This window comes from Eulemur rufifrons, chromosome 1, assembly GCF_041146395.1.
Source record: "Eulemur rufifrons isolate Redbay chromosome 1, OSU_ERuf_1, whole genome shotgun sequence".
Classification (NCBI taxonomy): Eukaryota; Metazoa; Chordata; class Mammalia; order Primates; family Lemuridae; genus Eulemur; species Eulemur rufifrons.
This window is the reverse complement of record NC_090983.1, coordinates 63,600,548-63,888,905: the sequence shown is the minus strand read 5'-3', so window position 1 is coordinate 63,888,905 and position 288,358 is coordinate 63,600,548. Positions and strand designations below refer to the sequence as shown.

The 288,358-nt window shown below is 35.4% G+C and overlaps 3 protein-coding genes and 2 long non-coding RNA genes across 7 annotated transcripts; 4 read left to right on the top strand and 1 right to left on the bottom strand.

Moving 5' to 3' along the window:
* The first annotated feature begins 3,066 nt into the window (after positions 1 to 3,066).
* On the top strand, positions 3,067 to 93,711 carry TANK (TRAF family member associated NFKB activator). Of its 3 annotated transcripts, XM_069472155.1 has the most exons (9): positions 18,976 to 19,107; positions 35,311 to 35,519; positions 39,637 to 39,784; positions 62,944 to 63,052; positions 64,099 to 64,217; positions 82,465 to 82,541; positions 83,141 to 83,256; positions 89,231 to 89,811; positions 93,304 to 93,711. In XM_069472155.1, the coding sequence occupies exons 2-9, from the start codon at positions 35,338 to 35,340 to the stop codon at positions 93,478 to 93,480; spliced, it is 1,509 nt and encodes a 502-aa protein (XP_069328256.1). In that variant the 5' UTR covers positions 18,976 to 19,107; positions 35,311 to 35,337; the 3' UTR covers positions 93,481 to 93,711. The 3 variants fall into 3 exon arrangements, with proteins under 3 accessions (XP_069328269.1, XP_069328256.1, XP_069328263.1); XM_069472168.1 differs by lacking the exons at positions 18,976 to 19,107; positions 35,311 to 35,519 and adding an exon at positions 3,067 to 3,162; XM_069472162.1 differs by lacking the exon at positions 35,311 to 35,519.
* Positions 81,793 to 109,174, bottom strand: LOC138386020 (uncharacterized). Its single transcript, XR_011233870.1, has 3 exons — positions 108,950 to 109,174; positions 106,479 to 106,540; positions 81,793 to 82,009 (listed from the first exon to the last, which is right to left on the bottom strand). It is a non-coding gene; the product is annotated as an uncharacterized lncRNA (long non-coding RNA).
* LOC138386027 (uncharacterized) lies at positions 103,373 to 107,005 on the top strand. Its single transcript, XR_011233871.1, has 2 exons — positions 103,373 to 103,418; positions 104,836 to 107,005. It is a non-coding gene; the product is annotated as an uncharacterized lncRNA (long non-coding RNA).
* Positions 109,175 to 147,315: 38,141 nt separating the features above from the next.
* PSMD14 (proteasome 26S subunit, non-ATPase 14) lies at positions 147,316 to 249,199 on the top strand. Its single transcript, XM_069472148.1, has 12 exons — positions 147,316 to 147,475; positions 154,959 to 155,082; positions 157,310 to 157,361; positions 204,608 to 204,679; positions 204,912 to 205,031; positions 207,394 to 207,464; positions 208,413 to 208,563; positions 223,372 to 223,479; positions 226,713 to 226,787; positions 229,843 to 229,968; positions 246,336 to 246,398; positions 248,811 to 249,199. Exons 3-12 carry the CDS (start codon positions 157,314 to 157,316, stop codon positions 248,907 to 248,909), a joined length of 933 nt encoding a protein of 310 aa, XP_069328249.1. The 5' UTR covers positions 147,316 to 147,475; positions 154,959 to 155,082; positions 157,310 to 157,313; the 3' UTR covers positions 248,910 to 249,199.
* A 4,651-nt stretch (positions 249,200 to 253,850) lies between these two features.
* TBR1 (T-box brain transcription factor 1) lies at positions 253,851 to 263,456 on the top strand. Its single transcript, XM_069472142.1, has 6 exons — positions 253,851 to 254,656; positions 255,241 to 255,395; positions 255,749 to 255,870; positions 256,458 to 256,616; positions 257,781 to 257,842; positions 260,916 to 263,456. The coding sequence occupies exons 1-6, from the start codon at positions 253,965 to 253,967 to the stop codon at positions 261,772 to 261,774; spliced, it is 2,049 nt and encodes a 682-aa protein (XP_069328243.1). The 5' UTR covers positions 253,851 to 253,964; the 3' UTR covers positions 261,775 to 263,456.
* Positions 263,457 to 288,358: the final 24,902 nt, after the last annotated feature.

Below are 288,358 nucleotides of genomic sequence, written 5' to 3'. Positions count from 1 at the left end.
TGTGAAGACAATGAAGATGAAGACCTTTATGATGATATACTTCCAGTTAATGAATAGTAAATAGATATTCTTTTCATTTTATTTTCTTAATAACATTTTTTTCTCTACCTTACTTTGTTGTAAGAGTACAGTATATAATACATATAGCATACAAAATATGTGTTAATTGACTGTATTAGCAGTAAGACTTTTGGTCAACAGTAGGCTATTAGTAGTTAAGTTTTGGGGGAGTCAAAAGTTGTATGTGGATTTTCGACTCTATAGGGGGTTGGTTCCCCTAACCCCTGAGTTGTTCAAGGGTCAACTGTAATTGAGCAAACATGCTAACTACGTGCCCCTACAGATATAAGGCAAATCATTAACTTAGGTCACAGCTTAAAGATAAGAATTATAAGGAGTAAGGACATTTTCCCTACCCTCCTCCCTCCCACACACACACTTCCACCAAATCCCCTTCATCCATTCACTGTGGCTAGAAATTCCATTAAATGGGGACATCTTTAATTCTACAACTAAGACGTAAAATGCAAGTTTCCCCACTGGAGAAGCAGTGCACAGTTAATAGAGGTTGGATTGGTAGTGGGAAAAATGTATCCATCATCCCTGCAAGTCTCAACCCTTCATTTATAATGAGATCTTTCAAAATCCTAAAGCATCAGCCTACAGTAAGTGGAGCCTAGAAAATGCTACTGCTTCCACAAATACCATGCCTAGAGCATGGATTCATCCTGCAGCTGCCCATGGGATCATCTGAACCAAGTTCCTCAATCAAACACCCACCTCACGCAGGCTGGCTGTCCAACTGGCTTCTTGGCCAGAGTCATAGGCACCTGGGTCTCCCTGCTAAAGGAGGGAGCCTATCCCTCAGACCTAGTTAGCAATTTAAAGACCTGGCTTTCTTTCCATCCATATCCCCCAAGAAGACTCAGTTTTCTAGGATTCTTCTTAGGGAGGCCTTTCACTCGGACTTGCCCTGAGAATCCTGCTGCCCCATGGTGGTGAGGTCCTCATTCTTTGATTAGCAACCCTCTTGGCCATTCGTCTGGGCCTAAATGGGAACCTGACTTTTGCCTCCCACCCTCTAACTTAGGCTTGGAACCCACTCATCCTCCTCCTGCCCTGGTCATTGTACTTTAACCCTTGCCAATCCTAACTTGGTGCCAGTTTGCTTCTTCCTCCCCTGCAGGAATTTCTGTGTTTCTATCTGCCCTGGTCACATAGTTTATGACTTTGAAAGCATAAAAAAAAAAAAGATGGTGAGGGGTGGGGCTAGGAAAAGGAACCACTGAAGACAACAAAGACAAAAACTTTCATCTGCCTCATATATTTTGCCTAGAGCCAGAACTGGTTGGTGGCAAAGGTTTTAAATTTCATGCACTCACATAGAATTTTTTCAAAAAGCATTTCTAACTACAGCTTATCTGTCCTCAGGACCCTCTCTCAAGCAATGTCCCACCAGGTGGAGGCAAACATACCCAGCACTAGCCAGTTCTGCTGGAGCTTGGGTGCCAGCCAAGCTCAAATGCCAAAGTAAATAGAAGAGGGAGGGGGCACAGGATGGAGAGACCAAAGAAAGGGGCATTTCCCAGTTTAGACAGAAGTACTGTTTTTTTTTTTTTAAAGCACTGTTTTTAAAACTCTACTTATTCAGAAATGTAAATTCTTGAGAAGTAAGTTTTCCTCTCACCAGTGGCTATCTCACTTTTTTGTTGGTTTGTTTTGCTATATTTACAGCACTTGATAGGTTTTATCTTTCCATTGCATACAAGAACACTTAATGTTTGATATTTTATCAGTAAGAAATTATAAAACACATAGCCTAGAAAAAATATAACACTTCATTACATGTTAGATGAGTAAACAGAATGCTTTTAATCATAAGCCTACTCAGCATTTTAGATACTTTCAAAATTATTTCTTTTATAAAATAATTTCATAAGTAGCAATATCTCAGATTTATCTAACACAGAATTTAAGAGAGGGAAGTGTTTTAAGGTGCCAAAGAAACTAGACTAGGAATCAGAAGTTCTAAATTGTAGTCCTTTTACTAACTAGGGAACTTTAAGTAAGGCTCAGACTTCCCATCTATAAAATGCAAGAGCTGAACAGGGAGACTGCTTAATTGCTACAGTCTTTTTCCAGTTTAATAACTTGATATGCCAAGAGTATAGTACAGTAAAAGAAAAAAAAAAGAAAGAAAGAAAGAAAGAAATATACTTGAATTCAAAAGACTCAGATTTTAATCTGAGTGCTGTTTCTAACTTTGTGACATTGAGCATTTACCCTCTCCTGTTTTCTCATCTGTAATAAAAAGGAAATGGAACAGATGGTGTCTAAGGACATTTCCAGCTCTAAAATTTTATAACAAAGAAAAATGTCTGTGGTGCATATGCTGCCTTCCATTTGCATGTAAAACTTGATGTTTTGCTCCACATGGCCTGAGAGAAATACATGATTTTGTAAAGGATTTCACCACTGTGCTGGAACATACACTCATCCCATGAGCAGTACCTTAGTTCTCAAAGCATAAAAGCTGTCTTAAGAACTTTCTTTGCTTCACCCCTCTTCTGAGTACCTGAGGTCAGGCTCTGGAATCTAGCATAAACCTTGCTATTTTTAAGCTTCATTCATCCAAGTGACCGCTTGTAGGCCATGAAGCAAAGACAACTATACTCAAATTTGGTCTCTGCCTGCTGTTTATAAATATGCCTCTTAGGTCAAAAAGTGACTTCTTAAAGGCTAAAAAGCCATTTCTCAAAGAAATTGACTTTTAAATTTTCTTACACAAAAATAGGCTTAATCCAAAAATATTTTTGTGTTTACAATTCTTGGTTTTTTGTCTAAATGCCTTAACTATTCAAGTAAAGTATCTTTGTTTCAAAAGGAAGTCAGAGCTACAGTCACGGGTGGTTTACAGAATATTTTCTGGTAGTCTTTGCTTCATTTCATTATCTTGCCACGATTGGCTGTTGATAGCTACAAATAAGGAAGTCTTCAAGTCAGGGGATTTCTCAGTGGAAGTTCCCAGTTCAACATGAGGGAGAGCTCAGGACAGTTTGGGCAGCATTGGTAGAGACTGGAAAAAGCTTCCAGCCTGTGTTAACTGCGTGCACCTTTAAAGAGGAATAGTCTGTGAAGGAAGACTTGTAACCTGGAGAAGAGGTAATTGATTTAAATTACAGTTTCATGAAATTTATGCACTAATTTGAGGGAAATGGTCATCCTTACAGTATAGAATCTTCCTGTCTGTGAACATTCTATGTCTTTCATGCATTAAGGACTCAGTAAACATAAAGGTTCTTTGTTTATTGTAAAATAGATTTCAATATATTTTGTTGTGTCTTGTTCTCGTGGATATAGTAGGGGTGCTATCTTGACGGGGGTACTTTTTCCACTATATTTTCTAACTGAATACTGCTAGCATCTTGATTTCATAATTTTGTCTTTCATCCAGCCATTTTATCGATTCCTCATTTGTTCTAAACTATTTTAGGTAATTCACATGTGATGCCTAGATAGAAAAAATCTAATTATATCTCCTCTCTTTTTTCTTCTCACGACATTGGCCAGAATTTCTGGAACAGCATTTAATAACAGAGGAGAGCGCAATCAACCTTGTCTTATTTCTGATCTCAGTGGGAATTTCCCTCGTGGTTAACATTAAGAATGACGCTGGCTGTTGGTTTGAGATAAATACATTTATTATAAAAACCAAATAACTACCAAATATCTTACTTTTAATAAGGGTATATCTGAGAAAAAAATCAAGACTTTAATGTTAACCTATATTCAATGACTTTTTGGGTATCATTAGAGACGCCTATATGGTTTTTCTACTTCAAACTACATAATGCTCTGCTGTTAAACAATACAGTAATTGCATTTTTTTAATTCCATGTTATCAAAAATCATGTTATTAAAACGATTTTTTTGGTAATAAAGATAAGTTTATGGCTATAAACAAGATTTTGTTATTGCTCTAATTAAAATAATAAATTGGTTGATCAAAACAAACCAACCAAACTACATGTTTTCAATTTTTTTCTTGAATCCACAGGCATAGATGCCTATTCTCTATTATTTTGGCTTCACAATTCAGTTCACAACTCAAACAGAAAAGAACGAAAACAATGTGGCATAAGCCAAGGGACTCTCTCCAGGCAGAGCAACCAGATACTCAAACAAAGCAGCTGTTCCTATGCTTTATGCAAAAAGCTTTCTTCCTATTTTGACAGTGCTAGCTGCTGACTACAATTCAGTTACAACTAACAGTGGTATGCAAAATATATGTCCGTATTGATTAATCTTTTTTCTTTTTTTAAATTTTTTTTTTAATTTGCCTTCCTAGACTTTTCTACCTGACCAAATTGGTTAATCTTATATACAGTTTATATTAAGGAAATGTATGCTCAAAAAGAAATATTTGTAATTTATCAAGAATTTCAGAATTCATATTCATAAGTGAAATTAGACTGGATTTTTATTTCCTGGAACCTATCATTGATACATTTCAGTATTAAAGTAAAACAATAAAAATAACAAAATGTTCGATGTTCTAAAAACGTCTAATGGGAGTTATCTCTTCCTTGAAATGTTTAAAGAGCAAATCCATAACACTATTTGGCCCTGGCACCCTCTTTTGGAAGTAATTCCTTAAAAGCTTTTACGATATCTTCTATTGCTATTGATCTATTTGGGTTTTATGCTAATTTTTCATGCAGTTTATTTGTTTTTGCTTAAAAATGATTCTTTTTATCAAATTTTTCAAATGTATTGGCATATATGGTATTCTCTTGTACTTTTTAAAATTATCTCCATAACGAGGTGGATAACTCCTTTTCATTACACGGCTTTTCCATTTATGTTTTCTCCCTCTTTTTTTCCTGATTCACATGTCTCAAAACTAATCTCTTAGATGCATCCCTTTTATAGCTAGCTCTTTTAAAAAGAGTTTTTGCTTTTATCTTTATTAATATTTTCTTAATGCCTTTTTAAGACTATTTTACTTTTCTCAGTTTGTGAGTTGAATGTTTAGTTGATTTATTTTTATTCTTTTTATTTTATAATAAAAATTTTTAAGGCTAGAAATTTTTTATTTCCATTTTAACTACATCTCACAACTTTTGATATGCCACTTTTAAATTATTATTTTACGGTTTTTAATTGAAATTTTATTTCCTCTTTGATCAAAGAGTTATTTAAGACAGTAAAGTTTTTTTAGTTAATAGCCTTTATTTCTTTAGAACCATTTTAGATTTAGAGAAAAATTGAGCAAACGCTACAGAGAGTTCCCATATACCATCCTGCCTCCCCCCACCACTCAATGTCTCCTATTATTTTGCATTGGTATGGTACATTTGTTACAATTAATGAACCAATATTGGTACATTATTATCAACTCAAATCTATACTTTATTCAGATTTTTCCTTATTTCTTTTTTTTTTAAAGTAAGGTAAAATTCACATAATATTAAATTAATCATTTTTAAGTGAACGATTCAGTGGCATTTAGTACACTGATGATGTTAAGCAACCACAACCTCTATCTAGTTCCAAAACATTTTTATCATCCCAAAAGGAAACACTGTACTAGTAAGCAGTTGTTCTGCATTTCCTGTTGTCCTCAGCTCCTGGCAACCATCAATCTGCATTCTGTCTGTATTGATGTACCTATTCTGGATATTTCATATAAGTGAAATCATACAATATGTGACCTTCTGAACTGGCTTCTTTCACTTAGCATACATTTTTGAGGTCCATTCATGTTGTAGCATGTATCAGTATTTCATTCCCTTTTATGGCTAAATAATATTCCATTATATGTATATACCAGGATTTGTTTATCCATTCATCTGTTGATGGATAGGGTATTTGGTCTGTTTTCACTTTTTGGCTGTTGTTATAGTGCTGCTATGAACATGCATTTACATGTATTTGTTTTGAGTACCTGTTTTCAATTCTTTTAGGCATATACCCAGCAGTGGAATTGTGGGGTTATTATAGTAATTCTATGTTTAACATTTTAAGGAACCACTAAATTGTTTTCCACAGTGGCTGAACCATTTTACATTTCCACCAGCAACATACAAGTCTTTGGATTTCTTCACATCCTCAACACTTGTTATTTTCCATTTTTTATAGCTATGCTAATGAATGTGAAGTGGTGCCTCATTATGTTCTTGATTGCATTTCCCTAAAGACCAATGATGATAAGCATTTTTTCTTGTGCTTATTGACCATGTGTATATCCTCTGTAGATAAATGCCTATTCAAGTACATTATCCATGTTTTAATTGGGTTGTTTTTCTTTTTCTTGTTGAGTTGTAAGAGTTCTTTTAATACATTTTAAATATTAAACCCTTATCAGATTTATAGTTTGCAAATATTTTCTCCCATTCCGTAGGTTGTCTTTTCAGTTTCTGGAGGTCTTTCAATGCACAAAAGTTTTTTTAAATTTTTATGAAGTCAAATTTGTTTTTTCTTTTCTTTTCTTTTTCTTTTTATTTTATTTTCATGATTTTGGTGTGATATCTAAAAATCCATTGCCAAATTCAAGGTCATGATGATTTACCCTCATGTTTTTGTCTAAGAGTATTAATGGTTTTAGCTCTTATATTTAGGTAATTGATCTCTCTGGAATTAACTTTTGTATATGGTGTGAGATGGGGGTCCAACTTCATTTTTTTGCATGTGGTTATCAGCTGTCCCAGCATCATTTGTTGAAGAGATTGCTCTATCTCCATTGAATGGTATTGGAACCCTTGTAAAGGTTTATTTATGGATTCTCAATTCTATTCCTTTGGTGAATATATCTATCTTTACAGCAGTACCACATTGTTTTAATTACTGTAGCTTTATAATAAGTTTTGCAATGGGGAAGTGTGAGTCTTTCAACTTTGTTTTTCCTTTTCAATACTCTTTTGGTTACACTTGCATTCCATATGAATTTGAGAATCAGCTTTTTCACTTATGAAAAAAAAACCTGTTGGAATTTTGATAGGGATTGCATTGAATCTGTAGATCAGTTTGTGAAGTATTGCCGTCTCAATAATTTTAAGTCTTCCAATCCATGAACACAGGAAGTGTTTCTACTTGCTTAGGTCTTCTGTAATTTCTTTCAATAATGTTTTATAGTTTTCAGTGTACAAGTCTTTACTTCTAAGGTTAAGGTTATTCCCAGGTATCTTAATCTTTTGGATGCTACTGTAAATGGAATTGTTTTCTTAATTTTCTTTTAGGAGTGTTCATTGCCAATGTATAGAAACAACAGATTTTTTAGTATTTATCTTATATCCTGCAACTTTGTTAAATTAATTTATTAGCTCTAGTAGCTTTCATGTGGATTCTTTCAGATTTTCTATATATAGGATAATGTCACCTGAGAATAGTTTTACTTCTTCCTTTCTAATTTGGATGCCTTTATTTCTTTTTCTCATTTAATTGTGCTGGCTACAATTTCCTAGACAATGTTGGATAGTAGTGGTAAAAAAAAAAAAAAAAAGAAAGAAAAGTATCCTTGTCTTGTTCCTGCTCTTAGGGAGAAAGCTTTCAGTCTTTCACTATTCAATATGATGTTACCTGTGGGTTTTTCATAAATGTATTTTATCATGTTGAAAAGGTTGCCTTCTATTTCTAGTTCTCTGAGTCTTTTAAAAAAAAATCCTGAAAGGGTGTTGGATTTTGTCAAATGCCTTTTTGCATCAGTGGAAATAATCATGTGGGGTTTTTTTCCCCTTTTTTTCTATAATTTAGTGTATTGTATGGAATGATTTTTTTATGTTTAACCACTCTTGTATTACAGGGATAAATCAGACTTCCTCATGATATAATAATATAATTCACTTAATAGGCTATTGAGTGTAGTTTGCTAGTATTTTGTGGAGAATTTTTGCATTTATAGTCTCCAGGAATATTGGTTTTTAGTTTTCTTTTCTTATGTGTCTCTCTCTGGCTTTGGTATCAAGGAAATGCTGGCCTCATAAAATGAGTTAGGAAGTATTCTCTCCTCCTCTGTGTTTTTCTAAAAGTTTGAGAAGGATTTGGCATTAATTCTTCTTTGAGTAGTAAAACTCACCAGTGAAGGCATGTGGTCCTGGACTCTTCTTTGTTGGAAGATTTGGATTATTAATTCAATCTCTTTATTTGTTACAGGTCTGTGCAGATTTTTTATTTCTTCTTGATTCAGATTTCATGGTTTGTATGTTTTTAGGATTTTGTAGATTGCATCTAGTATATCTAATTTGTTGATGTACAACTGTTCTGTAGTAGTCTCATAATACTTTTTATTTCTATTTTGTTGGTGGTAATGTTCTCACTTTCATTTCTGATTTTAATTATTTGTGTCTTTTCTTTTTCTTATAAGTTTCGCTAAAGTTTTGTTGATTTTCTTGATCTTTTTCAAGAACCAACTTTTGGTTTCATTGAGTTTCTCTATTGTTTTTCTATTTGCTATTTCATTTATCTCTGCTCTAATCTTTATTAGTTCCTTCCTCTGCTAGCTTTGGATTTTGTTTGCTCTTATTTTTCTAGTTCTTTGAGATGTAAAGTTCAGAATTTTAGATCTTTGTTTTTATTTCAGAATATTGCAGGGGTACAAATGTTTTGGTTACATGAATTGTTTTTGAACAGTTTGAATAAAAGTTATAAGTGTGTCATCACCCATATAGTGTGCATTGTGCCCATTAGGTGTGAATTTACCCATACCCCCCTTCCCCCTCCCACCTGCTTGATTTCTATTGAATTTTACTACCATATATGCACATGAATGTTGATCTATAAGTTTCAATTTAGTAGTGAGTACATATGGTTTTTGTTCTTCCATTCTGGTGATACTTCACTTAAAAGGATGGTCTCCAGCTACATCCAGGTTGTTACAAAAGGTATGAGTTAACCATTTTTTATGGCTGAGTAATAGTCCATGGTATATATATGCCATATTTTATTGATCCACTCATGTATTGATGGGCACTTGGGCTGTTTCTACATCTTTGAGATTGTGAATTGTATTGCTATAAACATTTCAGTGCAAGTGTCTTTTTTATAAAATGTCTTTTTTTTCCTTTGGGTAAATACCCAGTTGTGGGATTGCTGGATCAAATGGCAGTTCTACTTTTAAATCTTTGAGGTATATTCATACTACTTCCATAGCGGTTGTACTAGTTTGCAGTCCCACCAACAGTGTATAAGTGTTCCTTTCTCTCCATGTCCATGCCAGCATCTGTTGTTTCGGGACTTTTTGATAAAAGCCATTCTCACTGGAGTTAGGTGATATCTCACTGTGGTTTTGATTTGTATTTCCCTGATGATTAGAGACTTTGAGCATTTTTTCATATGCTTATTTGGCATTGGTCTATCTTGTTTTGAAAAGCTTCTGTTCATGTCTTTTGCCTACTTTTTAATGGAATTTTTGATGTTTTCTTGCTGATTCATTTGAGTTCTTTGTAGATTCTGGTTATTAGCCCTTTATCAGATGTATAGCATGCAAATATTTTCTCCTATTCTGTAGGTTGTCTATTTGCTCTATTGATTATTTCCTTGGCTGTGCAGAAGCTTTTTAATTTAATCAGGTCCCATTTATTTTTTGTTGTTGCTGTGATTGCCTTTGGGGTCTGCCTCATAAATTCTTTGCTTAGGCTGATATCTATAAGAGTTTTTCAAACTTCTTCTTCTAGAATTCTTATAGTTTTATGCCTTAGGTTTAAGCCTGTTATCCATCGTGAATTAATGTTTGTGAGTGGTGAGAGGTGCAGATCTTGTTTCAGTCTTCTATATGGGGCTATCCAATTTTCCCAGCACCATTTATTGAATAGGCATTCTTTTCCCCAGTGTATATATTTTTTCTGCTTTGTCAAAGATCAGATGGCAATATGATGATGGTTTTATATCTGGGTTCTCTGTTCTGATCCATTGGTCTAGGTCTCAGATCTTTTTAAATGGGAATATTTTTTGTTATTAATTTCCCTCTGAGCACTTCTTTCACTGCATCCTATAAGTTTTGGTATATTGAAATTTTGTTTTCATTCATCTCTAAGTAAATCCAATTTCCCTTGTTATTTCTTCTTTGACCCATTGGTTGTTTAAGAATGTGTTGCTTAATTTGCACGTTTGTGAATTTTTCAGTTTTCCTTATGTTATTGATTTCTACTTTCATTCCATTTTGGTTGAAGAAGATATCTGTATGATTTCAATTTTTTAAAATATATTGAGACTTTCTTGTGGTCTAATAGTTGGTCTATTCTGGGGAAGATTCCATGTCCACTTGAGAAGAATGTATATTTTTCTTTTATTGGGTGGGTGCTTTATATATATCTGTTAGGTCCAGTTGGTTTATAGCATTGTTCAAGTTATCTTTTTTTCCTTTTTGATTTTCTGTTTTTCTATCCATTATTAGAAATGGCATAATGGAAGTCTCACATGATTAATGTAGTACTGTCTATTTCTCCCTTTAATTCTATCAATGTTTGTTTCATATATTTGGGGGCCCTGTAGCTTGATACGTATATGTGTATAATTGCTATATCTTCTTGAATGACCCTTTTGTCAATATAGAATATGCTTCTTTGTATCTTGTAACAATTTCTTAAAGTCTATTTTGTTTAATATTAGTATAGCCATTCCATCTGTCCTTTGGTTACAATTTGCATGGAAAATCTTTTCCTGCAATTTCATTTTTATCTATTTGTGTCTGTGCATCTAAAATAAGTCTCTAGTAGACAGCATATAGTTTTGTCATTTGATCATGTTGTATTATCCATTCTACCAAGCTCTGCCTTTTAATGGAAGAGGTAATCCATCTACATTTAAAGTAATTACTGATAAGGCAGGACTTACTTCTGCCATTTTGCTACTTCATTTCTATATGTCTTATACCATTTTTCTATTCCTCATTTCCTCCATTAATTCCTTTTTTCCTGTTTAATCGATTCTTTGCAGTATAACTATTTTATTCCATTCTCATTTTCTTTTTTTTTCTTAGATATTTTCTTAGTTATTACCACATGGATTATAATTAACAGCTTAAATTTATAATAATTTAATTTGAATTGATACCTAAGTTTCAGTAACACACCAAAACTCTACTCCTATGCAGCTTAATGCCCCCATTATGTGGTGTTGTCACAAATTATGTCTTTATATGTTTTGCCCATTAATATAGATTTATAATTATTTTTGTCTTTTAAATCATGTAGAAAACTGAAAGAGGAATTACAAGCCAAAAATACAATAATGCTGGCTTTTATATTTACCTACGTAATTTCCTTTACTGATGTTCTTTATTTCTTTGTATGGGTCTCAAATTATTGTCTAGTGGCCTTTTATTTCAGCTTAAAGGACTGCATTTATAATTTCCTTAGAGTAAGTCTACTAACAATAAACTCCCTCAGCTTTTGTTTATCTCATAATGTCTTAAATTATCCTTTATTTTTGAAGGATGGTTTTGCAAGATACAGAATTCTTTTTCTAGAATTTTAAATATGTCATTTCCACTGTCTTCTGGCCTCCATGGTTTCAAAGCCAAATGGGCTGTTAATCTTATTGATGAACACTTGCACAAAATGTGTCACTTCTCTCTTGCTGCTTTCAGGATTTTCTCCTTGTCTTATGCTCTCAACACTTTGATTCTAATGTGCTTCAGTGTAGATTTTTTGTTGTTGTTGTTGTTGTTCTTCTAACTTGGAGTTGATTGAGCTCTCTGAAGGTGCAGTTTCAGTCTTTTATCAAATTGGGAAGTCTTCAGCCATTATTTCTTCAAATATTTTTCTCTGTTCTTTTTTTCTCACTTCTCTTTTACAACTCCCACAAAGCATAGTTGGTAAGCTTGATGGTACCTCACAGATCCCATAAGTTCTGTTCACTTTTCTTCATCCTTTTTCTTTCTATTCCAACAGGTTAATTTTATTTGTCTTATCACATTCCCTGACTTTTTCTTCTGCTTGCTCAAATCTGCTGTTAAACCCCTCTAATGAATTTTCCATTTGTTATTGTATCATCCAGCTCCAAAATTTCTATTTGGTTCTTTTTTATGATTTTTATCTTTTTATTGATACTCTCATTTTGTTCATACATCATTTTCCTGGTTTTCTTTAGTTCTTTGGCCATGGTTTCCTTCAGCTCTTTTGGCATGTTTAGGACAATTGATTGAATGTCTTTTCTAGTAAGTCCAATATCTGGGCCTTCTCAGTGTGTGCTTTTAAAGACATTTTAAGGAATAATTATGACTACGTATTTATTTATTTATTTTATTTATTTTTTTTTTTTTTTGAGACAGAGTCTCACTCTGTTGCCCGGGCTAGAGTGAGTGCCGTGGCGTCAGTCTAGCTCACAGCAACCTCAAACTCCTGGGCTTAAGCGATCCTACTGCCTCAGCCTCCCGAGTAGCTGGGACTACAGGCATGCGCCACCATGCCCGGCTAATTTTTTGTATATATATATTTTAGTTGTCCATATAATTTCTTTCTATTTTTAGTAGAGATGGGGTCTCACTCTTGCTCAGGCTGGTCTCGAACTCCTGAGCTCAAATGATCCGCCCACCTCGGCCTCCCAGAGTGCTAGGATTACAGGCGTGAGCCACCACGCCCGGCCATGACTACGTATTTAAATTACAAATCAACTGCATGTGGAATCACCTACTAAGTTACAGAAATTGTCTATGTTAGCCAATATTTACAGAGTTCCTCCTGTATACCAGGCCCTGTTCATATATTATTTCATTGCACAAATACACACAACTTTTGAGGGAAGTATTATTATTACCCGCATTTGACAGATGAAGAAACTGAGGCACAGAGTTACTAAAGTCATATGGTTAGTAAATGGCAATACCAACATATGAATGAGGCAATTTTTATACAGAGCTCTCACTCATAACTGGCATGCTTTAGCTTCTCTCAGCTTTAGTTTACCTTTGTGGGGGCAATGACCACTTAGACCTCTGCCTGGTGGGTGCAAGTTTCTTTAACATCAATTGTAATAGCCATCCTAACCTTAAAAACATCCAAGTGTGCATCTTGTAATTTCAAGTGTGATACATGTCATAAAGGGGAAAGGACAGGGTGAAATAGGAGCCCATAGTCCTTACCTGGAAATCAAGCATGGCCTTGCTTAGAATTACAAGAAGCTCACCTGCTTCTTATACCTTTCAGCAGAGGCCTCAACAGACCAGTTAAAATATGAGGGAAACAAGTTCTAGGCTGAGGAAACTACATTAGCAGACCCCTGGAAAGGATAGAAGAAATATTTAAAGAAGCCCTCACACCAGAAAGAGGCAGGATATGAGTCTGGAGAGGTGGAAGAGTCCTCATTTCAAGATTAAGTTTGGATTTTATCCTAAAGGTGGTGGGAAGACATTGAGTTACTTTAGGTGATAAAGAAAAATAATAGCATTTACAGTATGATAAGAGAGAAGGTGAAGAGAACAGTTAGGAGGTTAGCATGGTAATTACAAATTGATGGTCGCTTGAATAAACGATGGCAATGGAGACAGAACATGACAATGGGGACACAGATTATATACATACAAGAAATATTGCAGAGGAGTACTCACAGAATTTACCTGATTGAATGACTGATAAATGTTGGAAATTAAAAGTTTTATATCTTTGTTATATGGGCAATGTTTTCTTTCTTTGTTCCTCTATTAACATAAAAATAAACATACAATTTTTAACTCTACTTGTAGTTATTTACCTTCACCTGTTAAAAAAACCTAAAATAATATACCTTCAATTATCAGAGTTAGAATGAGATTCTATCATTTTCTTATTTCCATATATAGAAGATGAGAAATTGAGTAAATTAGCAGAACATATTTGCTTCCTGCCACCTGTCTCCCACCCACTTGAGTTTTTGTTGCTATAATCAGGAAGTTCAGACCACAGTATTATTATTAAATTATTATTAAATAATCATTTATATCTTATGTTTCAGAAATTACTTTAAATTTTCCCATTGTTTGCATTTACATGTTTTTACTTAATCCAATATTTAAATTATTTTAAATGTTTTCTAATATTTACATCAAAATTTCACGTTTCTTGAGTTTTTAATTTTGATTCCTTCTTAACTAACTGAAGTGTATCTTCAACTGTCTCAAGAAATGGGTGATATGATTTCTGAACCCTTACGTATCAGAGAATGTCTTTGCTTTCCTTTTCCATATGAATGATAACTTGGGTAGGTATAAACTTTTTAGGTCAAACCGTTCCCAGGCAATTGTAAATGTTATTCTATCCAGCTTCTGACATTTAGTGTTGAAGACAAGTCTATTTTTATTCCTTCGCAAGTAATTTATTTTTTTCCACCTGGATTCTTGTTGGACTTTTTCTACACTTTATATACCAGAAGACTTCCCACACCCTCTCAAGCCTGGACTAAGACCTCTCCAATGTGCTTTCAGGGTACACTGTACTTACCCCTATTGTAATATTGCAATACCACATGGTGTAGTGATTGCCTGCCTTTTGTACATATGTCACCCACTGTAGAAACTAAGTTCTTTTAAGGTAGGACTGTACCTTGGTCATGTTTCTATCCCTAACTCTTAGCACACAGCAAGCATTCACAAAATATTTGCTGAATAAGTGAATGAATTGATATAGCATTTAATATTGAAATGTTTATCAAGATAGGTCAAGGTGTTTGGACTGTTTTCATTAATATATTTCAAAACTCACTGAGTACTTCTCATCTCTAAGGAAGTATTTGGATTAAATTATCATTTCTCATATCTTCTGATATATCTTTGGTTGCTATTTCTGTCTCATTTATCCCAATTTCTTGAATAGTTTTCACTATTTCATTTAGTAATTGTCATCTATTTGTTCTTTCTGCTCACATTTTGAGAGTTTTTCAAGGTTTTACTCTAGTCATTGATTTAATATTCTGCAATATTGATTGTGTTGTTGATTATGTCCAAATAATATCTGAATTTTGCCATTGCATGTTCTGTGTCCTTACAGCCTTAACTTATCCAGCTTTGTTTTTATTTCTCCTTGTCTCTAGGTCCCGCCTTAACTTAATCTAACAGTGTGTCTTATATTTCATCTCTTTTTGCATAGAAAATAAAAAGCAGATTCTTTCCATTTACTTCTGCTTCTGGTAAACTATTTTCCAAAGTGCTGGCTTTCTTTGCATTTTGAGGACTCTCCTTTATGCAGCATAATCTTTTCAAAGGGGTACTTTGTCTTGTATTCACTCATTCCAAGTCTTATGTCACTTTTACTAACTGAATGTGTGGATTTTACTTGGTTCTTCTCATTATCCATCTGATTGCTATTGGTCCCTCAGCATAGATCTTGGGCTGGGAGACAAATAAACATACACAGTTGACAGCAAACTTTTTTTTTTTTTTTTTTGAGACACAGTCTCGCTTTGTTGCCCGGGCTAGAGTGAGTACCATGACGTCAGCCTAGCTCACAGCAACCTCAAACTCCTGGACTCAAGCAATCCTTCTGCCTCAGCCTCCTGAGTAACTGGGACTACAGGCATGTGCCACCATGCCGGGCTAATTTTTTCTATATATGTTTTTAGGTGGCCAGATCATTTCTTTCTATTTTTAGTAGAGGCGGGGGTCTCGCTTTTGCTCAGGCTGGTCTCGAACTCCCGACCTTGAGTGATCCACCGGCCTCGGCCTCCTAGAGTGCTAGGATTACAGCCGTGAGCCACCGCGCCCGGCCTAACTTCTTATCTTGCAGATGACATTTATCAACTTCATCATTGTGGTTGTTGGGCTAAGGTGAGATCCCTTACCTTTACTGGCTAGTTATTTTACTAGGAAGAGGAGAATTTCTGGTTAATCAGAAACAATTTTTCATGTTTTTCTTGGTAGGAACCATGTATGAAAAATTAACCCCCCAGAGAGAGTCAAATACCCAGCCCTCTCTGCCCACCTTCTTTTGTTACTGGCTTCACATGCTTGTATACAGAGCATCACATCTATCCATCTCATTGGGGTATCATTGGTATTCTCCAAGCTATAGCTTCAAAATGGGTAACAGAGAGAGGTACTAATGGAGAACATTGGGGCAAAGAGGTATAAAATACTACTTGAAAAGTCACACACAGTAGTGGAGTTACTATTCAATTCACTAGTACTTGCCATGAGGCAGTTAGCTTCCTTACTATCCTTGAGGCCAGTAGGCTTGCTTGCCTTTAAACAAAAAAAAATACATGTCTATTTCAGCTCCACAGTTCTTGCAATAGATGCAAAATTCTATCAAGTTTTGGTACCAAGGTGCTTGTCAACAGAGTTGCAGCTCTTTTTATGGTGCCTTTGAGTGAATTAGAAAAAGCACCTGTCCAGGAAGACTCAGGCTGAAAGGTGCAAGGCTTGGCAAGTAAGTACAGCCAGCTCAACCACATACTGTGGCCCTAGTTGTCAGTCCTGCCTTCTGATGCTATTGTAACTTCTCATATTTTTCCAATTTTTCATAGGCATTTTACTTGGAAAGTCTGAGACACAAACATCTAGTCCAGATGTCATCTTAAATCAGAAGTCAACCAGATTCTATTAGTAGTGATATTTCTCATGAAAGATTTGACTGAAATCATACCTGACACTCCAAGTTATAGTAAAGTGTTTATACCGACAAGTCTCCTTGTCCTTAGATTTATATTCAGTACTCTCAATAAAATATTAAGCAGTTTTAAAAATAGTTTCCAAAATACTTTTAATAAGGCTGCAGTCCCTACCTCACCCCCAATGATACATCATTTCTTGCTGACTGAAGTATGTAATAATAGGAATGAAAAAAAAAACAGGAATAAAATTATGTCATTCTTTTAAAGGATACTTCCACAAGTAAATGTCTCAACTCAATTCCTAACCTTCATAAAATAATCTGTATGTGAATTCTAAATAATTCATCATCATTATAGGAAAAGTAAAATGTTCAACACTATTTTAGCACAAAATTCATCCATCTAAAAGAATTCTACCAGCATTAATGCATGAGTCACATATGCGGAACTATACAGCCACTTCTCTTCATGACTACAACATCATGGGAGTGGAAAGAGAGAAAAAAATATATATTTAACAAATGTGTATATCTAGTTTTTTCTTTTCTTATTCAAAGTTTTTAGCATCTCCATATTTCAAAATGCCTATGCATTCAGCTTCAGATTCTGCGTGTATTATTAAATTCTGCTATTTCAATCTGAAATCTTCAAAGCAGCTTCTTCAATTTGTTCAAGCAGTGCTGAATAAGCTGGACTTCATCAAAATTAAAAATTTCTGCTTTGCAAAAGCAAATTTAGCAGAATTTTATTCAAGAGAATAAAATGACAAACCACAGACCAGGAGGAAATGTTTACAAAAGATGTATCTGGTAAAGGATTATTATTCGAAATATACAAAGAACACTTAAAACTCAACAGTAAGAAAACAACCCAATTAAAAAATGGGTCAAAGACCTTTATAGATACCTCCCCCAAAATAACCAGATGGCAAATAGGCATATGAAAAGATGTTCCATATCATATGTCATCAAGGAAATGGAAATTAAAACAACAAATGATATACCGCTACATACCTATTTGAATGACCAAAATCCAGAACACTGATATCATCAAATGCTGGCAAAGATTTGGAGCAACAAGGGTTCTCATTCATTGCTGGTGGGAATGCAGTCACACTGGAAAACAGTTTGGCAGTTTCTTACAAAACTAAACATACTCTTATGTACGATCCAGCAATCATACTCCTTGGTATGCCCTTACCCAAAGGAGTTGAAAACTTTTGACCATACAAAAACCTGCACATGGATGTTTATAGCAGCTTTTTTCATGCCACTTGGGTGAGGGATATTGATACTGAGGAAGGCTATGCATGTGTGGGAGCAGAGAGTATATGGGAAATCTCTGGACATTCCTTTCAATTTTGCTGTAAACCTAAAACTGCTCTTAAAAAAAGTGTTTAAAAAAATTTTTAAGCAGTGTTGTATTGTCATGTTCAACTCAATTACTTATTACAAGAAAATTATTCAACTTGTCAAAATGTTATATTAATATATGAGAAGATTCTGTTAAAAAAATTTTAAATGATATTTTGGCTTTGACTTTTAAAAGTAAGCCCAATATTCAAGATAACCAGGTAGAATGCAATGTAATTTGGCAGGTTTTTAAATCCTTAGACATACTGGCCTAAAGAAAGAAAGATGTGTAAACACCCATGATTCAGAAGTACAGGGAGAAATTGGGGCAGCCAGAACCTGATCCTCTTGCTCTAAAGGGAAAAGATACTTTTCTTGCAGTATTTGACTAAAATTTCTACCTTGGAGAATATTCAAGCATAGGTAGGAGATGGAAAAAATGGGGAAGTCTTAATTCATGGGAAATTTTCTAATCAAGTTCTACTTCCATTTATCAACCATTCCACTTTAGCAAGTACATTTAGTGAAAAGCACTACTAGTTGGAGAAAAACCAAACGAGTGGGAGTGTAGTGTTTCTCAGAGTGTGGACTTTAACCACTTTCACCACATTCATATGAGAATCTGTTGAAAATGCAGGTTCCTGGGCTTCACCCCAGTTGCTCTGAAGTGGAATCTCTCAGAGTTGGTTGGTGAAATTGCATGTTAACAAGCTTCTCAGGTGATTCTTGTGTACTCTAACTCATATATAGGGTGATGTTATTTATTTATCGGTTATTTATTTAGTGGTTATTTATTGTTTGGCAAAAAACCTAGTCAAGACCCTCAAGTAACCTTTAAACCTAGACATTGGATTCCTTACCAAGGCTGACGTTTTCCCTGAGATGGGCAGGGCCTGGCGGAGCGAGGTGGGGCGGGGCGGGGGGGGTGGGGGCCGCAGCTGAGGCGGGGCGGGGAGGAGCGGGGCTTACGTGGACGGAGCAAGTGTGGGCGGGGCGGGGCGAGGGGCGGGCCGAGGGGCGGGCCGAGACTGGGGCGGGACGAGACTGGGGCGGGGCGCGACTGGGGCGGGGCGGGCCGAGGGCTGCCGGCCTGGCCATGCCGGGTGGAGGGTGAGGAGTTAATGGCTCCGCGCGCAGGCGCTGCCCTCTGAACTGGAACGGAAAATAACTTCCGGCTGGAGTCTGTCGGCCGTTGCCGGCGATCTGACGCTTGAAAGACTAGCGGAATCCCTTAACTGTGAGTAAGAAACTTCGTGAGTGAGTTGGTGTGTCCGAATCTCTGGCGATGGAGAACTTGTTTGTGTGAGCTACAGGGACGCGCTGGCAATATGGGCGAGGCAGGGAAAATAAGCAGAGTAACAACGGAGACAACAAGTTCACACATTGGGGAGGAATTTTGTGCGGGTGGAACCCCAAGGGTCCGTGTAGCGGAGCGGACGTAGAAGGGGCTTTCCGGGCCCGCGACGTCAGCACAGCAACGACAGCTCCCGCCCCGACGGCTGTAGGGGAGGAACCTGGCCAGTCTCCGCGTCGGCTGCTCTGGGTGACTTGACTCCTTTGCCTGAAAAATGGGGACGACAGGGCCTGCGGTGGTGGGGTGAGCAGTGGGCCCCTTCAGGAGTGTCCCCGACTTCCCTTCGGGAGAGGAGTTGCCTCCCAGAATCAAGTACTATCGTGGTTACTCTTTCGAAAACTTTTTAATAGGTCCTTTTTGTTGTTTTTCACAAGGTGGTTGCACAATTCCGCTCTCTGCTTTCCTGTATGGTGTCATCATAGCCTGCTCAATGAGAAGTTTTGTAACTTCCCAGAGGGTCACGGAGAGAATGGGTGGCCGAGGCGGAAAGAGCAGAGGCAAACCCCGCCCATAGTGGGAACCCAGGCGTTGGGTAGAGTCCCCACCCAGGTGTAAATGTCGAGCCACAGGTTAAAGGCCTAAAAAGCTGTGCTTGGAAAAAAAAAAAAGAAGAAGAAGAAGTAGAAAGAAGGGGGAAGATAATCAAAGAGGCGTTATGCTGTCTTACTGTTATGCTGTAACAAGCAAAAGTAAAGCAGCCTTGCTATGTAAAGTGTCATTTAACTCACAGGAGATGCTTTTAACTAATTATCATAAGGGAGAAATAGTAGTAAAGGAAGTTAGGTAACTTGAAATTGAAAGAAAAGAAAATGATCTGCTTCCCTATCACGATTGGAATACACGTTCAAACGAGGTGGCAGAGAAGCAAGCAATGTATTCTGTTGAAAATTATTCTGTCCACCTCATTTGGGTGGGACCCTCAAATGATATAACCATGTATAAAACAGAAAGAAAAACCCCTCGGTCCCCTCTCCAATAATATGTAATCGAAGGCTTTCCACATCTCTCCTATACGTACATAGTCATGTTAGTTCCCTTTCTTATGAAAATGAGATTATACATACTGTTCTATCATCTGTTTCATATTAAAACTGTATGGTGGAAGTCTTGCCATATGTAGCTGTATTCTATTGTAATGTGAGCATATTATTCATTTGTGATGTACCATAATGTAGTTAACCGTTGCTCAATGTTCCCTGTCCATACATATTTTCCATTCTTCAAAAGTATCTGTTTCTCATTAGAATGTAGATATATTAATCCTTTGTGAAATGTATGGCATAGTTTCAAGAACTGTCAATGTTTTGGTTTAAAATGCCCAGGTTTTGTATCTCATGTAAGAAGGCAGTCTCCACTCAAAAATTACTAAAATCTTCTCCTATATTATCTGTTAATTCTTATGATTTATTCATTACAACATCTGAAAATTATTTTTGTACATTGTATAGGATAGTTAATTGTTTTCTTTTTTTCATGAGTAACCATTTTTCCAGTAATCATTTTGTTGAAATTGGTTCTTTCCCAACTGACTGGGAATACCTCCTTAATATAGTAAATCCCCATGTGTACATGTGTCTTTTTTTCAGATTCATCCGTTGCTTTGATCCGTTTGTCTCTTCCTTTACAAATACCAATCTGCTTTGATTGTGGCATTTTTTAGTAATTCATAGGGCAAGTCCCTCTTCATTTTTCCTTTTCAAAATTGTGTTGAATATTGTTGCATTTTCTTTCAGATAAAATTTAAAATAAATTGTTCATGTCCAATTAAAATAATACTTTTGAGATTTTAATCATTATATTTTCTAATATTTTGTCATTGGTATGTAGATGAGTGTTTATATATCTGGCCAACTTTCTAAATTTATTAGTTTTAATACATTTTTTCTCTTGAACTTTCTAGGAAAACAGTCATCTAAATGTAATCTTACCTCTTATACTTTCTTTGCTTTAGTCAATTGCTAGCTTCCTCAGAATGGTGATAAATAATAACAATGATTCTGGTCATCCTTATCTTGTTTCTTGATTTGGGGATGTTTTTACTATGTCATTATATATGAAGGTTACTGTTAATTTCTAATAAATTCTATTTATCAAGGCAGTTTCCTTTAATAGTTCTAGCTTATTAGGATTTATACAGAGAATCAATGTTTGGATTGTGTCCAAAATCATTTTTATGATTGGGGAAGGGGAGTGTCTGTTTGCATGGGCTTGCACTTCGAGAACAATTTTAAATAATAGATGTTTGATATTCATTTGTTATATATATTTCTTGTGTTGAGACAATGTCTTCTCATTACTTCTTTTTGTTTGTTTGTTTGTTTTTAGGGATAGGGTCTTGCTCTTTTTGTTTAGGCTAGAGTGCATTGGCTCAGTCATAACTCACTGCATCCTCAAACTCCTGGGCTCAAATGATCATCTCACCTCAGCCTTCTGGGTAGTTGGGGCTACAGGTGCGCACCACTACAACACAGCTAATTTTTTTTTTTTTTTTTTTTTTTGGTAGAGATGAAGTCTTGCTTTGTTCACAAAGCGAATTCCAGGCTGGTCTCGAATTCCTGGCCTCAAGCAATCCTCTTGCCTCAGTTTCCCAAAGTGTTAGGATTACAGGCATAAGCCACCACACCTAGCCTGATCTTTCTATTACTTCCTAACATTTTTATCAGAAACGGAGGTTGAATTTTGTCAGATGGCTTTTTGGCATCTCTCACAACTTATTGTAGGTGCTTTTGTTTTTGACCTGTTAATGATTGTGAATTATTTCACTATATTTCCAGTTTGTGAACCAATCTTACACTTGGTCATGGCATAATATTTAAGCATATATTGATTCCTTTTTGGTGACTTTTTTTTAATCAATAATTGATACTCATCTATGGTCATCTTTTTCTGTTATCTTTACCAGGTTTATTAATAGATGTCAAGATTTTGCTGGGTTTCCTAAAATGAACTGGGAAGAGTTGTTCTTCCTCTGCTCTGAAGTAGTTTAAATAGCATGAGAACTCTGTTCTTTGAAGGTCTAAAAAAATTTACTCATGAAACTGTCTGGGTCTGAGAGTACATTGTTCTTAATGCAGCAATAATATTCAGCAAAATATCCCAGAACAAACAAACAAAAACTCTTTAGAGAAAATACAATTAAATGAAAGACTCTGGAACATCAGTTATGTTGAAAACAAAGAAGTACCACTGTACTGATCTTGGTCATTTCTCCTCCACACACACACAACTTTTTTTTCATGGGCAAGGAAAATGCTATAGGTAGACCGAGGCTAGTAAAAATGCATTGCTATTTTCTCTCCTCTTCTGCAGTTATGTTACAAAAAAAAGGGTGTAGCTTCTACATGGGCAAGTTGGTTTATGCCATGGAAGAAACCAAGAGTGAAACTCCACTGGGAAAGCATTAGTTTCACTTTGTTGTCACTAGCTTCCCAATTTTGCTGGGAAATTTCTTACTTTAAAGGTATTAACCAAGCTGACATTTTACTGTAGCCAGATCCCACAGAGGGTTTCAAAATGAGTGGGTGAGAAAATACACAAGTTTAACATGCTTATACTTATTTAATATGAAGTGAAAATCATTAACACAGATCAGGTTATGTGTGTGGTATATGCACATACATGGAGCAGGGCTGACTTTTAAGGAATATAAGCCAACCATCTAACAAAAACCCACCTTTTTCCTTGACTAATAGTTTACTGTTAATACTTAGATAATAGTGTTAAGTAATCTTTGGTAGAATTATTAATTTTTATAAACAATTATTTCAAACACTTTTTAATCGTTTTCAAGAATATGACCTTAGACGGGTAATGTAATTTAGCAGTATACATCTGTGAACTGTGGAGGATACCTCAAGACACTCATAAGTGTTATTTATAGTAGGATACAGGCATTATGCAAATGCTTGGATGGGTTGAGTATTTATGGGCTATTATAGCAAAAATAATTATTGACATGATTGGGAGCTTGCCCTATAATGAAGAAACACTACATAGCTTTTAATACCGTATCTGTTATTCAAAAGTAAATGGTAAATAAAAATAGCTTGTTGATATATTAAGTTGGTGCAAAAGTAACTGCGGTTTTAGCATTGTTGAAATTTGCTCTTTGATACTAAAATACATTCTTAAATAAATGTTACGTTGTACATGATTTTAATGCACATTTCTCACTTTATTTTTTTTGCTAATGATTTATTACTTGCTATTGATTTGATATTTATTTTAGACTATGGAAATGATGTTAGACAAAAAACAAATCCAAGCAGTTTTCTTATTTGAGTTAAAAATGGGTCGTAAAGCAGTAGAGACAACTCGCAACATCAACAACGCATTTGGCCCAGGAACTGCTAATGAAGGTACAGTGCAGTGGTGGTTCAAGAAGTTTTACAAAGGAGATGAGAGCCTTGAAGATGAGGAGTTCAGTGGCCGGCCATTGGAAGTTGACAGCAATCATCGAAGCTGGTCCTCTTACAGCTACACAAGAAGTAGGCGAAGAACTCAACGTAGTTGACCATTCTACGGTTGTTTGGCACTTGAAGCAAATTGGAAAGGTGAAACAGCTCAATAAGTGGGTGCCTCATGAGCTGACCAAAAATCAAAAAAATCATCATTTTGAAGTGTCATTTTCTCTTATTTTATGCAATGACAACGAACCATTTCTCAACTGGATTGTGACATGCTATGAAAAGTGGATTTTATATGACCAGTGACGACCAGCTCAGGGTTGGACCGAGAAGAAGCTCCAAAGCACTTCCCAAAGCCAAACTTGCACCCACAAAAGGTCATTGGTCACTGTTGGTGATCTGCTGCTGGTCTGATCCACTCCAGCTTTCTGAATCCTGGCAAAACCATTACATCTGAGAAGTATGCTCAGCAAATCAATGAGATGCACCGAAAACTGCAATGCCTGCAGCCAGCATTGCCCAACAGAAAGGGCCCAATTCTCCACAACAACGCTGGACCACACATTGCACAACCAATGCTTCAAAAGGTGAATGAATTGGGCTACGAAGTTTTGCCTAATCTGCCATATTCACCTGACCTCTCTCCAACTGACTACCACTTCTTCAAGCATTGTGACAGCTTTTTGCAGGGAAAACGCTTTCCAAGAGTTTGTCAAATCCTGAAGCATGGATTTTTACACTACAGAAATAAACAAACTTATTTCTCATTGGCAAAACTGTGTTGATTGTAATGGTTCCTATTTTGATTAATAAAGATGTGTTTGAGCCTAGTTATAATGATTTAAAAATCACAGTCCAAAACCGCAATTACTTTTGCACCAACCTAATAAAACTTCACTGTTTTCATACAATACATTAGTTGATTGGCTATTAATACTATTTATCCTTCTTTGTGTCCTCATTGTTTTTTTTTTTTTTTTTTTTTTGAGATAGAGTCTCACTCTGTCACCTTGGGTAGACTGCAGTGGCATCATCATAGCTCACTGCAACCTCAAACTCCTGGGCTGAAGCCATCTTGCTGCCTCCGCCTCCACACCCAGCTAATTTTTCTACTTTTGGTAGAGACAGGTCTTTCTCTTGCCCAGGTTGGTCTTGAATTCCTGAGCTCAAGCAATCCTCTCACCTCAGCCTCCCATAGTGCTAGGATTACAGGTGTGAGCCCCTGTACCTCACCTGTTTTCTAATAAGCATAAATGTTACTATTTAATTTCAACTCGTTTGTTTCAATTATGTTATGCTATGTTTTAGTTTCTATTTCCAGTAAGATTTATGCTGTGGCTGCCATTTCCCACCTGCTGTCTCCTATACTTGCTGCCATGGTTTTGAATCATGTATAAAGGGAAAGAGGAAGCTATTATTTAGAATAGGTAATGAGAATCTCTTTATAGTTCTGAACCAAGATTATGAGTATCCTCAGGAAGGGATAACAATATGAAATGAACTACCTTTTAGGTGAATGGTTAAGTAGTATGCAAAGTCTTTTGTCAAATACTGGGTACAGTATTTGACAACTGCTTAAACAAATTGAGTGGGATTACTACAAGTAATGGTACCAGGCCCTATGCACTGAAAACAAGCCTTTGGAACCTATGTAGGACATGTGTCATGTTTTTCAATCCCTAATCTATAAAAACTTTTTTTTTTAAGTTGTAACATACATATAAAATTTGCCATCTAAACCACTTTTAAGTGTGTGGTTCAGAAGTATTAAATGTATTCACATTGTTGTGCAACCAAGAAAAATATTTTTAAAAGTGCTTTTTTTTTTTTTAAGGAAAAGATTTTGGAAAGTAAATAATGGTAATTGTCTCATGGAAAATTTCCTGGACAGTAAACTTTTACCTTCAGAGATACACTTTCTATAATGGTAATTATCAGTAATAAGTTTTGAGTAAGCAGTTTGAGTATCAGTGATCTGCAGTAGCTTTTACTCATTTTCATTACTTTTTCTTTGAAGAAAGAAGGGTCTACTGAAAATAGGTTGGTTAACATTGAAGACAAAGTCTATCTTTTAAGTCTTTGCAATAAAAGATTACTGGAAATTGAGTGGACAAAGAAAACTAATATGAGTTCCATTTTGATGGCTTCCTAGCAAGCTGAAGTTATGAGTCCTTGAAATATTTGCAGTAGAATGAAGTATGGAGCATTATTCTATTGAGCAGCAGAGCAAACACAATAGGGTAATTTTGCTGTAGACAGTGGCTTGCTATAAGGACAGAAGTTAGAGACTTAGGTCTCTTCAAAATAAAGGATGTATTATTTTAAATTGAAGAAAGTTTTTTAGAACCAGTTAGCAAATCAGTTGTTATTGTGGGATTTTTAAATAGTTTTACTATTCATAACCATTTATGATGCAGCATTTACTATAATGTAATTTCATGACCTCATATATATGGAGTCCCTAAACTAGAAATACCTATCCCTTGATATTAATGTTTCTCAACCTTTTTAAATCTTTATTTTTATTTATTTATTTATTTATTTCATCTTATTATGGGGGATACAGAATTGCAGGTTACATACGTTGCTCCTGTACCGCCTTTCCCCCCAAGTCAGAGCTCCAGGCGTGTCTGTTCCCCAGGTCGTGCGTGTTGCACCCATCATGTAGGTATATATCCCTCCCTTCCCCACCCCCCCCTTCCCGAGTCAGCACCTTCAAGTGTTCTTTTTAAATCTTTATTTCCTTTCTGGTAAACATTAAAATCTCACAAATCCTAGGAGATTATAATATGTGTTCCTTCCCACACAGTCCTTCTCCCCATCTACACCTCTCCACACTGATAACAGACTTTCTTTTTCAGTTCCCTTAGTGATGAATATTCTGCAGATCCCTGGTTTATGTGATTTATAAAAACAGATTTTTAATATTAGCCATTTTTAAATTGTATAGCCCTCCTCCCCCATCTATAGATTCTAACACAGCCCCTACTAAGAAGAGAAGATACCCCTTAAAGATCACTCATGTGCCTAAGCACAGCTAACTAAAGCAATGTCATGTATATATTTACATCAGAGGGGTAGAACATCTATGCCCAGTTTCCCTTCTGATATTATATTGTTGAGTTGTGCATTTGAATCCATAGTACTCAATAAACAGTCTAAGAGAAAGAAGTACTACTGGAGAAAAAAAGGAAGTGGGGCAAAGCTGAGACTCATGGGTGTGGTCTTTGATTTTGACAGTGAAATCTTTTAACTCTTGGAAGATAGCATAGTTCACCAAGTTCTAACATCCAGCAAAATAGAGAACTTTGACTGGGGGGCTTTGGGTTTGATCAGTGGGGTTGTCTTACCTTGATTATCCTGATGCATTTAGCCAACCAGCTTATAGAAAAAATACAAAATCCAAATTCTAACACTGCTGGATCTAAGATATTTAAGTTTCTATTATATCAGCTGCCTGAATGGAACACAGAAGCAGTATAGTGCAATGTACTATGGGTATATCCATGACCAAAGTTTACAACCTGGAAAATGAAACTAGAAATGCAAGCTGTCATTTGAGGAATTGGCTGCTTGTGTTATATATAATAACTCCTATATTGGAAAATGATTTTAAGTAAATGTTAGGAGTGGCAGTTCTCTTCCATTTCCTTTCTTCAAGTAAAGAAAACACACTTATATTTTTTAGTGTATTTAAAAAGTCTGCCTTAACCATCAAGGATAGAAGATGTCTTATTTATATGTATGTACTGTGTTATTGACTGATTTTTTTGCTCTTTTTGCTCTTGATGCTTTTTGTGGGTGAGAAGGCATATAGCTAAGGTACATAAAAGACAGGATGTCGTCTCTCTCATTCACTTATTCACCTCTTTGTCTGCTAAAGTGACAACTTTTTTAAAACAAACTGTGAACTCTTATTATTCATAATCCAAGAGGTTGAGCTATTCATAATCCAAGGGATTGAGAAAGGCTGGTGGCTTTCTTTTCTAGGGCAGACTAGAAGGGGTAGTAGTTACTCTAGGTGATTTCCTTTCCCCATCCTGAAACTGCTTTACATTTGAATTGGTCTCTCACCACAAATGTGAACCCTGGCAGAACCTTTACCCAGAAGCAGAATAGGCTCTGCAGTGGGGGAAACCCAGCAGAGGGGGGCCTTTTCCACCTCCCACATCACCCACACTTGTCTCTACCACCCACAGAAAAGTAGAACTTCTAAAGAATTACAAATCCTCCCAGGGTGGAGATGGTGGAAATCCTACCTTTTATAAAGCCTGTGATTCTTTTCAAACTTGGTATCCCAATCTATACGTATCTGATCAAAGTTCAGCTGTTCCGGTAAACAGGTGATTGGGGATGGAACATTGTTTGGCTCATACGGCCCCAGCCTCAGTAGAGGTCCAGAAGCATCACTCTTTGCCCTTGATTATTACTTTCTTTATCCAGGATTGGTTCACTGTCATTTGAAAACATAATATTGACTGCCAAAGACAACAGACTTAAGAAATATATTAATATCTATTATCAACCTAAGGAAAGAAATTGTAGAATTAATATAGAGAGTTTATTTGGGCCAAGGTTGAGGACAGCTGCCTGGGGCACTCTTCCAAGTTGCCTTGGGAGTCTTCCATTCAGCATTTGTTACAAGCAGATTTTTAAAGGCAAAAGGGACAAAGTCGTTTGACAGGAATTACAGAAATAACATTGATTAGTGACTGGCTATACTTTGTTCAACTATGGGGTGTGAGTTATGGTGTCCAGCGCATGGCATTTTATGGCTATTTGGCATCAGTTAGTCTAGAGCCCACATAGCAAGTAGCTTCAAGAGGTAATTATTGAGCTCACTGGGGAGAGTGCAACATGACTACTGTCACAAACCCTCACATTTCAATGCTCCACTGGGCCTGCTAATTAGAGGGGGCTTGCATTCCTCATATAAAAAGTTTATTTTTGGCCAGGCGCGGTGGGTCACGCCTGTAATCCTAGCACTCTGGGAGGCCGAGGTGGGCGGATCGTTTGAGCTCAGGAGTTCGAGACCAGCCTGAGCAAGAGCGAGACCCCATCTCTACTAAAAATAGAAAGAAATTATATGGACAGCTAAAAAAAATATATATATAGAAAAAATTAGCCGGGCATGGTGGTGCATGCCTGTAGTCCCAGCTACTCGGGAGGCTGAGACAGGAGGATCGCTTGAGCCTAGAAGTTTGAGGTTGCTGTGAGCTAGGCTGACGCCACGGCACTCACTCTAGCCTGGGCAACAGAGTGAGACTCTGTCTCAAAAAAAAAAAAAAAAAAAAAGTTTATTTTTTTTCTCACTATGAAATAAGGAGGGAAGTTCATTTTAAAAGGGGAGGAGGAGTATGGAGAATTAGAGTACCAGTTCAGAAGATTCAACATCCAGATAATAGGAGTCCCAGAAAGGTATATAAAAGAAAGGAAATTGCCAAAAAAGTATTTTAAGAAAATTTCCAATAACTGAAGGATGGATTTCCAGATTTAATGGGCCCACCAAGCACTTATTGCAATGGTTGTAAATAGTTCATGACAAAGTATGGTTCTGAAATTTCAGAATCCTAGGGTCAAAGAAAAAAATTCCTAATAGTTTCCAAAGAGAAAAAAATAGGTTAAGTACAAGATAAGGAATCAGAATGAGTCTGAGCTTCACCAAAAACAAGTGGAAGCTAGAAGATAGTATAGCAAAGCTTTCAAAAGCTTTCAAAATTCTTTTTTTTTTTTAAGACAGAGTCTTATTCTGTTGCCTGGGCTAGAGTGCCTTGGTATCAGTGTAGGTCATAGCAACCTCAAACTCCTGGGCTCAAACAATCCTCCTGCCTCAGCCTACCAAGTAGCTGGGACTACAGGCTACACACCACGACGCCTAGCTAATTTGTTTTTCTATTTTTAGTAGAGACAGGTCTCACTCTTGCTCAGGCTGATCTCGAACTCCTGACCTTAAGCAATCCTTGCGCCTCGGCCTCCCATAATGCTGGGATTACAGACGTGAGCCACTGTGCCCAGTCAAAAGCTTTCAAAATTCTGAGGAAAAATTACTTCCAATCTAGAACTCTTAACCTGGCCAAACTATCAGTTAAGTCTGAGGATAAAGATACTTTCGTTATTCAAGGTCTCAAACGTATTTATTTCCCAAACACTCTCTTGGGAAGCTGCTGTAGGATTTGCTTCACCAAATAGGGGTGTAAAATAAGAAAGAAGATTTGGGATACTGAAAATGAGGGATTCAACTAGAGAGAGATGGACAAAGGGAATCCCCAAATTCAAGGTGAAAGAAGGTCACACGATAAAGGCCTTTCATCAGGAATGGAGAGCAACCAGTCTATATTGGAGCAAGTTAGAAAGCTCACTGAGAGATTCCTCTAAGAAGATGAAATTGATAGAATACCTGAAGTGTCTGAATGTGTTGCAGAGTTATATTAGTGATAATAGGAAATCAAACAAAAATTTTTTTTCAGGGAAAAAGTTTTTTAGGAAAGGAAAAGCAGCTGTAGTACATTATATGGCTCAGCAGTGAATAGCATTACATAGTAATAAGAAAGTAAAAGGTATAGGCTAATCTAACCAAAAGCAGCATATAACTGTATTGGGAAAATGGGAATCTAACCAAAAATAGTATATAACTGTATTGGGAAGATGGGGAGAATAGGAACAAGGGGGTGTTTAAAGAGCGGTAGCCTTATTTTGCATAGAGATACAGAGATAAATACAAAAAAGAATCAGCTAAACGAGTTGTTGCCAAAGTGAAGCAGGAAATAGGGAGGGGAGAGCAGAGGACTACTGTTTTTCTTAAGCCTTATAGAGCTGTTCGACTCATTAAGATGTAGTTATGTGTAGTTTTGATAAAAATTTAAAACCAAATTGGAGGGAAAGAGCTAGAGATTGTGCTTTCGAATCAGAGGGACCCGGATTTATCTTGTTCTTCCACTTTCTAATTCTGTGACCTTGTACAACTTATTTACCCTCTGAAGTTCAGTTTCTTCATCTGTAAAAGGGATGTAAAGGGGGAAGCAGAGGGAAGATTAATAAAAATGAGGTAGTTTATGTAAAGCACCTGGCAAATAGATAGATGTCAGTTCCTCGTCATGTCCCCAGTGCTTCCCATGACAAAATAGGGAACCACCTCTGTGGACTACGATTGTCCTGGTCCTTGGCTGTGTGCCTCTTTGTATTGAAGGCATGTCATTCGGATTTATTTCTTTTCTCAAGTATCTGTAGATAGTTTGAGAATTTAAATAGAATTGGGATGATGAGAGTTTTGGTGGAGGAACATCAAGGGTCATTGCTGCTTGGTGGGAAAAGGGCCGTGGTCACAGTCAAATTTCTCAAGAAGAACTTTAAGACAAATGCCATTAATAGAGAAAATATTTGTCATATAGACTGCTGAGTTGTAGAAATTTTATGAAACCAAGATCAATAAAGTGCTGCTGTTCTGGGCCATCTGCCAAGGTATCAAAATACCTTTTTTTGGTTTTGTTTCGGAAAAAGTCTTCTACCTTAGCAACTGCTATTTTTGCTTCTACATTCTATACACTTCTTCTGGAACAATTCAGAAAGCAGATCACTGTGGGAATAAAGGCCATTTTATGAAAGCCTCTTTCCTTGCCTTGGTGCATATTTGTATGGGTTTTACAGTGCTTTCCAAGCGTGACTCCACCCCCTATCACAATGATTTTAAATCTGTCTCTCATCTCCCCCCTATACAAAGTTATGATCCAGCAAGTCTTGGAGAGGGTTTGCTAATCTGTCTTTTAAAACCAGCCTGCATGATTTTAATGTATTGACAGATTGGAAACCAGTGTCCGATAGCCTGACTCTACCTTAAACATTTTAAACTGGGGCAGATGAGATAGTCAAATGACTTGTTTACTCTCACCCATCACCAAGTATGTCTAGACTGGACACGTGTATTCTGTACTTCAACTCTGATTTTATCTTTGGTTGGCTAGGCTTTTTAATTTAGATTCTCTAATATAGAAGTTGTCTTAATAGAGAAATTAATACATTTTACACAAGATGTGGTGTAGTTAAAAGTTTAGTTTGGAATCTTTTTTTTTTTTTTTTATAGCATCTTTTTATTTTTTTTCCCAGAGACAAAAGGAAGTGAAACAGCAAATCAAAGTTTTTAATCAACTCTTGCTTCCCCACATTATGATGGCACAGCATGTGTAAAGATTTACTAGGTCTGAATATTCACATTTGAGAAAAACTGGTGTGGCCCTGAAAAGGACAGAAAGTTGGGTAATTTTGGCACATATGCAGGTTTGAAAGTTTGGTTTGTCAGGCTACTCAGGGATTTTTGGGTCCTGTCTTGAGGAATATTCAGTAGTTTTAAGGGAGAGGGTGTGTTGCATGGTGTAAAAATATTGGGCCTGGTTTTAAACTTATACATTTAAAGTCAAATTCTAAACATCTTGGGAATGACTAAAAATTGAGATCTGGAAATCTCTGAAACCTTATTTATTTTCTCATTGGAGTTCTCACAATTACTTCTAATAAGACAAGTTGTGACTTGCAAAAACGTTTGCCCAACAGCCTCTAGATGTCCTGAGGGAAATTAAAAGCAGAGGTATGAAAAGCTGTAGAGTCCTGTGCCCAGTGGATAAGAGCATAGAGTAGAGCTTTATAATTATGTAGGCTCTTGCCTGTTCCTATTTATCATCGATAACATTCTCAAGGCTAAATGGCTGCTGAGCAATTTTAAACTGATTTAAAGAGAATTAGGCCTTTTTGTGGAAAGGTCTTCTATCTCTCTCTTGAAATTTTACTCTCTTTTCTTAGAAGTGCTCTCTTCTTTCATAGTGGTTTGGTTCTGATATAGTAAATGACTCACAGATGATGGAGGGGTAGCTAGCTAACCTGTTAACTTACAAGATCTTAACTACTTCTATTTCAAAAATCTTGTGCAGCCTGTGACTTCTCTTACATTGTTATCTTGTGTTTTGGGAGACCTTTTTAAGATTACTCAAAATGTAAGTTTGGTAGAGTAGAGGAGAGAGACCTAAGAAAAATCACACATCCAAACACTCTGCCAGAGAGTTATTTTTCCTGTTATATAACAGTGTGTAAAGTTTCACAGAACAGAGCATTAGATGCCATTCCTATCCACTTGGTTAGTAGTCTTTTTACATAAGATAACAAACTTTTACTAAAATGTCATACTATTTGAGGCATTTTCTAGTTTTCCTTCTGACATCTTCCAGAAAACAAGTGTATGTATCTTCTTTTTTGGTTTGTATTTCGGAGGAAAAAAGTGCATCTTGTGATACAAGGTGGTATAAGAGAGTATTGTTTCTCTCTCTTCACCTTTTCAAAAATGTAATTTCTTCTGCCTCTTTTTTTTTTTTTTTTTTTTTGGTAAAATGATTTTGGTCTGGTTGACTGTCCAAGGATGTACTAGTATCAGAGCACACTGAAAATAGGTCTTCAAGAATACAAACAAGAGGGAACGCATTTGGCCTTTATTTTTTTTTTCCTAGAGATTATCACTCAATTGGTTCTTTCTTCCTCCTCATTATTAATGTTATCTCTTCTAGTACTTTTGTCCAAAATTGAATTCAATATCTTCACCCCCTCCCCTGTCCCCCACCAAAAAATTTTTTTCTTCTTGTGTGGTTTTCATCACAGTCTGCCTAGTGTTTTGAAAAATATGCCGGATGAACCATCTACAACAAAATCACCTGGAGCACTTTGCTAATGAAAATGTAGATTCCGAGGTCCCATTTCAGGCCAACTGATTCAGAATTACAGGTACCTTAATGCTGCCTTCTTGTCTATTGTGCAGATCCAGTTGACCACCAAGTCCTATTATGAATATTTCTGCTTTTGAAATGTCTCTTGAATCTACTCGTCTTTCATTTCCTCTGCTGTAGTTCGAGCCCTCATCTTTCACCCAGAATACAGCAAGGGTTTCCTATGGGATATCCTCACTTTGCCTCCCTCACTAGATTGTATTCCATGCTGGCATCTATTCTACCTTTTTAGAACATGTCCATCTTCTGCTTGAAGACCTTCCATTACCACTTAATGTCAACAGGTTAAAGCCGAAATTTCTTAGAATGACATTCAAGGTCTGCAACAATCAGGCCATAACTGAGTCTGCTGCGTTTGGTTTACACAGTTAATGTACTCTACAACGCTAAGGGGTGCCATTCCAATTATGGATGGTGTCCCCTAGGGTTTTTGTCGTGCAGCACAATCATACATGGTGATTTGACTGTAGCCTATCTTAGCACCCTCATCTCTCTATCCTCTCTCCACACGTACTAGACTTGTTTAAACAGAATACTCATTCCAATCACTAAATGCACCCTACTAGTGACTTCTCAGTGCCTCTGCTCATTCAGAATGAATATTCTTTCCCTTCTCATTCTCTACTTGTTGAAAACCTTCTCATCTCTCAGGAACCAGTTTTAATGTGATCCTCTGTGAAGCCTTCCAAAACCCCTCTCATTTTAATTGTTCCTCCTATTGAAACTTTATCTTGGCTGGGCGTGGTGGCTCACGCCTGTAATCCTAGCATTCTGGGAGGCCGAGGTGGGTGGATCGTTTGAGCCCAGGGGTTCGAGACCACCCTAAGCAAGAGGGAGACCCCATCTCTACTAAAAAAAAAATAGAAAGAAACTGCTGGACAACTAAAAATACATAGAAAAAATTAACCAGGCATGGTGGCGCATGCCTGTAGTCCCAGCTGCTTGGGAGGCTGAGGCAGTAGGATTGCTTGAGCCCAGGAGTTTGAGGTTGCTGTGAGCTAGGCTGACGCCATGGCACTCTAGCCTGGGCAACAGAGTGAGACTTTGTCTCAAAAAAAAAAAAAAGAAAGAAAAGAAACTTTATCTTATTTATACCTTTTACTTAACAGTTCTTTTTTTCCTCTTCTTCTTTTGAGGTGAAACTTACAGTGAAATGCACAAATCTCTAGTGAACCATGGGGTGAGGTCCTACAAATGCTTACCCAGACCCCTGTTGTGCTACCCAGACCCCTATTGAGATATGCTCATACCTTTTTTTACACATTTGTAATTGACCTTTTAGATTGGTTAATTATCTGCCTATATATCTGCCTCACTGAATTATAAGCTCTAATTGGAGAAAAAGGCAAAGACTGTCTCTCGGGGAGAAAAGGAGTGCCTGCTATGTGTTCAACACTGAACCAGTCTTGAATATTGTATCAATCAGGATACTATTCCTTTAGACCACACCTTTGCTCATAGTTGATCCTCAGTAAATATTTTATCAAATGAACATATTGACCTTGGCACCCTGGGAGAATACTTTGCAAATGGCTTTAATGAACAGTCCTTGAACTAAGAATTTTAAAGATTTAGTCTAGTTCGTAACAGCTGTGTAGCTGTAGGTAAATTGTTTAAGGCTTCTGAGCATTGGGGTTTAAATGGGAATATTAATACATAACAGGAAATAAATAATTGGTGAAAATACTTGTGAAGGAAGCATAACTGTAAGGTAGTACTATTTCTGAATCCCTTGCTGCATCTTATGTGTCATAAGCCAGGACATTTTTTTGCTAACTGAATTGAATAGTAATAGGATATATTTTATTAAAATCACACTTTGGCCCTAGCAGTTGACAACCCTTTGTTGGGGCTGGGAATCTTTACCAAAGGAAAGTAAAAACCATCTCCCTTGCTCATGCTGCCTCTCCTATCCCAAGACAGTTTCATTATTGAACAAAGGAGCAATGAAAGAGGAAGTAGTCTGCTGCCCAGGGATTTTCTTGGTGCTTCTTCCTGGAAAGGAACATAGCAGGCACTTGCTGGACTGGAGAGGTGGGACAAGAACCCTGCTGCCCTCCATTTTGCCACCTTGTCTGAACCACCTAGTCCGGACAGGAAAAAAGGAATTACTTCCAGAGGGACCAAGGTGGGTAGGTGACAGAGTATCCAGGCTTCAGAAGGATTATAGGGGAAATGTGGGGGTGGGGGGTGGTTATTTGCATTCAGCTAGTCCTGCCTCCTTCTGGGGCTTCAGAGTCTTTTCTTCATGTGGTTGAAAGAAACCAAGAAACAAAATCCAAAAATGAAGTGAAAACCCTAACTGGAAGAGTATTTCCAAGGCCGAGATTGCTGTAGCTTCACACTCCTGAGTTTGGGGAACGAGACTGGCCATGAGATTTGGGTTTGACCACATGTACTATAAATATAAAGCATTCCTCTGGAGCTTAGCAAATTTTGCAGAAGCTGTACCAAAATGTAATTGAAATGTGGCTGCCTCTTAAATTAATTTTACAGTTAACAAATGCTAAGGAAAAAAAAAAAAAAGAGGAACAAGTGGATTTAAAGTTCAGGGTGTTAATATTTAAAATCTGTCCAATTTAATTAGCTGAGTCCCAGAGACTTTCCTTTTTTTCTGGTCAATGTTGCTGATCTAACACCCAATTCTTGGTTGTGAGATAGGAATTAAATGTATCATTTACTTATTTGTATTAACCTGGAACTTATTTCCTCAGCATACATTCTTATTTCAGGAAATAGGATGTATCCATGTGGAATTTCCTCAGTAGCTCCTCTTAGTGACATTTGTGTGATCTAATTCAAAGACCTGAAGTGACGGCTCCACATGATTCAATTGCATGTGATGCAGCTATTTTTAGTGCTGCATTTACATTTTTAAAAACAAGAGTGCACTTTCTTGATGGAACAGATATGCATCTTTAACTCACAGACTCCAGAACTATGGAACAAGGAAGTTTATTAGAAATTAAGTCCAAACATATTTTTTATACTAAAGAAAAAGAAACTTGGCTTCCAAAAGATTTAGTAGCCATTAACTAAAGGTCAGTAATAGAACAAAGCAAGAAACTAGATGTTCAAGGCTGATTTTTCCCAGATTTAAAAATTACAGGTATGGTTTACATTGACAATTTGTCAAGATACGCAGCTTTTTAAGATAGATAACTTAGCCACTTAGCTACTAAAACCTCTACTTTCTGCATTAACATATTACAGTATATTTTAGTCCCCGTGACTACCTACACATAATTTTCCTTCCCTCCTAGCGTACTTATTTTTAATCTCTTATGTATATTGTGTAAGTGGCTTTAAATAACTTCTCTGAATGAGATAGTGTCTAAATAATTAAAGTACTCAAAGTGGTACTTTGTGTTAATGCTAATTGCTTGTGTTTCCATAGTGTCTATAGTTAGGCAGGGATTCTAGCTATTATACATTAATTATTCCTACAGGATTTTATCTTTTTCATCTGTCATTGGTAGCAGCAGAAACTAACTTTCTAAGTAGAATACATAAAGAATTACTATTCCTTTACTTCTTCAGAAAGTAATGACATTATAATCCTTGTAGTAAAACTTGGAATTGTTTTGGTTAAGCCTGATTAATGACTTGGGAGGGTATTTAGTTTCTTAAAATGAAAGACCTGGGTGTTAGAATCGAAATATTACTTGTATATGGGTATTTTTAAGAGCATCGTGATTTATGGTCAGTTGATTTTTGGCAAGGGTATCAAGGCCATTCAGTGGGAAAAGAATAGCCCTTTCAACAACTGGTGCCAGGACAACTAGATAGACTCATGCAAAAGAATGAATACGGAACCCTGTCTTATGCCACAAAATCAGCTCAATATGGATCAAAGACCTAAATGTAAATGCTAAAATTATAAAATTCTTAAAAGGAAACAGGTGAAAATCTGCATGGCCTTCGATTAGGCAATAGTTTCTTAGATAAAGCACCAAAAGTGCAAGCAACAAAAGAAAAGATATATAAATTGGACTTCATCAAATTTTAAAATGTGTGTCAAAGGACACTATCAAGAAAGTGAAAAGACACCTACAGAATGAGAAAATACTTGTAAATCATGTGACTAATAAGAGCCTAGTTTCTAGAAAATATAAAAAACTCTTACAACTTAACAATAAAAAAAAACCCAATTTAAAAAGTGGGCAAATTATTTGAATAGACATTTCTCCAAAGATATACAAATGCCCAAAAACACATAGAGAAGAATGCTTGACATCAGTAGTTATTAGGGAAATGCAAATGAAAACCATGATAGAGTACTACCTCACAGCCACTAGCATGGCTTAATTTTTAAAATGGACTATGAGAAGTGTTGGCAAGGATGCAGAGAAATTGGAACCCCTGTACATTGGCGGTGGAAATGTAAAATGGCACAAGTTCTATGGAAACAGTTTGGCAGTTCCTCAAAAAAGTTAAACATACATAGAATTACCATCTGACCCAGCAGTTCCACTTCTAGGCATATATATGAGAGAACTGAAAACATATGGTCACACAAAAATGTGTACATAAATGTTCACAGGAGCCTTATTCATAATAGCCAAAAATTGGAAACAACTTCAATGTCTATCAGCTGAGGAATGGATAAACAAAATATTGTATATCCATATAATAGAATATTATTCAGCCATAAAAATGAAGTAAGGGATGAACAACAGGGATGAACCTCAGAACTGTTATGCTGTATGAAAGAAACCAGACATAAAAACCATATATTGTATGATTCCATTTATATGAAAGGTCAAAAATAGGCAAATCCATAGAGACAGAAAACAGATTAGTGGTTGTCAGGAGATGGAGGGAGAGGAGAATTTGGGACTTTTAATAGGTATGGAGTTTTTTGGGGGATGATAAAAATGTTCTGGAATTAGGTAATAGTGATGGTTGCATGACATAATAAATATTCTAAAAAGTACTGAAGTGTACACTTTAAAATAGTAGATTTTATATGAATTATATCTCAATTGGAAATGCTAAAAATTAAAAAAAAAATTGTGTGCCTAAAGATGATATGAAAGATGTTATGACAGATTAGAGACTGAAATTATGAATGATTTCCAAAAAAGTGAAATAACTTGGTACTCCTAGAACCAGTAGAGAACTGTGTTTCTTAGCTTCTAGAGGATTAAGAGAAAGATCCTGGGTTATGGTTTTTACAGCTGGATGTGAAGAATCAGCATCATTAGCTAACCATCTGCTCAGGGCCAAGGAATGTGGTTAGAGATGTTGTGCAAACTGAGATGAGAGAACCAGATTACCTCCACTGAGCAAATGACCTGTACTCAGAAACAGCAGGGAAGTTGGAAAACTAATAGGTAGTGGGGGTAGGACTGAAAGGATGTGATTTTTCTTTTTTAATGTACAATCCACCAGCAGCTCTCCTTAGATTTTGTGCTAAAATAAGAGCATTTTCACACATTTTAATTGCTCTATGATAACAACAGTGTGAACTCCATCCACAAACACTTATTATCTATTTAATTTTGCTCTAATTTCACTGTAGCAAGAATTCACCTTGTAAATGGGAGTAAGCGTCCATTTAGTAAAAAGAAATCCCTCCAGCATCACCAATGCTGTTGTACATTTCATAATAAGACATTAATAATAAAATGGTTTTTTATATTTCTCCATTTTTAAGTTACAGTTATAGATTTCTATGAAGTAGAATCTTTTGAACTGGAACCCACTTGCTCTTTGCACATTAGTAAAGAATATTTAAAAATTGTAGAAGTCAAAGTTCATAATATTTCTAGTCAGGATTTTAGCTGAGACTTTTATGCCTTTATAATAAACTTTTTTTGTTTTTTGGTGACAGAGTCTTGTCTCACTCTGTCACCCTGGCTAGAGTGCAGTGGCATCATCATAGGTTACTGCAACCTCAGACTCCTGGGCTCGTGATCTTCCTGCCTCAGCCTCCCAAAAGTAGGTGAGACAGGTGCATGCCACCACGGCCAGCTAATTTTTCTATTTTTTGTAGAGAGGGGAATCTCACTCTTGTTCAGTCTGGTCTCAAACTCCTGAACTCAAGCGATCCTCCCACCTTGGCCTCCCAGAGTGTTAGCATTATAGGTGTGAGCCATCGTGCCTGGCCTTATGATGAACCTTTATAGTACTAGGTGCTATAATGTCTATAATAAACCTTACAGAAATGTCTTTTAGATGCATTTTTAAAATGAGATTTATGTAACTTAATAACTATTTAAATTGTTCTGATTATTTTCCAGACCTGTCTTTTACTCCATCCTTTATAGTAATGCTACAGGACGAAGAGGAATGGATAAAAACATTGGTGAGCAACTCAATAAAGCATATGAAGCCTTCCGACAGGCATGCATGGATAGAGATTCTGCAGTAAAAGAACTACAGCAAAAGGTGTGTAGTTCTGCTTTTGAAAGGCGTTCTTTATCCTGGTGAATAGAATTTGAGGGCCTTTTACAACTGAAAAATGTTACATTGTTAGAAACTGCCTTGAAGAACTGTAATTACGAAAACACAGGGGTATGTTAATGGATGAAATTTGAGATTTTTATTTGTCATCGTTTTAATTAATTTATAGTAGTCTTCCATTTTTTATGACAGTTAAAAATAGACTATTTCAGTGAAATCTTTAATGACTTACTAAAAGTTCCAGCTTTTAAAATTATCCCTGTACACACAGCATTCCTTTTAGTACTTTTAATTTCTGAAGAAACTAACTTGTAGGAAAGGCAAATCCAGGCAAAAATTACTTAACCTACTAGTTCCTAAGGATGTTTCTGTTATTGGTCCATGATGAGGTTTTCGCTGATCTGCAGCAAAATGAGAAAAATAAGGATAATGCAATGAAATTCTCATAATGCCAAATTTATTCCATTTAAAATTGCCTTCTATTCTGATACTATGTTCCATGTTTCCATACAAAGAGCAGAATTTTATTAATGTACACTTTTGAGAAATGATGATTATAGGGTTATTTGCATCTTTGTTTAATATTATTACCTAATGCTATTTCAGAGGTCCCCAATTCCACCCACACATTCTGGAATTCTCCAGAAGGACTCACAGGACTTGGCATACAGTCTACTTATAGCTGAGATTTATTACAGCTACATGATAAAGATACATAGCCAGATTATTAATGTAAAAAGACATCAGGAAGAGTCTAAAAGAATCCATATTCAATCTTTCTATGTATTAATAGCTTTTCTCCAGCTTCAAAAATTCAGTCACATGTGTGCAGTGCATAGGGAACTCCGTCTGAAATTTGGAGTTCAGGGTGTTTCTTAAATTGAGGGATGGTCACATAGGTACCCTCATAAAGCCAGACTCTCAGAAGGAAAGGTATTTATCATAAATCTCATTCTACAATCTAAGTAGGTTAGCACAGCAGTCACAATTTTATCACTTTTTTTTTTCCACTTCAGGTTTATGGCATAACTTGATTTTCAAAAGCTAAGTTCCTGATGCCAGCCAAGGGCGAACCTTGCAAGTAGACCTATCTGAAGATAACAGCCTAAAGTCTACTATGTTAAATTATTCCTGTGCAGACAATTGAAAGTAGGGGACACTATGCTGGTTCCCCAGTTTTAAAAAAATTTTTTTTACTAGCCTGTAGAATTCTGAAGTCTAAGAAATATGCTATCCATGAAATTTCTTCCATAAATATAGAAACTATGCAATTTCCTTCCTTCTTTCTAGTTGATAAATCTATAAAAAAATCTATAAAACCAGCTCATACCTATCTCCCTACATCAGAATGTATCATAATCCTCAGAAACTATTATTCTGTGTGAGTCTCCTCTTAGTTTAGCAAAAGAATACTCCATTACATAAGCAGACTTATGAACTATAAGTCTTCATTGGGGTGGATAGAAGGAAGAGGAGGATAGAATATGACAGAGGACTTTCTAAAATTATTGAAATGAAGTTTAGAATTTGATTTCATTTTTTTTCCCAGTTCAGGTTTATGATATAATCACTTTAGTAAAATACTAAACTCCCAGCTTTTATTCTTACTCTGTGATTAGGTTCATTAAGAAACTTTGAGAATCCTGTATTTGTTCTAGGAAAGTTAGGAACATAGAATTAGGGAAGAGAGGAATATTGAGGTATTCTTAGGATAAGGCAGAAACAGGTATTCCTCTTAACTTCTTCTCTTACTGCTCTGGCCATTGGTAAGCAACTGAAGACACTGGTAATTTAACTCTTTATCTGCCATGGAAGAAGCCTTTGTTCACATTAGCATATATTCCAAAGAAGAAAAAGGAAAATTTTTTTTTAATATTTATTTTTCAAAGTTGATGTTTGTCAAGTACACAAGAATGGATGAATAAAAAATGTATGCTATATATTCTTATATATTAAATTCAAAATATCCTGATAGATTTATTTAAGAAATATTAATTTGCTATCTACTATGTACTGAGCCCTTGCTGAAATTTTGAGAATACTGAAATAAATAAAACATCATTTATACCTTTAAGGAACTTTAAAAAGGTCAAATAAATAAGAAATAGATATTTTATCGTATAATAAAAAAGAAAAGATCAGTGGTTATTATAATAGTGGAGTAAGTGCTACAATATAGATCGGCACAGGATAATATACAAACATAGATAAGAGGCACCTAACTTAGTCTATGAGGATAAAGTCATAAGCTCAACATGAGTCAACACCTGAGCTAAGATTAGGAAGAGTTTAGTAAACTGGGGAAGAAGGGTCCTGCAAGCAGGGGAGAGCTATATGCGAAACTCAGAAGCAAGAGAACATAGAGTATGTTTCATGTACCACAAAGTGATCCTATGGCTCCAGAAAGAATGACAGGACATTGCAGGAAAATAAGCTGTAAAAGTAGATTGTAGCTTGATCATGGTGAATATGACTTAGTAGTGTGTACTACATCTTTATTCAATCAAGTTACTGAAGGATATGGGCTTTAGAAAAGTCTGCTTGACAATGGACTAGAGGTAGATAGGATACAGAACAATGTAAAATTCAGCTCAAAAAACATATATTAAGAAACTATTTCATGTTAAGCAATGTTCTAAGACCAAAGAATGTAAAATAACTGGCAACAATCCAATTGTATTTTATGCACTTTATGTATTAATATAAAATTATGTAATTGATATACAAAATACATATTAAATATATGCACTTATTGTTATACCTCAATTTAAAAAACTAAAAGAGAATGGCAATCATTTTGAGCAATCAAAATGAGGACCTAAATTAAGCAGGGATGAATTGGGGGAGAGAACTAAGGTTTATTTAGGAGTTATAAAATGGAAAGCAGATGGTACCTGAATGCAGCCCACATCTGAGGGTGATAGAATAGACTCTAAGATGAAACCCAGTATCTAGAATAGATGACTGGATTGATGATGGTGCTGATGACTGAAACCAAGGATGGGGAAGAAAGTACAGCTTTGAGGATGGGGAAATAAGATGTATAATTAGTTTTAGTTTTAGTTTTATTAGTTTATATTTTTAGTTAATATTTTTAGTTATCTGTGGGACATACAGGTGAAAATGTCCAATGGATGGTTGTAAATATGGATCTGGCATCCTAGAAAGAGTTCTGAATCGGAGATTATAGATATGGGAATAATGAATTTTATGATAGCCTTATGTGTGGATAACATTTCCCAATTAGAGTGTACAGGTTGAAGGAATATTTGGAAGACAGAAGTGGGGGAGAGTAGAGAAAGGGAAGCAGTTGGCCCCTGGAGATTCAGAACATAAACACATTGACTGCCACATTAGAAAGAAAAAATTTTTCCCTGGGCCCATGGTGATTTATTAAAACAAAATGATCCTTTCTGATTTGTTATTTTTTATTTTCTGTGTGTAAGTTATATGCAACAGCAATCCAAGTTTTTAGACTTTCATTGTCAATATTAATTATAACAATAAGAACATCAACAAATAAGATTTTCATGAACCAACTGCAGGGTTTTGCTTCATGAGGCCCCGGGATGAAAACTAGTATGAGTAAAATACAATTCACATGACAGTGAATGTGTTAAGCAGTTGAGAGGCATAGGAAGAGAAACTTGGAGAATACCAGTATTTTAAAGAATAGGAATAGAGAAGGGAACCATTAAGAAGTCTAATAAACACTCTAAAAGGTAGGAAACAAATTAGAGAAAAAGAGAATATCCAAGAACTATAGTAAGATGACACCTGAGAAGCATACATTGCATTTGGCTATATGGAGGTGATTAACATTTATAAGGGCAGTTAAGTGGAGCGGGACAGGCAGACTGCAGTAGGCTGTAGAGAACTAGGGAATAAAGAAACATTATTAAGAAACATTAAAGACAATATAAACCACATAGTTAAAAGGCTTGACTCTAGTCATTTCTAGAAAATAAAAGCTAAAGCCCTTACTGTTCTCCACTAGAGCAGGGCCTAATCTGGGCCTTGCCAGACACTCCATCTTTTTCCCCTACCACTCCATTCTCTCGTAGCCTTCTTACCACATGGGCTTCCTACTGTTTTTCAAATATATCCTTGTGTCAGGACCTTTGCACTTACTACCCCATTTACCTGCAGTGGTTTTCATTGGCTATTTCCATGGTTTCTTCCCTTATTGCTTTCAGGTTTCTACTCAGATGTCACCTGCTCAAAGAGGCCCATCTTGACCTTCCTAAATAATTTGTTTGTCTCTTAAATAAGAAAGTAAGCTCCCATGAGGGCTAGGGCCTTGTCTTGGTGACTACTATGATCCCAGTACCTAGCATATAGTTAGGTTCTCAAATATGTGAAGGACAAAAGGGAGGGTGAATAAGAGGAAGAAAACAAGGCCAGTCAGTTGACCTCTGGAGATAAAGACATAGGTTAAGGAATTGACTGTGAATAACAAAAGAACCACCTATTCCTCTCAGGACTAAAGGAAGCAAGAGAAAGAAATGACTAAATGAAAATAAGCTTACAAGTGGTGGTAGCAGAAAGAAGAGTTCAGCAGGCTCAAACAGACAGAAGAAAGAATCAGTGAATTTGAAGCAAGTCATTTGAAATTATGGAGTCTGAGGAGCTAAAAGAAAAAAGAATGGAGAAAAGAGAACAGCCTAAGAGACTTATGGGACACCATCAAGTGGATCAATATATACATTATGGCAGTCTCAGAAGGAGAAAAGAAAGAGAAAGGATCAGAGAGATTATTTGAAAAATAGTGACGGGAAACCTCCAAAATTTGGGAACGACATGGATATACAAATCCAAGAAGCTAAATGAACTTCAAATATAAGAAACCCAAAGAGACACATTGTAATAAAACTGTCAAAAGACAAAGAGAGACTCTCTACAGCAGGAAGAAAAAAGCAACTTGTCATGCGCAAGGGATCCCCAATAAGATATCAATAGATTTATCAGCAAAAATCTTACAGGCCAGAAGGCAGTAAGATGACATATTTAAATTGTTGAAAGAAAAAAAAACTTGTCAACCAAGAACTCTATATCCTTAAAGACTCCACCAAAAAAAAAAAAAAAAAAAAAACTGTTAGAATTATAAATGAATTCAGCAAAGTTTCAGAATACAAAATCAACATATAAAAATCAGTAGCATTTATATATGCTAACAACAAACAATCTGAAAAAGAATCCCATTTACCATGCTACAAAAAATGTAAAACAGCTGGGCATAAATTTAGCCAAAGAACTGAAAGATCTCTACAAGGAAAACTACAAAACACCAATGAAAGAAATTGAAGAGGACACACACAAATGGAAAGATATTCCATATTCATGGTTTGGAAGAATTAATATTGTTAAAATATCAATGTTGCCAATGCTATTTACAGATTCAGTACAATCTCTATAAAAATTCGAATGATATTCTTCACAGAAATAGAAAAAACAATCCTAAAATATGTATGGAACCACAAAAGACCCAAATAGCCAAAGCAATCTTGAGCAAAAAGAACAAAGCTTGAGGCATCACACTACCTGACTTCAAAATCAACAAAGCAATAGTAACCAATACAGCATGGTACTGGTATAAAAACAGGCACAGAGACCAATGGAACAGAATAGAGAACCCAGAAATAAATCCATCATTTATAGCCAACTCATTTTTGACAAAGGCTCCAAGAACATTCATTGGGGATAGGACAGTCTCTTTATTAAATAGTGCTAGGAAAACTAGATAACCATAGGCAGAAGAATGAAATTAGACCCCTGTCTTTAACCATACACAAAAATAAAATCAAAATGGATTAAAGACTTAAATGTAAGACCTGAAACTATGAAACTGCTAGAAGAAAACTGTTTCCAGCAAAACTATCCTTCAAAAATGAGGGAGGGGCTAGGCATGATGACCAAGGTAGGAGGATCACGTGAGGCCAGAAGTTCAAGACCAGCCTGGCAACATAGCAAGACCCCGTCTCTACAAAATATTTTTTAAAAAAATAGCTGGCCATCGTGGTGCATGCCTATAATCCCAGCTACTCAGGAGGCCGAGGCAGGAGCATCACTTGAGGCCAGGAGTTTGAGGTTGCAGTGAGCTATGATGACACCACTGTTCTCTAGCCCAGGTAAAGAATGAGACCCTGTCTCAAAAAAAAAGTAGGGGGAGGAGAAGTTAAGATATTCCCAGACAAATAAAAGTGGAGGGAGTCTATTACTAGACCTGCTTTTCCTGCAATGATAAAGGGAGTCCTTCAAGTTGAAATGAAAGGATGCTAGACAGTAATGCAAAGTCATACAAAAATATAAAGTTCTCTGGTAAAGGTAAATACATAGACAAATATAAAATCCAATATTACTGTAATTTTGGTTTGTAACTCTACTTTTTATTTTTTACAAGATTTAAAAGACAAATGCGTACAAAATAATTATATTAATGGATGCACAATATTTAAAAACAATTTGTGACACCTATAACAAAATGAGGTGACACTGTAAATTAGTGCAGTGTTTGTATGAGGTTTAAAGTTAAGTTGGTATCAATTTAAGATAGTCATTAACTTTAGGATGATATATTTAATCCCTATAGGAACCACAAAATATATCTAGAAAATATGCACAAAAAGAAATGAGAAGGGAATCAAAATGTGTCACTACAAAAAACCAACCAAATATAAAGCAAGGCAGTAATGGAGGAAATAAGGGACAAAAAAGCATTAAAACTACAGAAAACAAATAGCCAAGTGGCAAAAAGAAGTACTTCCCTATCTGTAATTACTTTACATATAAATGGATTACACTACCCTTTCAAAAGTTACAGATTGGCGAAATCAACTTTAAAAATACAGGATCCAACTGTATTCTTCCTCAAGAGACTTTAGATCTAAGAAGATGCATAGATTGAAAGTGAAAGTTTGAGGAAAGATGTCATGCAAATAGTAACCAAAAGAGAGCAAGGGTAAATAAACTAATATCAGACAAAACAAACTTTCAGTCAGAAACTGTTGCAAGAAACAAAAAAGGGATATTACAGAATGATAAAAGGGCCAATTCATCAACAAAATAGAAAAATGATGTATGCACCATACATCAGAGCTCCAAAGTTTATGAAGCAAACACTGACAGTATTGAAGGTAGAAATATACAGCTCTATGATAATAGAAGAATTCAGTATCACTCTTTCAACACTTTCAATAATGGAAAGAACAGCCTGACAAAAGATCAGTAAGAAAATAGAGGACTTAACATTATAGACCAGTTGGACCTAATAGACATAAGTAAAACACTATAGTCAACAACAGCAGAATACACATTTTTCTCAAGGGCACATGTAACATTGTCCGGGATAGACCATTAAAAGTAACGATAAATTTTAAAAGATTGGCCGGGCGCGGTGGCTCACGCCTGTAATCCTAGCACTCTGGGAGGCCGAGGTGGGCGGATCCTTTGAGCTCAGGAGTTCGAGACCAGCCTGAGCAAGAGCGAGACCCCACCTCTACTAAAAAATAGAAAGAAATTATATGGACAGCTAAAAATATATATAGAAAAAAAATTAGCCGGGCATGGTGGCGCATGCCTGTAGTCCCAGCTACTCGGGAGGCTGAGACACGGGATCGCTTGAGCTCAGGAGTTTGAGGTTGCTGTGAGCTAGGCTGACGCCATGGCACTCACTCTAGCCTGGGCAACAGAGTGAGACTCTGTCTCCAAAAAAAAAAAAAAAAAAAAAAAAAAAATTTTAAAAGATTGAAATCATGCAAAGTGTCTCTTGTAGTCACAATGGAATGAAACTAGACATTACAAGAAGGAAATTAGAGTGTCCAGGTTAAATAATACCCTCTTGAACAACTAATGAGTCAGAAAGAAATCACAAGGGAAATTAGAAAATATCTTGAGACAAATGCATATGTAAACACAACATACCAAAACTTCTGGAATGTAAGTGAAAGCAGCCAACAGAGAAATGTATAGCTGTAAATACATACATTAAAAAAGAAGACAGATTTCACATCAGCAATCTAAATTTATGCCTGAAGAAAGTAGTGAAAGAAGAACAAATTAAACCCAAAACTATTAATAGCAGAAGGAAAAAAATAAAGATTGGAGCAAATATAAATAAAATATTAATAAAGAATAGAAAACCAATAGAGAAGATAAATAAAACTAAGTGTTGATTCCTCGAAAAGATCAAAAAAATCGATAGACCTTTAGCTAGATTGACTAAGAAAAAAAGAGGGATGATTGAGATAACTAAAATCAGAAATGGAAGTAGAGGCACTACTACCAATTGTTCAGAAATTTTAAAATATGAAATAATACTATGAACAATTGTATGCCATTGAATTGGATAAGCTAGTAAAAGGGACAAATTCCTAGGAACACACAGCCCACCAAGATTGAATCATGAAGAAAAAGAAAATCTGAATAGACCTTTACCTAATAAGGAGATTGAACCCATAATCAAAAACCTCCTAACAAAGAAAAGCCCAGTACCAGATAGCTTCACTGGTAAATTCTGCCAAACATTTAAAGAAGAATTAAGAGCTAACTGTAGTGGCTCACACTTAAAGAATTAAGAGCCAAGCATAGTGGCTCACACTGTAATAATGCCAGCTACTCGTAGGCTGAGGCAGGAGGATGGATGGCTGGAGGCCAGGGGTTCAAGACAGCCTGGGCGATATAGCAAGACCCCATCTCTAAAAAAAAATTTTTTTTTTAATTAGCCAAGGGCCAGGCTCCGAAGGAGCAGGTCACACCTGTAATCCCAACACTTTGGGAGGCCAAGGTGGGAGGATCACTTGAGGCCAGGAGTTCAAACCAGGCTGGGTAACACAGCGAGACCTGTCTCTACACAAAATTTAAAAATTAGCCAGGTATAGTGGCATGCACCTGTAGTCCTAGCTACTCAGGAGGCTGAGGCAGGAGCATGGCTTGAACCCAAGAGCTGGAGGTTGCAGTGAGGAGCTATGATCATGCCACTTACTCTCCAGTGAGCTCTTGTCTCTAAAAAATAAAATCAGCCAGGCATTGTGGCACGTCCTTATATTCCCAGCTACTTGGGAGGCTCAGATGGGAGGATTGCTTGAGCCTAGGAGTTTGAGGCTGCATAAAGCTATAATCATGCCGTTTCACTCCAGCCTGGGCGACAGCCAGACCCATCTTAAAAAAAAAAAAAAAAAGAAGAAGAATTTGTACCAAACCTCTCACACTCTTCCCCAAAAAACTGAACAGTATATAACACTTTTAGACTCAATCTATGATGCCAGCATATCCTGATACCACAGCCAGACAATCACACTAATAGAAAACTATACACTAATATCCTTTATGAACATTTGCTATGGTTTGAATGTTTGTCTCCTCCAAAACTTACGCTGAAGTTTAATTTCCATTATAACAGTATTAAGAGGTATGGGACCTTTAAGAGGTGATGATCCTCATGGGTGGAATTAATGTTGTTACAAAAGGGTGAATTTAGCCCCCTCTTGCCCTCTCTCTTTGCCCTTTGCCATGTGATGCCTGCCACCATGTGATGACACAGCAAGACAGTCACCAGATGCCAGTTTCTTAGTCTTGGAATTCCCAGCCTCAACAACTATGAAGAAATAAATTTCTTTTCTTTTTCATTTACCCAGCCTCCATTCTTCTGTTATAGCAGCACAAAACAGCCTAAGGCAATACTGATGCACAAATCCTCAATGAAATACTACCAAATCAAATTCAACAGCATATTAAAAGAATTATACAGCATGACCAAGTGAGATTTATTCCTGCAATGCAAGGATGGTTCAACATACAAAATTAGTCTGTGCAATATACCACATTAATAGGATTCAAGATTTAGAAAAGCATTTGATAAAATTCACCACCCCTTTATGATTTGAAAAAAAAGAAAACAAACATTCAACAAACTTGGAATAGAGGAAAACTACCTCAACAAAGGCCATACAACATATGAAAAACCCACAGCTAACATCATACTCCAGGATGAAAGACCAAAAGCTTTTTGTCTAAGATTAGATTAAGACAAGGATATATGCTTTCACCAATTCTATTCAACATAGTACTGAAGTCCTTGCCAGAGCAGTTAGCCAAGAAAAAGAAATAAAAGACCTCTAAATTGCATAGGAAGAAGTAAAATTATCTCTGTCCATAACCAACATGATCTTATATGTGGAAAACCCTAACGATGCCACACACACCCCAAAAGACTTGTTAGAACTAATTAATAAATTTAGTAATTACAGGATACAAAATCAACACACAAAAATTAGTTGTGTTTTTATGTATTAACAATGAGCAATTCAAAAAGAAAAGTAAATTTTTTATAACATCAAAATGAATAAAATCTTAGAAATAAAAACCAAATAGGTGATAGACTTATATACTGAAAACTATGAAAACTGCTAAAACAATTTTTTAAGAGAAAATTATGTAGAAAGAAATCCCATATTCACAGATTTTAGACGCTTGCCTTTCTTCATAAACAGAAATTAACTCAAAACAGATCAAATACCTAAATGTAAGAGCTAAAACTATAAAAGAAATTAGAGGGAATCATAGATGGAAAGCTTCATGACATTGGGATTTGACAGTAATTTCTTGGTTATGACACCAAAAGCACAGGCAACTAAAGAAAAAATAGATAAGTTGGACTCCATCAAAATTTAAACTTTTGTGCATCGAAGGACACTATCAACAGAGTGAAAACACAACCCACAGAATGGGAGGAAATATTTGCAAATCTGATAAGAAGTTGATATGTAGAATATATAAAGAACTACAAGCTCAACAACAAAAAAACCAAACCTGATTTTAAAATGGACAAAGGACTTGAATAGACATTTCTCCAGAGAAGTTATGCAGATGGTCATTAAGCACATGAAAAGATATTTAGCATCACTACTTATTAGAGAAATACAAATCAAAATCGTAATGAGATACCATTTCACACCCATTGATGTGGCTATTATCCAAAAAATTGAAAATAAGTGTTGACAAGGATGTGGACAAGTTAGAACCCTTGTGCATTGCTGGTGGGCATGTAATATGGTACAACCACTGTGGAACATGGTATAGCAATTCTTCAAAACATTAAACGTAGAATTAGCCATATGATCCAACAATGCAACCCTTGGGTGTATACCAAAAAGAAGCGAAAGCAGGGATTCAAACGTATGTTTATATACCCAAGTTCATAGCAGCATTATTCACATTAGGCAAAAAGTGGAAACAACCCAAGTACTCATCAGTGGATGAATGGGTAAACATAATATATACATACAACAAATATTATAACCTTAAGAAGGAGGGAAATTCTTACACATGGTACGACATAGAACCTTGGACATATTATGCTAAGTTAAATAAGCCAATTACAAAAGGACAAACATTGTGTGATTCCCCTTATGTGGACCCTCACTTATGTGAGGTACTGAGAATAGATTCATAAAAACAGAAGTATAAGAGGGATTGATTGCAAGGAGCTGAGGGAGAGAGGAATGGGGAGTTAGTATTTAATGGGTACAGAGTTTCAGTTGGAGAAGATTAAAAAGTTCTGGAGGTAAACAGTGGTGATGGTTGCACAACAATGTGAATGTACTTAATGCCATAAAACTTTACACTGAAAAATAGTTAAAATGATAAATTTTATGTTATATACATTTTACATAATTTTTAAAAATCTATTACAAAAAAAAAAAAGAATTGGTCTAGCCTAGATTCTCTTACTTGCCATGTTTTATTGCTATTCATCTGTTATTGATCGGTTTGTATAAACTCACCAGCCTTTTAACACTTAGCTATCCATACTCCAAGCCAGTGCTTCTCTCAGTGTTTCTTCTAGTTCACTGCAATTTGAGACTCAGAAGCTCCTCTTTGAGAAGTAAGGATGCTATATCCATTAAGGAGCATTCTGTCAAGCAAAAGAATCCAAGTATTCCAAATTGATAAGGGAGGTAAAGACAAAAAAGGCAGGTAAGTGGTTTTTAAAATATTATTGGCTTAAATTACAAAAGCAGCACATGCTTATAAAACAATTTTTTTAAAGTAAATAATTCAAGATATACAGAATATAAAGTGACGGTCCCCTCCCTCACTCCCAGGGCTAACCATTGTTAGTAATTTGGTATATATCCTTTCAGAATCATATTTTTTCAAAATTAGAATCATGCTGATCTGAAAATATTTTTAAATTTTTCAATATCATCATCTTCACCATTATCATCACTGAGATTTATTGAGTCTTTGTTTGCCAAAGAGCTTTACAAATCTTATGAAAAATATTATTTTCATTTTTGGGGTGCAAAAAATGAAATGTAGAGTGATGAAGTAACTTGCCCACAACCACGTAGCCAGTAGAAATACTAGAGTTAGAATTTCAAAAAAATCTGTTTGACCACAAATTTTACGTCTATAACTTCCTTGCCAAAAGTCATTTATAATCTTTCAGGTTCATACATGTAGACCTACCTCATTCCATTAATAGCTCACAGTAACCGTTGCACTACCCTTCCTTCTTAAAACACTGTTTTTCTTTAACATTCAAGACTCCATGTTTGATTTTTCTCCTTACTTCTTGGGCCTCATTTTCTCAATCCCCTTTGCAGATTCACTCTCTACTACCAGGTTACCAAATATTAGAGTTCTCCAACGCCTTCTTCTCTTCTTACTTTATATTCTTGTATGACTCTTCTTGTCTTAATCTGTGGCTTCAGATATATATGACAGTGACTCCTAAATTTATCTCCCTAGTTCAGACCTACCCTCTGATCTCTAGACCCATAAGTCTCACTTCCACTTGGAAGGCACATTAAACTGAATATTCAAACCTAAATGTATATATTCACTATTTTTTCTTACCTGTACCACTGAAAGAGAGTAATGAGTTTTATAAGCTGCTATGTGGAATAATACTGCCTTCTATTTTTCCTAAATTTACCTCACAAATTTCAAAGGATAATCTCTCCAACTACTACAAGTGTCCTACTATTGATTACCGAGTGTATTTACTTTCCTTGGCCCCTAAGAAGTATTTTTCTCTTTTAGTTGTAGACCAGATTTTCTACTGTTATACCTAGGCTCCCCTGCTATTAAATTGTTTTTCTTTAGAACCTCTAATCTTTAAGAAAACATGACTGTTTTTAGCTTCTCCTTCTGGTGTAGTCCTTATTCTAGACCATACTAAAATATCAGATAATCTCAGATGCACAGAACCAGTGGCACCTATCTGAAATACACTGAACCAATCTTCTTCCCTTCTTCAATCCTTAAATTCATTTTACTTCATAAATCAGAAAGGAGAATTAGCATTTAATGAATGAGCATATTCTATAAGTGTCACATATTTTACATGTAAATCCTCAGAGCTCTATAAAGTCAGCATTGTTGTTAGTCCTATTTTCAAATGAAGAAACTGAGACTCAGAAATGTTAATTTTCCAACCTAAGTGGCAGAATCTATACTGAAACTTGGTTTATCAAGACTCCAAAGTCCATATTAATTACACTACCCTAGCTAAATCATAGCCCATTGCAGGTTTTTAAACTGTTTTCTTCCCATTTCTGTGAATAACCTAATATAGTCCCCTTTCTTCTTGCATAAATCCTTACTTTGTTATTTATACATCTCTTCTTACCAAGAGGCCAGAGTATAAAGCTTGCTATTAATATTTCTTTTATTCATCCTTTAACAACTTATGATGTGCCAGGGACATCATTAATTCTAGCAATTAAAAGATAAATAAAACAAAGAGTGTGCACTTAAAAGCCTCACACAGCCTAATATTACTTACTCTGTTTCTTGCCGTATGTAACCATCCATATGTACCCATATTAACAGGTCTTCTGTTCGTTCCAAAATAGAGGAATCTTTTAATCACAGTAGCCCCTGACTAGACAACTTTTAATAAGTAAAAGATTATTATATAGAGTATGGAGTGGTAGAGTTGGCCTGGTGGCTGATTTAGTTATTGTCTGAATAAGCTGCTGATTTAAAGAGACCAAGAAATACAGTGCTTAAATAATATAAAAGTTCTCTCTTGTGTTACAGTCGAGAAGTGAGTAGAGCAGGGCTAACAGGGCAGCTCTGCCATCTTTAAAATATGGTTTCCCTCTCTGGAAACAGTGGCTGCTCTACTTGTTACCATTTCCCTGCCAGTGAGAAGGAGGAGAGAAATGAAGAGCAGTCAGCTTTCATTTAATGATGTCCAAAATTTGTATAGATCACTTCTGTTCACACCCTGTTAGCCAGAACTTAGTCACATGATCATACCTAGTAGTGAAGAAGGCTGGCAAATATATCCTCTAGCTGGGTGACCATGCTCCCAGTTAAAACTCTGTATTGCTTAAAGTAAGATGGAGAGTGGACACAGAATAACAGTCTTTGCCACATCTTTTGACTGATGAGGCTAAAGCTGCCTAGAGAATTTGAAACATCAGAAGATACCATAATGTGGAATTAAATATTTAATCGATTTTATTACTCATACCAAGTTGTTTGGTGTCAGTTTCTGCCACTGTTTCATGAGAGAAACCAAATGTATTAATAGTTAACAAAGACTTAACACTTCTATTGCTTTTTTGATCCTATTTCCAAGAAAGAATCAGCAATAAAATAATAAAAACATCTGAAAATTTTAAAACTGATTGCCATTTACAAGTCCAAATTATTGTAATCGTAAGTAATTAGGTTATAGAAAACCTGCAGCTGACTTTTCCTGCTTATCTGAAGATCCTTTGCATTATATAATCAGAAAATATAAATCTCTTTGTTGAGAAATATAAACTAAAAATTATTTGTCTTTTCTTCCCCAGCCTTGATTAAAACAAAAAAAATTGGCAAAGTCTTATAGAAAGGAAGCAATTTCCTTAATTCTAAAATAATTCAGGTGCTATGCCATAAATTGCTTTTTCTTTGTACTGGTAAGAAAGATGAAGGATACATACTATTTAAAACCATCCAATTTGCTAAGCCAAGAGCCTTATTGACTTGCCAGTGAGGCTGAGGTGAAGGCCTAAAATAAAACTAAATTTGACTATGCTCTGTCTTTTTATCATAAATTACGGCTCCTCTTTAACGTTTTTCTGACAATAAATATAAAGCAATAAGGGCTGTTCTTTTTTTATTATCATTTTTTCTCTCTCTTTTCGTTTCCACTTATTCAATTCTGATCTTTAATAAAAGGACTGTTCTGTTGTCAGATTACTTTATTCAAGAGCCAGTCTTGACCCATCTGAAATGTAAACCCTTAGCCTCAAAGCTTATGTTACCTCTAAAAGCTTGTAAAACATGTTTGCAAGGATTGCATGAGGTCATAAAATACCTTATTATAAGCACTACTTTTTTTAAAAAAGTACCTTCACTTTCACTTAAAATGTAAATAGCTTCATTATTATTTACCACCCTTTTTTTTTCTTTCTTTGTTACCCAACAATATATATACTCTGTGTGAAGTGTCAATGGCAATAAAGCAGTCATTCTGGGGTTTTTTTCCTATTGAAGCTACTGGTATTACAATAAAGATGCTTCTGGTAGTTTCTGATCAAAGCCTTATTTCTTCTATTGTGTATTGTCAGTACTTAGTCTAGACTCATTATCTTCCTATCAGAATTTAAAATATTTGTATCCTTTCTTCCAGTTTTTGTTTCCAGAAATATGTTGTATCTAAACTTTTAGGTAGGTATGTAGGATGTACGTCCAAGGGGATTTATTAATAAACAATGTTTAAATTGTGACATTTTTTCAAAAACATATAAAGCACTTATGTATCAGGAACTACACTAAGTACTAGACCTGTAATGATAAGCAAATAGACATGCTCCTTGCTTTGTGGAGCATGTTGGTACAGTCTAGTAAAGCAGAGACTAATCCGTCTCACAAATACAGCTTCAAACTCTGAGAAATATTAAGAAAGATAATCTGCTATTAGAATGTCTATTGGGGACTTCACCTAATCCAGGAGGTCAGAGAAGATCACCTTTATTTAGTGATTTTTGAAAGGGCAGCACTGGGGGGCTTTCCAAGTACAGAGACCTGAATTATAAAAAAACTGGCTTAAAAAAAACTGAAAGTACAGGAGAGAGAGAGGAGTCAATGGGAAGAGTTAAGAGGAAAGACTATGTAGGGACTTAGAGGCTATATTAAGGACTTTCAATTCTTTATTCTAAAACCAATAAGAAGCCATTTAAGGGTGGGGTTTTTTTTGTTTTGTGAGGTAGGAAAAAAACGTACGGGGTGATATAATTATGTTTGCATTTTGCAAAGTACACAATGACTACGGTGTGGAGAATGGATTGGCTGATATATTTAGGGAGAGGAATTAGACTGTTACAGTAGACCATTAATGTTGTGGTAAGTTGAACTGTGATAGTTGCATTGCAAATGAAAAAATTTAATAGATTTGAGAGATATTTAAGATTAAAATTGATACTTGGTAACGGGTTGGCTATACAACAACAATTAGATGTTAAGGGTGGTTGCAGCTTTCTGGATAGATAGTGGTGTCATATACTGAGAAAAGGAATGAATACTAGCAAAGGGCCAGATTTTGAGGGAAGAAAGGTGAGAGGGAGTAGTAGTTGGAGGGAGAACATTCAGTTTTGATTATGTAAGAGTGGGAGTAGCAGTTGACCACATAGATCTGGAGCTCAGAAGAAAGGTCTAGACTAGAAGAGAAATTTGAGCCACTGGCACATAGTCAGGCACTGGCATAGATGAAATTACCTAGAAAAAGAGTACATAGCAAAGAGGGGGCCTAGGGAGAGCTAGATATATTCACATTATATGGCATAGTGATTATTTAGGGGTTTGGGCTTTGTGCTTAGACAGACATGAATTCAAATCCTACCTCTACTACCTACTGGGAAACCTTGGGCAGATTCTCTTTGAGCCTCAGTTTTCTCATCTGTAAAATGTGGGAAATAATCTCCTCAGAAGGTTGGTTTAAGAATTAAATGAGATAAAGAAAATAAAGCTCTCTGATTTGGGTACACAGTAAGTATTAAATGAAATGATCATATTATGATAATGTGTTGCTGAGTTGAAAAATTTGGTTGCAGAACAGTTCTCATTTTTTAAAAAGTATGATATACATACACACATGAATATAGAAGTTCTGAAAGGGTATTTACCAAAATGTCAATAGTAGTTACCCTTGAGGAAAAATAGAAGGCAAAGTAAGGGAGGAGAAGGTCACTTTTTACTTTGTACATATCTGTACATACTTGTACATACTTTGTTTTTGTTATGGTGGATGGTAGTGCTTGTTTTGTTGTTTCTTTGCATTTTTTCAACAAACATGCAGTTTTTATAATTTTTGATAGCCATTAATTGTTCTTTAATCATTTTTTAGTCCATTTTGTCTCTTTGTAAACTGACCAACCAAGGTTTTTTGGGTTTTGTTTTTATTTTTGTTTTGCATTTACAATCTTTTTGATTCAATGGAGGTACCACACTGATTTCTTAAGAAGAAACTTCTGAGTCCTAGGTTATAATGTACTAGAAAAAAGACTGAGAGAACTGACTTAGAGTTTGGGTTAGCTGTGTGGTAAGTCTGGTGACAATTCAGTAATAAGCAGTTTTGTTGACGGATGTGTGTACTACATGCCATGTGTCTTAGTCCATTTGTACTCTATAACAAAATACCTGAGATCAGGTAACTTATAAATATTATAAATTTATTTCTCACAGCTCTGGAGGCTGAGAAGTCCGAGATCAAGGTGCCAACAGGCTTGGTGTCTAGTGAGGGTGCAGTTTTCACTTCCAAGATGGCACTGTAATCTCACATGGCAGAAGAGACAGAGGGCAGAAAGGGCTAAACTCTGTGTGAAACTTTTTTTTTTTTTAATAGAGACAAGGTCTCCCAGTGTTGCCCAAGCTAGTCTTGAACTCCTGCCTTCAGGCGGTCCTTTTGCCCCAGCCTCTCAAGTAGCTGAGACTGCAGGCATAAACCACCACAGCCAGCTTAAAATCTTTTATAAAAGCCTTAATCCCATGCATGAAGGAATGGCCCTCATAACCTCTTTACCTCCTAAAAGGCCCCACCTCTTAATACCACCATAACAGAGATTAAGTTTCAACATGAATTTTGGAGGGGACATACATTTAAACTATAGCATTCTACCCTTGGCTCCCCCAAATTTGTGTCCTTCTCATATACGAAGAATGTGAGATACATGTATGTGACATACATCCATCCCAGAAGTTCCAAAAGTCTTAACTCATTCCAGCATCAACTGTAAAATCTTAAGTCCAAACTCTCCTTTAAATATTATCTAAATCAGATATGGAGATGAGACTGAAGGTACAATTCATCGAGAGGCAAATTCCTCTCCAGCTGTGAGCCTGTGAAATTAAATTATATGCTTCCAAAAGACTTTGGTGGGACAGGCATAGGATAGACATTCCCATTCCAAAAGGGAGCAACAGGAAAGAAGAAAGGGATAACAGGTTTCAACCAAATCCAACCCCGTCCCTCACTCCCCCCAAAAAACCCAACAGGGAAAACATTAAATCTTGAGGCTTGAGAATAATCGTTAACTCCACATCCCATCTTCTGGATACACTGGGGTGGGAGTTGGGCCTCCAAGCCTCGGAGCAACCCCACACTCACAGCTTTGCTGACTGCAGTTCTCACTTATTAGAGTCACATGCCTTTGACTCTCCCCGGCTGGAGTTGCACACTAGAGGCTCTACTGGTCAGAAGTCTCCAGGATGGCCGTGCCCGCACAACTCCACTAGGCATTGCCCTGGTGGGAACTTCTGCAGTGGCCTCACTTCCATGGCCCCAGATATTATGTAGATACTTTGCTCATTATTAAAAGAAAGGAATTAACATTTGCAAAAAGCGTATTATGAGACAGATATTTTAGATATGCCATCTCCTTCAATTCTTCAGGTAGATTTTATTTTCATTTCAAAGAGAAAGAAACCAAAGGCTCTAAGAGGCAAGTAAATTAATCAGGACCAAACACAAGATTGTAAAATAAAAATAACATGTCATAGTTTACCATTTGGCATGCTGAGAAATTGGTAGCAACACTAGTCACCTAATATTAGATAATTAGATCGGTAATCTGATCTGTCAAATTGCAAATTTCCTAGATAAGTTTTGGTATTGGAAGGCAGAGGTATGCAGGACTTATATATAACTTAGTAGATAGAGAATGGTTGAAGAAAGAGCTATGTAAGCCAGATCTCTAGTTGCTAATCCTATTTGATCTCGTGCATTTTAAAAAAAAATTTGAAGTTGATGTTAGCTTACCAAAATTTCAAGATGGATTTTTAATTAGATTGTGTCTAAATTAATTATTTTGTGTCTAAAGTGCTATGTATTGGGATAATTAATATTTCATTATCTTCCTTCATGAAGTGTGGAGCTTCCTATTGAGAACATTTGTGATAGCCAAGCAAATCCTTCAATAAAGCTTTCATTCTCTTTGTTAATCTTGGAACAGTTTGAAGGGTTTTTAAATTGAAACAATTTCTTTTTTTTCAATCTATTCAACATTTATTAAGTTCCTTAATAAGTTACTGAAGGAAAGCAGTGATTTTTTTCAGAATATTGAGATTAGTTCTTAAGGATGAGAAGAAATAATGTTTGACCTATTTAGAATATTATAGATGACTTAAGGACGCTTGGAATTTTTTTTAACCTATGTAGGAAATAAGCACCTTAGAAAATAGGAAAAATGAGAATGTTCAGTGTCAGCAAAAGGAAAAAACTTCAACTTATGGAACTTTATTTTAATATTTACAGAACTCATGAAAATTTGAACAGCTGTATGTCCAAAGTTATAGGAAATATGCTGCCTTAGCTTTGAAGAGGAGGCATTGAACTGTTGCCTGGATAAAAGGGCAATTCTAGAAATAAACCTTTTGCTTTATTTATGATGGTCAAGTGTATGTATGGGCAACCATTTTTAATAAATTTCAGATGTGTACTATATTTGATCACCATTGTCTTACATTTTGCTTTTGAACAGTAAGAAAGAATACAAAGTACCTTATGGCACAAGGTATCTAAGGTCCTGTTTACCTCTTTAGATACTGGTAGACCACTTGTTTTGCTAGTCTTTGGAATTGGAAGGAGTGTCAAATACACAGAAGCCAGAGTCATCTTGGCCAGATGGTGTTTGATACAGATGGATGGTTAGTTGTCATGCAGATCTCCTAGTTGGTAACTTGTTGCTGCCATCTGACTCAAAGAATCATTCACACACACTGGCTGTCAAAAGCATCTTCTCTTCTGTCTGTTTTAGCTGTCATGTCTGTGCTCTGTACAGAAGTGTTGACAAGACATTGCTGTTGTACATTTTCAATGTGGTTGTTAGTGATTTTTCTGTTTTGTGGGGTCTTTGATAGCACTGGAATGCACTTGCTTTGTAATTGTATTGTTCTAGAAGAAAATGCTGTGACTATGCAACAATTAGCTGACCATTTAAAAGGACTTTTCAGATCATAAGTTTAGTCAGATATGTTCAGTAAACAAAAAGCATTTAATAGAAAAAAAAAACTTGATTCATTTAGTTTCCAAACATAGTAAATAAACTGAATTCTACTGGTTATTTCCTAGTTCGATATGACTTTCCCTCTCATAGCCTGTGGTCAAATTCTTTATACTCTTTTCTGAATATATATTTTCTCAAATTATTACGTTTTTTTCTAACAGTATAAACTTCCTTTTTCTTTTCAAAAAAATCTTCAAACATTGCCTATCTTTTGTATCCATTTTCTCAAACTTAATTTCTTTTTGTCTTATTCACCTACTGACCTGTTTCTATTTTTTCTGATAGAAATATAAACAAAGCCATTTCTCTATTCCTTCAGGTCACTTCTGAAGGCATATCTGTTTCTCTGATATTTCTTTAATCACCTAATTAATTTGTTTATACACTTAATATTTACTGAGTGTCTCACTGTGTGCCAGGCACTCTATGATACTATGGAGATATCAGCAGGAAATAGTCTCTGCCCTTGAGAATCTCAGTCTAGGGGAAATCAGACATTAGACAATCAGTCTAGAATATTATAACTGCTATAATGTAAGTATGTGGAAAGTGCAGGGGGAGAACATGGACCATTACTATTCTCTTTCCCCAGCTATGCTTGCAAAATACTGGTTTTTAAAATTGTTACAGAATTTGTGTGAGCTTTATAATAATTTATTAAATAGTTTAAGAAATGGTTTAAAATGTCAACTTGGAATAGCTATTGATCTACTGATTTTTCCCAACTATTGAATACATTTTCAGCATTATATGTTATATGCAGATGTGCTAAAGTATGTTTTGAAGCCAGAAATTAGAAGATGAAGATTAACTGGCAGAAACTTTCTGAGTTGATTCCAAAAGAAAATATATGACCATTTGGTTTCTTCATTGAGATGGGAAAAATACCATAGTAGATGAAGAATGGGTTAAGGCTTGAATAACTTAAACATTTATTCTGGGCCTATCTCTAACTTGCTGAGTTTTTTGTACTGGTCACTTAATCCCTGGACAATCAAATATATATGCCAATCAAAATATAGTAAAAGAATAGGTACTTATTGATTGATGTTTGTGAAGAACTTTTGAGTTCTTTAGAGAAAGTTCTAATTACACAGAAGTGTATAGAGAAGAGTATAGTGATTCTTCAGCCCTGGTTACTCTGTGTAGCCCAGGTAAATCTAAGATAATAAGTAAAAATTTGCTATAGATGTTTGGATCCTTCTTTCAGTCAACTTACCCACTCTTTCTAAGGGGTTGGGTGTGACTTTATGTAGAAACAAGATGTCTTGTCCTGAGAAGCCTGGCCCTGGACCAGACTTGGGTATCTAATGATCAGTTCTGAGACTCATATTCATTAGACATATGGTCTAGACAGACTCACAGGATTCATTCTTCTGTTCATAATAATAAAATTTACTTAGAATCTTTATTTTTTTTTCCAATAAGTATATACAGAATACCTCCTAAATATAAGTTACTTTGCAGAATTCTAAGACTGCCCTCAGGCAACATGCAAAGACAACATATCACTTGGGTTACTTATTAGGTCTATTCATGTTTAAAGTGTATTACTTTGAAAAGTTCACCTTTTATTTGGGAAAATGTGGTATTTTGCTTTAATTTTTTTAAGCTGATTTATATTTGAGAGTCTAGGAACAGCTGTGTGATTTATAAAAAAATCTTTAGACTCATTGGTCTCTGAAAATAAGAGCTTCACTAATTTTGAACTTTGATTAAGAGTCAATTTAAAATAAAATATCTAGTATCTACTGAAGGACATTCTGAGATTATTAGGACTACATTTCATATTTCAAGGAATTTACAATTTAGACATTTATTTATTCCTATAGGGATAGAAATTGACAAGGAATTCTCTATTATTTTTTGATGGTATGTTTTTAAGAATACTAATTTGGTCATTGTGACACAACACTTTCAAATTTTCTTAAAGGTTTGCAGCATCCATATTCCCCAATACAAACTTGGGTCTTTTTTCATTGCTTAATTCTCACAGCTATTGTAATAAAATATCAAAATGAATGGATTAAAAATATAAGGGAAATTACAGTATTTAAGATAGACACTAAATATTAATGATGGTGCTCTTTTGAATTCTTAAAAGTTAGAAGTTTGTGGTCAGTATAATTTTATTTTTATTGTCCCTTTGATTTTCATAGTGTCTTAGTTATAGCTACTTATTTTGTGTTTTTGTACTCTAAAAATAAATTCAAAAGTATGTTTTTCTGAAAGACATTAAATCTTAATTTTTTAAGTTAGTGTGTCTTTTTACAGAATAATATATAGCTTCTGTTTTATCATTCATGTTCCTTTCTTTGTTATCATTAAGATTAAATTCTAAATTAAAACTTTTATCCTAACTGAAGGACCAAGAAACCAAACATTGAACCCTTGACTGAAATTTCTTTAAATAACGTGATTTTTAAAAAAAATTTCCAGTACTTTAGGTGTTTTAAATCACTGATGTTTGTAATGGTTACAGTACATTCCTGGAGCTAGTTCATATCTCATAAATAAACTCTCAATACCTGGGAAATGACAAAATGGGCTACTCATCTCTATTTATAATTATTAATGGACAGTAAATGTATGTTCATGTCTGTCAATAACTATCAATCTAACTGGTTTTTATGTCAGCAGACTGAGAACTATGAGCAGAGAATACGTGAGCAACAGGAACAGCTGTCACTTCAACAAACAATTATTGACAAGCTAAAATCACAGTTACTTCTTGTGAATTCTAGTCGAGGTATGTTCATGTTAATTTTTTATGTATTTCTTGAACCTCTTGGAGTTTTTCTATTTTATTTCTCTGTTATTTCTCAATAGTTCAGGTATAATAACTGGTTCAACTATATATTATGTTTATTTAAATGAACACTTGCAGGATATGGGAAAATGGACTCCTATATATACTATACAATGGAACTCTAATTTGATAAAAGTTCCTAAAAGGCAATTTGCCAATAAATAGCAAAAGCTTTATTAAAATGTGTCTTTTGAACCAAAAATTCAAGTCCTAAGAAAATGTTGTTCAAGTACTCAAAGATATATATGCAAGGATGTCCATCACAGTATAATTTCTAATAATAAAAAACTAGAAACAAAGAAATGTCTAATAATTAGTTACAATAATCCATGTGAATAACCATATACCCAAGAAAAGTGATGATAACAGGTGTCCCTTACTAACAAAAGATATGTTGACAATATATAGCAAAGTGAACAAAGCAGTATACATAAATAAATATGTCATTTTATTATGCAGAAAAAAACAATTCATGAGTGAATTTATATGGATAAGAATAGAAAAACTCTGACAGAATAGAAACCAAAATGTTACCAGGAATAATTCACAAGTGATAAAAATTGTGGGTAGCTTTTATTTTTTATTCTTTTTGGCATGTCTACATTTTCTAATTTTTCTACAGTAAGCATGGAGTAGTTATGTACATAAATTATCTTAAATAAGAAATGCATACCTGAAAATATGACTTATGTAAAAGTTAATTGTTGCTCATGGTAAGATGCAAAGAGCATATTTCTAGTTTTCTAGATTCTATGCATTTTACATACTACTGACTTAGGGAGAGTAGGGGTTTTGTGTGTTTAATGGGAAGGAAAAACTCTAAATGGGCAACTTGTTAAAATAACTATTATCTTAACAATTTTTTAAAACTCATAGCTTAAAATCTTGTCTTTTAAATGATGGCTGTGTGTGTGTATTTTTTTTTTTTCAGGTAATACCAAAATTAAGGGCTCCCTCCTAATGTCCAAGAGATTTTTGTCTTGCAGATAATAGTTATGACTATGTTCCCCTGCTTGAAGACAGTGAAGCAAGGAAGAATAATTTGACTCTTGATCAGCCATGTGATAAAGTGAAATCAGGAATACCAAGAGAAAAACAAGCAAAGGTAGACATTGCTTCTGCAAAAAGCAACATTCAAATACTGATGCAGAACACATTCTCCTCCTTTTATTTTCCTGAAGTGATCCACCACTGGAATTCCAAACAGAAGTTTCATATATACAAACATATGACTTATATGTTCCTAAATAGAAGCACTATTTCCAAGTAAAATTAAAGCTTAGGTTTTATATTTTTCTAGTGACCTTTTATCTGTATCACAAGCATTTAACAAAGAAAGAAAAGGTTAAACTAAGGTAGAAAGTAAGATACAGATTAGAAAATAGCTTTTTAGTGTTTTCTCAATTGCCTGTGCTTAGTTTAAAAAAAAATCCACCTAACCATCTTAAGAAAAAGTCTTCACTGAAGCAATATAGGAAGAAATAATTACATATCTGCTAGGAGACATAAACAAGGACATCCACGCTACTTTGGTTAGAAACAACCTAAATATCCATCAACAGCAGAATAGTACCTCTATAGAAAAATTAAACTAAATATGTGTTAATATGCCTAAATTTCAAAAGCAATGTTGAGTATAAAATGGAAATTATGAAATGATAAATGAGAATAATTTATGTAACTATGAAAATATAACAACATTAATGTTTGTGAAAACACAAATATGTAGTAAAAGTGTAAAAACATAGGCAGGAAGGGTATGTATCTTTAGAAAAATTATCACCTCTAGAACTGGGGAGAGAGGAGACTATGTCATGTCCGGAAATGGAGTAATGGGGGCTTCAGTTGTCTCTGCAAATTTTTTTTTTTAAATAGATCTATAGCAAATATGGCAAAATGTTAAATTAGGGTGGAAGATAGATAGATGTGTATTATATTGTTCTCCATGTTGTCCTGAATCATTGAAATTTTATAAATTTTAAAAGGAATTTTTTTAATGAGATGAGTTGGGTTTTAGTGGGATGATACATCTTTTGAATAAAATAGTAATAAGAATTTGTAACACATAAGATTTCTTAATATTAACAATACTAATTAAGTCAACAGTGCTGTATTTCTTTCTTACTAAATAAGGTAGGAGATTTTAGCTTTGTTTTTCAGGGTTATTTGGTGAATGATTCCATAACTAAAACTATTTTGTTACTATTTTACATCAAATCTGAGAAATCCAATTTTGAAAGCTTTTTCTATAAAAAAAAATTTAGAATGAGAAGTTCTATATAGTATCTCTCAGTTCATGTATTTTTATTTGAAACCATTATTTATTTGAGTCATTATTTGAGTCATTCAGTTTTCTTCACCCCCATTCCAATTTCCATTTATCTAAAAATGCTGGTAAGTAAACACAAGAAACCATGGCATTGGAATATGTTAGCTTTATTTTGCAAAAGAAGAAGCTGAGAAACAATGATTCTGACTTTTGGAAAACAATTTCATTATTAGGCCTAGTATAGTACATTATAAAATCACTGAACTACTGTAAATGCTGGCATAAATTTAGTGAAGTAAATAGTATTTATAGTCCATTTTCCTATTTTAACAACTTCCACATATCATTGCTTACCATTCATTTTTAATAACCCAAATTCTCGTATTTCATTTGTAGCAATAGACTATCTCTAGTTTAAAATATATAGAAGTAGTTTTGAAAATAAAACCTTGGTTGGAACAAAAGGGTTGATGGGAAAAGCTCTAAGATGTATTAATAATTTAGCTTATTTTAAATTTGAGTAATTTGTTGCTTATGAAAGTTTTCGAGTTTATTTTTTAGTTAATGAGTATTCAAAGGGAGACCTTAAGCAGAAATCTTTTTGAAATTATATTTGTTTTAATTTTATAAGGTAAGCATTTTATCTATAAAATATATATCTGGGTATCTGGGCTGAAATTAAGTTTAAGTAACATGTCAGAAATAGCTTATTTCCAAAGAATTAATAATGTTGCATCAATTGTAACTGTATTTGTGGACAGACAATAAGAGGAAAAGCTCCAAGTGAGGAATAAAGCTTCAAGTAAGAAGTAAATCTAAATTCAGTGAGTTCTCTTAATTATCTTTACTGGTCGGGAAAAGGTTATGTGATAGCCACATTTTTATACTTTGAATAGCTCATTAATTCAATCTTCTTATATTATAACCATGTAATAAATGTAAAAATTAACTGTCATGTATTTCAGCTTTCTTTTCTTCCTTTATCTATCTCTAGCCAATGTACTAATGAGCACTAAATATATAAAGGATGAAAGAGAAAAGGACATATATTCTAAAAGAACAAATAGATTTATTGAATATTTGAGAGCTGGCTATACGTTCAGTGTAAAAAATTAGGCCTAATTTAGAAAAAAAAAGTGGTCAGTCAAGCAATTGAAATTGAAATCTTTTCCATTGGCATATGTGTTGACCTATACTTAGTAAGTTATAATTAAATGCACTTTTAGCTACTGCAGATAAAATCCTTTCCTGAAGAACTTTGAATAGTTTGGTTATATTTTTTCCAAAATGAGAAATAATTTGTACTGGTTGGTTGCAATTTTGTAGAAGTATGTATTTACATGGATGAGAACTAGAAGGCATTATACAGAAATGGTTAAGGTGATGGTATGATTTTTTTTCTTTTTTCAATATACTTTAATATTATTGGTCTTCTGAAAAACTAATCTATTTCTAGAAACCACATTCCCAGTCAATTGGCCTAGCTTCTGTAATGAATTAATAAGCTAATAGAAATGCTTTGAACCAGTAACAGAAGGAAGCTACTACTAACCACCCACAGTCCTTTCCTCCTTCTGTTTGGTGGGTGGTTTGAGGATTTGTTTTCTTTAGACTATTTGTTTTGTTTAGGATTTTGTTTTGTTAGGATATTTGAGAGGGGAAAGACTTGTGGACATTTTGGCAAATGGCAACTGTGGCTGCCTTGGAAGATGAAATGTAACGTAGAAGAAAGTGGGATATGTGACGGAGCAAGAGCCCCTTGTAGAATTTTACTTAAGAAACATGAAATTTATAGTTCAGTCTTGTTCATGTTATTCCTACACAAAAAGCATGCAAGAGTTCTTTGACTTCTAGAAGAGACAGAAGGAGGTCAAGACAAAACAGCCTGTATCATTAGATGAGCCTTAGTACTCCATGTATAGTTTGGATACATTAGGGAAGGAAGTACTTGGTTTAATGGAAAACCTGAGTTTTTACTCCTTGTATACCACGGGAGTTAGCACAATCTTTTGCATTATCTATTATATAACAAATTACTCTAAACTTACTCCAAAACTTAATGGCTTAAAACAACAAATATTTATCTCAGTTTCTCTGAGTCAGAAATTCAGGAGTGACTTAGCTGGGTGGTCCTGACTCAGGATTTCTCTTTTTGTTGAAGTCAGGATGTGGGCTAGGACTGCAGTCATCTGAAGGCTTGACTGTGGTTGGAGCATCCACTTCCAAGATGGTGCACTTACATGACTGTTGGTGGGCGGCCTTTCCAGGTGGTCCTCCCCTCAAAATCTGGCAGCTAACTTCCCTCAAAGTAAGTGATCCAAGAGAGAAAGGTGCTTTCTATGACCTGATCTCAAGTCACACACTTTCACTTCTACTTTATTTTGCTCATTAGAAGTGAGTCACTAAGTGCTCCAGGTACAAGGAATTAAGCTGCACCTCTTGAAGAGATGAGTATCAAATTATTATAAATATATTTTAAAAGCAGCACAGATACTGTAGATTGTTTGTGGTATACAGAAGAGAGTATCAATGATCAAGAGGTGGGGTGGGAGGCTGGTATTTAATTCACCATTTGTTAAATATTGACGACACGTAAGAGAACTTGGCAGAAATTAATAGGGAATTTTAACTTCCTGAATCCTATCATTATTAATCTTAGAGAAAAGAAATATCATAGCCTATCATCTTAAGAACAGTTTCAAAAATTCTAATATGAACATAGACTGTCCAGAAGAAAATAGCTGAGCAATGCTTAGAGAACCAAGAAACTGTTGCATGTTGCTACTAATTCTTTTTTATCACCAATTTTAAAAATTGAAAATATGTGTAGATAGGAAATCAAATAACACAAAAATGCATATACTTATTCTTGACAAAGAGTATTGATCTCTTGTTCTCAGAACATTGTCCAACATAGTAACTTATGTCTGATAGCAGTAATTATTCAAATAATGATTTTTTATTTATAAAGTAACAAATATAAAACTATAAATTGTCATTGTTTAATTCACTTTTTTAAAAAACGGGATTATAATGTACTGAATTATTTTTATAATCTCAGAAATTAGATTTTTATAGAATTTGCTTCTAGGATGTAGTTCAGTTGCCAAACTAAATACTATCTTAAGTGTCTAGGGTTTGAAAGACATTGTTTGCCCCCATCTTTCTACTCCATTTTTTGTTTTGGTGGAGAGTTATACAAAATTCTGGAGTGTTCAGATGCAAGAAAATATGTAGAGAGCAATGATATAGAACACAAAAAAGAATTTTGTGATATTGGTAAATTAGTTTTTTTCCATTCATTCAGTAATTCTGAATTCCTGCTGTGTACCTGACACTACCAATCACCGGAAAACAAAGAGATGTTATCCCTGCCTTCTGGCTTAAATTCTTGATTAAATAATCAAAATTAACATTATTTCAGTTATTTCAGATTCTAGAATACAAAATATGAAGTAAACATAGGAATTTCTTTGAACTTTTAACTACTTACATAGAGGTCATGTGTTCTTGTGTTCAAATAGCTGATTTTATGCTTCATTTCTGAATTTCTCTATATATGTCTAATTTATGCTTTATATATGTCTTTGTTTTTTCATTTGAGTTAATCAAAAACTTAAAAATACAACCAGTACAGTTGTTAATATAAGGTGTCAGTTAAACAGTTTGCAGATTTCAAATATAGCTATCATTGTGATTAGATCAGCAGATATCGTAGCTTTGAAGAGCAGGAAAGATTTTGTAGGTTTAGAATAGTGAAACAGTGATGTAGCTGTGGAGCTGCCATCAGTGCTAACATTGAGGAAATAAGATGTGCTGTACCTGGCAATTGCAAGTAAATATAGAAGTTCTGACATGTTTGAAGAAAGATGATGTCTAAAAATTCATTTGTCAATCACTTAGACAAGAAGTATTTATTGAACTCCTATTAGCCCAGCCTTGCTAGTCATTGACAGAAATACAAAAAAAAAAAAAGTAAGACAACATCCATCCCCTTTAAGGAATTATAGTCTGGTTGGGAAAACAAAGATTTGGAGACCCAAAGCAATTAGCAAGCTTTATAAAACAATGTGAAGTCCTAACTATATGACAAAGTGAAATCTTAATTATAATTTTATGGTACATATAGGATCTTAATTTAAAAGTTAAAATTCCTGGTGAACTGAAGGTAGGCTTGAGCAGGGATCAAAATTTAGTTCAAGTAGGGAAAGAAGACATGTTATTTGCCTTTATCATGGTTATGTGTGCATAGATATATATAGACTTAAATTTTCTACAAGATTTTGATGGAAAAAGGATAATTTCTAGACAATAACCAAAAATTATTCCAGGTCACTTTGGAGAACATTATATAAACTGAGAGCTAAAACTGAGGATTTTGAATGAGCAATTTCATTTACCATAACCATTTTTAAATAACATAATCATTGCTTCAGAAGAGAATGCTTCCTACCTGTTTGTTACTTTATCATAGACAGTCCTTCAGTGAACAGTATTTACCTGTGGTGTGTTCCTTAAGTTATTATGTACAGCAGTTTTGTAAAAGTGTGTGAACTTGAACTCTATTCTGCTTTCTGGCCTTCCGTAGCTTATAAAATCCTGGGCTCACAATCTAGGTCTTAGATGGCATCCCCATCCTTGCATTGTTCATCTCTCATATACTTGGGACTTTAGATGCAGCTGCCACTAAGGGAGCTCCCTCTGAATTTTGGGTCCCCACAGCTTCTTTCAACATTCCAGACACTTTTTCTATTGCAAATCTCTTAAACTGTATTTGTTAAGCTGTAATATATTGTCCAGGTACCTGGTTTTATATACATTGTAAAAGCTTTAAAATAGAGTATAATTTACAGGTATATGATAAAAATGTTTTTCATCATTTTGAACAAAAGTTAAAAATTAACCTTTAGTCAAGACATGTAACTACTGAGTGATTTCTGTAGGAAAGTCAAATCTGGTTTACACATAGCAGCTTTTCTAAGAAAAGACCTTGAAATAAATTTGACTGCTTATGTTTACTACTCAACTTTTTAAAAATGTGTCCCTATATTCTTTTTATGGTAGACTCTTTCTTTTCATCTTTGATTAGACAGAGATGGTGATTATGCACACTATATAATCACACATGCCAACCTAGGCTGGGGCTTACAGAGAGCTGCAGAAAAACATGTGTTTTTCTGTAGCACCTCAGGGAACCCTTACCTTCTCAGTCAGAAAATGTCCCATTCCTCCTGGTTTTGTTTCTAGAGACTGATCGTATATACCCTCTTTTTATGTATAACACTTCTGTATTCTCTTCTTTGGAAACTAGTCTTTGTTTATAGACTTTCTGGTAGAATAGTAATTAGAAGGAAAAAAAAAATATCTTTGATCAATTCATTTAGAGCCTTTGCCAAAGTCTCATAATAAAGATATCACAAACTCGGCCAGGTGTGGTAGCTCACACCTATAATCCTACCACTCTGGGAGGCCAAGACAGGAGGATCACATGAGCTCAGATGTTTGAGACCAGCCTGAGCAAGAGCAAGACCTTGTCTCTACTAAAAATAGAAAACAATTAGCCAGACATGGTGGCATGCATCTTTAGTCCCAGCTTTCAGGAGGCTGAGGCAAGAGGATCACTTGAGCCCAGGAGATGGAGGTTGCAGTGAGCAACGATGATGCCATTGTACTGTAGTCAAGGTGACAGAGCAAGACTCTGTCTCAAAAAAAAAAAAAAAATCACAAATTCTAAGGAAAAAATATATTGATATCCAAAGCATTTTAATGTTTACATTGAAATTTCTATTATAGAAATTTTATTTGCTCCCAAATCTGAGTTATTAATTTATCCTAACCCTTTCCTACTCTGGGTCTGTGTTTTTTAATTTAGTACTTCATTTTAGGGGTTTTGCTTTGTTATAATACTGGAAATATTTTTGGAGAAGAAAAAAAATAAGAGATGACATCACTTTTTAAATTCTCTTCCCTAACTTCTAGGCAAATTTGAGTATCTCTAGTGTGGCTTTTCTCCCCGTATTTCCCCCTATTGTCCCCTTTCTCACATTTCTCCCCTTTTTTGAAACTCTTCAAAGCCCATAAAATGGTTAGTATATTCTATCCAGCCCTGATTTCTCTTAAATAAGGCATGAATGGCTGTTTTCTCTACCTCAATAGTTAAGGAATAGCCCCCTGTCTTAGTGCATTTCTGTTGCTATAAAGGAATACCTGAGGCTGGATAATATATAAAGCAAAAAGATTTATTTGGCTCACAATTCTAATGTCTGGAAAAGTTCAAGATTGGCCATGTACATTTGGTGAGGGTCACAGGCTGCTTCCTCTCATGGCAGAACATGAAGGAAAACCAGTGTATACAGAGATCACATGGCAAGAGAGGAAGCAAGGGTGGTGGGGGAGGATGCTAGACTCTTTTAACAACCAGCTCTTTTGGGAATTAATAGAGCAGGAGAACTCAGTCCTCCTCTCCTCCAGGGAGATGATTAAGCTATTCATGAGGGATCTGCCTCATGACCCAAACACTTGCCATTAGGCCCCACCTCCAACGTTGGGAATCAAATTTCAACATGAGATTTAGAGGGGCGAAACATCCAAACTATAGTACTTCCTAAACAATCTAGTTTCCCTTATTATTGTATTATAATGTGTTATCCTAAAAGTTCTCAAAATCTGGTTTGAAGGTATTTGGTTTATTCAGAGTTTTGAAATGCTTCTATAATCTGTTGTGACCTTTTTTTTTTTTTTGGTTGAATTATATGATAAAAATCCACCCCCATGTAAATAACATAGTTGGAAAGTAGAAGAGTAGTTTAATAGCTTTTTTAGCAATTGTGGATCTTCTTTGATACTATACCAAAACTTGATAAGTAGTAGTTTCTAAAATGTTAGCTACAGTATCTGAATCTGAAACCACATCAGTGAACTTTTCTGCTTCGTTTGTCTTGTACTTTGAATGTATCTCTTACATGTGTATGATTTTGTACCATCATGAATTGGTCATTTGGAAAATACTGATTCACTGAGTTATACAGATCTTCCAAATGTTGATTTATTATATAATATTTTAAAATCACATTTAACATCATTACTGATCTCATCAGAAAAGTCTTTTAAATATTGGGCAGCCGTCAAGCTTACTGTGACAGGTACAGGTTTTCTAAAATTTTAATTTTCACTTGAAAGCTCAAATTTTGTCATTGGGAACAAATCTTGTCAGTTGTTTTCCTTGAAGTGACAGGCTAACTTCATTTGCTCTTGGGAAACTGTCTGACTAACCATAGCTTGCATGTCAGTCAGTCTTTCAAGCGAAAGTGGCATTCCATTAAAAAAATGACTAGTTCATCTTGCAACTCAAGCAGTTGTACACGTGCTTTTCCCAAAGACAACCACTGTACTTCAGTATGCAGCAGAAGTATTCATACTTCCATTTTGTCACATAAAATATTAAAAAGATGTTAAATTGGGATCAAAATTTAATAAAATTAATAATTTTTACTGCCTTACTAAGGACATTCTTAGATGAAACTGGCTTTTTTGTTTGTTTGTTTTACTCAGTGTGTGGTTTGGTGCCATGGCCTTAGTCATGCACAGGCACCAGCAGTTTTACTTGCCATTGCCTTTACATCACCAGTGTAAGTGCCAGCACAGTAAAAAATGCAAATAACATCCTAATAGTATTGTGACAGTAGTTGACTTCAAGGATGTCAGGCTCTGGGATTTGATTTTACCTACTTACAGGCTACTAGGTTGGCCAGTTAAAGACTGGATCAGAGAAAAGGGACTTTATTATTCACAGTAGAGCAAGCAGCAAGAACATCATATTTGCATTGGTCCTGCCTGGGAGGTGACACAAATAGACCCAGATGATGCATATATGCAATGGGTTGCCTTAAAGGAGAGGAATATTGAGCTTGGAGAATCCACCATTTTATAGCAAACATGCCTGCTCTTTGAGAGGGAAACATTACCTTTCCCGTTAGAAAAAGTCATGTTGCCTTTTTCTCAGTAAGTTATTTGCTTTGCTTCCTACTGAAAAAATTTCATGCTCTAAGAATACTCTAGCATCTCCTCAGGAACCTTTATTTGTACATGGAGGTAATAGTGCTTGCTCATCAGTCCTTTTCGCATTTATTGGATGACTAGTTATTTTACATCTTCATACTTTAAATCATGATACTTATAAATTGCTCCTGGTTATTTATCTATACCTATTATATTAAGTCTAGAGCAAACTCTGAATCTTGACTCTAATTGTTAAAAAGACAGTGTGGTGTAGCAGAGATCTACCTGATATGTTTCCCGGTATGTTCCACAATACCCTACACCTGTAAAGTGCTACAGTATGTACTCTGTGTGGTAATTTTTAAAGGCACAAGAATGTATATAGGATCTGAAATCAGTAAGAATACCACTTAGCTTTGTTTAACTACAGGATCTTTAGTTAACACTTTTTCCAATGTTGTATCTTAACATTCTTTTATTAAATTTGTGGTCCCCTCTAAGATATTCCTAGAATTTGGGGGTAGAAGAGGGAAAGTCTCACCTAATATTTCATTTATACCTAATATGTTACACTCTCTGAACCTGTCTGTTGCTTGCTTAGGCAGTCTTGCTATGTTATGAAAGCTGACTTCTTCCCTGAGAGATTTTTTTTTTTTTCCTGGTTAGTCATCTTTCCATATATTTTTCTCTACGATACATATTGTAGAATCCTAATAAAACTATTATAAAGTAGTTCCTACAATTCTGTCATTAACCTGTGATTTTTTTTTCCTTCCCTGATGAGTCCCTTTTGGAAACAAAATAATTGTAAGGTAGGATATCTTTTGTTTTCTCTTTCCTATTGTGTTTATCAGTAGTGCTGTGATTTTTACCTTCCAACTCAGTTTCCTCTAAGTAATTCCATATCTGATGAGTTTACCCACTAGTAATTTTACCCTTAATTGCTCTTCACAAATAATATTAAAGGTAACATTTTTCCCTCTACATTTCATCCTGATAATACCACAGGGGGCCTCTGACTTGTCTATATTCCCTAGAAGTAGCATCTGGATTGTATTCCTGCTCGATCGCCAAATGGCTGCAGCAGAGCTCCTTGCTTTCCTTCTTGCTGCTGCAGATTGAACATTCTCTCCTCCCTCCTTTTTACCTATACTACAGCCTGAGAATCCTTATTCCTGTCCCCAGCCCTTTCTTCTCATCTTATCCTGAGGATAAAGTGGTAACTTTCTTACAAAGCTGAATCTAAAACTCCCCTTCTTACTTTTTTTGATAGAGGTCCTCTTTGACATGAAGAAGATACTACTAGATCTGGATAGTTAGTTGTTTTTACTGAGTTCTTTCTTGGCAAAACAAAACTTGGGTGAGACCCCCAGTTTTGTTTTGAACTTTGCTACTCCAAGAGAGCCTAATCTCAGTTTCTTTAGGGTTTCTCCTGCCCTAAGATTGTTTGATGCTAAGAAGAATTACCTTACATTAAAAAAGGAAAATGAAAAATAGAAGTATGAACCAGATTTGAGGAAAAAGTGGTTACATGTGTTTTAAAATTTTGTGGTCTAGAGTAGACACCAGAACAAGTGAAAATGAATAGGACAGATTGAAACTTGACAATGGCCATTAAGAAAGATTCTGGGTCTGAAGATAACAGACTTTAGGAGATGAATACTCAGTGAATGATTTATCTAAAGAAAAGCATATAATGAGGAAAGAGCAATGCACCCAGCTTTGAACCTTAGAGGATGTCTATATTTGTGACTTAGGGAGAAGAGGGACCAATGAAAATACCTGGCCAGGCATGGTGGCTCACACCTATAATCTCAGCACTTTGAGAGCTAGGGTGGGTGGGGGAATCATTTAAGGCCAGGAGTTCAAGACCAGCCTGGACAACATAGCAAGACCCCCATCTCTAAAAAAAGAAAAAAAAATGTTTAATTTGCCAGGCGTGGTGGCATGCACCTGTAGTCCAGGCTAATCAGGAGGCTAAAGCAGAAGGATTGCTTGAGCCCAGGAGTTGTAGGTTGCAGTGACCTATGATAACACCACTGTACTCTACCCTGGGTGACAGACAGAGTGAGACTCTGTCTTAAAAAAAAAGAAAGAAAGAAAATGACAAAATTTTAGAAGAAATGTCATATTATACTGGTAGCCAAAAAAAGTTTCAAGGAGAAACTGGTCAATAGTGTGAAATACTGCCAAATGAGATGCCAAATTAAGCAGAATGAGAGCTCTAGAAAAAGCCATTGGATTGATGAATAAGATATCTCTGGAAAATCATGGTGAAATCTCAGAGAAATGGAAGGATAAAAAAACAAAGTTTAGGGGTTCAGATTCCACTGTGGAGGAGTGAGCACCTAACAAACCAATCTTCTATAAATAACAATTATAAACTCTAGACAACATACAAAAAAAAAACTATCTGAAGACACTAGAGACTGAATTTTGCATATTTTGGAGGGGAGTAAAAAATATGGAACAAGTAATTGGCTCAGAATGCATTCCCATTTTTCTGCGTTTTGTCCTGGTGGTAGCCACAGTTGTAGTGGAGGCATAGCAGTGGTAGAAATTCCAGTAGAAAGCCCACTATGATTCTGACTGGAAGAACCAAGAAGGAGAATGAACCCAGAGTAACCATGGTCACCAGAGAGTGAGGGAAGGAGCCTCAGAGAACAAGAACCCTAAATTCTGTGTTTAAATATAGCCCCTAGCTGTGTCTCTGGCTGTCCCCAAGTTAGCAGGACTGACTAAAAGCAGTTTGCAGCTAAGGCTTAAAGGACTGAACTGAGATCTGAGCTGCTGCTCTCCATAGCAGTGATAGTTTAGAGTCTGGGCTACGCAAGTTAATTGCCTGTAAAAACAAAATCACCAACACCATTCACCACCATGTAACATAAAATCTCCATAACATAGTAGTCACAATGTTCAGGGTATGGTCGAAAATCACTCAAAGTATAAAGAACCTAGAAAATGTGACCCAGTTACAAGGGAACAGATACCAACCCTGAATGATCCACATACTGAAATTATCAGACAAAGACTTCATCAGCTACTGTAACTATGCCCAATCTTCTATTAAAAGATAGTTGAGGAGACAGGAAGGAAGTTAAGGTTGTGAGAGAGGATAGAATTAATTAACAGTAAGGTACTCCATCCATTGTCATACGTTGTCAAATGTTTAACTTCTGTATCAAGTTAAGTATTAAGAAATACTTAAACTATGAAATTTTGTCTAAGAAACTATTGCCAAATTGCCTATATCAACAAGTGGCTGGTTTGACAGAACTTGACTAAGTTATTTTGGGATGTAAATTTCTATTTGTATTGTACATCCTTGAACACACACACAAAAAATGCCAAACCATAGGTCCCTGCCCCAGGCAATATTTAAAAATCAAAACTTGGTCTATAACTACTTCTCAGTAAGAAATATGTTTTTCATTGTATGACAGGCAGATTTTAGAATCTTAAAATTCATTTTCCTTTGTGTAATATATAAAGGTTGCCATCCATTATCTTCCCTCCCCATGTTGGATAACTGTACCAACTTAGCTTCTCTAACAGCCAAGCACTATGGCTGAGTAGTTAAAAGCTGGGGCAGAAAGGCTTGTGTTCTAATCACAGCTACTCCACCTACTGGCTTAGGCAAATATAGGTTATTTGATCTTGCCAAAGCAAACTTTAAAATTGCAATTAAGTATTTAATTCACAAGATTTTATGGCTTAAGTTAAATAACACATGCAAATTGCTTAAATAATACCTGTTTTCAAGAAGATATCTTCTGTTCATCATGGTAATGGTATAACACTAACTTCGTGGTTAAAGAAGAGGATTTTCCCAAGTCAGTTCATTCTAGATGTAGTGTTTGAGGAAGGGAGTAAAGGGCCTATGAGAAATCTTACTTATTTAAATTGGTCATTTAAGTTATACACTTTCCATTTTGTATGAAAAGACATCCCACAACTTTTGAGAAAATAAATTTATATGCAGAAGGTACCTTATACACAGTGAAGGACTTAAAAGATAGATGGTAGGAAAATATTAATCTCACTCTACTTCAAATTAACTTCAGTAGATAGAATTGAAATTGCAGTAATTGTGGCTGTACTGATAAAGGATTTTAATTTTTAAAAACATATTTTTTATTTAAGCATTGAATTGATAGAGATTTAGGGGAGATTTACATTAAACCAGAACCCTATAAAGAACTTGGAAGTAATTAGGGTGTTTAATTTTATTTTTATATTGTTTATTTTCTTGCCACTTCCTTCAGAACTCTGGGATGGATCCCATTTTGTCCTGGAGTTGTTCCCGCACTGGCAGTAGGTTTGCCTTAGCACACTGTATCATGCAGAACAGACAAGGCTCCTAGGATTTGTGTTTCTCTTACTTTGCTAGATTTTCAGGAATGTTAATAAGGTGAGAGAACCATAGATTTCACATGGCCATAAATTCTAATAGGTTAAATACAATTTCCTTGTATCTTTTTTTTTACCTTTTGTCTTTAAACTCTGAAGTTACTATGCTATTCTATTTATTCTTATCAAATCTCTTTTTATAATTTTTTGGTCCTGTTTTCTACCTTAATCTTTTCCCTTTCTCAGCCCTTCTCTCACTTTCTCCCTAATTCAACCATATCCAATACATAACTTCTCCACAATATCTTTTGTCTCAATATATAAAAAACTGACAATAAAATATTCAACCTCAGTTTCTCCTTTAACATTTCATTCTTAGATTTCAAAAAATCTAAGTGATAAGTGAAATCTCTTTTTCACGTTCTTTTTCCACTGCTCATTTTTCCTTTTTCTTTAGTGAATTTTATCAAGCTAATATTTATAACTATTCCACAGTTTATATTCCCTCTACCAATCCATCCCATATCACCTTGGCTTATTTCTCGGTTTACATTTTTCCAGGTAAGAGCATAGTTTTCTTTTCTGTTTTAAAAGCATAATTCTATCGAGCCTCATCCAGAAGTTAAATAAAATATCAACTACACTCAGTTGCCTAAACCACCTAAAAATAAATATTCCTTTTACATGCAAGGATTCCATCTAAAGTTTAGAGGGAGTCTTTGATATGAACACTGCAATAAAATGATAGGCATTGCTATAGTTCAGATATGTATCATTGAAAACTTACCTCCTTTTTACTGCCTTTTAAAGTTGAGATTTCTTACATATGAGAAATATACATTGTATTAATGAGTTTAGCCAGTATTATCTTTAAAAATTCCATAATGCAATTTAATTTACTGACTTTGCTTGAAATTTTTGAGAAAAAGTGATTGCAAATGAAAATTTTTCATTGCTTTTCTGTATTTTTCAAATTATTTTGAGGCCAGGTGCAGTGGCTCATGCCGTGATCTCAGTGTTTTGGGAGGCCAAAACAGGAGGATAATTTGAGGCCAGGAGTTCAAGACCAGCCTGGACAACATAGCAAAACCTTGTCACTACAGAAAATAAAATGAAAATTAGGTGGGTGTGGTGGCGCACACCTGTAGTCTTAGCTACTTGGAAGGCTGAGGCAGGAGGATCCACTGGACAAAGTGAGACCTTATCTCAAAAATAATTATTTTACAAAAGGAATAAAATACTTTCACTTTTAGTACCAACTATAACAAAGGCAGGTGTTAGGGAAAATACACATTTTTTTGAGAGGTTGATGTCTAACATATCCTACAATGTAACACAAAAACATTTTCTCTTATCTTTGCATTAAGAGTAATGAATTAATGAATAATTAATGAAATATCGGTCACTTATTTTTTTTCCTTTCTAAATATCAGTGCACATTCAACTGGCCCTTGAACATATATTTTTCATATAGTATCCATCTATGAGAAGCTTAGACTGATTTACACTAAATCAAAATTCTCCCATTGAGCTTAAGAGGAAATTTAAGGAAACATTTTACAACATCTTTCAACAGTTTCAGATGGGTTTATCTCAATAGATTTAGTTGAATGACTTATCCAGTGACATACTGGAAGTGTATATGAAAAGTATGATGTGTAAAACTCTTGTTGCAGCATTCATTACACAAGTTTGGCATTTCTAAACTAGCACTGGGAACGGTTTATGATGTTAAGTATTTTAAGTTTTAGTACCTCAAAATAAATTCATTTCTTGAATGATTTTAATGCTTAAAGCCTCCTAAAATATAATGTTCAAAATTCCCCTGCTTTCTTATTTGAAGTTACAATAACTTCAGTTTCCTGCAGTTCAGAGCCCACTTGCATAATATTTGAGAAAAGAAAGAAGAATACAAATTATCTCTTTCTAATGTTTACTTTCTCTCTGAGATGCTAAACAAACTGATTAATCTTTATTCGGTAAGATAAATCATTGAAAAGAAAGTCTGAGTTTCTGGGAAAAGTGTTGAAATTGCCATTGACTATACTAATCCTAAATCTGTTGAAAAATTAATGATTGTTTTCAGAAAGTGACATCAGACTGCTATAATGGGAAATAGCATTAACATGTTGTACCCTAAATAAACATGTTGTATCTAAATAAACCCTACTTCAAACATCCGTCAGAATACTGCTTGCCTTTATTTTTCAACTAACATGTTAAGAGGTCCCTTTTTGAAATTTTTTCTGGGTGCTGGGGACTCATATTTTTCATTTGAAATATATTAGCAGATGTATTTGGTGTGAATGATAGAAGGTACAGGGTATGGCTTAGTACAATCACCTAATACTTTTCTTCAATAACGATAAAAAAAAAAAATAATAGTAACCAGAGCTGTGTTCCTAACTCCAAAGAAACTAAAGACCTTTATTTAGATACTTTGTAGAAATTCCTTAATAAGTAAATCCTCCCTTTTTACACCCAAGGAATCTTTTCTCAATAAATTCACCCACTCTAGTTATCGAATCCAAACATCGTAAAAGTAAGTTGGCACCAATTATTTAACAAGCCAAACAAAAGCTTATCATTCTTTTCCTACCTTTTCCTTCATCCTCATTAGTTTTTGATGCTTCTTTAACCTCAGAAGCAATCGTTCCTAGTTTATGTCAAAATCAGGACTTTCGAGTCATGTTTACCATTCTATAACTATCTTAATTTTTAGGTTAAAACTACAGAGTACTTCTTTTTGGTTCTTTCTAGCATCTAATAAGATAGTGAGATCATTTCATTTAATATAATTGCTTATTTTATTATGATTTAATATATCATCAAATGTTTTTATTCTCTCAACATACCTCTTCTCTGATTTTGTTTATCTGAATTTAATAATATAATCTTTTAAAAGTTTGTTTTCATTCTTATAGTGTCCTGACTGGTTGGCTAGCTTTGAAATGTTGCTTTTCTTCCTAGTCCACACTAAAATCCATTGAATGTTCTAATTGCACATAACACCATAGAAAAACCTTGTCTACCACTTTTAAAAACAAACTGTGAATGTGAAAATGTCTCCTGATGTGACTGCTTTATAAAGCTCAATAAAGCACTTTTAATCCAGCAGAAGGCATGACCTAAATGTCAGACAGATATGCAGCAACAGAATCATCTTTATTTTACCTCAATCTGATGATATAATATATGAAAACACAAATTGGATTGTCAATGTTTTATTTTACTAATTCCAAGCTATTGTAAAATAATATTCTATACATTTAAAGTATTTATTAAGAAAAAGCTGGGAAATTAGAGTAATAAATTGGAGAAGATAATAGTTTTATTTTTTTTTTTGTTTACTTGCGGCTCCCCTTATAATAGTTTTAATAAAAACAAAGTGAAATCAATTCTTTATCTTAACAAATAAGACTCCTAAGGCCAGGCGCAGTGGCTCATGCCTGTAATCCTAGCACTCTGGGAGGCCAAGGCGAGAGGATTGCTTGAGCTCAGGAGTTCGAGACCAGCCTGAGCAAGAATGAGACACTGTCTCTACTAAAAAAATAGAAATTATCTGGACAACTAAAAATATATCGAAAAAATTAGCTGGGCGTGGTGGTGCATGCCTGTAGTCCCAGCTACTCAGGAGGCTGAGGCAGAAGGATCACTTGAGCCCGGGAGTTTGAGGTTGCTGTGAGCTAGGCTGACGCCACGGCACTCTAGCCCAGGCAACAGAGCAAGACTCTGTCTCAAAAAACAAACAAAAAAAGACTCCTAAAAAATTGAAAGAAATCTTTTGAAAAGCAAGAATAAAGACAGATGTACTCAGGCTATAAGAAACAATGAAATAAAATCTTCCATTTTAATAATAGTTACAATGACCTTAATCAAATAAAATCTAAAAGTCACTAAGGTAAATGTCTACTAATTTTAGAATTATAGTTTTGGCTGAATTATATTTTATGACTATATAGTATTTGGATTCTTCAAATCCCTGAATTTGTCAGTTTATAGCTTTAGAAAGTACACAAAGCTTTCTAGATATGATTCAAGATTAGTCTAAACCGTAGAATAGATTATTGCAACAATGTTCTTTAATGTTGATTTTTAAATGTAAGAATAAATGTAATACCAGTGTAAGCCACATGGTGGGAGTGAAAGGCAAGAACTTGTGTTGAAACAGTTTAAATACATAATGCACGATCTTTACAAATTTTTTAAATGCTTGTTAAAGGATAAAAAGTTATAGTTTGACTTTCTTTCTTCCTCTACTACACTCCTCAGCAAAGAATCTATAATAAAAGACAAAGACATTGATTTAAATATGTAGGCCATTATTACTGAATATCAAAAGAAGTAAACACATACACACAAATTTTTTTTTTTTGCTAAGTTTCTTCTGGTCATATGAAGTACTTGGTGATCAGAGTATAGCAATTTTGATTAGTAGTTAAATTTGAGAAATTCTTTGAATTGCCAGCACTAGAAATAGTAGTTGAAGAAGTTACCAGAAATGCTTTATGTCTTCACACTTTTTATCATTTTCCTTTTTCCTTTATTATTCTCACGAAAAAAAAAATCTATTGTATGTGTGTGTGTGTGTGTATATATATATATATGTATGTAAGCTGCCTCAACTTATTTTTCAATAAGGAAAATAAATAAATTTTCCTTTGTGTTTTCTGTTAACTCAGTCTCATCTGAATTTGGAAGCAATTTAAAGTAGTAATCATTTTGTTTCTTTAAGGTAAGAAGACAAGAGGTTTCTTCTCCTAGAAAAGAAACTTCACCAGGGAGTCCTGGTGTTCCTTTATTCCATGAAAGGTAGGTCTACATCCTTTTTTGTCAACTCTTAAAAGTTATAAATATTGAAATATATTTTAACATTTTAGCAATTTTAAGAAAAAAGCCTTTTAGAACTGGAAGAGACCGATTCAAGGATCCTATATGTTAAACGACCTAAATAAGTCATACAGTTAATAGCAGAGTGGGTCTAAAAACTGAACTCTATAAAGCTCTACTGTTTCAATAGACCAAGTATTATGGCCATAGTGGATGGATCCTAATGTGGACCTCACCAAAGTGAGGAATATTTAATACTCTATTTAAGATGTTTACAGAGAAAAAAACTCAATACTTTGAAATTTCTAATGTGAGAATAAGACAGCCAGCATCAGTGTGATATATGAATAAGTAGTCTGTACTACATTTATGTATTAAAACTTTTGATTTATCACTTACTGCATGCCTGGCTCTCCAGAAATTTTTTTCTGGGATATTTTCTTGGAATTTAAAATAAATTTTTTAATATCCAACTTTTCAATAATTATTTTGTTGTCCATAATTGGTACTATGTAAGTTTAATTATGAAAAAAAAATCTGAAGTTATAGGCTTACATTTTAAAATATTGATTTGTTTTTAGGGGTAATATAGAGAAGACCTTCTGGGATCTGAAGGAAGAATTTCATAGAATATGCATGCTAGCAAAAGCACAAAAAGACCACTTAAGCAAACTTCATATACCAGACACTGCAGCTGGTAAGGTTTATTAATATTAATATTAATTTTGTTGTTTTAAATTGATTTCTTTTTGAATGTGAAAATATTCTTAAATACTTATTAAGTGCAAGTATCTACAACATACCTCTTTACCCACATATATTTGAATGGGTAGGTGCTATTTAAATTCTATAATGTATTACATTATGTAATTATTGACTTTTTCTCTGTCTTCATTGTATGCAATATCATATAGATTGAATTGAAAGACATAATTATTAATCATCTTAATGAGAAATCCCATCTTAAAAAATACAAAATAAGCTGAGGCAGGAGGATCACTTGAGCCCAGGAGTTTGAGGTTGCAGTGAGCTGTGATGATGCCACTGTACCTCTAACCCAGACAACAGAGTGAGATCCTGTCTTAAAAAAAAATAAAAATAAAAAATAATATAAGATATATCTCTCAAAGTTTTCAGTTGCTATTTGAGGGTCTTAATAAACATTAATTCATATGTTATTAAGCAACTTTAAAGCCACATTAGCATATATGAGCCAAATAAAATTATCATATCAGGTTTGTTTTTAACTTCTGCCTGAAAGGTTATTAAACACTATGGAGATATATCTGTATATATTATGTTGCCCGGGCTGGAGCACAGTGACTGTTCACAGCCTCAAACTCCTAAGTTCAAGCAATCTTCCCACCTCAGCCCCTGGATAGCTTCTTATAATTTGGTTCAAGAATAAAAATGTGACACATTTCCTGAGTACCAGTTCTGCTGAAGGCACAAAATACAAATTTAGTATAAAATACAACTTAAAAGGAACATCTGTTTTACACATGTATCACAGTATGTTTTTTAAAAGCTCCACCCTTCCCTAAAACCCCAGATTGGCTTTCTGATGTTTGCTTCAGTAGTTCAATATGAATAGCAAAATATCAGAGATTGAGTCTGCCAACCAAGCACATCTATAAACAAAAAGAAGGTAAACTGATCATTTATAATGATAAATTCTCCTTTACCCTTGTGATTTGAGCTATTCTGCAGACAATTCCCAAGAGATGTGATTTACAGTTTTCACTCTGAGAGATGATGCAGCAGTGCTGACTAGCACCCCTTTAATTAAAAATCACTTTCCGTTTCCTACAGCGCTTACATTTAGGCTATTTAAAAATCATTTTATAGTATAAATTCACTTTTTGCTACTACAATTTTATTTTCAGAAAAGTTACACAATGTGATGTTAGGGAAACAAAACAATATTTGTAGACAGACATATTTGTTTCTTCCTCTCCTATCCCCCTACCTTCCCAAAAAGAACTCATTTCTCTACCTTAATTTTTGTCTCTTTCAGAGAAATTGATCTTTTGTACAGACTAAAGAATACTAGGTACCTTTCAATTAAATGAATTATCTTTATTTAAAACATGCTAGCTATAGAGATGTAGTACCTAGAATTCATAAACATGCTTTTTTTGAACATCAACATCTTATCACAGCATCGTAATGGTGATATATTCTTTGTTACACAGAGAACTTACCTCATTATCAATGGCTTAATACTTTGACCATTTTTAAATTGCACAGGTCTAAATCTAAGTATGTATCTGTCAACCAGAACACTGAGTGTTTAACTTCAATTTCTTCCCTACTAAAACTGCTTCCTAATATTATTCTTATGTTTTATATTAATTTTCTAACAAATAATACATTATTCTTGAAATATTTCAGATGTTTTTGTTAGATACTCCAGTGAAGTTTTGCTGCATCCAAATAGAAACCAAAATATCAAATATCATGCTCTGACAGTAGTAGATCAAAAGGAGAAGAAAAAAAGAAATATTTTTTTTAAATATGCCTGTTCAGGGTTTCCAAGTATGTATGATACATTGAATTAAAATATAGAACTATTTCAAATATGATTTGCATGATCTATCTGGAAAAAGTATATGTATTGTCCTTGTGTTGGCTTATTAAAATTTGATTTTTACTTTTAAATAACCAGATATAATTCATGAAAAAAGGCTAAGTTAGTAGAATTGTACCTTTCCTTTTTTTTTTTACTCAATTTTTTCCTATTCATGTATGGCAATAGCCTTGAGAAAGGATAAAGATAAACTGTACATTTATGCAAATATGGCTTCAAAAAAAGTACTATTTGTTTCCTAAAGGAGCATCTTGTTTCAGTGGAGATTAGGAGGGAAAAATATAGGATTGGGTTATAAACAACCATCAGGTCTTTTTCTTTTATCAACATACAAGGTAATTATACTGAGAAATAGTCTAAATGGGCAGCCTATACTTAAAATTGGAAATCTACAAATATTTCTCATTTTACTTTTTTCTTGCAAAAATAAGTATTTTTTAAAAACAACTATTCTTGAAATAGATGAAATAGAAAAGCTATTTGCTCACCTGATCCTGTTTCTCAATATGGTGTCAGGATGTCAAGTGCTTTCATGCACCTCAACTGAGTTTTAAGTTTTCTAAGCTTGGATTTCTAGTAGCATTAGGAATCTTAGTTTTAAATCTTTTTTTAAAATATATTAACTCTCGTTGCCTGAGTAGACTAACTTGGATCATTTTAACATGGCTGAGGTTGTGTGCCAGCTAGCTATGCTTAAGGAAAATATCTGCCTTATTACAGCTGTTTGATTTCTCCATGTTTGGTTCACAAGAGGGATAGGTCAGCTGCTAAAAAGTAATGCAAAGCACATTTCTGTCAATTTGGGGACTCCTCTGTATATATGGAAACAAACATGTTCAATTTAGCATAATGGTTCAGAGCACAGACTCTAGAGTTAAACTGCCTGGGTTTCAGTACCACATCTAGCATTCATTAGCTGTGTAGCCTTGGAATGTACCAGTTTCTTTACGCGTAAAGTGGGGATAGTGCCTACCTCAGGATTATTTTGAGTATTAAATGAATTAATGCACATGCAATGATTATTACAGTGTATGGCACATGGAAGTGCTATTAATGTTAATAGTTGTCATTAGCAACAGTTCTTCAGTGTTCACCCTGTTCTCGTTGAGAAGAGCATTTGATAAGTCTTTCCTACTTCTCAGGTGTTACGGAATTTGATTACTGCAACAGTTGGTTTTCCTGATTTGTTATTTGCAATTAGCAAATGTTATCTACAAAGACAGTACTGTTTCCTAGAATTTCCTGCCACTTTTAAGTCTATTGCCAGGAAAAATGACTACTTGAGAGTTAATACATTTTAAGAACCTCAGAGGTCAAAGAAATCCAGCTAAACAATTGAGCTTGGTCTTGATTACTATACCACTCCTAGTCACAGACAGAATATCTAGTAAATGTTGATTATTATCCTAGGCTTTGTGGGGAATAGGTTATAGTTCAGTCAGAATCCATTTATTAAGGGCATACTATGTGCCAGGTACTGGGCAGAGTTCTGGGTAAGTGGGGAATGAAAAATAGTTTACAACCTAAAAAAACTTAATAGGAGAAAGACAGGTATACTTAGAAATACAGTCATGTGCCAGATAACAATGTTTTTGGTCAACGACAGACCACATATATGATGGTGGTCTGATAAGATTATAATGGACCTAAAAAATTCTTACCACTATTGTAACATTGTAATTACTTTATTTTTTAAAAAATTTAATGTAGCCTAAATGTACAGTGTTCATAAAATCTATAGTAGCATACTGTAATGTTCTAGGCCTTTACATTCACTTACCACTCATTCACTGACTCACCCAGGGCAACTTCCAGACCTGCAAGCTCCATTCATTATATGTGATCTATATAAGTGTACCTTTTTTTATCCTTTATACTGTATTTCTACTGTACCTTTTCTATGCTTAGATCCACAAACATTTCCCATCGTGTTACAACTGCCTGCTGTACAATAACATAGCCTGGGAGCAACAGGCTGTACCCTACAGCCTGGGTGTGTAGTAGGCTATTCCACCTACGTTTCTGTAAGTACACTCTATGCTGTTTGCACTACAACAAAATCACCTAATGATACATTTCTCAGAATATATCCCAATCATTAAGTAACACATAACTGTATAACAGAGTGTTCAGTCCTCAGGACAACGAAGAGTCATGGGAGCGCCATCTAGAGAAACTTATGTCTAAACCAAGATATGAAGGACAAATAAGAATTAGCCAAAGGGTAACTGGAGGGGACACATCAGGCAGTCTGCACAGCATGTGCTGAGGTGCAAAGAGAAGACAGTGTGGCCGCTTCAGAAAACTGTACAAAGTGCATTATAGCTAGAGTATGGAATGAAGCAGGTGTGCTGAAAGATGAGCATGGAGACGTGACCAGGGGCCAATTAAGAATAGTTTCATATGCCTTGGCTGAGGGCTGAGAGCCTTGGAGAGCCATAAAAAGGTTTTATCAGCAAGGTAACATGATCAGATTTGTATTTTGCAAAAACTACTCTGAGAAGGAAGGGGTGGAGGAGAAGTTGCATGAAGAGAGCAGATTGGGTATGACACAAATTTAGAGGCAAGCAAGCAGTTCAAAGGCTGCTATAATAATCCAATAAGGAAGGATGATGTGGACTAAAGAGGCAGTAGATATATAACAGGATGAACCAAAGAAGTTGGTTGCATTGTACTATACACATCATATCCAAACAAAATATCTTGTGTTGGAATGTGCTGTGGCAAAAGATAGGTGTCATAAGACTGCAAAGGCCAAAAGAATATAAAGGAATTGACATTCGATAAATGCCTACTAACCTAGACACTTGCAAGGTTCTCTATATAACCTGTCTACTTAAACATGCATCATTAGTAAAGTCTCCATTTTGAATGTATAACTCTACTGATGAAAATCTTTTTAAAATGCTAACTTTTAAAACTTTTACTATTTATTCATTAAATAAAAATACACACATTACCAACATCACTGCCTTCTTGAATGGACATTGTAGAGTATCGTTTAGCTTTTCCTGATGTCTCAGGATCAACATGAAGAGTACTCTGGTTTTTTGTATCAAGAAATGTAGCCCTTGTTGGCCCTATACTAGGCTACTGGTTTTCTGAATTTTTGTCTGTTCTTTTGTTTTTCTTGTCTCCTCTCACGCTTTTAGCTCTTACTGATATCTCTCTCTGCCTTTAACACTCATATCCCTTTTTGATTTGCTGTTTCAAACCAGCTACAATCTAGGAAAACATCATCAAGCTTGTTAGAATAAAACTAAAATGAGAATAGTAGCAAAATTCATACATCTATGGACATTGTGGCTCTAATTCTGACTCCTCAGAAGCTCTACTTTCTTTCTTAACTTTCTGTGTCCTAGAGAGCTGAATTTGATATAATAGATAAGTGGCTTCTAGATAAATGAGCTACAGAGGCCCTGGTATCTACCAGGTATCTAAAAACAGGCCTTTTTTAAAATACGAGAAAATCCCATATTCACATGCAATTTTCTTAACATGCATGCCAAAAGAAGAAATATTTCTTCTTTTGCCTCCACTGTCTTCCTTCTCCCTAACCCCTACTACCACCACTCCCTTACATGGATTTTTAAGAGTAGACAATGGCTAAACTGATTAGCAATATATTTAGTGACACAGTGATGTTGGGGGTAATAAATGACCTAACTTATACACACACACCCCCCCCCGTAAGGATTTTCCCTTTTAACAACTTATTTGTCTAAGCAAGCTCACAGTTGCAGTTTCCGATTACTGACAAAATGTTTAAATATATACACCACAAGCAAATGTTTTTTAAGTATGGAGCAGTATAACTGTGAACAAGATGCAAAGCGTACGGCAAAAGACCTAGGAAAAGACAAAGCAGTTAAATTTCGACTAATAAGCTATGTTGCAGTTAACCCGCTGGAGACTGCTAATACTCTGGGTAAGATGGTAACAAATATAAAAATCCCAGTTGTCTTCAGTTGCTATAAAAACCAATATAAAAAATAATACTCATCTGTCCAAAGCTGACTGAACAGATTTTTAAAAATCATTTGAATGCGACTGTTTCCCTTTTGTGTTCTTTTCCCTGCAGAAACACAGTGCTCTGTGCCTATACAGTGTACGGATAAAACAGATAAACAAGAAGCACTGTTTAAGCCTCAGGCTAAAGATGATATAAATAGAGGTACACCATGCATCACATCTGTCACACCAAGAGGACTGGGTCGAGATGAGGAAGACACCTCCTTTGAATCACTTTCTAAATTCAATGTCAAGTTTCCACCTATGGACAATGACTCGACTTTCCTACATAGCACTCCAGAGAGACCCGACATCCTCAGTCCTGCCACATCTGAGGCAATGTGCCAAGACAGATTTAATATGGAGCTCAAAGATAATCCAAGAAACTTTGTTAAAACAGAAGAAACTTTATTTGAAATTCAGGGAATTGATCCCATAGCTTCAGCTATACAAAACCTTAAAACAACTGACAAAATAAAACCCTCAAATTTTGTAAACACTTGTATCAGGACAACGCCGGATAGAGCTGCGTGTTTATCACCTGGAGACCATAATGCATTATATGTAAATACATTCCCACTTCTGGACCCGCCTGATGCACCTTTTCCCTCACTCGATTCCCCAGGAAAAGCTATCCGAGGACCACAGCAGGTAACTGTTTTGCATTAACAAGTATATTATTACGTGTGAACACACATTTTGCCATACATGCACAGATATGCATCTCTTTTAGGTTATCGGACATCCTTTTTAAACTAATAACTAGCCAAAGTTAAGGCTTTCATTAAAACATGTAGTCCTGTAATAAATGACATGAAATTATAAAAGACTAATATGGTAAAGCTCTGTTATAAAGTACCTTGAAATTTACAGCAGACTTTAAAATATATGTAAGCCTTATTCATATCTATTATGGGTGTCACTTTCTTAGTTCCTTAGTCAAAGATCGTTTACGCAGCATCAGTTTATAACAGGATTCTTTTATTAAATTTCACACTGTAAAATAAATGGTTTCTTTATTGATATGTTTATATCATACTCATTTTTATAAGAATGCACAATTTTCCCTAAGTAAATAATTGCATCATATGTTCCTTATTATCAAACTAAGTGAACTGTCTTTCAACTAATACTTCTATTACATTCTCAGTTATTTAGTACGTAGATCTGTAGGATTCAGTTTTGGTTTTGGTTGCTAATCTGGCACTGAACATGCAGCCTAATATATTTTTCAAACAGTCTCTGCAAGGGAATGATTTCAATCAAATATTTTATTTAATGTTTCTAAAGCTCACAGACTAAGTATAGCCCCACAAGCCATTCCTACCATTCCTTTTAGATTCAGGTTCTATCATAGAATTCTTTTAGTTAAAAAAAAAAATTTGTTTAATGACTGAAGACAAATGAAAAATATATAATTGTTACAATAAACAGAAGCTCGTGAAAATGCAGGCTGATGTAAATATCTCTATAATTTGCAAACATTTGTTTGATTTCTCTTTGGCTTGAGATATTTAATTTCTTTTAAAAAAATTCATTAATATCCTTTGGCATTAAGTACTTTTATAAGTTATAGATTCTTAAATCAGCATGCAAAGAAAGCAATAGGCAAGCTGTGGTATATTTTAGTAGTAGGAAAAACTAGGCATAGCTGACAATAAGTTTTAATTATAAATTCACTTATGTTCCACATTGTACCTTATTTCACATCATGGACTCAGTTATAATTGCTACTAAATGAAACAAATTAAACAATTTCATTTATTGCAAGTAGAATGCCTGTGGAGCTGTGAAGTGCATCAGTTCTAATGCTTGTTACTCTTTTCTCCATTGTATTAATATCTCTTGCTTGTTCTTTTACTAGTCTGTGCATTCATGTTTCAGTAGATGGCACCCTGCATTGTACATTTGCTTTCTATACTACAGCAAGGGAAACAGCTGGTATGTGATTACAACTTAATGGAAAAGTATTCAGCTTAAAAAAATGCAGGAGAATTGGTGTTGAGCTGTCACAAGACATGGGGCATAAGGTTAGATAATTGATATTTTGGCAGAAAAAGCAAAGAAATTAGTTTGTTTTGAAGGCCATGTTACAGTTTAGGATTGAAAGAATGTTTCTTAAAATGGGTTTTAAAAAACATTTTGCTATTTTAATAGATTAATAAAGCGTGTATGATAAGTACAGAATTCTTGAGTTACTCATAGTAACAAGTGAAATTTTAGTTACATATTTCCAATTTTTACTTTACATGAATCATTACTACTGAACACCTCCTTTATACATTCAACTATCATAACAAAGACTAAAACATGTCAACTTATTTTTGTTCTATGTGATTTTTTTTTTTTACTTTTGCTGAGTCAGTGATTGAGGTCCCAACTAAATTCTATGAAGAGATCAAATCTGAACTAATACCTCTTAATAGAGAAGGATAAATATGGACTTTGAACATAAATTGGCAATGAAAGATTAGCTTAACAAATTTAGAAGCTAAATTGCTTCTAAGTTAATTTCTTACTATTTTATAGATCTTAATAAGAATTCTCTCTAAAGTAATAATCTTTTATTTACAGCCATGTCAATTTCCCATTAGAGTGATTTGTACTCTTTTGTTTAAACGGCAAACAGTAAAATTTGAATCTACTTTAACTAGATTTTTGTTTATATACTCACAATTATTACTACTTTTTTTCATCATGGAAGAAAGATTTTTCTAAAGAAAACTATTTTACCCCAAATTTCATAACATTTATTCTAAATATTACTTTTTTACTTTTTTTGTGTGATAAAATTTGCCACTTCTCATGAAAGGAATTGAGTCAATATTATTATAAGCCCTCTGTACTGATAAATGAATGTATCTCATTGCCTAGACAGACTTTGTATATTTACACCAATTGTACACAGCTGTCCAATAAAATGTTTATAAGACGACAGTGATGCTGTGAAACCCAAATGCTTCAATTAGTAATATACTGTTTATGTAAATGATTGGTTAACCAGAATGAAAGAACTTAGAGGAATGAAAATTAACACTGTCAGGTGCTGGACTAGGCTTTAAAAATGTATTACTTTAAAAACATATTAGTAATAGGAGCGTAAGAGGTCTCTAAATTTGACTTTATGAGGTGATTCTGCTCAAAGTATCAGAATTTAGCTATGTCAGGGTAATTTACCCATGTCAAGGAAAGAAAGAAAATTTTGAAAATAATTAGGTTTACACAATTCAGGAAAATAATATATTTTCCAGTCAACAAACATTTATTGAGCACCTACTATTAAACTAAATGCTATTTCTTGTCCTTTTAGAAGTTTTTTTTTTTTTTTTAAAGGATAAATGCAGTATGGAAGGGTGTTTATATGCTGGTTATAATGGAGATGATTATGTTAAATTATGATTTTTCCACATTTCTTTAACCAGGCAACTATTGACAGGTTAGACTTTACTCAGCCACAAGAAGGAGTAAGGCCAAAGTACTTATTATATAATAAGAACAAAGCAAAAAGTCAAAAGAATGCATCTGATGTTAGAATTTGCTATTTGAGTTTTCAAGAAGCAAAAAAAATAACTCATTAGTGGAATTTGTTTAGTAGTTTAAAAAAAATTTTTCTTTTTAAAAATCAAGATAATGCTGATCATATTTATTATGTTATTTACTTATAAATATTACTGAAATTTAACTTGCTTTTGATTAAGATGTCATACATACACACACATACACATCATGTCTAGTGTACCACCATGTGATTAATAAAGGCCCTATAACTTAAGGTTTCTATTGTAAAATAGAAAAGGTAGAATTTAAAAATCTAAAGTATCGATTACTGTTCCAAAATTACTGCCATTGTAATAATTTAATATCAAAAATTGCTGGTGCTAAACCTGTAATATTTTTAAATATGTAAAGATAAAATGCATGAGTGTGTGCCTCAAGTGATTTTTAATCAAAGTTTAGTTGTGCCCTTTATGAGAAAAAGAATTGAAGTCATATCTTCATGCTGACTTTATGGAAAAATAATTTGCTTTCATATTAGGAAATTAAATATATATGCTCATAACGCATTCAAAAAATTTGAAATTCAATGCTATTTGATTTAAACACAAGTAACAGAATATGTTTTTGTTTATTTGTTTCCTGCAGCCCATTTGGAAGCCCTTTCCTAATCAAGGCAGTGACTTACTGGAACTAAGTGGCACAGACTCAGAACTGCATATACCTCGAGTATGTGAATTCTGTCAAGCAGTTTTCCCACCATCTATTACATCCAGGGGGGATTTCCTGAGGCATCTTAATTCACACTTTAATGGGGAGACTTAAGACACATTTGAAAACAGACATATCAAGTCCTATGTGATGATTTGGGGTTTGTAATACTATAACTACTTGATTCTGAACTAAAATTCAAGATCATTCATAGGAAAAATCTCTTTTCACAGCTATTCGAAATTTTTTCTAAACTTCTTTTATAACTTTAATTACCTTTTAAAAGATCATTCTGTACAAAACTGTAGTTCATTGTATTCATGTTTACAGTGTTATTACCATAATTCAAAATTATGTATGTTAAGGGAGTTATATAATCATAATTTATGTTTGTTTCAAATATCTAAGCTTATTAACTTGGATTTCTAGTGAGATGTATTGACTTTGGTGATGTCAAATGTCTATAGGGTTTTTCATTGAAAAATTTAGATTATTTATGCTATAGGTGATATTCTGTTTGAATAAATCTCTAGTAGAGAATAGGAAACAATATAAACATCTAAGTAAATGCCAAACCAAAGATATTTGTTGCTCAGTGATAAAATCACTGGTAGAATTATTTAAATGTGTTAGATCATTTTTAATAATATACATGGCTTTAATTTTTACTATGTGTATAGCTACATGATGAAATGAATTGAATATTAAAAAAATGACTTATGTTGTGATCATTAGTGTGTTCTTTGTTCCTGAGTTTTAAAAAAAATGAAATAACTCACATTTTGGAGGAAGTTTATAAAATTCATGTTTTCCTTCTAGTAACTTGATAGAAGGGTGATGACCAGATCTGATGGCATTTATTACAATTAGTGGATCACTATGAATTTTAAAATTATTTTTCAAACTAAATTTACTAAAGAAACATTTGTTTTTAATGGGAGCAAGTCTAAAAAACACTGTGAGGACTATCCATATTTATTAAGTTAGAGTAGAAATGTTCACATTCTTGTTAGAAATTTATTATTCATTGGTAGCAGCCTGATTCATGGCCAATGTAAGACATTTGAGAGAATGGATACCAGATTCAGAAGGCTGCAAAAATTCTTTAAGTCCTTTCGTTTTTCTTCCCTGTGATTCTTGCCTTTTGAGTTGTCTCTTTTCTCCTGATTTTTAAAAAATGTTTGAGGCATGGCTTCCATTTTATGAAGTAAACGTTGATTTGCAACTCTAAAACAAATTTAAGCCTTCCTGGAGCAAGTGTAAGCTGGAGGGTTTGGGATAGGGGAATCTGAGCAGGCCCTTGTGCCACAGTGATAGCCTGTACTTGTGGAAGAATGAGAGTGGTGCCTTGACTTCTCAGGATACCAAGCACATCACATTGACATCTTCCTCATCAAGGTGACAGAGCGATTATTAGGTATTCACTGTGAAGGGTTCTGAGGCATGTACATCTTTCTTTCATTGCCACTGGGGCTGAATGGAAATGGCTAGACAATTATCCAAGTCTCTTCCCTTCCCCCCACCTCCCACCCACCCAGCCTCCCCTCTCACTCTTCCCACACACGCATACAAAATTAAAAATAAAAACTTCCCAGCGTGTACCAGCCAGATTATACCACTGTACCTATCTCATGAAAGGGGATTCTTTTTTCCCCTCTCCTTTTCTAGAAGGTGAGAGTCATTCTCACACAGTTGACATCGACTAGCTTGCTGACAACCAGAGGAAACTCTATAGCCCAGAACATGACTCAAATTAAAGTGTGCCATTGACCCCCTCCAGTCCACCCTTTCCCCACCTCCTCCACCACTTTTAGTAAGAGTAAGGAGCTCCATTTTCTTTTGGATTCCAGCGGTACCCCAAGCTCCATCTTCTGAGGGACAGAGACCTTGGGCCACAGGAGCGGCGGCCTGGAGAGCAGGCCCCTGTCCCGTTCTACAGAGGTAGTGCTAGTCAGGGCTCGAAAGGTGGAGAGGGCACCACCAGGTCTCTCCTTCTGTCTCTTGTTACTGAGTCGTGCAGGGGCTGGCTCTTGGCATCTGCTAAGCGTGGCCGGGTAAGAACAGCTCCCAGGTAAAAAAGCTGCACACGCGAAACGCTGAGTCTGAAGAAACCACCCCCGCCGAGGCGAGGCAGTTGTGAGCGGGATGCCTGAGAAGTGGGAGGTGAATGTCCTCGGGAGGGCCCCCCCGGAGCAGCTTTCCCCGGAGGCTGAAGCTGCTGCCAGCGGGGACATCTGCTTTCTTACACTCCAGCCTGGCTCACCCCGCCCCCTCAGCCCTGGGTTGCGTGGTTATTTTACCAACACGGGGGGAGGGAGAGTTCGAGGAGGTAGAAAACGGGTGGATGGAAGCTTAGAAGATTTTCTTCCCACTCCCCCCACGTCCCCTCCTTTCTTCTTCACATCTTTTAACCTTCAAGGTAAAGACTTTATAAATATGAAACAATAAACGTGTCCGCTGGCTCCCAGGCCCGCCTTCGGCTGGCCGGGGCTCTCGGGTGCAGGGCCTTGCCCCTCTCTCCGTCCTCCCGGAGTCGGGCCGGGCCTCGGCGGTTCGGCTGGGTGCAGGGGCCGGCCCGGCGCGTCCAGCCTGTGGCGCCTTCTCTCCCGGGCTGCTGCCTCGACAGCTGCTTGTAGCTACAGTAATTAGACTGTCAGTGCTTGTTAGAGGAGAGAGGGGAAAACACGCTTCTGACAGCAGATTCCGAGACTCCCCAGTTTGTTAATTTCTAAGAGATCTTTAAAGCATTAATTGAGGTCTCCCCAACTCTCCCCACCCGTCCCTCTCCCCAACTCCTCCCTTCCCCAAAATATCTTTAGGAGAAGAGAAGTCTCTCCGCGTGGAAGCAGTGTTTCCCGCAAAACTGCCAGCCCGCCCCCCCCACCCCGCTCACGCACAAACACCCTGTTTTACATATACATATATATGCACACATGTATACGCGGAAGGTTAACTCGGCGGAGGACTCGCCCAAATAGGCACCGGGATTGCATTTAAAATAATAATAATAATAAATAAATAAACTAGGAAGAAAAGGGGGGGAGGGAAGCAGAAGTCGGGAAGAAAAGAGAAAAAGCAGCAGGCTGATTACGAGGTGTCAAAACTGCCAGGAGCAAGAAGGTGATAGCAATCAGGGGTGAGAAGAGTGCGGCATTCGTGCGGGGCAACTAATTATCCGTCTCATTTGAGAAGAGCAGCATTTGAGGCAGCAGCGTTCGCCTGCTGAACGGTGACAGATTGGCGCGGAGGAGAGGGGAGGTGTTAAAACAATGGAGCCGGGCGCGCGAGCGCTGCTGCATGCTAATCAGCCCTCCCTCCGCCTGCCTGCCGCGCTCCCTCCTTCCTCCCGGCCTCCCTCCTCCGCGCTCCCTCCTCCCGCCTGCGGCGCTCCCTCCTTTCCAGCGGGCCTGCCGCCGCCGCCACCCGCTTCCTGCTCCCTCGCTTTCCCGCGCGTCCTTCCCGCCTCTGGCGAGTGGAACCCAGCCACCGCCACCGCGTCCCTAGCGGGCCGGGAGCCCCCGCGCAGCCCCCGGCGACACGCTCTGCGGGCCCCGCCGAGCGCAGTCCGGTACCGGTGCGCCCGAGGGCCCGGCCTGCGCCGAGCGCCCACTCCCCGGGGCGCCTCTTGCGGAGTGACGCCAGGGCCGGCGTTCTCGGTTCCAGGTCGTGGACGAGAGGCCTAAGAGCCTCGTTTCTGCCGGTGAAGCGGACGCGCTGGCCAAGCGAATTCAGGAAGGGCGAGGGGACGGCCAGAGGTGGGAAGAGAGGCAGGGCCAGAAAGGCCAAGAAAGGCCCCTTGTCTGGCTGCAGAGACGCCCTAGCGGGCCGCCACCCCAAGGCCTCCAGCCGACCCCAGCCCGGCCCCACCGGCCTGGGCAAGTCGGCGAGGTCAGCCCCCCAGCAAAGTCTCCAGCATTGCGGCCCTCATATCCTAGTACCCTCCCCTTTCCACCGCAACTGCACGTACACGATTTAAATAACCACAGAGAAGGCACATATAGGGCTGCAGCATTAGTTCTGCTTCCAAGGCCTGACCTCCTGACCCCAAGACTAGACTAAGAGGCTGTCTGGACCTCCAGAGATACAGCATAAGACTATCAATGGGGAGAGAAAGGCCTATAAAGAAGCGGGCCACCCGACCCCCGCCGCGGAGACTGTGGGGGTAATGGGGGCCGGGGCAAGGCTGGCAGCACAGCTCCTTGCCTAGCTGCTCTTGTCAACGCTCTGGCCTGAGAGAAGCTGGTCAAAAACTGCAGCGCCAGGGCTGCCCCTCGACAAAGAATCCACCAGAGCCTGGGTCTCTGCTGAAAAAGGTCTTCCATACCTGTTGAGGCAAGCCTGAGGTTCTGATACAACTTCCCCCTACTTTTTGAGCTTAAAAGCTGATTATTGAGCTTAAAATACACTTTTATTCCTACCATTAAAATATTTTACTGTTACAAATTTACATAAACTATCCTTACAGATTAAAAACCATTGACATTCTTTTGGCTTAAGTGGGTTAAATGGAACACAGCCACGGAGAACTGGTAGAAATTTGGACTTAATGAGAATGCAATTCTAACTCCTCCCGTGCTATTTAGCTAACCAGGTGTCAAAATTAACATAATAAAATTTCCTTCCCCCAAGCCATAGATGGAAAACGAAAGTAGCTGAAAGATAATCTATGCAATATAAATTTTTTCTGCTGACACTTACCTTTGCATAACTTTACACACACAATTGTTCATTTTTTAAAATCAATTTAAAAATGTAAAGGTTTGATAAAGCTCGGTCATATATATGCAAAGGTTTCATTCATACTGTTTTCTCCACTTTTCTCTGTAATGTTTCACAATAAAAGGAAACAAAAATAAAAAAGACAAGTAAATTTTGGTATTTTTACATCATCATTGATCCTAGTCATATGAAAACTACACAGATTGAATCATTTTTTCCTTTTAGAATATGCCCAGGCATACCAATAGAGTAGCTGAATGTAAAATTGTTAGGGTCTACTAAAATAATACAGAACGTTTAAAAGTTTTTAAATTGAAAATTCTTAGAAGAGTTACATAAAGGATTTTGTGTAAATAAATGTTAATGCTTTTTGGTTTCCGCTCTTTGGAAAATCACTAAGCAGGCCTTTGCCCTTAGCATATCACAGACTTTTCAATGTTAGAGTATTAGTTGGCATTTGGAAAATTCCCTGGTGTCTGAATCTGTTAAAATAGCAACCTATCTAACAGCAAAAAAAATTTAACTTTACATTTATTCATGTAAACTTGGAGATACAGATGCTCCATCACCATCAAAATTAAGCAATTTATTAACTATTTATCAGCCTTTTCTTCATTAACCATTTCCACAAAAGCAATGTGTATCTCCCTGAAGCTGTGAACCTACAGAGCATAAATAAATTTAGTTTAATTCCATGTTGTGTTATTTATAATATCCAATCAAATTCTTCACCTTCTAATAACTTGGTATTTATGGATTTAGTGTAATTTCTTCTCAGCCTACAGACCTCACAGATTTGCATGATTGTTTTAATGGTGTATTTACAGATAAGTTTTTATTTGCACATAAGGACAAAAAGGTGAAGTGAAATTTGGTCCCAATGGAAACCTGTTAGGTTCCCTGAACATATGGCTCATTGGGCTGTTACTTCCTTTTTGAGATCATTTTCCAAGATTTTTTAATATATACATCAATTTGACACCAGTTATAAAGAAAATATATTGGCTTTGAAGATGCCTCCACCTGGGGCATATCTCTTAATAACAAACCATGTAGTGAGGTGTACTTCTGAATGTACAGGTTTCTAGTCTCCGAGAACAGGGCATAATTTGAAACCAGTCAGAACTGCCATTTGATTTTACACTGTCTTGGAAATTAGGTAGGTCTATGGATTCTTAGAATGCCACAATGATTTGATTAATACAGTTTAGGGGTAACTTCCTAAAACTCTTTTTCAAAAGGCTATGCATTTGGAAGCCACAGTATTACAATGATTTCTCTCTGCAGATACAAGTGATGTAAGTCTCATGTGTGGTGCCAGCTTAAGACTTAAGGGGAAAATCACAGCACTTTGAAAAAGATGTAAATGTTCAATTGGTAAAAAAGGGGGGAAAACCGTGCTAAAACATGTGCCTATTTCCATTATGCTTAATTTACTATTCAAAACAAGTTTTTCCTAATAAGCTCTATTGTTTCTTTCTGTTTTGTAAAATTTAATATGTGTGAGACAAAAACCAGATTCAGAATGTGAATGAAGTCTGTTTAGCGAAAGATTGTTGGAGCTTACAGTTCAAGAAGGGCCTCAAATTAAAATAAATATCACCTCTATCACTGATAGGACATAAGGAAGCAAGTTTCTTGGGTCATTTTTAGACCTAGTTACAAGTGGACTGCCAACTTCCTCCAGCCTCAGAGCTCCTTGTGGATGAATTCATAGACTTAACATGCACCAAGCGCTAGAATATTCAGAATGATTATGCTACATGTATTTACTAAATAGCTTTAGCTTTCATTTTATTGCAGTCCTCTTCTTTCTGAGGCCTCAGTCCCCAAACAGGACTTAGGTAAATTCTCAAACTTGTTATTCTCTTGTCCTGCCTATAAGGGGTTATTTGTCTTTAAGTCACTCATGCTTCTCCAGAGAATTTGCACCTGATTATGGAATCCCTTGATGTTTAACCAGTCTCCCACATTTGAATGTCCCCCTTGGAATCTAGAATACCCGTCCTTTGTTGTTTAGGGCTTTACTATGAATATGTTCAAAAAGTATCTTGCTGATATCCTTTAGGAGTGTACAAAAAATGAGTTATCACTTATTAATTAATTCAAGGAGTAGTTTTTAAAATAACAAAATCTTAAAGACTGACTACTTCAACTTTCTTTTGTGTGAACAAAACAAAAAATAAACAACAACAAAAAACTGCATCTAAAGAGAATGAATGAGTCCCTCACACCTACTCAAATAGCTAGAACTCAACTCAAGCTCTCCTGCCTTTCAATCCACTATTTTTTCTATAAAAATCCCTTACCTCAAAGAAAGTGTACTTTTTCACTGACTTTGTACTTGGCCTCATAGAAAGCTTAAAACATATCCAAAGTCTTTTTACACAAAAAGACTAAGCATTATTCTAAGCCACAGAGAGGGTAGGAAGACTGACATTACCTGACAATGGGATGGGGTTTATTATTTAAAGATTGTCAATTTATCACCACCTGACAAGGGCCCCAGTACATTTCTGCTGGGAGAAGCAGCACCTTAAAGCACCAGGTATTAAGCATTTCTCAGGCCTGCTCCAGTGAGGGAAGAGAGAGTATTGGGACATATTCTTGTAGTTTGAGATACAAACTAAGTAAGATAAGAGGGAAAGTAAAAAGGATTTGTACCTCTAAAGTATGAAGTTAAACTGCACCATAACCACCAAACCACAATGCTAACTTTTTTAATAGTCTAAATTCTAAACTGAAGGTTAAAGTTTGGGAAAGAAAAAAGAAATAGCAAACCAGTATGAACTGGAGGTGAGTTTATGTATTTTCTAAAACTATTGATCTGGAACTAAAATGTTGTCTAAACCAAACAAATACCTCATTTGGTTCCAGGGTTGGCCTTCACTTGTCTGGCTTGAGATGGCCCTTGTAGCTCAGATGGAGGTCTCAGCCTTGCAATATCTTCCCTTGAGTGTTGGTGAATCAACTCTGAAAACAGCACTCATTAGACAAATAGTTTCCCCATTTGTAGTTGTTAAATAGCACAGTGATGAACGGGCATCCAGTGTGGGTGTATTCATACCACTTCAAGCAATTGGCTTAAAAGGAAGGCTAGCTCACAGGAATCCAAAGTATCAGTGAGGGTGATAAAGCTTGCTTGAAAAAGCTCTCTCTAACTGGGACTGGGGAAGAAATATAAGCAGCAGGCTCTCTCCATAAAGCAGCTTTGTGACTCCCTCACACTCACACACACTTCAATATGCAAAGACCCACTGTTGTGTTTAGTTTTTCCTGAGGTTTTACCTTTGGCATTTTGAAAGCCTTTTCTTTCAGCATCTGCAAGACTCTGGATGAGATGGATTTCTAGGCTGGAGCCTTTGAAAAATTTCAAAGCAGGCTTCTGCTCTATCCTTCCACTTTTAAAGTTTTCAAGTCCCAATTTATTTGTTTGTTCGTTTGTTTTGAGACAGGGTCTCACTCTGCTGCCCAGGCACTGCAACCTCAAACTCCTGGGGTCAAGCAATCCTCCTACCTCAGCCTCCCCAGTAGCTGGGACAATAGGTGCAGTTATCATGCCCAGCTAATTTTTTAATTTTTTTGTAGGGACAGGGTCTCACTATGTTGCCCAGGCTGGTCTTGAACTCCTGGGCTCAAGGGATCCTCCTGCCTTGACCTCCCAAAGTGCTGGGATTACAGGTATGAGCCACTAGGCCTCACCCCAATTTTGTTTTCTTTCAAAATAAACTAAATACCAATGAGTAATGTGGCTCTATAATAAAGATTCACATATATATATATATATATATATACACACTAATCCTGACATGGGTACCATTGTGACTGACTTTCTGCTTGCAGACATGCTATGGTAACCTCCACTGGCTGGGAAGGGAGCACTTCCATGGGTGAGACCCACACTCAGAGCCTTGCAGGAAGGGGCCCTGGTCCATTTCCTAACAAAGACGTAACAGTGACACTGCTACTTCCTTCTCAAATATAAGGACATTTCCAAATTGCTTCAGTAATTTCTTTCTCCTCCACCCTACAATGTGCTTGGAAAAATATGCCGTATAGGCAACTCATTTTCTTTTTCAAGGCAAGGTTTCATTAAAAATGTCCCAAATATCATTTACATCAGACAATGAGCCTTGCTTCTTGTATGGATTCTTCAATGAAATATTTTTTAGTTAGGATTGCCAGATTTAGTCAATAAAAATTCAGGATGCCCAGTTAAAATTTGAATTTCAGATAAACAACAAATAATTTTTTACTAGATGTATGCCCCATGAAATATTTGGCAACCCTATTTTTAACATCACATTGACTAAAAAGATATGAAATCAAGTCTTAACAGAGTCTCCCCTAGTTTGGGGGTGGGGCACTGGTAAGGTGTGGAGCTAATTTTTTTTTTTTTTCCTGCGGCCCAGAATATTCTTTCTTCCTTTCTCTTTCCTCAGGGGAAGTCTCAGTGCCTCTTAAATTTCTCTCAGCATTTGCTGTACATACCACTCCCCTCACTTTTGATTATACAATGATTTGTGTTGTGTTTAAATGTGTGCTTAGAGTCTCCTCCATGATAACGTTAAGCTTTTTAAGGACAGAATGCGTAGCACATCGCTTACCCCTTTCCACAGAGTTCCCTGGCGTCTTTCTTGCCTGTGATTCCAGGCCGCCTCAGGTGGGTCGGGCGGATTCTGCACTCTCGCCTCTGACCCAGAGGTAAAGGGAAACTGAGATTAGGGCCTTGGGCCCCTGGAAGGCGCATGGAAAGCGGCAGGCGAAAGCTAGGGGGGTTCGGTGCTTCCAGCTCTGCACCGCGCAGGGCTGAGGGCCGAGCGAGGCCTGGCCTGGAGGCCTCTCCAGGCGCCCGCGCCGGCCCGTCCGCCCTGCTGCCCTGCAGGGGCCCGCGAGGCCCGGCCCCCGCGCCTGGTCCCGGGGCCCCTGTGCCTGAGGTGTGCTTCGGGGACCGACCGCTCCCGGCGCCCCGGGTCGCGCGGCCTGGGAACCCCTGGCTCGCGGCGGGAGGTGTCCAGGCCCTTCCCGGCCCCTGGCCGAGGCCGCTCAGTGCCTCGCTTCAGCCCGGCGATTCTTCCCCTCATTTGTTGCATTGTTTGCATTAATATGAATATCTTGTTCTGTTTGTTTTGTCTCCTGGGAGCCAATAAAGCTGTGAGTTTTTTCTTTACACCAAATGCAGCTCTACGGGCGATCAATCAATGGGTAGTCTTCGGATAATCTGTGAGAGTGAGAAATCTAATAAAGCTAGCGACTAAAAAAGGAAAACAAAATCTATTTTTCTCTTAGGTTAACTACGTCAGGATTAGTGTGTTCCACTTCTGCTGCCTGAGGTGGGTTTAGCTCTTGCTCTTTTTTTTCTTTTTTTTTTCTTTTTTAACAAATGGATTTAAATGTCAAGATGGGAGGGAGAAGGGCTGAGGGGAGAGAGAAGAAAGAAGGAGGATGTTTAGGAAGCTCTTAAATCTTCTGATGGTTGGCGGATTCTTTCAAGAAAAGACAAGACGGTACTTTCTAAGGTCCCAGAAAAAGAGAAAATGAAGAGAAATGTAGGATTCTAATAAAACGTACTTTGACAAAGAGGTCCTTCCTCAGTTTTCCCACCAGACAGGAAATGTAAATTAATAATGAAGTTAACTAAGTGATGATGATAAATCAAATTATTGTTAGTGTCCTCATCACTTGTCTGCTCCCGCTAGCCACTCAACTCCTCAAATGCATTGTTTGGAAGGCCCCTCAGCTATCCGGGGCAATGCAAGAAAGATGAGAAAGATCTTCTGCCTGGGCTGCTGCAGTTCTCCCCAGAGCACAATGCAACCAAAATCATTTATAAACAGATCAAAATAACAATCTGAATTATCTAACATTAACAGCTGAACTGAAGAGCCCAAGATTATGTGATGAATTGTTAAATTGCAGTAGCATTGTTTTGGATTGCTAATTAAAAAAAATAAGCAAACCCCATGACTCTAGATATGACAACTGAAAATACCCACAAATTATTTAATAAATGAAGCGTCTAACAACTTTAACACTTCCTGGTCGCCTTGTTAATAAATGTAATTTGAGGTAGATTTTAAAAATCTTCAATCTAAACAGTGAATTCATTACGCGCCATTCAGATCTCTGGATGCCTATGGACTTCTTGGAATTAGGTGTTAAATAGACAAAAGTGAACCAAACTGCCTTTAAAAGCACAGCATGACCATGTAATTCTTTTTCCAGTTTGTGGTAAAAAATGATGAAACTTCTTTCCAAGTAGCTATCACCCAGATTTAGTGTGAAAAGTAGCGTAATTGTAATTCACGCCATCAGGGTCTATCGCTGATAGACGATCAGCTGTTCTGTAGTGGGGAGAGGCTTTCTTTTCAAATAGGAAAGCTGCCAAGTGCTCTGCGATACCTCCAGCAAGCTTATCGGATTGAGTTCAGAGCCAAAACAGCAGCTGCACACATATGCAAATTGGCAATTAATAGTATAACATTCTGCAAAAAAAAAAATGTTTAAAAAAATTTTTAAAGAAAATAGAAAGAAGCTACCTGAACGTTAACCTCAACTGTAACTGGGACTTCTAAGATGAATGACTAAGGATTAATTACCCTCTGGAGAGGACTTGCTCTTTAATACCTTCTCTCCTGCAGATCAAGTCTTTGTTGTCTTGCTGAGTTTTGTCTGTTTCATGGAACACAACAATGGGCTCTACAGGAAGAAGTTTAAAATAACTAAAAAGCCCTTATATTCTGATTCCAGAAAAGGGGGGAATTAAGTCCTTTTCATTGATTATTCTTTCTATACACAGAGATTACAAAGTAAGAGCTTTAACAGACTCGTGAAAGACATTTTGTTCTGGATGTCATCATCTCCTTCCACTACAGCTTGCAATAGGAACAAGCTTCACGTCCTGGGGGTGCTGCCTATCTATCTGTCTTGATTTCTGTCTGTCTCTTCTTCCCATTGACAGGAATGTCATTTGTATGCTTCACGCAGCAGTTTGCAAAAATCCAGCAAGGTTTATGGTTTATGTTGCCCAGCATGTATAAACATAACACTCTCAAATGTTTTTTTTAAAAATCATATGAATTTGTTACATTTCTTAACATCCTGGTCCCTCTACCCCACCCCAATTCTCACACACAAGTACACTGTTTCCCTGATATAGTCATACAATAGTGGTGGCTGGGATTAGGTTGACAACCTAAGCCCCAAGAAGGGTCTGGCATTTTCACAGCAGCCTTTCCCCAGTGCTCTGAGTCTTCCTCTCCCACTCCCTTTTTCTCCCTCCCTCTAGCACAGGGTAGGGGGAGGAGGTGGAGGGGGTGATTAGCAAATGTTTCAGATAATCTGTGAATTCTTAATAGTCATATTTCCATGGTTGAAGATCTCCTTATTTCTGTGATGTGACCGGTTTCAGAAACCTTGGTGTTAGGGGTTTTACAGATATTTCCAAGTTCCAGGAGTTTGAAATTTGAGTCAAGATCCTGATTTCCTTTAATATGTGAGGGCAAAGGCGATTTTATTTTGCTTTATTCTTCTGAATTTTATGGGATGAGATTATAGCCAGTCCTGGCTGTAACCTGTACCAGAAATGCAAAGTTGCAACCGTTATTTCTGCCTTTTTCTCCTGGTATTATCTATACTTCTAGTGTTATTACTTTTAATTTTATTGCAATCAACTGTGTCTGTAGTTTTAAAACATTCTTTTTCATTCACTGTATAGGGGCACTTCTCTCATAATCTGAGACAAATTTTGGACTATTAATATTCCAACTGAAAGGATACCATATACTTTCATTGCCAATATGGGCTTTGAAGCTTGAATATCAACATTTTATAGGAAATTCAACCATGTAGGATTTAAATGTATTTGTTCATATTTCTTGTAAAAAAAGGATTTTGGATAATTGTCAATTAAGCATCCAGTTCCACTTGGGGTGCAGAAAATTTTGAGCCCCTGGATAAGACAGAAAAAATTTCTTTCCTCTAAATAACCAACCCTGGATCAGTAGATTGCAGTTTTCTAAATATTTATGATTAACAAAACTTTTTTTGTCTGATTCCAATAGAGCCATCCTATGTTCTGAAGACTATAAAAGTATGGGAGAAAAAAATGTCAAGTCTGAATTTTAATCATAAGTAAGGCATTGTTTTTCTGGACTTGTGATCCAATTTGAATGCATTGTTAGACTTTTCTATTTTCTTATGATTAAATAAAAAATATTTTAAAATGATAGAGCAAGTCAATTGAAAAGTTGCTTTTGAATAAAACAGAAAAATGGGAATGCCAACTTTCTTTTCTTCTCTATAACTTCATTAACATGGTTGTATAGACATTTGCATGTAAAATGTAGTTAACAAAAATTACACAGAAGTAAATTTAGTCCTCTAGTGCTTACCTCTATGGTGAAATCAGACCATTTGGCATAGTTTGAAGTCTTCCAAGAAGCCTGGTTTCCACCTGGAAAATAAATTACTAAATTTGAATGTGTTACTTATACTATGGTGAGTTGTCTATCTGTTACATTTTATTTTAGTGCATATACTAGAAATTGTATTTAGAGTGTTCTAAAATTGTCATCTGTCAAGGTAGAGAATTATAATAATATAATTATACCCAGAAAAAGTGTTCTGACTTTAGATTATTTTGGCACTGTTACAAATATGATGCATTTTTAAAAATTCAGAATGTTTATCACAAATTCATATGTTTAATTGTCAATTTTTGAGATTAATTTAGATTAGCTATAACCAAAGTTTATTTTCTACAAATTTATTGATATATAGTTAATGCTTATACATGGGCTTCAATATAACACATATATACTATTGCAATATTTAGCTGCACTTACTTTGCTTTATCTTTAAATGGTATTTCATCTCAAAATTTTCTGAGTTTGATAAATATAAAATATTTATCAAATCATTGTTGCATTCTCAATTCACCAATATATCCTACCGTTTTAAATTATAAACAGTTTGATTCTGAATTATAAGAACTATTTTAAGTAATCAAAGATTCTATGTTGTGTGACATAAAGTATCATAATGAGATTATTAGTGAGATGTCATGGTCAGTGAAGACACTACTCGATGAATTATCCAGATAAAGACTATGTTTTAAAATGCCTGAGGTGTACACAGAGGGAGAAGATGAAGGTGTGGACCTTGGCTCTGTATAAACTCATTACCACAGCTAGTGAAAAGAGGAAACCATGTGTCTTATTAAAATATGTAAGTTTTTCTTCATCTCAAATGATAGTGCATTACTCTCCTAAAGGAAGCAATTTTTCTTTCTGAAATATACATTTTCTAAGTTGAGTTAAATAACCCGAACAATCATGGTTGTGGAACTCTCAAGCCAAGAAGCTTTAGAGTTTACTGCAATATGCCCAAATATATCTAATTAGTACACCACCTTTGTAATTATTGTGTTTGTTATTTCTAAAATCCTAAACGCTTTGTGAATCCAGGTGACTATATAATGGATACCACCTTCTATGGGAGTAAAAAGAAGAAAAACTTGATTCATATTTAAAGGTGCTATATTTGAGCAATATGATGTTAAAATATTTTCTCTTAGCACAGGGCATTTGTTTAAAGAATTTATCTGGAGGACTCGGGACATATTCCATATAAGTAAATTAGGAGCCATTACTTAGGATGATAAATAGGGATTAATTTTAGAAAATCATACCTCTAGGAAATTTACTTGGCCATTGGAATAATAGAAGTGATGGTGATAGAATAGTAATAATTTCTTGGTTAAGACCTCTCTCTGTGCTAGACACTTCACATACATTCCCTCATTCAGTCAAAATAACCACCTAGGGAGACTAGCATTATTATCTTTGTTTTACTGATGAGAAAAACGAGGTTAAGTTTAAGTCACATAGCTAATAATGGATGAGCCCCTAGAGCTATGGGACTCTAAATTCCATGCTCCTATCATGTGATGTGGTTCCACTCTGGTTTCTGAAGGATAGAAGAATGGAGGAGGTTTGCAAATTGTTTCTTTCCCCTCTTAAAATTCCGTTTTCCCTTTACTAAATCCAAAAGAGTAAATGAAGTAGTCCAGGAATTTAGCAGTGCAGTCGAGGTCCATTTGATTAGGAAGTCTTTATATGACTAGAAACAGGATTGCTTTGGCACATACATAAAGACTAGGAGATCTACACATCCATCCTCAAATTTAGCAATTCGAAGCAGTTAGCTACACGGACAGTTTTGTATGCATTGCTAAATGCAGACACAAAAACTGCATTTGCAAAAAGAGGAAACCCAGTTAAACTAGGTTGCAAATTTGGCCCTAATTTAGCGTAGCATTTGTGATACATATAGGTTAGAGTGACATTTATATAATGGTGTGAAATATGAGAAAGTTCCAATGCTAGACACAAAGACTTTTTAAAATTGCTTTTGCCTACTTTGGTTAGTTTAAGAAACAGGAGGAAGAATTTGGTTTTTCAAGTGATGGGAAGCCTTTAAGGATGTTGGAACACTGTTCAGTCCCCTGGGGTTCTGCCTGCTGTACGATTTTAAATGTCTTTTAGCTAAAAAATTGGCCAACAAGGGAAACATAGAGATGCAATCTCTTCTTTCTTATCAGGGAAATGAGAAACTATAGGTGGCTAACATTATTCAATTTTGGTGGTCAAATAAATGGTCAGCTTTTGGGGTCAGAAAGTCATAATCCTCCTAGTTAATGTTTCTATTTAACTGTAGTAACTACCTACGTATTAGAGTGTATTTTGGAAATTTTGTCCTTATGCTTGATTGTAGACATAAGTTTCAGCTTAAGAAATACAGCCAGAAATGTGACTAGATAAATACACCATGTTTAATTAATATAATGCTGCAATCATGGTACCTGAAACTATTTCCGTTTCTTCATTGAGGACCACTGGAGGGCAGTGTTTTCTCCTTTGGGAGCAGCACCTGGTTTTAGATGAAGACTGCATAGATGTGTTAAAAAGGCATCTGGGTGATGGGAAATGAGTTGGATTTCTAATTCAGGCTTGCTTGGAATTTACTCCCTCCTGTTTACAGGTCATTCAGATTGTTGCTTACATACTACCAGCCAACTTAGTGGTACCTAAAATCAGATTCCAAAAGGTCCTGTACAATATCTACCTGCTATTTGGGAATCTTTTAAAGCTTCACATTAATTAATATTTGAGGATTGTGTAAAGTTTATTTTGCTAATATAAACAACAAATGAAAGAAATATATTCAAGCAAGAGTAGGTAGCTTTAACTAGCTGGTTTGCACTTGACAATTTCAATATTTCATTAATTTTACCTTACATTTATTAAATTTTTACATTACATTTTAAAATTATATTTATTTTCAGTATAATTTTATTACATATATGTATACATTTTGTATGCCAATTGAATTCTTTTAATTATAATAGTCATTTGTTTCATTTTTAAACATGAAGATATCAGATATTTTAGCTCTGTGATTTTTGTCTAACAAAAGATTGCAATTTTTGCAAAATCAACATATAATTTTAGTGTAACGATTTACTTGATTTATTTTCAATACAGTGCCTAGAAGCTTACCTGGGACTTTGCCAAAATAAGGCACTTGAGGAAAAACAGAAATATCAATGTCTGTATCATAACATTTTTTAAGTATTTTATTTTTATAACATTATTTCTGATTACAAAAGTAATACATGTTCATTGTGGAAATTATGGAAATAAAAATAATAAAATAAAAATCACCCATAACCCTGTTGTAATCATTGTTAATCTTTTAGAATATATCCTACAGCACATTTTCTATGCACTAGTATATATTAAAAAAATAATTAGGATATATGAGATTATTCATTTGTGAGCAACACAATTTAAAATAGATCACATTTTCCCATATCATTAAATATTTTTCAATAGAATTATTATTTTTTTCTTTCCCAATACTTGCAGTATGAGAATCAATAGAATTATTTTGGATAACTGTATAGTATTCTATGATATAAATGCACCATAGTTTATCTAACAAGTTCTCTAACATTATATATTTAGTGATTTCTAATTTTTCTACATTTTAAACAATGCTACGAGAACATCTCAATAGACAAATATTTGCATACATCTAAATTATTTCCTCTAAATAAATTTCCAAAAAGGGAATTTCAGAGCCGAAAAGTATTTTACAAGTTTAACCAGGCATAGTGGTGCCTACCTGTAGTCCCAGCGACTTGGGAGGCTGAGGCAGGAGGATCTCTTGAGCTCAAGAATTGTAGTCCAGCCTCGGCCACATAGCAAGAACCTGTCTAAAAAGAAAAAAATAAAGGTGTTTTTACGAGTTTTGATACATAGGCTAAAGTGTCCTCCAAACAAAAGTATATGAGAGTGTTCATTTATCCATATCTTCACCAACACTAAATGTTATCAGATTTTTAAATCTCCTATAATTTGATGTTTGAAAATTTTGTTCTTTTACTTTTTGTTACTTTCCTTGCTTGAAAATTTTAATATATTTCATATGTTTATTTACCATTTATGTTATTGCTTTATAGCTTACTTATTCCTATATGCTTCCATTTTTTCTGTTGGGGTGTTTCTATTTTTTAAATTTTATATAAAGAGAGTTTTTTATATAATGAGGATAGTAACGCTGTGTCATACATTTTAGAAGTATCTTTCTAAGCTAATCTTTATCATTATATTTTGTTACTGACTTTTTCTTTTCTCCCTCACCCTCTCCCGCCCCCACCACACAAACAGCTTTTTTTGCAGAAAAGAAGGGAGCTATACAAAATAAGTATGTTCCAGAATCGAACGGATCAGTCTCCATAAGTGGAGAAAGACCTGACTTTTTCATTGTTAAATTGTCAGTTTCTCAAGTGTTTTCATTAAAATCTCTACCCTTGCTCATACATTTAGGAAATCTTCCTCACAAAAGGTTAGATATTCACTTCTATTTCCTCCTACATATATTGATGCCTTTGCTTTGATTTTTGTTTTTTATTTTCATTTTATGCATTTAATACCTTAACAAATCTTCAATTTATTTATCATGTGAGGTGAGAATTTCATTTTTTTCAATTGTTAAGCAATTGTCCCTTCATGTTTACTGAATAATATACTTCTTTTCTACTGAATTAGAAAGGCTTTTGAATTTAGCTGAAAGTTTAAGTTCTAGGGTCCATTCCTGAGATTAATTTCTGTTCTACTGATTTCTCTATTGTTCTACCTTTATCACAAGATTTTATTTTTCTAAGCTTTTTTCTTTTTTGAGACAGAGTCTCACTCTGTCACCCTGACTAGAGTGCCATGGCATCGCCTGGCTCACAACAACCTCAAACTTCTGTGCTCAAGTGATCCTCCTGCCTCAGCCTCCTGTGTAGCTGGGACTACAGGCATGCACCACCGTGTTAGGCTAATTTTTTCTGTTTTTAGTAGAGACGGGGTCTCACTCTTGCTGAGGCTGTTGTCGAACTCCTGAGCTCAAGCAGTTCCTGAACGTTGGACTCCCAAACTGCTAGGATTACAGGCGCGAGCCACTGCACCTGGCCTATCACAATATTTTAATTGTACACTCTTATATCTGGTATTGCAAGTCCTTCAGTAGTTTTTATCCAAAATTTTCTTTGTCATTCTTGACTACTTATTCTTTCATATACTTCAGAATTACTTTATTAAGTTAAAAAAGATTCACTTTAAGCACATATGTTTTGCTATGGGAAAACGCCCAAGATATATTAAACGAGAAAAGCAAGTTGTACAACAGTATGTATATTATCCTTCTTATAATTAAAAAAAAATCAGAAAAAGCATAGATGTGTGTGCATGCCCATGTGTATGTGAGAATACACATTATAGGTATATTAAAAAGTTCTAGAAGAATAGACCAAAAAAATTTTTTTTTTTTTTTTGAGACAGGGTCTCGCTCTGTCACTCAGGCTGGAGTGGGTTGGTGCGATCACAGTTCACTGAAACCTTGAACTCCTGGGCTCAAGTGATTATCCCACCTCTGCTTTCCAAAGTAGTGGGATTACAGGTGTGAGCCACCTCGCCCTGCCCCAAAATTATTAACAATGGCTACCTTTGGTGAGTGAGAATGGACATTGTGGGGAAGAGGAACTCTTGCTTTTGACTATAGTCTTTTTATGCAGTTTGGATGTTCTACCATAAACAAGCATTATTCTTACAATTTAAAAAAAGTCTTCCAGAAAGGATATTAAAAAGCTATTTACTCACAAAAGGGAAAAAACTGTATGAGGACTACCTGGAGTAGTCAAATTCATAGAGACAGAAAGTATAATGGTGGTTTCTAGGGGTTGGGGGAAGGGAGGAATGGGAATTATTGTTTAACGGGTATGAAGTTTCAGTTTTGCAAGATGGAAAAGTTCTGGAGATGAATGGCAATGATGGTTACACAACAATGTGAATGTACTTAATGCCACTGAACTGTACAATTCAAAATGATTAAAATGTAACTACCTTTAAAAAAATGTTTAAAATGGTAAATTTTATTGTATGTATATTTTACCTCAATTTTTTTTTTTTTTAAAGCTGTTTACAATGATTTACCTCTGGGGAATTGGATTGAGGAGGCAGGATATAGGCTGAGGACAGTATTTTTCACTTAACACCCTCTACATGGCCTGAATTTTTCACAAGAAGCCTATATTATTTTCATAATTAAAAAACTTAATGTCATAGCTAATTCAAAAATTCATTGGAAATTCTACACAGAATTACATTAAATTTATAAATGACTTGGGACATCCTTATAATATTGTCATTTACTCTTATAGAAATATTTTCAAAACTTTTTGTTTCTTAGTAAAGTTTTGGAATTTCTTCATATGGGTCCTACACAGCTCTGTAGTTTATTAGTTTATCACTGGGTTTTATATATCTGTATTTCTATCTATAGATCGATATGTAGAGATATAAAGACATATAATATTATTACATAATTGTTATTGTTTGTAAAGTTAATTTGTCTCATTGAAGACTATTTTCTAATTGTTTTTTCTCTAAAATTGAAGGAAACTATTGGATTTTAAAATTTTCTTGACTTTAACTTTAAAAATAATTCTAAAGTAATTGGTGAGTTCAAGTTGGTCAGTTAAAGTTCAGGCTAAAATTATTGGTTTACGTAGAAATACTCTAACTTTAGTCAATGTAATTGTTTTTATTTATGTGACTTTTTAAAATCATGTAAACATGGCTTAAGAAAATAGCTATTATGAGGAATATTGTATAATATAAATGACTACAGAATATAATATCTCTCATTTTCTGAAGAGAAATGCAAAGGAATAACGAACAAAAAATAATTATCAGTATAGACAGGATTTCCATGAGTAATTTATGAGAACCTAAACAAGGAAGAAATAATAGATATGACCTATTTTGAGTCCAGTAGACTTTTTTCCATATTTGTAGAAGATATTGTTTGTATATATTTTTTCTTTTCAAAGGGGAAAGTGTTATATCGTTCTTATTTCTGACTATAAATATATTATCATTGTAAAAAGCATTCAAATTCTATAGAAGAAAAGTACTTTATTACATGAGGATCAACCATAACCCTATCACCAGAAAAACTACCATAAATATTAATAGTATTTTGCCTATTCTTTAATAATTAATATATTAATGTATTTCATGTATTTATAAAAATGAGACCACATTGTACATACATGTACGTACAGTTTTATAGCTTCCTTTTTTCTCTTAATGTATAATCACTGCTGTCTTTTAATGTCCATAAATACAGATCTCCATGGTTCTTAATGGCTACCATTAAAATGTATATTGTATTTTATGGATGTTCCATAATTTATTTGATCAATCCCCTGTTGATTAACATTTAAGTAGTTTCAAATTTTTTATGATAAATGTTGTAATACATCTTTTCACATTTGGCACTTTATTTCCTTAAGAAATGAAAATGCTAGATCAATGAGTCTGCATAATTTTAAAACTTTTGTCTTAAAATTAAATATTTTGTCTTAAAATTAAAATATATATTATTGTCAAACTCTCCTCCACAAAAGGTCATAGTGATTTTGCTCTCAAGCTTTTCCTATATTGAGTGTTAATATTATTTTTAAGATCCTTGACATTCTGATAGGTAGGAAATGGTATTTAATTGTCCTTTTAATTTCCAGAATTTGATTACTAATGAGGTTTATCATGTTTTCATGTTTGTGGCCTAACATTATTTATACATTTGTGATGTAACTATTCTATCTTACTCCTGCCTTTCTTCTGGACTATCCGTATTATTGTTATTGACTTGTAAGTGCTTCTCAAGGATTAAAAATATTAATCTTTTGTTTATGATATGTATTTTTAAAACACATCTTTAGTCTTTTTACCTTGTTTATGCCATTTTTGCCATACAATGCTTTTATGTAATCAAATTAATGCCTTTGGTACCATTCTTAGAAAGACATTCTCTACAACAAGATTAATAAGAAAAAATTCTCCTATGTTTTAACTATATTTATGTTTTTGTATTTTTCACTTTATCTTTAACCTCTTTAGAGTTTCTTTTGTAAGGTTTAACTTAGAAATTTCACCGCATTTTATCCCAAATGGTTAGTTAAAATTCTCACACCATTTTTAAGCAACCCGTATTTTCTCCACTAAGTTCTCAGATATATGGTAATCAATTTCCAGATTTTATCTTCTGTTTGATTGATCTTTATTAGCTGTGCTATTCTGAGGTATTATTCAGGTTTTGTTGCAGTACTGCTGTGTAACAAACACTCCTCCAAATCTCAATGGTTTACAACAGCAAACATTTATTTTCGTCTTATGAGTATCTGGGTCAGCTGTGACACTGCAGTGTTCTTCTGGATGGACATTGCTCCAGGCTAAAGGTCAGGTTTATGACTGCTCCACACTTCTCTTTTTTCTGGCTGAAATTACTACAGCTCTCTAGAACATGTTCTTCTCATGATCGATGGCAGGAGTGGAGGAAGGCTGACGGAAACCTGCCACACTTCTTAAACCTCAACGCAACACATTCCTTTTTCCATCCACACTGCGTAGGTCTGGAAATCATGTGGCCCACCCTAAGTGAATGAGAATGGAAAATACATTGTCTCCACAGAGAAGGCAAGTAAAGGACTTAGAGAGAATGAAGAATTGTAAACAAATAATACTATCTACCACACCAAGCTAGTTATATTTTCTAAGTCTCAGTGTCTTCAGTGTCAAATGGATAATTGTGAAGATTCAATCATGTAGATGATAAATGTCAAACACATCGTACCTGGGATTTAGTAATTCAATAAATGTGTACCTGCTTCCTGACAGTATACCACTTAAAGTACTCCAGCTTTGCAAGACATTTTAACATGTAGAAGGGCAGATTAGCTCCTACCCCATCTCTCTTGCTTTTAAAGGATTTTTCCTTGATTCCATCACATGTGTTCATCTTTCAATAAGTGAGGAAAGGATCTTCTCAGTCATACTACTTTTGGACTGATGAGCAGTTCTTCCAAAGTCTTACCAAGAGGAGGCTGAGGGATGGATGACTGGGAACCCATAATAATCAACATATTTTCTGTTTATTCAAAAAATTCAAAACTATACTGCACCAATTTGCAAATGATATTAAATTAATTGGTATGGTTAGTATCTTGAAACAATAAACTAAAATTTAAATTAGGATAATGATCATATTAAAAAATGATGTTCAAAATGTAAAGGCAAGGTACACTCATAAATGCTCAATGAAATATAGGATTGTACAAGAATGTCTAGGCAAAAAGCACAGAAGAAAAAGACTTAAAGGTCTACCTGCAGAATGCAAATGTTCCACAATACAGGTGAAAAACAATTTTTATGATTTCTTAAATAATTCTAAATAGGCAAGGGACAATTTCTCCTCTGTATCTTTTTTTTTTTTTTTTTTTTGAGACAGAGGGTCTTGCTCTGTTGCCCAGGTTCAAGTGCATTGGCATCATGGTAGCTCACTGCAACCTCCTTGAACCCCTTGGTTGAAGCAATTCTCCTGTCTCAGCCTCCCAAGTAGCTGGGATTCCAGGCATGTGCCACCACACACAGCTGATTTTTTTTTTTTTTTTCGTAAAGATGGGGTTTTGCTATGTTGCTTAGGCCGCTCTGGAACTGGCCTCCACCAACCCTCCAGCCTCCGGCTCCCAAAGTGTTAGGATTATAGGCGTGAACTACCTTTGCCCAGTCGGACATTGTTCAGTCTTAAAAGGCTAAGGTGTGACTTGATTTGTTTTCAATTGTAAGATTTATTTCCAGAGAAAAGATACTGAGCAGTGGTTCCATATGTCTAAATAAGAATAAAAAGATTTTATTTAAACAGTCTGTATAACTATAAGGAAGCATTGTTTGTTAAGTCAAAGAAACACTAGAGATAAGTATCAAGAGAGATTTAAAAATTTATATTTCTGGAAAGAGAAATATTCTATTTTACAAGTAGGAGAATAGACAATTATCAGTCTGGTTAAAATTGTCATTTGAAGGTCAGTGACAGACAGATGTATCCTTCTAACACTGTGAGACTATGAATTAATCTTAAGATAAGTTACCTAGCATTTTAATCTGTAGTATTCATTAATAAGTTAACTCTAGTATTTATTATGTAGTTTCATCATAGCAATATATCTGACATATTTACATTCTTTTTTAACATGAAATAAAATGGCATATTTGTCTAATTTAGTCTTATTTCTTCTTAAATAGCAATAGATATATTAGGAATACGTTTGGTCAGTTATGTTCTGTGGATCATTTTGGGCTATTATTCAAAAGCATCCAATAAAATGTTACTTGAACTATACTTATTCTTGATTATAATGTAGAAATTTGGAGTTTTAATGTATTTTTAAGTGCTACTCTGAGGCTTAATTTTAGAGCCATGTATTTTAAGTTATTCTCCAAAGACCCAAGTTTTGGAACTAAAATACCCTTTTAAATGTTATTTGTTAGTTCTGAAAAACTGAGTTTTGAAAGGGGACATCTTCGATGCATTTTAAAAAGGAGTCTGTAATAAAAAAACAAAACAAAACAAGAAATTCTCAGTAAAAGGGCAATTGGGAGGAGCTGTGACATCCTTTGCTTTCAGTCTTATGAGGCACTGCGTGTGTGTGTATGTGTGTGTGTGAGATGAGAATTTTTAAGAGAGAAAAAATGTCACTTTTCAAAAATATAACATAAACCTGTCAATAAATTTAGATGCAATCATAAGAAATATGTTTTGGTAGAAAGCAAGAATGAAGTAAAGTGGTTTTGTTTTCATTTAAACATCTGCCTATGGTTCTGTGAAATGTGTGTATATATGTGGAATGCACACTAAAATTAGCTTATTCCCAACTCATAGCCTACTGGTGAAAACTTTGTATAAGAAAGCAGTGCATTAGCTGATTATAAATGGGTCAATAATGTTCAAATTTTTAAAAATAGTCTTCCCAAACCATTGATATTATCAGCTCTGATTTCATTTTGGCCCAAGTGAAGGCCCATTCTAACTTCTCTCTGCTTTATTTGTCTTTACCTGATTAAATAGCCTTCACTGCTTGAAAGCCTTCCATTGGAGTCCACATTTTTTATTGTGTTATCCCAAATGTTGCTAACTTATTATTTGCAAGACTAATAGGCTGTCAAAGTATGTTGATGTCTGTGTTCATCATGACTATCCCTTAAAGTGTTCTTTGCATTGAGGCAAGAAAAATCAACCCATCCAGAGAAGAGTGTGACCCAAAGTGACAGCCTTGTTTTCTTGGCCATAGAATCACCAATGCATGCAGGTATATGCACAAGTTGTAAATAATGTAGGATGTCTACTTCAATTTCAAAAATCAATTGATTTTTATATTACTTTGTATTTTATTCACCATCCATTCATTTTTGTAAAACAGAGATAAAATTATATCATAGTACTTTACTGTCAGAACTGAATATGGCCTTAAAAGGTGAAAATAGTGTTTACTCTGCCTTGTAACTTACTGTCCCACCACTAAACCGCTCCTGAGGCATGATAGCACTCAATATTTATTTGTTAGTTGGGAAAACTGATAATGTAATATAATGGTATCAAAACTGACCTTTTGGTTCTTTGAACTTCTACATAACTTTTCTGTTTTTAAAGCTACAGTTTAAAAGTGTTTAGCTGACATTTTCATTCATTGTGGTTGGCAATTAGGCAGTGTTTATCAAAATTTAGCACACATGCATTTGATCCAGTAATTCTGTTTCTTTGAACCTATCCCATAAAATACTCAAACACCCACAAAGGTGGGTGCAAGGTTACTTTTTGCATCATTGTTTTCAACAGAAAATCTTGAAAGAACCCAAATACTCATCATAGACAGATAGTTAAATAAATTGAGGTATATCTTTACTTTGGAACACTATGCAGCAAGTTTAAAAGAAGGAGGTAGATCTATGTTTACAGACATGGAAAGATCTCCAAGATATGTTGTTTAGAGTTTAAACAAACAAACAAACAAACAAACCTGTCCAAGCAATGTATGTAAATACGTAAGAATATATTCTGAAAAAGTAGACACTGTCTTAGTCTGCTTGGGCTGCTATAATAGAACACCTTAGACTGGGTAATTTATAAATAATAAAAATTTATTTCTATTAATAATAGTTCTGGAGGCCAGGAAGTCCAAGATCAAGGCACTAGCAGATTTTGTGTCTGGTGGGTGCTGCTCTCTGCTTCAAAGATCGCGCCTTCTTGCTGGGTCCTCACATAGCAGACGGGGGCTGGGGGGGCTCTCTTCACCTTCATTTATAAGGGAAGTAATTCCATTCATGAGAGTGGAGCCCTCCCAACTTAATCACTTCCCCAAAAACCCTACCTCTTAATGCTATGAATTTTGTGGGGGGTTGAGGAGGGGACACCAACATTCAGACCATCAGAGACACCAAATTTTTCATCTTTTTTTTTTTTTTTTTTTTTTTGAGACAGAGTCTCACTCTGTTGCCCAGGCTAGAGTGAGTGCCGTGGCGTCAGCCTAGCTCACAGCAACCTCAAACTCCTGGGCTCAAGCAATCCTTCTGTCTCAGCCTCCCGAGTAGCTGGGACTACAGGCATGCGCCACCATGCCCGGCTAATTTTTTTTTTTTTCTATATATATTTTTAGCTGTCCATATAATTTCTTTCTATTTTTTAGTAGAGGTGGGGTCTCACTCTTGCTCAGGCTGGTCTCGAACTCCTGAGCTCAAAGGATCCGCCCACCTCGGCCTCCCAGAGTGCTAGGATTACAGGCGTGAGCCACCGCGCCCGGCCCAAATTTTTCATCTTATTTACTCTGAGATACAGGAGGTATATTGATGAGAAAGTGAAGTGTTTTAAGATGTGGGGAAGAGCTTTCACTTTTTAGTCTAATGTATCAGTGTATTCTTTCAATTTTTAACAACAAGCATGCATTTATGTATGAAATAATTAAACCTATAATTTTAAAAATAATACTTTTTTGCACAGAGAAATGTTTTCCTGATAAACAATTATTAAACTATAACATAAAATATTTATAATTTTTCTCGGTATCTCTGTCTTCTCTGCCATTCCTCTCTTTACACATCTCATCCATTAAAAAGCTACAGAAAGCAAACAAAGAAAAATTTCTTAAAATCAGAAAAAGGGAAATAAATATATTCTGAGAAAATGCTTTATTTAGAGTATGTTCCTCTCTTTGTTTAGGGTCAAAAACCACAATTTTCTATTTACCACAGTAGATACTATTATAAAGAGAACACCAGAGAACCTGGAGTGTTGATCTCACTTATTAAGCTTCTAGGTAGATATAGCTCACCATTTCTGCCAAAAAGTTAAAGACAGAATAGTTTTCAAATGCTTTTGGATGAGTAGATATATCCCATGTTAGCATTTTATCTGATTGTCTTTTATTGAATAATATATGACTGGGCTACTATTTTTCTTTATGTATATCTTATGTTACTTGAATCCTAGTAGGTATTAATAATTATTAATGTATGTTGTCTTGATATAATATTTCCTATTTGTTATTTGCCTACTTCACAGAAGACATTATTTATCCCTGAGACTAAGTCTTATCCATGCCTTTGTAATTCAAATATAAGAACTACAAAAGACATTACCTATCTCTTGTTATTTCCTACACCCTACCTTTATATATACTGGCTTACAATCTAAAACTTAGCTATAAAATCATTTCTTGTTTGTATCTTATCATGAGAAATATTTTAAATAATGAATAATGAAGAGATATGTGACATATAATGTGAAATTGCCTTCCAAATAAAGTAAATTTTTAAAGTGCTACAAATGCTTAAACTTACTTGTTCTATGTAAACTCTCACTAGATTTCAGCTGAAAGTTTTGATCTCTACTTTTTAAAATTCTGAATCTCTAAACTAAGTCTTTCATTATTTTCTCTAAAGCCTAACTTAGCCTTAACAGAGCTCTTACTTGAAAAAAGGAACTTTTTTTTTTTTTTTTAATAATTGAGGCCTGAGCTTGTCTCATTGAAGGCCACTTTAAGCTGACTTGTAATATAGACTGTTAAGAAGAGAATGTAGGCATTGTCTGTCCCATATATCCTCTACAGAATCTGATCTGGTCAGCAGAAGAACTACAAACCAAATAATAATCATTTCCTAAAACTTACTGCTATTTTCTAAATGAAAAGTATTATACTAGTAAGATGGAACAAAATCTAGTGATAGTTACCCCCATCCCATCTGCTGTAACTATTACAGTTTAGAAATAGCCACCTATTTTCCCAGGAAGAAAAAATTTTAACTGAAGAAATAGAAAATAAAACTGCTTTCATACATTTTTCTGCAAATGCATTCTAAAGAAGAAATAGGCAGGTAAAAACCTTACGGCAAAAATAAATAAATAAATAAAAATGCAGCAGTAAATAGTGTTCCTTTTTGTTTGGTTTTCATCATTTATATTATTTTCTTCATTCTTTAAATCTACTTCTCTCTTTTTTTTTTCTATAAGAGTTGTATTTCTAAAGTCAATAGAGAGTGGAGACATTGTCACAGACCAAGCAATGAAAGATATTTTAATGATATGTAAGAATGTGAAAATTCCTACTTAAGTCTTAACAGTCTTTCAAGACATTGGCCTCTCTAAAAAAAACTTTTTTTGCTTCTTTTAGAGAAGAGGTCTCCCTCTGTTGCCCAAGTTGGACTCAAACTCCTGGGCTCAAAGGATCCTCCCATCTCAGCCTCCCAAGTAGCTGGGACTACAGGCAAGGCCACCACACAGGATACATTGTTTTCTCACCTCCCATCAGGCATAGGCGTAGTAGTGCATGCCTGTAGTCCCTGCTATTGGGGAGGCTGAGCTGGGAAGATTGTTTGAGCCTAGGAGATCAATGGTGCAGTGAGCTACGATGATGCCACTATACTCCAGGCTGGGTGACCAAGCAAGACCCCATCTTTAAAAAAAATTTTTTTTAATAAATAAATAAAATAGAAACTGCAGTGTTGTCACAAAAATGACTGGTTTCCAGGGGACAACTAAAAGTACACATATATAATATCTAACATATACACACACACAAACACCTTAAGATGAAAAACTTTGAGTTTTGTTTCAAACCAAATTCAGATAAACTGGAAATAAATTCATATATAAAGAAAAAATTTTTCCTTCTATTTTCCATTTCTGTATACAGTTTGATAAATGACTTCTACTTTAGTACTATTTTTCACACAAATACAAAGAGTACATAGTGAAAGAAAGGTCCATTTTGTCAGCAGGAATGGAATTTTAAATGACTTTACTGGAAACATTGCTAGTCCTCATGTAACCTTCACTCAAAAGAGCCAAGAGCAGGATAAATGCATATACCATTTACTGAAGCCTCCATTTATCTTTCTAACTTTGATGATTTCAGTAATGTTATACTTTCTTAAAATTAATAGAATAAAAGGATTATATTTACCTGTGTCCTTATAAAGGAATAGACGACACTATAACCTAATCTTGTATATTTGTTAGGTATCTATGTTTTTACAGGAATGGAGCTCCAATAAATCTCCTAACTATATGCTTCTTGTCCTTGGTAGGGTGAATTGGAATACCATTTCTGATATTTTTTATACTGAGGATATTTTCTTACTACTTCAAAATCCAAATAATCTTGAAGTTCCCATTTGGCACAACTTTGGTTAAAGATATATTACCTACTTGTAATTAAACAACAAAGATAATTTTTTTTTCAACAGCAAAGTGAGAAAAGTATTCTGAGTTTTATGTGAAACTTGGTCCATTTTTCTTTAGGGTACACAGGAGGATTAATTATTTTTTTTTTTTTTTGCCATTTCCTTGGTTAAATGAACATTTAATAATAAGCCACCTAAATGGTTTTCCATTGCGATGAGCAGTACTATAAAGATGTTGGGTTATTTACTCAACACTTTTTGCAGTGACCAACTCATGATTATGTTCTGAACTAGACTGTCACGTGCCTTTCATGGTCCAGTTTTAAAGATTTTGAGGAACGGAGCTTCCACTACTTTCCTGGGAAGACAATTCTCCAGGATAGCCCCTCTAATTATTTAAGGTAGGTCTCCATTTCTTTAAAATAGCTGAGTTATGCAAGTTTGAAAAGCAGCTACTGCGTAAGCAGCCTGACTTAAACTGACAAAAGCAAGGAAATTCTGGATCCATAATTCACCTTCCACCCCTTGACCTCACAAACCGCCATATTAGCGTGATCACACCAAAATACCAGCTTGTGTTTACAGTTTCAGTCCTCCTGATGGCGGACGGGCGCGTGTACACGAGCACTCGCTCTGTGTGCACTGAATAGGATCACGATCCGGAGAGCTGAAAATGTAAACACAAGCTGGTATTATGGTGTGACTGGCGGTTTGTGGTTCTTTGTTTGAATACTTTAAAAATGGGCACCCTGGCAAGAACAAAAGAGGCAGAAAGCAGAACTGCTCTTAAATGGCTTCTCTCATCTTTGTCCCTCCTCAGGTAGACCCAAAATAACTGATTCACTTGACGGGGTCCCCCAGAACCATGTGTTTTTGCCTAGTTGGCTACACTTCAACGCAACAGTTTTGTTTTCAAATTCAGGCCGTTAATACTTTGCCTTTCGTAGTTTTAAATTATTTTCTGACTATTCCCAAGCACTATACTTCTCAAATTATTATTTGTATCAAAACCTTCCATGTTGCAAACTCATTGCAATGTTTGATGTGTTTAAACAAGAACCTAAACACCTTATATGGCCTTTTTCTTAATAGTTGTAAATTAACAATGGTTCTTTCACCCCAAATGAGGATTGGCATCAACATAACCCTATTAAACAACATGTCTACCTACTGTTCTTGTTTATGCTATTTTAGTTGTTGATTTTGAAGTGCAGAAGTTGACCTCAAGAGAAATGTGAAGAGTAAAGGGTTAAAAAAGTTAACATTATGAGCTTTATGTTAGAGTAGCATCTAATTGCATAGTTGGCCCATTAGTTTCCTCTGCAGTCTTTGTCTTTCCTCCATCTTAACACTAGATAAGTTTGATTAATGGCCCCACCACTGTGAACTTTGATTCTGAAATAGATTTACTTAGAGAGTGAAGAGACGACCATATCATTTCAGGGAGAAAATTAAGACATATAAAGAAGGAAGGTTGAAAAAAAAACTTATTTCCTGAAAAATGTCAACACAGTCCATGATATGCTTGACTTGGTGATAAAGTATTATACATTGTCTTATTTTTTAAAGAACAAAATTTTCCGTTTGGAATTAGGTATACCATTGCTACCAAAAATCAGTAACTAAAGGAACAGTGGGTAGTTTGGCAGATCCCTTTTCTTAAATAAAAGTTACAAATTGATTTTACACCTATTGAAGCAGCCATTCAGTGACTGTAAACTTATTTCTGACAACTGTTTCTTTTAGAATCCAATAAGTAATTGAAAAACAAAAGTGATTTTCTCAATACAGTTGAAAAGTAGTTAATGTAAAGACATAAATACAAACAACTCATGGTCGTAGACAGTTTTGATGCTTCAGTTCTTAATAAAGGAATAAAGAGGGATCTTAGCTCGGGAAGTTTTAATGAAATGCCACTCAAATGGAAGCAAGTGATTTCAGAAGTGTTGTCAGTCACTTTAGACTGAAAGAAATAACAAGAAATAGCTTTTAGGATATCAAACAATTTGCACTAAAATGTTATACTATAGAACCTTGCCTTTGAATAGGCCAACAATTTGCCTTGTTTAAAATATATTGTACTTGATCACTTCACAAAACTGTACAACTTGACTGACCTTTGCCATCTTGTACCTTGATTATCTCTCCATGTGAAGTCCCTCACCAAGACAGATTGCAAGTATTTCACAAATTGTAATAAAAGAACCACCTGCATGTACATCAATACTGACATATCTGGATCATCTTATTTTCACCTGAGATATGTTCAGGCTCAGTTGAAAACTAAATTATGGAATGAATAGAGTTCCTGGAAGAGGGAGTTTGGCCTTAACTTATACACATGTTTTGAGAACAGCCATATGAAGCTGTTTTGGAGATTCAATATCTATGGTAATATATTCAGCTATGTAAATAATGTACAAAGAATTGATGTTTTCACAACTTTTATCCCTAATATCATATAAACTCATATCTTGTGCCATATATCATATTCTGGAGAAAAATTGTATGCTACGGGAATTCACAGCTGTAAGCTTTAGCTTTTAGAGTTTTTTTAATTTCTTCATTTCAAATATATGATTACAATTTTACAGATAGTTCAAAATATCTATAAGCTTCCAGACATCTTACTACTCCTCCTGATTTGCATTGGTTTATCCACTTTCTAATGTTACCACTTTCCTTAGCTACCTTATCCTATTAGCATCTGTTGGTAGCAAATACAGATAAATGGGGCCTTTTGGATTAGAAGATCTTTGGCAAATTTATCTTGTGGAAATAGGCTAACAAAGGTAAAGCAGGGGTCACAAAAGCTGCAGTAAGGGCTCAACTCTACATCTACAGCAATAAGAATTTTTAAAAAAAGATGAGAAAGTTCTAGAGATGGATGGTGGTGAAGATTGTACAACAATATGAATAGTTAAAATAGTAAATTTTATGTTATATATATTTTACCACAATAAAAAAATAAGATTAACATTAATTTGAATGAGAAATTAGGGACTGATTGTAAGAACCTACTTGCCCCACAAAAAAGCAATTATACTACAGAAAGTATGCAAATATATCTGAGAGATTAAGCAGGAAACCCAAGCATTCTTCCCAATTCATTGGAGCGAACACTTAGGAATTCTTTGCCAATGGAGTTCATTCAAACACAAATTACCATGTAAAGTAGCCAAAAGATAATATTAAAGTAAGACAAAATTTATTAAATATTCTTTCTTCCCTCCTCTATATTTTTTTTTCAACTGGCCATCTTTTTTTTTTTCCAGGTTGTTATTTTTTTAAAGTCCATGCACATGAGCATATAAGTTATCTGTATGACTATTTCTAAAAATGAAAAGGAATAAAGTAAAAAGAAGTGAAAAATAACACTGCCTGAAATACTAGTGAATTTTAAGTAGTTGAATTTTTAAAAGTAAACTCTAAGTCATACTTTAGGGCCTACTTTCCCACTTTTTAATAGCTTTCTAAAAAAACTCAAACCTTGAAGTGCATGCAATTAGAAACATGCAACAGTGAGGCTAGGCTTAGTCACAGTACTATTTCAATGCAAGCGGCTTCTATTTTTGGTGTCCTACAGAAAAATAGAATTAGAATGTTCTAACCTCTGCTCATTCTGTAGGTGAGAGTATTAAGCTGCCTGTTTAAAAAATTGGGGGTTGGTTCCTTTCCTAGTCAGTTCTTACGTTTTCGTTATTAGGTGACTATTTTACTATGATGTAGAGCATCAAGGACATATAATCAATTTTGTATTCGTAGTTAGCTCCAAGCTCTCCTGGAGAGATCACCATGAATGTGGCCTGTCTATGAGCATCAGGATATAGTTTCTGCCTCGTACTCACATTGTCCTGCTGGTTTTGTGCCCTAACTGCATGGTTTTTAAGGCTCTCCATTATCTAAAACAGAGCACCATTACATAAATTTATAGAATCTCAGAGTTGGGTAAATTTTGAATTCATCTAGTTCAAGCACCCATCTGATGTTTGAATCATTTCAAGTACTTACACAGCTTTGCTGTTAATAATTCTAGTGATGGCAACACTTACTATTGCTGGGGCATATATGATTGAGAACAGGAAAATTAATAAGCCAGGAATAAATTATTATTTCCTCACCTGCAAAAGCTGTATAAGTTTGAGGATTAAATGAAATAACCTATATAAGCATGCCTAGCATAGTGCTAGAAATATAATACATATAAAAAATAGTTATATTTAAATCCATTTGCATCACACTACTCTTTATGTTCCAAGTATCTAGTGCTATTTAACATCACATGTTTTTTTTTTGGTACTTGGTTGTCTGGTATTATGTTAAGGTTGAAGTTGTTGAAGTGTCATTAATCTAATAGTATGATCCAGAACCAGTTCACAATTTGTTTAAGTGAAAGAAAAATGTAGATACTTCTACTATGTATTAGATTCTTGTGGTGTTAGGGCTTTGGCTATGTCAAGATAAATTTACATAAGTATTTACCTGTTCATTTAATTCACCTTCCCACTCTCTCATTCTAATGCTAAAAGCTCAGTCACAAACTGTAAACATTACCAGAAGTTTTAGAATCTTATGATAGCCTCAACAAACGTTTGCCTTCAAAATTCAAGGTTCCTCTTCTACTTCATTCTACATCTTGATTGACTAGATACTGAGGAATATGAAAATCTATTAACTTCTAAATCTAATATAGCCCATGTGTCTATTTCTTAATTGGACATATTTAAAAATAATAAACAAACTTCTGTCTGGTAAAACTGCATTCAGCTAGATATTCTAGTCTTTAAGCTATGTTTTCAAATGTTCTTAAAGATTTCTAGTTCTATGATTAATTATTATTACAGCAATCTGATTATAAGTAGTTTTGTAGAAGACAAATTAATTCAAATTATGAATATATGACCTAAATTTTTAAAAAATAATTAGCAGCTCTGGTTTACCTGAAAGACGCAGTTATCAGGAACATGTAATTTAATATCAGCACATCTCTAATATCAATGTTATTTAAAGCCATACATTAAGAGTCATAAGCATCTGTAGTGACAGAAGAAGCATGCGGCAAAGTACTGAAAAACTGGAATAGAATTAATTGGTTTTGGTCTACCCACTTCAAATTAGAAAATAGCAACAACAGAAAAAAAAATTAAACACTAAATGTATTCGTTAGGCAGGATCAGCAATCACGCTGCCCACACATGATCTGCAGTGAATTTGTAAATAAGAAGATTCATCACCTGGAGGATAATAAACTCTAGTTTAATGGCCCAAAAGACTAGACAAGTAAAAACCACTAATGAATGTACTGTATAAACACAGGGGCAAGAATGTACATTGGTTGAGCAAGTGGGATAACAAGGAGACTCTGTTTTGTTATGAAAGTAGACCAAAAGACACATGACACATATCTGGAGATTTTTCTGAAGTGTTAACACTACTCAAAACAGGGTCACTTAAAAGAAATGGAAAAGTGTTACTACAAGATAAGGAGGGCAAAAGTTGACTTTTAGAAAGACTTAGCATTTAAAAAAGTAAAGATCAGTGTAAAAAAATTGAGATAGTCACCTTAATTTTAAATTATTTTTTCATAATTGCATATTAGAAAGTCTCACTAATGATAACCTGGGAAACTAAAGTGATTTTAGTTTGCTGTCTTCAGACGTGACTTGGACTATAAGAAGATATCAGCAAACATTATTTATCGAGACAATAGGTATTAAATGGAATTTTAACTATTGCCCTGCTTTGGAAATCTTTGATGTGAAAAACTACATTTCCTATTGTAAGTTATAGTTGTATAATACATCTTAATTTTGAATCTAAAATCAAACACTCAACTTTACATCCATTCAAGTGAGAATTTATTCTTTAGTGCAAACTAAGAACTTTGAGAAATACAGAAGTAAAAGAATCAATTGGGATGTTTATTTAAAATACAGAGTCCCTCATATCATTGAAACACAGTATCTTTAAGTGAGTCCCTGTCATCTGTAACAATTGTAACAAGAACTCTACCAGACTCTTATGCATACTGAAGTTTGAGAATGACTTTACTGGTTAATATCCATGCTTGTCACAAATTTCTTCAAATATTTCTTTTTTACAAACAAAATTATTTTTTCAATAGTCATATGGAAATACTTTTGTAAAGTTTAAAAAATAGACTTGAAATTATTTATATGAAATAAGTAAGTTCTCAGACCCAAAGTCACCTTAATGGGATCAATCAACAATATTGTTAATGCTAAAATTAGAAGAAAGAAGTCAAAGGGAAGTCTTAATATAGTAAATAACATTCAAGCTTTTGAATGCTCTAGAACTCAGTTATTAATTACAAACATAATCACTTTATAAAATATATCACTTTTAAAGAATATTAACTGTCAAAACATCTCAGTACTCAAAATAGATGTCATAGAGTACTCAAAACAGATACCATAAAATATAAAATATACTAAAGCCCATGTAGTTCATCAATAGGAATTATATTAGACCCAATTCTAATAACTTTATGTATCTGTATTATTTGATCATAGTATATTAGAGGTAGCAATATTTCAAAACAAAAGTTGGAGAAGGAAAACATTTGCTTTTAGCAGTTACTTTTAAGAAGTAATATCTGGAAAAAGGGAAAAATTGCTTACTAAAAAACAAGCCCCCAAATACTATACTAGTAAAATACTGTAAAGAGTGGATGCTCAAAAAGCATAGTTATCTGGGGCCATTTAATATAGGGCCAAACAATAGAATAATCTGCAGGTGCTTGTGTAGTATTGTGATTAATTTTTATGATGATCACTAGTAATCATCCGAAACAGGTTTATATACACTGGTTTAAGAAGGGAGAGAAATGTATATTCCATTTTGGAAAGATTTTAATATAGATTATTTTAACAATTCTTTAAAAATTAATAATTCTGGCCAGGAGCAGTGGCTCACACCAGTAATCCTAGCACTCTGGGAGGCCAAGGTCAGCAGATTGCTTGAATTCAGGAATTTGAGATGAGCCTGAGCAAGAGCAAGACCTACTTTACTAAAAATAGAAAAATTAGCGTGCCTGTAGTCCCAGCTACTCTGGAGGCTGAGGCAGGAGGATTGCTTGAGCCCAGGAGTTTGAGGTTGCAGTGGGATGCCACTGCACTCTACCCCAGGGTGACAAAGTAAGAATCTTTCTCAAAAAAAAATTAATAATTCTTAAAGAGAGAAATTTCACTTGTCATAAAAGTTCATTGGTTGGATTTACCTCAGAGGAAGACAAGGTTTTTTTCCAAATAATTTAACTTAAAAAAAAAAAAGAGGTTGTGTCACTTACACATAGTCGCCATCTAGTGGCAAACATCAATAGTTTGAAGGTAATTGTTTTGTCATTGGATGACAATATACATCCAGAGGTTTTATATGTATATGTATATATACATACATCTGGCTACATCCAGAGGTTTTACTAAAAGCTTTAAAAAATTGTCTATTTTAAATTGCACAGATTATACTGATAATTGTTTAAGTTCACAGGAGTAGAGACTAACCAAGATCACAAAATAAGGAAGAAGTTGAAGATGATGGTATTGTCAACATAAATAGTGAAGTTATGAGACATACAAAATGAAAGTCAATACCAATAGATTAAAAAAAACTTTGTTAAATAGTGATTATAGATCTATTATCATTATATACAGACATTTATGGGGAGTGTTTTTCTTACATTTTATTAATATTTTCTTATATTTTATTAATATTTTTTTACATTTTATTAATATGGGGTGGGATTATCTCTTCTTTGATGAGGGTGGTTACATGAGACATTATTATACATTTAAAAATTAGCCCATTATGAGGCAAGCTGGGTTTTCTGATTAATTATAGTTAACCAGCAAATATTTATTAAGTAACTACTCTATACAACTAGACAAATTCTAGAAGAAGAATAAGATCGAAAGGAAAAAATAGTTTTTGCATAATCTAACAAAATACAGCTGAAATGACAAGAAATTAGTCACAACGGGTAATATTTAATAGGAAAAATAATATAAAAGGCATTCCAAACCTATAACCACTGTCTAATCAAAGCTGAAGAAAGAGTGTTCCTGCTTATCCTTGTACTTTCCCTAGCCTAAAAGAAAGCAACTCTATTAAAAGTTTATAGTGTGGGCTCATTATTTGGTTTGACATATGTTACTATAATTTCAGATACTGCTGTGTTCAAATATAAATACAAAGTCAACTTTTTTCCAAAGTTAGGAATTCTTTTTGACTCAGCCACCATTTTGGATGAGGAGGCAGCATATGAGATGGAAAGCAGAGAGGGTTTGGAGATAGATGGCCAGAGGTTGAATCCTAGTTTTGCCAATATTTAGTTTTCAGACTGTTTGAAAAGTATTCAAATTTTCTGAGTCACAACCTTCTCTTCTATAAATAATTAATAATGTCAATTATATGAAACCATAAATGGCACTGCCTGGCTATGGTAGGCATTCAATAAGCTTTAGATCCTTTAATTCTTTGACTCTTTCATTAATATAGATAAGCAAAGCTAGTCAATAGTAAAAACTGGACAAGTACTGAAGAGAAATATTTTAGATGGAATATGATTTGATAAGGTAGGATTTAAGATGTTTTGAGTAAGATCTAGAGGAGAGTGATAGATACAAAGTGACAAAGGGAGCAAAAAGGCATATAAGCTAGGAGCATAAAATTGAAATTAACATGCAACATTGATGCAGACACCAAGGTGGAGCATAACAAGAAGGAACACAAGAATGGCATTAGTAAGTTAGGTAAGTAATCATTTCTAAAAGATTTATTTTATATGATAGACAATAGGGAACCACAGTATTTTCTTGAAAAATAATGAAATACATCAGAAAAAATAGCTGGTTTGCTACTTTATTTTGCCATTGAACTGACTTAATCTAAATGCACAGCGATTTGTGAGTCTTTCTACAAAAAGAAAAAAAGTTAGAGGGTCAAGTACTTCATGTATGTATGTGGTCAGAAACCCTGAAAGAAAATCTTTTTAACAGATTTCCTAAAATGTAGAATAAATTATTATTAACTATAGTCACCCTATTGTGCTACTAAACACTAGATCTCATTCCTACCAACTGTATTTTTGTACCTATTAACCAACCCCTCTTTATCTCCTCCTTATAATCCTTTAAAGTAAGTCTACCTGAATATGGTCCTTGTCTCATAAAAATAGAACAAAATGAGACAAAAATTATCTCTAGGTAAATGTTTTACAAATTGATTTTTAATTATCATAAATTATAGTAGGTCCTTTCAAAAAGTATTAGATTATAGTTTGTCTTCAGCAAAGCATAGACATAGTTGATAATCCATAACCTTTTCCTATCTCTTATAAAGTAAGTACATGGGTTCCCATGTTTGCAAACTTCACACCTCTGTTTTTTAACAAAGTAAATAATTAGCTAGATTATGTATGCCTCAGAGCAGTTGTTCTTTTCTTTCTAGAGACAGGGTCTTTCTATGTTGCCCAGGCTGGACTCAAACTCTTGGGCTACAGGGATCCTCCTGCTTCAGCCTCCAGTGTAGCCTGGCTAATTTTTCTATTTTTAGTAAAGACAGGTCTCGCTTTTGCTCAAGCTGGTCTCGAACTCCTGAGCTCAAGTTCTCCTCCCACCTCGGCCTCCCAGAGAGCAGTTGTTCTTAACCTTCATGTTGAAGTTCATTGGTGTGGGAGTTATGATGAATTGTGAGATTTGCCAAAGGTAATATGTTAGTAATAAAAAATAAAGCTGCAACATTTGCAAATAATTTACTTTTAAAAACTTATAGCAGATTCAAATTTACCTCCATAATGATATAACTCACCTGTTAGAATTCACAGATTATCCTTAAAAACAAAAGAAAGGGCTAAAATAAACTTCTATTTCCATTTCCACCAATTGTCTGCATCCTTCAGAAGATAGGACTGCATTGTTATAGCAGAGATATAAACTCTATTCAAAAAAACCTATGAAATAAATTACTTCACTATCCAACCTGCAGAGTTGTTTTGTGGTTAGCATTCATTTATTCATTCATTCATTTATTCTACTTCTGAAGAACTGTGCAAGATATTAGGATTTTAAAGATGAATGAGATTAGCTTCCTGTACTGAAGGAGATCATAGAAAATTAGGGTAAAAAGTTTGCTGAGTATCCAAAATTACAGCTTATGGAGTTAATAGGAAGATGATTTTAAAAATGAAATACATTTATGTTTATGTCCTAACATTGATAGAATAATAATAAGTAAAATGTGCATATTAAAAATTTAAGGGTAGCAAATAACAAAGATAAAATATATGGCTTATTAATTAAATCAATTGATTCATAGATTATGTGTGATAATAACACATGATACTTACTAAGTACTTTACAAATATTAAGTCATTTAATCCTCACAACAACCTGATTGACTACGTAGCATAATTGTCCTCATTTTGGCTCCAGAATTCATGCTCTTAACAACTATGCAAATATTTTGCATATAGTAGTCCCCCCTCTATATGCAGTTTCACCTTTTGTGGTTTAGATTACTTGTAGTAAACCATGGTCAACCTTGGTCTGAAAATATTAAGTGGCAAATTTTAGAAATAAGCAATGTATATGTTTTGAATTGCACACCATTCTGAGTAGTGTTATGAAATCTCATACAGTCCAATTTCATTCTACGTAGAAGCGAATCATCCATTTGTCCAATGTCTCCACACTGTAGATGCTACCTGCCCATTAGTCACTTAGTAACCATCTCAGTTATCAGATGGATTTTTGCAGTATCCCAGTGCTTGTTTTCAAGTAACCTTTCTTTTCCTTAATAATGGCTCAAAAGTGCAAGAGTAGTGATGCCAGCAATTTGAATATGCCAAAGAGAAGCTATCAAGTGCTTTCTTTAAATGAAAAGGTAAAAGTTCTAGACTTAGTAAGGAATGAGATTGCTAAACTGATACTGGTAAGATTTACAGTAAGAACAAATTTTCTATCCATGATACTATGAGGAAGAAATTCATGCATAGTATACATAGGGTTTGGTACTATCAGGCATCTGCTGTGGGTATCCTCCTTGGATAAGGGGGGGACTACTGTATGTTTTATTTGATTGCAAATGCAATAGATGGCAATATATTTTACACAGTTGATGATAAAGAATGATAAATGTGGCATGCAAAGTTACACAAAAAACTAACAAACTGTGTACAGAACTAAGTAATCACATTAAAAAAAAAAAAACAACAGAACTACAATATTTGTCCTTCTTGGCCATTGGTGAATGATGGAATGGGGATCTCTAAAGCTCAAATACCAGAAACAAAGAATAGATTCGGCGATATGTGAGAATTTATTGCAGTAAGATAAAAGACAAATTAATAGAGGAAGAGCTAGGTAGTAATCTTGAAAAATGTGAATTTGGAGTCTTCACCTGATTCTGTGCACCAAAATAAAATCCAGATATATCAAGGATTTAAATGTAAAATTCTTTGAAGAAGGAATAGATGAATGTTTTAAAATGTTTATACTCTAAAATCCTTTTCTGAATACAAGGGGACTTTAAAAAGTTCATGGAAAATGTGTATTATGAAAAAACTATGCATGAATTTCACATTTTTTTTTACCAAAATAAACTTGTACTAACTTGTTATATCATGTCTGAACAGGACGTTTGCAGCACTAGAAAGGATAAGACATCAGTTTGACAAGAACCCCTATCAAGGCAGCATGAATTCTGCAAAAACTGAAGCAAAAACAAACATCAAATTTATGGTGAACCTTAGGTGGAAAAATGTTGAAATCATTGATCCTTTATGAAAAGTTTATGGGGACAATTCTCTAAAGAAATCAACAGTTTACAAATGGATAACTCATTTTAAGAAGGGATGAGACAATGTTAAAGATGAAGCCCCAGTGGCAGGCCATACACAAAAATTTGAAAGGAAAAAATTAATCTTGTTTGTGCACTAATTGAAGAGGACTTGATAATTAATAGCACAAACAATAGCCAACACCATAGATATCTCAATAGGTTCAGCTTACACAATTCTAACTGAAAAATTAAAATTGAGCAAATTTTCACTTAAAGGGTTGTCAAAACCATTGTGCCTAGATCAGCTGCAGAAAAGAGCAGAGCTTTCAAAGGAAATTTGAAACAGGTGGGATCGAGATCCTGAAGCATTTCTTCAAAGGATTGTAATGGAGATGAAACATGGCTTTACCTTTATCTTCAGTACAATCCTGGTGATAAAGCACAATCAAAGCAATGGCTACTGAGAGGTGGAAGTCAAAGCAGAAGCAGACTGGTCAAGAGCAAAGGGCATGGCAACAGTTTTTTGGGATACTCAAGGCATTTCGCTTGTTGACTTTCTGGAGGATGAAAAAATGATAACATCTGCTTAATATGAGGATGTTTTGAGAAAGTTAGCCATTGAGAAAGTTAGCCAAAGCTTTAGCTTAAAAATGCCCAGGAAAGCTTCACCATAGAGTCCTTCTCGACCACAACAATGCCCCTGCTCATTCCTTTCACTAAACAAGGGCAATTTTTTTTGAGAGTTTCAATAGGAAATCATTAGGCATCCACCTCACAGTCCTGATTTGGCTCCTTCTGACTTCTTTTTGTTTCCTAATCTTAAAAAAATCTGTAAAGGGCATCAATTTTTCTTCAGTTAATAATGTAAAAAAGACTGCATTGACATGGTTAAATTCCCAGGACCCTCAGTTCTTTAGGGATGGATTAAATGGGTGGTATCATCACTTACAAAAGTGTCTTGACCTTGATGGAGCTTACATTGAGAAATTAAGTTTATATTTTTTATTTTTATTTTTTAATTTCATTTTTTCATGAACTTTTTGAAGTCTCTTCATACATACAACCCAGAAGCAAAAGCAAAGGCATTAAAAGTTTTTTTGAAATTGTTATATAGCAAAAAATAGCATAAACAAATCTTCTGAGGGCTCTGGGTCTTCCCACCCACCACCTCAGCAAAGCACTTCTGCATTTATCTATTTTATATATCAGTGCCCTATGTAAGATTCTATTTTACAAATGTTCCATTGCTAGAATAATAAGAATTGGAAGAGGAAGAGGAAGAAGTTGCAAACCACTCTCTATTCTTGTACACTGAAGCCCATAGCAGCTAAATAACTTAAAGTCACAAAGTTAGCAGCATAAGGTGGTTCAGACTTCTTGTGCTATTTTTTTCTTTTTACTATCGTTTTGTTAAGATCTAATGAAACACTACACAAGCCATTGAAATAAATACTCTTTGCACTAATTAAACAAACAGTTTATTGGGTTTTTCAGTTTGTATAGGTCTTAGCTGTTTTGATTGCCTTTAAATCTTTCACGTGTCCTATTACTGATTATTTAGTTAGTTATGATAGTGCCATAGAGTCTAAACATGTGCAGGTTAGAAAAAAACTGAATAGACACATATAAAGATTAGAAAAGGTTGATAGTGAAATAGTCTACAAATCAAATAAGTTCATAGTAGAAATAGTTATACTCTAATAATAGGACTCACTATAGGCCCAATTAATATCATCCAACAAAGATGATCTTGTTTAAGCTACCTCATTAGAGGCTAAGAAAGCTTTTGAAGTTTAACCGGAGCAACATTTTTTGATACTTAACACATTTTGATTTTATCCTCATGTTTGTAAGTGGATCAGGTTTATTTTATAAAAGGCTTGGAAGCTTTATGTAAGTTCTAACCAATGAGTCACTAATATTTTTACTCTTAAAATAGAAACTGTCAGTTTGAAGATTTTATGAAATTAAGCAAAATATTTTCTACTCCAATTCTTAAGAAGAGAGTAAAATTTTATGCAAACAGTATTCTGCATATTGAACAAAAAACAAATGATAATACTGCGCTTCTTTGAATCGTGGAATAAAAATCATTTCATTAAGAGTCCTTCAGTAGTGATTTGATGAGGCCAATTGCCTTAAGCAGAAATACATATAAACAGTGTCTACAAATCATATCTTAAGCTAGTTCAAAAAAAAGAAAAAAGAAAGAAAGAAAGAAAAAAAGGTCATTGTCCAGAGACTGGGCTGTCAGATCTTCCCTCTAATACTTTCTTTTGGCTATTCTGCACCCTAACAATTTCAGGGGAGGTACATTAGCTTTTCTCATCTACAAACTTCTCAAATAATAAATCGAAGATAAGACTCTATCACTCAAATAAAATGGGTACCACCTCCTCATTCATCTTATTTCAAAGCTCTTAAGAACTGAAATAGTTTATTTTAGCCTTATAGTTGATGAAGTCTTCTTTATTTATCTTTAAAATTATTATACTCTGTCCTCTATGGAATAGAGGAAATTCAGCATTTTTCTTGAAATAACTTAGCATTCAGTTGAATTCATCCCTTAGTTTTATTTTCTAGGTTCAAAACCTCAAATTATTCTCATCTTTATCATGTGTTTCATTGTTAAAACAATTATTAGCATTGTTTTTGCTTTTTCATAAAATATGGTGATAAAAGTTAGATATAGGATTCTAAAAGAGGTCCAGTCAGTGCCAAAAATAGGAAGAGAATACTTTCTTGCACATATCTGTTATAAAAAATGGGTGGGGTTTAGAAAGTATACAAATGAAAAATATAGAAATTTTGGTGAGCTTCATAACCGGAATAGATATAAGGGAAGGGAAATATATTCTAAGTATTGAATGTGCCTATGAAAAATGTCCACAAGTAGAGCATTATATGGGAAGGAGTGGCTTTTTGGAATGAGCAGAGAAAATATGAAGTTTAACCCATCAAAATGGAAATTAAACATTTTTAAAGATTAAAATTAATTATTCATCCGTCTATATGCATCTAGAGTCAGTCTGTTGCTGTGGATGATCAATTGTTTTTCTCCTGATTATACTGGGAGAATTATACACCAGTTTCAACTTTATTGTAAAAAACTCAAAATTTTGGAATATTTATGCAAAGTTAACAACACAAACTAGGGCATACATATTTTGAAGTAAAAAAAAGAACAAGAAAAAAATCAAAGATGAGATTTTAAAATTGACCCAGGACGAGTAAAAAGGGATCAGATGCTTTTGATAGTGTTTTTAAGGACTTGCTTGGGAGCACTTGTGCTGGGGTCTGACATGTGATAAACAGGATTCAGTCTCACTACAAGTGAAAAAGGTGGATTCTGGAGATGTGAAATAGTTGCCATCACATTTTAATTAGCAATTTCTATAAACAAATTTATATGCAAAAATGACCCAATATTATGCCACATTTTAAAATAACAGCCAGGCTTGGTGGTGAACACCTATAGTCCCAGCTACTCAGGAGGCTGAGGCAGGAAAATTGCTTGGCCCAAAAACTTGAGGCTAGCCTGGGCAACATAGTGAGACTTCGTCTCTTGGGGGGAAAAAGTATATATGTACTTTTAAAAGTATATCTATATCTCATTGCCAACACTTGTATATTCAGCTCATTGGCCACCATGACTATTCTAAATACTCAATTCTGAAACTTGAGTAAATTTTAAATTGTTGGACAATGTCTACCTATCACCCTCTACTCTTCAGTTATCCACATTTTTTTCAAGCTGAATATGCTTAATCCTATTATAATACTATCCTATGCAAAATTTTACAAATCTGATTTAAAAACCCTCCATAAATGAACGTGTAAAATACTCCAAAGTCAAAGTATTTGAGAATAAGAAAAAAGTGTGATATACTACAAAACTACGATGTGGGATTCTGATCTGGGTTATCTAAATTTCATTTTCATCATATAAAAAGTGGTAATGTTAGACTTTTAGATAATATCTAAAGTTCTTTAACTGTATAGTTCACTGGTTTCTTGTTAGCTCCTTGTTTGAGACAGTTGAACCTCAGTGTCCTTCTAATGCCCTATGGATATGATGATAATCAAGACAGATACAGTCCCTGCCCTATGGAGCCTGTGGTTTAGTGGTTAATAAAGCTGGCATGCATTTATATAAGTTTAGTACTATGCTAAATGCTTTATATATACTATTTCATTTAGTCATATAAACCTATGAGGTTGCTAATATTATTATTTTGATTTTAGAGATAAGAAAACTGAAGCTTACAGTAGGTGACTTGCCCAAGGAAAGTAAGAGATGGAATTGGGATTTAATTCTAGAACTATCAGATACCAGTCTGGATTATTGTAGCTTTATAGTAAGTCTTCAAGTCAGGTAGCGTAAGTCCTTCAACTTTGTTCTTCTTTTTCAGGGTTGTTTTGGGTATTCTAAGTCCTTTGAATTTCTGTGTGAATTTTAGAATCAGCTTGGGGAAAATTGATATCTTAATATTGAGTCTGGTTCAGTTATTTGGAAACAGTTTGATCATTTTGGCTCTTGCTTTTAAACTTTTTAAGCAGGACCAGACTTGTTTTTAGTCTCAGGCTAATTATTCCCTATTCTTGAAGCACATACCCTTCTTGGTGCTCTAACTGATGCTGCCTGAATTGAGTTTTTTTCCTAAGTTTAGCTGTTGGGAACAGGCATTATTCCTAACCCCTGGAGTTCTCCCTGTGTATCTCTCTCCTCTCTGGTACTCTGCCCTGCACACTCTGCCTGGAATCTTTGGCTTCCCCAGACTCCCACCTCTGTCTCCTTAACTCAGGTAGACCTCTGGGCTGTGCCTGAGTTTCCGTTTCTTGTGCTGAGGCCTGGAAACTTTCTCCAGTCAGTGAACTGGGACAACTAGGGAAACTATAGGACTTCCTCTGATTGTTCTCCATCTCTCAGGGATCATTGTCATTTGTCACTTGATGTCCAATGTGTTGAGTATCACTGTTTCATTCCTTCCCACTAGAGAAGCCAGTCTCTTTTGCAGGTCTCCATTAGAATGTAAACAAAGTGATGTGTGTAAATTCTAATCCTGAGGCCTTTTGATTTCAAGATTGTCCTTTTTTAAGCACCAAAGGAGGCAAGAAAAGCTGCATCTTTCTCTGCTGCACCCTTTTTAATAAAAGAATTTTCTCTGTAACATTTGGATTCAGTCAAAAGGCCACACTTAAGGACCTAGAAGGCCATAGGTCCCCCACCCCTATATCTAGTTCATGTTCTCAACACCTCCTCTTTTTCCCTTCCCACATGGTATAATGTGAGAAGATGATGGAGCTGCTAGGTAGAAGGACCTCAGGCTCCTAGATGACCTCGTGGGACAGTGCCATCCTGACTCCTTAATACCTTGAACTTTGAACTTTCATGTGACAAAGAAAGAAATGCTATAATTTGATTAAGCCCTTACTATTTTGGTCTTTGCTAAAGAAATAATGTACTAACCAGTACAGCCAAGGAAGATAAATACTTTGTCCAAATTCACTCAAATAGGAAGTGATGGAGTCAGTATATGAATCCAGGTCTATCTACCATTAAAATCATTGCCCATCGTTTTCCAAATTTTGGTCATTTAGGTACCATCTTCACAGTTACTGTTATGGACAGGTACAGGTTGGCAGTGCTAACCACAGGAAAAGAGGAGGGGGGGCAAAAATGAGGAGGCCAATGAACATTTAGAACCTAACCTGCAATGGCAGGAACTTGCGGTTAGGGATGTTTCCTGGCCAGGAGCATGCACAGAAACTAGGAGCTCATGTCTAAAGGTGACCTTTTTCCCATTAACATACATTAGCATAGTAAAAATCACACCCATTGGTGCCATGACAGTTTACAATTGTCATGGCAAGCCCTGGAGGTTATCCTATAAGGATAAAATTGGGGAGTGCCCTTAGCTCTAAGAACACTCCATCTTTTCCCTAGGAAAGTAATGAATATTCCACCCACCATTTAGGATATCATAAGATGTAGACATAAAAGTAGAAGTGTGGTAAGACCCCAGCATCTTCTCCACTTGTGGAGATAGACCTGTTTCCCCTCAGGAACTGTACTTTTGATTTCTATTTCTATTCTGAAAAGGCTGCAATAAAAGTTGCTTGTGTGGAAGTGCTAGTGTCTGTCATCTCTCTGTCACACTGGCCCAGCTTGTGATTCTTCCAAGCCAGGAGCAAAAGAACTGGGGCAACACACCTCAAAAAAATCAACCCTGATGTTACTTCCCACCTCCATACTACTTGTGTTATTGTTTACTTAATTTTTTTTTAAAAAATAGATGTTTTTAAAAGAAATTCAGCATTGTCTTATATAGTAGCCATGAAATCACAGGTCTGATATGCTTTTTATATATTTTTCTATTATACATCAAAGTAAGTATATTTCTATTAATATAAAAATGTCCATGAAGCATCTAAAATTATTTTGTGTACCACCTGTGGCATTCATGACAAACAATGAGACATAAACTGTATTTTGCTTTTGTGTCTCACTTTACACAAGAAGTAGATAGATCAGAACTGGTGGAAATACCAGATTCATCTGGGGGTCTTTATCAGACTACACACTTTCCTCACCCCATTCGCCAAATTTGAGTTTCCAGGATTGTTGTTAACATGTTTTTTTTTCGTTATTTGCAAATATAATGAACAGAGCTGTGACTTCTCAAGCTTCACCATTGGGTGTAGACTGCCTGGAACAGCATCCCAATCTCAGTGGCCTGCCAAGCCCATCCATACATCTGCCTGGCTCAGAAAGGAGGTGATCATATGCAATCTGAAGTGTAGAAGACAATCTTAACTGTCACTGAAATCTAATATTTTACTTGTTTCCACTTTAGAAAAAAATCAAAACATAGAAGGAAATCACATTCGTTGCACATAAATTACTTTTACACACACACACATATACACACAAAATCACGGTTACTATGAATTTTGATCTGCTTCTAACTAACTACATGACCTCTCCCATGTCGTATATCCTTTTTAGGCTTATTTTACTGAAGTGCAAAATGAAGAGTTTGAAAGTATGCAAAAAGGACAAATAGCTCTATGGGGAAAATATGTGCCAAGGTCAAGAATTGGCATTTCAGAAAAGACATATAAATGGCCAACAAACATATGAAAGGTGTTCAACCTTGTTAGTAATCAGGAACATGCAAATTAAAGCAAAATAATATATCACTTTATTTTCACTAGACTGTCAAAAATTAACAAGTCTAACAATATTGTTAGTGATGATATAGAGCAATGAGAAAATTTGAACATCACATTGGAATACAATTTGGTATTATCTAGTAAATTGACATGTATGTCTTAGAATCTAGCTATTTCATATCTAGGTATATATTCTTGAGAATCTCCTGGTCAGATACACCAGGGGACACACAATATTCATAGTAGCATTGTTCATTATAGCAAAAAATTGGAAAGAACCCAAATGTCTATCAGCTGGAGAACTCAACTGGAGAATGGATAGTGACATAGCCCTACAACAATGAAAAGCCTGAAGAAGAGTTATGCACAGACAATAGAAATTTGCAAGTCTTCAGAATGTAGATGGTAATTCAGATTTTTAAGCCTGGAAGAAATCAGCCATAGAGCCCTGTAGCATGGTAGGAGAAATGGTGAAGGATGGCAGAGCAAGAGGGGCTGACAAATTCCCTTTTCAGAAAAGCAGAGGAAACAAAGGCATAAAAAAATCTTTGTTTTAATAATCATCTAATTTCAGTTTCCTTTTCCCATTGTAGATTGAATGCTATTTTATGTGTCTTCCGTGAGGTTTCTTTCAATAAAAATCTTTTCGTAAAGTGGAAAATTGTTTTGTAATATAAATCACTCTATTTTTTTTTTTTTTTTTTTTACCTTCAGGATATCCTGGGCTTCTGAACTTAAGGCAAATCAATCTGGAATCATTTGAGTTACTCTGTATATTTTATTTACTTTACTAGAATACAGTAAATTAAATTCTAGAGTCTCAAAAACAGAGGTTATGCTTCCTATCCAGTAGTAATTTGAATATATACTCTGGATTCTGATTTACTCTCTTCATGGTGTCCTTTCTTTGTAGATGCTAAGACAATTTTTCATTGAATTATTTTCTCAAACAGTTGAAGAGAACTAAGTAAATTACTTGAAAAGATTACATTTTATTGACACCAAGGATACTTAGACTACATTACCAAAAAAATTTTATGGCAAAATCAGTAGTGCCTTTTAAATTAAATGACAAATTGGAAGTGTTTAACAACATATGGTCGCTTTTCCTTGACATATATGATTAAGAATATATCTTTTTATCAAAATGTAAAATACCATCTGGCAGAAGTAACAATTATTCTATTGGCCTTATACATTAAATCAATTCACTGTACTTTAAAATGTAAATATTTTCCTATTTTTTCTTTTTCTTCTGCTTGATCTATATTTATTTATAATACTCAAAAACTGCATAACTCATAAACTATAATTAGATATAACAATTAAAGCCGATTTTAAATTTTGAACAGAAAACAATGTGTTTCTTAAATTCTTTCCAAACGTTTCTTAAAAATTCAAATGGCAACAGCCTTTTTTGATATTCATGATTGTAAAGCTCGGTTATCTGAAAATTTACTCTTATAATTTCTAATTAGACATACAGTCAGACTTGGTATAGGAAAGGAGTTGTCCTTAGAGCTCTTTAAAAATAGGAAGAAATTTTAATAATAAGATTGATGCATTTTAAGGTTTTTAACATGTATGCAGTAATGCTATGAGCCAGAGTCATTCATTCATTCAATAAATCTGTCAGGTTCAGAGGATACCAAATGAGCAAGAAAGTTTCTTTCTGATACAATATACATTACACATTTAATAATGTGAACTTTTGTCGGTTTATTATTTTAGAAAACATTAAACACTTCCTAATTCTGTGCACTGTACTGTTCTCCAAAACCACATTGAGACTAACCCAAAGAATGAATGCTTTAAGCATTAGCGCATAATATTCATATCAGATATGTAGCCATATACGTTTCATAAATTTTGTTTTTAAGGAATTATTTCAAGAGGAGTTATATCTGGATTTAAAATGTTCCTGATCTTTTAAAGTATTCTTAGCAAGCAAAGTATGTGGACAAGTATCTCCAATATTCAAGATAAATCTTTTTCTTTTTTTCTTTTTACTGGATGCTATTGATTGGATGAGCACTAATTTTTAGTATCTCCCATGGCCAGGCCATGCTCTCTGTTCTTAAGAAGCTTAAAGTTTAGATGGCAAGGCAGACAAACAAATCAAGGATTATAGAATAGGATTATAAGGTAGGATTATACGAGTGGGTATTGACTGACTACCTCCCACCAAAATGGGAGTGGAGTGTGGGGAGAGAAGATGGGGGAAGGACATTTCAGACAGGAGAAATATAGCTTTGAAGATTCTAAAGTATAAAACAACATGTTTAATTGCAAATACTTTGGTAGGGCTGAAGGAAAGGGGGAAACTAACAAATTTGAAGGTTTTTTCCTTCTTTTAAAGCAAATTTATAGAAGCATAAATCTTATACAATAAAATGCACCCATTTTTAGTGTACAGTTTAATAAATTTTGACATACTACTACCACAATAAAGATATAGAACATTTTCAACAACCCAAAAACTTCTCTCATGCCCCTGTGAACCACTAAGACAACAACTGATTTGCTTTCTGTTACTACATATTTGATTCATTTAAAGTTTCATTAAAATGGAATTGTATAGTATGTACTCTTTTGCATCTCTCTTCTTTTCCTCAGTGTGATGTTTTTGAAATTCATTCCTGTTGTTGCATATATCAGTAGTTTCCTTTTTATTGCCAAGTAGTATTGCACAGTAAAAACATCCCACACTTTATCCATTCAACAGTTAGCAACCATTTGCATTGTTTGTAGTTTAGAGCTATTATTAATAAAGCTGATATGAACTACTATGTTCAAGTCTTGGCATGGACATATGTTTTTATTTATTTTTAGTAAATATCTAAAGTGAAGTTGCTGGTTCAAATGGTGATTATATTTTTTAAGTTTATTTTTAAAATGCCAGAACAATTTTCAAAATGGTTGTGCCATTTTAGTTAACTGTTTGCACAGCATAGTTTTTCCACCCTTTTATTTTCAACCTATTTGTGTCTTTGAATCTAAAATGTATCTCTTGTGGAAAGCATATAGTTGGATTTTTTTAGTTCATTCTGCCAATCTCTGCCTTTTAGTTGGAATGTTTATTCCATTTATATTTAATGTAGTTACCAATATGATGGGATTTACATTTGCAATTTTGTTATTTGTTTCCCTTATGTCCTATGTCATTTTTCTTCCTCTATTTCTTTATTACTGCTGCCTTTTCAATATTTACTAAAAATAAATAAAAACATATGTCCACACCAAGGCTTGAACATAGTTTTTAGTGTACCATTTTATTTCCCTTGTCCTTTCTTTAAATACTTTTAAAGTATTTTCTTAGTGGTTGCCCTGGGGATTATAGCTAACAAATTGTAACAATCTAGTTTGGATTAATACTAACTTCATTTCAATAGTATATAAAAACTTGCTATAAGATAGCTTCATTCTCTCCCCTTTCTTCATTTCTTTCTTCCTCCCCACTTTGTTATTATCATACTAATTATATCTTTAAACACAATATGCTCATCAACACAGATTTATAATTGTTTTATGCAATTGTCTTTTAAATCAAATAGAAACAATTGTCTTTTAAATCAAATAGAAGAAGAAATAAGTTACAAATAAAACATATTTATATTGTCTTTTATATTTATTTATGTAGTTACCTTTAGTTACAGGTGTTCTTTATTCCTTCATGTGAATTTGAATTACTGTCTAGTGTACTTCCATTTCAGCCTGAAGGACTCCCTTTAGTATTTCTTAACAGGAAGATTTCCTAGTGACAAGTTATCTCTATTTTTGTTTATACCTACATTTTAGGAATGAATTAATACCTCTTTCACTTTTTATTTTTTATTTTTAGAGATGGGGTCTTGCTCTGTTGCCCAAGCTGGAGTGCAGTGGCATGATCAGAGCTCATGGCAGCTGTGAACTCCTGCACTCAAGCAATCCTCCCATCTCAGCCTCCCCAGTAGCTGGGACTGCAGGCCCACACCACCAAGCCTGGCTAACCTTTTAAATTTTTTTGTAGAGACAAGGTCTTGCTATGTTGACTAGGCTGCTCTCAAATTCTGGCCTCAAGTGATCCTCTTGCCTCAGCCTCCCAAAGTACTGGGATTGTAGGTGTGAGCCACCATGTCCAGCCTCTCCCTCATTTTTGAAGGACAGTTTTGCTGAATAGAGTTCTTTTTTATTTTTATGCTTATATTTTGAAAACTAGACATTTAAAATAATATACTGTTGGGGGCTCTGGAAATCACATTCTACCCCTTCCCCGGGGAATGCTATTTTTTCTGTTGGAGTAGTTTCTGGCTTAGTGACTTTTCTGAACTCATTCTTTTAAACTCTGTATTCTTAATTGTGTGTGACCACTTAAGTTTTTGCTCAGTTAGCACAGTAGTCAGTTCATAATTGGACAGCAGTTTCCCTAAAAACCTTCAGCTAATAAGACTCCCAGTCTTTCCCCAGGGGCCTAGTATGTGTTGGGACATGCCGTCAATAGTCAACCAGACAGTTTATAATTCTGCCTTAGCCTTCAATTCTTGCTTGTGCAGAGCCTCAAGGTCAGCCAGAGGTGCAAGCTTAGGGCCCTCTCAGGTCTTTCTTGAGTATTCACATAGTCCTAGGCATGTGCACATCCTAGGCATGTGGACATCCTAAGCATGCATGCTAGATTCCCAGGAATATGTCAGAGTTTTTCGAAGCTCCTATGACTATCTCATTTCCCAACTAAATACTTTAGTGTGGCTAGAGCAAAAAGTGCTCCAAACCTGAGGAGTTTTTGACCTTTATGTTGAATGTTATGGAGAGCCACCAGTAGAATTTTAAGTTAAGAAAGGGCATGACTGTATTTGTATAGCACAAAAAGTTTTTGTCAATGAGGTGGAGAATGGATTGAAAGGGGACAGACTGATAGCAGGAAGATCAAAGAGATTATTGCAGCATTCTAAGGAAGAAGTGTGGACGGTCAGAGTTAAGGCTGAAGTGGGGAGTATGGAGAAAGGAGAGTGGAGGTGGATTGGAAAAGCTATTATGGAGAACAGAGACTTTATGGTTTCTAGAGTGATTGAGAGGCCAGCGGGGAGAGATGAGTAAGAGGCAAGTGTCTATTTTCAGGTTGCTGATTAGGGAACTTAGTTGGAGGATGAGTTTATTCACTGCAAAAAGTGAATACAGGAGGCACAGGTTTGGGAGGAAGCAAAAAGATGTGGATACAACTATAATTAATATTACCTATGAGTAAGATAATTGTGTTTTCTAGATAGAGATGTAAATATCTGAGAGGAAGAAGTCAATGTAATTGTGTCACTCAAAACACAGCTTTGGATCCAGATGCTGTAATCGCTCCTCTCCATCCAGTAGATTCATCACCATTCTTGATTTAGAAATGCTTTAAAAATGCTCGTTATTTGGAGCATACTTAATAAAGTGACAGGGACTTAGTAAACATGTTGCCCTGAACAGAGACTTAGAGAGAGTGTGATATAAACTTGCCAATAGTCATTTCTCGGGTAGTTTTGCTTTTTGAAATCCTAGCACAGAGCAGAAAATGGGTCAAATGTAAGCAAACGATTCCTTACGCCCTGTAAACTACATCGAGCTTAAAATATGTGGTTTGAACATTTGGGAAATGTTATTTTTCCTTGGAATCCAATCCTCGCAAAGCGGTAAAGACAAGAGGTGGGTAAACGGGAGTATGGAAAAGAGCGTCTGACCGTTCCCCTCTAATCACACCGTTCACTTTTCTTTTTTTGCTTCTCAGATGACTAGGTCAAGTCTAAGTCAAGTGAACCTTTTAGTTTCTGAGGAGGGTTACAATGGCGATGAACACCAAAACGAAAGGGGTCTGGGCTCCGTAATACTAACAGTTCCATTTCCTAACCCGTCACCTCGCGGGCTCGGTGTGCCGCCGTCCCAGATCTCGGCGGCTGCAGGGGAGCGCGGAGGTGGGGAGAGAAAAAGTAGGACGTCCCAGGGGCAAAGCAGCGGGGCACGGACTTCCGCCTCGCTCTCCAGCCGCGCCGTCTGTACCGCGCTCTCCTACCGGGACACCCGCTCGGCTCTCGAGTCCTCTCCAATTGGCCGTCGGGGGAACGGAAGCCGAAGTAGAGCAGTGAACCCGGAAGTGCTTCGCGGCGGAGGCCCGGGCAACTCTTTTGAATGGAATCGGGCTGATTCATCGCCGGTTCGCGGAGTCAGAGCTGGGTCGAGTCTGAGACGCTGCCGCTGCCGCTGCCGCCTCCGCGTTCGCGTCACCGTAGTGGCAACCACGGGGGTACAGCCCGCGGCATCCCATCCTTGTCTGCTTTCAGGTAAGACCCAGACAACAGGTCCGGGAGGTCCGGGAAGGCAGTCGCGGTAGGCCGCTGCCCGCCCCGTGCTTTCCTGAGTCACGTTGCCCAGCCGAGTTGCCACTGGAGGCCGGAGTCCTGAGGGAGGAGCCCAGGCTCTTTCGTACTCTTCCTCGACTCCCCGGGGTCTCTGGCAGGGTCAGGCCGGGATGTGGTCTCCTTTTTCTGTCTCTTTCTGCTTGGCTGAATTCACCACATCTTGGGAACCTCTCTTTTCTGTACAGGGAAAACCCTTGTTTATGGCCTATTTGCCTGTGCTTTGTCCATAGTTGTTCCTGTGTTGAAAAACTTCAAAGCAGGCAGGGGAAACAAGGGAGAGAGAATAAAATTAATTTACCCGTTGAATGCATGTTTGCTTTATCATTTGCCCTTCTTATAGGCCTTGACCCTTTTTCTTAGTGTTAGGTTTTCAATTGCCTTCAAATAATAAACAAAAATCCTCGCAGATGCACTGGTTGTTAACCTTCAATGTCTTCAAAAGAAAGTGTGGTTATTCCTGCTATGCTTGCTAACTTTTAATATTGTCCTGAGTAGTTGTTAGTGAATTGATTGCATTTCCTGTTTTCATTAAAGTACAAATCTGTGTTATCTCTTGGAACTTAATTTTTCTGGGGATATAGCTAGGTGTCTGTCAAAAGAATAAAAATGTGAATTTTTAGAAAGAGTCGAATTTAGTGACTAACTGAAAAATTCTTGAAATTAGAGTAACCAAAAGTTGATAAAAGTTCCGTGAGAAAAGCAGAGGAGAGGCTTTAAAAATTAGTAGAAATATAATTTAGTGTGAAAATGTTTCTTTTCACCACTCACAATAGTATGTTTTTAGTAGTGCTGACTTAATGCGTTTGAGGAAAGCAATAAGATAGGCAATAATAATGTTGAAATCACAAAAAAGTGAATTCAGTTTTAGTGGCGATGATTAACATAATGATGGCTTTCTTGTCATGTGAGGCTGCCAACTGGCTTATTTAAAGTTTGAATTATATATGTTTTAATCAAATTGCATGGGTTATTGTGCATTGATAGAGATTAAGATATATAGTGGTTCAGAATTAACTACAGTTAAGGTGTGTTTAGTGAAGTAGTATTTTGTGAAAAGCCTGAATGTTGTTGTTAATTTGTCCGAGAATAAAATTAAATCTTGCCAGGCGAAGAAACTTGAGGTCATGATCTTTTACTGATGCCTCACTTGTTGAGTTGGGAGAGTCCCCCGCCGCCCCCCAACCCCTCACACACCAAGGTGTTTGGTAAATAATATATTGCCATTCTCATTGAAAAGCTGGATTTTAACCTCTCTGACATGGGTTCATCCTATTTTTAAACTTGCCATATAAACCTTGTGCCATACAAACCTTGTGCTTAGTATCTAGGTTGAGAACCACATGTTTGATAATCAGTAACGAGAAGCGATTGTGCTTTGTTTTCATTTTTATAGCAATGTTTGTTTCATAATTCATTGTCCACCTGTGAAAGTCTTGCCTGAATCCTCATGTGATTTTGTGCTTATGAACTTGTCATATGCTGTTTCTTGCACTTATTTTGACATTTCATATTCTGCATTATGATACTTTGCTAACCCCATCTGTAAAATGAGAGAATTTGATTAAATAATCTCTTCCAGTTGTAAGGCAGTAATAATAACAACAGCATCAACAATGTTTACTGAGTGCCTGGGATGTCCCAGGCATTATGTTGGATACTTTAGACTTATTCTTACAACAGACTTGCTAGGTAGGTATTATCCCCATTTTATAGATGAGGCCTAGAGTCTAGAAGAAGGTAACTTATTCCAGATCATCTAGTGAGTAGATGGTGAAGCCAGGATTCAAATAAATCTAGGTCAGCTGGTTCTAGAGGCTTTTCTACTCTACATCGCTGTCATTTCACTTTACATATTTTTTATGGGTTTATGTCAATCCCCCCAACTGTAGCCCCTGTAGATTATAAATTCTGTCAGTGCAAGCCAGTAAATTTCTTGAGTACACAAGATAGTATAGTTGGCTCTCCATGTCCATGGATTATGGGTTCAACCAACTGCAGGCTGAAAATATTTTGGGAAAAAAATTGCATGTGGACTAAACATGTATAGACTTTTTTTTTCCCCTTGTCATTCTCTAAATAATACAGTGTAACAGCTATTTATATAGCATTTACATTGTATTGAGTATTATAAGTAATCTAGAGATTACTAGATATACTGGGAGGATTAGCAGAGGTTATATGCAAATATTGTACTATACCATTTTATATTAGGAACTTGAACATCCACAGATTTTAGAATTCAGGAGAGGTCCTGGAACCAATCCCCCACAGATACTGAGGGACTACTGTGCTCAGTAAATGTTTTACTTGGATGCTGAAATTAGGAGACTCCACAGTAGATGTTTATGATAATTCCATGCTCACTCTTCTAAGCTGGGGATAATCTTGCTTTCAAAATCCTATTTATATAATTAAGTTTAATGTTGACTGTAGATCTTCCACAAAAAAAAAGTCCTTAAGAAAGTGAAGAATTCCCAGTTACTTTCCACAAATCAGAAAATTGAGAAATTACAAATACAGTGAGATCACAAAATAAGGATTTAGCATCAGTCTGAGAAGTAATAGTATTTAATTGCAGAATGGATTGGGGAGTAAAAAAAATGAACAGTGAACTAGGAAACAGAATGATAAGCCTGAATGTTAAGAACTTAATGATTTTGGCTGGTGGCAGTGGCTCACGCCTGTAATCCTAGCACTCTGGGAGGCTGAGGCAGGTGGATTGTTTGAGCTCAGGAGCCTGAGCAAGAGCGAAACCCTGTCCGTACTAAAAAAATAGAAAGAGATTAACTGGACAACTACAAACATATATAGAAAAAATTAGCCGGGCATGGTGGCGCATGCCTGTAATCCCAGCTACTCTGGAGGCTGAGGCACAAGGATTGCTTGAGTTTAGGAGTTTGAGGTTGCAGTGACCTAGGCTGACGCCACGGCACTCTAGCCTGGGCAACAGAAAGAGACAATGTCTCAAAAAAAAAAAAAAACACTTAATGATTTTGTTTGAATTTTATGAATTATTGGGTATCCCTCGTAAAAAGTTTGAAAAGTTGAAAAAAAAATTCTCGTGTTCCAAGTCCAGATTAATATAATTTTGAAGGATTTACTTTCTAGAGTTATCCATGGTTCTATACATTTCCTATAAATATTTGAAAATAGATTTATTTTCTATTCAACATGAACATGCTCAAACAGTACCAGATTCTAATCAGTTATTAACTTGAGAGAGATAAAGGAAAAGTGGAAAGTCAACGACCTTTGAAAGTACTGGGGGTTTTTTTTTTTGTACTATTTTTACCAATTAGTGTTCTAAACATTACTGTATGTATGACATTATATTAGGCATAGTCTAATAATGTTTAAAGTTAATTATATCATGAATGAGCTTTTGAGTCTTTTGCCTTTTTTTTTTTTTTTTTTTTTGAGTCAGAGTCTCGCTCTGTTGCCCGGGCTAGAGTGAGTGCCGTGGCATCAGCCTAGCTCACAGCAACCTCAAACTCCTGGGCTTAAGCGATCCTACTGCCTCAGCCTCCCGAGTAGCTGGGACTACAGGCATGCGCCACCATGCCCGGCTAATTTTTTCTATATATGTTTTTAGTTGTCCATATAATTTCTTTCTATTTTTAGTAGAGACAGGGTCTCGCTCTTGCTCAGGCTGGTCTCGAACTCCTGACCTCGAGCGATCCACCCGCCTCGGCCTCCCAGAGTGCTAGGATTACAGGCGTGAGCTACCACGCCCGGCCTCTTTTGCTTTTTGATAGGTGTAAAAACTTGGTTTAGATCCGTAGACCTTTGTATTACTTCTATTTCTAAGAATTGAAAGTGTTCTCTTAAAAAAAAAAAAAAAGAAAGTGTTCTCTTTTATGTTAAATGTGTGTATAACACATTCCCTTTGTGAGCCTTTTTGCTAAGTTTTGGGAATTGCAAGTCCCTGTCTCCATTGTGATTGATTAATCAAGTAATTAATTATTTTTAGATGCAGGGTCTCACTCTGTCACTCAGGCTAGTTAATAGCTCACTGAAACCTCCAACTCCTGGGCTCAAGTGGTCCTCCTGCCTCAGCCTCCCAAGTAGCTAGGACTACAGGTGTGTGCCACCACACCCAGCTAATTTAAAAAAAAAATTTTTTTTGTGGAGATGGGTTCTCACTGTGTTGCACAAACTGGTCTCCAACTTTTGGCTTCAAGCAATCCTCCTGCCTCAGCCTCCCAAATTGCTGAGATTATAGTTGTGAGCCACAGGTGCCCAGCCAGTGTGATTAATTTAGTGCTGTGAAATATGTGAGGTGTTTTGAAACCCACTAAGTGACAAACTGCATGAGGAAGGAAGGATCTATGTTGGTAGCTATGTTCATAGGATAGTGGTGCTGAGGACAGCAGCTACTGTTTATTACTTATAATATGCCAAGCATTGTTTTAAATGTTTTTTATATCCATTATTTTCTTTAATCTTCTGATCAGCTCTATGAGGTAAATGCTATCATTATCCCCATTTTGTAGGTGAGGAAACTGAGGCTGAGAGAGGTAATTGACCCAAGCAGATAGAGCTAGCAAGTGGTAGAGCCAGTTTTTGAATCCTGGCACTCTAGCTGCAGTCATAGCACTTACCCTTCATATGCTAGGAAAAACAGTCATCACTATTTGCCATCCGGGTCTGGTGGACCTTTTTAATTTTTTTACCCCTTTAGGACAATTTATGAATAATTTACAGAAGTAAAAATAAAGGGATTGTGAAAAAAAACTATATTGGAAATGTTAATAAAGCTTAAACATAGCAAATACAAATTTTTATTCTGTATTTTCTTGGTTTTGAATGTATATGTACCTGAAATGGGCAACATTGTTTGAATGTAATTAACTGCTAATCAGCTATCAAGCATGAAGGTGGAATATATCTGTCTTGTACAGATCAGTTCCGTATTTCAAATACATCTCTAATAGGCCTTAGCTTATTACTTCTGGTTTTTCTTTTTGCAAGCTCTGTGTGTGTGTGTGTGTGTGTGTGTGTGTGTGTGTTTATGTGTATGGTAAAATATACATCACCTAGAATTTACCATTTTAACCATTTTTGGTTTACAGTGTCATTAAGTACATTAACATTGTTCCGTAACCATCACCATGATCCATCACCATCCATGAAAACACCGACAGCTCATAATTTTGTTGAAGAGAATGGCTATCATCTTTGCTCCATAATTGCAAAACATTCTTATTTTTACATTTATAAGTACCAAATAGAATTAGTCCAGTGATTTTCAAAATTTCTACATTATCTACTTCCTTTTATTCACCTTTTTGTGCACTTCAGCATGTGTTGAAATGTAAACTGTATCAGCATCATAAAACATCAAAGAATACGTCACACATCTCTAGCAAAAACTGATTTTTGTTGCAAAATAGTGTATGATGAAGTACTTCTTGAAGTACATACTTATCTAGTTAGATAAGAATGTAATTTCTTTTTTGGTCTTTGAAATATATTGTTCACTCATTTGACCCTTTTTAAAAGTAATTTATTGAGGAGGAAATTCACATAACATAAAATTAACCATTTTGAAGTGAACAGTTCAGTGGCATTTAGTCCAATTGGCCAGTGTTATACAATCACTACTTCAGTCTACTTCCCAAGTAAAATCCCTTACCCATTAAGTAGTTTTTCCATTTTCCTGCCTTCCCCCAGCCCCTGGCAACCATCAGTCTGCCTTCTGTCTTTATGGATTTATTGGATATTTCATATATATGGAATCACACAATATGTGACCTTTTGTGCCTGGCTTCATTTATAATACATAGTATTTTGAGGTTCAGCCAAATTGTAACATATATCAATACTTTGTTCCTTTTTATAGCTGAATAACATGCCATACATTCCCTTGTGGGTATATAGTAGAATTTGTTTATCCATTAATCCTTTGGTAGACATTTGGACTGTTTCCACCTTTTGGCTGTTGTGAGTAGAGATTCCATAAATGTGCATGTACGAGAACTTGTTTTGAGTATGTGTTTTCAATTCTATGGGATATATACCTGTGAGTAGAATTGCTGGGTCATATGGTAATTCTATTTTTAACTTTAAGGAACTACCAAACTGTTTTCAGCACTCACTGGTTCTTAGGTTTGAGAAAATTAATTTAGGATATTGTCATCTCAAGATGCATAGTTTGTGATTTTGTTTATATCAGTGGTTCTCAATTGAGAGTGATTTTGCTCTTCCAGGGGACATTTAGCAAGTTGGAGACATTTTTGATTATCACGACTAGGTAGGTGCTATTGGCATCTAGTGGGGCCAGGGATGCTGTTAAACATCCTATAATGGGCTGGGTGTGGTGGCTCACACATGTGATCCTAGCCCTCTGGGAGGCTGAGGCCAGCGGATTGCTTGAGGTCAGGAGTTCAAGACCAGCCTGAGGAAGAGTGAGACACATTTCCACCCCCCCCACCGCCCAAAAAAAAAAAAAAAGAAAAAAGAAAAATTAGCCAGGCATGGTGACATGTGCCTGTAGTCCAAAAAACATCCTATAGTGTACAAGACAGCCCCCACAACAAAAAATTATCTGGTTCTGAATGTCAGTAGTACCGAAGTTAAGTAAACCTTAGTTTGTACTATCGGTTATATATATTCTAGACTAAAGTGCTGTTATATGTCTCCTTTGCATGTACATTGCGATTCTCTAATAATCGTGAAACTTTCCCTCCCTTTGCCATTATGGGTGGCAAATAAAAAAATCTGAATTCTCAACTGTGTTCAGTGAAAGCTAAAAAGAAAAAAAGACTACAAAGACGCTGTCTCTAGCGTTTTACATCTTTTTGAAACTTGAATCAATGCTTTGACCAACGCAATAAGAACTGAAGGATGATGTAATAGGTATAATTTATTGCATTATTTTAGACAATTCTTACTCTTCCATTGAATTATTTTTGTCTTTTTTTGTCATAATTGGGAGTAATTAAGAAATGATGAACTAATTCCTAGGATGATAAAATAGCAAACCTTCAAGAAATAAGAAATTAATATCACTAATGTTCTATAATACATCATAGGTTTGTAATAATGGTGTAATGAACCCCTATAGTAATTGCGTTAAATTATGAATTTTGTTCTATTTAAAAATATAAGTAAATTTTCTTTTTGTTCTTTGAAAGACCTCTAGAAAGGCTAAAACTTATGAAATATCAATCTTCAAAGTTAGTGCTCAAGAGAGAAATATACAAACAAAATCTTCAGACAGGGCTATATTCTTTAGCTCCCTGCGATGGTAGATCATTCCATACTCTCAGGAAATGATTATTAAAAAGTGGTTTTGATATCGAATTCATTTTTAGGAATTTTGATTCTTCTAAAAATTTTGGTGTAAAAATTTCCTTCTTAATTATCAAAATAATTGTATATTATTTTATTTACCTTTTTTTAGGAGAGAAAGAGAAAAAAAATACCTGGGAAATTATACCTGCCAGAATTAGCAAGAGCTTGTGTTAAGAAGAAATTTGTCAAACTCCTCAACAAATTGAAGCTTAAGAGTTATAGTTACTGATCAGGTGAGGTTTAAGAATGTATTTTATGTTTAACTATTCTTTCAGGATATGATAAAGAGATACTACGAAAATGTATTATTTTAAACAGACATCCAATTATGACTATGTGTGATAGATAACCAGATTTTAAAAACTAGTGTGATTTAGAACATTTATCAATATATTTTACTTCCAAATTTAGTATTTTTATCAACCCTGGCTGTCTTAAATGTTTTAATTTGTTAAATGTTTTTCCTGTTTGCTGAGACGTCTAATTTTGATAAAAAAAAAATTTGACCTGTCAGATTTTCTTTCCCTCTGCTTCCCACATCACTCATGTATATTCACAGCATCTGGAGTCTGTGTAAAGTCATCAGAAACAACAGAGGGGAAATAGAAAAGCTGAACACAGCTGGGAATCAACTTTGGCCTAGAATGTGTATGTTCTAAAGTATACTGTATGTTGTTGTTTTTTTTTTTTCCTATTGGTTCTTTAGGTTTATAAGCTTGAAATGATCCAAAAGAAATTTTTTTATTCTTTGGTAATGTATTTTAGAGAAATGTCTTTAATCTTATAATATATACAGGATTTTTTTTTTCTGTCTGCAGCCTTTAAAAAGTGCTATGTATTGAATGTCATATTTCAGTTGAGTAATTTTAATGAGAATTTTCTGGAGATTTTATTTGTAAATGTTGCTCTTAGGAGGATGAGTTAAGATTGTGAAGTGGAAATTTTGTCTGGACTATCAAGTTTTCTTATTTGCCGTTTCATTTTTAAAAATGAATTTTTAAAATTGTGAATCTCACACACATTATGTTATGTTAAACAAGCCAGACACAAAAAGTATGAGATTCCATTTATACAAAATTCAAAAACAGCAGAACTAATCTGTGCCGTTAGGAGTTGGAATTTTACCACAAGAGACTGGAAGGGAACTTCAGCAGCATTTCTGAGGTGCAGATAATGTTCTGTTTCTTGAGCTAGGTGATGGTTACATGGGTGTATTCACTTTGTCACAATTCCATGGCTGTATCATTTGTGTTCTTTTCTATATGTGGGTTTGAATAAAGCTTGCCATATTAACATTGTTAAATATTAGCAGGATTAAGTTGTTGCCAGGATTCAACAAACATATTTAGGCAGTAATATGCTAATCATAAGTACATTATTGAGTTTTAGTTTGTATAGCAGTTGTAACTAGTAAAATAACATGGATTAATGGTGAAGCTAATCTGTTAACATCTAATTTAGAATATAATTTGTAATGAAACCATTTTCTAAAGCATATACTTAGGAAGAAGAGAAATTTCACAGCATAGTAGCAATTTTCAAGTAGAAAACAATGCTTTATTGCATTTGTTAAGTAGTTGTACTGCTATTAATTTTTATAATTTGATTATAAGGTTATATAATACACTTGCTATTTCTTTTCTTAGTTTTTTCTAAGTTTTTCAAGCTTATAAGATTATCTTCTGTAGTTATTCTAAACATTAAAAATAAATCAGATTGATATTTCACAGTTGATCCTCTTCATATCTATCTACTCTGAAATGATAATTGAGAATGGCAGCTGAATTTCCTTAGTGAAAAAGGTGTATATTTCCACAACATCTGAAATAACACAAAATATCTGTGTAAGTTCTAGGACACTATCTTAACGCATTTAATGTTTACGCTATAGTATTTCTTTTAGTATAATGAGTTCATTTTAAAAAAGCCTTTGATGCTAATTCAGAGATCCATAATCTGCTCACAATGTCTTTCACATGTAGTTTTGATGATAACTGACAAGCTGTAAGTTAATTAGCACAGAACTTACTAATGAGGATGTTAAAATTTAATTTAAAAGTGAGGTTTTTTATTTGTATACTCTGGACAAATTGAAGGAAATTCAATCATACATATGATAAGCATTTCAGGCACTTTTTCCTTATTCAGGTGCTTTATTAGATAACAATAAGAAAATATAATTAACTTAATGATTGCAAAGTTTTGAAAGTATGCTAAGATTGCTTGTCTTTAAAACTGGGGATAACCCAAAACCAAAGCAGTAAAATAAGGTCTGTTAATTAGCATGGAAGACAGCTTCTTGAATTAATATGTGGTGTTAATTAACAGGAAGTCTGATGTTGTGTTGTAATTACCACCAATATTTTTGACATACTGAGTGACTGAAGGTGAATTATATAGATAGCAATTGAGTAAACACTTTTGTGCTTAGGAACGTTTTCTTTTGTTTCTGTTTTCTAGAAATATGGACAGACTTCTTAGACTTGGAGGAGGTATGCCTGGACTGGGCCAGGTTAGTATATAGACTCTGAGTATTTCTTTGTAAACTATGACCCTTTCTGTATTTAGCCAAAGAGAATGAAATCACCCCTAAGAAAAATCACCTGACAGATAGCTTTATGGCAAGAAGCTTACCTTATTGCTGTTTGTAATGCTAAATAACATGTGGAAAACATTTTCTATTTTAATTTACTTTTTCCTGGGAATAAGAATTTTTCTCTATTCGCTTTGCTTAAAATTTTGGAATATATGAGATTATCAAATTGCCTTTTAGGGAAAAAAGAACTCAAAATACGTTATTTCTAGGTTTACAATATAAATTTTAGATGTAACACATGAAAAAGTAAACATGACATACCGTTTGCCAGATCCAGAAAATGTTTCTGTAGACCCATAGAATGTTTGTGTATGTGGTCTTAACACTAGTACATTGCTGGTAATAATTATGATGCATAGATGAATTAATAATACCTTTTTTCCTTAAAATTTGGTACATATAGGGTTTTTTTTATAATCTTTTTAAATGACCTTTCAGTTGTCAGTTGTGTTAATACTATCATCACTTATCTTGTTCCATGCTGCTGGGCAAATGTCCTCTAGATAGATTTCTGTCTCAGGATATTCACTTCTTTTTGCTATTGTTGTTTTTAAAGAGATAGGGTCTTGCTCTATAGCCCAGGCTGGAGAGCAGTGGCTATTCACAGGTGCCATCATAGCACACTGCAGCCTGGGACTCCTGGGCTCAAGCGGTCCTCCTGTCTTAGCCTCCCCAGTAGCTGGGACCATAGGCACGTGTGACCATGTACCAGCTTCTACTGTAGGATATTCTTTCTGCTTTCAGCTAAAGAATAATTTCTGCCTCTTTTAAATTCTACATTGATTACCTTTGCAGTCATCCATTTGCTTAATATTAACACAAGAGATGACTGTGTGTTGTACCCTTCCTGAGACTTTTTTGTAATGTATTTTATTAGAAAATATTTTTATAACCCCCTTTTAGAACCCTTTTTGTCGCCAGCTTTCCCTTATTTCTATTTCACTATCAATGACTTTCTTTTTCTTTATTGAAAGTAATTTATATTTAGTATAAGAAACACAGTTTTCGATTGAGACTTCTTGAAATTCTCAATCTTATTGAGGCATTTTTATAAGGACTCTTTAATTAAGTATATCATGGTTTATTACTTTTAGAAGTTGAGAATTTTTTTGTGACACTATGTTGCATCCTTGAATAAATTCCTATTATTTTTCATTCACTTTTGTTAGTTTTATTCCTCATGTTTAGATTATTTCTCGTGTTTCTTTGCTGTCAACCAGTTTCTTCATGATTCTTCATTTTTGTAACGTATTTGTAACCCATTCTCTCAAGAGACCTATGCCTCTCTGAACTCGACCCTTAAGCTGCTTCTATTCTTTTGTAAATATTCTAGATCACTTCTAGATTTTCTCCAATTTATTCTGAAATTAGTAATAATGTTAAGACATGTAAAAATGTCAGGAGTGAACTGAGATTGTATGTAGGTACTGTAAATTTACCTGCAAATAATTGTAAATAATTCTAGGTAAAGACGTTGCCTTAGCATTCTTAAGGAAAATTGCATCACATTTAAATACTGAAATAACTTACCTTAAGCACAGATAGAATAAATTGACCTACTTTTATTTCTCTTTTAACTAGACTTCAATATTTCACACTTACTATCTTAAAACTTTCTCTTCCATTAGCTTTTATCATGCTTCCTTTTTCTCGTTCTCATTATAGTGTCCATACCAATATATCTGTCTTAGACATCCATGCTGCAGAATTGCTGGATGTGAAATAATAGTTTTGCTGACCACAAATTGAACTGTATCATATCTCAGTGACCACTGCAAACCATTGTATAAAGTGGAAAGCTAAATGTTTATATAATAATCTCATTGATTTCTGATTATTTAATCAGCCCTTGTGTCCTCAGTTTGTCTCTTTGAATTTAAAAATATGTTACTTAAGAATCTTATTTCAAATATATATATCATCTCGTCAATTAGATGACAACCTCTTAAAGGAATAATTTGTGGAGTTCTTATTTCTGTGGTATCTCTCTTATAAAATACTAGGTATTCAGTTATTTTTTTCCCTGAAATTTTATTTTACTCTTGTTCTAGAACTGATTTGACAAATACTTACAGTGTTACTTCTGCAACATGAAATGTTAAGTGCATTTTTTGAATAAATGAGAATGAAATGTTAAGGGTATTGTTTATTTTTAATAAGAAGTTGAAGATCTTTGGATTGATTATAGCTGTCTTTTCATTACATAAGGCTTAGCAACCAGTAGTAGTGGAAAAGGGGACATAAGTTGGTCTTTCCCTCAAAAAATCAGTGGGAAATGTTAATATCTTACCATATAATGGAAAAGTCAGAATTCTGTCACAAATAGGAGGAGGTCTTCTGCTGGTAAGTTGGCAGATGGTCCTTTTAAGATGTGGGAATAGATAGGAGCAGAACAGGTAAGGACCTTATATAATTTCTTGAGAGTCCCTTTGTGATTCTTTAACCGTAAGAGTTAAGTAGACTTTTATTACTTTTCAAGAATTTATTTCCTTGATTGAATAATGAGAACCATGGATATTTTATGAGTTGAATAGGCCATCTTAAATCATTGTCTGTGTGAATAACCTAACTTTGATGTAAGAAATGTTCAAGACTTTTTTTTCTTAACAGTGTTCAACAGTTGCTGCTTTATTGGCTTAAAGACATTTTTCTTTCACTCTTAATTGGATATGCTGCAATACAGCTGTGACATTAACTCAGAGTTAGTATCAGACTCCACAAGTTAAAGGCTCAGTCCTTCACAAGACTGCCTTTACTTCAGATGGTAGCCACACTTCAGGTGTCCCTAAGGCATCCACGTTTTTGACCGACGCTTTGATCTCACTATAGGTTTGGATGTCCCCATGACACCTTCAGGTTTGATAATTCACTAGAAAAATTCACAGAACTCAAGAAAGCACTATACTTATGATTATAATTTTATTATCAAGGATACAGATTAGGAGCCCAGTAAAATGAAAACACATAGGACAATATCTGGAAGGAAATACAGAGCTTCTGTGCCCTCTCCTCATGGAATTAGGGCACGCTCCCTACACATCAGTGAATTCACCAGCCAGGAAGCTTCATCTGTTTCAGTGTAGCTTCCGTGTTATTGGGACTTCATTACATGGGCATGATCAATTAAATCATTGGCCATGTGATTGAACTCAAGTCTCCAGCCTCTCTTCCTTCCTCAGAAATGGCCGAAGCTCAGTTTCAACCCTCTAATCACATTGTTGGTCTTTGTGGTCATCAGCCCTCCTCCATAAGCTATCTAGGGGCCTACTTTGTGTTACTTCATTAGCATAACAAAGATACTCTTATCACTAAGGAAATTCGAAGAGTTTTTGAGGCTTTGTGCCAAAAACCCAGGATAAAGACCAGATGTTATTATTTGTTTTCAGCCTTGACTACATTATTTGTGTGGACATAATTATTGCATTTGAATTTTTCTTGTGCCATTATTTGACACTGATTTTGTGTCCTGTTTCCAAGAGACATGATCCAATATGTAGGCATAATGCAGTAAGAAGGTATTCAAGCTTTGCTCTGTGTGCCAATTGGCCATTTTTTTTAATGGAGGAGTTCACAGTAATAATACAGGCATACCAGTGTTATAGTGGATACTGATATTTCATTGTTTGTGAGGTCACTTGGGCTTGGTGGTTTTATTTGGGAGTTATACTAGGGATACTAGGTAAAAAAGGAACTTGTAAATAAAGTCTCTATCCATTCTAGCCTCTTAGCTTTCTTTAAGTAGGAGGTAACTTTTCTCTTTTCCAATAGTAATCTTTCTACTTATTCTTTGATCCTGTTCTCTTGAAACCTTGCTTATCTCCACTGACTCATTTCTTTGACTACAAAAATGTCAAAATCTCATGTATACAAAAAGTAAAACTCTGCTGCATCCTGCCATTAAATCTTATCTTCCATTTATTTCTAGAATTCCTGAAATAATACCTTAAATTCACATATTCTACTTCTTTACTGTCGTGAGACTATATTCTGTTCTCCTCTTTTATCACTATACTGGAATTGATCAAAATTGCCAAGTCTGTTGACCTACTTTAAGTTCTCTTTTAACTAGACTTCAGTATTCCACACTATCTTGAAACTTTCTTTTCCATTTGTTTTTTATCATGCTACCTTTTCCTAGTTCTCATATGGTGTCCATACCTACAAAGCAACTTTAAAGTTTTATTTTTTGTAATATCACATTTTAAAATGTTAATATGTGAGTGGTGGTAGGCTAAAAAAATTGAATTAGTCCACAGTCCACCACTTTAGTATAACTTATCAGTAGTTTGAAGCAGAAACAAATAGATGTTTTATTAGTCTTATTAAAATAATAGTTTTAGATTTCAAATTTAGTTTTTAAATTTTATTTTAATTAGGTAAAATGTCAGTGGCATTTAGTACCTCGTCTTCAATTTTAATTTCTTAGGCCAATATTTTGAGTTTCTGTGTGTCAGGTGTTATACTGTAGGGAATACCAAGATGAACAAGAACATCCATACTTAACCCAGGGGAAGTGTCTGGCACATAGTAACTACACTGAATGAGTGAAAACTAGTGCTCACTGTAAATAATGTGATTTGTAAGTATAGTGGAGGTAGGCTTCTTTTCACAAAAAGGGAAAAATTAGACTAAATTGAGGAGATGACATTTGAGCTAAGTTTTGAAATATATACCAAGGCATATTCAGAAAGGCTGGAGAATAGGCAATATAGGGAGAAATACTAGGAAAATAAGCTAGGAGAGGGGTTCTTAGTAGATTATGGAAGGTATTGAATGCAATGATTAGCAATTATTACTTCTTTTCCCATAGATGTAGCATCATGAAGATTCTTCTTTCTTTTTTCTTTTTCAGAAATGAAGATTTTTTTCTTCGTAGACTTGTGAGATGATTCAGTCAGTGTTTTTGAAAAGTAATTCTAGTGGTAGTTTGGAGAATAGATAGAGGAGAAGGGATTAAAGGCAAAACCATCAATTTTATGGATTATTTCTGGCTTCCAATGGTCCGGAAATATAGTAGGATTATATTAGGTCATTAAATATGAAATGTCCGATTGCAAATCAAAAGTGTAGTTTATTATATCTCAAAAAAGAAGCAGTACAATTAATTAAAGTATGTGCCCAAACTATTGGCACAGTTTTGCCGTCTTAACAGTAGCTTGCTTATGCCATCAGTGAAGAAGCCTGGAGAGTGAGTGACAATGAAATTGTAAAAGGCATTTTCCAAAGCTTGCTGAGAATTGAATATTTTTCCTTGCAAGAAGTGGTCCAAAGCCTGGAAGAAGGGTTAGTCAGTTGGTGCACTGTCTGGTGAATACGATGGATGACAGAGTTTCCAAGTCCAGCCACTGTAGTTTGAGCAGTGTTATTTTTTTTCTGACATGTAGTCTTGCAAGAGGATTGGCCTGTCTCTGTTGAACAATCTCGGCTGCTTAATCACAAGCATCCTAATTGTTTCATCCAATTGGTTGCGGTAGACATCCACTGTAACTGATTGACCAGGTTTCATGAAGCTATAGTGAATAATACCAGCACTGGACCACCAAACAGACCCTATTAGCTTTTTTAGATGAATATTCAGTTTTGGACTATGTTTCGGCACTTCATCTTTATCTAACTACTGTGCCAAACACTTGTGATTGTCAAAAAGAATCCATTTTTCATCACATTTAACAATATGGTATAGAAATGGTTTGTCTTTATGTTGTGAAAACAAAGAAAAACAAACTTCCAGATGATTTCTCTCCTGATGCTCATTTAATTCATGTGGTACCCATCTATCCAGCTTCTTTACCTTGATGATTTGTTTCAGATGGTCTAATATTGTTGGAATAGTAACATCAAACCTTGCTGCTAATTTATGCTGAGGTTGAGATGGATTTGCTTCCACTATAGTTTTCAGCTCATCATTATCATCTTGGTCTTGGGTCACCCACAGGGCTAATTTTCAAGATTAAAATCACCAGAATGGAACTTCTCAAACCATCAACATACTGTGTGTTTATTAGCCACATCCTTCCCAAGCACTTGTTGATATTTTTAGCTCCATTGGTTCCACGACGGAACTCATATTCAAAAATTATGTGAACTTTTGACTTATCCATGGTTTCACAAAAATTGCTGTAAAGAAAATTTTGGGCATTGCATACTTAATAACCTAATATTACATTATCTTTGAAGTTAACCTTACTGTGATCTTGCTTTGACCAATGAAATGTGATAACATGTCACGTTTAGGTGGAAACTTTAAGAATCAGTGTGTGATTTGCGTGCCCTAGTAATCAAAAAATCATGAAGATGGAGCCTCTTTTAGCTGTGTCCCTGAGTAAGAATGACATATGTCCTGTAAGTTTTAAAAGCAAAGGCAGAAATCTTGTGATATTTCTGTGAAATCCCCTAATTGTTTTGGTCTCCCAATTTTTATTTTAAGACACACAGTGTAGGCCAAACTAAGTACATGTAAAGCAGACCTATATTGCCTGTAAGTTGTCAGTTTGTGTCTTTCTGATACATATTTCAGTAATTTCATGATGCAAAATTAAGGGAAAATACTATATAGGTGAGTGATCTAAGGCTTTCTGAATGTGGTGAGATATGCACATTTCGAAGCTACATTTCAGGTGGCTAGATTTTAAAAAATAATTTCATGAATTGCATATGATATTTTGTTATAACTCCCAAATCCTCACAATGTACAGGTTTTGTGTATATTAACTAATAATGATTTTTCTGATTCTGTGTTGTGGGTCTTGGAATAGAAATGTTTCAATTATTTGTCTTAGGTTTTGGTCTACTGCTTTGTAGAAAGGATTAATTTAACATAGCAGTGGAAAAAATGACTAGAAAAAAAGGGAAAACATAATTAAGGAAATAATATTGTTTTCATGGATGAAGAGTTTTAATATTATATGCCAGTTCTCTCCAATTAATTGTAAGTTCAATATTGTTCCAGTAAAAATATCAACCAGAATTTTCATGGAATTAGACAATTATTCTAAAATTTCTATAGGAAAAAAGTTCAAGAATAGCAAAGAAATTTCTAAAAAGGAAAATGAAATTTGCTCTAGCAAATTTGAAGATATATTTTAATGCTATATGACTCAAGTAGTGTTATATTATTCCAGAGATAGTTGAGCAGGTCAATATAATCAAATAGAATGCCGAGAAATATACCCATGCATATATAGGAACTTGGTTTGTAATATAGGTGACATTAAAACTTAGTGAGGAAGGAAAGGCCTATTCATTAAATGATGCTAAAGCAAGTGGCTTTCAATATGGGGGGAAACTAAAATTAGATTCCTGCCTTATTCTTTGCACAAAAATGTATACCAGGTGGGTTGAAGATGTAAATATGATATCAAACTTTATAATTTTGGAGGACATACCAATTAGGCTAGCTATTGTACCAAAAAGCAAAAACAAAATAAGTGTTGGTGAGGATTAGAGAAATTAGAACTCTTGTGCATTGATGGTAGGAATGTAAAATGGTACAACTGATAATGGAAAACAGTTTGGTGGTTCCTCAAAAGGTTAAACATAGGATTGCCACATGATCCACCAATTCCAATTCTGGTTATATACCCAAAAGAATTGAGAGCAGAGACTCCAAAGGATATTTGTATATCATTGTCCTTAGTAACATTATTTGTAGTAGCCAAAAGATGGAAACACCCAAATGCCCATCAACAGATGAATGGCTAAATGTGGTATATACAGTTTTCCCTTGGTATGCTTGGCTGATTGGTTCCAGGACCCATGCAAAAGCAAAACCTGCAGGTGCTCAATTCCCTTATATAAAATGGTGTAGTATTTGCATATAACCTACATATATTCTCCCTTATACTTTAAATAATCTGTAGATTACTTGTAATACCTAATTCAATGTAAATGTTATATAAGTAGTTGTTACACTGCAGTTTTAAAATGGTTTTTTTATTATATTGTTTCTATTTTTTATTTTTTCCAAATATTTTTGATCCCTGGTTGCTTGAATCTGCAGATGCTGAACTTGCAGATATGGAGGGCCAACTGTACATACAGTTGAGTATTATTCAGCTTTCAAGAAATGAAACTGTGACACATACTGTAGCATTAGTGAACCTAGAAGATATGCTGAGTGAAATAAGCCAGACACAAAAGGACAAATATTAACGATTCCACTTATATGAGGTACCTAGAGTAGTCATATTTGTAGAGATAGACGGTAGAATGGTGGTTGCCATGGGCTTTGGAGAGGGGAGTAATTGGAAGTTATTATTTACTAGGTACAGAATTTCAGTTTGGAAGGGTGAAAAAGTTCTGGAGATAGATGGTGGTGCTGGTTGTACAACAGTGTTAATGTCACTGAACTGTTCACTTGATAGTTAAAACACTTTTGGTTATATTTTTACCACAAAAAAGATATTTAAAAATTCAGTTACCAAATGTCTTTAAAATGATATTAATAATACCTACCATAGATGGTTAACATTAAAGATTAAATAAACTAGCGTGTTAACATATCAAGAGCACAGTAGATAACCCTCTCTCATCCCAGTTTTTTTTGGGAAGAAAATTGTATGTCTTTATGACCTCAAGATAGAAAAGTATAGCTCAAAAGAATTTATAATTTGACTACCTTAAGACAGTATGACTAATTCTTGTCCCAAAAAGACAATAGAAATAAAAGACAAGCAAAAGAGGGAGAGAAGATACTTGCAATACATTTCATTTGCATCATAATCAGGAAAACCACAAATCAGTAAGACAAAAAAAGACAACCTCATTTAAAAAAAGAACATGAAACGGTAATTTATAGAAGAAGATTGGCGAAAAAGAATGTGAAAATATATTCAACATCACTGTACATCAGGGAAATGAAAATTAAAACAACTATTAAATTTATTTTTTTAAAAAACCTATTGAATTAAGTGTTAATATAAATTTAGGGAAATAGAAATTCTCAAGCTTTTTTTCTTGTGTGTGGGGGGGAGTTGGTTAGGGGTGGTAGCTCAGTGCTTAGATCATTACTTGACAAATAGTAGACAATAAAATACATGTTAAATGAACATACTGTATGTAGTAAATTAGTAAATGGTTAAAATCACTTTGGAGAGCAGTTTAATAATATCTGGTAAAGTTGAAAATGCCCAAATTTCTATGACCCAGCAATTCCATTTATTCACTTTAGAGAAACTTTTATACATGTGTATCAGGAGACATGTTTAAGGATATTGTTACAGCATTGTTTGGAATATTGAAAAATTGTGAAATACTTAAATGTCTAAATGTGTTATGATGCAATATTATGGAGCAATTGAAATGAACTATATTCTACATATCAACATGGGTAATAGACCTTATAAACATATTGAGAAAAATTGAGGTTGTAGAAAGATATATACAATAATGTAAATTTAAAAAACATAAAATAACACTTTTTTTTAAGGGTACGTAACTCGAGTGAAGGTATTACAAGTTGTTCTTCAGAAGCACTGTTCAATACAACTTTCTGCAGTGATGAAAATGTTCTATATCCGTACTGTCCAGTATGGTAGCCACTGGCCACATGTGGCCGTTAAGAACTTGAAATGTGACTGTAACAGCTGAAGAACTAAATTTTAAATGTTTAATTTAAATTTAAAGAGTCACATATACCTATTGAGCCCATGAGATGTGCCTTTGAAGACCTGAATTTTAAATTTAATTTTATTTAAATTATAATAGTCATATGTAGTTAGTGGCTACCATATTATACAGCACAGACCTGGATAACCGACACCAAATTCATGAGAAGGGTGAGAGGCAAAAGGAGCTTCAGATTTATATATAGTCTCTTTTTAATACACAAAAAACTAATGTAAAAGAAAAGTCATGGAATAATACTAAATAATATTAAATGACATTAAATAACATTTTTAAGTATTTTTTAAAAAGCCACCAAATGAAACAAAATCAGAAATTCATTTGTTTTTCAATACTTTTTTTATGCCTTACCGAGGTATTCCAGATCCTCTCCCAATCTTGGAAGACTAGAGAGGTTGCCAGAGACTAGATTTTGCAGGGCCTTACAGAAGATTATCTTCTGAGTGAGTTGGGAAGGCATTAGAGATTGTTGATTAAGAATGACTTATGCTTATTAGACTTCTTTTTTTAAAGAACCTGGATACTCTGGAGATGAAGCTATTATATTACAATAATGTATTTAAATTGTAGATTATTATGTTTTATTTTTATTCTGTCTTTACTGCTAGAGAAATTCTTCTGTGGCATGAGCCATCATAGATTAATGTGCATAGTCTTTATTTACACTTGTCACATCTGAAAAGGTTTAATTTTGCTGTAAGCACTGGCACAATAGCATGAACGTGAGCAGGCCTTTACAAAAGGCTTTTTTATGAGTTTCTTAAATATTCCTTGAGTTCTTTAGCCTACATATTGACAGTGTTTACATACTGATGAATGCTTTTGGTTACCTTTTTTTCCTTTGATTCTTTGAGTATCTGATGTGATCCTCTGTACATTTACAAAGAGCCTTTCTAAATATTTGTAGATTAATTTAGCCATTTTTCCTCCTAAAAGGGAAGTAGGGAAGGGTCAGAAAAATTTAATTGTTTTATTACTTTGCTTAACTACAAATAACTCAATAATGATTTTGCTTTAGAAACAAAGCTAAAATATAAGATGCCTTTAATGTTTTTTCATTTGCTGCTCTTGTCAGCTATAATTTTATTATTTTTAAAAGTGTAGTTCCAAATCATTCTATTCATATACTCTCTGATGTTTCTACTCTAGAACATTAAGAAAGAGGTCAGGTCAAAAGCAAGCTAATTAGAGCATAGTCTTTCTAGTTGTCATTGTAGTGTGATTCTTCTGGATAGATATTAAACCCTATGAAAAATATGGTGCTCCTGAGAGATCTCAAATCTCTTGAGGGTTCTCAAGTAAATAAAAGGGAGACAGATTCCCAGTGGGTGCATTATAGTTAATCTGTGTCATTTTTTTTGAATAGTCTAGTTGTGACAGGTCTTTCAAAGGGAAAGGTCTTTGACACTTGTGAATGCTAAGTTTCTATTTTGATATGAAATTATGATAAATAGTTTTGTTTGAGTTCCTTAGAGCAGCAGTCCCCAACCTTTTTGGCACCCAGGGACTATTTTCATGGAAGATAATTTTTCCACAGACTAGGGGGTTGGGGGGGGGAGTAGGAGCGGGATGGTTTCAGAATGATTCAAGCACATGACATTTATTGTGTACTTTATTACTGCTATTATTATATTATAATATATAATGAAATAATTATACAGCTCACCATAAGTTGGGGGCCCCTGCCTTAGAACATAAGTGGAATGGTGATATATTTTCAATTGCAAATGAAACTGTCCTTCAGAATTAATAATGTTCTGATGAAATAAGAGGAAATTAAAATTATGAGGAAAAATGAAATGTTAAGGTTTTAAATTTGAAGTCAAGGATACAATGGATCTATGACATCTGATACCATTTTCTGTAAAATATATAGGTTGAAAGACAAGAGAAGATACCTCTGTCTAATCTAGGAAACTAAGATATTGCAGTATAATCTCAATATTCCAAATGTATGGGATGTTATGATCATAAAAGATCCAATCTGTGTCTTTTCTTTCCCTACTGTCAACATTGTTATACATGTTTGATTTACTGGTTATTAATACATTGCTGATTTGGCACATTGATCTTTGGGTTTCTTATCTTAAACTTGCATTAACATAACTTCTAATATTCAGTTCATGTTATCATTTGGGCAGTTCTGTAGATACCATACCCATTTAAAACCTGAGGAGGTAGGACTGGTGTCCTCTCCAACACACGTTTAAGGTGATTCTTTGTGGGATATTGTCTGGGTTGAGTAACCTGGAAGCATGCCACCAGAACAGGGCAGTGTTCTCCATGGGACAGCCTCTGAGTGCTGCTTTTCAAACTTGCTAGTGATTTCACGGGCTCTTCCCTCTGAAAGACTGAATGCTGGTGAAGGGCATAATGGGAGGGCTTTTAGGGACAATAGAGTAAATTAGTGATTATGATAGTTATACTTTTCTTTTACTCATTGTACACTTCCTCTATTTTTACTTGATTACATTCTTATCTACCTGTGTTAGCTCTCTATTAATTAGGCCTTTATTCCCTAGTGCTGTAAACACCAAAGCCCAAGTTATTGGAAACAAAAGCCTTACCAAAAGTAGATAGTAGAATGGAAAAACCTAGTTTTGGAAAAGTGCCCTGTTATGTTATACAGAAAAGGGAAACTTCTTTTACTTAATGGGAAACTACATATTTCATTACTTAGTAGAATATATTTTTGTTATCGTTGTATAGCTATATCATGATGATTTTGATTTTAGTTTGCACCTTGTTCCACAGTTCCAGGCTACTATTTCCTTCCCATTTTCTGGTTACTATATACATTTTCTAATTTCTACTTTATAGTCTGATTGAGGTCTTTGAACATTTTATAGCTCAGTCTTTCTATAAGTCTCTACTTTGGAAACTTTCAACTTGAAATGCTATGAAAATTGTAGTAATATAGGGAGCCAGACAGATACTCTGAATAGGGAATGCCCTTTCCTGTGGGATCTAGAGCAAATGTATAGATCCATAAAGAGAACTGAAATATTTTGAAAATTGTATTAAAATTTTCCTCTAGAATTTATAGAAGGGGGGTGGAGAAGCAGAGAACAGCCAAATGGACTAATGCTGGGTACCTTCCATGTTCTGATGTGAGGTGTTTATGTATTTAATCTTCTCTTTTAATCCTCACAACAATCCTACATGGGTAGGGATAATTATTTCCATATTATAGGGTCGAGTCATGGAACTAACAAGAAGTGGAGCTAGAGTTGGAACACAAGTCTTTCTGATGGCAAAGCCTATTCTACACCAACGTTTCCTCAGGTAGATAAAATCTCTAGTGTGGTCACTGGCTACTTATTTCATAAATTAAAAAACTTAAGTTATTTTATGAATCTTGTAAAATGTTGATGAAGAGTAACATGCTTGCTTTTTAAATTTTTAGGAAGTTTGAAATATTTCAGAGGGTTTAGTACTTGGTCCATGTTTTAAGAATCTTTAAGGAAAACTGAATATTTCATTTATTTTATTCCCTATGATAATGTATATCTTGACTCACTGATAAAGGTAGAGGTTACAAATAGTACAACTTTTAGAAGAAGGCTTACATTTATTATTCCTTTTAGTTCTTAAAATGTTTTTTCTTACTATTCAGAAACTGACTGGTTCACTGAACTAATTGCCAAAATATGTTGTTTCATTAAAAAAATAATTTTGGGAAAGAGGCTTCTCTTCTTAAGCTAATTTCAATGACTAGTCTTGTTGTACCTTGATGTGTAATAATGAAAAAAGAGGTACAGAGAGCTGTTTTATTTGAATAATAGACTTGCCAATTAGCCATCAAGTGCTTCCATCTGTGAAACTGTTGATCAGATGGGTTAGCTGGGATGTTTCCAGACTAGGGCATCATAAATGGCAATTGAAAACTGTCACTTTGATGATGAGGTTTCAAGTATTACATTGCTTGATACTGTGGAACCTTTTTTCCCTTTTGCAGCACCATGTTTTTTTAGAACATACTGATCCCATTTATGAATTCAGTGGCATCAATAGAACTTGGGAGACCTGCCACTGATGTAGTAAAGTTCTGCTTAATCTGCTCTGGCCTGTGCTGGGATTAAACCAAAGTGGTAACAGCTTCTTTCATGGCCTTCACAGTAATGTTGGTTGGTGATCTGATTGGCACAGGCAGGCAATGCTCATTGCCTGTGGGCCATGGAGCTGGCACACTTTGGCAAGTTTCTTTGCACTTTCTCACTAATATAAACTCATTTCCAAGTCTTTGACTCCCTTAAATAAATGTATAGTAGCCTAAGGCAATATAAGTGTTGAGATTTCTACATGTAGCACTTGTGTGAAATGACTTTGGCGTCTGTCCTATATGTTTTTAAATTATTTCAGTTACTTACTGGTAATTATTACATTTTAAAATTTATTTAATAATATCTTAGAAATATAAATTTTTGGAAATAATTGTTATATATCTTTCCTCATTATTCTGTATCTTGTTTGCTTGACTTTATTTTTTTTCTTTTTTAATCAATTTATAGTAGAGTTTATGGCCTTATATTTTATAGGAAGTTTTCCTTAGTAAGTTGACTTCCTCTAATGCCTGTGGATGTGATTAGATATTAGAGTCTCTGAATGACGTTCCTCTCTGGTAGGATTATACTATGCTTTTCTTTTCCCATAAATCCAGATTCCTGAAATTTGGGCAGGTTTCCTAGTTACCAGTCTGTGTGGAGACAAATTCATGGCCCTTGTCACTTTGTGGAGAACAGCTTGGCCTTCTTCCTGCCCTGGCATGAGTCTCTGACCTGTTACACTCACTATGAAAGGCAGTATGTATGGGGCAATGGTGAAAAGCCAAAGGGCTTTGGAGCTAGACTAGATCCAAACAGTGGCTGGGATTCATGCAAGAGAAGAGAGAATGAAAATGCAGTGTAAATGTGCAGGAAAGCAGATTGGGATCTTGTTCCTATTCTTCTTCCAGAGTAGGATGCTTTAGTGTCATCCCTAGATCCTTCAGCCTCCTCAAGTGGACAATCTCCCAATGAGAGAAAAGTATCAATTCAAATGTAATTTTTTTTGGAGTACCTGGCCACTGCATCTTTTTTGTTCTCAAAAGGTTTGTGTGGTGTTCGCTCATCTCAGCAAAAATGTCCAGTAGTTAATAGATAATCGTGATTAAGCAGTAAGTTTCCTTTTATAGGTGTGAGGAAACCGAGGCATGTAGCAATTAAGTAACCAATATAATATGACATTTGAAAAAAAATGTGACTTCAGATCAGAACTGAAAGACTATGTTGCTTTTAAGTGCTCCTCTGTAGAGCATTAAACTGAAGGACAAGAAAAGAAGAGGCTGGGTGCAGGCTCATGCCTGCAATCCTAGCACTTCAGGAGGCCTAGGTGGGAGGATTACTTGAGGCTAGGAGTTCGAGACCAGCCTGGGCAACATAGAGAGACCCTAAAACATTTTTTTTTTTTTTAAATATTAGCTGGGTGTGGCAGTGTATATCTGTTTTCTCAGCTACTCGTGAGACTGAGGCAGAAGGATCACTTCAGCCCAGGAGTTTGAGGCAGCAATGAGCTATGATTGTGCCACTGCACTTGGGCAACAGAGTGAGACCCTGTCTCAAAAAAAAAAAAAAAAAAAAAAGGAGAAGGGAAATAGATGTGACAATGTGACCTATGCCTTCCTTCTTGGAAAAATAGAACTTTCCCTTCTGCCTTTGATCACTGCCACTCTTTCATGCTTTCTAAGCATGCTTTTTCTTCTGATGTGTTTTTCTGTCCCTGTTCTCTTAATTCCTCAGAAATAGGACCTGTGCAGTCTTCTGTGTGGTATCCTAAGTAGCATTGTGAATAGATGAATGTAATGAAGTTAGGGTAGTGGTCAGGCAGTATTTCTAGGACATCTCAGAGAGATTTCTGTTCCGTAACCTCTGCCATGTCTGAGAACTTCTGAGCCTTTTATGTTTCCAATTAGCATAATTCAGGGAGTTTTTCTGAGAAACAAACAAGGTATTTTTAAATAGATAAATAGTTATTTTTATATAGGTACTAGTATATGACATGTTACAGAGTTCAGAAGTTATAAATGGGTATATACTGAATACTGTGTCCTTGGTGTCCCTGTTCCCTTCCCTAGAAACAACTTCTGGACACAATTTCTTTATATCCTTCCAAAGTTAGTCTATATTAGCGCTGTCCAATGAAACTTTCTGTGAAGGTGGAAATGTATTAAATCTAGCTGCCCAACATGGTAGCTATTAGCCACATGTGGCTATCAAGACCTGAAATATGGCTGCTATGAATGAAGAACTAAATGTTTAAATTGTACTTAATTTTAAATAGCTGCATGTGGCCAATGGCTATTATAGTGGACAGTACAGACATACTTAGTAGTGCATCCTGAAGATTGTCCTGTCCCGTATTCATACATACCTTGTTATTCTTAAATGATGGCTTGCTTTTCCATTTTATTGATGAACTATAATTTATTTAACCAATTTTCTACTGATACATACTTAGATTGTTTCTTTTTTTTTTTTTTTTTTTTTTTTTTGAGACAAAGTCTTACTCTGTTGCTCAGGCTAGAGTGCCGTGGTGGCATCAGCCTAGCTCATAGCAACCTCAAACTCCTGGGCTCAAGCAATCCTCCTGCCTCAGCCTCCCAAGTAGCTGGGACTATAGGCATGTGCCACCATGCCCGGCTAATTTTTTCTATATATTTTTAGTTGTCCAGCTAATTTCTTGCTATTTTTTTTTAGTAGAGACGGGGGTCTCGCTCTTGCTCAGGCTGGTCTTGAACTCCTGAGCTCAAACGATCCACCCACCTTGGCCTTCCAGAGTGCTAGGATTACAGGCGTGAGCCACCCCTGGCCTACATTGTTTCTTATCTTTTGATTTACTAACAATGCCGTAGTAAGTATCTCTTTGAAAATATTATTTTACGTGCATATTCCCAGAGGATAAATTCCTAGAAGTGGAATTCCTGTGTATAATTAGCATTAAGTTTAGCCTAATCAGAAAGAGTACAGGCTTTGGCTTTGAATTTAGGCTTTACCACTTACCTTAGTCACCTTGGACACATGGTTAACTTCTTTGAGCCTCATCTTCCTCATTTATAAAATAGACACTATAGTAACCACTTTGCAGGATTATGTTATTATTAGAAGTAATATATGTAATGGACCTCTGTAATAGTGCAGGGAGGTCCAGTTAGGAGTGGCAGATAATAGTAGCCCCACTGATACTTATTTTATTAATAATGAAACCATAACAAGCCCAGAGGTCTATGTTTAATGTTGAATTGTGGCAGAACATTCAGAATAGCTTTGCCTAACAACTCATTTTAGGTTTGTAAGTACAGACAGTATCCACCTTTTATTCATTTGACTTCTCTGAATTGTATATAGCCACCTGTAAATTATTTTTCATATGCTAACTTAGAACTTTTGTACATCAACCAGCAAACTATACCTTTCAAGCTCCATGTGGTGCCTTGCCTGTCAGCTAATAGTTAAATGGAAGCAGTCACTATCTTAATACAACATTGCTCATATTTGAAGATTTAATGGCATATTGGTGGAAAACAGGAAAATGAAACTGCTAATACTATTTAGAAGCAGCTGTAGGTCCTAAAACTGTATGGATTATGGAAGCATATTATAAGTTTGGATATAATTTTTTTATTTAGTATTTTTAGTGATGTTATTTACTTGAAACAAAACCCTTAGAATTATATTGAAGTAAACTTTGAAACTTGATTTCTTGACCACAGATAATTTGTGATTTTTATATTCTTGTTATACCAGCAACTGTTAATAAGCTCATTTTAAGTTTTCCTTGACCTCATTTTTTATAAACAGTAAGAAAGGTCTATGTCAACACTTTGCACTGTTGTATGAATGGTTTACTTTAGAAATAACTTGTTCAAAGTTACTAGATTTTTTTTTTTTTAAAAGATTAACCAAAAAATTTTCACAAGTATGATTAAGGATCTGTTTCAGGCATGCTCTGTTGTATCGGTCTGCATGAGCAGGAGAGAAATGTACTCACCCTTTCCTTTTTTTTTTTTTGTTTAAATCTGAGTACTAAAAGACATGTTTATGACAGAATCTCAGGTAAGGGAAAAACAAACTATTAAACTTTTCTATCTAAATTTAGTATTTACTTCTAAAGCATATATGTTATATTGATGTTAGAATTACTGTTTTTTGGTATTAGTAATCTAAATAATAAAAATTTATTGTAAGAAGTAGTAGTAGTAGCAGCTATGTTCCAGGCACTATACCAAATACATTACGTATGTTATCTCATTTAATCTTCACATTAATTGGTACCATGTGGTATGATTAGCCCCATTCACAAGGGAAAGTGAGTTTTACCTTTAAACAATGAAGTTAGCAATAAACCTCAGATTTAGCCTTTTTTAAAAAAATTTTTTTAGAGACCAAGCTTTGCTCTTTCACCCAGGCTGGAGTGCAGTGGTGTAAGCATAGCTCACTGTAACCTCAAACTCTCTTCCCTCAGCCTCCTAAATAGCTGGGACTACAGACACGCCACCACACCTGGCTAATTTTTTTATTTTTGTAGAGTAGGGTCCTTCTATGTTGCCCAGGCTGGTTGTGAACTCCTGGGCTCAAGCAGTCCTCCCACCTTGGCCTCCCAAAGTCTGGCCAGTTTTATTCTTTCTGATTCCAGAATATCTTTGCACCTTATCAATATTTTATTTTGGGGGAGAGAGTTAATCAGGTTGTTGATAGGCATTGCCATCTTCTTCGTATCTTGAATTTAAAGGGATTTTCCAGTATAAATGGTCATTCTTAGTTCATGATGACAGTCTCTTGGTTGCCACTACAGGTGACTTTGCACAGTTAATATATTTTTCAAAGTGTGTAAACAGTAAGGTACATTTGCAATAATTGAGATGATGCTCTGTAGCAGAAAGGGGATTGGACTGTGGATCAGGGGATATGGGTTCTGGTTCTGAATTTATCTTTTGACGTGTAAGTTGTAAGTTGTGTAAGTTAATTTATGTTTATTTCCATATCTGTATGTTTTTAAAAAGTATGATTATACCTCTGACTACTTCATTGTTGTAGAGATCAATAAAAAGTGATGAGAGGATTTAAAAATGTTTTGTAAAAGCATCTGACACTCAACAGATAATTTAATCTAAAAGATGGTGGTTTCCAAGCACATAGCCTTATGATAAGTCATAAAGTCTTGACGAAGCATCCCTAAAGTAGATTTGTCTTTTTGGCCCAGCATTTCTTTCAAAGAATTGGGAACTATCGTTGGCACTATCAATTATGAGAAAAGAAGTTTGAAAACTGCCGTGTGTGTGTGTGTGTGTGTGTGTGTATATATGTGTGTGCACGCGCATGCACGCATGCACGCGTATGCTCGAGATAGGGTCAGGAGTATTTTTGAAAGAATGAAAAACTGCTCTTAAAATTTTTTTATATGGGCCTTTCTCTCTGAATGTATGCTATTTTTGACAATGATAACCTGAATTTGCTGAGCTGCTATGACAAATCATGTTGTCTACTGTTTATAAGCTTCTTTTTCTACTCTTTCATATTTAGAAAAGCGTTTTATTTTGTAATCACTGTATTTGAGATTGATCACAAGAGGAGGTACTAAAAAAGGTCATTGAGTAACTAAAATATTTTTTGAGTTGTAAGAATTTCAGGATAGTAATATTTATGGGCCTTTTGTTTTTAATAACTTTATTGAAACATAATTGATATACAGTAAACTGTATCTATTTAAAGTATATAATTGATAAGTTTTGAATATATATACTTGTGAAGCCATCACTACAATTAAGATGACAAACATCCATCATCCTCAAAATTTATTTATGCTCCTTGGTGATCCCTTTCCTTGCATTCCTCCCCCCATCCTCAGACAACCACTGATCTGCTGTCACTGTACATTAGTTTGCATTTTCTAGAATATTAATAAATGGACTCATATTGCAAATGCTTTTTTTTATCAATAGTTCATTTCTTTTTGTTGTTGAGTAGTGTTTCATTGGATGAATATACCAGACTTTGTTTATCTATTCACCTTTTCATGGATATTTTGCTGTTTTCTGGTTTTTGGCTATTATTAATAAAGCTACTCTAAACACTGTGTACATGTCTTTGTATAGATATGTTTTTTTCATTTCTCTTGCTTAAACACCTAGGAGTGGATTGACTGGATCATATGTAGATGTATGTTTAACTTCTAAAGAAACTGCTAAATTTCTTTTCAAAGTTGTTGTACAATTTACATTCCCACCAGCAGTGTGTGAGAGTTCCAGTTCCTCCGCATGCTTGACAATACTTGATATGGTTAGTCTTTCTAATTTTAGCCATTTCAGTAGGTAGTAGTATCTGATTGTGTTTTTAATGTGCATTTGCCTAATGACTTATGATATTGAGCTTCTTTTATGTGCTTGCCATCCATATAGCTTCTTTTGTGATATATGTATTCAAGTCCGTTGCCCAGTTTTTACTGGGTAGTTTGTTTTATTAATAAGTTTTGTTCTTTATATATTATGAAGACAAGTTATCAAATATATCATTTGCAGATATTTTCTCCCAGTACGTAGCTTATCTTTTCACTCTTTTAATAATGTCTTTTGAAGACCAGAGTTCTTAATTTTGATGAAGCCTAATTTGCATAAATTTTCTGTTATAAATTATGCTTTGGTATGATGTTTAAGAAATCTGTGTGTATTCCAGTATCACAAAGGTATTCTCCTATGTTTTCTTTTAGAAGTTTTATAGTTTTAAGCTTCACATTCATGTTTGTGATCCATTTTAATTTTTTGTATATGGTACAATTATGGATCATATTCAGTTAAATTTTTTTTTGCAAGTGGATATCCAGGTGTTGCCACACCACTTGATAAAATCTAGATGCCCTTTATTTCTTGCCTTATTGATCTGAGTAGAACCTTTAGGAAAGTGTTAAATAGAAGTGATAAAATGAACATTCCTGTCTTGTTCCTGATCTTAGGGGAAAAGCATTTATTTTTTTTTTACCATCAAGTATGATTTAACTGTACATTTGTTATAGATACTCTTTATCAGGTTAAAGAAGTTCCCTATTATTCCTACTTTGTTGAGAGTTTTCATCAGGAATGGATGTTGGATTTAGTGAAATGCTTTTTCTGTGTGTATTGAGGTAATCATATTGACCTCTTTATTGTTATAAGGTGATATTCTTTATTCCATCTGTTAATTCTTTTCTCCGAAATTGTTTGATATTAGCATAGGCATTTCAGCTTTCTTTTGATTTAGTGTTAATGTGGTGTATCTTCTCCTTTTTCCCATTAACCTGTTTGGATCTTTATTTAACCTATTTTAAGTATGTTTCTTGTAGGCAGCATATAGGTAGATCTTGAGATCTTGCTTTTTGCTTTAAGAGTCCAGTCTGATAATCTCAGCTTTTAAATTGAGATATTTAGGTCATTTATATTGCATGGAGTTATTGAATGTGTTTAAGTTGAAATCTCTCATATTGCTATTTGCTTAATAATTTTCTCATTTATTCTTTGTCACTTTTTCCTTTTTCTGCCTCTTTTTAAATTAATAGAATATTTTTATGATTCCATTATATCTCCTTTGTTGGATTTTTAGGTATAATTTGTTATTTTTTGCTTTAGGGTTTATAGTATACATCTTTAACTTATCATAGTCTACCTTCAGGTGATGTCCTACTTCACTTACAGTATGTGAATATTACAGTAGTGTACTTCATATATCCCCTCTGGACCTTTGTGCTATATGTTGAAACTCCGTACTATATTTTTATGGTTTTTGTTTAAATAGTCTATTATCTTTTTTTATTGTGGTAACATATACGTGCCGTATAATTTATCATTTTAATCATTTTTAAGTGAACAGTTCAGGTACCTTCACATTTTTGTACAACCATCACCACTATCCATCGCCAGAACCTTTTCACCTTCCCAAACCAAAACTCTGTACCCATAAAACACTTAATTTCCCATCTTCCACCCCTTTGTCCCTGACAGCCACCATTCTTCCAGTCTCTATGAATCTCACTACTCTAGGTATCTCATATAAGTAGAATCATATAATATTTGTCCATTTGTAACTGGCTTATTTAACTTAGCTTAATGTCTTTTAATATTCATCCATATTGTAGTATGTGGCAGAATTTCATTCCTTTTTTAAGGCTGAGTATTATTCTATTGTATGTATATGCCACATTTTGTTTATCCATTCATCCATTGATGTACAGTTGGGTTGTTTCCACCTTTTGGCTATTGTGAATAATGCTGCAAATGAATATTGGTGTAGAAATACCTGTTTAAGTCTCTGCTTTTAGTTCTTTTAGGTATATACAATTGGCCTTCCATATCTGTGGGTTCTGCATCCACGGATTCAACCAACTACAGATTGAAAATATTCGGAAAAGAAATTACATCTGTATTGAACATGTGCAGACTTTTTTTTTCTTGTCATTATTCCCAAAACAATACAGTATAGCAACTATTTACATAGTATTTACATTATATTAGGTGTTATAAGTACTCTAGACATGATTTAAAGTATACGGGAGAATGTGCATAGGTTATATGCAAATAGTATGCATTTTATGTCAGGGACTTGAGCATCTGTGGGTTTTGGGTTTTGAGGGAGTTCCTGGAAGCAGTCCCCCATAGATATGACTATACTCAGAAGTGGAATTGCTGGATCATTTAGTATAATATCTTAGGTTGGGCTACTCTAACAAATTGCTATAGATTGGGTAGCTTAAACAAGAAACATTTGTTTCTCATAGTCTAGAGACGGGAAGTTCAAGATCAGGGTGCCAGCATGGTTTAGTTCTAGTGAGGATCCTCTTCTGGTTTGCAGACTGCTGACTTCTTTTTTTTTTTTTTTTTTTTTTTTTTTTGAGACAGAGTCTCACTCTGTTGCCCAGGCTAGAGTGAGTGCCGTGGCGTCAGCCTAGCTCACAGCAACCTCAAACTCCTGAGCTCAAGGGATCCTCCTGTCTCAGCCTCCCGAGTAGCTGGGACTACAGGCATGTGCCACCATGCCCGGCTAATTTTTTCTATATATATTTTTAGCTGTCCATATAATTTCTTTCTATTTTTAGTAGAGATGGGGTCTCGCTCTTGCTCAGGCTGGTCTCGAACTCCTGAGCTCAAACGATCCGCCCACCTCGGCCTCCCAGAGTGCTAGGATTACAGGCGTGAGCCACCGCGCCCGGCCAAGACTGCTGACTTCTTGTATCATTACATGGTAGAAAGAAACAGAGAGAGCTCTCTGGAGTACCTTTATAAGGGCATGAATCTCATTCATGAGGGTTCCACCCTCATGACCTAAATACCTCCCAGAGGCCTCACCTCCTAGTACCATCACATTGAAGGGTAGGATTTCAACATATGGATTGGAGGGGGGCACAAACATTCAGTCCATAATAAATGGCAATTCTGTTTTTAATTTTTTGAGAAAATACCGTACTGTTTTTCACAGCAAACTATTATCTTTTAAAGATTTAAATAAAGATAAAAAATCATACTTACCTATGTAGTTATCATTTCCAATGTTTTTTTTCTTTGTGTAGATCCATGTTTTTATCTAGTATCGTTTTCCTTTTACCAGAAGGACATAACAATTTTGCAATGTAGGTCTGCTGCCCATTTAAAAAATTAAGCAATTTTTCTTTTTGTTACTGAGTTGTAAGTGTTCTTTATCTATTGTGGGCTCAAGCCCCCTTGTGTGATTTGCAAATATTTTCTCCCAATCCGTGACTTTCTTTTCACTTTCTTTTTTATTTTTGTTCTTACCCAGAGTTTCTTTTCATCCTCTTGATGGTGCCTGTTGAAGCACAAAAGTTTTTAATTTTGATGAAGTCCAGTGTATCAGTCTTCTCTTTTTTGATTTTTGCTTTTGCTATCATGCTAAGAAATCATTGTCTGACCCAAGTTAATGAAGATTTACTTATGTTTTCTTCAAGAGTTTTATTGTTTCAGGTCATGATTATATTTAGTTCTGTGATCCACTTTGTGCATGGTGTGAGGTAGGAGTTCAAATTCATGCTTTGGATTGTAGATATTCAGCTGTCTTAGCACCATTTGTTGAAAAGACTATTTTTTCCCCATTGAATTGTCTTAGTCCTTTTGTCAAAGATTAATTGATCATAAATGTTAGGATTTATTTCTAAACTTTCAATTCTGTTCTGTTGAACTCTGTATCCATATTATTGTATAATATAATGCATTTAAGATTTTTTTATCACTGATTTTTGGTTATGATATGCATTAATGTAGTTTTCTTATGTGTCTTGTGCTTGTTTTTTGTTGAGCTTTCTATGTCTGAAGGCTTATTCTTTTCATTGATTTTGGATAAATTTTGGTCATTATTTCTCAAATATTTTTTCTGTTCTCCTACCACCCTCCCCAGGAACCCCAAAGGTATGTATGTTTTTCTGCTTTTAGTTGTAGATGGCTTTGTTTATTTTCCCCCCAGTTTTTTTGCTTTGTGTGTTTCATTTTCTATTGCTACATCTTCAGGTTCATTCTTTTCTTGTGTGTGTACAAGATTTAATCTTCTATTAATCCTATCCAGTATATTTTTCATCTTAGAGCATTTTTTCTTCTGGCCAACCATTGACACCCTAGAGATAAAGTTTTACCAAGCTTCTCTTAATTCACTCCCTGCTTTATCCTTTTACCACTGATATATTGTAGTTTTCATCTCAAAAAGTTTGATTTGGGTCATTTTTATGTTTTATATGTTTCTGCTTAAGTTTTTGACAGTTTAAAGAACTTTCTAATGTCTTTTCTAATTTTAACATCCATATCAGTTCTCAGTTTTGACTGACTGATTTATCTCCTCACTGTGGGTCATATTTTCTTGCTTCTTTGCATGTCTGGTGATTTTTTACTACATGCCTCATGTTGTGAATTTGACCATGTTGCGTGCTGGCTATTTGTTATTCTTGTAAATATTCTTGGTATTTGTTATGGGATGCAGTTGAAGTACTTGGAACCTATTTGATTCTTTCTAGTTTTGCATTTACTATTTGTTAGGTAAACCTGGAGCAGTGCCTTCTGTAGGACTCATTATTTGCCACTATTGAGGCTAGACTCTTTTGTCTAATCAATGACTTGTGAATTTTGAAATTTTCCACTTTGGCTGTTTGGGAACAGGCACTGTTTCCAGTGCTGTGTAGGAGGTAGGTACTCTTCTTTCTAATCCTTTTGGATGATTCTTTCCCCAGACTTGGGTAGTTTTCTCTCACACATGCGCTGTTAAATACTTAGCTGAATACTCAAGGAGAACCCTCTGAAGATCTCTAGGGTTTTCTGTTTTTGCAGCTATTTTTTATGTGGTACTCTGTCCAGATAACTCAAGCTATTTTGGTCTCCCAGTAATCTCAGCTCTGTCACCTCAACTCAGAGAGTCCCTAGCTTCTGCCTGGGTTTCTTCCCCCTGCACTGTATCCTGGAAAGTGTTTCAAGGCAGTAGGCTAGGATAGTAGTAAGACACACCTCATTTGTTTCCCAGTTCAGGGGTCAGTGTTCTTTGTTGTCTAATCACAGTATCAGTATCTTACAAACCATTGTTTCATGTAATTTTGTCTGTTTTTTATTTGTTTCAGGTGGGAATGTAAATTTAATCTCTGTTACTCCATCTTGGATATAAGCAGATGTCCCCTTTATTTACTTTTTACTGGGAGAAATTTGTGTGGGAATAGCTATTCTAGATAGAACTTAGACTTTAGAGAGATTAGTAATAAAATCATACTGAGATTTTAAGAGAATCTGCTCAAATGAGTTAATTGAAACCAAATTAACAGAAAATGCTATTCTTTCTTAACATTCAGGGGTAGTATACAAACAAGATGACCTATGTTGCTTTATGGATATTTAAAATCGAATGTGTAGGGCAGGATTTCTTAAACAAGATAGCACAAATAATAAAGGGATAGATTGATTCATTTACATTGAAATTTAAAACTTATTTTCATCTAAAAACACCATCAAAAACAGTTAACATTTGTGGAATACTTACTATGTGCCAGGCACTCTTCTAAGTACTTTAAATGTATTAAGCCATGTAATCTTAACCACTCTGTGAAGTTTTGTTATTTTCGTAATACTCATTTTTCAGATGCAACTGAGGCATGAAGAAGTGTAAAAAGCAAAACAATGAGCCACAGATTAGGAAAGATATATCTAACATACAACTGACAAAGTATTAGTTATCAGTATACACTGAGCTTTTGCAAATCAATTAGGAAAATTCTAATTTTAAAAATGGGCAAAAGATATGAACATTAGAAGAAACACATGTTCTGTAAACACATATAAGCTAGTGGTAGCATACAACCCCTTTGGAAAACAGTTTGGCAGAATCTAATGACAATAAAGATTTGCCTACCCTACAACCTAGCAGATCTTTTCCTAATTATATTCCCTAGAGAAAGTTTCCCATATGGATACTAGGACATTTCGTAATACCGTTGTTTATAACGGGTTGATAATCTTTTCCTTAAAGGGCCAGATAGTAAATAGTTTAGGCTTGTGCGCCGTATGATCCCTGTCACAACTACTCAATTCTACTCTGCCATTGTAGTGCCAAAGCAGCCATATATAATACAAAAATGAATGAGTCTGGCTGTGTTCCAATAAAATTTCATTTTAAAAAACAGTCAGCTGGTTTGTCCATAGGCCGTAGTTTGCTAATCCCTAGTTTATAATATCAAAAATTTGAAAACAACCTAATTATCCATCAGTAGGAGAATGTGTATATAATTGTGCTTAACAATAGAATTTTGTAAAGAAATGAAAATGAGTGATCTTCACAAATCAGCCTGGTTATTTCATACTAACATGATGAAGGCAAAAGCAAGTGGAGGAATAATACATTCTATATGCTTGTTTTTATGTATAATTTAAACACATTAAAAATAAAAATATATGTTACCCGTGTACACTTATGTAGTAAAAGTATAAAGAATGGCATTCACCAGAATTGGAGTGGTGGACATATCTGGGGGTGCAGAGTGAGAGTGGGGATGCAGTCAATCAGGAAAAAGGACACAGGAGCTTTAACCCAACTGCTTTAGTGATGTTTTATTTCATAAGCTGGGTGGTGAGTTTATTGTATTATTCATTAGACCTCTTTGTATTTCTTAAATATTTCACAATAAATTTCAAAAGAAATAAATAACAGTGGTTAGAGAAAACATTTGTTGTTCTCTCACATACCTGCCTCATTGGGCTCTCTCACTCTCAGGGAGAAACTTTCTTCTCTTAGGCCTAAGTCAGATGAGCTCTCTAAGTAAATGACCCCTCTGCCCAGTCTGCTGCATAATTGGTTTACCGTCTGTCTCAGTCTCTTGTTCTGTAAGTATGCTTTAGTCCAAGCCCTAATAATTCCCTTTTCTCTAGCCTCTCATTTATTTTGCCTTTTGGATATACGTATCTTTCTAAAAGAAAGTTCTTAATGGAGACCACACAAGCAAAAGATTGCCTTTGGCATTTTCATGTATGCCTGGCTCACAGAGGCATCAGAGTGCTTGCTTGGCATGTTTGTGGGTGAGAGAGTGAGTCAAAAATAAAAGCTAAAACTGCATATGTTTTTAAAGAGATTGAAGAGTTATTTATTGACCATCTTTTTTGTGTGTGTTTGGTAATTTTTCTCTCGTGTGGAATTCTTTCAATTATGTCAGTAGCCTTCTCTAACTTTCTGACTTTTCTATTAAAATATTCCCCCCAAGTAACCAATGTAGTATGCAGAACACTGATCTGGATGCTGTGTGGAGTTACAAACAAGTAAATGCCGAACAGAGTGTTTGACTTAATGGAGACTTAATGACACGATGAGGTGAAGAGTTTTAGCAGAGAAAATCTAGGGCAGCTATGGAGCACTGCTCCAGGCATGAGAGGAAATTTCACTGTTAGCTAGACTAGGGGGAGGAATCAGAGAGACCAGCACTGCTCTGTGCATGGTGTGGTCTGAACTGTGAAAGTAAAAGAAACTAACATTTGTCTGTTAGTAAATGATGCTTTTAGTGTTTGCAAAGAGAAGATACTTCAAAGTAGATACTGCTTTCCAACAAGAATGAAAACATGATATATCATTAAGATGTAAATTTAGTTTATGTTCTTTTCATAAGAGGGTCTTGTAAGTGTCCATTTGGGGAGGATACTTTAGTCTTAAAGGCATTATTTAAAGACAAAGATGTGGAAACAGATTTTGAAAAAAGTGTTGGTATGCTTAGTAATATAAAGTTACCTCTAGCTTAAGCTAGGCATAACAAATAAAATGTGAAAGGGACTTAGAATAGAAAGTACTTGTAGTTACTTGGAGATAGGGTTGCTAGATTTAACAAATAAAAATACTGGATACCTATTTAAATCAGAATTTCAAATAAACAATGAATAATTGTTTAAATATGTCCCAAATATTGTCTGGGATGTACTTAATAAAAATATCTATCTGAAATTCAAATTTAACTTGGTATCATGTATTTTTAAATGGCAATCCTGTTTGGGGTTGAATTTCAGTAATTTATAGAGAAAGAAGCAAACTAGTCCCACTAAGACTAGCTGTTTAATTTTGAGTGAATAACTTACTTCTGTAATGGTTTTGGATAGTCTTAAATTGTTTCTCTTTGGATAAGGCCTAACCAGCCATTTGTAGACAGACTAGATATAATGTTATTATAGCTATGTTAACTTCATGTTGAACTTTACTATGTAAAGTCAGGTCTCAATCAAGCTAATAGGAAGGAAAGGAGATCTCAGATCATTTCCAATAAGAGTAAAAACAGAATTAGTTAAAATGATATATAAATGGATTTCATGTCCACATAAATATGTTGTAGTTAATCACCAGAATGCTGTAATGTAGATGTGGTTAGAAGCAGTCAGATTCTGGAGATTTGGGATATGGCTTGAAGGTATTTGGTATCTTGATTAACAGTATTGATATTTACTGAGCTGCCTAAGGCAAAACCTGCAATCCCATTGTACTTCTCCGTTTCCCCCCCATGTAATTATTAATAGTTCCCAGGTATTATACTATGGAGTCTTCTTCGAATGTGTTTCTTCTCTTCTGTCATTGCCTCTGCTTAATTCATAATCTTGCCTGTATCCTCCTGTCACCAATCTTACTTAGTAAATCTTCCCACCACCAGAAATTCCATAGTTCTTTTTAAAATGTGGAACCTGATTATTTTATTCATTTGTTTAAATATTCTTGAAAAGGCTTCAATCATTTTCACTGTAGGATAAAAATTAAAGTCCTCAGGTCAAAGTGTAGTGATTCTCAAGGGGATGGGAAAGGAAAGGCCATGTCTCCCAAAAGGGCATGAACAACATCATCTGGGAGTTTTCCAGAATGATATACGTGGTATTATGCCATGGTTGCCAGTGAGCGTGGTCTTATCACTTAGATGTACTGGGGCAGAAAGAAGGTAAAGACTGGTATATCTTCACAGAATAGTCCCTTTGGCCCTTTTATGAGTTGATCTGCTGTCTAGATTTTACATCCTTCGTGATTTGTCTCTTTCCAGCTTCATCTTCTGCTTCAACCTTCTCATATCCTGAATTAGCTATATTATACTATTTGTAATTCCTCAAGTGTCCCATACCATTCTGCTCATCCATTATATGACTCTTTGTAAGGTACTCTCTCTAAACAAATGCCCTTTGCTTCCATTGTTTGTTTAATGGATTTATTACTTCCTTCCTTCTAGACTACTTAAATGATCCTTTATCCACCCCTTCTCTTGGAAGTCTTCTATGGTGTGTCAGTTAAGAAGGGTGGGTTATACTTTGGGACAACCCCTAAACCTCAGTGGCTTAAAACCACAAACCTTTCTTTTTCACTCACACTGCACATCTGTCATGTCTCAGCTGGCTGCTGTGTTCTGTGGCGTCATCCTTACTCTGGAACTCAAGCTGACAGAGTACTTGTCATTGAATGCTGGCTCTTAAAAAGCTTTGATTGAAAATGACACAAGTCACTTCTACTTATATTTCATTGACTAAATCAAGTCACATGTTCATACTTAACTTTAGAAGGTCAGGGAAATGCAGTCCTATTATGTGCCTGAGAGAGGGACCAGAAATAATTTGTAGACAGCAATAATTACCATGTATGATGTTTCCAACCTGGTTAATCTCTCTCTACTTCATATTTCATTTTTTTTTTTAATTTCAGAGTTTTACAGGGATATACATGTTTTGGTTACATGATTTGCTTTTGTATAGTTTGAGTCAGTTATAAGTATGCCCTTCCCCCAGTTAGTGTGCATTGTACCCATTAGGTGTGAATTTATCTATCTCCCCTCCCCCTCCCACCTACTTGATTTCTCTTGAGTTTTACTTCCATATGTGCACATAAGTGTTGATCAATTAGTTCCAATTTAGTATTAAGTACATATGGTGTTTGTTTTCCATTTTTGTGATGCTTCACTAAGAAGAATGATCTCTAGTTCTGTCCAGGTTGTTACAAAAGAAATGATTTTTTTAAGGCTGAGTAGTACTCCTTGGTATATGTATACCACATTTTATTAATCCACTCACGTATTGATGGGCACTTGGGTCATTTCCACAGCTTTGCGAATGTGAATTGTGCTGCTGTAAACATTTGAGTGCAAGTGTCTTTTTTATAAAATGTCTTTTTTTCCTTTGGGTAAATACCTAATAATGGGATTGCTGGATCAAATGGTAGGTCTACTTTTAGTTCTTTAAGGTATCTCCATACTACTTTCCATGTGGAGGTTGTACTCCTATTGCATGTTTCTGTGACATTTCATAAACCTCTGAATTTCACTTAGTTGAAATTATAATAGAAGCCTGTAGTAATGCAGAACTTGATGCCTTTGGTGATTGGCTCTAGAACTCTTAAATTCCTAGCCAGCTACTTGGGCAAACTCACCCTAGCCATTTCATTAACCTCACAATAATGAAATCGTTTGCTTTATAAGCTTCTATCAGTGGTTCTCAACCTTGGCTGTACTTTAGAATCACTTTAGGAGCTAAAAAATTAAAAAAAGATTCCTGAGCCTCACCTCAGAGCAATTAAATCAGAATCTCTGAGGGTAGGCCCCAGCATCAGAATTTTTTAAACTCTCCATGTGATTCTGAGCTATAAATAGGGTTAAGAACTACTGGCTTACATGTTCATTGCTTATTTGCTTTCTGAGAAGGCTCTTTGAAGATAGGGCCCTGCTTTTATTATATCCCCAGGGCTTATTCTCTTTTCTATTATTTTGGCACCGAATCTAAGTTCTAATCATATATTCATTTTTATATATGTGTGTGTATTGTCTGTCTTCTACACTACATTTTAAGGGCTAGCACCACATCTAATTGGTTTATTGTATACCTGGTGCATGTCATAGTTTCTGACACACAAGTTTCCCGAGTCTTTTTTTCCCTTTTTTCCTGATAGCCATGCCCACATTCACCCATGTTTTTGTATTGCTTCTCTTCTTTGTATGGTGCTCTGTTTTTCTTACATATTGTTCGTCTTTTTCTCTTTTGTTTGTTAGATGAGATAAATAACATTTGAAAAATAAAGCAAAATACAAATATAACATATTTAAAAGACATAAAGGAAGATACACACATATAGGCAAGGTTATTAGTATTCTGTGTTAACACCTCCAGGGCCCAGCTTTTATGGCTGCTTAGTGGCTCTAACAGCTGATCACAGTAGCATCCACTTAACCTTCAGCTCCTTTGATCAGTGATCCAGCTAATCCCAGCCTTGAACTCTGTGTCTTCTCTTCCATTGGTGCCCATTGCTTGGATGTGAAATCATCAGCTTTTTATATTATTTGTTAAAAGAGCATTTTGTTCTGAGAACTGTATGTTAAAGAGAAATAACCTGGCTTCAAGACTGAGTTAGATGTATTATTTGTACCAATTCTATAAACTGAAGAGACACTCTATATCACAATAGTGAAATTCTATCATGTCCTAAGATTTAACATTTTATATGAAAAAACACATCATGTTATCCTTCAAGTATTGTCTTATGACTATGTTATTTATTTTAGGCATGTCAGAGAACAAACTGATTTATATTCTTAAGTGCTGAATATTTTTCATAAAGGCAAAAGTGTGGATAAGAAAAAGCACTTCTACTTTTAAAGATGCCCTTTAAAAAAAGTCACTTCCTCAGAAAAGCACCCATTGAAATTGAAGCAGTATTAACTCATGTTTGACTAATTAGGAATCCATGCTTTAGTCAGTCCATTTTATTGTTTAAAAAGCTTCAAATGGTAATATGCAGGATGATTGCTGTTTCAGGTCTCTGTGCCTTTCAATGTGTCATTTTCTCTCCTTGGAATGTCATTCCCTGCCCTTCTTCTCTCTTTTTTACTTTTATTTTTTGCTTGGAAAAGACCTACAAGTCCTTCAATTCTTAGCGTAAGGGAAGATTTTATGAAATAGATTGCTATGACTTCTGTGCTCCCTTTACATGCCTCTATTTTTGTATTTATGTTGCAATCATGGTTTTTCTAATATTTCTTGCCTGCCTTCTACTTTGTAAACCTTTTAAGGGCAGGGACCTGCTTACTGTTATTTAGACAATACATGGCATATGAGCTCTCAAGTCTGTGGTTGTTGAGTGAATAAATAAAAATGTGCATTCTTTGTGTTTTTGTAACATTCCATAGAAGATGGGCTAATTAATGAATTATGGATGCTTCCCAGAATAACCCATTTATTTATGGCTGATTTATTTTACATGTTTTATAACTTAAATACATAAATAATATCATAGTTGAACGATATGAAAAAAAGGGCCATTGGTGACTATAAGAACTCTAAAGCCAGTTGCAGGGTCTGTTGTGGAACAATTCTGATACCTTAAGGTTCTGTTGTAAGACATTCTGGTTCTGCTTGATTTTAGGCCCCTATTTCCAGTTATAAAAGATAGCATGCTTTTGCCACTCCTAAAGGTTGTAGTTATCTTCTGGTTTCTGAAATTTGAAACAATCCTCTTTGATGCTTCTTTGTAACAGTGATAGTCAAGCATTGTGCTTGCTCCTTTCTCATTGCCATGGAGCAGAGTGATTGTCATTCAGAGTGGAGGATAGTCAGTGCCTATTCTGGTGAGACAGATTTCATAGATGTCTAAAGTGATTGGTGCTCATGACATATTTCACACACATATACACACACATTTTTAAGTAGGTGAAAATTGTTTCAAAGTGAATATTAAGGGTGGTCTTAAAGGGAAAGAAATGTCACAGCTGGGCATTGTGCACTGGGCCACCAGCCCCTATGTTACTTTGACGGGTCTTTTTATAACCAGGTAATGGTGTCATCTTCTTCCCTCACCCTTGCTATTACGTTGCCTTACCCTGCTCCCTGTTCCCCACTGAAGTTTTTATATTCTCAAAATATTGGCTCCAGGGCAGCCACTTAGGTTCGCTATATTGAAGGAGCTCAGTAGGCCTAGGCAAAAAAAGTTTTCAGAGAGGCAGGAACTAAATTTGTCAAATAATTGGAGGACTTAAGAGGAGGTGGGTGAGGTAAGGAAAGAGATATGAAATATAGTAAAATTCCCATTTTTTGACGTCTCTGAAGCATTATATTTCCCATTATCTTGGTCTTTGCTAATCAAGTTAATAAATAAGCATATTGTTGGTTATAGTTACTCAAGAACCCAGCTATATTTCAACAGTGGCTGAAATTATATCTCCACTGTCATGTTGGTAATTTTTTTATTGGTTAATCACAAGGTAAATCGTGTCAGGTGTAAGTTTCCTAATGTTTAGTTCTTACTCTGATACTGTGAGTTTTTACTAAAGTCAGTACTTTCAAGATTATTCAGATGAAAGATGCAGTGTATGTATGTTAATTTTTATTTGTAATATTTAGAGTATTTATATAACTATTTTATTTTAAATTCCTATAATGCTTAAAATATATGGCAATATTAGTATTTATAAATGTGGCATTTGAAAAGCAATGCATCATTATTTTGACATTTTCATTCTTATTTTCTTTCCTTCTTTTTGTCTTTTTTTTTTTTTTTCTTTTGAAGAATTAATGCGCCATCTGGAAACCTCTGAGATCATGCCATAAAAGGAATTTTGGCTTTTTTGGCAACCAGTCATAGGCTATGCTGTGATTATGCACCTTATCAGAATAATGAAACATAATTAGAAAGATGTATTAACTCATATATGTTTCAAAACATTTTTATATTGGGGATTCTTGGATGGACATTATGGGAATTTAAAAAATTACCACTATTCTATCCCAAGGTTAAGATGATTAATGGGACAGTTGTTGGATCCTCAAACAGAAATATAAATTGAACACTTATATGTCTAAGTGGTTCCACACTATTTCTAAACACTATATCCTGTATCTTTTCAGTGTTAGACAAATACAGTTAGTTTATATGTTTTTGAGAGGGGAGAGTTGCAGTATTACATTGCAATTAACTTGCTCTGTTCTTCTGAATAATATAGTCATTGGAACTGTCAGCCAAAGGATCTTTTTTTTGGGGGGGGGGCTTTTTTTTAACTCTAAAAAGTAACAAGTTTTTTAAATTAATTGAAAGAAAACAGCTGAAATCATGCATTGAAAGGGTTAAGTCGACATGAAAGAATTCATTTCCACTTTAATGACCTAGCCTTGCTGGGTTAGGACGATGGGGAACATGCTTCTGACTTGTACTCCTATTGCCAATTAACACCTCCTATAACAGGTTGCCTCAGCTAGTCATTGAAGCTCAGGCAGTAGAAATAGTTTACATGCAGCTTGTTTTTCACACTAGTTGTTTAATACTCACAAAATTAAAGTATTAAAAGGTTGTTTCTTACCTTGCTGGGTAAGAGATAAACAATACAGTGGTAGTTATTTATATATGTTTGAATTCACTTATTTTGTGTTCAGGTTTTTTTTAAAGTAGTTTTTAATTGAGGAAACTGAAGGTAGTGGTTTCGTCAAATTTTTAAATTTTATGATAGAATTTGATGACCATTATATTGGATACCATAAAATTAAGAATTATTTTCTTTCAACTACTCAATAAATTGTATGTTTAGGTTTTATTTTGTTTGTAAAAATATAATCACCTTCATTTGTTTATAAAACCTATTTTCTTTTTGTTAAAAAAACAAGTATTTTAATAGACTTTCAAAAAGAATTCTAAATATACACCTTTAAACAGCCATTGTAAAAATAAACCCTATGTAATATTTTAATATTAGAACAACTTTTTTTTAAGTTTGAAGTGTTTGGTGTCATTTCCTAAGATGACTTTCTATTTTTAGATATTTTTGGAGTGTTGCAGATCAGTGATATTATTTATTTTACATTTCTTATAAGTGACATTTTGGTTCATGTTTAATCAGCAGGTATTTTAATAACATAATAAAATTGGCTAAATAATTGATACCAGTTCACACTAAGAGAAAGGTGGAGTAATATAACTAATAGTGTTAACAAATTTGTTAAAAGGCCTGAGCAGGTAACACTTTGAGGCGTTAGTTTTTATGCTGTTGTAATGGCAAATGCTTCCTTTTTTTTTTTTTAACCGCTTAGTCAACAAAGGCTGCCCAGGTAAAAGTCACAGCTTTTTATGCTGGATCAGATTTTAATCTTCTAAATGGGGGGAAAAAACAACCCATGTCTCATTTAATTTGACCACATTTAAAATTTGTGGACCTAGATGATAATTTCTGTTTTACTAAATGTGGCAGTTCAAAACTCATTGTACAGAGATAAGTTTGATGGGTTTATGGAGTCCATAACAGGTTTTATATCACTGGTTGGTTAGATTTTCATGAATGAATAAAGGCTGGTCACACTGCTTATGCCTATGGCTCAACTCTTTATCCTACAGTTCTGTTAGATAGCTGACTTAGACTTTTAGTTTAAGTTTTAAAAGGCATGGATTCCCCCCTTTTAAAACAAACTTATTTTAAATAAAGAGTCAGACTTAAGTGATTTCTAAGTTGCTTGTAGGAAACGAGTATTGAAGATTTATATAGCAAAAGTAATTATTTCAATTTCTTGTTTTTATGAGGGACACACGCATTTTAGTTTCTTTTTTTTTTTTTTACAGAAATAGATAACTAAGTTATATCCCGATTCTCAAATGGTAGCATTCATTTAAGTTTTAACAGTAGATTATAAAGTTGTAGAACATTCAGATGTTTCTTATTTTACTTATCTGTTGTCAGTGATGTATGTGTTTTTATTTTGTAGTGGCATTGTGTGAAATATAGACCAGTTTTCTTTAGTTTTCAATTTAGTTAGCTTAAGAACCACTTTAGTTTTCCTGGTGCCTTCTTTTATTCTAATAGCTGTTATTAAAGGACTTTGAAGCTTAATTGCATATTCAATATCCAAAAAATGACTTTCTGTTCTTGTTTATTATGGTACTAAAATAGTTGTTGTAAGGTCAACAGAGTTAACTTGAATAGTTTACATACTATATAAACTGGTAATTTTAGAGCTATGTTGTTTATTAAGCACTGGAAAGAAGACATTGGTTTCCATCACTATTTTTTAGAATAATAACAGCCTAAGTCGATTTTAAAAATTCAAAAAGTATTTGGCAGCCAGGTTTTCATTTGATTTATATAATTGTATAAGTTTTTAAACCTCAGTTTACCTAACATTTAGCTTAGTTTCTTAAATATAATTTCTCAATAAATGAAAGATTTTTTTTTTTTTTTTTTTTTTTTTTTTGAGACAATCTCACTCTGTTGCCTGGGCTAGAGTGCAGTGGCATCAGCCTAGCTCACAGCAACCTCAAACTCCTGGGCTTAAGCAATCTTCCTGCCTCAGCTTCCTGAGTAGCTGGGACTACAGGCATGCGCCACCATGCCCGGCTAATTTTTTCTATGTATTTTTGGTTGACCAGCTAATTTCTTTCTATTTTTAGTAGAGACAGGGTCTCGCTCTTGCTCAGGCTGGTCTCAACTCCTGAGCTCAAACCATTCTCCTGCCTCCGCCTCCCAGAGTGCTAGGATTATTAGGCATGAGCCACAGCTCCCGGCCAAGATGAGTGAAATGATTTATAGTCTGTAAATTTTTTCAGGTCTTCTTTAGTCATATGTCTGGGACATGTATAATTTGTCCACATATGTCCATTTTAGTTGAATGTAAACAGTAAACATAGCCTAACATTAGTTAACTTAAGTCTCACTTGAGAAAACAGTTTGTATCAGTTTCTACTTGTGAAATCTTTTGTTTCTCATTAAAGTCATAGGATTGGAAATATGAGATTTGAGGGTAAGGATAGTTAAAGGGACTTGGAAATTTTTTGTGGGTAAGAGATAAAAAACCATCAGCTGTGTCTGTTCCACTGAGTAGCACCTCCCAAGGCTAAGGTTCTGCCTCTGTGGCTATTACCACTTCATTATCCTGACCTCTCTTACTCTGTATATTTCCCCTTTTGGATTCTCTTGACGCATACTTTTTTTTCCTTAAGTTTTTAAATATTGAAAATAGAGCTATACCTCAATATCTTTATTTGCCTAGAGCATAACCATCTAGTACTTGAAGTATCTTGAAAATTCTTCATATTTGAGACCTCTGCTTCTGTAATGAATTAGTGTCCTGTTTTTGTTTTTTACATTAACTCCCTTCTTTAAAATACCTCAAAGTTATACTCAAATTTTAATTTTATATGCTTACACATATATAGTCAATAGGAAATGGCTCCAGGTGGCAGAAGATTCTAAAATTATAAACAATGGAAATGAAATAAGCTCCCAGAATGAAAGTAGATCTGGGCATGTGAAAATGGGATGGTATGCTGTAGTAGAAAAAGCATATTACTAGAAGTCAGAAATTGCATTTTAGTCCTGATGATAATACTGTTTAGCTTTCTGATCTATGGCAGTGTATATTTTGAGTACCTCACAAGCTTCTTGAAGGCTTTGTTTAACCACACCGCTGAAGTGCTAGGCACATGGTCAATACTTAAGTATTATTTGTGGCCTGGGATTGATCTCTGCCACACATTTGATAAAAATGATATATTGTTTCAGAGCCTGAAAAAGAAACTCCAGATTTTCTCTGATGGGACTGTGTGGCTCACGTAATGATTTGGAAAACTTTAAGTTAAACAAAGATAAACAGATTTTTTCCACCCTAGGATTTTTCTTAAAGCCTTTTATATTCTAACATATAACATACATTTTTGGTGGTAAAGTGGATATACAGTATGTTCCAAACTTAGTTGCCTAGGAGTGAACTCTTTAGATGATATTTTCTTACAACTCATTTCTCAAAAATAAATATATTTTTTTAAAAAACAGAGATTTTTAAAAAATCTCTGCCACACTGCAGAATAACAAAGAATTGATAAAACTTGGTGGTATATGGAATATAAGGAGTGAAGGGGAAAGTTAATAAAATTTTTGCCTAGATTTCTAGCTTGAGACTCAAGATATTAATTAGAATGATAAGTTGGACAGGTTAATTTGTAGAGAAAAATGATGAGTTTCATTTTTGAAGACATTGAATTTGGGCTGTCTCCCTTAGGAGACAATATGATGACTGATAGTAAATTAGGAGAGAACCTAAAAATATTGTCTGACTTAATCAGTCATTGATTGAACCCTTTTTATAACATTTTAACCAACTAGAATAGCTATGTTAGATTAACTCCAATTACAGGGAACTATTAACTTTAACTCTTCTTTAGATAGCTTCAACAAATACAAGATTTTTCGTATATTGAACCCAAATTCACTATCCCATAGCTTCTTCCCATTAGCTCATCGTTCTCTACACTGTATAGCCCATATCAGTAGTTCTCAAACATTAGTGAGCATCAGAATCACCTGGAAGACTTTTTAAAACTCAGATTTCTGGATTCTGCTCTCAGAATTTCTGATTCAATTAAGAGTAAGTATTGCTAACAAGTTCCCAGGTAATGCTGACTGGACTGGTTCAGGGACTGTACCTTGAGAACTGTTAGTCTAAACTTTGTTTATCAGGCAACTTTTTAGGTATTTAAAGAGAGATATACCTTGAGTCTTGTCTTTTCCAAACTTCATCAAGTTCTTTTGAACATTTCGTATATATCATGACTTTAAGTCATGTTCCTATCCTGGGTACCTCAAATATTGAGAATGAAGAACTCTCTGAAGTAGAATCCCTTACTAGAGTCAAGAATTGGCCCAAAAAAGGCTGTATCCTTGAGTGTTCTAGAATACTTTGCACTGGTAAACAGACGCTTACCTGGTTGTTGTATAGGTTCATTCCTAATTTACCTCTTGTTATCATAGCTTCCAGGAAGGGAGAGAAATCTGCCTTCATGTGAATGTACTTGCCAGCCATGCTCTTTTTTCTTTCTTTCTTTCTTTTTTTGTTTTTGTTTTTGTTTTTTTATTATTTATTTATTTATTTATTTATTTTTGAGACAGAGTCTCGCTCGGTTGCCTGGGCTAGAGTGCCATGGCATCAGCCTAGCTCACAGCAACCTCAAACTCCTGGGCACAAGCAATCCTACTACCTCAGCCTCCAGAGTAGCTGGGACTACAGGCATGCGCCACCATGCCTGGGTAATTTTTTCTATATATATTTTTAGTTGTCCAGATAATTTCTTTCAATTTTTTTAGTAGAGATAGGGTCTCACTCTTGCTCAGGCTGGTCTCGAACTCCTGAGCTCAAACGATCCTCCCGCCTCGGCCTCCCAGAGTGCTAGGATTACAGGCATGCGCCACCATGCCCAGCCATGCTCTTTTTTCTTAGTTTTCTTTTTTTTCCCTCCTCAGCTTTATTGAGGTATAATTGACAAAACTGTTTGATGTACAATGTGATGATTTGATATACATATATTTTGTGAAATCATGACAGTCAAGTTAGTATACACATGTCACTTTACCATGCTGTATATTAGATCCCCCAAACTTATCCATCTTATAACCAAAAGTTTATACCCTTTGACCCGCATCTCGCCTTTCCCCATCCCCCTGCCTCTGGTAAGTACCTTAACCTGCTACTATACTGAATATTTTAACTTACAATCCTGAAGGAACCCTCCCCTAACTTAAAAAGAAAGAGGCAGTGTTCTGTTCTACATTTCACTTTCTTGTTCTTTTCTCCCCCCTTGCCCCCTTTTTTTGAGACAGGGTCTTGCTTTGTTGCCCAAGCTGGAGTGCAGTGGCGCAATCATAGCTCATTACAACCTCTGACTCCAAGGCTCAAGCAATCCTCCTGCCTTAGCCTGCTCAGTAGCTGGGACTACAGGCACTTGCTACCACACCCAGCTAATTTTTAAAATTTTTTGTAGAGACAGGGGTCTCGCTATGTTGCCTAGGCTGGTCTTGAACTCTTGGCATCAAGTGATCCTTCTGCCTCAGCCTCCCAAAGTGCTGGTAGTGAGCCACTGCGCTGTCCTACTTACTGTTTCTGTGAGTTGAACTTTTTTAGATTCCACCTATAAGTGAAGTATGTGTCTTTTTCTGTCTTATTTCACTTAGCATAGTGCCCTTGAGGTTTATCTATGTTGTCATAAATGGCAGGATTTCCTTTTTATGGCTGAATAATATTGCATTGCATATATATACATAAATATATATATATACACACTTTATTTAAAGAATGGAATTTTTTTATCCATTCATCTATCAGCAGACACTTAGGTTATTTCCATATCTTGGCTATTGGGAATGCTGCAGTGAGCATGGGAGTGCAGATATCTTTGCATGGCACTGATTTCTCCTTTGGGTGTATACCCAGAAGAGGAATTGCTGGATCATATGGTAGTTCTATTTTTTAATTTTTTGAGGAACTTCCATACTGTTTTCCATAATGGCTGTACCAGTTTACATTCTCACCAACAGTGTACAAGGGTTTCCTTTTTCTCTACAATATCACCTCATTCTTTTTAAGTTAGGGGAGGGTTCCTTCAAGATTTAGGTTAAAATATTCAGTGTAGTAGCAGGTTAAGATACTTACTTTTAACTTAAGGTTATATTGCTGGTTAAGATGGCTGGAGCCATACAGATCCCAGAGAAAGGGGGTTTCAACAATGTTTTTAAATTATAGGTTAAGTTATCTACATTGTTAAAAGAATTGTCTTTGAGTGTTCTGGTTCCTGCAAACATCTTTGCTTATTTACTTAAATAATTTCTAGGAGAGAAAGAGTAGGTCAAAAAGTTTGTGTAGTTGTAAGGCTCTTGATATACATTGCTGAGTTGCTTTTCTGATAGATTATATTAATACCACTTTATATTCCCACCAATGGTGCTGATAGTGTTTTTTTTTTTTTTTTTCTCCTTGTACCTTCTCTAAAATTGGGCATTGTAAAGCTTATTTGGTAGGGAAAAAAACCCCCACAATGTCTTAATGTGTTAATTGGCATTTCTTTAATTAAAGAAGGTTAACTAGGGAGGTTGAACATTTTTCATATTTATTTCATCGTGTATTTCTTATGTAATTAGTCTCTCTATATTCTTTGCCATGTTTCCATTGTAGTTTTAGTATTTTAAAATTTACAGTGTATTGACTTTTTGTCATAAATGGGAAAGCTATTATTTTCAGGGTGTTTTGTTCTGCTTTTTAACTTTTTCAGTATTCATAAATTTTAGATTATAGTTAGTTTTGTGTTCCTTTATTTGTTCAGTTGAGTTTGTACCTAAAATGTGTTTCTTTACCCAGATCATATAGACATTCACCAATTATTTTTAGCATAGTTTTTGTTATGCATTGCTTTTTGAAAAAATATAACTCTTTAATCCATCTGGGTGGTGCTATAACATGATATGGAGAAGCAAATTTAGTTTTAAATGCTTGCAGTATTAAAAAAGAAAAAATGAGAAATTAAAATAGAATATGTTCAATGCTGTGCTGATAACTTTGAAATCTAAATGAAATGAAACTTTCTGCAACAATATAATCCATCTAGTCTCAAGATATAGATAACCTGAATTTATTAATACCACTCAAAGTTATAAAAATTAGCTCCACAAACAGCCTCGGAGCCAGATGTTTTAATAATGAACTCTTCCAAATTTTAAAGATACGGATAATTTTTTATTCACACACATATTATTAGAACATAGAAAATGGAAAAATGTGTAATTGGAAAACTTGTAAAATTTTCCAGTGTATTTTATAAATCTAGCATAATGATATCAAAACCTGACAAATTTAACAGAAACAAGAAAATGCAAGACCAGTCTTACTCATGAGAAACAAAAACCATGAGTAAAATTGTAGTAAATAAAACATAAAAAATTAATCCAGAAGTACAAAGGTGATTTAACACTGGAAAATATTAATGTAATACATCACTGAAGAAAAGCAAGATGAGTGAACCATAGTGACCATTGTGGCTTCTTTTACAGAAGAAATGTAGATCTCTTTGACAAACCTTGCTCAATTTTTTTTGTTTTAATTGTTACTTTTAAGCAGCATATACATGAATTTCTACTTTAAACCCATTATCGGAGGCTTTTATCTTTTAACAAAGGACTTTAATCCGTTTATACATTTTTATAACCACTATATTTGATGTTGTATAGGTTGATATTCTTGTTTTTCTTCTTTCTTGAAAGGTTTTCTACTGTTGTTTTATTGTCAATGTTGTGTTTGATTTTTCTTCTCCATTAACTTGGTAAGGTGTACATTGTGTTTTAATATTTATGGTGGTTACTTTAAACTTGAGTTCAAAAAACTATTTAATCTACATTTCCAGAACAGTCAAAGTCAATGCTTAGTTACTTGGATAATAATTATGAGTTTAGACCCTGGTTATTTGTGTTATTTAGCTCTGTCTCTGTTTTTAATTGTGTTCAGTGATCTTAACAGATTTTTAAAAATACATTGGCTTTTCCATTGCTTAGCTTCTAATTTTTTTGGGGGGTGGGCGAGATGCTGAACTGGGTCATTTATTCAAGAAGTTCTTTCAAGGAGGATTTATGGAAACATTTTCTGAGCCCTTGCATATTTAGTCACGTATCTGTGGACCTTCAGACATTTTAAAAAATTGAGTATAAAATTAAATTTTGACTCAGTTTCTCTCTGAAAACTCTGAAACTGTCTTCATTGTTGTTTGCCATTTAGTGTGCAAAGAAATCCCAAGTCAACTTATGTTGCATTTTATTCTCTGCAGGCTATTTGATTTTCCTACTTGTATGGTTTTAGATGTTTTGCTTTATCCCTGTAATTAAGATTTAGCTAAGATTTTTTAAGATATAGTACATTATTCATTGATATTCATTGATTATTGCTTGACATATGATGATCCAAAAGTTGAGCTTTTCGTTAAATTCAAGAAAATTTTATTCAGCTTTGTCTTTACTTACTGATTCTTTCCATTTCTTATTTTATCCTTAGGAACAACTGTATTTTTTAGCTAGAGCTCCTTTCTTTGTCCTCTAGTTTCATTATATTTCTGAAAGTTTTCATTTCTAACTTTTTTTTTTCCCTATTCTGGGATGTCTTTTAAAGTTTGTATTCTGTATCACTGAATTAAATTTGTCATAATGTTTTTACCCGTTTCTCTCAGTGTGATTTTAATTCTAAATTATTTTTCATCTTTTCATCTTGTTCTGTCCTCTGACTTTCTATTTCAACTATAAGAAACCTTATAGTCTACTGATGTCAAGTAGTTTTCTAAAATTTTGTTCATGATTCCTATTTTTATATGGCATTCTTCTCTTTGAATCATCAAAATGCTGTTCCCCAGGAGTGTCTGCCAAAAGATAATGCATGTAGATTGTCCACAGCCCCACATTTTTCTTTTCTTAGAGGGTTAATGGGTCATCTCTGATCTGTAGCTGTACGTGTTCTTATATACCTCTCTGACCTCAGTTTCCAGTGTCTTTAGTGGTGTGTTTATTGCCTGGTTGTGTGCTATTCTGAATGGGTGAGCGTGTAGAAAAACAACAGCTTCAGATATTCACTGTTAGTCGAGGTCCTTAACATCTTGTCCCATAGTCAGTGTATTATGTGGGTTGTCTCCCCTTTTCCCTCCTTCCCTCTCTGGATGCAGTTCACCAGTACCAACTCTTCTTTACTTCTTGCCAAGTTTTCATCTGGGAAATTTAGTCTCTGACTAGATCAAAAAATAGTAGTAATGGGGGTAAAAGGAACAGCAGGATATATCACTGGCTACAGCCTCAAAAACAGCACTCAAACAATAAGGAAACAGCTGCATGATTTTCTCTTAATACCTGGCTTTCTGCTAGTATGTTTCTGAACCAGAAGAAAATAGATTGTGAGAGAGAATCTAAGATCTCTTTACCTACTTGCATGTGGCGCGCTCTCTCTCTCTCTCTCTCTCTCACAGAGTAACTGGTTGGTATTTTTCTTTTCTGTTGTAGTACCTTAATTTATTCATTCATTCTTTCAGCCAATACTTAAGTTCTTATTGTGTGCCAGGCACTTTGCTAGGTACTGGTTATATATAATGTTGAATAAAACAGAGTGTTTCTTCCTTCATTGATGGCAGAAATAGTTTCTGGATTCTATCAGTAACACATTTTGGTGATGGTGTGATGTTTTATTTCCCTCTTTTTTCTAAATAAATATTTTCTGGCAAGTTGAGAAAGGCTGTATTAATAACTACAGTCAAAATACCAGTTTAACTTCTTTCTCCATATGAAATTTTTAAAATTGTTCTAGATCCAGGAATAATTTTATGAATACAGTTTTCATTATTGTAACCTTTTTTTAAGTTTATTTTTAATTGACAAATAATTGTATGTATTTGTGAGGTACAGTGTGGTGTTTTGATAAATGTATAGGAATGATCAGGTCAGGCTAACATACCTGTAATCTCAAGAATTTATCTTTTTTTTTATTGTGAGAACATCTAAAGTTTCTTTTAGCTATTTTGAAATATACAATACAGGCAGTCCCTGGGTTATGGATGACCCAACTTATGGTGTTCCATACTTATGAATGGGCTCCCAAGGCTCCCCATAAGGATAATTTATAATCAACACATTAACTACTACATAAACTCACGCTAGTTTTGAGCCTGGGGCCTCATGAAGCGTGTGTAACTCGTGTCTCCGCACCTTGGGAGCCGTGAGAACTATTTTTCAAGTTGCATATAACTCACACACACAAAACAATAAAGAATAACAAATTTTTCATAAAATTAGAAAGGATCATTTTTTATTTTTGTAATAAAACACTGTGGCCCCAAGGAAAAAAAATTGTTTTCTAGTGTGGCAGTCGATGTGTTAATAATTCAGGAACTAGTTTCTTCCACGCATGTAGACATACCTGTGTGGTGTGAGCAGTAGCAGCTAGTCTCATTGTTTATATAGTCCCTTATGCACGGCATCACTTTTTTCTTAACTTTTTTATTTGATTTTGTGAGTCTGTATTTACCCTTATGACCATGCCTCCAAAGTGAAAGTCTGCTGCTAGTTTGGGTGAGCCTGCAGCTGAGAGAAAGGTTATGACAATGGAAATGAAAGTAGAAATATGCTTTCAAAGAGAGGCCAGACGCCATAATTCATTGGGAGAGCATTAGGCTTCAGTGGCTTCACTGTGGGAACAATTATAAAGTGAGAATAATGGAACACGTGAAAGGCGGTGCTCCAATGAAAGCATCAGCTATTACTAAGCAGTGTAGTAGATTAATTCTTGAAATAGAAAGGTTATTATTGATTTGGTTAGAAGATCAAAATATGCATGACATTCATTTTAGCCTAGCATTGATACATTAGGTGACTGTTAACCTTTAATATTCTTCTTTGAAATTTCTCCTGTCTAAACTTTTTGTATGAGTTTGGTTTTATGTTTTGTTTGTTTGAATTAAAAGAAAGAGCACAATAGATTCTGTAACTTATTACAGTACAAGACTATTATTATTACAGTATTACATATACTACTATTTTCACATATGAGCCATTATAGTATTGTTGTTGTTATCATTACCACCATAGATGCACTGTTCATCAGGGATGTGAGTTACATAGAAATCCGACCTAAGGATGTTCTCAGGAAATATCCATAACCTAGATACTGCCTGTACATTATTATTAACTATAGTTACTATGATGTGCAGTAGATCACTAGAACCTATTCCTGTTGTTTAACTTGAAACCTTGAAGTATTACTCCCTCAAAACCCCTCACAACTTACTATTGTCCTCACTTTTTTCTTTATCTTTCTTAACTTTCTTAGTTGAATGAACAAAATTCTCACTAAAATTAGGTTTTATTTGAAGACTTCAGCAGATGCTTTGGTCTAATAGTACTTTAGCTAGCTTTAGCAGAGTTTTCATTTGGCAGTTTTCATTCTGAAATATTCTTACCTATTTGAAAGATAAGCAATAAAGCTATGTTAGGTGATAATAGATAAAGAATTTGGTGTTTTTTCAGCTTTATTGCCTGGCATTTGTAATTAAAAACAAAATTTGAGGGACTTGATTTTTCTCACTACTTTGCATACAAGTAAATAAAAACAGGAAATTTTTCTGTGTGATTTTATTTAAAGAAAACTTATTCTAGAATGTTTTATCCTTAATGCTTCCAGTAAAAATTATGAGTTTTTAAGCAAGACAAAACCACAGCATTTAGCATATAAATAGGACAGAGTACATATAAGTGTGGGATTTAGTGAGTAAAGCAGTTGTTTAATTTCAGTAAGTAAGAGCATAAAAGGGATAGAGAATTTCAGTTTACCACTTGAAAAGAAAACTTTAAGCAAAAAAGGGCCTGGTAATTATAAGTCACATCTCATTGTAATTTCTCAGACTGCCCAGTATTGAAAAATAAGAAATTTTCTGTGTGTTCTAATTGGGGCAGAATCACATTTATAAGATTGTAGGCATCCTGAGGGTAAGAGCTTTATGTAAGTTGCTTTGTTCAGGTAAATGTTATAGTCAAAAGATGTTTGTTTCTTTTCAGGAAGAAGATAGAATTCTTAAGGAGAAACATAGTCTCTTTCTTCTATAATAAGACTAATAGTAATATTTGTTTTAAAAGTAGTGGTCAGGATTTTGGAAGTATTTTCATGTTAGCTACACCTGTCTCCACCAGTTTGTTCACACCTGGGGCAATTGTGTTAAATTTGTTGTTGTGTAGAGGGAAGAAACAACTTCATTAGGTGAAGTGCAGACTATGTTGTTCACAGCTCTTTCATCTAGGGATTAGAAGTCGTCTTCCCTCTTCTCCCTCCGCTATACCTATGAATCTGCAAAGCGGATCCCATAGCCCTAATCTACACGCTATCTTTAGCAGAAAATCAAGCTCAGAGAATTTGCTGTTTGTGTTGATCTTTCAGTTAATTGTGCTAGTCCAGCAGCATTTTACATACAAATTGTGGTAATGTGGGGCTAATTGGTACATTAGAGTTATTTTGTGGCTCAGGTAGATTAACATTGCTGAAAGACTTAAGCTTTATGTCCATTAGAAACTAACACAAGTGCTAAGTTTTATCTGTTTTCTATAGGTTTGAAATTTGCAAATGTCTTTTGATTGTGTTATAACCAAATAAAAGGGTACTTGACATGTTTTTCCAAAACTCTTTTAAAACAATCAAGTTTATATGACATGTAACTTGAATTTTAAACTCATAAACTGTGTGTATTTATAATAATTGTACTTGTTCCTAGGGGCCACCTACAGATGCTCCTGCAGTGGACACAGCAGAACAAGTCTATATCTCTTCCCTGGCACTGTTAAAAGTAAGTAATGAATGTAGTTACTTGCTTAAAGAGCTCTGTGGCTTTCACTGCATTTTTTGCTCAGAATATTTGTCACCTTTATCCTTTCAAACATAAGCTATTGTTGTAGGTGCATTTCTAAAATAGAGTGTTTTATTTCCTCTGAAACAAAATTAATTGGGGTTTTTTTTTTAAGAGGGACCAAAGAGCTCAAAGATACATTCTTCTCGCCCACATATCTTCCTCTTTACAGATGTTAAAACATGGTCGTGCTGGAGTTCCAATGGAAGTTATGGGTCTGATGCTTGGAGAATTTGTTGATGATTACACGGTCAGAGTGATTGATGTGTTTGCTATGCCACAGTCAGGAACAGTGAGTACTTTATGCTTGCTTGCTGCAAGTAACTGTGCTTCTTTTTGTTTTTCTTTTCCTATGCAAAATAACTTTAATAATGTTATGTTTTGTCTTTCCAATAGGAAAAATTAATCATAAGATTAATGATAGAAATTTTTAGATTGTAGTGAATTAAATCATTAATCTTTTAAATGCATGATGAATTCTTACATGTCTACAAACCTAATGATGCCAGTGCTAAATCCTTTTACTCATTCCTTCAGCTTTAACTAGCATAACATACTAGATTTAAAAGTTATTTACCCTATAATAGCAGGGTATTAGTTTGATTAGTTTGAACACTTAGTTCCAATGATTTCAGAGATTATTTTATTTAGATTTTTAATTTACATACACTAAGTTCTTATGTTTGGTTTTCATTGTTTAGAAATATGCCCTTTTAAAAAAAGTTCCTGTATATGATGAATGACTTTGAAGCTTTTCCTATTAAAAATGTTAAGTTGTAAAAAAAGTGAAAAACTGTAGTGAACCTTAGTTCTTTTTGCCCAGGCATGGTAATTTGTTTATATGAATCATATTCCATATAGATTTTGAAAGGCATCTACTCTATCTGTTTAGAATATATTATTCTTTCTAGAGGTTTTTGTTTTGTTTTACCTTTTTCTTTAATGCATTGGACTTGTATAGATAAATGTACATTTAGATTGAAAGAAAATGATCAAAAAAACCTTACAAAAAAATAGCACACATATCCTTCTCACCTACTTGCCTAGAAAAATATAATGTGTATATTTTTCTGATGGATGCTTTTTTATTTGATATGCAACATTTCAGTTATGAGCCTTGTAAAATATTTGGCTTAAAGAAATTGTTCTCATAAAGCTGTTTGCTTTATTTGAGGCTCCTTACTATAAGTTTATTTAGATAAGTTTGTTTAGGTACTAGAGAACAAATTATATTTTTAAATAATGCAATATATGTGTATATCTATATAAAGCATCTTAAATAGAATAGTTGTTACAGAATGCATTATATTTACAAATAATGTAAAATATGGAAAAATATACAAATTTTTCTTTAAATAGATGAGTTTGTTTAGGTAAACTAATTAAGATCTACTGATTTTGTCCACCTGGATAGCCATTATATTTATTTTGTGCATTTGGAAATAGAGAAACACTACATATTAACTAAAGATCTAGATTTAAATCTTATACTGTTATTACTTGTATAGCTTTTCATATCAAAATATATAAAACACGTAATAAAATTAACTTATTTCTGTTACATGTGGTCCTTATATAGATATCCACTATAATAAATGGTCCTTAGGCTTTAATATCATTACTTCCATGTAAATGCTTTTTTGACAATATAAAATGGAAGATTTTGATCCCCATATTTACTCTGTATAGTAGAATTAGAAAGTTTTTCTTCTGGCCCAAGAGTTAGCAAACTTTTTCTGTTAAGACATATGTCTCTGTTACATATTCTTCTTCTTCTTTTTTAAAACATCCCCTTTAAAATGTAAGAAACCATTCTTAGCCTATAGGCAGCAGATTGCATACCCCTATTCCCAAGGATGCACTCTCTAGTGGAACTCAATATATACACTGTTTGTTTTGGTGGGAAGGAAGTGCTTATGTTAACTGGTTTGTTTAAGTAGATTAGATTTAGATTCCTGATGTTAAAAGAAAGCCTTATAGGAGATATAATGACTGTCATCTATCACCAGAGAGATGATACGAACTCTTTTTATTCTTCTATTTTCTACTATCTTATTTTGGTTGAACTGTCAAAATAATGTGACATTTAAGAGATGTGGTTACTGTTTCTAGTGAGGAATTTTTTGTGATTGCTTTTATATTTGAGGCAATAAATTATTTTCCTTCTTCAAAGTGTTCATTAAAAAAAAAAAGACTTGAGTCTGTACCATTACAATAGCTGAATAGTTATAGAATTTGGATGAGACTAGTCGTAGTCCTTATTAGTTATCATAGGATGGCAATAGGAAGTATTATTGCCCAGATAGGTCTTACCAAAAGAAACAGTTTAACTACTTGGCATTTCTGGTAAATATATACATAGCAATGGCCATAAATTCTTGAAGGATCCTGAAAGTTGTCTTAACTCATTAGCTAACATCAGTTTGGTACTTAGCAATTTTAGAAGCTTTATTGGCATAAGGTTTGTAACGGAATGGTTTCAGTGGTTATCAAATACAGTTATCAAAACCTATAAAATGGTTTTGGTACCCCAAGGTAATATACATAGCTAGAGTTTTTTTTTTTTTTTTAGTGGCTTTTTGTTCACTTATTATATACAGTTGCTTTTTCTCAAAGTTACAAAAGCTAATCATTTTTCTTTCTTTCTAAACCAGGGTGTCAGTGTGGAGGCAGTTGATCCAGTGTTCCAAGCCAAAATGTTAGATATGTTGAAGCAGACAGGAAGGTAAGCATTTTAAATGATCATTTAAAGAAAGAAATATTTTTAGAAACATACCTCAAAGTTATGGGTGTTTATTAATATCATTCCCAGGAAAAAAGGTCATGTAAAGCATCTCTTCCCTTTAGAATCAAAGAAATTTGCCAATCAGAGAACTGCCTCATATTAAAATTCTTGACTGTCACATAGTAAGCTTGGGCTGTAGCTTCCCTCTGTTTAGCATATGGAGTTACTGTCTAGTCACTTATAATTGAAAGAGCTTGTATGTTCCATGTATTTGAGAGTTGCAACTGAATGAGATTATGAATATTTAATTATGTTTGTAGGCATAGTTTTAAAGATAGACAAAGTGTAATCCAAATATTCTAAAGTTTTTTTCCTCAGACTAAGTCTAAGTCTCTCAATAGTTGTCATTCTCTTGCTTAAATTCTTCTACTGTGGAAAAAACTTCAAAATTAATGTTAGCAAAAGGCTCAGCAGCTGAGCAGAACAGTGCAAATTGGTTTTTGACTGAGTTCCTAGTTCTACTGCTGGTTTAATTGATATTTAATCCTTTCACAACAGTGGATCCTGGTGTCCATTGTTAAAAATGTATTCTGTGACTGGAAAATCCAACTCCCAGAGCTAAGGAGTTAAAGAGTAGATATTTACTTGAATGCTGAAAGGGTAAAAACTGGCTCTGAGAAAGTGTGGTAACAAGGTGAAAAACTGAAAGCCTTATCTACCACTGCTAATGTGCATCTCTTAATGATAGCACTCCTTTGTCACACATATTCATTTCCATGTTTTCTAGATAATATGGTGTATGATTTCAGTGTTTCTAATGGTGCTTTTTCACACCTGTGTGTTTTTCATCTCTTCTTAATTTATACCCTGTTAGTGTGTTGTTTCTTTTCATATCATAAATGTATTACTTGTTCTGTTCTGAGCGTCTGAATGCCCTCTTTGTTTCAGGCCTGAGATGGTTGTTGGTTGGTATCACAGTCACCCTGGCTTTGGTTGTTGGCTTTCTGGTGTGGATATCAACACTCAGCAGAGCTTTGAAGCCTTGTCGGAGAGAGCTGTGGCAGTGGTTGTGGATCCCATTCAGAGTGTAAAAGGAAAGGTAGAGTAGATTCTATCTTTATTGCCATCTACTGCCACATTCTGTTTATAGATATGTTAAATAAAAATCCATTTTGTTCAAAACAGAATTCTTAATTACACAGAAAACCACCGTCTTTTTACTTTAAAAAAACAAAAAACTGTACAAGTCAATAAATATGCCTTGGTATTATTGGCAATTTAACTATTGAGATTTATTTCTACTTTAATCACCCTTTGTCTAATCATCATGAATGTTTATCTTTAAAGTTTTAAATTTCATAAAATTAGGAATGTTAAACCATACTAAAAGCCTACTAGAAACATTTCATTAATATTTTAATAAACACTACTCTGCCTTTTATTTTTAAATAGTGAATTTGGAATCAGCACAAAATTTAAAAAAATTTATTTAAAGGACTCTGTTTTGCAGACATTGTGCAGGACATATTCTGGAGGTGTATTTTCCAAATATTTTAGTCAATGAAAACTTGCCCCAAAGACTTGGTGTCAGCCATTTGTGTGTTTGGAGTGAGGACGCAGATGAATGATTAAATATGCTAAATGATTCTGAAAAGAAATTAACTTGCAAAGCATATTGGGTTATAGTTGTTCTTTGTTGAAATCTCTTTTGTTCTTGTTTAGTTCTCTCTCTCTCTTTTTTGTTCGTTCGTTCTTTCTTTTTTTTACTTCTTTCTTTCTAGCCCCATATGCCATTTTCCTATTTCCTGCCTCATGACAGCAGGGAGCAGCTCTATTATCACCTTCACAGAGCTGTCTGCAAATGTGAGAGGCAATTCGATTTTGCTCAACCACAGGGAGAGTGGATTAGAAAAACTACAGAACATACAGAAATTGGCTAGGTAGTTACTGCTTTAAAATACTGCTGAGGTGTCTTGTTTGAGCATGTACTTCCATTGTAGTGTAGAATAATTGTTAAAATAAAATCACAGTACATTTATGGAATCCTTTTTATGCAGGTTTTACAAATAATTCTTGGAGCACTTAGAAATAAATATTAGCTTGATATCTATCAGACCTAGAGTTTGATAGAAGTGCAGATTATATTTATATCTGCTCACCAGCTCAAACAAACTAAACATGGCTGTTAAAATATGGAGGTTTTATCTGTCATGAATTTGAAGTTGAATGTTTTCTGACATCACATTACTATGATGTATAAAAAGTGAGGTCTCCTCTAAATCTCTATTAGGTGTGGTTTAGCTTTTCAAAAGCAGAAACTATCCACAAAAACAATAATAGAAACTGATATACTAGACCATTCAAAATGGATAGCTTCTGATTCTTGCTATTGCCTATATTTCAATTTATTTACTTTGTTTTTTACTAAGTGTATTGTTACTTAACTGATACAGATAAAAACAGTTGAAAATCCTTGATTTTTATTAGTTTTATAAAGTACAGTATAATACCTCAAGTTTAGTGCTCTGATATTTAAGGTATCTTTGTAGTAACTCATAAGTAATTCATTTAAGTAATTATTAAGTATTCATGTAAGTTTTTATTTTAGAAATATAACAATTATGTGATCAAGCGCCCCCACCACAATATTTATAAGTAAAAACTGAAGCTTAATTTTAAATATAATTAGTTTTATTTTATAGTTTTAGGTGGACTTAACTTTTTATTGTATCTGACTCATGGTGGCTACTTTAAAAAGGAAAATATAAGCTTAAATACAATGAAAGAAAGCATTCTCATTAAAGAATATAATAAATTAGTTTATATTTTATTTTTAGTTATCCTGTTTGTAATATTTAAAATGGCAGTTTTAGTTTCCAAACCTAGTGTGAGTACTGTATAATATTGGAATTTGCATTGGAATTTGCATTATTTGCAAAATAATGCAAATTGGAATTTGCATTATTTCTATTTAATGGGAATTTATATTAAAAGAATGAATTTCATTTAAAAATACACTTGTATCACATGACTGTTGACCATGTCAAATGTAGTTTTTAAAAAATAATATATCTAAAATGTATGAAATCATATGTATCACTATCTAGTTTTATATGTCATAAAAAATCTTTTTGAAAAAATTTAGTATAAATATCTATCAGTGACGATTCATATCACTTGTGACGAACATTTAGATTCATGCAATTATATCACCTGAAATAAGAATACAGTTCTTTGTCAGTAATGCAGTTTCATCTGTAAGGTATCAGAGTTTGGTTGTAATTTATGGTTCTTTCAGTGTGGAGTCCTCTCAGCACTATGAACCAAATTAAAGGCTAGTAATTGCCAGAGTGTTCTAGTTAAGTCATTAAACTTAAGAATATAAACTTGTAAACATGAAGCAAAACACAGGACTCTTCCTCTCCCTTCCCTGCAGGTGATTTATCCAAGCTGTCAAAATACTTAGTAAGGCAATGATTAGATCAAGAGTTGAAATGACAGTCTATATGTAGAGGATTTAAGTTGGGTCTCTGTATCTCTGTTCACTTTTTAATAAACCTTTCCTGTATACTCTTTATATTTCCATTTTTATAAATTCTAATACAAATTCTGTGTTTTTGAGTGATTAGATAAGCATGGGTTCTTTCTTTGTATCTCAATTCGTTCACCATAAGTTTCAATTTCTTTTATGGTGACTTCTGTATCTTTATTAAATAATTGCTGTGTACTGGGTATTGTAATCCTAGAAATAGGCACTATTTTTATTACCTTTTATCAATGAAATATTAAAATAATTAGGGCCAAAGAGATTACTTTGCTATAGACCATGAGTAAGCAGCAAAACAAGGATACAAATACAAGTTTATAAAATTTCAGAACTCAAGCTTTTTTACTGGCTCTTTAATTCTTTAATATTAGACTAATATGAATGATATAATCGGAGTAACTGAGGAATAGAAAATGATTACCAGAGCTCATTGCAGGGCGTTTTCTTAAGTTACTGTGGATAAGTGTCACTCCCTTCAGCATAAGTCAGGAAGAGAGCTATATATTTTCTGTAAGTTCTCAATAGTTTCTTTATACTACTCATAGTAGATATTATATATATTCTGTATTGATTCTTTTCGTGTGGTATTACTCTGTAAATTTGAAAAAACAATTTAGACTGACTCATCTCTGTCAGCTTTTGTGACATCCCTCAGACCGAACGTTGAGACCAACATAAATAATGAAGTACACTATATGATAAAGAATCCCCCGTCACTCTGTATATTATATAGTATTCTAAATGTTTTAAAATGGTACAGGTGAAAATCAATGGTAATTGCATTCATAATTTAAATGGAGAGCAAGCTCATAGAAATTACCAGTGAGCTCTGCTTTAATCAGCAGAATTGGTTTTTCATTCATTTGCAAAATACGCATATTCAGGTATTTTAAACTTCAGTTCTCAAATGGCACAGCGGCAACCTTTTGCTTAATGTTTCATTATCTTGTATATTCAGCCCACAACTGGATCCAGGAGCATATTGAGAAGTTAATTCAACTTTTAATATGACTATACTTCTTCCTTAGGACAAAAAGAATGATCACTTTGGGCAAGAACATAAAATTAGCATATAACTTGTTTATGATATTTTAATATATTTATTTAAAAGTATTATTGCTTTAGAGAACTCATTTCCCTAGGCAGGATTCCTGTTGGTAAAATGTTCAGTTGTTACCTGCTAACTCCTAGCAATCATTGTATCTGTTCTCTGTTTTGAAAACATAAAAAAAACCCTATTGACCATTTAGGCCAAATATATTTTCACACTGGCTGGGTTTTCTTGAAATATTTTAATTTAATCTGATCAGAAATACTCAATAGACTTTTAAAAATGTGATATTTATCTAATTGCAGATCAGCTCATCAGGTATTCCTTAAGTATACCTGATGTGCCTATATGCTAATGATTCTGAGGTACAAATAAATAAAAAATGTTCTTTGTCTTTTTGAGGAGATAAGTCATATGCATTTAGTATCACTAGTGAACAAGATAACATTCTGCCAATTACATACTGATATCCTACATTGCATACTGATACAATGCAAAATATACTGATATTGCTTATTTCTGTAAGTATTAAATTGGTTGCTAGAGACAAAAATAATTCAACAAAAACTTATTCAGAATCTTATATGTGCCAATATACAATAAAATATTCTTGTATAGCAAACATGGTAAATGCAAATTAAATTAGAAAAAGGGAAAAATCAGTATAGACTGCACAAAGTAGGTAAAGCTTGGGCTGAGCCTTGAGGGTGAGCAGGACGTCACTCAGAAAAGAGGAGCTTGTACCATGTGAGAAGAATGTAGAAACATCATTCCCGGGGGCACTTACCTCTTGGTTTATTCTTCTTTCACTGATATTAGGATGTAAAATGAGTGGTTTTATTGTTACTGTTTTTTAATCAGCATTTTACAAAAGATGGGGCTTTGGAGAGAAAAATGCAAATATAGGAGGAAAGTTAGGGAATGAATATTATAAGAGCTTACCTTCCATTTTCGGATATCTAGAAGATTATGTCTCTTTCAGGGGGAGGGGACAGGGGCAAAGGTTTTACTTTTCCAAGACATTTTGTTAGAAAGTTTTAAGATGCTGGAGGTCCTAAGCTACTCAAATAGTAGTTTTGTTTTATGCCTTTTCTTTTCTTTTTTTTCTTTTTTAAGAGACAGACTTTCACTCTCTTACCCAGGCTGAAGTCTAGTGGCTCAATCGTAGCTCATTGCAGCCTCGAACTCTTGGGCCTGGCTAATTGTTAAAATTTTTTTGTAAACACAGGATCTTGCTGCATTGCCCAGGCTGGTCTCAAGCAGTCATCTTACCTCAGGCCATCCAAAGTGCTGGGATTATAGGTGTGAGCCATCACATCCAGCCTAAGTGTTTTCTTATTAAAATATACTATATATATATTGTGCACATATATATATATATATAGAGAGAGAGAGAGAGAGAGAGAGTAGGGCACAGTCAGGGTATAGAGTAATGAAGAGCACAAACTTTGGGATCAGACTTGCATTAAAATCCTATTTTTATCTCCTCTTTACAGCATGACCTTGAACAAGTTACCTAATTTTCTTGAGCTTTCAGTTTTCTCATCTATAAAATAAGGATCTTAGTACCTGTCTCATAGTATTATGAGTATCAAGGGGTAATGTATGTAGTGATTAGATTGCACATGCCATATTAGGAGGTGTACAATATATGATGCTTTATTTTTCTGAAGATTAAAATAATTGATCCTTTAAAAAGGATTAAGACTTAGCATGTTTTAAAAAATAGAATGTGAATATTTCTGAAAATTTTGCTAAGAACAAATCTATAAATTAATTTCTAACTTGCTCACATTTAGGAAGATGATGGTAGTGACTACAAAAGAAATTAAGACTTCCTTTCTTACATATTGTACATCCTGACTAATTTAGGAATAATTTTCTGATTCAGCTAATTTTTATTGAGCACTTATCATTTTCTAAGGTATTTCCCTTGGGCATGCCAATGAAGAGGAAAATGAATATATTACTTTGAAACTCTGGCCTATGAGGTGATTAATATGTGCCACTTAGCCATTTTGTGTTTTATTCATCTTTCCATGTGTTATCTCCCTTATAAGACAGGGACATCTTGGAGGGGAGAAACAGTCTCATATCTTGGGATTTACATAGTGCCTGGGAGAAAGTAGTTTCCTTATAAATGTTTATTAAATAAAATCAAGGAAGGAATGAATGTGTGTCAATGTGCAGCCATTACCAGTTCTGTTTTTAGCTTTTATCATATCAAAAAAAACTGCAGTTAATCTTTAAGATTTAGTAAGTAATTTTCATATGTTAGCAGTCATAGAGTCATTTATTAAATGACTGAAACATGAGATTGACAAGCTTGTTTAACCAGTTTGCTCTTGGACCTTAACCTTGATAAACTTGAACCTTGTATAATCAGAGCTAGAGTTCAACATGTCATTTGTCTTCTAAAAGTAGTGAAAGACATTTAGCATAGCTATTATATTCATACGATTCTTTTTTGATCGGTATCCCACAAGGATCAATTAGGGCTGAATAGTCTTAATGCCAAATTGTACATACACATGCACACCCCTTTTCTTCATCTAGTTTTCCAGATCGAAAGAGAAAAATAGGAAATAGAACATATAAAAATTCTATTTCCATTCCTAATATAGCTCTGTGAGTGTACCCTTCCAATTCTTGGAACCAGTTTAGTTACTATATTATTTTTTGTTTGCTTCCTGTTTTTCACTCTTATTATCAGTTTGAAGTTTTATAACACTCTTGGATCTTGTGAAGATACCTAAGAAAATATTATAGGTACTAATGTGCCTTTATTATTCCTGATAGAAAAACTTAATTAGTCTATAACATTTATTTAGCTGATATAATCAGGAATTGTCAGCTAGGAATGTAGAAGCAATTTCATGTTTAAAATTCTAAAGCATGAATCTTATATAGAGCTAACAGTTCTTAGTGGAGTTCTTTTAATGTAGAAATTCTATATTAATAATATACTCTGTGACCTAATTTATTATGCTTTAGTACTTGCTGTGCTTTTTGAATGATGTAAATGTGCTTCAAATTAGTTTGAATCCAACTGTTTCAGTAAAAATATAGTAGTAAAACTCTTAAGACAATGTCCCATTAGCTATAAGAATATTATAATATTTATTGCCTCTTTGGTTTCTCGAATGCTTTTCTTTCCCTAGTAATCTAATTATCTCTGGTCATTCAACAGACACTTATTGATCACTACTATGTGCCAGGCATATATTGGAGATATAGAGAAGAGTAAGAGCTACTCCCTATACTTACTACCAGTTTTGTACCAGCAAACAGAAGCTATGACTTTGATAAAGAGGCCTTTTCAGAGCCTATATATTTTAGTTTTTAAAGATCACATTCTAGATAATTTGACATTAGCCATTGTTAATTGTGAGAATATTTCTGGACCTGGGACTTAGTTTTGGCAGGTTTAAGTGTTGTTGTCATTGTAATTTCCTAAAGAGGGTAGAGTTGATTATGATGGTAAATTTTCTTCAGTCATAGTTGATTCCCCAGTGGTTATTCTTAGGCTACTACTAAGCTGATTAATAGATGCTTACTGCCATTTTAGCTTTACTATATGCAAGTTTTATTCCAAATTAAACACAAGTCAGTGCTTTATGATGCTTGAGTTCAGTTTAGCATGCCATGGCAGAGTGTTTCATGAATTCACAGTTGAGCAGCGAAAAGGAAATGGGAAGAATATATATTGTTAAAGCTAGTGGTTAGATTTTTTTTAAATAGATAATGGATATTTTTCTCTTTTTAAAGGAAAAATAAACATAAGTGGTAATACTTTACATAAAATAGTAACCAAAAATGCTTTCTTGGAGTTTTTCATTTCAATAGGCATTTATTTTATACCATATTTTGTGTGTCATATACTCCCTTATAGAATGGATATTCTGTGATGAATAAAACACAAACGTTGCTGTTGAGTAACTGAATCTAATGGTAGTCTTTTCTTGCCTTTGTGTTAGGATAGCTGTTATGCCAAGTAGCTTGGTCGTGAAGAGTACTGGCTTTGGCATTCTGTATAGGTACAAATCATAGTGGTATCACTTACTGGTTGGGTCATCTCATTTAATTTAGTAAGACCTCTAAACCTCAATTTCCTCATCCATAAATTGATGATATTAATACCTATCTCTTGATTGTTGAGAGGATTAGGTAAGATAATTTCTGTATAGTATTTAATTAAGCAAAGTAAAAATACGTGAAAGTGATACACAACAAAATATTTGAACTTTATATATTTTTCCTGCTAAAATGGCTTTGCCTATTGAGAGAGTAGTTTGAAGGGTGTAGTTTACATTTTTCTTTAAAGGTGATGGTATAGGACAAGCAATGTATACCTTATTCCCCTCATGCACCTGCCCTACTGCCATACCAACATGGCTGAGCCCTAGTGTTTATTCTGTGGGGCCTTGTATTCTTTTACTTGATGTGGAATTGTCAACAGGCATACCAATTGTATTGCTTCAGTTTGTCTACTGGAAAGGGATCTAATGTCACTTGTTCATTTTATGTAGGCCAACTGAGTAGGCACTGGAAAGAATTGGCACTCTTGAGTTGGTATCAGATCAATGACCCATAGGTGATGATCTCTTATATCTTATTAGTAGTCCCCTGAAGAGTTCAAATTTACGTTCATGATATATAAGTCTAGAAACACCCATCATGCAGGAGTATGAAGACTTTGGGCATATTAAGTCATTTTTTTTTTTTTTTTGAGACAGAGTCTCACTCTGTTGCCCAGGCTAGAGTGAGTGCCGTGGCGTCAGCCTAGCTCACAGCAACCTCAAACTCCTGGGCTCAAGCGATCCTCCTGTCTCGGCCTCCCGAGTAGCTGGGACTACAGACATGCACCACCATGCCCGGCTAATTTTTTCTGTATATATTTTTAGCTGTCCATATAATTTCTTTCTATTTTTAGTAGAGATGGGGTCTCGCTCTTGCTCAGGCTGGTCTCGAACTCCTGAGCTCAAACGATCCGCCCACCTCGGCCTCCCAGAGAGCTAGGATTACAGGCGTGAGCCACCGCGCCCGGCCATTAAGTCATTTTTTAAAGAGAGATAACATTCAGTATAGCTATACACCTTTTTCTTTATTTAGGAATTTTCCTAAGGAAATACATGTCTTAAAATGTCTCTCCCTAATTTCCTATTGATTTTCATATGCTTGGTATCTCTGAATGCCAAATTTATAATTGTAATTTGATTTTTAGGGTAACTTTTTTCTAACTTTAACACTATGTCCAGAAGCAGTACTCTGCTCTGTTAACTGTACCAGTTTGGGTCCTCCAAGGAGCAAATGGCAAAGGGAGATTAGACATGAAAGAGATTTATTGGGGGAGATACCCATAATGGATAAAGGTGAGAGCCTTCAGACAGCAGTGCAGATCTAACCCTATGAAAAGAGAAAGGGATGGTAGATTGGGTTGGAAGAGAAACAGATTACCACATAGTTCTGAGAATGTTTCAGCCAGGCTGATGGGGAGTCCTTGAGCCAGAGTTGTCCTTCAGAGGAATCTCTTATTTGGCAGGAATTGCTGGGTTCTAGTACCACTGCTGTGCTCAGTTGTTGGCTGGAAGCAGCCAGGGGAAGTATAACCTGGTGTGAATGCCCAGTGGATCCAAAGGTGTAAAAGCTTGAGGTTGTAAGTCAGCCATGCTATCCACAGCAAGTTCTGTTGAAAGGTTAGAGCTGCGCAACTCCATCACCACCACCGTTAATGACAGTAGTGGCAGGTATACGTGTAAATTTTTTATTTACTCTTACTACCAACTCTGTGAGGTATTATTCATGAGCAAATAGAAAGATTGAGAGGTTAATTAACTTGCTTTTAGGCAGGATTCTGACTTCATAGTGCCTCAAGCATTTAAACCCGTATAGTCTGACTACATGCATATGCTGAAAAAAATTCTGAAAAACTTTTATTTTTATTATGACTTAAGTAAATTCTTTTCAAAATGTTTCGTAAATCTAAAAATGTCTAATTACCTTTTGCTATACTAGTTTCTAAGATCGATTTGTTTTCATTAAGGCATGTATGTTCAAAACTTGTGGCTTTACTCTTTGAATTTTGATGCATGTCTTCACTTGTCAAAAAAAGTACATTATGCTAGTTACACCCCATCCCCCTTTGCTCCCAATATATTGAAGTTGTACTACAGATCTCTAGCTACAGTAAGCAATTCTCCGAGGATGAAGGAAGAAAATGTACATACACATAGGAATTTCTTTTCCAGAGCTAAAATTGACATTTTATAAATAATTTCCGTGTTGCAAACTTGAGACTAAGAAATCACAGCAATTCAGTGATATGCATTTGGCATGAGTCAGTTTTAGTTCTTAGTGCTTTTCATTGGAAATGGCATAAAAAGTAAGATTTCTCTGAATTTTTTATGCTGTGGGCTTACAAGAGACATAAGATGTTTTTCTCTTATAGATGTCTGGCAGTGCATGGCAGCAGAAGTAACGAAATGGTCACAAACCCCAGCAGTACTTCCCAGGTCACATGTACCCTTAATTTATAAAGAATTTAGAAACAACCTAAGCAGTTGATAACAGGTCATTTCTAGGTGATAAAGGATATTTGATATAGGGTGTTGCTTTTCTTTCCACACCTTTCATTTTTATAGTCATTTAGAGATTTTCTTTATGTGGTGGTGGGTTTTTATGTATTAAAATATGTAACCTAACCAGTAACTGAGTTTTCACTTCTTCTCTTTTTTTAGTATTTGAATTGATTTTGAGGTCTTAAAATTTTTGAAGCTTTACTTTTATTATTCTAATTCATCTTATATATATTATAGTGAGCTGACCTCTAAGGTTATAGAAGATTCAGATTGCTTAGTTTTTTTAAGCTCAAGAAAAATGAATGCATTATAAGTTCTTAAAACATTGGTCCTATTCTGTCTTAAATACTTCCTGTAGTCATTGACTTCAATATAAGTACAATTGGAAATGCCCAAGGCAGCTACTACTAAAAAAGAGAGAGAAAAAGAGTATGAATTACAGCAATTACTCTCAGAAGTATTTGTGCATTTTTCTTTGAAACACCTTTGTATTAAACTAATTTGAAGAGCTTTGCTTAAAAAATAGCTTCCTTTGAATGTAAAAATGGGGAACTATAGATTGGTGCTTTAGAAATTTAGTCTAGTCTTGCAGTGACCTAGCAGTTGGTATGAAAACATGAATTTAAAAATAGCATATTGGATGAACTGTACCATACTCATGAAAGAAGCCAAGAAATTATGGATTAAATTGAATTTGAAAATTAATGTTTTAAGTCCTAAACCAAATTTGTCATTAAAATGAAATGATAGGTCCTTGACCCTTGGGTATGCTTGGAATAAATACGGAACTCAGTATTGTTTTAAAAACTATTTTGCTTTTATGATCTAAGACAGATGTACGAAAAACATGCAGTTTTTATTTTGTATTGGCAGCTTCCAAATATTTAGTATCTATTTCCAAGAGTTGCAATTAGTAAAGCAACCATGGTACTGAAATCTGCACATCCCACAAGCTAATTATATTTGCAAGGTCAGAGTGAATACATATTTTCAGAAAAATAAAGGGTTATATAAATATGTGTCTTCTACTTGGCTGTTATATCACAGTTTGTTGATCTGGAGTATAATGTGTACAATTCACAAATTTGTCTGATAACAGAAAGTGGTGTGTGATTGTGTTTATTTTACTAACCAGTATATTCACAGCAATCACTTCCAAATATCTCTCCAGTAAAGATGTGTTAATTACAAAACAGACAAGGTCTTCTATTATATTAAAGCTACTAACAAGAAGACAGCAGGAATCACACATGTAAATAGCATCATCAACCCCTATTTTAGTCCTCTGTTTTGATCTGTGAGTTGCGCATAGACCAAAGGTGCTATTAAAGACTGAGTGTATGAAATAGGCAGCATTATATGAACAAAATTTATTCAACAAGAAAACAGACCTTTAACATGAATTTAACAAGCCTGAGAAATTATAAACTATCATATGCTGCGGATTCATGCAGTGATAATAAACAAAAAAGGAAAGTAAGAGGTTTCCCTAAGCTAGCCAAACTGCTAATGGTTTTGTTATAAGCTGTCTACTGTTGCAGTGACCTCAGAAAAGTCTCAAGGCACTTGTACCAGAAAAAATTAAATGGTCAGGCTGGTGAATAGAGATTCAATGTGGTATGCAGAACTTCAGCGTGGGAAGTCTAGCATCATATTCCTGAAAATATTCTTCATGCTTTAGCTTGGAGGTTTTTGTTAGTACATATTAGGGTAGTAATTTTTGTACAAAGTTTTTTTATTTAATACTGTTTGAATTTATAAGATATAAACTGAACTAATTGAATGTATATATACTTCAAAATGAACTGTTTAGAAAATTCATAGCTCCAAAGAATTATTTCCCCTGTCCCTTGCACACCCCCCCCCCCAATATCTTAATTAATGCTTGGGAGGGGGTCTTTGTTCAGTATGTTGTGTCTAAAATTTCTATTCTTAACCATGGAGTGACCATTTTGCTGTCATTCTGTTGCATCCTGCTGTAAATACACAAACATGGAGAAAGGCCTTCCACTTATACACACCTCCAAGTGCTCACTAGGGCTTTTTCTTGAATCTTACTGTGGCATAATTAACACCTTCTTCACCCATTGCTCATTAGTACACTGGACATTAATGAGTCTATTTTGATAGGTTGCTCTAAAGGAGAAACCCACTTATTCTCACAGCACAAAAAGCAATTATAAAATTGTGCAGAAATTAAAATATGGACTATATTGCCATATTTATATTTTATTGCATACTAAGTCTAATTTTGGTCTGCAGGTTGCTGAACATGTTAGTTTCCTTAAGACAGTTGCTATAGTGATGGCAGCAAATTCCTTTAATCTTAGTGTTAAGTAATCATTTTCTGTTGGCTATCATATAGCTACTCAGGAATTGTCAATCTAAGCATGTCATTTTATTAAGTCCTTGAATTTTTCTCTTACTTTCTTAACAGAATTGAAAAAATTATTTCAGATTTGTTTTTAACAGATCATGATATCTACTTAACTGATATTGTAATTTCTTATATGAAGTTTCACATCTGCTTATAATATTCCAGAGAAATAGTATAGAGACTTCTACAGGTACCTGTAGCTGTCTGCTGTTTTAGTTTGGAAGCTTTCAGTATGAAAAAGTATAGGAATTTTGTTGTGATATATAATGAAATTTTCATAGTTTTATGGAATTTTTTTCCTACAATTGATTTTACTGAAATCTTAAAATAAAATCATAAAACAATGGGATCAAAATGAATTAATAGTTAGGATGGCAGTTCTTATTCTGTATTTAAGTTGTATACCTATCTGTCCAAATGGTCACTTCCTCCCTCCTTTGCCCACATTTTAACTTGATCTTATTTTATGTGCTTTTTAGTACAAAATGTGAGAAAATTTTACTTCTGTATTTTTTAAGCAATTGTTTTAAGTTATTTGTTATATAATTAAAGTATGTCTGATATTAGTACCTGTTTCTATTATTGCTTTATGGAAAACAATATTAGAAATTTAAGTATAAGCAACCTAGGCATATTTATTTATATATAAATGTGAAAGTCAAGTCTGGATTAAGGTTATTATATAAAAAGAAAAAAGTTTTCATAAACAACTGAATCATTCATGTTCTGGGGATACTTAATTTTATTTTGAGGCAAGAAGAATGAATCTTAGGGAAAATTTGAACTATTAGAAATAAAGCAAAGTTCAAAGTTGATATTTTAGGCTGACTGGAGTAGGCAGAGCCTTAGATTGATTCACTTGCCATATTTTGGTCTAAATTTGTATTCTTTCTTATTGTCTTTGGACCCATCCTGGCAGCCTTTTAGAAAGGGTGATTTTTATTTCTTTATTTCTTTAAATCTTGTTCTTTAGCATATAGCATGTAGTAATACTTACCACAGATTTTTCAGACTTGATTAGATTTCAGTTGTCTTAACCTGAGAATAAATATTATTTTTAGTTTCTTGGTATTCTCAAAAGATAATTGTATAAATGAGAACAAATCCAGTTGACAGTTGCTTTCAAAATGTTGATACATCTCAGTTGTTCAACACTTTTAAAGGCAAATCTAGGCCAGGCATAGTGGCTCATGCCTGTAATCCTAGCACTTTGGGAGGCTGAGGTGGAAGGATTGCTTGAGGCTAGGAGATCGAGAACAGCCTGAGCGATATAGGGAGACTCTGTCTCTACAAAAAACAAAAAAATTAGCCAGATGTGGTGGTGCGTGCACCTATAGTCCCAGCTACTTGGGAGGCTGAGACGAGAGGATCAGCAACCTAGATGACAGAATGAGACCTTGTCTCTTTAAAAAAAAAAAAAAAAAAAAAAAGGCAAATCTACTGTATTACCTACCATATTATCTTGCTTTTTGTTTTATGTGACAAATGTATTCAGTTAAATTTCCTTAAAGAGGCAATCCGTCTTAAAGTCACATGGTTTTACATAAGACTTTATAATGTTTAAAAGCTTTAACAAATACGTGATTCTTGTTAATCTTTTAATATGTAAGAGCTAACAGATGATACTGTATCATGGAAGAATTTGACTTCTTTTTATACACACAAAAAGAAGATACTTATTATTATTTCTTTACTGTGAATTTAGGACCATATCATTCTATACCATATTCCTGGATTAAAGCATGGGTGACCTTGTTTTTCTTATATTGTGCCTCCTTATGCTTGACAGTGGCTTGGACATTTAAGGCCATCAGACAAGGTATAAAGTCTTTCATAGTCACAAGAAGTAAAAGGTATCTGACTAGAAGAGAATATGTGGGCAAGTGCCTTGCTGGCTGTAATTTTGTTGTCATTTCAAGTACTGTGGTGGTATAATTGATGTGACAGGGCTGGGCTTTAGATGTGGTCCCTTAACTTGTGCTCACTTTCAGTTTTAGTTTCTCTGTCATTCATTTTGATTAGGTAAAATTTAGGTGACAAACATATGCACACCAGTGAAGGCTGTTTGGTGTAAGTTTAGTAATGACATATTTCAATAATAAAGATGCAAAGTTAATATTTTTCTTTACTGCTTCATGAAAATTGTGGTAATTGGTGTCACCTTACATTACAAGATAGAGGGTGGTGTGCTGATGGCATAGTCAGCGGGAGGTTCTTTTTTATTAATATTATAATTAAATGATTTTCTGGAAATAGTCCAGAAACAGATGCAAGTTGATCATGCCTTGTCCACTGTTGCTTGGCATCATCACTTGCTTTTAAAAAAGAATTGACTTGACACCTTGTTTTTACAGGTTGTTATTGATGCCTTCAGATTGATCAATGCTAATATGATGGTCTTAGGACATGAACCAAGACAAACAACTTCAAATCTGGGTCACTTAAACAAGCCATCTATTCAGGTAATTCCTGTGTTTGATAATGTGTTAAAACTCTGTTTTACATGTTAAAAGCCAGCTATAGTTAGTCATTTTAAGATCTAAATATTAGCATTTTAATTTGCTTGCAATTTTTATTATGTCTTAAAAGAGAATTATGGAAATACTATTACAAAAGTTAGATTTGCACATATGTGAATCAGGTTTTAATGGGTTATTTAAATTTTCCTACCATATTTTGAGGACACTCTTTTGGGGAGCATACTAAATCCTTTACCTTGGGAATACCTTCTGGCCTTGCATCATTAACATTGTAGAAAAGGACCGATAGGAGTTTCGGGTGGAGGGCATTAGCTATGATCATTGATGGATTAGTAGACATTTCTCATAGCAGGAAATAATGGGAAAATTGCTGTATATTTTAAGAGATATTCAGAAACAATTCTTAAATAGTACGTAAAATTTTCTAGTTTTTTTAAAAAAAATCCTCTCCTTTAAAAAAAGTCCTATAAAACATATCTATATATATTACTGTTGATGAGAGTTTGTATCTTATGTTTTCTAGTGATATTAACCACCATTATTGAAGTTATTGGTATTCAGATACTTAATATCCTCTTGAGTGATTAATGTTTTTTTCTTTGTATCATTCACATGTCTTGTTTTTATACATACCTTTATTGTTTCAAAAATTATTTTAAATTTGTTTTTAAAGGCACCACTGGCTTTGTCTACTAGTTAATTGCTTCTCTGAAGATTAATTAAAGGACAGAAAGACCATGTTTGGTTAAATAGAAGACAGACAAAGACATTATAGTAGCTATTGCTTCCCCTCTTCTGAAACTTTGCTCTGTCTTAAGGTTGTCTTTGGGGAGTTGTGGCTTTGTCAGTTAACCATGGTTAAGCCTTGGTTACACTTTGATAGCTATACTTTTAAATGCTTAATTTTATAGCAGTCACTCATCTGAATCTTCATCAAAGTGAAATGTTATGTTTCAAAGGATTCAGGTGTGTTGCTTTTGAAAAAATTTTTACAAGTCAGAGAAAACTGCAAAGTATAATGAGTATGAAATAAGCTACCAGTGATTTTGATTGGGTGCAGACAAGCCTATACTTGCATGTTCCAAGAGAATATATTACTGGACCTGTTTAGCCTGTGATAATGACCTTTCTTATAAACCCCCATAGCATCATACTGCTTCATTATTTTTTGCAAAAGGTTAAGTAGCATCTCACAATCCAAGATCATTGTGATTACTACATGGTATGTTTCTGCCAGAAGTTTTTAGTAATTGCAAGTCACCAGCCACCTGTTGTGGATTTCATTTTTTAAATTAAAACACTGCTTTTTAACCTTAAAATTGAGTATAATCGATACTAAAATCTGTTTCTTTCTATACCACTCTAGTTTGTATTTTTTAACTTTACTTTATAGTCTATAAGGTGGACCTTATGAGGCAGGTTTTAAACCTAAGTAAACAATTTGTGTAAATAACTGCTACAGCATCATTATTTTTCCTTTCATTTTAGTTTGCTTTGCTTTCCAATTAGAAACTGTAAATATATTTATTTCACAGTTTATATAGCGCCCATCAGAATGACATCTATCTGAGTGCTTTATAGTTTTAAGACAATTTCAATACTAAAACACCCAAAAATGGGATCAAGCCAAAAAGTGACAGAACAAAGCCACACCTTAAAACACTTTCTTATGTTTCTAAGACAAGCTAGAAAGAAAGCAACTCAGAAGAGCTTGAAGTAAAAGGCAATATCTGTAATAGAATTTTACTGTATATTAACAGAGTATTTAATTCAGGGATCAGAAGGCTTTCAGAAATGCCATGCCTTTTATTTTGAAGGGGAAGTTAGCTGTTGTTAAGAGGGCCCTTGCTCTTAAACTAACTTTCAAGTAATGGAGATAGAAGCTTGACAGCAGCCATCAGCACACATGCGGATGGTCACTAATGATTCTCCAACACTGATTTCTTTACTATTGCACTTAGAGTAGTAAAGAAAAAAATATGGTTACATTGTAGACTACTATTTAATAATTTGGGTTTGGATGGCCAGGTGCGGTGGCTCACGCCTATAATCCTAGTACTCTGGTAGGCCAAGGCAGGAGGATTGCTTGAGCTCAATAGTTCAAGACCAGTTTGAGTAAGAGCGAGACCCCGTCTCTACAGAAAATAGAAAAATTAGCTGGGTGTGGGGTGTGCACCTGTAGTCCCAGCTACTTGGGAGGGTGGAGGGTGAGAGGCAGGAGAATCGCTTGAGTCCAGGAGTTTGAGGTTGCAGTGAACTGCAATGATGCCACCGCACTCTAGCCAGGGCAACAAAGTGAGACTCTGTCCCCAGAAAAAAATAATTTGGGGAAAGTACAAAATATGTTAAGTCAGAAATAGGATATACAAGTTCTCCGTTTTGTAAATATGTATTTTATAAACTGTACCTATATTTTTACAGCAAGATATTAGTATTGATTACCTTTGGGTGGTAGAATTATGTGATTTTTGTTTGTTTGTTTTTCCTTATAGCTATTTCTTAAACTTTTCACAGTGAAACATGGGTTGCTTTTAGAAAATGTTATTTTTAAGTCAGGTGTGATTGCTTGAGCCCAGGAGTTCGAGACCAGTTTGGGCAACATAGGAAGACCCTTGTCTCAAAAAAAAAAAAAAAAAAAAAAAACCAAACAAGGGAGCGAGGAAAGGAAGGAAAAGAAAAAGAAAGAAAAATTAGCTGGATGTGGTGTTGTGCACCTGTAGTCCTAGCTATTTGGAAGACTGAGGCTGAAGGATCCCTTGATCCCAGGGATTCAAGGCTACAATGAGCTATGATTGTGCTATTGTACTCTATCTAGCCTGGGTGACAGAGTGAGACCCTGTCTCTTAAAAAAAATGTTATTTTTAAAATACTGGTGACAATGTTGAAGTAGTAATAGACAAAGTTTATTTTCACTTTCATGTTTTACATTAGAGAAGCCATTAATAATCCTGAGAGAGAGGGAAAAGTATAATGCCTATGCTGTAGGCTTTTATATTAATATATGAGACTTTATATTAATTTGTACTTGGAATCTGTCTTTCTCTTTTCTTTTCTTTTTTTTCTTTCCTTCTTCCTTCTCTTCTCTTTTCCTCTCCTCTTCTCTTCTCTTTCTTTCTATACAGGTATGCAGAATATGTCAACAGTTTCAAACTTTTGTATTTATTTTATTTGATAAAAATATTAATTTATCCTTTTAAAATCGTTTATCTATATAGGCACTAATTCATGGACTAAACAGACATTATTACTCCATTACTATTAACTATCGGAAAAATGAACTGGAACAGAAGGTAAGTTTAAATTTTTATCTTGGAGGAGGGAAATCGTTTTCAAACCATTACCTGGTATATGATTTAAATTAGAATTGTTGACCTCTTTTGATGTTTCCAAATATTTTTCCATTCTTCATGAATTGCAGTATAAAATAAAGGTGTTCTTTTTGGACATATTGAAAGATATATTTTACAATTTTAGTAGATGCTAAAGTGGAAGAGGAAGTAGGAAATAAACATTCCAGTTTGGTTTTATGATAAATCATAAAAATATTTCTCTTAGTTCTGTGATTTTTCTGATTATCTTCTCCAATGAAATGCCTTTTTATAATTACTAAATTTGAAAGGAATAAATTAAATTGTGTGTAGTAGTTTTTAAAAACATACCATGTTTACCCAGAGTAAACTAAAAGTGAGTCAAAGGGAAACAGTTTTGTGTTTTCACATATTTTGAACTAGGTATTTATCCCTTTTTATACCAAATAATTTTCAGATTTGATTACGTTTTAACATTACCTAGTATTTTAGTACATTAGCATTATTTTGTTTGTTTGTTTCTAGTACAGTTTTTTCTTTTAACTAATGCCAAATATTTAACTCTGTTGTTTTTTGAAATTACAGTCTGAACCACTTTTTCCCCTTTTACTATCACAATTAGTCATCCACCAAATTAGTTTCTTGTATTTCTCTGGGAAAGACTTTAAAATTTTTTTTTTTTTTTTAGAACATTAAGTTTACTGTTGATAGCCAGTTTTGGTTAAGTGAGTCCACTCTCAATTCTGAAAGTGATAAATAATCTGTAGAAAATAAGACCATTCTTACTTTGAAACTGTCTCTCACAAAGGAGCCTTAGAGAAAGGGATTCTGGTGTATGGCAAGCAGAGAGCAGAGTAAGTTGGGCCCTCTAGACCTACCTCCTCTTTCAACCAGATAACTTCCATTTGAATCTAATTTATATATTGGGGGAGGATGTGCAATATGATTTTCTTTGAAAGAAGAATTCTATTTTTGTTTTTTTAAGTTTGGTAAACCTCTGCTTTAAAAGGTCAAAGCCACCTATAAACTCATCTGAAGGGCCCAGGTACTTGAGCCTAGTGATGAATGAGGGGAGTGGGAGCCCCTATGAAGCTCCTTCTAATTGCTACTTGTATCCCAAAGTTTATTTCTGCCGTGATAAATTTAGTTAATTGTTTGAAGTCCATTTGCAACACTTATTTTTAATTTTACATAAAATGAGTTCAGGCTGTGAAAAGGGGCACTTCTCAGGTACAAACTGAAAATTCATTTACATAAATATTTTATCAGTCATATCTGACATCCATCTATTTGGAAATATCCAGCTAATTGCATCAGTTTTACTTTTTATGGGGACTGGGGGAGGGTATCTCATAAACTTAGCCATTATCCTTGGTGTTAAAAACATACATAAGCATATTAATTAATGTTACGCTTCTGTTCTTAATAGCGAAGTTCAGCTGCATTCTCGGTAACAAAAGCCCTGCCTTTACCCTTATTCAGCCAACCTGTATACTTACCTAAGGGTTCCAATGGAATCCTTGCCCGGGCATGGTGAGGAATATCCTGCTGCTCCTTGGAACTTTCATTGTTTGCTTTTGAAGTGTTAGGGAAATCCAATTCTCAATACTTAATTATAGGTAGCTTTATAGCATAGGTAGTTGTAGCTTCACCAAAATTTCTCCAAGGATCTATTTTCTAGAACAGTATCCGTGGGGAAGTTGGGAAGCAATCAAATTGGAGTCACCTGTGTAAGGTCTTTCTAATTTTTGGGCATACTATTCTTGCCCCTGGAGCCATAGAGAGGGAATGGAGGAATTCTTGACCCTGGAGAAGGGAAATGGGGGAGCTTTTGTGTCTTGAAAAGCCTCATAGGTGATTTTGACGTGCAACTGATTTTCCACTATAGGAAACACATAGGGTAATTTTTCTAAACTAAACCCATATACTTCCAAGTACATCTTCAGATTCTTATGGCTCAGGGATCTCATTTAAAGTATACTGGTTCTAATGACAAAACAACAACAATCATTTTTTTAGCCCCCATTTGTTTTCACATTTAATAATTTGTCAATCATCAGAAGGAAAAAAAATAGTCAATGATAGTCCTCACCTGAAGAAAATTTGTGAAGACTAGGAAAAACAGTCTTAAGATTATAAACTTGAAAACTTATGAATTTCCAAGAATACATACTCAGAACTCTGAGTCCAATTTGAGAAACATTGAACTAAGGTGTTTAGTTTCATGAGCACTAACTAATATAGGACCCTATCCCAATTTTCTGATGTGATTGGTAGCTAAATGAAAACTTTGATTTACTTCCCAGCTTCATGGCTTTTCATTCTGACAATAAAGAAGTATTAAGTTTTTAAATTATAGATGGAATATTAGAATTTGAAGGAAACTGTGAGGTTGTCTAATACAAGCCCTTAAATCATAGATAAATTGAGGCTCAGAAAGATTGTCACAACTTCACTCAGTAAATGGGGTATTTACTATCTAATCTTGACATTTGAAACCTAGGCTATATGAAAAATCAGAGATCCTGTGTGTGACATAAGAGTTTAATTAATTAATTAATTCAACAGATATTTATTGAGTGCTATGATTAGATACTGTTCTAGAATCTAGATCCTGGTAATCTTGAAATAAACAGGGTAAAGTCCCTGCCCTCTTGATTTTCCCTTTAGTGGGACAGAAATGGAATAAACAGGTTAAGAGGAAAAAGACTTGTTTAAGATAGTGTGGGGTGACTTTATAAGGAAAGGCATCTATCTCTAAGGAAGACAGGAAAGTGAGTCATGCAAAGATGAGAATAGCCTTCTAGGTAGAGGGACAGCAGATACAAAGGCCATGGGCTTGGAGCACGCCTTAGGTTAGGTTATATTATTAGTAATATAAATTTAGGAGAATTCTAATTGGAGTTTATTTGAATTAATAAAATTAAATTTCAATTCATTAATTCCAAAAGCTTTTTGTGAAGTTTTTTCTCAAGACAAGTGAAGGGAATATCCTCACGGCAGAAAAAGAATTACCTTTTTTTTTAATATTTTTTAGATGTTGCTAAATTTGCACAAGAAGAGTTGGATGGAAGGTTTGACACTTCAGGACTACAGTGAACATTGTAAACACAATGAATCAGTGGTAAAAGAGATGTTGGAATTAGCCAAGAATTATAATAAGGTAAAAGTTGCTTCCAACATTTGTTTTTTATAATCTTTGGAATATGTATGATTAGATGCCAAGTGTATAAACATAAATAATTAAACATAGGCCTGTTTTGTAAATCACATAGTGAATATTTTCATTACAGGCCATTCAATCTCTTGCAACTATTCACCTCTGCTGTTGTAGTGCAAAAGCAGCCATAGACAATATGTAAAGGAATAAATGTATCTGGCTTCTACTGAAATAGGCAGCTGGCCCCATTTGGCCCGTGGACTGTGTTTGCCAACCCCTATTGTAGACTCTGAAATACAACTAGACATTTGAAATCTCTTCATTTTTCAGGGGACTTTTTTTTGGAAGGGAAGGGGAGTAGGGAGGGGTGTAGACAATAATAACAGCATGTTTTACTTGCTATGTGTAATTTATTTTATGAACATTTCTGTTTTTCATTTAATAATTATTAAAAATCTATGTGCCATGATGCACCAGGGATATGGTAAAAAACAAGACATACAAGGTTCCTGTCCTCAAGGAACTTCCTTTCTGGTATAGGAAACAGAAGATAAATAAACACAACATAATACATTTTGATTAGTGCTATGAAAAAAATAAACAGGGTGATGTAAAGAAGAGTAAGTAGAGGAGATCACTTTATATGAGAATGTTAAAATAGTCGTGTTTTGCCAGATCTCCTGAAAATGTTTATTGTGTGCTAAAATGTATACGGCCATGATAATATTTTCGCTCATAGATTTATGTTCTTTTTATAATTCTGAAATTAAGAAAAAAATTGAAATATGATAAAAGATATCTTCCATTTTGTGTTAGTTAAGTAGGACTGCCATAGCAAACTACCATAAAGTGGGTGACTTAAAATAACAGAAATTTATTCTCTCATGGTTCTGGAGGTTAGAAGTCCAAAATCAAGGTGTTAGCTGGGCCATGCTCCCTCTGAAGCTGTAGGGAAGGGTTCTTCCTTGCCTTTTCCAGCTTCTGGTAGTTATGAGCATTCTCTGGCTTAGAGCATCATAACTCTAATCTTTTACTGAAGTTAGGATTTCAGCATATATCTTTTGGGGACACAATTCAACCCATAGTATGTATTTTCCAACTTTTGAGACCAAAACCCACATAAAAGATAGGGTTTACATTTTGAGCCAGTACATACAATTGTGTGCATATGTGCATATAATTGCAACAAAAGTTTTATAAAACAGTATTTACCCTATTACATGTGATATATTCTATTTTCTGTCTCATTTGACTCTTTTTTGTTGTTTCATTTTTATATATACACAGTCACATGTACATACAGACTGCAATCCACTAATGGGTTGAAAACCTGCAATTTGAAAAAACAAATTTACAAATTATACAATGTTAGGTTTACAAATATTTACTGAATGTCTCTTGTGCAATTTGCAGTAGAAAATAGAGATCCTTGCTTCATTTATAGAAACATGGGAACAGTTAGCTGAGGTAACCAGAGCACTTGGCAAAAATCTGTCTCTTCCATAGCAGGTTAATATTCAAATTGTCCACAGACTAGCTATATTGGCATCATCTGGGATCTTGTTAGAAATGCAGTCCCTCAGACCTGCTGACTCAGAATGTATATTTTAAGAAGATTTCCAGGAGATTTATATGCTCTTAAAGTTAGACATTAGAGACACACTGCCATAGAGAAGCCCATGTGAAGTCCCATAGGAGTTCAGATGCTCTGACTTTCAGCTGAGCAAGACCTAGATTGTCTTAGAGCAGCAGTCCCCAACCTTTTTGGCACCAGGGATCGGTTTCATGGGAGACAATTTTTCCACAAACGGGGTGGAGGGTGGGGGTCGTTTGGGGATGATTCAAGCACATTACATCTGTTGGGTACTTTATTTCTATTATTATTTTATTGTAATATATAATGAAATAATTATACAACTCACCATACTGCAGAGTCCGTGGGAGCCCTAAGCTTGTTTTCCTGCAACTAGACAGTCCCATCTGGGGGTGATGGGAGACAGTGACACCCAAAATGTTGCTTACGTCCAGTCTACTGTGTAGTTTCATTTTGGTTGTTGTCACTTCAGAAAGCCCTCTTTCACAAAGATAGGATGTTGGAAGTGGAAGCAAGCTTTTCAGTGCTTTTATGGCAATCTTAGGATATTCCACCTTGACTTTAATCCAGAACATATATTTTAAGTTGTCTCAGACACACTTTTAAGGCCACCGTTATTTGCGATCTCAAGCAGTTGATCCTCTTCTAGCACGGACAAAGTCAGTTCACCTGGCTTATTCATAAACAAATGGGTCGTAGATTCATTTTTTCCCAGTTTGGGGGTCTTTTGTGGTTGGGAAGTAATGCTCAAACTCTTTTGAAAGCTGAAATAGGTGATCATGCACCAGCTGGGAGAAAGAAGGCCCTGGCTTAGTCTCTTTCAAAATCTCTGCTAATATTTCAAACATGTCAAAAATCCCAGTATTCACTCATCGCCCCCATAATTCCAGTTTGGCTTTGAATGCAGCCACTTTATCTGCCGATGTGAACACAGTTGTCGTTTTCCCCTGAAGTGACAGATTGAGTTCGTTGAGCAAGTTGAATATGACACACAAGTAAGCAAGTTTTGCGACCCATTCTGTGTCACTGAAATGTACTGCCAGTGGTGACTGTTTTTCCAAAAGAAATCTCTGGAGTGGCTCTCGTAACTCTAAAACTCTGACCAATGATCTACCTTTAGAAAGCCATCTCACTTCTGTGTATAAGAGAAGAAACATATGTTCTGTGTCCATCTTCTCACAGAGCTGCGTGAACAGACTGAGTTAAAGACATGTGTTTTAATGTGGTTGATAATTGTAGTCATGTCCTGCAAAACACTGTTTAGTTCAGGTGACATTTTCCGGCTAGCCAGCATTTCTCTGTTGATGACACAGTGCGTAGACTCACATTCAGAAGCGACCTTCATTTGATCGAAGTAGTGAAACCAGAAAGCCGTCCAGTCGTGGCAGCTGCTCCATCCGTGCATATACCAACACAAAATGACCGATTCAGTTTTCCTGATATGTAATCATTCAAAAACTTGAATAGTTCTGCAGCTGTGATGTTGGCTGGCAACAAAAGTGCACATAGTATATCCTTATGCACATCCTCCTGAAAAATATATCACACAAAACCAAACATTGTTTCCTTGCTGTCAACATTGGTAGAATCATCAACCTGAATTGCATGCCATGGTGACTCATTAATCCTAACAGTTGTGCCTCAGTATTCTCTGCTGTTTTATCAATTTGTCTAGTTATGGTACTGGCTGAAAGAGGAACACTTGGCACCTTTTGAACTGCAGGCTCTCCTAAAAGTTCACAGCAACTGTCCTTAGCAGCAGGCAGGAACAACTCTTCACCAATAGTAAAGGGCTTCTTAGCTTTAGCAATGCGGTTAGGCACTAAAAGTGATGCTCTCAGTGCAGACATGTTTGATGAAGTGGTGGCCTTCATTAATTGCCTCTGTTCTTTGTGTTCACGGTTTTTTCTTTTGAAAAACTCCAAAGGTTTGTCTTTTAATGCAGGGTACTTGTTTTGTATGTGGTGAAACAGTTTTGAAGGTTTCATGGCTTTTTGGATAGCTGGTTGTCACGTATACAAAGTGGGCTTGGAGAATGTGAATCACCTGTTGCAATGAATCTGTAATTTAAGTAGGACTCTTGTTATTTTCTTTTAAATGTAGCTTTCATTTTGTTGGCAGTCTTAGAGTCTTTTTCTGTCTCATCATTGAGTCTTTCCCCCTTTTCAGAGAAGCTCTATAGTAACGTTTGGGTTTTGTTCATTTTGCTAGGGTTAGCTTGTGGGCTTACTAAAACTGTGACTGAGACTAGTGCACAGTATGAGAAAGAGGTGCAGGTGGAAGTGGTAAGTAAAATAATGGGCAGGCCATGCGTGGATTAAAGTTAAGTGTCAGATTCTGACTTAAAGCCTGCCACCAGATGCAATAGTACAATTGAAGTATATCAACTCACTTGCTACTATAAAGCCTGCCACCGGATGCAGCTTAATTGTCACTTGCCCCTCAATAATAAGGTTTTGATATGATTCTGCAAGCAATTGGTTTATTATGGTCTCTGTGCAGTCAAACCTCTCTGCTAATAATAATCTGTATTTGCAGCCACTCCTCAGCACTAGCATCACTGCCTCAGCTCCACCTCAGATCGTCAGGTGTTAGAGTTTCATAAGGGGCGCATGCACAGTTTACAGTAGGCTTGCGCTCCTATGAGAATTTAATGCCAAGGCTGATCTGACAGGAGGTGGAGCTCAGGCAGTGATGTGAGTGATGGGGAGCGGCTCTAAATACAGATGAAGCTTTGCTCGCTTGCCTGCCTCTCACCTCCTGCTGTGCGGCCTGGTTCCTAACAGGCCATGGACCAGTGCCAGTCTGCAGCCCAGGGGTTGAGGACCACAGTCTTAGAGAATAACAATATGTGAACTAGGCCTTAAAGCATGAGTAAGATTTAAACATACGGAGGAATATCAGTCGAGGCAAAAGAAATATCACGGTTAAAGACCAGGAGTTGGAAAAGGCATAGGACAGGTCTCACAATCCCACTCCTCGGTATACATCCAAAGGAAATGAAATCAATATGTTGAAAAGATATCTGCACTCCCATGTTCACTGGAGCATTATTCACAATAGACAAAATATGGAGTCAACCTAAGTGTCAATCAACAGATAAATGCGTAAAGAAAATGTGGTGTGTATATATTATATGTATAATGGAATACTATTCAGCCTTTAAAAAGAAAGCAATCCTGTCATTTACAACATGGGTGAACCTGGAGGACGTGTTACGTCAAATAAGCCAGGCACACAAAGACAAATACCATATGATCTCATTTATGTGTGGAATCTAAACAAGTTGAACTTGTAGAAGTAGAGAGCAGAATTGTGGTTACCAGAGTCATGTGGAGGTGGGGAGGGGCAGGTTGGGGAGTTGGGCGACAAAAAGGCATAGGACATGTTTAGGAAACAGTGTGCTTGGCTATACCACATGAAGGTGCATGGTGGGGAATTAAGTTTTAAAAAGTTTTTAAAGTCAAGTAACAGGACTTGGAATATCAGAAATATCAGCTAGCACCATAACTAGACAAATTGATAAAACAGCAGAGAATACTGAGGCACAATTGTTAGAGAGGATTAATGAGTCACCATGGTATGTAATTCAGGTTGATGATTCTACCAGTGTTGATCAGAGGCATGCTATACCTAGAACCTGACTTCAGAAACGTAATTTCACAGCAGTATAGAAGAAGGAAGAATGCTGTAAGAGGAGATTTGAAATGGAGATCCTATTTAAGAGGAGCTTGCTATTACCCAAATAAAAGGTACTAAATGTCTGGATTTATTGTAGTAGCAGTGGGAATGGAGGTATCAATAGGCAAGTAAATAAAGCATGACACTGGTTAGATAGGTCAAAGAAGAAGGAGGAATCAAAGATGAATTCAAAGTTTCCTGCCTAAGTGAATAAAAGTATATTGGTACCATCAGCATTCCCAATTTAGGGAGAAGTAGTAGGACTGAGGAAAGAGATAAAGAGTTTTTTAGTGGTATCAAAAATTAATGGTAAGGGCTAGAGCTCAAGATTTCAGGGTCATTCTTAAGATTGATATTGGTTGTTAACTCCAAAAAGTAGTATTTCCTTTTTTAAAATAAATGCATCTTATGAAAAGATTTTATCTAAAAGACAGTATATAAAATTTATCAAGCATAGCAACAAGTCTTTTGAGAGAATCAAGCTTTGAAATAAAGCTGATAGGCCCATGCAAACTAAATTTCAGTAGAATTAGGTTTGACTTTGAAGAGTATACCCTAATTACAGTGTTTTAACTGGAAATCCCCATTGGTGCTAGATGATAGGGAAAATATTTTTAATCTTTCTAGTATATGTTTTCATGTTGTGGAGATTAAATAAAGAAATAGTTTATCATATTTAAAATAATTAACATTTTATAAATAAAAAAGTTATGACTTGTTATTATTCAGCAGACTGTAGAAATGGTTTTCATTTCTCTGTAACATTACATGTGTAAGTAAATTCGTATTGATACTACTGCCAGGAAATAGCCTATTTATGGTTACTGCTGCCCATCCACAGAAGTTTTTCCTACTTTACAGTTTTAAAAAATCTCTGTAGTACTCAAAAACTTGTAAGATTTGGTTATAAAATGAAAACAATGTGTAAGCTGTGATATGAAAGAGTCCAAATTTGGGAATGTAATTCCCTCTGTGATTGAAAGAAATACAGTGGATTTTTTTAGTAACACTTAAAATATAAAAAGAAAGGCCCAAGCTACCAATTCTTCATAGTATTCTTTTTAATTGGTTGGTGTTTTAAACTAAGGTAATTACTGTTAGGTGCCAGTTAGATCCTAAAGTGAAAGAAGGTTAGAAAATAATTAAATTCCTATGTCCCAAGTTTTCAATTTCAAGTCTGAATTCCACACAGAAAATTTGCCTGATATTATTAGTCATTTGATTGTTCTAATTACTGAACTACAACACCCACAGTTTTGTTATTTCCAAATCTCCTAATTTATTCATGCCAAGATGCAGCTGCTATTTTTTTTTCATTTTGGTAATATTTGGTTACATATTTGTAAATGAATGTACAAGGGGAAAAATGAATTGTAAAAGATCATTTTAAGAATACCATAGAAACAAAAATTTGCCTTGTTTTCAAGCATGTAGCTCTATAAATTTTGAGATCTGACAATTTACTTTTCAGGTGGAAATACTGACCTACTTAGTAATCTGAAAGAAAGTTTGGATATTTCTTTTATGTGCTTATATATAAAATATATACATATACTATTACATTTGGTTTACTACAGTAGTTGTATTAAATGGGAAAATCTCTTTTTTTTGCTAGTACAATTAAGATTAAAAAACCGAAAGATATACATATTGGGGGAAACAGGCCAGATTATCATTATTTGAATATGATAGGATATGTTTGCAATCAAACACAGAAATCTAAGAGAACAAACTAGAAAACTATTCGAACTGTTAAAATCAAGAATTATGTAGGTGGTAACCACAGTTACATAGGCTGGAAGCAGTTGAAAAATATAATAGGCAAATCAGTTCACAATAGCACCTAAAATTATAAAATATTCAGGAATAACCGTCACAAGAAATTTAAATATATATGGCTTATGTGAAGAAAATGAATAGCATTTGTGAATAAATGGGGATATACCTTGTTTCCAAATGGGAAGACTCAGTATTGTAAAGCTGCTTTCAAGCTGCTTAAACATTACTACAATTCTAGTTAAGAATATCAGTGTGAACTTTTAAAAAATTGATAATTTGATGATAAAGTTTATCTTTAATACAAGTATAACATAATTATTGAGTGCTTGTTAGGAATCAGAATGGGAGAAAATATTTGTACCTATAACATAGAGCTAGACCTGAAAATGTATAATACCCAAAGAATTCCTATAAAAAAATTTTTTTAAATAATAAATTGAGCAAAAAAACTGAAGAAAAAGACAAATTTCATATAAATGTAAGAACGTTCCAATTTTATTAAGTAGTCAAAGAAAAAAAGTTAAGACAAAATTTTTTTTCTTTTTAAATTAAAACAAAAGTTTTAGGAAAATGTACCACTAGAGGGAAAGTAATTGATACAACATTTTCAGAGGCTTTCTTTTAATTTTAAGTGCATATAACTCTTTAACATGTTCTCTTTTAAGGATTTATTATGAAAAATAAAATTCCACAAGAACTAACTCAGAGAAATACCTGTAACCTGCTATTAGGTGTAAAAAAATTAAATTGTATAACAAAATTAAAAATTCCTACCATGTTACCTTCCCTCCCTTTTTTAAAGTATCTCTGTCTCACATATGTGTCAACATATTGTGTTGGTAACAGTGTCACCTCCAAGTTGGGAAGTAGGGGAATTCTATATGTAACTCCTGAATTATTTTCAGTTTTTGCATTAAGCAAGTTAGCAAATGTTACTTATGTCTGAGGTTGTGTTCGCTTAAAATAACAATGGCTTAAACAAGATAGAAAGGTATGTCTCTTGCACTTCAAGGACAGTATGAAATATCAAAGTCATCAGAGACCCAGGTTTCTTCTGTTTATCCGCTCTGGTTTCCTTGTGTTAGCTTCCATCCTTTAGGTCACCTCATGGTCATTGAGGATGATTGTTAGAACTTGAGCCATCCCATCTAAGTTTCATGCAACAGGAAGAGGAGGGCAAAAAGGGGATATATCAGTTCCTTTTCAGGATCCTTTCCATCACTTCTCATTACAGTTGACCCTTGAACAAATAGGTTTAAACTGCATGGGTCCACTTAGATGTAAATTTTTTTCAATAAATATATTGGAAAAATTTTTGGAGATTTGCAACAATTTGAAAAAACTTGCAGATGAACCAAGTAGCCTACCATAAAACAGGGGTAGGTACTGGTCTCTTTTATTACTTACTACTGTAAAATATATACCATTATAAAAAGTTAAAATGTATCAAAACTTAACACAAACTTACAGATTGTGCATGGTGCCATTTGCAGTTAAGAGAAATGTAAACAAAAATTCAGTATTAAATTATAACTGCATAAAATTAACTATATATAGTACTACTGTAATAATTTTGTTGCCACTTCCTCTTGCTATTAGAGTGAGCTCAAGTGTTATAAATATTCACTTAAAACACCGTATGATGCTAATCATCTCCGCATGAGCAGTTCATCTCTCCAGTAAATTGCATTATCACAGTAAAAAGTGATCTCTTGTGGTTCTAGTGTGTTTTTCGTTGTGTTTAGAGCAATACTGTAAACCTTGAATAACGCCATGGGACTCATCAGATACCACTATTGATGCTGTGGTTTCAAGAAGTGCTTTCAAGAAGCAGAGAAAAGTCACGACATGACAAGAAAAAGTTGAATTGCTTGATATATACTGTAGATTGAGGTCTTCAGCTGTGGTTGCTCACTATTTCAGACAATTCATTGTGTAAACAGATGATGTAAACTTACAGTATCAATAATACAGTACTGTAAATGTATTCACTCTTCCTTATTATTTTCTTATAATGTTTTTCTTTTCTCCAGTTTACTTTATTGTAAGATTATATTGTATTTATTAATAATATATATAACATACAAAATATATGTTAATCACTACTTATGTTATTGGTAAGATAGTGAGTTGTATAGGCTGTTAGTAGTTAAGTTGTGAGGTTACCAGAGTTATACTCAGATTTTTTACTGCAAGTGGGGATCAGTACCCCCTGTGTTGTTCAAAGGTCATTTGTATAACTCATTAGCAGCACTTAGTCAGATGGACATACCTAGCTGTAAGAAAAGCTATGTAATATAGTCTTTTAGCTGAGAGCATTGATGCCTTTAGTAAAATCAGGATTATGTAACAAAAGACTAAGGGGAAGATGCTTGTTGGGTAGGCAACTAGCAGACTTTGCCATGGAAATTTTTTTCAACAAGCTGAACTACAACTTGTATTGCACACACACAAACACACATATATGAGAATGCATGCATATACACATGATCCATATTCTCATCCCTATTTCATGCAATTACATTTTAAAATTGGATTCTCTGTAAAATTTTTGTAATGAATCTATGCTATTCAGGTCCACTTAATAAATCATGGATTTGATTTTATCATTACTATTCTGGTTGTGTCATTGAAAAGTAATGATTTCTCTAATTGCCATGAATGTGTCTTTGAGGTCTTTGGAGACTGTATTTAAGCCACAGTTTCATTGCTTATTTCCTGTGTGGCTAGAGGCAAGTCAACCTCTCTGAACCCTGTTTCCTTATCTCTAAAATGAGGTGGTTTTAAGGATTGTGAATTACACCTGAAGCATCTGGCACATGATAGGTGTTTAATCAAATGATAGCTACAACCACTTTGTTGTTAGTAATATTATTCTTGATGCCTCCCTCTTTTTTCTACATCTAGTCAGTCAGCAAGCCAGTTTACTAACTAAATTTTCAAGTTGATCTGCTTCTTTGTGTAGCCACTGCCACTACCTTACCTCCTAACTGGTCTCCTTGCATCTCCAGTCTTTCCCATTCAAATCCATTTTCTATGCTGTAGAATGGTCTTTCTAAAAGATACATTGATCATGCATCAAAAGAAACTCAGAAAAAAGATAACTTAGAGAATGGGAGAAAGTTTTTGCCAGTTGTATCTGAGAATATGTCAAGAATCACTTCTTGGCCTTTTGGCTAAGATCAAGTATAGAACATGTTAAGAACTTATACAACTCAACAACAAAAAGACAATCCAATTCAAAAATAGACCAAAACTTAGATAGACATTCCCCAAAGATATGTAAATGGCCAAAACAAACACACAAAAAGATGTTCGGTCAACATGATCATTAGGGAAATGCTGATCAAAACCACATTGAGTTATTACTTCATGCCCACTAGGATGGCTATAATCAAATAATGGAAAATAACAAGTATTGTCCAAGGTGTGAAGAAATTGGAACCTGTGTACATTACTGGTGGGAATATAATATGGTGTAGCCATTGTGGAAAACAGTTTGGTGGTTCCTCAAAAAACATACAATTACCATATGAGACCCAGCAATTCTGCTCCTAGCTATATACTGAAAAGAACTGAAAACAGGCATTCAAACAAAAATTTGCACATGAATGTTCATAGCAGTGCTATTCATAATGCCCAAAATGTGGAGACAACTGAAATGTCCATCAGTGGATGAATGGATAAACAAATTGTGGTGTGTTCATAGATTGAAATATTACTCAACCATAAAAAAGAATGAAGTACTTATACATGCTACAACATGGATAGACCTTTAAAACATTATGGTAAGTGAAAGAAGTCAGACACAAAAGGTCATGTATTGTATGATACCGTTAATATGAAATATCCAGAACAGGTAAATTCATAGAGACAGAAATCAGATTGGTTGTTGCCAGGGACTTGGACAAGGGAAGAATGGCAAGTAACAGCTTAATAGGTACTAAGTTTCCCTTTGCAGTGATGAAATGTTTTGTAATAGAGGTGACTGTACAACATTATGAATGCACTAAATGCCACTGAATTTTATACTTTAAAATGGTTAACTTTATGTTACATGAAATTTACCTCATTTTAAAAAATGCAAATTTGTTCATGTCACTACATTGCTTTTAAAAAGCCTTTGATGACTGACTTCTCATTGTCTTAGAATGAAGTCCAAACCAGAATTGGCTCCACTTTGCTTGTATAGCTTTCTCTCTTATCACTGTTATATTGTCACAATATTGAGTAATTTGCAGTTCTTCTATCATAAAATGCTTTTTCTTGCGTCCTGGCCTGAAGCATACTCCCATCCCAACTCCGCCTTTTCATTCAATTCTCAGCTCATCCCTCTCTCACTATTGAGACTGTACCACCAAATGAGTGCTATTAACTCCTTTATATGCCAAAAGAACTTTGTCCTTCTGTCAAACTAATTCTTTTTTTTTTTAATTGCCTGGTTTTACAACTAGTCTACAAGCTCTGTGAATTCAAATATCAAGTCTCATTTTATCTCCAGCACACTACCAGATGAATGGTAGATACTCCATAAGTATTTGTTGAATGAATTAAATGATGCAATACTTGTATTTTTCTACCAAAAATGTTTGTTACAACTAACATTAACGAAACATAAACTGCTAAAATTTTGAAGGAAATGTATTGCCTTCTAAAGGTCACCTTCAACTGTTCTCTATCATGGTACACTTTGCCCCCATCTCTTTCTTAGGATTGTTATAAATCATATAACTGGATGAAATAAAACCTCCTAGGTCACTGATTCTTTCTTTAAGTCTGCCAGTGTTCTCACAGGCATAACCTTTCCATGATGGAGTGGGTTGCTGATGACAATTTACTATTTCCAGTTTGTTAAAAGAGGTGATTGATTTATTTTCTTAGTACACTGAATCTTGCATCTCTCTTTTTCAGTTACTTTCCTTGTCCTCTTGTCTTCACTTCATACCTTGACGTTCTTAAGTTTCTTCCCTTTACTTTCATGTCCATACACTCCTCTGGTTCTTCTGACTTTTTAGCAACTACCGTTCTGCTGTCTTTGCTAGCCAGACCCTCTCCTGTAGCTTTGCTATGAGCAGTTCCAAGGTTTAGCCTTTGTCCCTTTGCTTTTCTATTTTTATACCAGTTTAACACACACACACACACACACACGTATATATATATATATATATATATATATATGTATGTATGTAAGAGATATATACACATATATATATGATTTCATGGTAATGCTAACAACTTTGAAATTTCTTTTTTTCCTCTCTTTTGAAATTTATTCTCATCTCCACTGTCTCTGAGACCTTTCCACTTGCAAGTCCCATTTACTTCAAATTCTACTTTTCACGAGTGAACAGTGTTGTCTACCCTACTTTCTACTTCTTCAGTACAATTCCCTCTACCAGTTTGGTTATAATTGGCACTCTCATTTTCCTAGGCATCATGTAGGCTTGAAACTGGACCCATCTTTTTTCCTCCTCTCCCATAGCCAGTCTCTCTCCAGGGTTTTTCTCTTTTCCCTATTACTAGTAAGTATCATATGATGTGTTCTTCCCTAGTGTATTCTGCACATTGTCACGCTGACTCTCTGTCTTTACCCAGGTGATCAACAAGGAAAAGTTGGGTACATTTACTTACCTCCATGTACCCATCGTTCTTTGTGCACACTCCTTTTTTTGTATATTTTATACTGCATTATAATGTGAGACTTACAGGCAAGTAAAGCCCAAATGTAAGCTCCTTGAGAGCAGCAAGAAGAGTTTGAAAAATTCCTTTTATGGTACAAGTATTGCTGGAATTAATTTATGCTACCCCAAGGAGATAGTGCCTAATTTTTTTCCATATGTAAAATGTAGATTCACTATTTCATTGGGATGCTTTAAGGATTTAGTAAAATAATATTTGAAAAAGCATGTATATGTTGATGTTTAATTAGTGACAGTAGAGGAAAAACTAGTTTTAATGTCTTTCATACTCAAGCCTCATATCTTCTCAGATAGTTTCCTGATTGCTTCATGTTTGTTAATTTTGCTTTCCCGAGTATGTTTTATCAAAGGTATTTATTTAAATTTATTCTCTACCCCTATAATTCATAATGTTATTTTTTGTTATATAGTTAGTATAAAAATAAATATAAAAATCACAAAATAAAATACATTGTCTTAAAATCCATTAGCTGTTATGCAGAGATTGTTTAATGGTGAAACAATTAGCATATGCCATTTTAGCAGTTTGTGCTTTGTTTTATGTCAGAATTGCCATATTGGTGATATTAAAAAGCATGGACTTAAGTGGGATCATAGCATGTTATAGAGTGAAAAGTTAACATGTCAATGGGAAAAAAGGAGCACAAAGAGTAGTCAGAGAAGTATAAAGTGTAATAAAGGACATGGTGTCAAAAGCAAAGGCTAAAGAACTAGAAGAGAAAACAGGTGATGGAGTAGCTAAAGGTATTCAGAATGTTAAGAAAACTGAGTCCATTGGAATTGACATGGTAGAGATCCTTGGAAGAGAGTAAGTGAAGTGCCAAAGATCCAATCCATGTTTCTTAAAAGGTAAATAAAATGGTGGAATTTGAGATACAGATTTTCTATTTGAGAAACTAGACCATTAGCAGAAAAAAGAAAATGAAGTTAATGGGTTTAGTAAAAGCCTCTTTAAGATATGGGGTACATCTGAGGGGATTATGATCACATAACAAACCAAATTCCAAGAATTTCTTAGAACTGTGCAGACCGTGCATGATGGGATAGCCATCTGGGGGTCTTTGTTGATAAACTGTTAAAAACGTTTCTAGTGTGAATAGCCACAAACATTTTCAGTGCTTTTTTGTTGGTTGAGTAAACCGAAGAGCCCGAATGCAAAAGCAAAATTTGACGCCAAATCACAGAAGTTGCCATAAACACAGAAGTTCCCTAGTGAGGACACTGCCTGTGCCTGAATTTCATTTGTTTTTGCTACTACCATTTCTTAATTTTTCCTGGTGACTAGCCAGATTAGAACTGTGAATGAAGACAAATTGGTCTTGCCCAGATGGTTAGATGAGATACAGGTAACTTAGGTAGATGGAGAAAATATTTAGGGGCTTGATGTGCCGATCTGGAATATCTTAGAATGGAAGGGATATGCTTACTCTTTTGTCATGGGGGTTTGCAACCTTAGTATATGCCTAAATCTACAGCTGCTCCTCATTTCCCAGATGGCATCTATGGCTGGGAGTACTTTTTACCATCTGCACTTCTCAAAGAGTTTGTGAACTCTCTTTTAATTATTGGGAATGAAAAAACTAATTGGTAAAGTGGTTAAATGATATAAAAGATTTAAAAATTTGAGTTAGAGCTTTTTACACCTATTTAACCTTTGAAATGAGATCAGTGTTTTAAATGCTTTTGACCTTCATCTTTGTATATCTGCCATCTTTGGTATTTGCATTACTTCAAAATAGTCCCTAATAACTACTTTGTATGTGGATTGGTATTTTGAGCCAAATTCCAAAATTCTTGTCTCCTTCCAATACATATTACAGTAAGTACTGTTGTTGGCATGTTCATAGAACTACTAACACCGGATGAGTGTGGAGTACGATTAGATGAATTGTTCCATTCATCTAATATGCTTAAGTCAATAAAGTATAGTGTCACAATTTGTAAAAGTAATTTAGAAAAATAAACTATTGTGTTGTCAGTGTTTCCATTTATGTAAAACATCAAATAGTGGGAGAAGCAATTTCCCAGTTAGGAAATACTTTTATAACTAACTGAGAATAATAGAGTGACATCTGACTCTGAAAATGAACATATTCTCTGTCTAGGGAATTCTAGATTTGGCGTGTTATTAACTTTTACTTTTCATTCTTTCAGGTTTATGAGTCATAAATGCATTTTCTAATAGTGTGTTGTAAATACATATCCTCTAATAATCAGTAGATACAATACTTATTTGCCATCTTTTCTCTTTAGGCAGGTTCTACTGGGGAAAATTCTCTAGATAGTTTGTCCATTTATAAAATTAGACACTTGCCATCTTTGCTCATTTTCAAGTTCTCTGTTTACAAAACTATTAAGAAGGTGTGAAATGCAGCCAAACTTCCAGTTTATGGGAAATGTCTGATGATTGCATTTTCTACATGTTCATTGTTCACACATGAAGAAATTTGGCAGCTGTGAGATTATTAAGTTTAGAGTATCCAAATCTACCCCTCACTGGGAGTTTGGTTTCCTGCTTTCTGCCACTACCATATCACCCCTTTTTGTGACCATCTCTGTGGTAAATGTTCTCGTGGCATTTCTTAAGGTTAGTGATCTTTAAATTTTCTTGTTTTTCCACTTATCAGATGCTATGAATAAATCGTAGACCAAGAGTTCACCTGATTTAGAGTCCTGTCATCTGGCCATAACATACCCAAATTGCTAAGAAGGTTCCTTAAACTTAGAATTCTCAATTAAGAGGTTTTGTGTTCATGCCATTATTGGGAGAGAAGGACAGTGGTGGTAGCTAATATGAATGCTGTAATTTCAGAATTTCTCTGCTAGAAAGTTACAATCATACATACATAAGAGTTTGCAGCTAACTCTGAAAATAGTGGAAAGTGGTTTGCATGTGTTTGGTTTGGTAGTTTAATTTTGATTAGGTTTTTAATTCAGGGGATTTTTTTGATGTTGAAAAGTTCAAATGACTCTGTTTCTTCTTGGTTACTAAAGATTCCTCATGTGAAGTATTGAGAGTTTTTTTCTGGACACGTGTATTACTTTTAGAAATTTAAAGATGTGACATGATTAAGAGTGAAAACCTTGTGATTTGTTAAGTGGATCAAGTCAGCACCTCCTTTGATCCTAAGTGCCACTAACAGTTAAGTAGGTACTGGATATGGCAGGCTACATTGACAAGAAAAAAGGAGATAAAGAAATGGGAAGTTTGGGGAGAACAACTGTGAAGGCAGAACTAGAAAAGGAGTTTTCCAGAAGAAAACTAGTTAGTACCACAGTGCTATAAGTGCTCCCTCAAGTACTTCTATCCCCTCTTCTCTGAAAGAATACAATAATGGCTTCCAAACAGTTAATACTACCATTTAGTGATCAAGTTTGATATTTTCAATACCATTTACATATTTCTTAAATCTTGTTTTCAAAATGATGGGATAATAGTTTTCATTACCCTGAAGGCTATTCTGCAGATTAGCAAAATTGCTTTTTTGTTCAACAAATTCTTTGAATAAAAGGTTCTATGAATGAAAGTTATGATCACCATTATCTTTGGTGATTATTCTGCAGTGGAAAAAGTGAATTTAGAATTTGAAACTCTGTCCTTTGTGTTTCATTCACAGGCTGTAGAAGAAGAAGATAAGATGACACCTGAACAGCTGGCAATAAAGAATGTTGGCAAGCAGGTGAGGTGTACTGTAATAGGTTATGCAGTCGCACAATATCATGTTGTTATAGAATTAAAACTATTTTAGGGCCCAAATGATTTTTTTCCTGTCTATTCACTCTACATTTTTCTTGTCATGCAAATGTGATACTAATTTTAAAGGTCACTGGATTTATTTGATGCTAAATTCTCTTTGCTATTTACAGAGAAGTAAATCACAAATTCATACCTACGAGATACTATCTTTAGTGAAAACAATTTACTAGAAATAAATTAGGACACTTGTGTCCTGAATTAATTTTTTAAGTATTATTTTTACTATAGACCAGGTAAGATAAGAGAATGGTAGATTGATTTCATGTATATAACAGTTTTTTAAATGATATACTTTATCAATATGAGGTAATGTTCCTGAGAAAGCTTAGAGTCTTAGTGATATAAGATATACTGAGTGAAGAGAAAGGGTTTTAAATATTTGCTCTTTCACTTTTCTAAGATGAAATATATATTTTAGTCTCTATTATCTGAGGGTGGTGGAGCATACCAACCAATTAAAGGAATCTACAGATTAATTAGACTGTTTTTAAAGAATGTTGATTACATTTTTTTTTCCATTTCATGGAACATGGTTATCATATTGCTGATGTTGGCAGAATCTTGATATTTCAGATGCAAGACACTAAGCTGTCTTTGCTTTCAGCCATCCTACCATATGCTCTGATCCCATCACATCTCACAAGCTATGTAGGTTTGGGCCAGGACCATTCTTGGATGGGAAATCTCTAAGAATCACCCAGCTGCCACAAGAAGTAATGTAGATAACTGAGGGAAGCATGTTATCAATTCACTATAAAACCAGTTACTCCAATAGAGTGGTAGGGGCAAAGGTCTGACTTTATCATGTATCATAAATAAGGAAATCAAATGTCATTACGTTCTGAATATGCTAATTTAAAAACAAGTACCCCCCCAAAACAAAATGAAATATAGTTCATCTTATTTTCTCATCTTATATCACCCTTGTTATCTTTTTCCACTTATTTTAATCTAATATATAATACTAGATCACTAGCTCAGAGCCTTATACTTTATAGAGTTAAGTAACTATTTTTTGAATTAATGACTTTCTGAGGCTGTAGTTCTTGATGTAGATTTTATTTAACAGCAGCAAATAAAAGGGCTAAATTAAAATAAAAGTGAAACTGAAAAATATATAACTGGCAAAGTTTAATAATCATCAGAATCATTTTTTAAAATACAGTACATACCTCACTGGTTTGGTCTACTGCATGGCAAAAGCAAAACTGTCTATTATGGAATCAAACCAATATCTTGTTTCCTGCCAGACTTTCTTAGTCTCTTTCACCTAAAATGCCCTAACGCTTACTTCTGAAATAAAAAAGAATAATATTGTAGTCTAGTCACTTGAAATTATTTGCAGCATGTTATATCCCTGTGTTGTTTAATGAAATCAGTGTATTGAAATTATGGGTTAGAAAAGCACAGCCAAGAAATAATTCCAATGATGAACATTTACTTAAAGTTAAGGGTCTTGAGTATTTTAACAATAGCCATAAGAAAATAATGCTTTAAAGTTTTTTATTGTGTATAATAGTTATCCTTTATTTCAAAGCTTTCATATTTTGCTGAAACAGCTAAACATAAATTTAAACTAAGCATTTTAACTTAAATGCCTTTATTACAATGCAATTTTAAGCCACATTTTTTTAACTCAGTCTATTTCAAAAATAGATTTGATCAAGTTTAAGGATTGTACCTATATAATTTTTTATGATACGTTTTCAAAATAGCTGCATGAAACATTCTTAACATTTTAGAATTGATCCAAATTGTATTTAAATTCTTAAACTACAGTGACTTTTGATGGAAGAATATTTTTTGAATCATTTAAAGTGCTACTTTTGAAATATTAAAATTATACAGAATTCTGATTTTTACCAAGACATAGAGGAAGTGATGAGAATTCACATTAAACTGTTACTTATTGGTATGCCTGCTTTGAATTAAGCACTCCCTCAGACATTAAAAATATGTGAATGGCAGAGAATACACACATATTTTCAGGCACGTATACACAAATGCACATTTTTTAAAATCAGATGATTGCAAGCTGTATAGAATTCCTTGTTACTCTTCATAAAAATTTCCGGTACAGAGTCATAGCATTGATCGTGTAAATCAATCCTTCATTGTGTAATCTATTATTTTATTAGCTACTTAACTTTTTAACAGATTTAGAAATTGTAAAAAATGTAACAATATATTAAGAGGATAAATTGTAAAATGTATATAAATTAGGTCTGGTTTTCTTTACCAATTTCATCAGCTACTGAAAAAAATCTAAGCAATTTATCTACCAATAATATGGTTATTTTTCCTTTTTCTTTCCTTATTTTTTTTTTTCTTTTAGGACCCCAAACGTCATTTGGAGGAACATGTGGATGTACTTATGACTTCAAACATTGTCCAGTGTTTAGCAGCTATGTTGGATACTGTCGTATTTAAATAAAGCAACGCAAAAAGCTATTAGTAATACTTTCAGTGTATATTCCTCTGTTGTTCCTAATGCTCAAAATCAAGGGACCTCTGAAGGTGTATTTGGTTAAATGTAAGACATCTGGCATCATTTGCAGCACTGTAACACCTTCAGTCTCAGTTGTGCAATTACTTCTGTTTCTTTAGTCAGGGTCTTTGCAGATTCCAAAGTTGTACAAGAATACATCAAAGTGGACAAATTTTGTTAAAATCCCATTTAATATTTGAAGAAATCAGTAGCACAAATATATTTTGATTGTTGCTTACAAAATAAAATACATTTACAATCTATGTCTCCTGAGGTCTTTTTGGCACTGGGTGGAATTGACAATAACATTTGACAGTGCTCTAGAAAGCTCACACAAAGATATGTTTCCCTTTGCATTTTAAGGTCTTATAACACATAAAACATCAATGTGATAATAAAACTTCACAAATGCAAACTGCCATTAATGAATGGCTACCTAATTAATGTGTAACCCAGAAAAAATGTTGACGAAGTTTATTAAAAGCATTTGTCACAAGCTAATATGTTATACTCAGTATCTTCTTAACATACTTTCAGGATTTTGGAGGAATACATTTAAGAAGAAAAAGGGGACAGTTTTAATTTAGGCTTTATCATGTTTTAAAAGAATACATTCCACCAACAGTTTTGCGACCGTCTAGGAGTTGGCTGCTTCAAACTCTACTGGACTTTCATCTAAGATAGCCATAGAAGGTATATAATGTCTTAAAGGCAAAATGACAAAAGTAGTCATAATGTGAGTTTAATATCATGAGTTTATAAGCAATGATTTTGTTACTGTTTGCTCTCATCGGTGCTAAATTATCTTAAAAGTACCCAGTTTTCTGAGAGAGAAAAAATTTTGGCTAATGACAGTTTTTGTAGATGACTTCAGCCCTGAACCCGATGTACAAAAGTAACTGCCCCTGTTAAATACTCGTGGTTCACCACAATACTGGCTACACCAAATGGTATGGCAGAACGGAGTCAGACAAAGATTTAATACTAGTCTGCACCCTACCTTGTGAAACTATAGTGAGAATATTACTTAGGGACTTAGAATTAAAGGAAGGTTTTACTTAGGGACTTAGAATGTAGACTTAGTCTAATAGAAGTGTTATGAGTGCTACAGTATACCACATTACTGTCCTACTTGAGCAATTCTAGGTTCTTATTGGTTACCAGAAACTAATGAAGTTACCAGAAACTGAAAGTAGAAATGGCTTAAATTTCCAGTATGTTTCATGCTGTCTTTTTGGTGGAATGAGATATTCCAAGCATTTCTTGCTTGTTCTGTGGTTTATTCTTTCAGATACAGTGGTAATATATTTTATGCAGGACATGTAATATGTATTAATTTGACTTGTTGGAATTACATCCAACCATTTAAAATTGAAATATAAGTGGAAGTTAGTGGCAGTTAGTAGCCTGCTTCAAACTGGTGCGCAGGCTTTTTGGATATGATTTTTTCCTTTATGAAGTTCTGTAATTTCACAGATATTTTTTATTAGAGTCAGTCAAGATTTTTTGGTGCAGTATGCCCTCAGAAGAAGGCCTTAATATTTCAAGGGTTGTTCTCAATATTCAGATTGAAAGTTTGTTTTTGTTTTTCACTTAGTCTCCTGAAAGTATTTTGAGTGACTACTGTGACTGAGAAGGCTTTTAAACAGTGCCTGTCTTTTGCCCTTATTTGATCACCTCATCTTTCTAGACTCCCCATAGCCATATACCACTTCCTCCCACTTGGTTTACGTTGGAGACATTTCCAATTTCAGAACCTTGTCAAAATCTTTCCTAGCAAAAACCTACATTTTCTTTGTAGATTTGGAGTCGATCGAAATTAGGTTGCCCTCAGAGGAGAGGCTCACTTTTGTCTTGGAATGTGCAGCTATTTTAGCAGCAGCCTGATACCCCAGGCCCAGTTCGGCATTGAAAAGATGTGTTTAATCACAAGCTTTTTAAGATTGTGTGTGTGTGCTTGTGTGAGCACACACATGTATGCACGCACGGGCATGCTTACGTGAGCATCTTACTCATCCACTATGCAGAGGTAAAGCCGCTCTGTAAACAAAACTCCCGATTGCAGAAATGTCCCTGCTTTCCTCTGTATGGGGGCACTTAAAGCTCCAGCCTCCCTATTCAAAGTGTGATCTGCCTGGACCAATAGCATCTGGGTCTTAGGGAAGCTTATTAAATATACAGAATCCAAGCCCCACCCCAGACCTACCGAATCACAATCAAGAATCCTAATGTGGTTCATAGGCAGTTTAAGGTTTGAGAAGCCCTGGTCTATAGAAGTATGGTTCACAGGCAGGTGTGTGACTCTGAGGAAAGCCTTTGTTTTCCTTCTCATGTAAATTCAAGGGACAGTTTACATGGGGGGAATCAGTGAATTCAGGACTGATAATCCAAAGTGGATCAGAGTGCACATTTATCTCCTAATTTAATTTCTTAAAAACTATTGAGGAAGGTGCACTCTATCCCTTTTCTATCCTTTCACACCTTAATATTTCATTTTAGCATTTTTCATTGTTTAAAAAGCTAGTTCAGAGTATGGGCAATGGCAAAGCCTCAAAAGAGCCCAGGTGAAGTCTCTCCTCACTACACACTTAAGGCTCTGTGTCCTACTGAGGACGGAGGAAGGTACTGTTGGAAACAGTTGGAGGAGATAGACTCAGGAACAGAAAAGTTAATAATGGAAGAAGAGAAAACAAAAATGGCCAAAATAGGTCAAAAAGCCTCTCAATGATGGCAAATAGCGCGGTAAAAGGTCGGGGCAGAAAAATAATTGTCAAGTCGTGTCAGCTACTCTTCCCTCCCCCGCACTCCAACGCCTCAACAGCTAAGAAGCTTTCTGGCCAGGAGCTGAGGTTTGCTTTCGAAAGGAAAAATGGGTTTGGCTTTATTTTTCTCCCAGAAAATTGTCTCGGCTTGAGTTTGGGACAGCTGGTCATCAGCCTGTCCTGCCCAGGCCGCCCGCGCTGGCCTTGCTTGCGGCGCCCTGCTGGAGGCCGCAGCTGGTGCCCTCCGCAGCCAAGGCGCCCAGCCGGCCTCGAGGGGCGCAGTCCGGGCTCAGCGCTGACCTCTCGGCCCACCGTGGCGCCGCTCTGAAAGTGTACCACGGAGGCGAAGCTGCGAGTCTGGCGAAGCTGCGAGCCTGGTTAACCCCTCTCTGCCCATGCCCAGGACCCCCCTCCCCTCCCCGCCACGCCCCGCCCCGCCATGTCCCCAGCGCCACTCTCCCTCGAGGAGCTGCCCGGCTCAGGAAAGGCAGACGCGCTCGCTCGACGGCAGAGGCTCCAACGCACCGAGGTGCCCAGGTGTGTGTCCCTGGGGTCTGTGCCGGACGCGGTTCAGTCTCCCCAGCGGAGCCCTACTGCCCGTCGGCCAGCTCGCAGGGCCGAGCTGAGCTCTGGCGCTGCGCTCCTCCTCCTTATTCCCGCGCGGCTCGGCATCCTGGGGGAAAGCCGCGGGAGGGCAGGTTGGCAAGCGCCGGGCCGCGGGAGGCGGCTTTGGGCAGATAAAGCCTCTGCCGCTCTTGCTTCTAGGCCTTTAGGCCGAGGACTGGGGTTCTCTGTTGAGCCGGTACTGGGGAGATACCTTTCCCCTAACACCTCAGGGTCGCTTTAGGCCTCCTGCTATTTATTTGTGCCAACATCCTTTAAATTGATTTCTTTTCTCTATTCCTCCTTAAATTCTTCCTCCTTTCAAAATTACTGGCATGGATTCTTTTTCTCCCCTCCAGATTATATAAACATCGAACACACACACACACACACACACACACACACGAGTCTTCAGTAGCGATTACTGTGTTGACACCACTTCCACTCTGTCTCCCCAGATCTGCGCTTCTGGCGAACCCATTTGCACGGGGACTCGGCCCTCTCTTTTCCTGGCGAGGCTTTTGAACTTGTCGCCAAGCCAGTACCTCCGAGAGAAGGAAGTGCAGTGGGAGGCGAAGGACGCATGACGCCTGCCCCCAGTTAGATGCTCTTCAGATAATCTGCAACCAAGTTCGCTGATAAAATATTTAGTAAAGACCCGGTAAACATCACTGCAAATACATTAAGGCACTTCAGCCCGACAGCTTATGATTATTTCAAAACTTAAAAAGGAGATCATAGATTGTCACTGTTTCTGTGCTCAACCAAGAAACCGAACCTTCCCGAGGTGGGTGGATTGGTGGGTGAGTTGCTGCCTTTCGCCCCCTTTACTCCCCCCTCCTGCTTATCGCTGTGGCTCTCAGCAGCAGGGATTTATTTATTTATGTATGTAGTTAAAAAGGTGGGGGTGGGGGGCGCCGAGGACAGGCAGGACCTGCTCACAAAGCACCGGCTCAGGTGTTGTGTGCTTCTGTATTAACTGGAAAAGACAGACTCTGGAACTTTTACAGGGCGAGAAGAGGCCACCGGCTCGCGCTTTGTATACTTTGCACTTGAAATCGTTACATTCAACTGAATATTTGGCTCATTCAGATCCGAAAAGTCTCCTAGCATCGCTGAATTCCCTCCTCCGCCCCTCCGCTCTAAAGAGGGGAAGGGGAGGGGAAGGTAGGAAATGTTTAGTAAATTGCACATCTTTGAATCTTCCTAAAGCAGTGGTCACAAAGCTTAAAGGTGACACAACAGTGCTCACGTAAACCAACACACATTCCCCACCCCCAAGCCAACAATAAAATCATCCCCTTCAATTTGCCATGATCGTCGCGACCAGGAGCCAGGTGATTATCCTAATTAATGTCTATCTAATTAAATTACTGTCAGCAGTTAACCAATGGCAGGAGCCGTTTCATCGGCTGCACAAGCAGCAAGATCAAAAGTGAGCCTTTTCTGATTGCTGCATAGTGTCAATTGGCCAATCTCTTCTCCCAGGGAAAAAAAAAAGTAAATCAAACCTTTGAGAAGCATTTGCTGGTTGAAGTGCTTTCTGTCTAGTGAGGGGGTCTGTGGATTTCTAGTTTATGATAAATAGGACTTTAAAAACCAGGGACGGGAGGGCGAGTGTTCAGGTTCTAGAGCTATGCAGCTGGAGCACTGCCTTTCTCCTTCTATCATGCTCTCCAAGAAATTTCTCAATGTGAGCAGCAGCTACCCACATTCAGGCGGATCCGAGCTTGTCTTGCACGATCATCCCATTATCTCGACCACTGACAACCTGGAGAGAAGTTCACCTTTGAAAAAAATTACCAGGGGGATGACGAATCAGTCAGATACAGACAATTTTCCTGACTCCAAGGACTCACCAGGGGACGTCCAGAGAAGTAAACTCTCTCCTGTCTTGGACGGGGTCTCTGAGCTTCGTCACAGTTTCGATGGCTCTGCTGCAGATCGCTACCTCCTCTCTCAGTCCAGCCAGCCACAGTCTGCGGCCACTGCTCCCAGTGCCATGTTCCCGTACCCCGGCCAGCACGGACCGGCGCACCCCGCCTTCTCCATCGGCAGCCCCAGCCGCTATATGGCCCACCACCCGGTCATCACCAACGGAGCCTACAACAGCCTCCTGTCCAACTCCTCACCGCAGGGCTACCCCACGGCCGGCTACCCCTATCCACAGCAGTATGGCCACTCCTACCAAGGAGCCCCGTTCTACCAATTCTCCTCCACCCAGCCGGGGCTGGTGCCCGGCAAAGCGCAGGTGTACCTGTGCAACAGGCCCCTCTGGCTGAAATTTCACCGGCACCAAACGGAGATGATCATCACCAAACAGGGAAGGTAATACTACATTCTTGGCTACCGCCGCTCCAGGCGAGATCCGGGGGCAAGCGCACCCAGGTTGTGACCGCCGCGGCAGCGATGATTTGGGGTCGGGAGCGGAGTGGAAGGCGCTCTGGTGCGCCCTAGGGTTGGCTGGTTTTGGAGAAGGGGAAAGTGGAAGGGCTGACCACCATGGTGATATTGGTGGGGGGAACTCCGCTCTCGGAACGTGGTTGGAGAGGCCGTCAGTGGCCAGAGGAAGGCGAGAAACAGGAAGAGCCCCGGGCCAGCGGCCGGGCATGGGAGGGACGCATCAACGCCGGCATGCACGGACAGGTGGAGATGCAGGTCGCCAACCTCGCTCTCCACCTGAGCAGTGATACCTGCCGACTCCCCACTCCAGCTCATCCGCCTCTCTCCCAGACTTGGGTCCCACTTCTTTTTCTATCCCACCACCCCGTTTCTAATCCAGCAAAACATTCGCTCATACACGCTGCAAGAACAAGTTTTTCTTTGCTATCTGGCGCCCCGCTTCTTGCATTTAATCTTTAACATTTATGTTTCTTTTTTCCTTGTTTTCTCCCCCCCCTTAATTTAAATAGGCGCATGTTTCCTTTTTTAAGTTTTAACATTTCTGGTCTCGATCCCACGGCTCATTACAATATTTTTGTGGATGTGATTTTGGCGGATCCCAATCACTGGAGGTTTCAAGGAGGCAAATGGGTTCCTTGCGGCAAAGCGGACACCAATGTGCAAGGCAAGTCCTTCCAATTAACACATTTTCTTGACACTTATTTAGGTGAGAATGATTAATTAAAGCCTTTGTGGACTGGCTCGAGCGACTTTTAAAACGATCGGCCAATGACTTCTAAAAGGAAACGAGGGGGACAAGGGGACAGACTGAGCAGTGAGGGGGGGAGGATTATGCAAAAGCTATTTTAATCACCCCCAGTTAATAGGAAGAAAGATTGGCCTAAAAAAGCCCCAGCTAATGGGCCTCAGAGTGGAGTAAGGGGTGTGTGTGTGTGTGTGTGTGTGTGTCCTACTTGGTGAGGAGTTGGGACTGGGCAGTGCCCGGGGCATATGTAAACAACGTATATCTTTCTCTAGGAAATCGGGTCTATATGCATCCGGATTCCCCCAACACTGGGGCTCACTGGATGCGTCAAGAAATCTCTTTTGGAAAATTAAAACTTACGAACAACAAAGGAGCTTCAAACAACAATGGGCAGGTCAGTGGCTCAAGAGCTCGTGCACTCGCGCGCGCTCTCTCCCTCTCTCTCTCGCCTCTCCCACCCGTTCCTCCCTAACATCCAGTTCGTCAATTTAAAGCAGGATGCGAAACTGGATACGTTTCTTTGCTTCATTAAAAGGACTTCAAAAATTCTATATTCATCTTCCAAATTTATATTAAATCTGTAAAGTCGTTCTCCTTGACACCACCTCCCCTCGGCCCAAATGGGGAGTTCCCGATCTTTCCCAGTATAAATACTGTTTGATTTTGAGAAGGAAACCCACAAGATCTGCAGGTTGTGAAAATCTTTGTTCCTCCTCCTTAAAGGAGGACTAGGAGAAGGGCCCTGCGGATCAGGCAGTCGGGATCCGTTTCCCTCCGGTGCCCCAGCGGATCCTCGCTCTCTGCCCTAGACGGCCGGTCACCAGCCAGGCGAGTCCCGCAGTCCGTTAGCCGGGCCTAGCGGGGCCGGCGGGCTCCAGCCTGCTTCGGCCGGCCCGCGGCGCGCAGCCGGTCGCACACAGCCACGCGGACAGCGACCGCATTAACACGCCGCCCGCGCTCCCCTTTCTCTCCGCCGGACAGATGGTGGTTTTACAGTCCTTGCACAAGTACCAGCCCCGCCTGCATGTGGTAGAAGTGAACGAGGACGGCACGGAGGACACCAGCCAGCCTGGCCGCGTGCAGACATTCACTTTTCCGGAGACTCAGTTCATCGCCGTCACCGCCTACCAGAACACCGATGTAAGGAGACCGAGGGGCTGGGCGCGACGCGGACCGCACAGACATCTAGCGCACCCGCCGACTTCCCCCAGGCCATCCAGGGCTCATGCGCTAGCAGCACTAACAGCTCTAACATCAGCAACAGCTGGCTCCGCTGCGCGTTTGAGGCGTAGGGCTGGGGGCCTGCTAGGCACCCTCCCTAAATACCAAGCGGGCGGGAAAATGCTTGCTATTTGTCTCCGTCGCGGGGCACCGGGGCCACCTTACAAGGGGACAGGATTTCTAGGGCCTCTTCTTTTGGGAGTTTTAATTTGGTCCTCAAACTGGAACAGATTAAAATCTGTTTTGTTTTTTTTTTTTTTTTTGTCTTTCTTTCCTTTAGAAAACAAGCAGATTTCCCTCTGCATTATTCTTGGCAAGCTTTGGCATCTAAAAAAAAAATTTTTTTTTTTTTTTAAATCCCAGAACTGATGGCTGAAATGAACAAACATCACTGTTCTGGGAGATCAAAAGAACATACACATTATTTTATATGAAAACTACAATAAATCAAATTACTGAGGGCTATGGGATGAATTTTCTAGCACTTGAACCTCTTCAGTATTTGCAAGTCTGCAAAAACTGATTTTAGTGGCAGATTTGACTACTAGGAATGATGATAGGGTTTTTTTGTGTATGTTTGTTTACTTAAATGAAAATATCAGAAATGAAAACATGCATTTATTTAAAAATCAAACCTGATTTTAAGATGCAACTTGTAATTTCTCAGGTTGTGAATCAGAAGAGATCAACTTTTTAAAAATATAGTGAAACAGTTAAAATAGGCAACATTTGGCGATGAATTCAAGTTCCCCTTAAAGATTTTTGTTTGAGTAAGTGTACTGTGTGTAACAAGCTTTAAAAATGTGAGTTTGAAACAATTTAGAACACATAAGAGAGCTAATTGAAAGCAATCCTTTAGTTTTTAGGCATCATTAATTTAAACATGTGCCTTGTAACTTTCATGATACTTTCTCTTTTTTTCTTTCCTTCCATTACCATAAATTTTTCAGTTACGAAGACCTTGCTATTTAATAAAATTGTAGGCCTTAAGCTCCTGTAAAAGTGGCAGATGACATATCCTCAAACACCCAGTCTTCCTGTGTGGAAGGTGAGATCACATTCATTCTTTTTTCTCTTTCCCAGATTACACAACTGAAAATAGATCATAATCCCTTTGCAAAAGGATTTCGGGATAATTATGACACGTAAGTAATTTTGTACCTTCTATCTCAAATAGTTGTGGAATTAGGCTTTAGGTCAAAGGTGGACTATTATATACAAAGCTTTTGGAAACTAGAATGTGTGAAGACAAGGTTGTTTCAGAGATTTTCCCTTTTTTTTTTTTTTTTTATTGGCTCCCTCGTGACCTTATGGCTTGGTACTTGCGTGGTTTTGGTCAAAGTTTTCCTCCACCTATTTTTAGCTTTCCTGTGAATTACAAAGTTGTTGGCGAGCCTCTGGGGCTGGCTGGCTGACTGGGGAAGCTGCCCTGGTTCCCGGGTGCGAGTGCTGTATGTGGCACTGCAGATGCTCAGCTCAGATTGTCTGTGTCTGAAACGGGCAATTCTGCCTGAAAGTGCATGTGGCTCTGGCAGTTGTTACAGTCTCCTTGGCATATGTGACTCTTATTTACCCATTTCCAAGTTTGTGTAATAGCATTTCCTGTGCAAGTTTACCATGGACTGAATAAAAATGCACACCCGCCACAGGCAAGTTCATGAGCAGAATCTCTGCTATGGTCATTTCAGGCTTTAGGAAGGACTCAGATGCTATTGCTTGTGTATTATTTATAAGCTTCAAGAGAAAATTATTTCCTCTTATCTTCTGTATCTAGGTGTGCTTTAATTAAATGTGCTGGTTCCCTTTTCTTCAGGCCTCCCTTACCTGTCTCTTTCTCTTTGCTATCAAAAGGCTATTCTCTGGGGTGACAATAGGTATAAACTGACTGCTTTCTGGGCTTGTTCTGGCAGTCTCATCCAGGGGCCAGTCATGGTGCCAAAGAGTTCAGATAGTGTTATATAGCAAAATCTAAATCTGGATTGTGCCCCCCTCCCTGGCTTTTTCTGACCATAAAAGGGAAGGGTACATACATCTTAATTTCATGGTTTATACTGAGGGCCTGGGATAGAGCTAAAAAGTTGAAGCTATCTTTGAGTAGGAATAGATCAAATGTGTGGAGAAAGAGACAGCTGGCTGCCTCTATACCACCTCCAGGCAGATACCAACCTTTTCTCCTAATATTTTATAACAAATTGAAAAGAGAGTCTTGATATTACTGCTTATAGTCATCATATATATCCCTCAAAAGTAGTCCAAGGCTCATCAATACAATTCTCCGGAATAAAAACTTGGCTACTCTAGTCCTCACAATCTAAAAAGGTGTGCCCAGCACAGTGGAAAGTGTGTGGCCCAAGAGACCAGAGATGTTGGAGGAGAGTCCTGTAGATTTTGAGCTTTTAATTCTGTTGTGAACATCTGTTCAAAAGCATTTTATTTTGCACAAATCAGTTCAGTAATCCCAAGTGGGTGGGGCCTGGGTAGGCATCTAAACTGTATCTTTTGCAGATTGCTTTTTTCTTTTTAAAATATTGTGGTGATAAACAGAGAAGATATTTGCACCTTGCTAGTTATGTTCCCTTCCTGCCTCCCTCTACTTCTCTTATTTGAAACTGGAATTAAATTTCAGGAGGGAAATTTTGTGCACTAAACAGAATGGAGCTGAGCAGCCACAGTCTAACTCTCACCTGCCCCTCCTTCTCTGGCTGCCTTCTGTTTAAAAAGCCACTTCCCTCTGATCTTAAGTCACTATAAATTTTTCATTAAAGCGTCTTTACCTACACTCACACAAAAAAAATCTTAGATTTTTAGACGATAGGGAAGAGCTGAGTCGTTTATGACACTCTCCCTTTCCCCTTTTATGTTGGTTATTTGGGCATGGCTCAATTTTGGAGGAATAGGGAGAACTATAAGAGTTCAGAGGGTACTAGGAGCTTGTTTGGCCACTCACCAGGGAATCTCCTTCCCAAAGGATTAAGGCCTGACAAGACTGAGGCTCTCCTTCAAAACAGTCTGTTGACTAAAGATTAAAACATTTATGTGTGAGCTAAATAAAAAGGGAGGCATGTGTGTATGTGTATGAGAAAACACTTCTACCGATCTTCATCCAATCCTTGGTTTCCTGTCAATTCTAATGGGATTTTCTAGGCCCAGGGCCTAAAGTTAATCCTTGATTATTTTATTTAAGGTAATCCCCAACAACACAATCACTATCAGTGACTGGGCAAGTTATTTAACTTCCCTTTGCCTCAGTTTTCTCATCGGTAAAGTGGGATAATAATAGTACCTAACTCAGGATTGTTGTGAGTTAAATAAGTTACCATCTGTACAGCCCTAGAGACAACAGTGCCTGGCACATAGTCAAGCTCTATAGGGGTTAGCTATTATTAGTGGTCCATTGCTTAGAGTAGGTTGATAACTGTACTGTAAGTTTGCCCCAAAGTTTTTGCCAGTAAGGGATCAAAAGCTGGGGAGAGAAGGTCAAAGTAAAGAACATCTTTTCTTTGTAAGAAGATATTTTTGATTGATGACTATTTTTCCAAATAGTAATTCTTGTTTGTATTAGAAGTGGGGATTAAAAGCTCATACAAGGGAAACAATAGGCATTAAGTGTCTTGGAGGCTTCCAGCAGTGACCCTTGGGTTTTAGAACACTGGTGAAGGCCAATTTTTGATGATTACTGCAAGGGGCACAGCAGTTTTTTCCTAGGAGTTTCTTAAACTACCTAGAAAAAGGAGAGAAATCACCTGAACAATCTAATGGACACAAGAGATCTTAAAAGGGTAGAGGGGTGGTTTCCTTGTTTAAAAATTTCTCTCAGAAAGGTCAGCTGGGCAAATAGCATCTTAGTCCCTGGGTAAATCTGCCTTAATGTTGTGTACATATGTTGGAGAAGTGAGATTAGAGCCCCCTGCTTGTGCCCCTCTTTTGGTCCTCTGCACACTTGACAAGAGAGAGCAAGTGAAGAGGGAAGCCTTTCTCTTGATGTTCTGTATCTTGCTCAGATCCCTCCATAGACAAATTGGCCCCTTTATAATTCCACGATTTATTATGGAGAGGATACAGGTCTGTGACCTTTTGAGGTCTCCATCCTGGACGGCGAGCTACAGATGGAGGGTGTGGGGGCGGGCGAAAGTGGAGGTGGCCATCCCGTCTGCCCTTCCCCCTTCAAGGGACCTCTGCGCCACCCCTGGGTTCTCTCTCTCTCTCCCTGCCCCGCAGGATCTACACCGGCTGCGACATGGACCGCCTGACCCCCTCGCCCAACGACTCGCCGCGCTCGCAGATTGTGCCCGGGGCCCGCTACGCCATGGCCGGCTCTTTCCTGCAGGACCAGTTCGTGAGCAACTACGCCAAGGCCCGTTTTCACCCGGGTGCGGGCGCGGGCCCCGGGCCAGGTACGGACCGCAGCGTGCCGCACACCAATGGGCTGCTGTCACCGCAGCAGGCCGAGGACCCAGGCGCGCCGTCGCCGCAGCGCTGGTTTGTGACGCCGGCCAACAACCGGCTGGACTTCGCGGCTTCGGCCTACGACACGGCCACGGACTTCGCAGGCAATGCGGCCACGCTGCTCTCGTACGCGGCGGCGGGCGTGAAGGCGCTGCCTCTGCAGGCGGCGGGCTGCACTGGCCGCCCGCTCGGCTACTACGCCGACCCGTCGGGCTGGGGCGCGCGCAGCCCCCCGCAGTACTGCGGCGCCAAGTCGGGCTCCGTGCTGCCCTGCTGGCCCAACAGCGCCGCGGCCGCCGCGCGCATGGCCGGCGCCAACCCCTACCTGGGCGAGGAGGCCGAGGGCCTGGCCGCCGAGCGCTCGCCGCTACCGCCCGGCACCGCCGAGGACGCCAAGCCCAAGGACCTGTCCGACTCCAGCTGGATCGAGACGCCCTCCTCCATCAAGTCCATCGACTCGAGCGACTCGGGGATTTACGAGCAGGCCAAGCGGAGGCGGATCTCGCCCGCCGACACGCCGGTGTCTGAGAGCTCGTCCCCGCTCAAGAGCGAGGTGCTGGCCCAGCGGGACTGCGAGAAGAACTGCGCCAAGGACATAAGCGGCTACTATGGCTTCTACTCGCACAGCTAGGCCGCCTCTGCCCGGCCCGGCCCGGTCGCGGGTCCCAGACCCCCAGCCAGCCCCTCACAGCTCTTCCCCAGCTCCTCCACCCCAGACCCCCACTTTGCGCACCCCTTCATTTTATTTGACCCTCGATGACCGTCTGCAGCGAATAAGTGCAGGTCTACGAGTGTGATTTTAACCTTTTTTGCACAGCAGTCTCTGCAATTAGCACACCGACCTTCAACTTTGCTGTAAACCTTTTGGTTTTCCTACTCACTCTCCTTCTGTGAAGTTATCCTCCTAATAATCCTCCCCCCCCCTCGTCTTTTTCTCACCTCCTCCTTCTCTCTCTCGTAATGAAACTCTTCACCTTTAGGAGACCTGGGCAGTCCTGTCAGGCAGCAGCGATTCCGACCCGCCAAGCCTCGGCCTCCCCATTAACCATAGGATGTTGACTCTAGAACCTGGACCCACCCAGCGCGTCCTTTCTTATCCCCGAGTGATGGATGGATGGATGGATGGTAGGGATGTTAATAATTTTAGTGGAACAAAGCCTGTGAAATGATTGTACATAGTGTTAATTTATTGTAACGAATGGCTAGTTTTTATTCTTATCGTCAAGGCACAAAACCAGTTCATGCTTAACCTTTTTATCCCTTTCTTTTCTTTTGTTTTTCTCCTTCTCTCTCTCTTTCTTTCTTTATTTCTTTGCTTTCTCTTTTTTAATTTTCTTGTGCGATAATTAACAATATTCTGGGAGGTTCTAGAAACATGAAATACTCAGTAGTGATGGGTTTCTCACTTCTCCTCAATCCATTGCATGAAATAATAACTATGTGCCCTAATGCACACAAATAGCTAAGGAGAATCTGCCCCAACACCTGTAAAGGATAGGTGTCTGTTCATAGGCAAGTCGATTAAGTGGCATGATGCCTGCAAAGCAAAGTTAACTGGAGTTGTATGTTTCCCCCCCTTCCTTCTAAATAGAATAGCTCCACATCAGCAATATTATTTTGCCTTATTTGTTTTTCCCCAAAGTGCCAAATCCATTACTGGTCTGTGCAGGTGCCAAATATGCTGACAAACTGTTTCTGAATATCTTTTCAGTCCCCCTCCACCTTTCTATGCTGTAAATCTTTGTAATGAATACTCTACTAATGATATAGATGACTGAACTGTTGGTAACTATAGTGTAGTCTAGTGAAGATGAATTGTGTGAGTTGTATATTTTACTGCATTTTAGTTTTGAAAATGACTTCCCCACCACCTAGAAACAGCTGAAATTTGATATTCTTGGGAGAACACTAGCATTAATGCAAGTAAGGCTGATTTCCCCCTCCTCTAAGTCTTGTTATATTTGATAAGGAGCATTAATCCCCCTGGAAATAGATTAGTAGGATTTCTAATGTTGTGTAGCAAAACTATACTTTTTTTTGTATTTTAAAATTAATGTGAAATATGCATCATACACAATATTCAATCTAGATTCCAGTCCACCGGGGGGATTTTTCCTAATAGGAATTCAGGGTCTCAACGTGTGTATATTTTGGCTCTTCTGTAAATCTAATGTTGTGATTTTTATATTTGTTTCGTTTTGTCTGTGAACTGAATAATTTATACAAGTACACACTCCATTGAGAAACGTTTTGTTTTTTGCTCGTTTGTATCGTCTGTGTATAACAAGTAAAATAAACCTGGTAAAACACTAACTATGGTGTTTGAAAGCAGTTTACAGTTTGAAAATAATTTGATTATTATAGGTGATTACTTTTAAGGGTTAAAGGAAGACTAGCCCGTCTCCGCTCCAATACGGGCAGGGGCAGTCTGTTTAATGGGAACAACCTCCCATTTCCCCCTTAAATTTGTTTTATAGCACTACCAGGAATTACATTTTCCTTCTTATTTACAATTATTTAGTTCCCCATGAGTCAAGTTTCACTTTTCTGCGCTCATTTTTTTTTCCAGGAAAATATGCGCACTTACCTCATCATATTTATCTGATTGTCTAAGTTGGAAATAATGCGAACAGGAAAAGGAGGGTCTTTAAATAAGGAGTTAAGAATTTCATAAAGAAAGGCGGGGGGGGGTGTTGGGTGAAAGTAGGGTGTGATTTAAATGCATGTCAAGATAGGCTGTTGACCGCAGATTTCTAAAATTATGGTCTCACATACGAGGCCTTGGAGGTGAATGGCGAATCTGTAAACGCAAACACAGAACCGCCTACATTTCTTGAGTGGATGGTTTCGGAAGATGGGGAGGGAGGATGTGATGAAAGGACCCATAGAAAAAATTCGTAGAAGGGTCGTTTTAACCACTGAGCTTAAAACTTGCTTTTGGGAGGTATCTGAGGGTACCACTCTGTCCTTTCTATAATGGAATCTCTGTGCCAGTCCCATCCAGGCCAGATCCCCATCCCCTGAGAACAAATGCAGAAATGCGGAATTCCAGACTGGGGGGTTCTGCCTCTTAGTTAAGGAGTCCGCTGAGATCTGCCTTCACCTCATGGAGAAGCGATTTTTGTACTTTTGTCTCCCAAGAGAGGTGATCCAGGAAAGAGGAGGATGATAGTTCACCATTCTTAGTCTGGGCCAGCCTCAGTTTTCGAGACTAACTTTACCACCACCTGGAGATTGTCCTGTGTCCTCTTTGCAGTTTGACAGATGTAAAGGGGCTTCAAATTTCCAATTAAAATGAAAATTCGTGGGAGGATAAAACTGACTTGCCTCCCCTGGACAATTCCGCCACTAGACGGCGTTCCGCGGAGTTTTGTCTGCCACATAGAAAAGCCATGACTGATTTTCCTTTGTGTTTCCTTCTCCTTCCCCATACCTAAGAACTAAACAAGAGGACGAAAAGTACAAAACACGGTGCATGTATAGCGAGTGAAGTGGAGCAGTGCATTCATGAATCACCCATCCGACCCGGGCTGTGCTCCTCGGCCCCCGCCCCGCATTCCCGCCGAGCAGGAGGCGCACGTGCGGCGGGAGGGCGCGGGCCGGAGCCAGGGGACGCGGGGCCTGAGCGCTCCGGGCCGCGGGGGCCGCGCTCCCCTCTCTGGACGGAGGCCTGGTCCGACCCGTCGCCCTCGGGACAGAGTCGTCGTAAGCAAAGGAGTCAGTGTCATGTGCGTAAACAAAGCTCTTAGAAGCTGAGGATAGATTTCACAGGAACGTAGTGCCTTGTACTGAAAGACGCGCTTTAGCTGATATTAGGAAGTACTTAAAAAAATTGGGGAGGTCGTTTCCCTTGCAGCTCCGCCACCATCTGCTGTGTGGACTGAGTCAGCGTGAGGTAAATTTGCAGCTTCGCGCTCCTCTCGGAGGCAGTGTGCTTTCTTGTCCCTGTAAAACATGATCATTTCTCCTCGCTTCCAAGAAGTCTAGGGTGTCTAGTGAAGTGACGCTGTGAGTGTGTCTGAGAGGCTGCTGCTCTTCAAAGGATATCAGAGTTTGGAGTTGGGAAGCCCTTTGGGAGTCAAAGTTCGTATCCCAGGTTAGAACAGAGTTGCTTCTTTATCTCCGTGAGGGTAGAGGTCAGTGTATGGGCGGAGAGGAACGGCGAATTCTATCCGTACATTCAGATTTCCTCAGTTTTCCACAGTGTATTTGCAAAAAGAAAAGAAGGAAAAAGAAGGCAAGCGTGCGACTAGCACTTTATTCTGGCTCGTGCTTTCCCGCCACTCGCAATCCGCGCCATCTTGACTCACTTTCAGTGTCACTCGGAGCCCAGCGCGGCAGCCGCCGGTGCTGCTCGGGCGGAGAGATGCTGCTGCTTGGTTGGGTTCCTAACCTTCGAGTGGACGCGGCGCGTCGGTGTAGACGGAGGCGGGAACAGAGGGCGCAGCTGTGGTCGAGGGCTTCGGCGGCGGCGGGAGGCAGGTCGGTCCTGTCCCCAAGGCGAGGCCGCAGCTTGGCCCCGGCGCACCGGAGCCCTGACCAGCAGGGACCGGCGTCTGAGGAGCTCGCCCCAGAGGGGAGCCTCTCCAGAGGCCTGGGCTGGCTCTGTCCTGCTTCGCCGTCGGGCGGGCGGGGGACGGGGAAGCGACTGCGCCCAGGCTGCTCCAGCCTCTGGGGGTCCAGGTCAGACGTCCAGGGTGAGAACCAGGCTGTGGGTTGAGACTGGGAGTACAGGCCCAGGTTCAGGCCTTGGGTCCTGGCCGGGTCCAGGCGGTTCTCCGAGTAGCCACCACCCCGAACCCCCACAGGTCGAGAAGGGCCTTGGCTCAGGCCTAAGGGCGCGGCTTCTCTGTCGGCTGCTCCTTGAGAGGTAGGCCGGGCTGTGGATTAGGATTTAGGACGTGAATGCCTTTTTAGGACTAGCAGAAATTTACTGAACAGTTTCTTTCAAAAATCAGGTTGCTTCTGTCTTTAGGACCGACTTACATCACCGGAGCTTTTTAAGATACGGTAATTTAGTGTCTCTGGAGAACTTTCTGAGCCCCTCACCTCCTGCAGTTACAGTTTCTTATGACTCCCAAGGCTAAAACTCTTTCTGATCCATCATTTTTTGGAGATATTAAGTATTTATCTTTTTAGCATTGAAGCTTTCTTTAAAGGATGTTATACTTTCTGTGTAAGATGCAAGTTAAGCACAAAGCTTTGTTGAATAGAGGCCATTTACATTCCCGGAGAATTTAAAATGCTCCACATGTATTTGGATAATGTATGTGTGTTCATACGTGATTTTTAGAAAACTTTCAGCTTGTCCTCAGGTGCAGCACCTTTTTAGTGGTATATGAGTTACTTCATCATGTAGGCATTTTGGCCATGAGATAGGGAAAAAAAACCAGAACCTATGATCCTGTATGAAAACAAATCTGTGTAGATTCCCCTGAAAGAAATACCAACGATTATTACTTTTAGACAAACTACTTATGAAGTAGTCAGTAACTTTGAAGCTTAGTGATTCAATTCAATTAGAAAAATATTTAATTTATTCTGGTATGTTGGCAATTGCTTGGCTAATTTTGATATTTGAAAGAGTAATATTTCAGCCAATATCAGTGAAATCAGTTTTTTAAAAGGTAGCTGAGAATTTTAAAGCAAGTTTAATCTATATGATTTATTGAAGTTACAATCTGAGTGGAAAATTTACTTTTGGACAGTCAGATTTTCTTTTGCTGGAACAAAGTAAGAGTATCAGAGAAGACAGAGACAAAGTAGGCAAAATTTTAGGCATTGCATTATACTTGATTTAATTCAGTTGCTTTGAGATTTGTGTGTCTTCCTGGTTCCCGTCTTCAGTTTGTATGTTAGGTTGCTACACATATTTAAAAATATATTCACTTGAAAGAAAACCCCACTGCTTTCACAATAAAGTAAAGTTGATGGTGTACAAGTCCCTGGCCTCATCTGAGCTGATTATATCCTCCTTGCGTGTATTTTACACCCACAGTATGGTTTGCAGCAGTGTTCAAGGCATGGCGTGAAAAATTTGATTTGAATAGTTCCATTAAAGCAATGAAAAAAAAAAAAAAACCCATGGCTTAATAGACCTTCTAGTGATAGCTCCCCCTCTTACTATGCTAACTCTGAAATAAATATGTAATCTAGTATTGGGAACATGGCATTTAGAAGACCCTTGCTGGTAATATTTAATTTAATAAACATACTAACTGTGACATTATTAATGCAGTGAAGCTTGTACCACAAGCTGATTCTTTCAGGTTGTTTGACCTATTACTTATCACTGGATTCCTTATAAACATACCCTGCAATTTCTAACTTGAATTGTATATTAAAATTATTTTGAACTTCAACTCTTTAAAAATATCTACATGTCAGGGCACTCATATTATATACAAAGCATTTATACCTGCGTATCCTGGCACACCTTTTATGAGGAGGAAGAAGGAGTTTAGAAGGGGAGAACATCTCTAGTGATATGCTTTTGTTTTGTTTTTTTTTTTTAGCCAATATAGTTATTTTGTTCCAGCACTAGTAGGAAGAAAAAGGAATATAAGATTAAGTTTTGGGGCAAGAGTTGACCCTAAATTTTGATGGCTATACTAAGTTTTAAGAAATGGCAAATTAATTAAACTTTCTAGTTGAAAAAGAAAACAAATCTTGCTTATGTTAGGTTTAGTGCTTATATTAGGTTTATTTAGGTTTAGGTTTAATACATCTCTTCATGTTAGCAAAAGGGTGCTGTATGGGAAAAACACCTTTATGTTACAACCTTTTCAGGTGCCTAAAAAGGAAAAAAGCCAACAATGTTGTTCTCGAGCCACAGGGTCTTCCTATCTCACATTTAAACTTTCAAGATGTATTTGTCATTTATTTTGCCATTCCTAGTATGAAAGGGAAGGCATTTTTCAATCTTAGGAAAATTCAGAAGCAATTTTTTGGTTCTCAGTTAATTCAGTTTCATCTTAAAAGTTCAAATTTAGCAAAGCACATGTTCCCTTGTTCATGCCAAGTGTGATAAAAACTAGTCGAAAAATAAAACCATTGCAAACAAGTAGAACACTGCACTTCACTGCACACTATACAGGCCACATCATTTCTAGGTCTGATGTCACTGCCTGCTGGGTTGCCATTTGTGGGCACATGTAAGTCTGCCTTTGAAAGCTGATAGAAGGCACTACTATTTCAGATACTTCTGTGTGTTTGAATTGTGTGTGTTTTAAATATCCTCTTTGAATAGTGATATGCACACCCGTGAATATTCAAACATTTGCCATCTTTTATCAACAAAAGGTTATTCTTTTTAGAGCTCCACGATGTTATTAATATTTTCTCCCTATGCATTAGGAGACAATATTTTCTTTGTATCTAAAATTTGAATTAGCAAAATCACCTCTACCCTTTTGTAAAATGGTCAAATTATAGGTTACTTTGTGGAATTTTAACTTTTTAAATTAGTTGTATTTATAATATTATCACTTTTTTCTTTAGTTTAACATCCTTGGCCTTTAATGAACAAAATATACATGCATGTTATATAGATTCATTTTAGGCCGTCTACAATCAACACATTTATGAGAACTTTTCAGTTATTATATAGATTTCTGTTATTTTGAATGGCTTGCTCAATTGGGAATTTACTGAAGGCAAAATATTACTTTTTAAAAATGTTTCAAAGGTGGCTAGACTTTTATAACCTGATGTGTTTTTGAATTGAAAAATTATAATTTTGGATATTATTTTACCAAATAATAGCGATGTTTACTACTCAGCACCTTCCTTTGAGGAAACAGAAAGTATAACGAGGACTTATCCTTTCACAGTTTACTTACCATTGAATGCTATATATTTTGTTCAAATAAAATCTTTTTTTTCTACCTCTGTCTTAATTTGCTATTTTTTAAAATGACTGTGTTCTTAATAATTCTTAGAGATCATTCACCTTTGGGATTCCCTCTCTTCACATTCTGCTTTGTTACTGTAGAGAAAGGCAAGAAGCTAAGTGACTTCCCTCTCAACAAATTTGTTCTTTCCTTCTCCAACTCTGCACTCTCTCTGACACTCATTTTGCCCTTGTTGACTCTCTTGCCAACAACTTTTTTTTTAACCTCCTCTTTTTTTCTCACGCTACCACCCTGAACCTGAATCTTTATAAAATCTGTGCCTGATTCATCAGTTTGTTTATTTTGGATCAGAACTTTTATGCCTTGTCCAAAAGCAATTGTAAAGTTTTTGGGAAAAACATCAGGTAGAATGTGTCTTTCTATTTAATCCCTCCAACGTTGTTTTTTTTTAATTTGTGCTTTTTTCCCTATATACTTCTATAATTACTTCATCTCTTGATATTCACTTTTCTATTAGCTAGTTTCTTTGTGTATTTGTAAAAGGATAACTTAATATTTTTATCTTTTGTTGGTATTTCTGTTGTCTTCTTTACACATAACATCTTAGCTATGTAAGGCACTGCATTTATCCCTGCTTTCTTTTGTTGTACTTAGGACCATCTTTCAATGCTTTCTTTGATCCTTTTCAATTCAGCTTTCTCATTTGCACGGACATTACAGTCTTTCTTGCTAAGTTCACCAGTGTACTCTTAACCAAATGTAATGGCCTTATTACAGACTAATCGTTATTCTCTTAGCTATTTTAAGTCATAATTAGTTCTTTGGGTGATTCAGAACCATATATTCTGCAGATCCTTCACTGTTCCCTTCCCTCTTCCAGCTTTTCTTTCACAGCTCTCTCTGCTTCTTTGCTTGCTTGCTTATTCATCATCCACCCATTCATTCATTCATTTTAAAGGTTTCTATAGTGTTTGCTTTTCACAGGGTATGTCCTCATATACCTCTCCTAAGAAAACTTGCTAGAAATGTGACATGCGACATGCGATATGGAAGAATAGGGTGGGATAAAGAAGCTCTGGTAATGTATTTCTCATACATATCTTCAACCCATTGCTTAACAACCTTCCCCTATCCGATGGTTTCTTATTTCTTGTAACGTGATACATTTTGATTGATATTGTGGATTGTCCTTCTTTGAACCATTTGATACCAACTCATGTTCTCTTTACTCTTAATTTTAACACGATGATGAAAAGGAATTTTAAAAAAGTTAAATTTTCTTAGTTAATATTAACTTAACCCCTTAAGAAGACAGCATATGAAGTATATGTGCCAACACCATTAAGAAGAAAGGGTTTTTATGTCTATACAATTATATGTACTATATCTTACTAAGTAAACACATCACTATCAGCCCTTTATCAACATGGCCACAAAAAAATAAAGTACTAAACCTAAGAGAATCAGGCCTTGCAGATCATGAGAAATAGTTTTACTTGCATAACCACTTCTTTAGGAAACTTTTTGTTCCTGAGTTTCAATGTTAGAGATATACACATTTTAAATTTCATTTTCAATTCTTTTTGCTTTAGGGTCATCTTTCAAAATATAAGTTGTATGTATGTGTGAGAGTGTGTGTGTATGTGTGTGCATAACAGCAGTGGCTTTCAAAGTTTTTAAATTGGGACTCACAGTAATAAATGTATACACATATACGTACACACAAAAGTTTCGCAAATAATATTTACCTTTATCACACTTGATGTACTCTGATTTTTTTCTTTCAGGTTCAGTTTCATTAAAACAAAAATTCTGGTTAGAATCTAGTAAATTTATATCATGATTCTCTAACGTACAGTGACTTGACGATTGAAAACCATTGCCACAGCAATACTATTAATTTGAGTAGCCTAGAATGTCCTCAGTTTCCGCTTATATCTCTATACACATATTTTAACATTTTTCCCTAGAATGGTAGAATATACATATTAGCAAAATAGAGGGAATCATTTCTTATTTAATAAGCCACTTGAGTATATGGCATAAAGAGTGATTGGGCATAAAGATGGAGAGACTGTTTTTAGCAATATTCTTTCAATGATGATCTGCAAGTTTTATTTTATTTTTTTTAATCTTTATGGCATCTCTCTATAAGATTGCTATATTTTATTTAAGACTTAATCTTAATTTTTTTAGGCATTTCATATTTCTCTTTCCTCTCCTTTTCTCTCCCCACCTCCATGTACATATACATAGACTTACTCCAAGTATATTGATTTATTGAAAATCAAGGTCACTTCTAGTCTTGGGGATCAGCAGGCCCATACTTGCCGTGTGATTATTTGCATGAACTGCCTCCTTCCCCTACCTGACACTAAGGCACAGCTGAATGGAGGCAAGGGGATAGCAGCAACTTCTCATATCCTCTGGGTCAGTGACTTCACATTAGAATCGTCAGGGGAGATTAAAAATTCCAATGCCCAGATTCATACCCCATAACAAATAAATCAGGATGTGAATGTCTGGTGGTGAGATCCAGGCATTAGTACTTTTTGAAGCTTGTTAGGTGATTCCAGTGTGCTTCGAAGTCTGAGAACCACTTCTCTGGGGTTTTGTTTACTTATGTATTTATTTATTAAAGTTTAATACTGCGGTTCCTAACCCCTGAGCCACAGATGGGTACTGGTCTGTGGCCTGTTAGATACTGGACCACACAGCAGGAGGTAAGTGGCTGTGAAGCTTTATCCATATTTACAGCTGCTCCCCATAGCTGGCATCACTGCTTGAACTCCACCTCCTGTCAGATCAGCCTGCATTAGAGTATCATAGGAGCACAAACCCTACTGTAAACTGTGCATGCAAGGGATCTAGGTTGAGCTTTTGAGAATCTAATGCCTGATGATCTGAGGTGGAGCTGAGGCAGTGATGCTAGTGCTAGGGAGCAGCTGCAAATACAGATTATCATTAGCAGAGAGGTTTGACTGCATAATAAACATAATGCACTCGAATCATCCTGAAACCATCCCCCTGTGCCCCTGGTCTGTGGAAAAGTTGTCTTCCATGAAACCGGTTCCTAGTGCCAAAAAGGTTGGGGGCTGCTGGTTTAATAGCTATTAATGGTGGCAAGCTGCATCTGTCCATTACAATTTCATGCCTAGGGACTATGGTAATGGTGACTTTCTTAAAAATAAAAATAAGTGCATAAATTTAAAAATAACTATTTTCAAATAACTTTCTATTTTTTTTAAAACATTGTGACAGTATGGTCACCATTTAGAACAGGCAGTTTATCCCCTTGAGTATAAGAGAAGAGTGACCTGAAGTCATTGTAATTTTCTGTACTCCTCCTTTAGCTTATTATGATGAAGCATGATGATTAGTGCTATCTCTGGAAACTCTACAGTCATTCATAAGGTAGCCTTTATCTGGATAGACTGAAATTGGAAGGTTATCTGGAAGTACTGCATGTTTGACATCTGATGTCATTCTCAAAAGAATAAATGCCAGCGTATCCAGAATAGTTCTGATCCATAGAACAATTACAGAATTCTAAGGGTAGGAAGTCAGTAGAAGCAATGCCAGCCATAAAACATATTTCAATTCAGTTATAGGGATTACCTCTAAATATGTCAGATGGAAAAATTTCTTCTTCTCAATATAGGCCAGATACAAGCAGTTTACTTAGATAGCTTCATAGTCCGTGGCAACCTCCCAAGTCATTCATTTTTAAGTGGTTGCATCCATTTGAGTCATGATGTGAACATTGCCCAGCAAACTGAGTCACTAATTTACATATTTGAGAAGTTGTTGTATTTAGTATAATAGAAATATCATAGAAACTTTGCATTCGTTTTATTCAGATTCAGAATTCACTAAAGTGTGGAGGGTTATTATTTGCTCTTATCATCCCTAGGAATAGTAAGTTAATTTTAGTTGGTTGTGTTTTTGTTTTATATGATTTTTTATATGTGGAACCATTCATTATACCATAACTAGAAGATAAGATGAAATGAGATAGGTTTATTTGCTGAGGAATATAATTCAGAATATGAAAATTCACTAGTTCTAGGACTCAAAATGGTTAAAACTCAAACGGATAAAAGGAAAAAGCTTGGTTAAACATATTGGGAAGCTTAAAGTATCAGAATTGCTAAGTTTAAAGTATTAGAAAAGTCATATAGTTTTTATTTTGTGTGAATGATTTAGCTTGTATAGTCTTTGGAAATCTGCAGGTTCTGAGATTTAAAAATATGAGAGTTCCAACAAAAAGAAAATTTATTGATTCTACTTAATTTTTACACTACTTATTACCTACCTCTCCAAATGCAATATTTCATCTGTGCTAGAATTAAGTATTTATTAATGTTCAAGAAACTAGGCAGTCATATGATTATGGCTTATTATAGCTCACTCCTAAATTTAGAAGTGTTCCCAGATTGAAAAATGGTAAAAGGATTAGAGAACAAATGCACCGTTTTTAGTTTATTCCTTGTTTTGGATTTTATATATTTTTTGAAACTAGATTTTATTACCCTAATCATACTGTAGTGAACCTTTTAAGAGAGTGAAGTAAGATTGTGTGAGAATTTTTTGAGATCCCCAAGTTTTATTTGAATAATCAATATAATTTGTTTTGTCAATTAACATTCTTTCTAGAAATGATATATAGTCCACTTTTTACTATTCAGGAATTTCCTATTTCTGAACTATTTGTGTATATTGCTTCTCACTTGCATCCATCTGCCAGTCTTTTGATTATTTCTTATTTTTGCTAGATAACAAAAAAGAAGTTTATGGTAAATATGAAATCTGTTTATCAGTGAATGCAGTTTGGCAAGAGGAGGATATAAATATTTCTAAAATGAAATCTTTGGACTAATGGATTTTATTTACCCTTATTTTTTGGAGTCTTAAACTATAATTAAATGAAAAGGTTTTAGTTTATTTTTTTTGCAAACTGCAAGCAACATTGTGATAGTTCATTTCATAGACATCCTAGTGAATATGTGCTTACCAAAGTGGACTTGTAAGATAGGAATACCTGAACCAAAGCTCAGAATTTCTCTGCCATTCCTTAAAAAGCCTCCCTGATAGATCTCCAAACTGGTTGTCTGACCACTCCTCTTTTTTTCCTGTGGATTCCCAGTTGAGAGAAGAGTAATAATGGACAGTGTTACACCCCCATTTCATACTTCTGTTTAAGGTTATTGTGGTTTAGATGAATTTCCTTTCTCTCTTTCTACCTCTGTTGCTCTCACAACTTTGATAAATGAAAAGTAGCTTCCCTTCAAAAGATTGAGGATCCTTTATCTAAGATAAACTGATATAACAAGAATGTCCTATATGAATTTCATTATTTTAATTTAGCAAGACTTTGTTGATTGCTATGATTGAGGTGTTTTATATAAGGCATAATGGAGATTGTAAGATGAATTAAATATGGATTCTTTGTGGTTTGTGAAAAGGCTATATTACAAGATAAAAAGTGGTGAGAATGGTGAGTTCTAGACTAGAAGCACAGGAAAAATCCTTTGGAAGCATAGAGGAGGGTGTGATTATGTCTAACTGAGGGAATCATGGAAGACTTTTTGTATGTGATGCTTGTTGAGGCTGGACTTAGGGAAGTCCAGGGAGTGGAAAGGCATTCTGGACAGAAAAAAAAAGTCATAAGCAAAGTCTAGGAGGTAGGGAAATAGAGGCCTGTTTGAGAAATAGGTAATAGTTTTAATGCTTGGGAAATAGAGTGTGTACAAGAGGTAAAAGGAGGGAAGGTTAGAAAGGCTGAGTGCCATATAATGGAACACTTTGAATGTTAAGACAAATTAGCTTCTGATCAAATTGAAATAACTCAGTTTGATTAAATTTCATGGAATTTTACTATGGATTTCATTAGAAGAAATCGTGTATTATTGTGCAACATAAGTTGCACAATAATATATTTAGGCTTAATATATTTAGGCTGTATTAGGCAGCCACTTAATATATTTAGGCTGTATTTCTAACTCAATACACATTGATCATATTCTTTTTAACATCTTCACCATTGCATTGCATGGATAAACAATACCTAATTGAACTAGTCCCTTACTTATATACATGTAATTGTTTCTAGGTTTTGCTGTTGTAAAAAATGCTACACTGTACTGTATACTTGTGTTAGATGTCTATAGATAAGTTCATAAAAGTGGAATTTCTGGGCTAAAGGTTGTATCAATTTATAATTACTCCATAAGTATATGAAAATTTGTTTCCCCATCCTCTTACTAGTTCCAACTATGTCAGTCTTGACATAATTAAAAATTTGATCATATTGATAAAATTAGAAATTTGCATCTAAAGCAGAAAGATATCCCTGAACTAGGCACCATATAACTCTGGGAGATGTGTAATTCTGGGATGGGATGGTGTAAGAGAAAATTTATAGGAATAATATAGATTTTTTTTTAGATTGTTAATTTTACATAAGGATTTGGGAAGAATTCATGTTATTTTCATTTTAAACAAGTTGAAAAATATGAAGGTAGAATGTAGAATTTATATTATTTCTTTTATTGATAAAAATGAACATTTATTCTATTTCATTATTAAATAATATATATGAAAACACTTTGCATATTGGGAAGTACTATACAAATTTTATTACTGTATTAGCCAACAACCTATTACAGGACATAAAATCTCTCTTCACTGCTCAACCAAACCATCAATATATAAGAAAAAGGAATGGCAAATTGTTTATTTATTCAAATGTTTTGATATAATTGTCACATACACAAATCAAAGGTATAGAGTAGAATTCAGTTAACACCCACTTCTCTTTCTTTTTCCTTTCCAGATTCTAAGCAAACTATTACATTGCCTTAAATAACTTCAGTATAACTTGTTTCTCACACACTTTATTTTTAATTAAAAAAAGTCACATTTTAAAGTTATAGGTATGAGTTTTTTTTCTGTCACCACAATTTATGCTGCCCTCTTAACTGGTAGATGAACTGAAGGGAACAGAGGCTAATTCATGTTTAATATAATACATTTAAAAGAAAGAAGCACTAACAAGATCATGAATTTTCGATCTACGGTTCCCAAGGAGGATGGTGGTCTTCAGGCTTAAAAAATTTTTAAATAACAGAACTCTTTATCAAAATGCACTTATATTCATAATATAAGACATGTAAATGTGGAGCTGCTCTGTTGAAGCAGGATGAGGTCCCTGGACTTCTGGTCACTGAGCCTTTCTACCTCATTTCTTCCAGTGACTCCTGAGGTGCCTCCAACAATATCTAGGTTATTAGGAACACAGTGTAGAAAAATACTCTACTAAGTGATTTTGGTGCCCCTGCTTTTCAGGAGACACTAGATGAAAACCTCTGGATTGCTCAATGGACTAATCAATACCCTGCCTTATTCTAGGAAGACAATAAATCCTGAATTTGATATATGAAATGCTAACGGCCCAAGGTTTTAGGTTCCAGGTTTCTTGGCTGGAGTAGACAGGTCTTTGAACTGCATTTTTTCATATTGTTTATTGATTTCCATGAGCTGAGCAAGCATTATAATAAATTAAGCTACCTCTGCGACCCTCAAAGAACTTTCCTGTTGTGATTCATTGATCCTTTCTCTATGGATTTCTTTTAAAATATGAGACTTCAAAGAAATTTAACACTTGGACTAGATGCTCTGGGCTCTGTTCCTGACTTATACGATCTCCTAAGCCAAAATAGTCATTCTGCTGGAAAAGCTAAAAAGAATTCATTAAATTTTATAACATTTTCTTTTATAATGATCATGTGTTCCTGAGATAAGCTTTGGTGATTGGCTCATTGATTCATTCTAAAGGTAGATTTATTCCAGAAATTCTGCCTTAAATATTCTGTTGTAGTAATAGTACTTTTTTATGATCATGCTGCAGATAAATCTGGTCACATAGCCAGAGAGCAATGACATGTGGCAGATGACTAAAGCCATTAATGCCAGCTTTGTGCATTGAAACTTGTGATTAAATCCAAAAGGAGATTGGAGGTGCCACAAAGTGCTCCTATTGTTGTTTAAAAAGTTTGTCTATGAAGTATGAATGAAGATCAAATTGAAAAGATATAAACTTTACAGAGATTTAATTTTCTTATTTTTTGGTCAACATTCTTTAGGATTTAAAATTATTGTAGCAGTTGTTAACAATGATGAGCAGAAGACTCTGTATAACCCGGAATGTTCTGGATAATCCTCAATATAAAAGTGTGCATGACCATCAAATTAGCTTTCTTACTTAATGCTATATTTCACAAAGGTATTAACTATGTTAATTTATGGGTTAATTGGAATTTTTGTTTTTTTTTTAATTTTCTTTTTACCTTCGACTTAATGAATGGATAAAAGAGAATTTGTTATTCTGCATTTTCTAATGAAGTTCATCTTTTCTTTCATTCTGATCAGCAGCATATGAGTCCTCTGACCATTTAAATAATATTTTTCTTAAAGAAAATATTTATGAAATGCTAATAAACTATTAAGTGAACAAGTAATACAATATGTGATAATTTTTACACCCTTCCTACAGTGCGTAAAATTTTAATACAAACTTGGTGTATACTTGATAACAATTTACATGTTTATTTTACCATCTGGTAAATGTGTAAACGATATTTTGAGAAGCACATTTCATATTCACTTTAACAACTTATCCTTGACAATATGTGCCCTATCTTATGTATCGACTGGAAGAATCTTGGAAATTTTTGAAAAAGATGAATCCAGGGAAAAAAAATTCATGTCCTAGTTTGTTTGTTTTAAAAATATTATGGAGATTTAAGACTTAGTTTTTCATACCAAACTGAGGGATTTCGTTGTTTGCTGACTTTTACCAGACATCCTGCTAATTAGGATAGAATAATCAGAGCAGCTTCCAAACATTATATCATGTACATCAAATCAGGTTTCCTACTAACACGATAGGCCACATAGGTAGCAGTAATAAAATAAATATGGATCTGTGTGTTGTATAACAGTATCACATCTTTTCCAGAATATTTGGCTTGCTATTGCTTGTGTCTAAATAAGGGAAGATCATTTTTCCAAATGTGTTGCAATGAACCTCAAGTGGATAGCTTTTATCGAATACTTTAACAGCATTTATGATACTTTGGCCTTCTGCCTTTTTTATTTCATTCTCTCTGCTTATTGGTCTCACTGGAATAAATCTCAGGGACTTAACACAAAATAAGCAAACAGATAATTCCCTATTTTGTTTTGTTTTAATGCATTCTTTCTTTGCTGGTAATAATCTAAGGACCTTTGTTCTTAGACATTACTACCTCTATGTAGGACTATATACTAATTACCATCTGCCTATCTATAATAAAGTGGTTTCATAAGCAAATTGTAAATGTTGGCTTTAACAAATTTATTCCTCATCACAAAATATTTAAATTGAAGTTAAAATGAAAGTCAAAGCCACATTTTTGTCTGTTAGATTTAGAAATCAGAGTATAAGATTATCTTAAAAATATTTAAGTGAATCATATCATCAATTACTTTTTTATTCTAAATAGCAACTCAGAACTCCTTAAATTGGTTCTTATTTGCTTTCTCATGGAATGCTTCACTGTTGTGATCATATAACATAATTCTGAGAAAAATTATCTGTGTGCATCTTTATCTATAGCTCTGATATTGAGCTATGTTATTCCTGATGCTTTATAAAACTTATAACCTACTCTCTACAACAACCCTGCAAGATGAGTATCAACTTCATTTTATAGATAAGGAGATTAAGGCTCAGAAAGTTTAAGCTATGTAAACTTTCCCATGGTTATACAACTAGTAAATGTTAGAACAAGAATTTAACTCCTAATTTGCCTTGCCTGAGACCATGCTCTTGTCACTATACTATTGCTGCAGATTTTTAGTTAGGAAGGCATTAAATCTACTTTTATTGAAAAGTCAAACATAGTGTCATTTAGTCTTAGAAGAATGAAGCTGCCTGATATAGATGTGATATCGTCAGGGTAGAGATTGGGAAGAGAGGGAAAAAATGGAGATGACCTAGAATCCCTGCGGCACTTTAATTTCATAGTTTAAAATCTGCCTCTGTTAAGAGGATTATTACCATGCATCCAATCCTTACCTCAAACCAGTGCTCTTAGGTTTAGTTTGTCATAAAAAGGATTTGAAATTCAAATCATGTATGTAAGAATCAACTAATATTCAGATAAAAAAAAAAACCCAAGCAAAAATAGTATCTCAGACACCATGGCAACTCTGGAAAAAAGCTGATTTTTTTGGAAATATCCAAGGCATTATAGTGATAATATTAATAAAAAATACTCATTGAATACTTCCTTTATGACACTATTCTAACTTTTTAGAACATATACTAACTAATTTAATACTCATAACAATCCTATGAGATTGATACTATTATTTTTCCATTTTGCAGGTCAAGGAACTGAAGTATAGGCAGGTTAAGTAACTTGCCTGAGGACACAGTAAATAGTAATTGAGCCAAGATTTGAACTCAGGCAATCTGGTTTCAGAGTAATGACTATTAGTAGCAGTAGTGTTAAGTATTAAGATAAATGATATGGTAACAGATCTCTCTTTCTGGGCTCTTACTACACAAAGCAGTATGAAGAAAAAATTGGATCAAATAGGATTTAAGAACTTGAGGAAGAAAGTAAATTTGCAATGAATCCTTTAGAACTTAAGTTTCGTTTATTTAATGATGTAAATATGAACAGACAAACAGATAATTTGCTTTTTTTTTTTCAAAAAAGAATTAGGCTTTTATTTCAGGTATACAATATTTATTATTTCTTCCAAGTATTATAATAGAAAAGTATGTTGTCTGTGAATCTGCCAAATACGTCTACTCTATTGGTCTCTCATGGTTCTTTTCTTTTTTGAGACAGAGTCTTGCTCTGACACAGGCTAGAGTGCTGTGGCATTGGCCTAGCTCACAGAAACCTCAAACCCTCAAGCGATCCTCCTGCCTCAGCCTCCTGAGTAGCTGGGACTACAGGCATGCACCACCACACCCTGCTAATTTTTCTATTTTTAGTAGAGATGGGGTCTGGCTCTTACTCAGGCTGGTCTTGAACTCCTGACCTTAAGTGATCCGCCCACCTTGGCCTCCCAGAGTGCTAGGATAACAGGCGTGAGCCACCGCATCTGGCCTCTCATGGTTCTTTAGAGCTCCCAATAAGTGTAACTATTTCAGAATTAAAAACAGTTTAAGTTGTTTTATAGATAATGAACTTGAATTCACCCTTTGTTCAAAATTATCAGTGCCTCCGTGATATTTTTTTACAACTTCCTTTGTACTACAGAAATAAAAAATGTATCTGGTAAAATAGTTATTTTGAATTAGAAAAAATTACTTTTACCAATAACATTGCACATTATAAAAAGAAGAACATTATATTTAGAATTAATCAGAAGGTTGTTAAATTCATGAAGAAACATGGCCAACAATAATGGTCAGAACCTCTGAAAGAGATAACTAAAATGAAAAGTTTTAATAGTTTTTTGGTGTTTTATTGAAACACAGAATCAACAAAAATACTTATGTGGAACACATGGTAGGCTTAATGATTGAGTATTTAAACTTAGAATTTAAGTTTTTCTGTAATAGTTTTTATCCTAAAGTTGAACATCTATTTTATGTGCTTTATATTATTGATGTCAAAATGTAAACCTACTTTTATTTTTCTTAGAAAAGGATCAATTTCTTCAAAAAGGGAAACAAATAGGACATGTAAAAAAGAAAAATATAATAGAAATTTTTTTACTTATCTGGCTTATTTTTAGAATATCAATGAAATATAGCTAAGTCAAATTAAGAAATTTTGTCCCCATACTTTAAAAATGTTTATTTATGTGTTTTTATGAATGGCCTTTTATTTTGTGGGCTCAACTTTCAAATAAGGCTGTAACAGGGAGTGAATAATGCTTCAGCATTAGTAATTATCTTTAATAGTTTATTTCATACTTTATTACTAATATAAAAGAACTTTTTGAAGCTGTTTGTGAGACAAACTCTACAAAACTCATTTCTATGAACCATGGTGATAAAATGATTGGAAACTAGATCTTTACACATTTTTTTTTCCAGCAGTACTGCTCCCCACTCCTCCCACCCCGACACTGTCACTCTGAACAAGTTGTAGGTTTACATTGTTGGCCAAACGCAAAATTGTAACTCTTGCCTTTGACTACCCTAGCCTTCCACTGTGCCTTTTTTATATAATGCTTCTCTAGCCTTTTTTGAGTAACCTCATATCCTCTTGCTTTCTCCTGTATCTATTCAAATTTGCTTGAATATCTTGCCAGTGATTCCTAACTATGGCTGCCCATTAGAATCACCTATCTGTGCTTCAAAATACAACAAACAAAAACAAGACCAAAAAAAATCCTAGATGCCCAGGCTAATATAAGAATCTCTGGGGCTGGAGCTAGGGCATTGGTGTTTTTAAGAAGTTCCCATATAATTCTCATAATTAGTCAGAGTTGAGGACCATTGAGCTAAAAGGATGAAATGCTTGCTGTAGAAATCAGCAGACAGGGTGGGAAGAAGATATTTTGGGCCTGGAGCCTTTCTGATGTCCCTAGGCTCACATTACATAGCTGGTGCCTCCTAGGCTTGCATAAAGCTAGCCATGGTGTTGTCGGTAACCCAAGGAGGAGTGGCTGTGCAGAAGTGTGTAACTATCAAAAATCATAGAAGTTGCTTCATTTGTGTTTAACATCCTCAAGCAGCTGGCATTAAGAAAATAAGGGTTCAGATTTAATCTGTCCCCTTCTCCAAGAACCTGCATTTTCAGTTCTCTTAAACTGACATTAGGCATTTTGAATGAAATAAATTATTCTGACAGTCTATTCCTACTTGGTGTTCAGAAAAATTTCAATACATTATATAATGGGAATTGATGCTGGTTTTGACAGCTTGTGCATTACTCAGGTACCGTTGTAGAAGAAAATAAAAACAAAACAAAACAAAACAAACCAAACCAAACCCTTGTTTTGGATAGGTCAATATATAATAGCCAGAGCTTGATTAAATCTAGTCACAAGCTCTAGCATTTAGATTAGGTGTTATCTGAAACTTGCATGGATTAATCGATTCTTTCCTTTTAAAGATCTTACACTGAGATGCACCATAGTGGATCAAATACTTTTAATTAGCTCAAATGAAAGCAGTATCCAGCATCTACCTATGGTTTCAGAAATTGTTTTGCTGTTTGGTTGAACTAAGAGTGTTCAGAGTATTTGACATAACTTGTTCAAACTGGTTCTTGAGGCATTAAGCTAATTTGAGGAGTCTTTAAAGCCTCTATTACTTTGGGTTAAGTAAGATTTTTGTAGAAAAATTATTTTTATATTGGGGGAAATAAAATGTGGCACTGGGAGTCACTTCTGAGTTCTGTAAGTAGTTTAATTACGTTGAGCCACTGTTTCTCTGCCAAGAATTTGGGTATAATGATGCTTACCTTGTGCGTATTTTAGAGGGATTTGGAGAAGGAAGATCCTACTATAAATAAAATATTGTTTAGCCTTCAGTAAAGCTTTATTGACATCTTTTAATAAAATTTATCATAAGGATAGTGAATTAGAGCAATAACAATTGCTAATATTATTAAGAAGCCGATAGTTACAAATGGAGTAATGTGTCTGTACCGCACTTTGTACTACCTTTTTTGTATCATATAGCAGACTGGGTTTTTTTTGTTTGTTTTAGTTTTTGTTTTGTTTGTTTGGTTTTTTTTTTTTTTTAGAGACTAGGTCTCAATATGTAGGCTGTTGCCCAGGCTGGTCTCGAACTCCTGGGTTCAAGCGATCCTCCTGCCTCAGCTTCTGGAGTAGCCTGGGCTACAGGCGTGCAGAAACATGTCCAGCTTGAGACTGTTTTAATGAGTTGCTTATGTCCATTTCTTCTGCTGGGAAGAAGACTATCTTACTTACTAGACTTTCATCTTACCAGATTGATTTTGAAAGCAGGGGCTCTATTTGTCTTCATATTGTCTGCTACAGACCTTGGTACATAAATGATTCAATAAATGTTTGCTCAATGAATGTTCTTTATGTATTTTAGATAAAATATTAATTTAGTCATTTTACAAAAATTATTATAACACACTTTTCTTTTTTGGGGAGGGATACTGTTAGAAAACAATTTTGCTGTGTCAGAAAGCATGCAAACATAAATGTACAAGGAGATTTGGTACTTTTGAAGATGCACATTGGATTGGGGAGTGAATTATATTAAGTCTAAGTGTCCTAGTGGAGGACAGAGGTGGCTATTTTATTGTAGGTAGGCAGTGAGGTGTTGAGGAAAGATCATGGACTTTGGAGCTAGATGGACCTGGATTTGAATTTGCCACTTTCAAGCTGTGTGACCTTAAGCAAATTTTTTAGTGTCCTAGTTTTAATTTCTTTATCTGTGAAATAGGGATACTACTATTTACTTCATAAACTAGTTGTAATGATTAAATAGAATCCTTAGTAAAACATCTGATATATGTCTGGACATACTGGGGGCTATGATAGTTATTAAATAAGTCAGCAAAAGGATTTAAAAGTGTGCTTTTACCTTCCAAAGATAGTCTTTTCAACTGAACAGGATTCTCTGCCTTTTCTCTTTTTCTTTTGCTTTAATTTGCTGAAAGTTAGTTTCCAAAGTTAAATGTTATGAAAGATTAGAATGTATTTTATGCTTTGCTGATAAGGGATCTTGTACTATCAGAGGATTACAAGGTGAAGCTAAGCTGGTGGTTTTCATTCTAGCCCCTGTTAGTCCCTGTCACCAAACTACCACACAATTTGGAGCTTTTGCCAGAGTTGGCTCAAGAGAGGCCAATCGAGACACTAATAGATGCATTTTCTCCATGAATACACCCTTGGATCACACATAGAATTCCTATTAACAGCAATGAGAGTTAAACTTGTAAATCCCTCATGCATTGATGGGAGAATAGACCTTTTAGTTTACTTAGCCATCTTCCAGTTATTTGGCACTTTCCCCATCCCTTGTGAGTTCTCCAACATTTTCATTAAAGGCTTTTCTATTTTCTATTCTGCTTCATTCAGTTTGGGTTGTAATTCACGTTGGCCTGATGCCTTGGCAGCAATGAATGATTCTAATTGCCTCACTATCTATCTAGTCTGGCCTACTCATAAAGCCTTTCAACTTTTCATTCAAGCTTCCTGCAGTATCAACTTCATGGGTCACAAACTTCCCACTCATATCCTTTCATTGCATCTTAGCTGCTTACCTCTTATGTATTTAAGAAACTTGAGAGAGTTTATCATTATTTCATTCCTTTTCTGTTACACCGCCTTATCTTTTTTGTAAAATTAAAGGAGCACTGCAGAAACCTAAGGATGCAAGGACGACTTTTGTCCAGACATTGTATCAGAAGAGCTAGATACCCTAGTTCACATTTACTTGGGTTAGCTATAGTAAAGTGTTAGAAATTAGAAAATTTTAAATATTCTTCTATACCTACTGTTACCTCTTTCACTATAGTCAGTTCGACTTTCTTGTCCACCTACTGAAGTACACATTTTTCTTTTCTGATCCTGAAGACATATGCAGTATCAGAATCATGATAAGCTGAAAATAAAGGTCCTGCTTTGAACTTGTGATTTTTCTGGCAGAGAGGGAAGCTGTCCTATACTTTAAATAGTATGGGTGTTCTGTTTTGATTCTATGTGACAATGCTATTTTGGAGATTTTATGGGAACCTTTCACATATGATAAAAAATTATTGTAAACAGAGACAAAAGGTTTAAAAGGAAAGAACTACATTTTAATAGATTATGGACATTTTTTTTGCCTTCTTTCCCTACTTTTTTTTTTTTAAAGTATTCTTAAAATTTAAAGTTTTTTATTTTAGGAAATTTCAAAACATAATAATATAACCAATTCCCATTTATCCATCCATTGATAAATCTAGGGGCTTTATCAGAATCAGGCTAGATTTTTGGGCAAGCTACTTTATAGATATTGTGTACCTCTGTAATATCTGATTGTCTCTCTTTTTCAGCCAAAAGATATGTCTGTTTTGTCTTTCTTTATTAGCCAAGATTATTGTCCAGACCATTGATTCATCAGATTTTGCAGAATGAGATTTAAAAATTCTATCATATCATTTATAACCTCAAATACTTATAAGAAGTATTGCCTTCCCTACTGGGTTACAACAAGGTAAATTAATCCTTTCCCTTTAATTTTCAGTTTTAAAAATAATGAGTTGCTTCCCAATATTTTCCAAAGGTGACCAATGAGGTGTTTTCTTTTATCATTATGAACTCATGTATTTAAACATATTTGATGTGTTTTAACTCATTGTAGTTATTATCAAAACATTCTATCTTTGGCTCATGATGGCCCATTCAATGTAAATCTTAACTACTTTTGACAGGACTCCACTAGTCTTTGATAGTCTTTTTTCCTTTCTTGTATAATAAAATTTTAGCTTCATCTTGAGTACTAAATGGTTCATCGAAATTTCATTTCCCACCTTTTACATGTTCTCTAATGAGTTCTGCTTCATTTTAGTGGAAATGGAAATTAGAAACCACAATCTGGATGCTAAAGTTCCTCATTGATACTGGATTGGTTCTTTTTTTTTTTTTTGAGACAGAGTCTCACTCTGTTGCCTGGGCTAAAGTGCCATGGCATCAGCCTAACTCATAGCAACCTCAAACTCCTGGGTTCAGGCAATCCTTCTGCCTCAGCCTCCTGAGTAGCTGGGATTACAGGCATGCGCCACCATGCCCAGCTAATTTTTTCTATATATTTTTAGTTGTTCAGCTAATTTCTTTCTATTTTTAGTAGAGACGGAGTCTCGCTCTTGCTCAGGCTGGTCTCGAACTCCTGAGCTCAAACCATCCTACCGCCTCGGCCTCCCAGAGTGTTAGGATTACAGGCGTGAGCCACCGCTCCCGGCCCTGGGTTCGTTCTTTTAGGGGATTGTTCTAGGGAATTTTACACACACATGTAATAAGATTATAAAATAAAATACATTGTGAATTTGTATGTATTAATACTTCCAATTCCAATGCAGAATTCCAGAGTTTTTATTTAACCATCTTCAATATTAACACATTGACTGCCACTCTAGAAAAAAATTTTTTTCCCTGGGGCCACAGTGTTTTATTAAAACAAAACAATCCTCTCTAATTTGTTATTTTTTATTGTTTTCTGTGCGTGAGTTATGTGCAACGCAATCCATGTTTTTAGAATTAAGTTGTCAATATTAGTTGTAACAATAAGAACAAAATCAACAAATAAGATTTTCAGGAACCAACTGCAGGGTTTTGCTTCACGAGGCCCTGGGCTTAAAACTAGACTGAGTTAAATACAACTCACATGGCAGTTAGTGTGTTAAATTTGTATCTCTTTTTTCTCATGCTGAAATCCCTGTTCCCTACCTCAGCAATCTAGTTATTTATTTCTGTTTTTCCCACAATATACATACAATACCAATAGTACTACCAATAATGTGACCACTGAAAACAATTTCAATTTTTTTTATAGTTCTTTTTCATCCCTAGGATATGTCTCATTAAGTATGTACAGTCAAATTACTGTGTTTTAAAGAAATGTGTAATATTCCTTTTTTTGTGGTTGGGCCATCAACTGGTGGGGTAGGCAGAATAATCCTTAAAATGTCCATGTCTTAATTCCTGGAAACTGTGAGTTGGAGGGGGACAACTTGGTATTGTTCTTCCATGACTAGAATACACAGGTCTGGTAACCACGGGCTTGAAAACAAGGTAAGCTTCTTGCTTATTTCAATTACACATAATTATCTATTTGCAAAAATTTTAATAACCATGCTTATAATTCCAGGATTTGATAGTAGGAGAGGATTGTTCATCAGAAGCAGGCAAATGACTCTTCATTTTTAGCAAGATTAATTGAGCATTTATTATTATTAAAAAATTATTGATATTTTGACTAATAACCATTGGGCACTGAATCTTCCTTCTTATAGTTTTATGGGTTTCCATCAGACTAACTTCAGGCTCCATGTGTGGCTTCAAACATTTTTTTCTTCTCATCCCCAGATATTTCCAGTGTGTGAGCTGTAGGACACATTCATCATGCAATGTGACCTCTGCTTCTGCGCCTTTATTGGATGAGTCAGTGCAGTGTGGGGTAGAAGTATTTCTGAAAGCTATTCCTACAGTGGGATGGCTAGAAATAACTTGTAGAAATGATCACAAATGACCACAATGAAAACAAAACTGAATATGTCCCTGACTCAACTTTCCTGTGGCAGAATCCCTAAAATGCCTGTAGCCACTTTAGCACCACATAATGTGAGAAAAGTGGAGAAGCTGGAGTGAAATGAGACAGAGGCCTTAACTGATTGTTGTTAAAATACATTACCTTTATAAATTTTACGAAATGATATGACCATGTGAATCCAATCCAGGAGTTTGGAAGGGGTTTGTATTAGTTTTTTTTATTGCTGCAGTAATAAATTACCACCAACTTGGTTGCTTAAACCAACACAAATTTATCATCTTACAGTTCTGGGGGCTCTCTATGGGAGAATTCATTTCTTTGCCATTTGCAGCTTCTAAGGGCTGTCTGTATCCTTGACTTGTGGTCCCCTTCTTCTGTCTTTAAAGCCAGCATCTTCAAATCTTTCTGACTCTGATCCTCCTGCATCCCTTTTATAAAGGTCCCTGTGATTACAAATAAGCCACAGGCTAATTCCTCATCTCAAGATCTTTAATTTTTTAAAATTTATTTCAATAGATATAGGGGATACAAGTGGTTTTTTTGTTACATGGATGAATTGTATAATGGTAAAATCAGGGATTTCAGTGTACCTGGCAACCAAATAGTGTACATTGTACCTGATAGGTAATTTTTCATCCTTTACCTCCCACCCATCCTCCCCCCTTCTGAGTCTCCAATGTTCATTATACAACTCTGTATGACCACGCATACCCAATGCTTAGTTCCCACTGAAAAGTGAGAACATATGGTATTTGTATTTCTGTTCCTAGGATACTTCACTCAGGATAATGGCCTCCAGTTCCACCCATGTTGCTGCAAAAGACATTATTTCATTCTTTTTTTTATGGCTGAGTAGTGTTCCGTGGTATTTATATACCACATTTTCTTTATCCTCTTATCAGTTGATGGGTACTTAGGTTGGTTCCATATCTTTGCAGCTGTGAATTGTGCTATGTTAAACATATGAGTGCAGGTGTCTTTTTTTATATAAGGACTTCTTTTCCTTTGGGTAGATTCCCAGTAGTGGGATTGCTGGATCGAATAGTAAGTCTACTTTCAGTTTTAAGCTCTTTTTTACCATGTCAGGTAACATATTGACAAGTTCTGGAGAT

Coding starts and splice junctions, on each gene's coding strand:
- PSMD14 (XM_069472148.1), top strand. CDS start 157,314: ATGGACAGACTTCTTAGACTTGGAGGAGGTATGCCTGGACTGGGCCAG. Junction 207,465..208,412: donor ATGTTGAAGCAGACAGGAAG/GTAAGCATTTTA, acceptor TCTTTGTTTCAG/GCCTGAGATGGTTGTTGGTT. Junction 208,564..223,371: donor TTCAGAGTGTAAAAGGAAAG/GTAGAGTAGATT, acceptor TTGTTTTTACAG/GTTGTTATTGATGCCTTCAG.
- TBR1 (XM_069472142.1), top strand. CDS start 253,965: ATGCAGCTGGAGCACTGCCTTTCTCCTTCTATCATGCTCTCCAAGAAA. Junction 255,871..256,457: donor CTTCAAACAACAATGGGCAG/GTCAGTGGCTCA, acceptor TCCGCCGGACAG/ATGGTGGTTTTACAGTCCTT. Junction 256,617..257,780: donor CCGCCTACCAGAACACCGAT/GTAAGGAGACCG, acceptor TCTCTTTCCCAG/ATTACACAACTGAAAATAGA.
- TANK (XM_069472155.1), top strand. CDS start 35,338: ATGAAAGAGGAAGTAGTCTGCTGCCCAGGGATTTTCTTGGTGCTTCTT. Junction 63,053..64,098: donor TCTTGTGAATTCTAGTCGAG/GTATGTTCATGT, acceptor TTTGTCTTGCAG/ATAATAGTTATGACTATGTT. Junction 82,542..83,140: donor GTTCCTTTATTCCATGAAAG/GTAGGTCTACAT, acceptor ATTTGTTTTTAG/GGGTAATATAGAGAAGACCT.